Raw genomic sequence first — 288358 nt, forward strand, 5'->3', positions numbered from 1 at the left:
AGCAAAACAACCCCAGACCATCACACTACCACCACCATATTTTACTGTTGGTATGATGTTCTTTTTCTGAAATGCTGTGTTCCTTTTACGCCAGATGTAACGGGACATTTGCCTTCCAAAAAGTTCAACTTTTGACTCATCAGTCCACAAGGTATTTTCCCAAAAGTCTTGGCAATCATTGAGATGTTTCTTAGCAAAATTGAGACGAGCCCTAATGTTCTTTTTGCTTAACAGCGGTTTGCGTCTTGGAAATCTGCCATGCAGGCCGTTTTTGCCCAGTCTTTTTCTTATGGTGGAGTCGTGAACACTGACCTTAATTGAGGCAAGTGAGGCCTGCAGTTCTTTAGACGTTGTCCTGGGGTCTTTTGTGACCTCTCGGATGAGTTGTCTCTGCGCTCTTGGGGTAATTTTGGTCGGCCGGCCACTCCTGGGAAGGTTCACCACTGTTCCATGTTTTTGCCATTTGTGGATAATGGCTCTCACTGTGGTTCGCTGGAGTCCCAAAGCTTTAGAAATGGCTTTATAACCTTTACCAGACTGATAGATCTCAATTACTTCTGTTCTCATTTGTTCCTGAATTTCTTTGGATCTTGGCATGATGTCTAGCTTTTGAGGTGCTTTTGGTCTACTTCTCTGTGTCAGGCAGCTCCTATTTAAGTGATTTCTTGATTGAAACCGGTGTGGCAGTAATCAGGCCTGGGGGTGGCTACGGAAATTGAACTCAGGTGTGATACACCACAGTTAGGTGATTTTTTAACAAGGGGGCAATTACTTTTTCACACAGGGCCATGTAGGTTTGGATTTTTTTTCTCCCTGAATAATAAACACCATCATTTAAAAACTGCATTTTGTGTTTACTTGTGTTATATTTGACTAATGGTTAAATGTGTTTGATGATCAGAAACATTTTGTGTGACAAACATGCAAAAGAATAAGAAATCAGGAAGGGGGCAAATAGTTTTTCACACCACTGTATATATACAGTATATATATAAAATACAAAACAAAACAGCAGAGCAGGGTCCCCAAACAGGTTTTAACAACCCAGTGCTTGAGGTCTCCCAGTAATCCTTAAATCAGTGCTTGCTTAACAAAGGTTAAACTCGGCAGGAATTTTAAGTGAGCGCACATCGTCATTGAGCAAAGCCCTGGGCCATTTTAATCACGGGGGACGGCAACTTTCTCCCGTTCACTGGTAGAGCACTCAAGGGAGCCAGGATTTAGGATGTCTCACGACAGGTACCATTAGGCGGCTTGCGGTAATAATAGCCGAGTGTTTGTGGAGCGAGGGAGCGGCCCCTTCCACTTCTATAAATAACACTTACCTTGTATGGAGTTCATGTGGAGACGTAGCTCACCATTTCAGGGAGGACTGATGAGCTTAATGTTCCTCTTGTTTATGCACCAAATGGATAGAAGATGTACGCAAATTCACGTGAAGAACCACAGGAATCAAAGAGCCACACCGAGTATTGGGCGTCCTCACAGGTGGCGCAGTCGTAATGCTGCTGGTTTGCAGTAAGGAGACTGTGGAAGATTGTGGGTTCGCTTCCGGGTTCCTCCCTGTGTGGATAGCGCTTTGAGTACTGAGAAAAGTGCTATATAAATGTAATGAATTATTATTATTAAACTTCACACTTTACTGTGCCAGGTATACCACCTCACAAAAATATCCATTAGAACAATCTCGACAAGAACAGGCCATTCAGTCCAACAAAGTTTGCCAGTCCTACCCACTTCATTCTTCTAAAAGAACATCAAATTGAGTTTCGAAGGACCCTAAAGTCCTCCTGTCTACCACACTACTTGGTCGCTTATTCCATGTGTCTGTGGTTCTCTGTGTAAAGAAAACCCTTCCTAATGTTTGTGTGAAATTTCCCCTTCACAAGTGTCCAACTTTGTCCCCGTGTTCCTGATGAACTCATTTTAAAGTCACCATCTTGATCCACTGCACTAATTCCCTTCATAATTTTAAACACATCAGTCAGGTCTCCTCTTATAAACTCTAAAGGCTCAGCTCTTTTAATCTTTCCTCATAACTCATCCCCTGTACTCCTTGAATCAGCCCTGTTGCTCTTCTCTGGACTTTTTCTTGTGCTGTTATGTCCTTTTTGTAGCCTGGAGACCAAAACTGCACACAGGACTCCAGATGAGGCCTCACCAGTGTGTTACATAACTTACTCATAACCTCCCTTGACTTGCACTCCACACGCAAACCTTAATAAAAGGATAAGTGTCTGTCAGTCTAAAAGATGGCCGATCACAAACAGTTTTAGTAATAAAAAGCTTTGCATTTTCCATTCCAACGCATAGCGCATCACAACCATTAACACTGTTTTTATGAATCCCATACCACACGGCACATAACACAGACATATATATTGCATGGTGCATTTCAAATATTAACACTGAGGCGTATATGGATTACTTAAGACTTCTTAGATGGATAGCACAGCTGCTCACCCTTAACAAAAGAATAAGTGTCTGTGTGTCTATCTGTGTGTCCACCTGGTAGCTGTGTCTCTGTCATTCCAAACAATGGTGCATCACAAACATTTTAGTAATACAATGCATTGTGCTTGCGCCCTGCCCGGGGTTTGTTTTCTGCCTCGTGCCCTGTATTGGCTGGGATTGGCTCCAGCAGACTCCCATGACCCTGTAGTTAGGATATAGCGGGTTGGATAATGGATGGATGGAATGCATTCTATTTGTCATTCCAACAGATGGGGCATCACAAAGATTAATACTGCTTTTGCAAATCCCATACAAAATGACATATAACAGAGACTTATGCATATCATTTATCATTCCAATGGAGGGTGCATCGCAAAACATGTGTATTAATAAAATGCATCACATTTGTCATTCCAACAGATGGGGCATCACAAATAGTTTAGTAATACAATGCATTGTATTTGTCATTCCAACAGATGGGGCATCACAAAGATTAATACTGCTTTTGCAAATCCCATACCAAATGACATATAACAGAGACCTATGCATTGCATTTATCATTCCAATGGAGGGTGCATCACAAAACATGTGTATTAATAAAATGCATCACATTTGTCATTCAGGCAGATGGCGCATCACAATAATTAACACAGCTTTACTGAATCTCATACTCAATGGTATTTAATAGACACATATGCTTTGCACTGTGGTGGGCTGGCGCCCGGCCCGGGGTTTGTTTCCTGCCTTGTGCCCTGTGTTGGCTGGGATTGGCTCCAGCAGACCCCTGTGACTCTGTAGTTAGGATATAGCAGTTTGGATAATGGATGGGTGGATATGCATTGCATTTGTCACTCCAACAGATGGCGCATCACAAACATTATTTTAATTGTTGAATATTTAGATTTCAACCCATCTTAGGCAGGCAGCACAGCTAGCTGTGATATAACCTTATTCCGGACTACTACACCTTGCTTCTGGTAGGAGTGCCCGCATGTGCCATCAAACCACTGCAGATGGTCCAGAATGCATCAGCCCATCTTGTATTTCACCATCTGTGATGGGCACACGTCACTCCCCTCTTCAGGTTGCAACATTGGCTCCCTGTTCAAATCCCTTATGCTGGCCTACAGAGTAGTCAATGGGTCAGCACCTGAGTGTATGGCATTGGCGACACTGGTGAAGCCCTGTACTCCTTCTCGCCTACTCAGGTCTGCCAGTGAGCAGTGTCTGGTGATGTCGCCTCTGCGTGGTATCAAGTTTCAATCCTGACTCTTTTCCTGTGTAGTTGCCAGTATGGTGGGACGAGTTGCCCACCTCCATCAGCACTGCGGACTAACCTCATTGTATTTAAGAAACAATTGAAGACCCATCGGCTTCTAATTGAATGGAAATAAAGAAAAATAACTTTGCTCTATGATATTTTCTATTGTTGGCTAATTTGTTGTTAGATCAAGTTTAATTCCTTTATCGATTGTGAACTATGATTTTAGACTTATTAGTTCGTCTTTACACTTGTGCCATTCCACTTTTGTTACCTGTCCCATTGCACTTGCTAATCAAACAGACCCTCGCCTAATGTTACTCAACTATATTTACCCCCTTTGTAAGTCACTTTGGAGAAAAGCATCTGCCAAGCAAATGTAAATGCATTATCCATTTTGTCGTGTTGTAGACAGTGGCGAGTCTACTACGACTCCTTCTCACGAGGTGCAGACCTGCCGTCGTGTACTCAGACCTCACATTTCTATGTGTTTACGTCTCGTTTTTTTTTACGTTGGCCACAAATCAGCCCCGAGCGCCGTGTGCTCCCCAAGACCCTCAGTAACAACTCAGCTCATTTTACAGGATATGCCCTCCCACCCAGTTTGGCATCATCTGCAAACGTATTCGATATGCTCACGTCCAGATCGTTTATGTGTATTAAAAAGAGCAGACCCCTGAGGGGCCACTGACTTTTACCATCAGCAGATTCTCAAAATGTTCCCCTCACCATAACCCTCTGCTTCCTACGCTGGAGCAGATTTTGAACCCACCCATAGACTGCACCCTGAACTCCCACTTCTTTGGGTTTTGATCACTAAACCTTTCATGTGGTAACTTATCAAAAATCAAGATAAATAACACCAGAGGCGCTTCTCTTATCGCCTGATTCTGTCGCTTCCTCACACAATTCCAGCACATCAGTGACTGGGCCCGGGCGGACTCTTCACTCTCATATGCTGCTCCTCCATCTTCTCCTTACAGTGGGGGGAAATCTAAGTATTTGATCCCCTGCTGAATTTGTACGTTTGCTCACATTTACAAAGAAATTAACAGTCTCTCATTTTTATGGCAGTTTCATTTTAATGGAGAGACACAGAATATCAACCAGAAAAAAACACATTACATAAAAGTTATTTCTCTTAATGACATGCAAATCAACGTATAAGGATTTGATCTCCTAGAACCCAGCCAGAATTCTGGCTCTTACAGATTGTAATCCACACAGCCAATCAATCAATCAATCAATCAATCAATCAATCAATCAATCAATCAATCAATCAATCAATCAATCAATCAATCACAGATATACTCCTGATCTCATCCGGAAAGTATTCACAGCGCATCACTTTTTCCACATTTTGTTATGTTACAGCCTTATTCCAAAATGGATTAAATTCATTTTTTTCCTCAGAATTCTACACACAACACCCCATAATGACAACGTGAAAAAAGTTTACTTGAGGTTTTTGCAAATTTATTAAAAATAAAAACACTGAGAAATCCCATGTAAATCGTGTTTTCCTTACTCTGCTGGTTTTTCAGTATATGGGGTGGCCATCCCCAAACGTTTTTAAGACTGCTGTCTGATATTTTATTGCATCGTAAATGAGCTTCCTTTTTAGTAATGATGCAGTGGCGTGCAAAACTATTCCAGCCCCTTGAAAGTCATCCTAATTTTGCGCATGACCAAAGATCTGTACACACATTTTGTGCATGACCAAAGATCTGTACACACATTTATCAATTTGTTATTTTTCATGTAAACACTTCTGCTGTGACAAAGAATTTCCAAAGTCTAAATTCACCACTTTCTGTAGATAATTTAACTAAAGAAGAAAAACTCCAATGTCTGTGTCCACATACAGTAAGTATTAAAAGCTCTGTGCTATGGAAGCTCCAGGTTTACACGAATGAATCCCAAATGACACAAAGGTGACAGTCAGAATTAAACACAATGAGTCCTTTGTGTTTCTCTGGACATAAAAAGCCCCCTTTTATAAGGGCCACAGTCTTTGTTGGACCATCACTGCACAAATGAAGACAAAAGAGCATCAGCTGATATGAGAAAGAAAGTCATTGAAACGCAGTGAAAGTGAAAGGTAGGCAATAGTAGCAAAAAGAGTTTGACGGGCCCATCAAGTACTGTGGGATCCATCATTAGCAAGTGGAAGGCTCATCACAGCACCCCGACTCTTACTAGAACAGGCCGTCCCTCCAAACTAAACATCAGAACAGGCGGTGACTGAAAATCCAATGGTCACTCTCAGAAGTCTGCAATGCTCTTTGCCTGAAACTGGAGTGAAGGTGTAGGGGTCCACAACCTCAAGCTCTCCCCATAAAACAGGCCTCTGCAGGAGGGGATAGCAAGAAAGAAGCCATTCCTTAAGTAGGTCCACATAAAAGCACGGATGACATTTACTACAAAGCATGAGAAAGACCCAGTTAAGATGTGGGAGACCAAACTAGAACTTTCTGACCAGACTTCAAAGAGGTGTGTGTGGCGTAAAACTAACACTGGCCAGGCCTCAAGAAACACCAAACCTAAGGGGAAATATGGTGGTGGCAGCATCAGGATAGCGGGGTGCTTTTCATGTGCTGGGACTGAGAGTGAAGGGACAATGGATGGACACCAATACGGCAACATATTGCAGGAGAACCTGTTCCAGTCCACTATGAGACTCGGGAGAAGGTTTATCATTCAACAGGACGATGACTCTCAGGATAAGGACACTGGAATGGCTCAGACACAGAAAGGTGAATATTCAGGAACGGCCAAGTCAAAGCTCTGATCTTAACCCTACTGAGAATCTGTGGCACTCTTTGAAAACTGCTGTCCAGAGATGCCATCCCACCAAACTAGAGGGTCTCTTATCAATTCTGCCAAGAATAACGCAGAAGAATCACTCCTGTGCAAAACTGGGCCATACAGGGCACAATTTTCATCATTTTGGCTCTGTATGCCACCACCATGGATTTGAAATAAATTAATAATTCCAGGATTGAAGTGCAGGCTTTACAGCATTAATTTGATGGGTTTAACAAAAATATTATACGAGGGACGTTATATTTTCGTTAGAGTAGTAATTGGGCATTAAAAAGTTGGTCTGATGCTGGGAAAATTGCTTCACAAACGAAGGTGACTATGTGGAAAAGTGATGTGATTTGTTTTTGAAATTCTTAATATTGTTTAAAAAGTGCAGAAACTGAACAATTTAGGAATGGCAGCCATTTGGCCCCCCATTTTTAGGGGATCAAAAGTATTTGGATATTTGACTGGCAAGCTGTTCCATAGCCAAGTGGGCACAGGCCCCTCATTATTTCATTAACTATTAAGCAGGTAGAATGTCTGGAGTTGAGTTCAAGTGTGGAATCTGCATTTGGAGGCTGTCACTGTGAACTCTCAATGGGACGTCCATGCAAGTAAAAACAGGCCATCATTAGGCAGAGAAGACAAAACAAACCCATTTGAGAGACAACAGAAACACCAGGGGCCTCATGCATAACGCCGTGCGTAGAATTCACACTAAAACGTGACGTAAGGACAAAAGCGTAAATGTGCTTGTGCACAATAAAATCCAGATGCATAAATATGTGCGTTCGCCAACTTCCACGTTCTTTCGCTCCATAAATCCTGGTCAGCGTGAAAAGTAACGCACGTGCACATGCCTGCTGCCACTCCCCAAACTCCTCCCAGAATTATGCCTCTTTGAATATGAAAATCAATAGAAATAGCCCTTAAGCTCAGCGTTCTGTGAAAAGACAATGAATGGCAAAAGCACTGGGGGAAATAGAAGAATTTCAGCGAAAACCAAGTGGAAGTAAAGAAAAACGTACTATTTGTTGGTTTAAACAGTGGAATAAACAACAAAAGGAAGCTGATCGAGAGACATAGCGCGTCGGAGAAACTCGAAAGACTCAAGTTCACAAAGTCGCACAGTGCCCGAAATAAAAAAGAAGTTGTCAGATATCAAAGTCGCCGTGAAAAGGCGAGTCGTAGCCCACCGTCTGAGTGTCATATGAAAGCTTATTAGGGTACAGAGAAAAAAAAAATAGGCACACTGGGGAAAAAAGCAGGAAATGTCAACTTTAATGTCTAAATTTGCACTTTAATCACGTAGTTTATTTTGTCATTAAAGTATAACATCATAAACTTCACCTTAAAATTGTTTAATTTACTAGTTTCTCAAATCCCATCGTAACTAAAGTAGCACATTAAATGCTTTGTTTTGTATTTGATCTGCTATGTGCTCTATGTGTGTGAATCACTATGTGCTTCTGTTCTTTCTCTTCCTCCGACAGAACACAGAATCCATTACATTCGTAATACTACAGCTCTCTGAATAATTAAAACACTGAGATGTATATGTGACATAATTTTTATGATGATAGCAGTTAAAGCATGTTATTAAATATGGGAACACAGTGGCGCAGTGATTGTTCATGTCTCATGCAAGATGCTTGCTGCACCATGCGCAGCCTTCAATGAAATAATTTATTGTAGCAGTACTGTCTCTTCAAACGTACTAACCTCCAATTCCTGTACTTACTTCTCTTTCTCCAAATACCCAATCGCCACACAATCAGCTCTGTAATAGATGTTAAGCCATCAGTAAGCTGAGAATGCCGATTCTTCAAAACTTTTAAGGAACATTGAAATATCTTTGTAGTATGTGTTTAATTATTCTATCCATCTATCCTTCCAGTGGCGCACCAGCATCAGCAAGACAGGAACAATCCTTGAACAGAGCACCAGATCCTAGCTAGCTCTGCGACACTGTGTCCTCACATGTTTAATTATTAACAATATAGATTATTTAAATGAAGTTAGTTTTATCTGTATAATAAACATATTTTGCTGCATTTCATCTTAAAAATGATATTATCATATGTAAATACGTGCTTTATAATGTGGTTCAGGTTGTGCAATATTATAATTGTATCGCAAGTTTACAGTGAGGTAATTGTACTTATAACTCCAAACAGTTCTACAAGGAGCACTTAATGGACTGATTGAGTGCGTTTATAGTTCTTGGGATGAAACTGTTTGTGAACCGCGAGGTTTGCACAGGAAAGGCTCTGAAGCGTTTGTCGTATGAGAGCAGTTCAAATAGACAGCATGGCTGAGGCAGCGTGTGCTTGATGCTGTATCCTGATAATTCTCTTTCCGATCAGCTGTGATTCCCCACTCAGATACAGTGATATAAATACTCTGAGTGGTGCAGTGAGAGTAATATGGAAAAAGATGATCTGCTGTGGCAACCCCTAATGGGAGCAGCTGAATGAAGAAAAAGAAGGTGCAGTGAGAGTAACAACGCTAAAGCAGCTATGGTATTTGGAAGTTTGTCCATTCCGTGGACCATTATATTGTTACTGGTTAATTACAATCAGATGCATTAAACTAATAAACAATATGCGGTTAATTTCAGTGTATTTATAAAGCCGCATCAGGGATGTGGATCTAAAAAAGAAAGGGAAACTACACTGGAACAAAAGAACTGCTTTGACGCTGGGTGCCGCCAGTTTGCAAAACCGAGCAGAGAACTTGCGTACGCCAGGGTTTGAGCTAGCATGTAAATGTGCGTGGCTTTACGCCAAGTTTAGGTTTTATACATCGCGATTTGAGCGTGGAAACGGTCTTGCACAACATTTTTTTGCATATGCCCCGTTTATACACAAGGGCCCAGGAGTGGTCAAATCAACCATCTGGTTCATTCATAAAGAGAAGGAACACACTGGCGAAGGTCTGGACAACCATGGAAGACGACTGTGCTGGATGATCGCAGAATTCTGTCCTTGGTGAAGAAGAAGCCCTTCACAACATGTAGCCAAACCAAGACAACTCTCCGGGAGGTCAGCCTGACATTGTCAAAGTCTACAATCAAGCGAAGACTTCATGAAAGTAAATACTAAGGTTTGCCACAAGTTGTAAACCACTGGTAAGCCTCAAACATAGGAAGCACAGCTTAGACTTTACCAGAAAACATTTTTAAAAAACCAGTCCAGTTTTGGGAACAGTTTTCTTTGGACAAATGACAATATGCACCAAAATGATGGATAGAGAAGTGTAGCCTACCACATCATCTGTGAAACATGGTGGAGGCCATGTTATGGCCTGATCATACGTGACTGCCAATGGAAGTCAGTTACCAGTGTTTATTGATGATGTGACTGCTGGCAGAAGTAGCGAGATGAATTCTGAAGTGTCCAGGGGGGCTCTACTTTCTGCTCAGATTCAGTCAAATGCTGCAAAACTGATAGGACGACGCTTCACAGTACAGATGGACAAGGAGACAAAACACAGTGGGACAGCAAACCAAGTGCTTTACAACACAAACTGGTGGAATATTCTTGAATGGCCAAGTCAATCAAGTGACCTCAACCCAAATGGCCATGCACTTCACTTGCTGAAGACGAGACTGAAGGCAGAAAGTCCAACGAACAAGTAGCACCAGAAGACAGCGGCAGTAAAGCATCACTGGGGTGGAAACCCAACATTTGGAGATGGCCAGGGGTTCAGACTTCAGGCAGCCATTGACTGGAAAGGACTTTCAATCAAATATTGGAAATGATTGTTATATTTATGACTATATTAGTTTGTCCAAGCCCCTGAAAATATAAAAATGGCCATCTTTTCTAAGTGGCTCATACAAAGTGCCTGGTTAAACTCCTGAAGAGCAAACAACCTCTAAAATGGCATCAACATCTCCTGAGACTAAAGCAAATGTGCAGAACAAAATACCCAATGGACGTTTTATGTATTATTGCTGAATCAGACTCTGGGTTTGATGCAAATGATCTGGAGATGGATATCGAAAACGAAAGTGAGGTACCAGCATCGACCTATCGGTCAACTGCTGATCGTGATGCTGAACACGTTCGTGTAGCTGATACACTTACAGCAGCGTTCGCCTTATGACGACAAGAGGTACAAACCATATTGCATCACACTGCGACTGTCACCATCACCCACCTGCAGGGCAAAGATAGAGAGGTAGCCGGCCCGCCGTGCATTCCTGCTTGCCATCAAGCCGCCCCTGCGTAAGTCACTGCTTCCAGACATGCCGAACAAACGCCAACAGCAGTTGCAGCACGCAGCAACAGACGATTTATGTTGATCTATGCGTGACACCAGTGCATTGTGTGCTTTTCAGAAAACTGAGTTTTTTTTGGAAAAAATATTCAGCCCTCAAAGAATTCAAGCTGTTAGTCTACACTTCAATCACATCTTGATTGCTTCATTTCAAATTCACTGTGGTGGTGCACGGAACCAAAATTATGAAAACTGTGTCACCGTCCAAATACTTATGGACCTGACTTAAGCCCAGAAGAATGAAGGCCGTTACTGCAGCACAAGTGTGACTGTGTAGGCCTTGAATACGTCTGTAAACGCTGACTTTGGAGTTTGTCTTCTTCATTTAAATTTCTACAGAAAATGATTGACTCTGGAAATGTGTTGTTACCGGTCCATGTACTTTTTGGTATTTGAAATTTCATTTTAGAAGCAAAAACGAAAAAATGAAAATGAAAGGAATTTTCAGATTTTAGTTTTTGATTAAAGGATAAATTGAGGGAAAATAAGGTATTTTTAAATTCTATGGTAACAAATAGCAGTCATAAACTTAAAATTTAGAATTACACATACTTTTCTGGATTTATTTGTGATTCAAATAATGAAAGTGTAATAGCTCAAAAGGTCCGTGTACTTTTTGGTATTTGAAATTTCATTTTAGAAGCAAAAACGAAAAAACAAAAAATGAAAGGAATTTTCAGATTTTGATTTTTGATTAAAGAACAAAATGAGGGAAAATGAGGTATTTTTAAATTCTGTGGTAACAAATAGGTTGGCGCCCTGTCCGGGGTTTGTTTCCTGCCTTGCACCCTGTGTTGGCTTAGTGTTAGTAAATGAAATCACCTAACGTGATCACCTAACGTTAGCCGTTTCACAGTAAATAACAACAAAAATGTTCATAAAAGAACTGCTACATCAAGTTTGCAAAGCTTGTATTTTTACCTGAAAGATGCGACTCAGTTTTTCTGCAGTCATGTCCTCGTCCCGGAGTGTCACTCTTTTACTGTTCCGAAAAACAACGTAATGGTCCATCCTCTGCTGATGCCATGCAGTGTAACTTCAAGGCCGTCGGTCGATGTGTTGTGAGGAGGACTGTTCACACGTGTACAAATAAATCTAGAAAAGTATGTGTAATTTTAAGTTTATGACTGCAATTTGTTACCACAGAATTTAAAAAATACCTTATTTTCCCTCATTTTATCCTTTAATCAAAAATCAAAATCTGAAAATTCCTTTTCATTTTCGCTTCTAAAATGAAACTTCAAATACCAAAAAGTACAAGGACCGGGATGGCGTTCAAGGGGATTGAATACTTTTGCACAGTAGTGTCATTTGTTTCAAGAATTTAGAAACATTATCATGAAAGACGACAGCCAGATTTGGACACAATTTTTGATGCTTTGTTTTTTTTTTACCTTATCCATTATCTAAAGCAAGTTGCTTTATAAAGCCAAATGAGAGAGAGAGAGAGAGAGAGAGAGACACACACACACACAAAATAAAAACAGCATTTTGTTACAAAAAGCCTTTTCTTCCTCACAACCAAAAAGCCACTTTGTGACCACCTAGTGGCTACACTGCTTTCTGTGAAACATTCATTTTCCTGTTCAGTGCACACCACTAACCACTGTGAACCTGACGTGCTGCTTCACCTGCTAGGCCTCGGGTGACAAAAATAAACAACTTTGTGGCTACTCGTGATTTGTTCCATGATGCCTAAAATAATAATCAGGTCAAATAATGTGATGTTTGTATGGACTGGTGGTTTGTGCTCAGTTTGCAAAAAACAAGTAAATGTAAGAACATAAAACATTTGACTAACAAGAGAAGCCCTTCAGTCCATCAGGCTTGTTTGTTTAGCTAACATCTATGGTGTCCTAATGTCTCATTCCAGATAACTTCTAAAAAGCTGTGATCATTTCAGCTCCATGACTTGGTAGTTTGTTCTAGATTCCAGATCAGGTCAGGTAGTCTGCATTGGTACAGCGCATTGCCACACCCACCACACGATGAAACAGCTTGGGATCCTGTTAGGTAACCCTCCCAGCATAGACACACGGCCCAGTCCCACCCTCTTGAAATTACCCTTTATCTGCCACAGCCAGCTGTTACATGGGCATCCCCTTGTCCTGGTCCAGCCACTTGGGTCCTCTGCGTTCTTCTTAGTTGATTCTGGGGTTCATCAGGGGTCTGTTATGCTCCTACTCTCTACAATGCTTGCATGGACTGGGTGGTGGGCAGGGTCGTGGGGTCCAGCGGCTGTGGGGCATCTGTTGGAGAAGAAAGGTAAATTGGATCTTGACTTTGCTGACGATGCTGTGAACTTCACAGTGTCAATGGAGGCTCTCGAGAGACTGAGCGAGGAGTCCGAGTGTCTGGGCTTGCAAGTGCCCGGATAAAAACCAAGAACTAGGCCTTCCAGATTTCCACAACTCAATACACAAGTGCTGCCAGGCTTTATTCCTAAATGTGCTACCTGTTCATTTCCACTTGTGTCATCGAGTCCATGATTCACTGTTAAAGTGAAAGAATTCACCCAGATCTACTTTATCAATGCCTTTGAGAATGTTGAAGAACATGACATTCTCAAAGCAGCGTAGCTCATTACGGTTATGGGATGTTGGTACCAATCCCGGCAGTACTGAATTCAAGGTGTTATTTAGTTGTTACCTTGTATTAAATTCTTTGCAAAGGGGCTTGTGGTGGTCCTTACTTGAAAACAGTTGATCAGCCAGTCCATCCTTCCATCCAGAAGCAACTTCCTTTAACATCATTTTGTTCGCCGTTTCTCATTTTCTCAGGTTTGCTGGAATCAACAATCGTATTAGTTACCACACAGAGACAGTTAGAAGTACAGTATTTATGTATCTACTTGCTCTTTTCTTACATACCTTTCATGACTCACAGAAGGTCACGGTCTACGGTATCTGCCAATGTCTCTAACAAGTCCTTTACAGCTAACGGACAGTGCAAGGTGGTCTCTGACACGTCTCTACTGCACGCATAACAACAAAATGTAGCAAAACTTGGAGACCTTCTGGATTAATAATGCCAAGGGATGGATTGCAGGTGCAGGATGAACCAGTGTGACTGACCCCTTGCCAGCTTTTACACGGGTGTTGCTTAGATGTAAGAATTTATTTATTTGACACCAAATACTGTGCCCTCCATAATATTTGGGGAAAAGACACATTTTTCCTTGAGTTAGCCATCTGATTCACAGTTTAAAATTACAAATCAAACAATTCAGACATTGTGATTAAAATGCACATTGCGGTTTCCATTTATGGGAATTTCCAGACATTTCAGCCACACTGTGTGGAAATGACAACACTTTTGTTTCTTACACGGCTACCCCTATTTCAGGGCACCGTAATGTTTGGCACAACTGGCATCACAGGTGTTTGTGATCACTCAATTGGGCTTCATCAGATACCTCGGCCTGCTTATACCCTTTGTAGTGTGTAGTTGCCATTGTGTGAGGACAAGAGCTGTGATAATGAAAGTCAAAGAAGCCATTAGGAGGCTGAAAAACAAGAATAAAACCATTGGAGACATCAGGAAAACCTTATGATGACCGAAAACAACTGGAATATCATGAAGAAGAAAGAACACACTGGTGAGCTCGGTAGTCACAAAGGGACTGCTAGGCCAAGGAAGACCTCCACTGCTGATGACAGGAAGAATCTTTAATATGGTACAGAAAAAGCCCCCAAACGCCTGTCTGACAGATCATACAGAGTCTTCAGGGGGCCGATGTGTGTGTGTCAGAGATGACTATCATCTGAAGACTTCATGAAGAGAAACACAGAGGACACACTGCAAGATGGAGACCACAAAAAACAGGATGGCAGATTATGGTTTGTGAAAAAAGGCCTTCAAAGAGCCTGCAGAATTCTGGGAAAAGGTCTTGAGGACAGACGAGACCAAGCTGAACCTGATCAGGGTGATGGCAAAGAGTAAAGTATGGAGATGAGAAGGAACTGCCAAAGCAGACCACCTCATCTGTTAAACATGGCAGTGCTGGGGGTGTTATGGCTTGGGCACATATGGCTGCCACAGGTCCTGGCACATGTCTCTTGATTGACGATAGAACTGCTGACAGCAGACACACAATGAATTCTGAGGTGTGTAGAAACATCTCATCTGCTCAAGTCCCAGTAGATGCCTCCAAACTCACTGGATAGTGCTTCATCCAACAAGATAATGAGCCAAACACACTTCTAAGAAGTTTAACAAAGCTAAACAATGGACAATTCTTGAATGGCCAGGCCAGTCACCAGATTTAAATCCAAATGAGAAGACCTCCCATATGCTGAAGAGAAAACTGAAGGGAACAAGCCCCCCAAGATGGCTGCACGAAAGGCTCGGTAGAGCATCATCAGAGACCCTCAGCACCTGGTGATGTCTGTGAATCGCAGTCTTCAAGCAGTCATTGCATGTGAGGGATATGTGACAAAGTCCTAAATATGACAATGGCTTTAACAGACCTGCCATTGCTGTGTGTCAAGCATTATGGTGACCTTAAATGGGGGGGGGGGGCATCTAGAGAAAGCATTGTCATTTCTACAAGCTGCAACTGAAATGTCTGCCAATCCCCTTAAATGAAAGTCTGCAATGTGAACTTTAATCACAATGTCTCAATTGTATGATTTGTAATTTTAATCTGTGGAGCGGAGGGGGGAAACAAATCAAGGAAAAAGGGCCCTTTGTCCCACACATTATGGGGAGCACTCTACATTCTGTGTTGAGCTGATATCCCAGAGAAGGCCCCGTCTTGTACCCATGGACCAGCCACGCGACTCCCACTAGAGCAATGGGAGCGAGGGGTGGATGAGTATTAGTTCTTGGAAACATTTTTCTTCCTATGCCACACAGACTTGTGTTACAAGATATCAATATTCTGAAAAGCCCATCCAGTTTTATTTTTTCATTTTGGTGTCAATATTTGCCACACATCACAGGCACATGTGTGTCGATGGCCAGGCAGATAAATTAAAACGACACAAGGTGAGACAGAGGATTGATATTTTAATGTCTAATGTAACAGAGTGTGCCTTTCACACACTGATTGATACACAAGATGACACGCACACCCCTCACTCCCAAAACAAGCTCGATGAATACCACGGCACCAAGCGGGATTTAGCCTTCTTCAAGATCACAGCAGGGGGGAAAAAAACCTGACACCTCGCTGCTACTCTTCAGGTTCTCGTAGTCTGAAGCCTGCCGCACGTGGTCGAGTGTGGGGGACAGAGTGTGAAGTGAAGATGGATATAACTGCCCCATCTCCAAAAAAAAAACCCCACATTGCAGGGCAGGCAGAAGCAAATTTGAACTGCTTAACCAAGTAATACTTCAAAATAAAAAAATAAAAAATACTGACTGGGAAGGAAAAAGAAAGGCATACTGGTGTGATCTGCAAAAGAAGGAATAAGTCAAACTGTCATACACATGTAAGACAGTGGCAATCACATTTTCTGGTGGGATAGAATGCTAACAAAAACATGGCAGTGATTTACATCTGCAGGCGCTAAAAAGTGTTTATATATGGAGGTTAGAAAGCAGGACATCAGGTTTTGGGAAAATAAAAGTTAGTAACAGACAAACAACAGAACTCAAGAGGGAAAGGAGAAAAAAAATACTGGCATGTCAATGCAGAGGGGGTCTCGAATGGATACTTCAGAGCCCACCTGCACTCACATAAAAAAAAAAAATATAACAAAGTTGGAGATGATCTGATAAGTCCATAACAAAGACGCCACAGAGATATCCACCCAGGGGGGCTCCCAAGACCCTCAAAAGCTGCTCCCAGGTGCTGATCAAGCAATGCAAAAGGCCTCCATTATTGAGTTCGGAGCTGATAGTCTGAAAGAGGGAAAAAGAAAATGTTACTACAGGGAAACTTCAACAGCAGACGTGTGCAACACCTACAGAAATGATCCTCCCAAAAGGAAGGATTTGACATTTTATTATTACACAGTGGACTCAGTTTGGCTCTTTTGACACATTGATCAACAGATAAAGTAAAAACAGATTTCTGCAAAGTGGTCTAAATTAATTACAACTGTAAAACACAAAATAACTGATGGCATTATATATTCACACCCCCCCCCCCCCATTAACATTTTATTGATTTTATTAAAATCCAATAGCGTTCAATACAAGCAAGTCAAGTTTTAACAAAAAATCAACCCCCACCCATGAGAAAGAGAGCTAGACCAACAGAGTAAAACTTTAATAAAAGTAAAAATAAGTAAATAAATAAATGAATTAAAATAAATACAATAAAAAAAAAAAGAGGAAAGAGAATCCGCTTCCTCAATTTAAATGCTTATTCTAAAATGTCATTGATTAGATCCTGCCAGGTTTTGAAGAAGTTTTGTACAGATCCTCTGTTGAGGTGTGAATTTTTGCACATAAGTTGATAAATATTTTGTATGTCTTTATTTATAACTTATAGCACTAATTTCTCTCATTGATGAGAACAGAAATGGTTAGATGGTTAAGTACCCCCTTCCCCCCCTTTTAGGACTGAGTCTCTTTGTAATTTTATGACAGGGTTGAGGGAAGTGCCCTTAAACAAGTTGGGCAAGTAATTCTCTGCAGGGCTCTCTCAATCAACCCCAGAAGGAAAGCCAGGCTGGCTAGCTGGCAAGCTTCACTTAAACAAATGGTTTTGGGGGCAGGTGTGAAGGTATTCTGTGCCCCATTGGTCTGAAGTATGGATGTTTGGAATTGGCTTGTATCAAAAGCCTTTAAGTACCACGATGCCCTATTGGCTGTAGGGGTTGGACAGAAAACCTATAAATTTGCTTGCTTTACCTCACCCTCTCTCTCTTACCAACTGATGAAGGAGCATCAGGACAACACAATGAAGAGCACAGCTTGGCAGCCATACTGAGACAGGCATGCGGCCTGTTCTGAATGCCTTAACTAGAGACATTTTAAGTAACTAACATATCTGTGTGCCACCTGAAACTACACATCACCATTTATCAGGTTGTATGGTTGCCAATATTCACTTGTACTTTGCATATTGTGAATTATTTATGAATATTATCAATAATACATTGTTTAAATTGTAACTTAACTCCATCTTGTCTTTTACTACACCTAATTGCCTGAGGTTATAAATGTAGAAGGGAAGGTGGGGAGAAGTTATATGGTACAATACCTGATAAACAGTTGTAAGTCTGTGAGATTTAAGGCATTCTGACAAAGGTTACATATTAATAACACAAAAGGGGAAAGCAGAGTAATACATTGCTCTACCAAGACAAATCATCCCCTAAGTGAGAATTTGATTAGATAGATAGATAGATAGATAGATAGATAGATAGATAGATACTTTATTAATCCCGATGGGAAATTCACATTCTTCAGCAGCAGCATACTGATACAATAAATAATATTAAATTAAAGAATGATAATAATACAGGTGAAAAAAAAAAAAAAAAAAAAAAAAAAAAAAAAAACAGACAATAACTATGTATAATGTTAAATATTAACGTTTACCCCCCCCTGGTGGAATTAAAGAGTCGCATAGTTTGGGGGAGGAACGATCTCCTCAATCTGTCTGTGGAGCAGGACAGTGACAGCAGTCTGTCGCTGAAGCTGCTCTTCTGTTTGGAGATGACATTATTTAGTGGATGCAGTGGATTCTCCATAATTGATAGGAGCCTGCTGAGCGCCCTTCGCTCTGCCACAGATGTTAAACTGTCCAGCTCCATGCCAACAATAGAGCCTGCCTTCTTCACCAGTTTGTCCAGGCGTGAGGCGTCTTTCCTCTTAATGCTGCCACCCCAGCACACCACTGCGTAGAAGAGGGCGCTCGCCACAACTGTTTGATAGAACATCTGCAGCATCTTATTGCAGATGTTGAAGGAAGCCAGCCTTCTAAGGAAGTATAACCGGCTTTGTCCTTTCTTGCACAGCGCATCAGTATTGGCAGTCCAGTCTAATTTATCATCCAGCTGCACTCCCAGATATTTATAGGTCTGCACCATCTGCACACAGTCACCTTTGATGATCACTGGGTCTATGAGGGGTCTGGGCCTCCTAAAATCCACCACCAGCTCCTTGGTTTTGCTGGTGTTCAGGTGTAGGTGGTTTGAGTCGGACCATTTAACAAAGTCATTGATTAGGTCCCTATACTCCTCCTCCAATTTCCAATAGTTCCAATTTCAGATAACATATAACATCAGTTACCCACTGACTTAACAGTGGTGGGTGAGGATTTTTCCAGTTGAGTGCCAATAGTGAAGTAAAAGCAATTCCAGCTTGTTTGTCCTTCTCCACTTTATTCCCCCCCGACCCAACCCCCAAAAGCCCACCAAACACAGCTGTTAGTGGATTAGCAGGGATTGTGACACCAAGGCTGTCTGATAGGCATTTAAAGATTTTGGTCCAGAATGATGTTAATTTGCTGCAAGCCCAAAACATGTGGCCCACTGAGGCTGGAGCCCGATTGCAACGTCTATAAGTTGGATCTTACCCTGGAAACATTTTGGACAATTTTAAACAGATAGATTTAAGATAGATGCGCTCGATACATAATTTTAAGTTGAATAATTCTATGATTTGCGCATATGGAGTTCGAGTGAATTCTGTGCATTGCTGCCATCCACTCCTTTTCTGAGATGTTGAGTGAGAAATCCTTTTCCCACTGTTCTCTTGGATCTTTGAAAGGGAGGGACTGTAAAATGATTTTATATATTACGGAGATGCTGCCTGAGTCCTCAAGACTGATCAATATTTTTTCTGGAATAGAAATAGGTGGGATGTGAGTAAAATTGGGCAGGTTTTGTTTAACAATGTTTCTAATTTGAAGGTAGTGAAAGAAATGTGCTGCTGGAAAGTTACATTTGGATTGTAATTGTTCATAGGATGCATATTCACCCCCTTTAATACGACACCCCTAAATCCTTGCTGGTATATCCAGTTGGTTTAAAAGAGTCACAGAATTAGTTCAATGGAGACCACCTGTCTGGGGTTTCACTTGAGTGTAGTATAAAAACACCATGTCTGAATACTGCACGTTATCAAAAACACACAATTCTCACCATGGAGGATGCTTCTCTGCAGCATGCCCTGAAAGGCTTCGGAGGGTCAAGCAAAATACGAGGAAATCATGGAGGAAAATAAAGTGCTCCCATTCTGACATGTCAGTATATTAGTGTTGGATTGGTTGACTTCAGTATCGATGCCAGCTTTCAGACCTCAGTACCGGTGTGAAATTGGTTCCCAAGCAAATAAAGGATTACTCCAAAATCCCTCGTCTTACTCCTATCCCCCTGTTGAACCGCATCATCATATCACCTCGAAGCAATAATTTGTGCCCCACGAAGCTGCAACCACATCAAAGCAAAAAGCAACAAGGGGATGGGGTCCCCCAAATAGCACCACACTTTGCACTTACCCATCTCCCTGGCGTGCCAAGCCATGTGCTCTAGAGAAGCTACAGCATATATCCTTGTGAAGTCATGATTGCTTCCAAGCAATATGATGGAAGGAATTCCTGTGATGTTCAGAGCATCTCAAAGCAATGAGGGGGTAGAGGGGAGGAGGGGGGCCTGTGAACTCCTGATTGGGCAGCAGGTCACACTGCATCACTCTTCATAGCCAATTCCCAGGTGCACCCCACCATGAGGTTGCACTGCATTGAAGCAATAAAGGGGAGGGTGGGAAGAGGTCCCCTGTGAAGGCAATTACCTCAAAGCAATGGGGCAAGTGCCATTTGTGAAGTCAGGAGCACGCTGAAGTAGATAGATAGATAGATAGATACTTTATTAATCCCGATGGGAAATTCACAAGTATTAAGGGTTGGTATTGTTTATGGGGACTGGAAGAGAGCCTGACAATTATTTCCAAGACAGTATATACAGTACATCAATCTGCACCCCTATAGTATCATCATGTCATTCTGAAAGAACAGAGCAGTCCAAAACTCTTGTGCTTTCCTTCTTCTTGTTGCCACAGCGGATCATCTGTCTCCATTTTTCCCCGTCTCCATCATTTTCTGCCACACCCACTGCCTTCATGGGCACCCTCACCACATCCATAAACCTCCTCTTTCCCCTTCATCTTTTACTTTTGCCTGGCGTTTCCATCCTCATAATTCTTTCCCCGATGTACCCCTTATCTTTCCTCTACACGTGTCCAAACCATCTCAATTGAGCCTCTCTCACTTGGTCACCAGACTCTCGTACCTGCGTTGTCCCTCTAATATCTTCATTCCTAAACCTGTCTACTCTCGTTACTCTGAGCGAAAATCGTAACATCTTCAACTCTGCAATTTCCAGCTCTGTCTCCTGTTTTCTGGTCAGTGCCACCGTCTCCAAAACATACAGCATAGCTGGTCTCACTACCACTTTATAGACCTTCCCTCTTACTCTCGCTGATAACAGTCAGTCACAAATCACTCCTGCCATTCTTCTCCACCCAGGCCACCCTGCCTGCACTCTCTTCTTCACTGCTCTGCCGCACCCTACATTGTTTTGGACTGTTGAACCCAAGTATTTAAATTTGTTCACCTTCACCACCTCTGCTCCTTGTGGTCACATCCTTCCACCACCTTCCCTCTCGTCTATGCCTTTATATCAAGTTAATTTTATAAAATTACTAGGTTTTCCCTCTGCTTGCTTTGCTTTCCAACCCCCCCCCCCTCATGGATACGCCTCTTCACTGGGAAGAAACACTACTTTTCCCTGATGACAACACGAGTTAGACGATCTACAAGTCTCCGACTTAAAGTTTAAATCCAAACAATATATTCAATCTCTTTTCGCTGTTCCGTTATTTCACAAAGTAATAATTTCCATTTATTTGCGCTATCATTTTTTGAGACTTTCGAATTTTAGTACTTCCATTATCTCTAACCTGCTCTGCATGTGTATCGCGCCAACATTTCTGAATTCTTTACAACATTCTACTTTGTCTTCTTCTCTTTGTCTTTTATTTCCAGCCCCGGGCGTGGTTAAATCTCTTGGCACAAAGTCTCGTCTTGCGGGACGTGAAAGTATCTCTCTGAAAAGGTTACGTCTCGTCCCAGGATTTTTTTTTATTATAATAGAGAGACAATTTTTTAAACATCTCTTTGATGTCAATAAAAAGTAATTAAGTAAAAATGTACTCAACAAAGGAAAAAAAAGAATCAATCCTGCATCGATTTTCCATAGGTAACCACACTTTAACACTTTTGCGCATGTTAACTGCAGAAAAATGTGGGGAGCTGGAACTGAATTACGTCCTAAAATAAATGTTGTACCCCAGGACTCTCTGTGACCTCAATCCAAATTCCTTTTGTGGTGTAGAGAAAAGTGACCTGGTCTTTCTAAAGGCCAAGAGCCTGCCATGCAGGAATTAAGGAGGAATCCATCAAGAGAGGACAAAAGACATTGTAGGCACAGAGTTTTATGCACAACAACTTGTACAGTGACAGAAATGGTCCTGGTATCTCCTTCATGTAACACTCTCTATTCTTAATGTTGGTCAGGGGGAAATGGGCTGCACATGCACTGTATGGCCATGCCCACTGCACCCAATCTTTACTAAAGTGCACAAACCGGCTGCTTACAGTCTACATGAAAAAAAAAGAAAGAAAAAATAACCAGTGGAAATACGCATCGATAAACAAGAAGATCAGCATGCCATGACGGATCAGCTGTTCTGCCCACAACAGTGCATTATGGTAGAGATGGTCATGTGTCTGCAAAGATCATAGCACTGCAATTCTGCAATCCCATTGACTCACCAACTTTGTGCTCCTTGTTATCTTTACTTGACTGCTTAAGATTTCCCACTAACATAATTAAAATTCCCTATATAAAGCCATGAGAATTTTGATAATTTCTTATACAGTATGTATGAATTTTTTTTTTTTTTGGGTATTTGATACACTCTATTAATCCCCATGGGGAAACTGTCTTGTTGCATGACCATTGGGGGGTAAGAGTGCAGAGTCAGCCATTGTACAGCAGCCCTGAAGGAATTATCAGGTTAAGGGCCTTGCTCAAGGGCCCAATGGAGCAGGATCTCTTCTGGTGGTAATAGGATTTGAACCGGCAACCTTCCTGATAAGGGGACTGGAAGAGAACCTGTATATACAGCACATCAATCTGCACAACTTTGTATCATCATGTAATTCTGAAAGAACAGAGCAGTCCAAAACTCTTGTGCCTTCCTTCTTCTGGTTGCCACAGCGGATCATCTGTCTACATCTCTCCTGGTCTTCTACATCATTTTCTGCCACACCCACTGCCTTCAAGGCCTCCCTCACCACATCCATAAACCTCCTCTTTGCCCTTCATCTTTTCCTTTTGCCTGGTGTTTCCATCCTCATCAATCTTTCCTCTGCACTTGCCCAAACCATCTCAATTAAGCCTCTCTCACTTGGTCACCAGACTGTCGTACCTGCGTTGTCCCTCTAATATCCTCATTCCTAAACCTGTCTACTCTTGTTACTCTGAGCGAAAATCGTAACATCTTCAACTCTGCCATTTCCAGCTCTGTCTCCTGTTTTCTGGTCAGTGCCACCGTCTCCAAAACATACAGCATAGCTGGTCTCACTACTGCTTTATAGACATTCGCTCTTACTCTTGCTGATAACCGTCTGTCACAAATCACTCCTGCCACTCTTCTCCACACAGGCCACCAACGCAGAGCCTTTGCCTCAGAGCCACCACTTTGTAGGGAAGCCATAGCACAAAAAAAAAAAAATCAAATAATTATTGCTTGAGTATTTCTGGAAAATTGCTCTAACCTTTCAAATACATTATATCACTGAAACGTGGCACTGTATAATACTAATTGAATCGGTAGGACTTCTTTCAGCTGCTCCCTTTAGGGGTCACCACAGCAGATCATCTTGTTCCATTTCTTTCTGTCCTCGTCATCTTTCTCTGTCACACCCATCACCTGCATGTCCTCTCTCACCACACCCATAAACCTTCTCTTAGGCCTTCCTCTCTTCCCCTTACCTGGCAGCTCTATCCTTAGCATCCTTCTCCCAATATACCCAGCATCTCTCCTCTGCACATGTCCAAACCAACGCAATCTCGCCTCTCTGACTTTGTCTCCCACCAGTCCAACTTGAGCTGACCCTCTAATGTCCTCATTTCTAATCCTGTCCATCCTCATCACACCCAATGCCAATCTTAACATCTTTAACTCTGCCACCTCCAGCTCTGTCTCCTGCTTTCTGGTCAGTGCCACCATCTCCAACCCATATAACATAGCTGGTTTCACTACTGTCCTGTAGACCTTCCCTTTCACTCTCGCTGATATCCGTCTGTCACAAATCACTCCTGACACTCTTCTCCACCCATTCCACCCTGCCTGCACTCTCTTTTTCACTTCTCTTCCACACTCCCCCCATTACTCTGTACTGTTGATCCCAAATATTTAAACTCATCCACCTTTGCCAACTCTACTCCCTGCATCCTCACCATTCCTCTGACCCCCCTCTCATTCACACACATGTATTCTGTCGTGGTGGTCCTGCTGACCTTCATTCCTCTCCTCTCTAGAGCAGATCTCCATCTCTCCAGGGTCTCCTCAACCTGCTCCCTAATCTCACTACAGATCACAATACAAATATCATAGTCCATGGGAACTCCTGTATAATCTCATCTAATGTTCATTATTTAACATGCTCAGCTATATTACTGTTAAAGGGATTATAAAGGAATGGAAGCCTGTGATCTGTATATGGACCCTGTGCTGTAAAAAATGGCGCCATCCTTCAGATGAGATGTAAAACTGAAGTCCTGGCACACTGTGGTCATCAAAGATCCATGGGCATCCTTCATAAAGAGCAGGGTGTATCCTGATATGTAGGCTAACTTGCCCTCCATGGCCTGGTCATTCTGGCCCCCTAATCATCCCCTGTCCCTAATTGGTGCTCTCTCTGTCACCACTTGTATGTTGAGTGTACTGGTACAAAATGGCTGCCACTTCATCATCCCGGTAGATGCTACACATTAGTGGTGGTTGAAGAGGCTCCTCACTCACTATGAAATGCGCTTTGAAAAGCAGTAAGAAAAGAGTTAAATAAATGTAAAGGATTATTATTATTATTGAAGGATTGTAAGCATTTCTGCTGTGGATTCAACAACAAAAGACAACACATAATGCTTTACTAACACACTTACACTACAATACGTAGTAAGTAAAGTAAGTAAAATATACAAAATTTGTGCTCAGATTTAAAAGGCCTGACAACACATACGTCAGAGTCTAAAACTCTTGAACTCAATGGACATGCTCTGGCAGGACTTGAAATGAGCAGTGCACGCTCGCAAACCCACCAGTGTGTCTAAATTTAAGCAGTTTTGCAAAGAAATGTGGGCTAAAATCCCGTAACAGGGATGTGAAAGACTAATATCAAATTAAAGGAAGTGTTCAGTTGTGTTTATTGTGGCTAAAGGTGCTGCAAGCAAGTATTGAAACTATGCGGACATCATTTTTTTGTTTCCTCATGTGTGATAGAGGATAAATTTGATCCACGAATAATAATAATAATAAAAACCATATTATGTGCTCACTCAGGTTCACCTTCTTTACGTACACCTTGTCTAAAGGTCTGAGGCCACTCATTCTGTAAAACATGTGAAACCAGAGGATATTAGGAAGGGGTCAAATGTGTTTTCACAGCAGCGTAAAATGGTTGAGAATGCAGGGAAGCCAATCTCGTGTTAGCTGTGTCGTGACTTATGCTTCAGTGTTGTTAAAATTTGGGATTGTGCATCTTGATACCCGTCATAGGTCCTCCTCCCTGTGTGGAATTTGTATGTTCTCCCCATGTCTGTGTGGGTAACCTCTGGGTGCTCCGCTTTCCTCCCACAGTCCAAAGACATGCAGGTTAGGTGCAAAGGGTTCTAGTGTGAGGTTAGTGTGTTGGTTTGCCGACACTGGCGCCCTGTACAGGGTTTGTTCCTGCCTTGTGCCCTATGCTAGCTGGGAGAGGCTCCAGCAGACCCCCACGACCCAGTTCAGGTTTGAAAATGACTAACTGACTGATCTTGATAGTTGTCATGGCTCAGCCATCCCACACTAGAGTTCAAATTCATGTTTTACGTCATCTTCATTCACTTTTGGTTCTTTTGTGTGTATTAAGTTTACTTGTGTCTATTTGCCATTCAAATATTTGTTCAAGTTTCAATGCCTTGGCTTTGTTCCAGTTGTTTTGTGGGAGGCCCCTCAGGCAGTGAGGCCACCTGCCAATCACCACCAGAAAGTGCCTGCCACCCTGTAAACTGGAGTGTCTCGCTCATCTGAACAATAAGGACACATACGTTCGAATGCTGTTTATCGACTTCAGCTCAGCATTCAACACGATCATTCCTCAGCAGCTGACGGAAAAGCTGAGCCTGCTGGGACTGAACACCTACCTCTGTAACTGGATTCTGGACTTCCTGACTGAGAGACCTCAGTCAGTCAGGACTGAAAACAACATCTCCAGAACCACCACACTGAGCACTGGAGCCCCTCAAGGCTGTGTGTTCAGTCAATTACTGTTCACACTACTGACTCATGACTGTGCAGCAACGCACAGCTCTAATCACATCATAAATTTTGACGATGACACAATTGTGGTGGGTCTTATCAGCAACAATAATGAGTCAGCATACACAGAGGAGGTGTGGCGGTTAATGGACTGGTGTAAAGCCAATAACCTGTCTGTAGACAAAACAAAGGAGATGATTGTTGACTTTAGGAAGACTAAGAGTGACCATCTGCCACTGAACATTGACGGCTCAACTGTGGAGGTCGTCAATAGAACCAAATTCCTGGGTGTCCACCTGGCAGAGAGCCTCACTTGGTCTCACAACACCAGCTCTTTAGCCAAGAAAGCCCAGTAGCGGTTCTACTTCCTGCATAGGTTGAGGAAAGCCCATCTTTTACCAGCTACTCTAACAACATTCTACAGAGGAACCATAGAGAGCATCCGGAACAACTGGATCACTGTCTGGTTTGGAAATTGCATGGTCAGGGATCACAAAGCCCTACAACAGATAGTGAAGACAGCTGAGAAAATCATCGGTGTCTCTCTTTCCTCCATCATGGACATTTACACCACACGCTGCATCTGCAAAGCCACCAGCATTGTGAATGATCCAACACACCCCTCACATTCACTGTTTACACTCCTACCATTGGGAAAAAGGTATAGAAGCATTCGGCCCCTCACCTCCTGAATGTGTAACAGCTTCTTCCCCCAAGCAGTCAGACTCCTGAACACTCATGGACCAGACTGATATCTGATATAGGTGTTCTGTTCTGCAGTGTTGCACATGTCTGCATATTTGACTCACATGCACCTTGTTATATATTATGTGTCTTTATGTTATGTGTTTTGGATTCTTCGTTGTCCTGTGTTTTATGTTGCACCACAGTCCTGGAGGAACGTTGTTTCATTTCATTGTATGCTATACTATTGTATATGGATAAAATGACAATAAATACTCTTGACCTAAAAATATATAATGCGTTAAGGGGTTATTGGTGAGTTCTTGTGTTTTTCCTGTGCTTGTGCTTTTTGATTGGTTTGACCTCTGTGCTCTGTTTTTTGACTTTGCCTTGGATTTCTATACAGATATACTATAAGGATTTCCCTGCGTTTTTAGGCAAGTCCATTTTGACACTATGGCCCCTAACAGTGTGAGAGAGCATTTTTGTGAAGAATAAAATGTTTTTATTTTTATGAAGGGGCGGAGTGGTGGCTCCGAGACTAGGGATCTGTGCCGGTAATCTGAAGGTACATAAACGCCAGATGTGCCTCTACTCTGTTGGACCCCTTAACCTGCAATTGCTCTCCTGTGTATGACATTAATCTGCATCCAGCCCTGCCAGCAGGTCCTCCAACTTGCAGGGACAACTCTGGGTAAAAAAAACTTCACACTGTTCAGTGTGGTGCTGAGGTGTCACCCGTTGCACAGCTGCTCTCGGATCACAACCTGGGTAGTTCACTGTGTGGTGCGTGCGGCAATGCGCTGTAATCAGCGTATGCTCCCAACCTCTCCATTTTGACACTGTGGACCTTAAGTGAATGACAGAGCATTTTTGAGAAGAATAAAATCTTTTTAAATTTTATGAAGTTTCTGTGTTTGCCAGTTATCTAGCCGGGGTATGGCGGTGTAGCCGCAGGAGTGTAAGGCGAGTTCAAGCACAGGAAAAACGCATGCCGAAAGAAATCTCTCAGTCCAAAAGTTTGTTTTAAAAATATTTAGTGACAATTCAAAGCAAACAATCCACACAAGAATAAAGGGCAAGAAAAATTAGAAAAAAAAATGTATCTTCTCTAAACTCAGCTCTTCTTGTAAAACTTTAGTTGTTTCTATGCTTAAAGATTCTTTACTTCGTCTTCTGTATGCTTTAAACATACGGTACAGCACATACAATTAACTACTGGGTCTTTCATGTTACTTGGCACACAAAACACACAAGACATATTTCGAAGGGGTGATTCTTTTCTATACCCACTGTATTTGTATCTGCTGCATAATGTATCAAACATTATGCTCTGTGTCTATGTTGCATTTCTTTTTAATTCCATATTTGTTATTATTATATGGGAGGCTGGGTCCATAAGTGGAAGCACATTGAGATGAACTAAAAATAGATTTGGCTTACTCCGACAAAGTTCAAAGTTGTCCTGCACATTTTTAATATTCTAAACATGGTTCTGTAAACAGTTTTTTTTTTTTTTTTACAGGCACCTTTCATGTAACCAAGACATAAACTTCATTAACATCGAGAGATTAACATGAAAGACAATAAACAAAAACCTGTTACTTCCTGTGAAACTTGAGAAAAAGTTCAATCAACATTTAATCATCTTTTACTTACAGACCCTTATTTAGCTGTTCTCTGTTGTATTCGTGTAACACTCACAACATCTAACAGTGATGCTCACTATGGAAGCCACTACAGAAAACAACAGTGAGGTTGAACAAGTCGACACTCTTCAGATGGCTGAGTGTAACCGAAATATTAAGGCAATCAAATTGGAAGAGGATGAAGACTCCTCCTTCATTATGTGGGACTGGCAGAGTCCACACAATCATTTCTCCTGTCCTGATCACAGGGGACAAAGCCCCACCTGAATTCTGAGAGGGAAGTTAAACTCCTATTTCAGGTAGTCAGACTGTAATTATCGGGACTAGAGGATGCATGACGTTGTCATATTTTAATTTTGGAAAAGAGACCTGCAGTAGTACTAGACAGTACCACTACTAAAGTGTGGGCTCAGTCACCATTTTGCCTAAGAACACAGCCACGAATAAAGAATGGGACCAAAACATCCTCCGAGAACAACTTCTCCCATCCATCCAAGTACAGTTTGGTGACCCACCATGTCTTTTCCAAACATGATGGAGCACCGGGCCATAAAGCAAAAGTTATAACTAAGTGCCGCAAGAAACAAAACATTGAAATTTTGGTGTCCATGGCCAGGAAACTCCCCAGACCCCATTGAGAACTTGTGGTCAATCCTCAAGAGGCGGGTGGACAAACAAAAACCCATCAATTCTGATTATGCAAGAATGGGCTGCCATCAGTCAGGATTTGGCACAGAAGTTGATTTGCAGAGGTCTTGAAAGTGAAAGAAGGGCCAATACTGCAAATATTGACTCTGCTCATAAACTTAATGTCATTGTCAATAAAAGCCTTTGAAACTTATGAAATTCTTGTAATTATACTTCAGTATACCATAGAAACATCTGACAAAAAGATCTAAAAACACTGAAGCAGCAAACTTTGTGAAAACCAACACTTGTGTCATTCTCAAAACTTTTGGCCACAACTGTATGTGAGAACTGTCCAGTCTTGTTATTTACAGGACATCTGCTGGTCTCTTAATTGTCCAGTACATTTTGTGTATGACATCAACCATTCTCCTAGTATATTCTTGTTTTTTATTTACTTAAACATTTCTGTAAGAGCCAATCTTAATGTTAATGTTAAATTCACATAAGTGTTCCTGCTTAATTTCAATAGATTTCTAAAATGGCTAATTCCGATTAGGATAACCGGGCTATTGCCCTCTGAGAAACCTGGTTAACTGACGTAGACATTTTTTTGCGATAAATCCAATTATGTGACAATGTAAAGCCATAACCAGGTTACTTGTTATATTTGTGGTATTTATCTGATTTTCTTTCCCTGATTATCCTGTTAGTTTATACTTTATTAATTATAAGCAGGTTCTGAATTTTGTATTTGACGAGTGTTGAATTCACTCTGTCAGTCTGCACTATACATTTGCTTCACACACCATTTCAGCAGCCACGGGTAGAAGTGTCCACAAAATACATTTACAGAGGAAAATTTCCGGGCAGAAAGTCTGTCTCAACCAGTGCTACACTCAGCAACACCATCTCAAGAGCAGCAGGGCTTGCATAGTCTTATTACTTTTTAAAGTAACGAGTATTGTATATACTTGCGTTTAAATTCTCCCACGGATAAGTCTGGGTTTGGTTTTACCGTATAATTTCCGGTATTTTATAATGTCGGTCGTATAAGTTGAATGTAGAAAACTCACGCTGTTGGTCCAAGAGATTACGATATGCTAACACCCACCTGAGAGAGTAACCACGGAGCACTCGGCCTTTTCTTTCTATGTATTGTGCCTACGTGACCACATGGTAATATCTGAACTATTCCGAAGCGATGTTTGCACTGTTTTGTGTTTTTTGTATCTCATACACCTTTATTGTAAGAGCATCCCTTATCTACGATGGAATGTTTGATCAGAAGAAAATATGAAGCTGGTTTGAAATTAATTAAAAGTCATTGAAGTGGCAAAAGAAACTGGTAACTATGCTACTACAACAAAATTCAATGCGTCTGAGAAACTGGTGCGAGATTGGAGGAGGCAAGAAGATGTAAAAATAAATAAATAAATAAAAAATTTAAGTGTCGCATTTTTGAACAGGCGTGGTTTGATTTTATGATCAATTTTTCAGGTTTCAAGACCAGACTTCTACGCGAGTATATATGGTAACCTAATGCAATACTGATCTTACTCAAGTAAAAAAAATACTTGTGTTATTATCGCACAAGCAGCACTGGGTGTAAGGCAAGGAGCACACATACTGATATGCCAGTCCTATGCAGGGCTCAATCGCACAGCCAAGCAGAAAACTGTGCTGTGAGCAAGCCGTCAACAGAAACCTACAAATAAAGCATCAATTTTGCTAAACGTATTTATAAAGCACAAGAAAAGCTTAAGTGGAGCACAGGCAGATGAAGTAACTTATTTGTGGTTAGTTGTGGGATTTGGGCCCACGACCTCAGGGTTTGTAGTCCAAAGCCTCAACCACTGTGCTACCCTGCCTGCCTCTCCATAACAGTGGCCCATTTGAGAAAGTGACACAAAAGAAGCCAATTCCCAGCAATATCCATGGAAAGGTACAGCTGGTGTTCGCCTGAGTGCATGCGAGGGTTCAAAGTAGCATGTGGGAAAAGGTTTATTGGTCGGATGAAACCAAGACAGAGATTTGTATTGGGCAAAGTGCTATGCATGATGCAAACCCAATACTGCCTTATGCCCCTAAAAACATGACTCGTTGTGTGAAAAGGGCCTAGAAAATGTCATTAAGGACATCCTGGACTTCACTTGTTTAAGCTCCCCCCCATCAGGAAGGCGCTTCAGATCCATTCATACACGCACAAATGGGAAAAAACTATTTTTTAGTCTATCTGCCATAAACTTGCTGAACTCTGATACCTCCTCAGTGTGAGATATTTTTTCATTGTACAATTACAATAATAATAATAATAATAAGTTATGTTGGTAATGTGTATTAATATGTGCAATAATAGACTATGCTGTTGTATATCTATGCAATAATAATCTGTCCTGGTTGTATATGGCATCTTGCTAATATTTTGAACATATTTTGTATGATTATTCTGTTTTTGGCTCTTTTTTTGGTATTTATTTACTGCATTGTTATCTACAGTGCATCTGGAAAGTATTCCCAGCGCATCACTTTTTCCACATTTTGTTATGTTACAGCCTTATTCCAAAATGGATTAAATTAATTTTTTCCTCAGAATTCTACACACAACACCCCATAATGACACCGTGAAAAATGTTTACTTAAGATTTTTGAAAATTTATTAAAACTAAAAAAATTGAGAAAGCACATGTACATAAGTATTCACAGCCTTTGCCATGAAGCTCATAACTGAGCTCAGGTGCATCCTGTTTCCCCTGATCATCCTTGAGATGTTTCTGCAGCTTCATTGGAGTCCACCTGTGGTAAATTCAGTTGATTGGACATGATTTGGAAAGGCACACACCTGTCTATATAAGGTCCCACAGTTGACAGTTCATGTCAGAGCACAAACCAAGCATGAAGTCAAAGGAATTGAATGTAGACCTCCGAGACGGGATTGTCTCGAGGCACACATCTGGAGAAGGTTACAGAAACATTTCTGCTGTTTTGAAGGTCCCAATGAGCACAGTGGCCTCCATCATCCGTAAGTGGAAGAAGTTTGAAACCACCAGGACTCTTCCTAGAGCTGGCCGGCCATCTAAACTGACCAATCGGGGAAGAAGGGCCTTAGTCAGGAAGGTGACCAAGAACCCGATGGTCACTCTGTCAGAGCTCCAGAGGTCCCCTGTGGAGAGAGGAGAACCTTCCAGAAGGCCAACCATCTCTGCAGTAATCCACCAATCAGGCCTGTATGGTAGAGTGGCCAGACGGAAGCCACTCCTTAGTAAAAGGCACATGGCAGCCCGCCTGGAGTTTGCCAAAAGGCACCTGAAGGACTCTCAGACCGTGAGAAAGAAAATTCTTTGGTCTGATGAGACAAAGATTGAACTCTTTGGTGTGAATGCCAGGTGTCACGTTTGGAGGAAACCAGGCACTGCTCATTACCAGGCCAATACCATCCCTACAGTGAAGCATGGTGGTGGCAGCATCATGCTGTGGGGATGTTTTTCAGCGACAGGGACTGGGAGACTAGTCAGGATAAAGGGAAAGATGACTGCAGCAATGTACAGAGACATCCTGGATGAAAACCTGCTCCAGAGCACTCTTGACCTCAGACTGGGGTGACGGTTCATCTTTCAGCAGGACAACGACCCTAAGCACACAGCCAAGATATCAAAGGAGTGGCTTCAGGACAACTCTGTGAATGTCCTTGAGTGGCCCAGCCAGAGCCCAGACTTGAATCTGATTGAACATCTCTGGAGAGATCTTAAAATGGCTGTGCACCGACGCTTCCCATCTAACCTGATGGAGCTTGAGAGGTGCTGCAAAAAGGAATGGCGAAACTGGCCAAAGATAGGTGTGCCAAGCTTGTGCATCATATTTAAAAAGACTTGAGGCTATAATTGCTGCATCAACACATCAAGTTGAATTTTGAGAGGCCCTAAAGCTGAAGACTGGATGGAAACCATCACTGGGAAATGCCTCATAAAACAACATTCTTAAAATGAAGTTTGGTGGTGGTAGAATGATACCATAGGGATGGCTTTTCATCAGCAGAAACTGGGCCTCTTATTAAGACTGATAGAAGCATGGATATCATTATAGCAAAATGAACACTGGAAGAGAACCTGAAGCTTGGGAAAAGACTCATCTTCCAGCAAGACAACAATCTTAAGCACAAGGCCATGACAACACCACAGTGGCTCAAAAAACAAACAAAAAAAAAATAATGTCCCAGAATGGCCAAGTCAAAGCAATGATACAATATAATACAGTTTATTTTTGTGTAGCCCAAAATCACACAAGAAGTGCCGCCATGGGCTTTAACAGGCCCTTGCCTCTTGATAGCCCCCCAGCCTTGACTCTCTAAGAATACAGGGAAAAACTCCCAAAAAAACCCTTGAAGGGAAAAAAAATGGAGGAAACTTTGGGAAAGGCAGTTCAAAAAGAGACTCCACTCCAGGTAGGTTGGGCGTGCAGTGGGTGTCAAAAAGAAAGGGGGTCAATACAACACAATACAATATACAGAACAGAACACAAGTAATCCTCAAATACAGTATAAAAATAAAAATATTACAAGTACAGAGCAGAATTTAACAGTAGATGATATCACATAATATGATTTGGATTTGTTCAGAGTCATGATCTCAACACAACTGAGAATCTGTGTCTCTGAAAATTGCAGTCCCGGGACTGCCATCCAGCCAATAAGCAGTGTGCAGAGCTGGCTCAGGCTTAAGGCTGTTATTACAGCTAAAGGAGGTCCGACTTAATATTGACGTATGGGGTTTGAATGCTTATGTAAGCAGCATTTTTCCTGTTTTGATTTTTCTTACAAATGTACTTCTGACAAATGATTTACTTGGGATTTAAAAATAAAAACTGTTAGGTTGTCAATAAAAATACTTAATTTGAGGAAAAGTGTGTAGGTATCTTTTGAAATCTAGAGAATGGAGATGATTTTCAAAGGGACTGAATACTTTTGCATGGTGCTGCATGTTTGATTTAATCATCGGGTATGTGCCTAGTTATCTGATCTGCAATGGATGAAGGGCTGGAATTAAGCAGCCAGCATGGATTGCTTCCTCACCGGCTAGCCTCTTGAAGAAGTGGTAGCTAGGTGTGCATGCGCTTGTCTGAGTGTTTCATGAACTGCTTCCACAGTTTAAAACTATCAGGAAATGTTAAGATGTTCCTTCATGTTAAATCACTATTGACAGATTACTTTTTTTATTTTTGCTTAATCTAATACTGCCTTTTTTTTTTGTCTGGATTGTAAAACAAAAATCCGGCAGCACAGATCATCTGAAAGATGATAACATTTAAAATAGTAATAGGCCTTCAATTTCATCCAACGTAATTGATAGGTAGCTATAAAACCTGCAGTCCTCTAATTTAGTTTGCCCGTTTAGGTTTCTTTTTTCTTTTTTAAGGGGGGGTGGGAGAGTACTGTGGGGGTGTTACGATGTGTCGAAGCCGAAGATACCGTAATTAAACAAGCGTCGAACTTAAAAAGCTGCTGACTCAATAGTACAGCCTTGTCCTCGGCACAGCGACATCTGAGACAACATGTCATTGGAATTCCTTCATCCACAAGAAAGTCCCAGAGGACTAACCCAGAAACCACAGGGCCTCAGAGTGGCGTCGTCAGCTAGACCCCACTCTCTCTGTAAGCATGGAGTGGTGGTGGGGGGAGGCTGCCGATCAGAAGCCACTAGTCTGGAGTGCCACATTACCAAGCCTCACACTCGGCCCTCTCATTTTCTCTCCCCAGTGCCAAACCCCTAGTCCTGTTCCTATTTATAACACATCTTTTACATTTGGTGGCAGGGATTCACCCCCACAACCTAAGATGCTTTTAAGATCTGTATTTATTATTATTACTATTATGCTTTTTTTAGTCTCCAAAATGAGCTGCCTTACTGGCCCTCGCTATTTCTGCGCTTACAGTTGGCTTCATATTACGACACCATGAAAGATGCTCTGTTAGCCAGAAAAGCTTACTTGACTCTAAGGCGACGTTTTGCTTTTGCAGACTTGGCTCTGTGTTTTACAGATGGACAAGAACCTTGTATGCCAATTGTATATTTATTGTAACAAGTGGTATATAACAATAACCTTTTTTTAATGATTATTAACATACGAAACACCTTTCATATAAAATCACTATTCTCATGACTAGAATTTTAGCGGATTAAAAGAACCAGGCCATCTTCAGTTCACTATTGTAACCATCAGGAACAGATATCCCAAGTCAGTATAAAGCTTAAAAAAAACATAAGGATTAAATCTGAAAATTCTGATCATATTCAGTTAGAATTATTATCGTTAAACCTCACAGCACCACTTTAAAGCATTTGTTGTTAGTCCTGCTGATCCAGAGACACCAAAAATGAAATGATAAAAATAAACCAATATGGAGCAGCAGACACATATCGCTACATGATGCGCATGCAATAAACAAAAGAAACAAATTTAGAATAAGAATATTAATGATATTCATGCAACAATAACCAAACAGATAACAAAGGGGATGTGCAGGACTGTAGTAACTACAGGGGGATAAAATTGATGAGCCACAGCATGAAGGTATGGGAAAGAGTAGTGGAAGCTAGGGTAAGAACTGAGGTGATGATTAGTGGGCAGCAGTATGGGTTTCATGCCAAGAAAGAACACCACAGATGCGATATTTGCTCTGAAGGTGTTGATGAAGAAGTTTAGAGAAGGCCAAAAGGAGTTGCATTGCGTCTTTGGGGACCTGGAGAATGCATATGACAGGGTGACAAGAGAGGAGCTGTGGTATTGTATGAAGAAGTCAGGAGTGGCAGAGAAGTACGTAAGAGTTGTACAGGATATGTACGAGGGAAGTGTGACAGTGGTGAGGTATGCGGTAGGAGTGACGGATGAAATCAAGGTGGAGGTGGGATTACATCAGGGATCAGCTCTTTCTTATTTGCAATGGTGATAGACAGGTTGACAGACGAGATTAGACAGGAGTCCCCATGGACTATGATGTTTGCTGATGACACTGAGAAGGTTGAGGAGAGGTGGAGATATGCTCTGGAGAGGAGAGGAATGAAGGTCAGTAGGAACAAGACAGAATACATGTGTGTAAATGAGAGGGAGGTCAGTGCAATGGTGAGGATGCAAGGAGTAGAGTTGACGAAGGTGAATGAATTTAAATACTTGGGATCAACAGTACACAGTAATGGGGATTGTGGAAGAGAGGTGAAAAAGAGAGTGCAGGCAGGGTGGAATGGGTGGAGAAGAGTGTCAGGAGTGATTTGTGACAGACGGAGATCAGCAAGAGTGAAAGGGAAGGTCTACAGGACGGTAGTGAGACCAGCTATGTTATATGGGTTGGAGATGGTGGCACTGACCAGAAAGCAGGAGACAGAGCTAGAGGTGGCAGAGTTAAAGATGCTAAGATTTGCATTGGGTGTGACGAGGATAGATAAGATTAGAAATGAGGACATTAGAGGGTCAGCTCAGGTTAGACAGTTGGGAGTCAAAGTCAGATAGGCGAGATTGTGTTGGTTTGGACATGTGCAGAGGAGAGATGCTGGGTATACTGGGAGAAGGATGCTAAGGATAGAGCTGCCAGGCAAGAGAAGAAGAGGAAGGCCTAAGAGGAGGTTTATGGATGTGGTGAGAGAGGACATGCAGGTAGTGGGTGTAACAGAACAAGATGCAGAGGACAGAAAGATATGGAAGAAGATGATCAGCTGTGGCAACCCCTAACGGGAGCAGCTGGAAGAAGAAGATGCAACAATACCCAAACAGAACAAGCGCCAACCAGACAATACACATTACTTGGCTGTGAATGGTCATTAAAATTGAATCAGTAGTGCAGGTGGCACAAGTCAAGCAGGTAACTGGAAGGTGGCTAATAGCTTGACCAGCCATAACATCACATGCTTATGTTCATGTAAAGAAGGCTGTAATGCTGGACAGGAGCAAAGTGCTGATGGCTGCAAGCGCAAAATGGAGGATGAGAAAACAGATCAACAGCTTGTTCATTTTAGCTGCTTCTATGTACACATACACTACTTGTCTAAACACCTCAGTTTTTTCAGTTTTTATGGAAATGCACACAGTTTAATGTCTTAATGTATTAGGAAATTAAGCAAAAAACAATGACAAATAAAAAAAAAGTCAAGGAATCATTAAGTGTACATTATTCAGATTTTGGTTTTATCAAAGTAGCCACCATTTGCTGATATAAGAGCCAAAGCGTGGTAACCCTTTTGATTCACAATGCCAGTCACTGCAAGTCACCCACTCTGCCTCCAGCAAAAGAACCCCAGACCATCACACTTCCTCCTCTATGTTTGACAGTTGGGGACACACTGTGGAACCAACCAGCCTTTCACCAACGCGACGGCGTACAAACACCCTGTGTGATGAACTGAAGACTTCAAATTTGGACTCGTCGGTCCATTAAGACTTTCTTCCAGTCTGCAGTAGGCCACAGCTGGTACATCAAGGGCCAATTTTATCCTTGAAAGAATGACTTTCTTCCTGCCACTCGCCCTGTCAAACCTGCAACACTAAGTCTCCTCTTCAAAGTACAAACTGACATTTGCTTTTGTCGACCTGCGCTGTTAAGCTCGTTGTGCTGTGAGGCGCCTAAGATCACACAAGCTGGTGACCCTCAGATACTTGTCGTGATTGGGTGGTGACTTTAGCTCTGCCGGGTCTCGTCCTATCAGAGTTCCTTCCAGTTTCCAATGGTCTTTGGATTGTGTAGGACACCACTGGACTCACTGACACTTTGATTTTTTTTTTTTTTTTTTTGTAATTTCTCTAATGGAAGACCTACACTTCTAAGGGTACTAATGCTCTTTCTCATTGTCATTTCATTTGTCAATTGCTGTTTTCTTGCCATTATCACTAGAAATTACACCTTTCTGCAGTGTAATATTGACCAAGCAGTACTTCACAGAGTGTAGTAACACAGTCTGTTGTAACTCTGCTTTAAGACACATAGAGTGTTTTTAAGTAATCTACAGAAGTTGGGACACCTGTACAAATTGTTTGCTTCAGATTGCAAGGCTTAAGTTACTTGAATTGCTGCAGAATATCTGTAGGTTGTAACCTGCTAGTTATACCATGAAGAAGGCCCACTTGTAATATTCTGAATTTTCCTTTTTTTTTTTTATTCCATTCTTGCTAACCCTAAACTTTAAATTTAAACCTCTTACGGTTTACTGCTTACCTTTTCATCATTTTAGATCATTCATTGCATTTCAACTAATTAAATTTGAAGAAAAGCTGGAAAAACTCAGGTGCTTTTAAACTTGCATGCATAAATTCTTGCTGTGTACATACTGTACTTGTATGCTTCCATAACTGCTTATTGAATTAAATAGCATATTTAAGAACAAAGTGCATCCTTATACACAATATTTTGAGTACATTCCCAGTCATCATTGAGAATTAGTTTCCTTGCTTTTCTGTTTCAAGAGCTTTTGTTCTTGAGGTTGCTCCACACCAAGTAGTATATGCTTGGCTGTGGTGTAAAAACCGGCAACCATAAACAAAAAACAAAAATATCTAAAGTTTGGCAAGCAACAGAGATGGAGGAAATTGCACGACAAAAATGTAGTACAAAAACAAACGCAGTAATAAACACAAAGATCTAAATCAGCCCGCAAAACTGCACTGCAAAATAATGTGGCTGTACTTTTAATAGTTAAATGACAGTGAGAGGATTAGGCCAGTGTACTGCTGGTATCAGTAAAATTAATGAAGTTACATTTCTGTAACATTAAAATGAACTGTACATTCAGTTCGTAAAAAGCATATTAAAACTACCTGAGATCAAAACAACTCAAGCTAATTAGTTGCATAATGAAATTTGTACTTTACAGCTTAATAACAATGAAAAAGTTAATTACCTATACAGAGCAAGCAACAAAAGTTAAAAATTATAGTCAGACTGTTCACTTTTATACATTGAAAACAATACAATGCTTAAGAGATGCATGCTATGGTGTCTGGTAGAGGATGAAAGTTTGCACTTTATGATGTAGAGTGTGCTACGGGTTTGCAAGTTTGTCAAAAACAACCCACCATAAATCAGCTTTCATAACCACAAAAACCTCCAGCACTCAGGGGTGGCGGGGGCACAAATTTGTTAACTATCTTTCTTTCCCCCTGTGCAAAGCTGTAGGGGTCACCAGGAATGACTTTCAGCGTTGTCACAAAGGGGGTGATCCTTTATTGAAAGCAAATTTAGAATTCTGTAACACCACCCCCAGAACACTAAAAAAAGAAGTTGAAAATACACTGAATAATTATACTGTACACGGCAAACATGAAACTTTACTGAGGTTCACATTAGGTAATTAAAATTAATTTTGTTAGAGACAAATACATAAAGCCAGTGTGTATGATCATTTGCAGTCAAATCCATGTACTGGGTTGAACATATGCATGTGTTTAAAGGCAGCCACAGTATTTTAATTCAGCATCACTGTGATCGTGATTTATGAAATATTTTTGCACATTGAAATAATTAATTGATATTGACAGCTAAAACAGTGCCTAAATGTAAATGTACAGGCATATATCTGTTTACAATCATTGTTTTAACCGTTTCTTGCAGATTATTTTACTATAAAAAATAGAGTTAATATAATATATTTGTGCTGTACAGGGTGCAAGGATTTTCCAAATTGGAATTTATGGTATGTTGTGAAGTTTCTGAACTCTTTTCGGACCCCCCCAATAAATGGGACGACACGCCTGTCGCATCTGTGGAGGACATGCTTGTCCATTGCCAAGGCAACCACAGGTTCGTAGTGCCGCAGCAAAGCACCGCGGAAACTATGAGCTGATCGAGATTGCGCTATAAGCGCCTGTCGCCAAAGAGTGATGCAAGGAACATTATAAATACAGGGAACAGTATAACTTGGCCACTAACCTGGCCCAAACCCTTCCCGTTTGCTGTGTCTGTGTATAGGAGAGTGGCAGCTCCCACTACAATAAATAACCGTGCTGTTCCTGCTTCAAACTGAATAAAGTTGGTTTTGCTAAAGTACTGAGACCCAGCCTTGTGTTTTGGTGGTGCAAGACACTGATGCATGCGTCAAAATGGGTTAATTACTATCTACATATTTACTGCATTAATTTGTGTACATTGTATAGCTTTATGCATTATATTGCTTGGGAATATACGTGCAAGATTCAAAGAAATCTAAACTTGGCCATCAGCCTTAAATAGATATAAAGATGGCCCGAGGTTAAAAATGGTGTGCAGGTCTGCATATGAAGACATATGCGTACCAATTATGTAAAGTCATAATTTAAATGAGTGATGCAGACAACCCCCCCGCCCCACCCAAAATTTGGGTTTCAAATATTGGTATTACCTCCATTCTGGGTGATGTATCGAACCCATGGTAAAGCCTGGTAGCCACTCTTTTCAATAATTTTCAGGTAACGAACCTGGAAATGCAAGGAGGTAGAAGTTATGAGGGAGAAAACAGACACAGAAAAACACATTCAATCTCTTACAGTTCAAGATAGCATTCTCATGTGAGCAGCACCAACATGGAATTGCAGCAGAATACCATTTTGCTGAATTTACTGACTTTACCTGTGAAAACTCCCCTCAACGTAAAGCCTTCAGTGCACTGGGACTGTGACGTCTTTAAAATGAAAAGCCAAACTAATTATCATGTACTAGCCATTCCTTGCAGCTTCGCTTGCATAGTAGTGAAAGAGGACAGTGTGGAGGACACTGCCCGGCTCCCTACTCCTGAGGTCTCGCTTCCCCATCCCCTCGGTCCGCAGCCCCTGTCTCGGATTAGCGTGAATATATCGTTCCTGCAAGCGAACTATCATTCTTAGCACGATGAAAGAAGTCGCAAAATCAACCGGAATGTTCAAGCAAATTCTAGAAAATAACCTGATCTAAATCCGTTAAAGTAGTTCTCTCGTGAAAAGCGGATGACATACAGATGTTGGATTTTTTAATATGGAGAGAGAGAGAGAGAGAACTACTTTATTATTCCATTCATCCAGTTTATGATCTTAGCATTTCCATTTCATGGTTATAATGAGCAAGAACCTATCCTGGCAGCACTGAGCACAAGACAGGAATGAACCCTGAATGTAACATCAATCCAAGTGAGACAAACTCTCTGGGCCACCTCAGAATTCCTTGTGCCACTGCCGTCAGAGAAGTGTGCCAAGACCTGTGGCAGCCATACATGCCCAAGCCATAAGACCCCCACCCATCATGTTTAACAGATGGGGTAGTCTGGTTTGAATGATGGGCAGTTTCTCTTTGTCTCCACGCTCTGCTCTTTGTCATCATTCTGATGCGGTTCATCTTTGTCTCATCTGTCCACAACACCTTTTTCCAGAATTCGGCAGGCTCTTTGAAGTCCTTTTTCACAAACCGAAATCTGTCATCCTGTTTTTGTGGTTTGCATCTTGCAGTGTGGTCTGTGTTTCTGTTCATGAAGTCTTCTGCTGATAGTCGTCTCTGACACGTCCAAATCGGCCCCCTGAAGACTGTGTATGATCTGTCAGACAGATGTTTCGGGGCTTTTTCTTCACCATAGTCAGGATTCTTCTGTCCTTAGCAGTGGAGGACTATCTTGGCCTACCAGTTCCTTTGTGATTACTGAGCTCTCCAGTGTGTTCTTTGTTCTTAATGATATCCCATATCGTTGATTTATGTCATCCTAAGGTTTTACAGATGTCTCTAATGGTTTAATTCTTGTTTTTCAGTCTCAAAATGGCTTCTTTCACTTTCATCGGCACAGCTCTTATCTTAATGTTGAACAATGGCAACTATAGACTCCAACGGGTAGAAGCAACTTGAGTTATCTTATGAAGCAATGAAACCCACCTGAGGAATCAAACACACCTTTAACACCAATTGTCCCAAACATGATGGTGCCCTGAAATGGAAGGACCATGTAGAAAAATTGTTGTGTGATCAAAATGTGTGCAAATCCCCTTAAATGAGTCTGCAATGTGTCCTTTAATCACGATGTCTGAATTGTTTCATTTGTAATTTTAAACTGAGGAGCAGAAAGGTAAATCAAGCAAAAAATGTTTCTTTGTCCCATACATTATGGAGGGCACTGTACATAGTAAAAATGAATCCAGAAGATTCCACATTTTTCTTATAAGGGGTACTTTCAAGCTTCAGACCTCCCATTGAGGTACTCAGATCTAACATTTCCATTTCCATTTCCTACATTTGATACGTTTACTTACATTAAATGTCATCTGCCACAAATCTGCCGAAGCCTATATGCTGTCTAAGACCCTTGGTAAAAATTTACCCGATTCTGTATTATCTACCCTGCCATGTAGTCTCTCATCTATATATATAATTCACTAAGTCAGAAGACAAGTAGCCGACCATGGAAAGCACGCCGGAAGGGGCGTGGATTCACTAAACCGCCGACAAGTAAGACGCCAATGGCGCACGCAGGAAGGAGCCACGCCCACCAACTCTTAGACCATTGGATACGACGAAAGAATCACAGAGCCACGCCGACCAACTCGGACGCGACGCCAAGGAAAACATGCCGTCATTTCTGTTTGTCTGTACCACAGTACACTTGCAGCTCTGAGCCACGTTGACTTTTCATTAGTCAACCTCAGTGGAACCTTGGTTCACACAGAGGCAGCGCCAGAGAGAGACAGAGGCACACACAGGCAGCGCGATAGAGAGTGCCGCGCACACACAGGCAGCGCCAGAGAGACAGAGGGGCGCACACACACACGCACGCACGCACGCACGCACGCACACACACACACACACACACACACACACACACACACACACAGAGAGGCAACGCCAGAGAGAGACAGAGGCACACACAGGCTGCGCAAGACAGAGCCGCGCAATCCTTTAAAACTGAAGTTAAAACACAATAAAGGAAGCAGTCTTTAAAAACCAATAAGCCCTGTGCCTCTTTTTCATTAGCGTCTCACCTAGGGTTGCCACCCGTCCTTTAAAATACGGAATCGTCCCGTATTTGAGAATGAAATTGAGCATCCCGTTTTGAATCAATACGGGACGGGTTTTGTCCCGTATTTTGTTTATCATTTTCTTTAAAGCAGCGTCTCATGCAAATCATCCCACACGCATTTTATGAAGATGCCTCCTTTCCTACTTTTGATTGGGTAATACGGGATGTGGCCCCCGCTGCAGTATGCGTCCCTTATTTTTTTGTATTAAAAGTGGTAACCCTAGTCTCACCTGCTTCAGGCCCTGCAACAGTCGAGACGCTCTCTCTGCAGCTGACCTTCTCTGTGCCTGACTCCACTACTGTCAGTCACCTGATTAAAAATGGCCTTTTGAAGGGGAGCTATGGACCCGCTATACCACAGGAACACATTGCCTTCGAGCCTGCTCTCGCTCTCTCTCCTCACTCGCACACACACTACACAGGGGAGAAATGCCCGAAGCAGAGAGACAGAGGGGGTGGGGGCTCGCATGCTGCTGAGAGAGAGAGAGGGGAGGCTTGCGTGCTGATAAGAGAGAGGGGTGGGGGGGGCTGGGGAGGCTCTGAGAGAGAGAGGGGGGGGGCCGGAGGGGCTCCAGTGCTGCTGAGAGAGAGAGGGGGGGGGTTGGGAGGCTCTCGTGCTGCTGAGAGAGAGGGGGGGGGGGGGGGGCTGGGGAGGCTCAGGTGCTGCTGAGAGAGAGGGGGGGGGGGGCTGGGGAGGCTCACGTGCTGCTGAGAGAGGGGGAGGGGGCTCCCGTGCTGAGAGAGAGAGGGGGGGGGGGCTGGGGAGGCTCGGGTGCTGCTGAGAGAGAGAGAGCCTGCGCATGCACTGCACATGCCATGCAGCTGAGCAGGGAGCCTGGGTGTTTATGTCAGTGTTATTTCATGTTTTTACTATTACACTGTGCATTCTATGGTGTAATAATTAACTATGTTTGTGCTTAAAAATCTTTAAAAAAATATATTTACATACAGTTCGTATGGTCTGGAATGGATTAATTGTATTTACATGCAATCCTATGGGGGAAACTGCTTCGGTTCACGACCAAATCGGTTTACGACCAGAGGTTTGGAACGAATTATGGTTGTGAACCGAGGTTCCACTGTATATTGAGTCTAGAAAACATGATCAGCAAGTCTTTGATAGGCTGCAACAAAATGATGAAAGAACGGGCACATTTTTTTCTCACAAGCTGGGTGGGTGTTAGTTAGTTAATTAGTTGCTCGAAGGATTTCAAGATTTAATATGCACAAGCGGTAACACTGCAAAAGCAGCCCAAACCAGAAAAGACTGCTGGCAAAAAATGGCTGACAAATTAAACGCGTGTGCATTGTACTTACTGAAAGCGGCGTTACGGATTTTGCAAATGTTCATTTTTTCCCTCTGCTTAAAAAACATTAAAAAAGCGGCGTGATTATGGGGCGTATACTACGCCGCGGGTTGGTATGCAGCGTGTAAAACAGTTTGTCGCGGATAATTTGCCTCTACAGCGCATCTTCAACCTCAGCCTGGAACAGGGGAGAGTCCCGAGGCTTTGGAAAACATCTTGTATCACCCCAGTCCCAAAGGTATCACGTCCTAGTGAGCTGAATGACTTTCGGCCTGTTGCTCTGACATCACATGTGATGAAGACCATGGAGAGGCTGCTGCTTCACCACCTTAGGCCACAGGTTCAACACGCCCTTGACCCTCTGCAGTTTGCATATCAGGAGAAGGTGGGAGCGGAGGATGCCATCATCTATAAGCTATACCGATCCCTCTCTCACTTGGACAGAGGTAGTGGTGCTGTAAGAATTATGTTTCTAGACTTTTCTAGCGCCTTCAACACAATCCAACCTCTGCTCCTTAGGGACAAGCTGACAGAGATGGGATTAGATTCATACCTAGTGGCATGGATTGTGGACTATCTTAAAGACAGACCTCAGTATGTGCGTCTTGGGAACTGCACGTCTGACATTGTGGTCAGCAACACAGGAGCGCCACAGGGGACTGTACTTTCTCCGGTCCTGTTCAGCCTATATACATCGGACTTCCAACACAACTCGGAGTCCTGCCATGTGCAAAAGTTCGCTGATGACACTGTTATCATGGGCTGCATCAGGAATGGGCTGGAGGAGGAGTATAGGGACCTAATCAATGAGTTTGTTAAATGCTGCGACTCAAACCACCTACACCTGAACACCAGCAAAACCAAAGAGCTGGTGGTGGATTTTAGGAGGCCCAGACCCCTCATAGACCCAGTGATCATCAAAGGTGACTGTGTGCAGATGGTGTAGACCTATAAATATCTGGGAGTGCAGCTGGATGATAAATTAGACTGGACTGCCAATACTGATGCTCTGTGCAAGAAAGGACAAAGCCGGTTATACTTCCTTAGAAGGCTGGCGTCCTTCAACATCTGCAATAAGATGCTGCAGATGTTCTATCAGATTGTTGTGGCGAGCGCCCTCTTCTACGTAGTGGTGTGCTGGGGAGGCAGCATTAAGAGGAAAGATGCCTCACGCCTGGACAAACTGGTGAGGAAGGCAGGCTCTATTGTTGGCATGGAGCTGGACAGTTTAACATCTGTGGCAGAGCGAAGTGCGCTCAGCAGGCTCCTATCAATTATGGAGAATCCACTGCATCCACTAAACAGGATCATCTCCAGACAGAGGAGCAGCTTCAGCGACAGACTGCTGTCACTGTCCTGCTCCACTGACAGATTGAGGAGATCGTTCCTCCCCCAAAATATGCGACTCTTTAATTCCACCCGGGGGGGGGGGGGGTTAAATGTTAACATTTAACATTATACATAGTTATTGTCTGTTTTTCACCTGCATTATTATCATTCTTTAATTTAATATTATTTATTGTATCAGTATGCTGCTGCTGAAGAATGTGAATTTCCCATTGGGATTAATAAAGTATCTATCTATCTATCTATCTATCTATCTATCTATCTATCTATCTATCTATCTATCTATCTATCTATCTATCTATCTATCTATCTATCTATCTATCTATCTATCTATCTATCTTTTACTTTAACACAAAGACAATTTCCTGTTAGATTTGCCTTTGCTATGACAATTGATAAGGCACAAGGCCAAACTTTCAAAAAGATGTGCGTGTATCTGCCAAAACCATTTTTCAGTCACGGACAATTGTATGTTGCTCTCTCCAGAGTTCCATCTTTTCATTCACTTACTGGTATGCCTGCAGGAACACGTGCAGCGAGCGAGAGCGAGCGACACACACACGCATACAGGCGCGCGAGAGAGAGAGCGCTGGACGTATAAGAATAATAATACTTCATTACATTGACATACCGGTGTTTTCAGTATTCAAAGTGCTATCCACACAGGGAGAAACCGGGAAGCGAACCCAAAATCTTCCACAGTCTCTTTACTGCAAAACAGCAGCACTACCATTGCGCTACAAGGCAGTTAAAGAATGCACCAGTCTCGATTTTGTTTTCACTTCTGTTTACAGCGATCGGATCGTAGCGTGCATTGTTGCAATGTTACTTTTCTTGGTGGCTTATTACATTACGGATGTTTCACATGTTCATTTTTTTCCCTGTGCTTAAAAGACATTAAAAAAGTGTTTCTCAACTGTGACTCCGGAACAACTCAGTACGCAAGCTATATTAAGTGTCAGCAACGAAGACTCGCTACACCTTAATGAACAAGTGCTGAAACATACCTACCGACGAAGTAACTTTCACCAGCGTGGCCTCCATCATCACAGACGATCCCGCTTTCAGTCACGGACAATTGTATGTTGCTCTCTCCAGAGGTCCATCTTTTCATTCACTCACAGTGATATCCACAAACCCACCCCATTTGGACAACTGTGTCGTTCAGCAAGTGTTCACCCATACAGGTGAAAAAAACAGACAATAACTATGTATATCTATCAATACATAATTATGCGGCGTATGTTACGCCGCGGGTTGGCTAGTATTTTTTTTATTATTTATTAATTATATATATATATATATATATATATATATATATATATATATATATATATATATATATATATATATATATATATATATATATATATATATATATATATATATATATACACACACACACATACATACATTATATATATAGGGCGGCACGGTGGCGCAGTGGGTAGCGCTGCTGCCTTGCAGTTGGGAGACCTGGGGACCTGGGTTCGCTTCCCGGGTCCTCCCTGCGTGGAGTTTGCATGTTCTTCCCGTGTCTGCGTGGGTTTATTCCGGGCGCTCTGGTTTCCTCCCAAAGACATGCAGGTTAGGTGGATTGGCGATTCTAAATTGGCCCTAGTGTGTGCTTGGTGTGTTTGTGTGTGTCCTGCGGTGGGTTGGCACCCTGCCCAGGATTGGTTCCTGCCTTGTGCCCTGTGTTGGCTGGGATTGGATCCAGCAGACCCCCGTGACCCTGTGTTCGGATTCAGCGGGTTGGAAAATGGATGGATGGATGGATCAACCACTGGCTCCACATTCACACAGGTGGAGAGAGAGCAGTCAATAAAATACGGTAATAAGTTTCAATCAGTGAACAGAGCCATTGATACACTTGGACAGGATCAAGAAATCATTTAACGCAAAATATTCTTTATAGACCAATTTTCAGCAGAAGTTTTATGAGTAGTCTAATTGTTTTTATCTTTATAAAGTCTGAACTGCAGCAAAACTTAACCAATGCCTGGTGAGCAGCGGAAAGGCAACATGTTTCACACATCAGGGATTTTTTTATTTAGAATTTAAAAACCAAAGCAGATAGTATTCATAAGTTTACCATTTCTTCAAACTCATCCAGATAGAATGTTTTTCAGAGAAAAGGCAAACATTCAATCTGTCCAGACTGTTTGGTTAGCTAATAGCGCATCTGTCAGGTCGAATGTTCCGGAGTTTTGTTAAGCAGTGAAGCAGCAGTATTGTTAATGAGTCATCTTTCTACAATCGGCATCAGCAGCAAAAATAAAAGGCATTTCCTTCTAGGAAGTCAACAATGGTACGGGATTATGGAAAACTCAACATCTTTCATAGTGCACACTATCCCAGGAAGCTTTGTAACTGCAGTGTATCTGTGTTTTTACCATTTGAGAAGGTTTCCAGAGTTAATAGATGGTAGAAATCAAACTTATAAACTTGTTTTCCCAGCACAAAGCCTTAGCCGACAGGCCATACCTCACAATAAAAGACCGAAACTTTAAATTAATGGTCTTCACAATTGCAAAATATATTTGTGAAGCGTGGAAGAATTCAACACAGTTTTCCCAGCACAAAGCCTTAGCCGACAGGCCATACCTCACAATAAAAGACCGAAACTTTAAATTAATGGTCTTCACAATTGCAAAATATATTTGTGAAGCGTGGAAGAATTCAACACATTAATAGAAACCTATCCTCTACTAGGACAAGTTTGATTAAACCTCTGAGTCAGAAACCAGGCAGGAGGACACCTGTTCATTGTGTCTTTAATTGTCTCTTCAGTAAACGCAGAATAGGGGGCATTAATCACGGTAGTCTGTTATAGAATGGTCAAAGTAGCAAAGGTAGAGTTTAAACTTATAGACAACTGAATTTATAACACACTGCTGACTTAATCCTGACATGTACTCTGGTTTGTTGGCTTACAAATCCAACTATCTTATCCAAATAAAAGTCTATTCTACTACACTCTTGTTCTTCTCAAGTAGGGTGAGCCAATAGAAGTACCTCATTTCTTCTACAAAAACACTACAAGAAAAAATAATTTCATGATGACACAAGAAAGGGTAGACAAAATAGATTGTTTTCACGGAGTTGTAAAAATGATGTCTTTAAGGTGGTGGCCATCATTAGCGATATGCTCTTCGAGACAATTTCTGAACACCTGCACGACACATTCGGCCATTTCGAGGGGAATAGTAGAGATTTTGTGGCGAATAGAATCCTTGAGGGCTTCAAGGTTTTGAGATTGGTGTGTGTGTACCTTCAACTTGAGACAGCCATACATGAAGAAATCACACGGAGCGAGATCAGGCCACCTGACATCACCGCGTAGGGAGATCAACTTCCCCGGAAACATCTCCCACAAAACTTGCATGGATCTCCATGCCGTATGAGCTGTTGCTCCATCGTGTTGAAACTAGGCATCTACCACATCCATTTCTTTCAGTTGGGGCCACCAAAAGTCTTCTAGCATTTCAATGTAACATTCTGAAGTGATGGTGACCGTTACTCCCTCCTCCTCAAAAAAGTAAGGGCCTACAATGCCAAATTCTGCGATGGTGTACCAAACTGTAACACGCTCACTGTGCAGGGGTCTCAGAACCATAGTGAAAGTTTTGCTTATTTATGGAACCATTCAAATTGAAATGTGTCTCATCGCTGTACATGACGATGGCATCTCGATGAAGGGCTTGCAGAATGTTTGCGCACAACCAACTGCGCCTCTCCCAGTCTCTCTCAGTGAGTTCCTGCACTAACATCATTTTGTATGGAAGGAAAATCCTCTTCAAAGTCATGTTGGAAATGTCTAAAGCAGAAGCATGCTGAACGTCTAGAAGACTGCAAAATTGATGCCCTTACAGCTTGAGGCGTTTGTACAGTCCGAGGACGGCCTGGAGATTTTCTGTTTAATGTTGTACCTGTCTGTCTAAATTTAGCCACCCAGTGAAAAATTGTTTTCCAATTTGGGACGTCACCATTAGGAGGAATGCTGAAGTCCATTCAGAAGGCGTGTTGCGTAGTGATGATAGATTCTTTGTTTCTGAAGAACGCTTCGACACTGAAAACACGATGCGCAATGGACCAAGAAATGTTGCCAACTGAAAACTACAAGGGATCGCCTATCAAAGGACCCGACCCCAACCCCAACCCACTTGGGATGCCTCTACCTCGCGCAATGATCTTGATGTGGTACTTCATTTTAGTTCACCCTATATCTCATGGGTTCAGCTTTTACCCTTGAAATCTTGATGTATGAGACAACTGTCCAGTCTTGTTATTTACAGGGCATCTTCTGGTCTCTCAACCATCTAGTACATTTGGTGTATGACATCAACCATTCTCCTAGTACAGTAAAAACTTGGTCTGCAAGTGTTTTGCAAGATGAGCAAAAAATTTTTCATAAAGTTTAACTTGAAAAATGAGCGAGGTCTTGCAATACAAGTAGTACGTATTGTGAACATGGTGAACGCAGCCCCAAGGGGACGTGGCCGCTCCTCCGAAACCCCTCTTAAACAGTGAAACAATGGGAAACAAACACAGCTTTTCATCTCCTCTTTGCAGGACCAGCTGCTTGCCTGGTCATGATCTACATCTCGCGCAGGGCTACAAACATTTCAAAGACCGTACAGCGGCTGTCCTAGTGTCTCACTTCCTTTGCTCCGGTCGAGGCTCCTGAGCCGCCACGCCCCTTTGAGGAGCAAAATTTTGTGTTCTTTTGATCAAGCGGTGGAGCTATGGCGACTGGTTTTGACAGTGTTCCCGGATCGCATCTGAAAGAGACTTGTGTTTGTTCCTCCTGTATTCGAATAAAGTTTCTGTCTCTTGAAAACCCTGAGTGAACCTTTGCAACTTTGTGACCCAAGCGTGACAGTACACGATTTGTCTGCCGAGCGTTACATGATCACAACTGAGCCAATAGTTTTTTCTCTGTCTCGCTGCGGGATTGTGGGTAATTGTCTCCCATGCTCGGTCTCAGTCAGCGTGCCTCACTCGTATAGTAAACATTCATACCAGCGTATACTGTATACTAAAGCACTGTGACCAGATGTGTGCGCGTAAAGATTCTTTTCAAAGGTACAGTGCAGGTTAATTCATTTTTATGTATTTTTACTATATAATTTGTATTAATCATTTTTATATGAATATTTTTGAGTTGTGGCAGGAATCATCTGAGTGTCCATTATTTCTTCTGGGGAAATTCATTTTGATATACGAGTGCTTTGGATTACAAGCACGTTTCCGGAACGAATTATGCTCGCAAAACAAGGCACCAGTATATAATTTTGTCTTTTATTTACTTAACCGTTTCTATAAGAGCCAATCTTAATATTAAACTGCCACATACTTGGGGGGTTAATGCACCCCCAGATGCCAAATACTTTTTTGCTGCACTTTTCAAGTAAACATCACAATTCATGAAGAAAAAGTGAAATTTTAAAGGAACACATTTTTTTTTTTCATGCAAAGAGCATCACAATTATTGCAACACTGATCATTTTACAATGCCAATGAACGATAAAAACAATAAAAAAAAAAAACTATTGGAACAATTTGTACAAGGTCTGAGTGACGCCATTGATGAAATTCAGTAAATCACAGTGCCAACTGCGCTTGAACTGGCCGCACGCAAGCAAACACAGGTAAGCCCCGACGCTGGCAGGCCAGTCTAGCGCAGCGGCTGAATTCCAGGGACAGTGATGCTGATTCACTAGGGGGCACCAGTGGTCATGAGCTGGCTGCTCAACGAATGTACGGCATGGACTGATCAGCTCCAGTGTGCTGGCAAATTGGCGTTCAATGAATGTAAGTCACTGAATATACTCAGCTCTGGTGGGCTGGCAAATTGCACTGGGAATCGACTATAACCGGTTCCAGCGGTTCAAGGGTGAAATTCACTTAAGTGTGCCTGTTTAATTCCAATAGAATATCAGTTTCTCACAGTTATTTTGAATATGGTGTAGTCTTTTATCCCATGTAAGTTAACACAAACTTTCTTTGCTCGATCTGTAAAACCGAGTTTTAAATTAGGCGATTAGGGAATAGTCTCACTGCTAGCATGGACTGTGAGATAAGCTGGCAAACAGGAGACTGGCAGATTTCTGCTTACCGTCTAGATATGATCATCTGAAAGTGCGACTCAAACTTAGAGAAATACGAAACAAGATTAGTAAGCCTTAAACAGAACTTTCTTTAAACAAGAACGCTTCTTTTCTTGAGTATCAATTTTTTTTCTGTATTTTTGCATTTAAAATGAAGATATTTGGTCGGTGAAATTATTTAAACACTCGCCACACTATTGCCTGCACGATCCTATGAAGCAAACTAAAAGCTGCATAACTTTGGTAATTTGGGATAAACGCAGATACAATTTCAGTAGTTCTCTTCATGGCATTTTTAAAACCAATGCTTATATATTTCAATATGCACTGCAGACCAAAATGCTTCACTCGTTACCTCCAAATTATCCTGTCTCAGAAGGACAGATTGTCGAGAAGGCAAAGCAAATTAATAAAATTATTTCAGAACGGTGGCAAACTGGATCATGGATTGCAACACAAGACAGAAGTTTTGGATGGCAAGCAACTTGACAGAAGCCATGGATTGATGTTTAAAAAAAAACATGGAAACACAATGGAGGAATGCAGTCGCCAAAGATGTAGAAATGCAAGGATGTTGTAGCACAAGCCGGACAGAAAAGCTACTGGGTCACCAAGTAAATGTATAAAACAAATATTCAAGTGGACCAAGCTTCTTCCTCTGCCTAATCAGCCACAGAGATGAGTAGCTGGCAGCAACAGGCAAACATCTTAAGACAGGATGGCAACTTAACAGCTACAAGAGGAAACCACGTCAAGTCTGAGTAATGCATTGCTCAGATGAACACAATAGGGGCTTGGTGGCAGCAGGCATCAGCTGTCAGGTCCAGAGGATTTATTTTAGGTTCCATTCCAAAAGGGCAATCAAGGCCTCATTAGTTTCCACAGCTCTATATACATTATTTTTACTTAACAAAACAAAAAAAAAAAATGAAAAGCCCTGACCTAAGCAGGGCACAAACTTGTTATGTTGAAACAAGCAAAGAAGGGGTGGAGGTGGTGGAGGAAGGGGGCTAAAATACGAAAATACTTGAGAGATCAAGAATAAAAAGCTGAAGGGGAAGTGGTTTTGGAAACCTGAGATATTAATACAAATTGGGGAAACGGTACCCATCTCTACCGTGTGACTTTTTTTTTTTTGTTTTTCATGCTATCAGGTTGCGAAATAAAAAAAATAAATAAAATAAAATAGAAGTGCAGCTGAAATCAAAACAGATCTTCACGATGAATTGCACAACAGTTCCATCTCTGCTTTATTGCCGTTTCACTTGATGCCAACTGGTGTTCTCATATGAAACATCATGTTGAGGCCGGTGGACATAGTGGACGGCCTTGAGATAAGCAGGTAGGAGGGATGCCTACAGATGCTGGACTTCCCATTTGTGGGATTCTGGCCAGCTGTGACTACAATTCATGTGCATCAGGAAATATGGGGGGTGTTGGAGTGACAGCTCTGCTGAGGAGAGAGCAACAAGTAAGTCATTGAAGGACTGGCATGTTTGTCATTGGTCAGAAATACTGGCTATCTTTCACAAATCCAAATGGCAGGTGAAAACACGTGTCAGCAGAGGCAAGTGTACTCATTTGCTTGTGAAGGATTTTAAATTTGATACATCTAATAAGAGGACTACCACTTGCTTATCATACTTTGAATACTCAACAGGATTGTAAATTAAATATTAAATAAAAGACCTCCACCCCAGCACAGCTTCCTTTAACGAAAAGACCTGAAGGTCTAGTTATGGCCAAATGCCATCCTTTCTTAATGTCCGTGTACACCCTAGCTAGTTATGACAGACGCATGTGAAGAAATTTTCTCATTTACTATAATCTATAATTATCACACAGTGTGTGTATATTATATTATATATATATATATATATATAGTTCCTAGTCTAGTAATCTATGTCCTAGTTGCTGCTAGAGCAGGTAATTTTCCCTTTGAGGATTAGTAAAGTATTATCTGCTAGTGATTTTATAACTAAAGTGACAGTACCTATCGATGACAGGTAATAGAATTAAAAAATGTCTTGCCATACTTGTACATTCAGCGTCTTTCTTCTGTATTTGCGTGTGTGAACGTCTCTTCACTGGCACACCCTTTCTCGAGCGTGTCCCCATAAAGCCTGCTTCTCAGACTCATGTCATTACATTCGAGGCACCTTTCTCACCTTGTCTGGTTTTATATTGTCACACACGTGTGCATGAGAGGCAGCTTAAGGGCTCAAAGGAGGGTAATTCCACACCAGACCAGGGGGGAGGCAGAGTGCGCTAATCCTCTCTCTTTTTCCACTGCAGACCAGTTTCGGGAAATGCTGCCTGGCCCTGATGATGTCACTTCCGGCCCCCAAAGTCACCACTTCCGCTCCCAATGACATCACTTCCTCTGCCTTGCTTTAAAACCGTCATCTTTACCTCACTCAGTCAGTTCTGTTTTGGACTCCAGTCTGTACACTGCTGTACAATTCATTTACCAATTTTGCAGCTGGGTTCAATCACACGGGAGGCTGCCCCAAACCTTTTTGTGGCTTTTTTGTCGTTGTTTTGACAATACTTGCCATCTTTGAAGATGACACTCTTGCCATGCCTCATAGACTTTTACTCTTCCCCGTGCATCTCACACTTGCACTTTCTCATTTATTGTGTTACTAAAGCCAAACTGACCAATCAGATCAATAGAGGGACAGACCTTAGTGTTTAATTAAACAATACGTCCTTTCAGCCATTCATCAGAACATTAGAAAAATTCTGATGACAACAGGCCATTCAGCCCAATAAAGCTCACCAACACTACTCAATTCCACCTAATTCCTCCAAAATATCACCAAGTGTAGTAGTTTTGAAGGTCACAAAAATCCTACCATCTACCACAATACCTATGCTTATGGTTCTTTATTGGAAGGAAAACTTTGTAATGTTAGTGCAAATTATTACCCTTATCAAGTTTCTAACTGTGCCTCCACGTTTCTTTTGAACTCATTTCCTTCATAATTTTAAACATTTCAGTCATGTCTCCTCTTAATCTCCTTTTGCTTACACGAAAGAGGTTCAACTCCTTTAAACTTTCCTCATAACTCATCCCCTGTAGCCCTGGAATCAGCCTAGTCACTCTTCACTGGACTTTTTGTTGCGTTACTTTGCCTTTTTTGTAGCTCAAAGACCATAACTGTATAAAGTACTCCAAGAGTGGTCCCCCAAAAGTGAGTTAAAGCCTAAGTATAACCTTCTTTGGCTTGTACTGTGCTCATTTCGTTAGCCTTCTGAATGCTGTATAGAAGATGACAGTGACATTTCCACTAAAACTCCTAAATCCTTCTCATAAGGTGAACTTTCAAATTTAAGGTCACCTGTTGAGTATTCAAATCTAACATTTTTACTTCCACTTAATAATAAAATAGTAATTCTTTACATTTATATAGTGCTATTCTCACTATTAAGTAGGGAGCCACTTCAACCACCACTAATGTGTAGTAACATTATTCAAAGTTATTGTCCGTTTTTACCTGCATTTTTATTACTCTTTAATTTAATGTTGCTTTTTTTATCATTATGCTGCTGCTGGAGTATGTGAATTTCCCCTTGGGATTAATAAAATATCTATCTATCTATCTATCTATCTATCTATCTATCTAACCACTTGAATGATGCAATAGCAGCCATTTTTGCACAGGCACATTACCACACATTAGCTGTTAGGTGGTGAAGGGGTGAGAGACAGTTAGCCAATTTGAGACAGGGGATGATTAGGGGGTCAGAATGAGTTGAGGTGGGCAATTAAGCCAGCACATCGGGATACACACTACTCTTTACGAAGGATGCCCAGGGATCATTAATGACCTCAGAATCTCGATTTTATGTCTAATCCAAAGGACAGCACCATTTTTACAGCACAGGGTCTCCATCACTGCACTGAGGCATTGGGATCCACAAGGTAAATACCCCCTGCTGGCCAGGCCAACATCTCTTCCTGTAACAACACAAGCTTTTTCCTAGTTGGTCTCCCATCCAAGTACTGGTTGGGCCCTTGCATGCTTAGCTTCAGGTGGGTGAAGCAAATTTGACCTGCCACATCTCTGTCCAAGCCTGTATGTTGTCCAATTCCATCTGTAAGGATTCAATGGATTCTCAATTATCTGCCAGTCCACCTAGCTTGGTATCATCTGCAAACTTGACCAGCTTGTCGTTAATATTTCATTATCAAATGTCTTTCTTATTTATCTATGAAGTTTGTTAATAAGAGAATTTGGCTAGCTCATGATGCTTGAAAAGCCTGTAATGGGGCTATTGACAATAAACTACCATAGTAAGGAACTTTGAGGTCAGGTCAGGTTGGGGAGCCTGCATCGGTACAGTGTGATGCTGCACCCACCACACAATGAAACAGCTCAGGATCCTGTTAGGCAACCCCCCAGGCAGACACACAGTCCTGCCCTGCCCTCCAGAAATGACCCTCCATCTGTCGCAGCCAGGTGTTACGTGGGCATCCCCTTGGCCTGGTCCAGCCACTCGGGTCTTCAACAATGAGGGTCCTACAAGCCGGATCATCCTTGGGGAATCGCGCCACATGGCCGTAGTGCCTTAACTGACACTCCCTCACAATGCAGGTAATGTGCCTCATTCGGGACTCCATGAGCAACACAAAGTCAAACCAGCGGTACCCATGGATTCTCCAAAGAGACACAGTACTGAAGGAGTCCAGTCTTCATCCTTCCAACCTTATAGCAAAACAGGAAGCACCAGGACTCTAAAGACTTGGACCTTCGTCCTTATGCAGAGATATCAGGAGTGCCACACACCCCTTTTCAGTAACTCATGACCCCCCATACTATCCCAATCCGTCTACTGACTTCATAGGAGAGTCACCAGAGACATGAATGTCACTGCCGAGGTAAGTAAACCTCTCGACCTGTAGATAGAACTTTGCTAGTGACAAATTGAACATTTCATGCCATTTGGATGGAGATTGAAAATAAGATTTCAGATATTATTCCACTGATCTCAAAGCTCGACTGTGATCAGGTGGCTGAAAAGACATGGATAAACTCACATTTATAGTTATCAAACCACTGGGTGACCAAATGATAGTACTTGAACTCATGCTCCCAGAAAGATACTGGGGAAAAAATTGGTAACAAAGGATAAAAGTGATCACTTAAAAGTATATATATATAAAAAAAAGATATTAGTCTTTACTTCAATGCAAAATAAATATCTCAATAAAATACAAAGTAACTTTATGAAGAGGCTAAAACCAAAAACTAGACTTCTTTTAAAGTGACAGGCCAAATACCAATCAATCATTATGTAGTATAGAGCGGTTTATAGAGTATGTCAGCACAAGGTTCTTTACAAAAACATATTTAAAAGAATTTATAGAACATAGAGAGCAACCACCATATCATATCTGCACATCTCACAAGTTCACTGCTTGTGGTTTTTGCAGCATTGTGTTTCGGGTACTTACGCATTATACAGTAATGCTATTGACGGACCTATCTTGATAAACCTTCCTGCTCACCTCCTTGAGAGTGCAGTCTGAAATGAGTAGATTTTTTTTTTTTTCACATTCTTACTAGTTTATCTTCTCGACTAATGCAAGATCACATTCACACATGATGCTCCTCTTTTACAAAACACTGTAATTTCTGAAGCTTCCAACAATAAGCCCTTTCTTACAGTCATTGACATCTTATTTATTAGCCGTGTTATTCTTCTTCTTCCGGCTGCTCCCATTTTAGGGTTGCCACAGCAGATCACTTGTCTCCATCTGTTCCCGTCTTTTACATCATTTTCTGCCACACTGACTGCCTTCATGTCCTCCCTCACCACATCCATAAACCTCCTCTTTGTTCTTCCTTTTTTCCTCCTGCCATACTCAATAGTCTTTTACCGATGTACCCCTCTCCTCTGCACATGCCCAAACCCCCTCAATCTAGTCTCTTTCACTTTGTCACCAAACTGTCATATCTGTGTTGTCCTTGTAATATATTTATTTCTAATTCTGTCTACCCTGGTTACTCAGAGTGACAATTATAGCATCTTCAACTCTGCCACTTCCAGCTGTGTGTCCTGTTTTTTAATCAGTGTCACCGTCTCCAAACCAAACAGCACAGCTGGTCCCATTACCATTTTATTGATCTTTCCTTTCACTCTTGTAGATATTCTTCTATCACAAATCACTCCTGCCACTCTTCTCCACCCAGTCCACCCTGCCTGCACTTTCTTCTTCACCTCTCTGCCTCGCTCTCCATTGCTTTGGCCTGTTGAACCCATATAATTAAATTTGTCTACCTTCACCGCCTCCACTCCTTGCAGTCACACACTTCTTCCACTACCTTCCCTCTCATTCTCGCTCATGAACTCCATCTCACACCTACTGATGTTCATTCCCCTTCTCTCCTGTGCGTACTTGCACCTCTTCAGGTTCTTCTCAACCTGCTGTCTACTGTCACAGATCACAATGTCACCTGTGAACATCATAATCCATAGAGACTCCTGTCTGACCTCATCAGTCAACCTGTCCATCACCATTGCAAACAGGAGGTCAGGTCAGGTTGGGGAGTCTGCATCGGTACAGTGTGTGATGCTGCACCCACCACACAATGAAACAGCTCAGGATCCTGTTAGGCAACTCCCCAGGCAGACACACAGTCCTGCCCTGCCCTCCAGAAATGAACCTCTATCTGCTACAGCCAGGTTTTATATGGACATCTCCTTGGCCTGGTCCAACCACTCGGGTCTTCAATAATGAGGGTACTGCAAGCCGGATCATCCTTGGGGAATTGCGCCACATGGCCGTAGTGCCTTAACTGACACTATCTCACAATGCAGGTAATATGCCTCATTCAGGACTCCATGAGCAACACAAAGTCAAACCAGCGGTACCCATGGATTCTCCAAAGAGACACAGTATTGAAGGAGTCCAGTCTTCATCCTTCTAATCTTATAGCAAAACAAGAAGCACTAGGACTCTAAAGACTTGGACCTTCGTCCTTATGTAACCTGTGTGTGTGTGTGTGAGACCATCAATTATGTTATTTATTTATTTTTTTTTTCAGAATTTACTGTCTTAATCTTCTTTATTTATTTATCTGGTTTGTACAATGCTATATACTGTATATGCTGCCATTCTTTACTATATTCTGTAAGTGCCTTGAGCATGGGAAAGGCGCTATATAAATAAAATGTATTATTATTATTATTATTATTATGCTGAGATATCAGGGGCGCCACACACCCTTTTTCAGTAACTTATGACCCCCCCATACTATCCCAATACGTCTACTGACTTCATAGGACAATCACCAGAGACATGAATGTCACTGCCGAGGTAAGTAAACCACCCGACCCGTAGACAGAACTTTGCTAGTGACAAATAGAACATTTCATGCCATTTGGATGGAGATTGAAAATAAGATTTCAGATATTATTCTACTGTTCTCAAAGCTCGACTGTGATCAGGTGGCTGAAAAGACATGGATAAACTCACATTTATGGTTATCAAACCACTGGGTGACCAAATGATAGTACTTGAAGTCATGCTCCCAGAAAGATACTGGGGAAAAAATTAGTTACAAAGGATAAAAGTGATCACTTAAAAGTATATAAAAAAAGTTGATATTAGTCTTCCGGGCAGCACGGTGGCGCAGTGGGTAGCGCTGCTGCCTCGCAGTTGGGAGATCTGGGGACCTGGGTTCGTTTCCCGGGTCCTCCCTGCGTGGAGTTTGCATGTTCTCCCCGTGTCTGCGTGGGTTTCCTCCGGGCGCTCCGGTTTCCTCCCACAGTCCAAAGACATGCAGGTTAGGTGGATTGGCGATTCTGAATTGGCCCTAGTGTGTGCTTGGTGTGTGGGTGTGTTTGTGTGTGTCCTGCGGTTGGTTGGCACCCTGCCCAGGATTGGTTCCCTGCCTTGTGCCCTGTGTTGGCTGGGATTGGCTCCAGCAGACCCCCGTGACCCTGTGTTCGGATTCAGCGGGTTGGATAATGGATGGATGGATGGATGGATATTAGTCTTTAATTCAATGCAACTTAAATATTTCAATGAAATACAAAGTAACTTTATGAAGAGGCCAAAACCAAAAACTAGACTTCTTTCAAAGTGACAGGCCAAATACCAGTCAATCATTATGTAGTATAGAGCGGTTTATAGAGACTCCATAGAGACTTCTGTCTGACCTCATCAGTCAACCTGTCCATCACCATTGCAAACAGGAACAGGCTCAGGGCCGATCCCTGATGTAATCCCACTCTCACCTTGGACCAGGCTATCATTTCTAACCCATACGTCACTGCAGTCACACTCTCCTCATACATATCCTGTACCACTCTCAGATACTTTTCTGCTACACCTGACTTCCTCATACAGTATGAAAACTCCCCTCTTGGAACTCTGTTATACACTTTTTCTAAGACTGCAAACACGCAATACAATTCCTTCTGACCTTCTCTGTATTGTCTCCATCAACACTCCGAAGCAAATACTGCATCAGCAGTACTCTATCCACGTTAAAAATTTTAAATAACACAGAGACAACACTGTTGCACATACTACCAAAAATTCCTGGGATGTAAATTCAAAACCAACAACAATTTCTAACAAACTTTGTGTTCCACGTTTTTCAAAGTAGCTGTATCATTTTGACCATTATGTGCATGTCCTTGAAACATCCATAAAATATTAAGAAAGCAAAAATATTTCTTAACATTCGAGGTCACCTTACAATGAAATTAAACAACAGTAATAAGATATAAAAACAAACAGGACGATAAAATCAAATAGCAATAAGGGACAGAGGTTGTAGCAAACATCAAAGATAACAGGTGATAACAGGGTTACAGTCATAGTTGGTACGCCAATTTGAAAAGAGAAGTTTTGAGGGCAGTTTTAAAATGTGTTATTGAGTCTATTTGACGAATACGAGAGGGAACAGAATTCCCGAGTTGAGTAGCACTAAGAGAGGACGCTTGAGCTCCCATTGAACAGAGTTTGATGTGTGGTACAGAAAGTCGAGCTGCAGATGAGGATCTGAGGGTGCGAGATGGAGTGTAAGTCTGTAGGAGATCAGTAAGGTAGGGAGGAGCGGAACTGGGAGGGCTTTAAACGTTAAGAGCAGTATTTTGTATTGTATTCGGTAGTAAACTGGGAGCCAGTGAAATTGGGAGAGTATCAGTGTAATATGTTCAGTGGATTTAGAACAGGTAATTATCCCAGCAGCAGAACTTTGAAAAAGTTATAAGTGATGGATACGTTTTTGTGGGATGTCAGATAGAATAGCATTACAGTAGTGTATACGTGAAGCACAGCCAGGGGGAGGCAACCATGTCACCTGTCAGGGGCCCAGAGATTACTGTGAATCATCATCCGATGGCATGGCCGAGGTCGAACACCAATTGTTTCGTTCTTGTAAGAGCGTCGAGAACTGGTGGTGTGGTGTGATCTTATGCCATATCGGTTTCAACTCGGTAACCCGCGTTAACTTAGCCGGCGACGTTGTGTTGTGTATTAGTATGAGTGCCACTGAAACATTTTTAATTCTGCCAAGTGAAATCCTCTCCAGAGCCAGATATAAGCCTACTAAGAATCACACTCATCGTCGCACCCACCGTCGAAGAGATCCCTGCAGCTGAACATCTCCAGGACACAAGGGGCCCAGCTAGTTCAAACATCAAAGCTTTAAACTTGCAACAACATCTTTTGGGAATCATGAAAGAAGAAGAAATTGCAGAAATTGGTGGTACATATAAATACTAGATATGGTATTATATAAATTTAATTATAGTTGTGCGAAATTTCAATGGGATTGACGTTAAGCATGAGTATAGCATAGGCACGTCACTCGATCAGCTTGGGGAGGCAAAATTATCGTAGTATGGAGCCAGGGGGCCCAGGTGCTCGGCCATAATTGCCAGGGGCCCAAGATTTTCTGGCGGCAGGGCTGCAAGAAGTGACTAGGGCATTAAGCAATAATTCAGTACTGTGTTGCGCAAGAACAAGACGAAGTCTAGAAAGGTTTCGCAGATGGAAGAAGGCAGTCCGTGAAACATTACTTATATGGGAAGAAAAAGATAGGGTACTGTCTAGAATGAAACCCAGGTTCTTAATCTGGGAAGATATGTTTGTGTTAATGTTGTTAATTAAAATGGAAGCATGGAACCTTAGCTAGTGTAGATTTAGAACCAATGGAGGTGCACCTCAGGTTTATTGCTATTTAATTGGAGAAAATCCATGATTTTATGTCTTGGAGACATGAAATAACAGTATTTGGAAGGAAAACAGAAGTGTATTTAGTGGATAGATAAAGCTGTGTGTCATCAGTGTGACACTGCAATTTAAAACCATGGCGTTCGAAAGATATTACCTATTGGGAAGACGCAAATGAGAAAAAGAAGTGGCCCCAAAACAGAACCCTGCAGAACTCCCTGCATTCTCAGATTTAAAGCCCTTTACTATCAGTGAGGTAGGAAGAAAACCATTGGTGGACGAGGACACCGACTCCAAAACTAGCTAGTCGTTTCAAAAGCATCTGATGTAAATATAAAATTATTCCGAATGAGTCAAATTTTATTACATTAGGTGCTTTGTACTTTCCCTACATATGGTGCCTATAAAATACATTCATCATATAGAGGTTTTCACATCAGACAACATTGAAACACACTGGATTTAATTTTGGATTTTTTGGCACCGATCAACAGAAGAAGATCCTTTAACGTCAAAGTGAAAACAGATCTCTGCAAAGTAGTCGAAGTGAATTATTAAATGCAAAATACTTAATCGCATAAGTATTCATAATGCGACACACGAAACCATCACTGGTGCTCCCCACTAGTTTTAGAAGTTACAGAATTTATTCAATGGAGATCGACCTCTCTGGGGTTTCACTTGATTATAGAATACAGGCCCCTGTACGTGGAAGAGTCACTCCAAGGAACTCCATGAAAAGCGCAAGTCAGGGGATGAGAAAATATCTCATTTACCGAATATATCATGTTAAGTCAATCATTAAGAAATGGAAAGACAATGGCATAACAGTATATCTGCCTGCAACATGCCATGCACAAAAACTGAAGACAACGAGTCAGGGATGCCACCAAGAGTTCTAAAAGAACTCTGAGGGAGTTACTTGCAGCAATGGATTGACAAAAGCTGTTCAGTCACAAATCCAACGTAAGTTGACTGAGATTCAGGAGCTTTGCAAGGAACAATGGTGAAAAAAGCGAGCGTCCAAATGTGCAAAGCAGACAGAGACAGAGAGTGTACTCACACTAGCAGTTCATTCTGCGTCCGAGCACATTCGTCCGCACATAACCCTGCAAAGTCTAGTTTGGTTGACTAATGTGATCTCTCTGATCTGGGCTGACCATACATTGCCCTGACCTGCTTGGAAGAGGTGGGCCCGATCACGGTTCAGAAGAATTTGGGAACAGTGTAATTGCTAAACGTGCCTGAGCACGGAAAACAAACATGACGTCAATGATGCGACAACATATTCATTTCATTCAATATCTTTGAAGTTAAAAACAGGGTTTTATTCTCACCTTACACGTGAACGCGAATTGTAATTGGCAAGAAAACCTGCAAATTTCGCAATTTACATAATTTGTCACCGTAAAAATCTTCTCATACATGCAGCACAATTAACAGTACATAGCTGTGCTGCACACTCCATAAATCTGTAAGAGGATAAAGTGTTATTGCATTCTACTCGACTCCAAAACAACCACAAAATAAGGAAAATCATTTTGATATGAATACTGTCACTCCATGTTTGGTTCTTGTTTTGGCTTTACATGAAGTCGAATGGTGATGACAAAAGCGTGCCCGGGCCCAGAACGTTAAGTTAAGTGCTGTGTGAGTAGGGGGAGGGGACAATCGCACTTGGGCACGACACGGAAGAAACATACGTAGTGTGAGTAACACCCCAGGAGAGACTTGAGCACACAGAGTCAAGGCTGTTGTGACTGCCAAAAGGTGCATTTATTAAATAATAACCAAAAATTTGTGAATACCTGCGTGATCAATTATTTTGCATTTCATATTTGTATTTTAATTTCTAATCACTTTGCAGAGATCTGTTGTAATCAATTATTTTGTATTTTAATTCAGATCAGTTTGCAGAGATCGGTTTCTCAACATTAAAGAGTTTTTTTTCTGTTCATCAATATCAAAAAAGACAAATTAAATCCACTGGGTTTCAACGTTGTATAACAATAAAATGTGAAAACTCCTCAGTGGGTGAGTACTTTTTTTTAGGTGCCTATAAGAGCTATGTTAGTTATTTAAGTTATATTAAATGTAGGCCTACATATTAGTGCATAGTCTATGGGAGGTCATTATAACCCCCTGTAACAAAGGCACTATATAGGCGCCAAACTGACACAGACTGGCATTGGAGGCATGTATAAAAGTAAATAAACTTTTATATTTCGGTTATTTCGGTTCAATCATTTCTCATTTGTGTGAATGCTCTTGTCAGACACAGTTCGTGTAGAGAAAAAGAAATGATATTCACTCTCAGGCAGTTATACGTTGTGGGGCACGATAAAATTCCAAACATGGAATTAAAATTCAATGCGATATTGATGAAAAGGTAAAAGCGAAAAGAGATCGAATATATGGACATGGGTGATTTGACAGAAGTATGTAGATATTGTTTGGCTTTAAACTTTAAGTCGGAGACTTGCAGATCATCTAATTCGTGTTGCCATCAGGGAAAAGTAGTGTTTCTTCCCAATGAAGAGGTGTATCCGTGAGAATTAAAAGTTTTGTTGTTTGGTGAAAGTGAAATCCACAGACGCGAGCGGCAGAGACGTGAAGTTGCTGGTGCGTAGCGCAGGCAGGGGGGTTGGCGAGTAAATAGAGCAGGGGGCAAAGCCCCCTAGTATTAAATAGATTAATTGCACACAGAGTGATATATTTCAAGTGTTTATTTCTTTTCATTTTGCTGATTATGGCTTATATCTAATGGAAACCCAAAATTCAGTATCTCAGAAAATTTGAATATTGTGAAAAAGTTCAATATTGTAGACTCCTGGTGTGACACTCCACTCAGCTAATTAACCCAAAACACCTTTAAAGGTGTCCTGAGCCTTTAAATGGTCCCTCCGTCTGGTTCAGTAGGTCACACAATGAAGGTAAGCCACAAAAAGTCATTGCTAAAGAAGCTGGCTGTTGACAGAGTGCTGTATCCAAGCATATTAATGGAAAGTTGGGTGGAAGGAAAAAATGTGGCAGGAAAAGGTGCACAAGCAACAGGGATAAGCGCAGCCTGGAGAGGACTGTGACACACAGCCCATTCAAGAATTTGGGGGAGATTCCCAAGGAGTGGACTGTGGCTGGAGTCAGTGCTTCAAGAGCCACCACACACAGACCTATCTGGGAACGTGGGCTACAACTGTCACAGAATTCCTTGTGTCAAGTCACTCCTGAACCAGAGAAAGTGTCAGAACCATCTTACCTGGGCTAAGAGAAAACGGACTGGACTGTTGCTCAATGGTCCAAAGTTCTCTTTTCAGATGAAAGTAAATTTTGCATTTCATTTGGAAATCAAGGTCCCAGAGTCTGGAAGAAGAGTGGAGAGGCACAGAATCCAAGTTGCCTGAGGTCCAGTGTGACTTTCCACAGTCAGTGATGATTTGGGGAGCCATGTCATCTGCTGGTGTTGGTTCATTGTATTTTATCAAGAACAAAGCCAGCACAGCCGTCTACCAGGAAATTTTACAGCACTTCATGCTTCCTTCTGCTGACAAGCTTTATGGAGATGCTGATTTCATTTTCCAGCAAGACTTGGCACCTGTCCACACTGCTAAAAGTACTAATACCTGGTTTGATGACCATGGTATCACTGTGCATGACTGGCCAGCAAACTCACCTGAGCTAAACCCCATAGAGAATCAATCAGGAGGAAGACGAGAGACACCAGAGCCAACAATGCAGACGAGCTGAAGGCCGCCAATCAAAGCATCCTGGCCTTCCATAAGAGCAGTGCCACAGGCTGATCGCCTCCATGCCACGCCACTTTGATGCAGCAATTCATGCAAAAGGATCCCCGACCAAGTATTGAGTGCATACATGGACATACTTTTCAGTAGGCCAACATCTCTGTATTAAAAATCTTTTTTTTTTTTTTATTGGTCTTATGTAATATTCTAATTTTTTGAAATGCTGAATTTTGAGTTTTCTTTACCTGTAAGCCATAATCAGCAAAATGAAAAAAAATAAAATAAACGCTTGAAATATATCACCCTGTGTTTAATGACTCTATATAATATATGAGTTTCACTTTTTGAATTGAATTACTGAAATAAATGAACTTTTCAATGATATCTGAATTTATTGAGATGCACCTGTATGACAAGAAACTTGAATTTAAACTGCTGACATCCTTGAAACAGGCTGTGCCAAGTTCCACACTTGTTCAACAGACCTCTTATTATTAATGAGAAACCCCTTATTACTGAAATACCATCAGCACATTATGCCAAGGCAGTCAGGGCATTTTGTATGTTTGATCTGCTAAATTTAAAGGACTGTGAAAACAAAAGGTAGCAGATTCCAACAAATTGCATCAGCGTTTCACTTGGACACTGCTTGGTCAGTACTGACTTCTGGTTTCATGTACGTATTATCTTGACACAGTAATTTAATACAAAAATGTAAATATATTTGTTATAAGCAGTGTCATCAAGGAATTTTGGCTTCCTGCTCTGGGCATAAATAAGTGGTTCCTATCATAACAGTCAATGTAATAAAGGAACATGCAAAAAGCTGGCCAAGTGGTACATGTATACCTAATTGTTTAAATTTTATGCAACAGTCTTCATAAAAAGGCACGATACAGAAATTAGGCTGGCAGTTTGCCTCAGTGGCTCTCTAAGGCACAGGTGCATGCAAATACGAAGGGAGCCAGTGATGCGTCAACCTCCTGGGACGAGAGGGTCTTGATGTGGAGGGACTGCTTCACACACTAGAGGGGCTACAGTGCCTGACGGAGCAGGTGGCTTCTCTCACACGCAGTGCCCACTTGACGCAATTACTATCTCTAACCTCTCAACAGTAACACATGCAAACCAAAGATAACACTTCACGTCTTCTTGGCAGACCTAAATTTAAAGAATATAGTTTGTCATGGTTGATAAATAACCCCAACCCCCCCCCCCCGCCCCCCCCCCCCAAAACGCTGAATTAATATTTTAATCTTTATCAAGTGGCTTTAAAGCAGAACTAGATGCGTTCCCAAATGAGGATCTTCCAGATTTACCACAATGTCCAAAAAGAACAATAGAACAATTGTGACGAGAAGAGGCCATCCAGCACAACAAGCTCATCCATCCTAGTCAACTAATTGTCCAAAATAACATCAAGTCGAGATCTTAAGGTTTCTAAAGTCCACCGACGCTACCACACCACTTGGTAATTCATTCTATGTATTGCTGGTTCTTTGTGTGGAAGAAAAACTTTAATTAATGCAAATTCTGCACTTCTCCAACTGTGTCTCCATGTCCTTTTTGAATAATTTCTTTTAAACGAACAGCTGGGATCTGCAGTAATAATTCCTTCTAGAATTTTAAACACTTTGAATCTATGGTTGCTCCTTCAATTTATCCTCATAATTCATAGCCCTCAGTTTCAGAATTAGCCTAATCGCTCTCATATGGACTTGTTTTAGTGCTGCTACGTGTTTTTTGCAATATGGAGACCAAAACTGTACACAGCACTCCAGGTGAGGCCTCACTAGTGTGTTATATAACTTAAGCATAACTTCGTACTCCACATTATCAGGGATGCCATGTAACTTAACATAGCCTTCTCGATCACTTCTGTCCACTGTCTTGATGTAAATAGTAATGACCCCACTAGATCAGAGACCCTTCACATTACGGGGTACTTTCAAGTTTCAAACCTTTCATTCTGTACTCAAGTTTCACATTTTTAATTTCCTACATTTGACACGTTTACTTACATTAATAAATTTCATTTGCAACAAATCTACTGAAGCATATTTGCTACACAAGACCCTTTGTAAAAATTTACCTAATCCTCTATTACAGCGGGGAAAATAAGTATTGAACGCATCAAATTTTTATCAGTAAATGTATTTCTAATGAGGCTATTGACATAACATTTTCGCCAGATGTCGGTAACAACCCAAGTAATCCATCCGCACATTCAAAAGAAATCAAAACAATACAAGTCCATAAATTAAGTTATGTGTAATAAAGTGGAATGACATAAGGAATTGGTATTGAACACATGAAGAAAAGGAGGTGCAAAAAAGCTTGGAAAGCCAAGAAACCAGCGGACATCTGTCAGTACTGAGAAAGCAATCCTGAGAGCCCCCCTATCAGTGCAAATGAATGTCAGCTGGTTTAGTCCTCACTGATGGCCTATAAAAAGGTGTCTCATTACCAAGAAGCATCTCATGATGGGTAAAAGCAAAGAGCTCTCTCAAGACCTTCACAACCTTATTGTTGATGGCATTGGTGACGGACGTATTTCTAAACTTCTGAATGTTCCAGTGAGCACCGTTGGGGTCATAATTCGCAAGTGGAAAGAACATTATTTCACCATAAACCAGCCATGATCAGGTGCTCCTCGCAAGATGTCTGACAGAGGAGTCCAAAGAATAAACAGAAGAGCCAAGGACCCCTCACCAAGAGCTTCAGAAAGACCCTGAAATTAGCAGGTCCAGTTGTTTCAAAGATAACAAGAAGTAATGCACTCAACTGCCATGGCCTCTATGCACGCTCACCGCATGAGACTCCACTGCTGAAGAAAAAGCAAGCTGAAGCTCATTTAAAGTTTGCTTGCTGCACAACATTTGGACAAGCCAATGAAATACTGGGAGGATAGAGTCTGGTCAGATAGGAGAGTAAAACGGAACTCTATGGATGTCATTGCACACACTATGATGGGAGGAGAAATGGCACTGCTCATCACCCCAGAAACACCCCAAATACTGTCAGACTTCATATAATTGAAGGAAGGAGGAATGGAGAAACGTAGAGGGACATTCTTGATAAGAATCTGCTGCCATTTACCAGGATGCTGAAGATGAAACGAGGAGGGGACATTTCAGCAAGACAATGATCCCAAACACACAGCCAAGGAAACTCTCAGTTGGTTTCAGAGAATAAAGAAAATAAAGCTGCTAGAACGGCCCAGTCAATCACACGACTTGAAAAGAACTGAAGATCAGAGTTCATAGGAAAGCCCCCTGGAACCTTCAAGATTTGAAGACAGTTTGTGTAGAAGAACGGGCCAAAATCACACCTGAGCAATACACGCGACTCGTTTCTCCATACAGGAGGCGTCTTGAAGCTGTCATTACCAGCAAAGGCTTTTCCACTAAGTCTTAAATAAATGTCAGTAAGCGTGTTCAATACTTATTCCCTGCGTCATTTCACTTTATTACACACCAGTAATGGCGCACTGCACGATAACATGCAGTGAATACACTTGACTTATAGTTGTCATCCTCTTTCTCTGTACGTTTAGCATTCGTTTGCTCAAAGGTTGATGCACTTACTGCAGCTCTTCTTTTCTCCACCCTAGCGGACCGCTTCTTCTCTTCTTCCGTCTGCATCTTTTACTGTGTAAACTGATTAAGTCTGTTTCTGTGTTACAATTACTGAGTACGTTTTTCTTAATTTTTCACTTATGTCCTCAATCTGCCTCAAGAATGCTTTAAGATATAAAGAGGTAGGGGAAGTGACAGTGAAGGTGGTAGGGATGAGAATGGCACAGCCACCCTGCTGCCGAGAGTTGATTCTACAATAAAATAAAATAAAAATAAAAAGAGGAATAACCTTGGAGGTCAATCATCACCCCGAAAGCGGATAGTAGACGTCACATAGTAGATGTGTACCAAATTTCAGGTCAAACGGTTTGCAAGCTACAGGTGATCTAAAATCCTGGACAGACAAACGGACAGCCACGGTAGAGTATTATACAGTAATCCCTCGCTACTTCGCGGTTCACTTTTCGTGGATTTTATATGTAAGCATATCTAAATATATAACGTGGATTTTTTGCTGCTTCGCGGGTTTCTGTGGACAATGTGTCTTTTTACTTCTGGTACTTGCTATCTCAGTTGGTTTGCCCAGTTGATTTCATACAAGAGATGCTATTGGTGGATGGCTGAGAAGCTACCCAATCAGAGCACGCAGTTAAGTTCCTGTGTGCTGCTGATTGGCTCAGCGACGGAGTGTTGCATTAGCCAGGAAGTCTCATCTCACTCATTCAGCATTAACGTGCTACTGATTCAGGGGCCGTGTCCAAGCGCCAACAGAAGATGCAAATGATTGCAGAAAAGGTAAACGTTTTGGATATGTTGAAGGAAGGGAACAGCTACACCATTACAGCATCAATGAGTCCACGATTCTTTTTATTTAAAAAGGAGGAAAAGCATACAAGATCTACGGCCGCAGTGTCCTTTAACCAGGGCGCAAAACGAGTTGCAAGTGGACGTGATAAGGCAGTAGTCTGGATGGAATCTGCTTTAGGAATCTTTGCAACAAGGTCGACGACGTCATGACCGCCTACAAGCTGCTACATGTACTTCGCTATACAGTAAGTGTAAACTTATCTACCGATTTCATATTGCTTAGCAGTTGTCCCTGTTTTTAATAGAGTAAAGGGTGTGTTGTAAACAATACAGGGAGGGTTTAAAAACGTCCAAATACATGTTAAATAATTAAATAAATATGGTGACCCTACTTTGCGGAAATTCAGTTATCGCGGTCGGCCTTGGAACCTATCTCCTGCGATAAGTGAGGGATTACTGTATAAGAAGATAACTTAATTTATGAACTTATTTGCTTTGATTTCTTTGTACGTGTGGATTACTTGGGTTCATATCGATATCTGGTGAAAATGTCATGTCAATAGCCCCATTAGAAATATATTTACTGAGAAAAACGTTGACGTGTTCAATACTTATTTTCCCCGCTGTATCTACCCTCCCAACAAGTTTGGTATAATCTTCATCTAACTAATTATATTCTTGTCAAGTAATAAATATAAAAAAAGGAGCAGCAGCACTAATCCCTAAAGGACACCACATTTAACATCGTCTAATTCTGAAAAACTTCTCATCACCTACACTCTGCACCATGAACTCCCACTTGTTTTAGTTTGATTACTTGTGCTTTATGTTGGACGTTATCAAAAGCTTTCTAAAAATCAAGCCAAATAGTATCATTCACACCTCTCTTATTGTCTGCTTTTGTTGCTTGCTAATAGAATTCCAGCATATCGGTGAAACACGACCTTTTTCACCAGAATCCATGCCGACTATCTGCTAATACACCAGTGCCAGATGTGCAGCTCCAACTTGTATTTAATAATTGCTTCCAATAATTAACGTATGTTGCATGGTAAGTTCACCAGCCTGATCCCTCTTTCTTAGATTACATGCTATTTTATCTACTACTATTTAAGTCTTTTCTCCACTCTTACGATATGACACTACCATGCATCCCCTAGTTTCTACTTCCCAGTAAGTGCAAACCGACTAGCTAAAATATTAATATAATTTCCCTATCAAAATTCAAATGTGGTTATGTGCCTTGTGACCAGGGGATCTATAATGATTTTGTAGACTCCACCAGTCCCACCTACTATAGGGTCCATCTTCATTCTCTTCCAAATTATTGGTTACATTAGTTTATGGTTGTACAGAACTCTCTGGGAGGGGAGAATGGTTGAATTATGGTCACATACGCAAATAAGAATTTCACTGTACCCTGCGTATTTGACAATAATGACTCAAACAAACATCTGAATACGGATCTCTTTAAATCTATTCAGTAAAGTATTTCTTACTTCAGTAATTTTGAGTTACAAGTCCTGCATTTAGCTCTGCTGCCTAATAGCTCCTGCAACCTGGATTCAATTACCAAATCAATGACTGACTGTATGGCATACGCTCATTCTCCCAATTTTTTTTTGACTTTCCATCCACATCTAAAAGATACTCATGGTAGACAGACTGGCAATACTAAATTGGTTCAGTACAAATGAGTGCGGGTATGTGCTTCAATGGATCGGCCTTCATACTGGATTGCTTTCCAGGACAGGAGACACAAGATGCTATAAAGATAGGCTTGATGTAAAAATAAAAAACAGACTAGGAACATGATGCACAGATGGCTGTAATTGTATTCTTCATTTAGTGTTTCAAGCCTGCTACTGTAGTACAGCTGAGGAAAAAAGAAAGGTTATTAGATTCATATACATCACAGTCAATTTGGACTAAGCTGCTACAGAATATGGACATTTGAATAAGAATACAGCAGCAGCGTCCAATGGTGTTCCCCTCCATTAATCCATCCACCTTCCTAACCTACTTGTTCAGGGTAGGGTAACATGGCAGCTGGAGCCTATCCCAGCAATTATCAGGTGCATAGCAAGAACAACACTGGTCCATGGAGTCAAAAAACAGCCTGGCATTTGGAAGCCTTGCAACTGATTAGTAAAACTCTTTAACAAAACCACAATGAAGCATCCAAAACAAATCCAGGATGAGATTACTCACAAGAATCAGCCTGGGAGAGCACAGCAGAAACTTACAGGGTGATAATAAAAACACCAAAGCTCAATAAAGTGCACCACAATGTAATTCAAAGACTTGTCAGTACAAGTGCGAAATTGTCACAGAAGAGGGTCCCCCCCACCCCCCAAAATAGATGTAAATGAGTCTGGGAAGCCACTAGGAGGCTAAAACCGTCACTCTAAAATAATTACAGCCCTCAAAAGTCTGATATTAAAGATGATGTGCATCTGACATGATTCTCCGCATATCTAGGCTTCAAGGGAGATTTATGTTATTTATTACAGTCAAAGCTATTTTTGGGGAAAAAAGTGGTTATCAAATATCGACCACGGTTTCTTAGAAAGCATGTGAGAGAGATTGAGATTAAGCAGTGTCAGAATATGCCGTGCCGACTGAGCGTCTTCAGGGCTCTGTCAAGATAAAAACTCTGAAATTAGACACAGACAAGTAAGGTTCTATCTATTTATCTATCCATCCATCTATCAGTCTATCCACCCATCCATCTATCTGCCTATCCAACTACCCGTCTATCTATCCATCCATCTGCCTATCTATCCATCCATCTATCCGTCCGTCCGTCAATCCATCTATCTCTCTGGCACCATTGTTAACTCCTTCCATCTTGCTATCCTCAAAACAGAAGATGTCTCCAGGGAGGAGTACCAACATCACTTCCAGCTCTGTCCCACTTTTTCTGCTCCGGCGACACTTAAAGAACATCAGACTGGAGGTCGGTGTTCATTAACAAATCTACTTCTGCAAGAGACTGATCTCGCCCCAAGAAGTGCCTCCCAAACCAGGAATCTCAAAGACAGGACACATTGTCCAAATACTCTTTGTTTTCATTTTCTTTAAACTATTGTTTTTCTCTACATTAAAAGGGGTTACCATGACAGTCCCCAAACATTTATGCTGTTCTTCCCCCCTTTGTTACAGAAGATGAATATGCTTTGGTCCAGGCACACTAAAACTGATGTGATTATGGATGTGTTGTGTCATTGGATAAAAAGACCAAGCCCCCTGGTGCAGGCATTTTGCTGATGACATTGTGTTGTGTAGGACTGGTGAAGATGAAGTGGAGAGGAAGTTGGAAGAATGGAGAAGGGCTTTGGAAAACAGAGGATTGAAGATAGAGAGGAAGAAAAATCACATAACCCAAAATCACAGAAGTAAAGCCTCAATGGGCTTTAACAGGACCTATTTTTGACAGCCCCCCAGGCCTTGAAGGCAATTCAGAGAGAGACCCCTTTCCAGTGTGGAGACTGGCTCGGACACAGACAGGCAGACACGTTCATGTCACCCAACACACGTTTATTATACATACTATTTACAGTTCTTGCACAAACCCAGTGCACAAAGCACCAATCACCCCTTTTAAAGTCCTGGCCACAACACAATGCCTTTCTCTTCCTGGTCCGCCTCCACTCCTCTCCAGCACGCTTTGTCTTCTTCCTCCCGACTCTCGCCCTGACTGGAGGGAGGCGGCCCCTTTTATATGCCCCGGATGGGCTCCAGGTGCCTCATTAGGGCCTCCGTGGCCACACCCCTGTGTGGCGGAAGCTCCCAAGGTGTTGCCGGAAGTCCACCAGGTGCTTTCAAGTTTCTTCCCCCCAGCACTTCCCGGTGTGGCGGTGAGGGCCAACAGTCCCAAGGCATTGGGGCGCCCCCTGGTGGTGACCACGGGCCCCTACAAGGCTGAGCTTCCAAGCTCCGTACCCGCGGTCCCCAAAGCCACCAGGGAGGACGCCCCCTCGTGTCCTGGAGGAGGCACAAGCCCTCCTCCACTCCTCCTAGGCGTCCCGGCCGGGCATGGATGCCCGCCGGGCACCACACCAGGTAGGTGGGGTGTGCAATGGGTGTCAAAAAATGGGGTAAACACACGCACAAAATGGAACACAAGAAATCCTCTTCACAGAGTGAGACGGCCAGACTATCATGGCCACCTCAGAAGTACAACACAACAGTACAAACGACTTTGTTCTTGCACAGCACTCCTCACCACATGCAGGCACAGATTGCTACGGCAAAATGCAAGAATAGCTAATACCATTCACTAAATGCAGAACTTTCACATATGAGGACACAGATTTGTTCAAACTAATTAATAACATAAATGAAAAACAACGTCTGTCCATCAGCTGACTGTAGACCCACATTCGGATTGTAGACAAGGATTCAGACAAGCCAGACACAGTCAGACTCCTGGAGACCGCAGCCAGATAGCAGCCTCTCCCCTATTGGCCATTTTACAACTGAGTCATTGCTGGGCTAGCCAATTAGATGAAAGAACCCTTCTACCCCATGATTTCAGTGCAATATCACCCCTGGATGAGAATGAGTGTGGTCTTTAGCAGTGTCATGTCCTTTTTTCTTACAGACCCGAGAAAACGCCCTATGGGGGTAACTCAACTTCACCCACAGTGTCCCAGAAGCCCACCCCTTCAGATTGGGATGCTATAAAACTGAAACAGTCCCAGAGGAAAAAAAGGCTCACTTCAGGGAGAAGCCCCCGCATGACTGACCCGCCGAGATGAGCCGATTACAATGCTGAGCCTATTTGGCTAAGAAGCCCGTTTTCTGTTTCACCATGACGTGCCGGTTTCTGTTCACTTTTCTAGTTAAATTGCATTAAAAGGGGTGGCCTGGTTGACACCCTAACTTTTGTTTGGGACTCCAGTCATCCTTCCGTCTATAGTATAGACTCTATACAAATAGGAATTTATTTGAAGTTAGGATATTCTTTTTGAGAATTTGCTATCTTTAGTTTTTGTATTAATAATGAGCGTTCTTTTTATCTACGTGTAGGACTTCCAAATAGTAAATGAAATTGGGGTGAGACATAAGGATAATGTGAATATGGCACATGAGCATGGGGTGTTGTTAACTGTGATGCCTTTAGAGCCTCTGTAAAGAATGAAAAGTTGCCATGACTTAAGTATCCAAAAAGAAAAATTAGATTGTGCGTTTAGATAGCCAGGAGTCAAATAAAAAAAGCCTTCAGGAGAGCAACAAAGAACAACCCACAACAACCCAATAACCCACAAAGCATCAGCAAGTCAAAACAGCACAGTACATTGCTAACAGTGTTAAAATCTCACTTCTTGTTTTTTTTTTTTCACACTGCAAAAGGGGCACTGTGGCAGGGATTACTTAATAATGTAACACACTTTTCCAGTTCCACTTTTTATGTATCTGCAAAAACTATGATGAGGGAAATGTGAGAGAGTCCATAACAATAGGGGCACAACTTAAGGGCTTACGAGAGCAGTTTTCATAAATGTCCACTGGCTATGTGGAAAGTGACAGAGGGAGGTAGTGCTGCAGTATGCGCACTGCAAAAAGGCACAGACGGCTCTACTTGGGTTAGGCATCAGAATATACTGGGCAAAAACAGACACCTGGCACTCTTCACCCAGACGTCTGCCAAGCAGCAATTCCATCCTAAAAAGTGGTGGCACTGTAAGCCCATCAAAGTTAACAATTTCACCTATGGGATCATCTTATTATCTTTCATTACATTTTTTACATGAGGTTTTTCGCTTTGCAATAGATGGAAGAAAATAGAATTAAAACCAACTCTTTTCACATTTTGAGTTTCAGAAATGACAAACAGTGGGCTGTGAGGGCAGAGAACACAAACTGGAATATTAAGTCAACTCTGATCACTGCAAACAAGGTTATGTGTTAACATTCTTCTTTGACTAGAAAGATGCTTAATGGTCTTACACAAAACTAAAACATTACAGGCAACATTAGAACAATCTATAGATATACTGTAGATATATACAGTTAGGTCCATAAATATTTGGACAGAGACAACTTTTTTCTCATTTTGGTTCTGTACATTACCACAATGAATTTTAAATGAGACAACTCAGATGCAGTTGAAGTGCAGACTTTCAGCTTTAATTCAGTGGGGTGAACAAAACGACTGCATAAAAATGTGAGGCAACTAAAGCATTTTTTGAACACAATCCCTTCATTTCAGGGGCTCAAAAGTAATTGGACAAATGAAATAACTGGAAATAAAATGTTCGTTTCTAATACTTGGTTGAAAACCCTTTGCTGGCAATGACAGCCTGAAGTCTTGAACTCATGGACATCACCAGATGCTGGGTTTCCTCGTTTTTAATGCTCTGCCAGGCCTTTACTGCAGCGGCTTTCAGTTGCTATTTGTTTGTGGGCCTTTCTGTGCGAAGTTTAGTCTTCAACAAGTGAAATGCATATCAATTTATTGAAGCCATGGAAGACTGCCCTCTTGTTGGCCTTACCCTCTCCCTTTTCTCAAAAAAAAAGCAGAACTTAACCTCAGTCACAATCTGACTCCCCACCAGCGACAGGAACTTGAAAGAGCGATCCTGTCTGTCCCAGAAGTGGTCAGTGAAGCACTGGGCCGCACCTCGCTGATTCAGCAAGACATAGTGACGGACCCGGGGGTGGTAGTCAGGGAACGACCCTATGGCCTGCCGGAGGTGAAGCGTGCGGAGGTGGAGCTAGAAGTTCAACAGATGTTGGACATGGACATCATTGAAGAGAGTCACAGTTTGTGGTCCAGTCCCATCGTCCTCGTTTCTAAGCCCGAAGGCTCATTGAGAGTTTGTAACGACTTTCGACATCTTAATCAAGTCTCCAAGTTCGACGCCTACCTCATGCCTTGCATGGATGAACTCCTTGAGCAGCTGGGGATGGCCAGTTACTTCACTACTCTCAACATGACAAACGGATACTGGCAAATTACCTTAACGGCATCCGCAAGAGAAAAAACAGCCTTTAGCATCCCTAGCGGACACTGGCATACAAGTTCCTTCCATTTGGACTGCATGGGGCAGCAGCAACCTTTCTGCGTCTGGTAGACAGAGTGCTAAGGCCCCACCAGTCCTACTGTGCTGCCTACCTCAATGAAGTGGTCTTCTTTTCCGGCACCTGGGTGGAGCATGTGCTGCAGGTTTACGCCGTCCTCGTAACACTAGCAAAGGCCAGGCTACGTATCAATCCCCGGAAATGTTTCTTTGGATTGAACGAGGCCAAGTATTTAGGCTACCTGGTGGGAGGGGGGCTGGTGAAACCACAGTGTTCAAAAATCAAAGACATCCTTGAATGGCCCTGTCCGATAGTCAAGAAACAAGTGCAAGCTTTCTTGGGATTAGAGAGTAAACTACCGCTGGTTCGAACCTCGGTTTTCTGAGAGGGCCGCCCCCTTGACTGATCTGACAAAGAAGAGGGCCCCTTTCCATGTGGTGTCGAATGACTTGACGGAACTGGCATTCAGTGACTTAAAAACAGCCCTCACAACGGCACCTATTTTGAGAACTCCTGACTTTTCTCTTCCTTTTCTCCTCCAGACCGATGCTTCGGACACAGGACTAGGTGCCGTGTCGAGCACCCTGTGATGTACCCGAGTCAGAAACTGTTGGACCGGGAGAGTAGGAAACTGGTGGAACGGGAAGCCTTGGCCATCAAGTGGGCGGTAACTCACCTGCGGTACTAACTGCTGGGCCGGGAATTCACCCTGGTGACGGACCATGCAGCACTCCAGTGGATGGCCGTTCATAGGGAGTCGAATCCTCGGGTCACCAGGTGGTTCTTGGACCTGTAGCCATATAAGTTCACCGTCACTTATCATCACGGTAATCTCCAAGCCAACGTTGACGCTCACTCGCGGGCTCACGACCTCTCGGTTCGGTGGGTCTGGGCTGAAGGGGGGGGGGGGGTGTGTGTGTGGGGTCATGTCACGCACGAGCGCATAGGGAGCAGCTTAAGGACCCGACGCGCACCATGACATGTCGTGCCAGGGGACAACGGTGGGATGCTAACCTCTCTTTCTTTATTTCCTCAGAAAGAACGAAGCACCGCCGCCGTAAGATTACCCGGACTCCTAAAGAAACCAGCCACTTCCGGGTTCCTTCCTTCCCTCTGATACCCTCCTGATGACGTCATTTCTCCCATCCACCACCACGATTTCTTCCCAGCATCCTATCTGTTCACTTCCGTTCCCACCTCATAAATTGTCTGCCTGTCAAACCTTCTATGTCTGTTGTGTTGTATAAGAACGTGACTGACCATATTCTTTGCAGTATACGGGGACAAACCCCCAAAACTTTAAGCTCGTTTTTGTGTCTTTCTTACAAGATATACGTATATATAGATATTATAGATATATCGCAGCTGAAGACTCATTACTTTAGTCTAGCACACCCTGACTAGAGCTGCTGATTAGCTGTAAATATGGCATCTCTGTTTGTACGATATACAAGTCATATACATTAATTATAAACCGTTATTAACCATTCTTTGCTTTTTTTCTCTTCCTGGTATCCTGTTGTGGCACTTGGTGCCACTGCTCTACTGTCAAGCTGTTTTGCTGGTCATGGAAAAGTCATCACAATCATCAGAGATACCTCAGAATTATCTGATGGAAAGATTCTGCTGGGTGGTCCAATCTGATGGCAGAGACTCTTTTGTAGAACGTTCAGAATGGACTGGGTGGGTAGGACTACGACTTTGCCTTTCTCTGTTATGATTGACCACTGAGCCCCGAAAAAAGAATGTTTATTTTCTCCGGGGATGCTGCTGACTGGAGTTTTTTTATTCTCTCTTCTACAGTGTCAACTGGCCATAGTAGTATACAGTCCAACAGTTCATTAAAAGAGAGATCATGCTGGGCTCTGTGTTAACCAGTTTCAAACTACTTTGTTTTCCTCTATCTTTAAATGAATCATTATATTTGTATGTGCTCACTATGTAATTAGTGATTTGCAAATTCTGCCACAGCAGACATTTCCAAAACTGTTGATTTTCTTTTTTTCTAAGAGCACCGTCAAAATGTTTTGTGGACCTGATCAGATCAACATTACTGAGACTTTCACCTTTTCTTATTTTCAAATATTGTATGATGGACACAGGTGAGCTGTTGGCTCATTTTGTACCTCATTATTGTTTGGCTGCTAATTAAGGAAAAAAAAAAAAACAATTCATAGTGCCAAGTCTTTAACTTCTTTTGCCTTAATTTTAATAGACTTGCCGTTTATTAGCAGCAAAAAGTGGTACCTAATTAAGAAAAGGGTTAGAATGAAAACCTGTAGCCACTGCGGCCCTCCAGGATTGGAGCTGGACACCCCTGATGTAAGGTGACAAGTAATAGCTAAGGAAAAACAAATTTGCTCATTTGAACTGAGCGGTGCTAATTGTTGCTATCAGGCTGTTCATCATCTTTTCTTCTCACTCATCAAGAAATAAAAAATGACAATGGCAAACACCTCCATTATTTCCATTATTATGTCTTTTCATTGACAGGTTCAGATTTCAGCTTTGTAATTTTCTGCTCAAAATCCTATCAAGTCAGTACAAGGATATAACACCTTTATTAGTAATAATCATTATAAGACACTTTTACCATTTCTAATTCACAATTCAGCAGCAGTATAGCTTCTTTTATTTTTTTTATTGTTAAGAACTACACACTCTCTCTCTAAGAACACACAATATGTATTCTAGAAATGAAGCAATGACAAAATATTCCAATGGAAGTGATTTTCAAAGAAATCCCTCATAGTGGTGTTTGAATTAGGGCTGGGGTTATTTGGTGGGGGACAGGGGGGTTACACACAGATGTTGTGCTGAATCTGCCAACAGTCAGTGGGCTTTGAGGTTAGCTCAAACTGCTATCAAAGACACAAACAGATGCACGAAAATGAAAAAGCAGACAGTGAAAATCCAATTTTCAGAAGCCCTTTCACTTACTTTCTTTTCTTAAATGGCTTGTCCCTTGAAATAAATTGCAGCAAGTGTTACACTAGCATTTCGAAAGTGGATAATTCATAGGTACTTTTTTTTTTTCTCTCCTCAGTTAGAAGTAATAAGAGAGAGAAGCTGACAGCAGTTGGGCAATTTGGGGTTTATTTCAATTCTGTACACTAAGCAGCTGTCATAACTGGCCCCAATCAGACGCAAAGGGGGGAGGAGCAAAAGGAAGAGAAGTCCCTGATGTGGCTACCCGATTTTTTTTTTTTTTAAAGCATAAACCCCCTTTGGCAGCAAATGCAACCCTAACAATTCCGCTTTTGATCAACGTGATGGCCGACGTTTTTTTTCCCTTTTTAACAACCCCCTCGCATGCACGCAGCAGGCCTGCCAGCCAGTTATAAAGTGCATCTAATTAGGGAGACGATTATGTGGTAAGCTTAACTTCTTTGCACAAAAGCGGCCGTTACGCGGAATTGTCTCTTGTAGTAAAAGGGGGGGGAAGGGTAAACCACACACACACACACACACACACACACACACAAATAAAATCAGAAAATGTGTTAAGGTCATGTCCACTTGTAGAAGGCTGCTCGTCACTCCAGGGGCCGGCATCAGCAAAGTCCGTCACTCGGCTGCAGCTTCCACTGAAGAAGTGGGGTATGGAGGTGGAGGAGTGGTCAATACTGTTAATTTACAACTTAAGGGAAATACTTATCCACTATCTTTACTTTATTTGTACAATAAATGCCCACAAAAATTTTACATACTCTTATTAAATTACCCACAAATTACAATTTTTCCCATATTTCGATAACACTAATCTGGTGAAATGCTCATGGTACAAAGTGAATGCCTTACAGTTTAACACCCGAGTCACTAGAGTGAGATGTTACCCGCTATTTTATACAAGTTAAAGTATGGAGTTGACAAAAAGTCACTCACTCAAGACCCCACAGAAGTTTCCTACACCACACTATCTGTTCATATCTATTTAATAATTATCCTCCAACATTGCAAAGGAAAGCAGGTTAGGTTAACTGGTGGCTCTAAAATTGATCTTGCACGAATAACCAATTGGTATGTTCATGAATATGCCTTGAAATGAGCTGGCATATTGTAATATGTTAACTTTTGACTTGCACCCAGCACTGCCAGAATACACACCGGATTCCTATGAATGTTTAAGCAATTACGAAAATGAATGGATTTATTTTCATGTAAGAGTTCAAGAAGATGACCTACTAAAGATACCAAAGATTAATAATAAAATAACAATGGGAGGTCCAAAGCTGTGAAATGATCTGCCGGCTTATTTAAGAGACGCGCTTTCAGGCTCAGGTTTTAAATCCCAGCTGAAGACTCATTACTTTAGTCTAGCACACCCTGACTAGAGCTGCTAATTAGCTGTGAATATGGCATCTCTGTTTGTATGATATATAAGTCATATATATTAATTATAAACTGTTATTAACCATTCTTTGCTTTGTTTCTCTTCCTGGCGTTTACTGTTAAGCTGTTTTCTGGTCATGGAAAAGCCATTTAAGATACCTTGGAATCATTTGATGGAAAGTTTCTGTCATCAGAATGGACCACCCAGCAGAGAGTCTTTTGTAGACTGTCCAGAATGGAGGGGGAGGGTAGGACTGCGACTTTGCCTTTCTCTGTTATGACTGACCACTGAGCCACCCCCCCCCCCATTCCCCCGCCCCCACCCAAAAACGTTTATTTTCTCAAGGGATGCTGCTGACTGGAGTTTTTTTATTCTCTCTCCCACAATGTCAACTGGCCATAGTAGTATACAGTCCAACAGTTCATTAAAAGAGAGATTGTGCTGGGCTCCATGTTAACCAGTTTCAAACTACTTTGTTTTCCTGTATCTTAAAATGAATTATTATATTTACATGTGCTCATTATATAATTAGTAATTTGTAAAATTTACACTTGCATTTTCATTGAGAACTTGTCAAATTAATCTATGCCTGCACTCTTTGAAGAGCAATTGAATTGAATTTTACAGGTCCTGTACAATCCTACCTCTTGCCAGTGACATACAACAACATACTCTGCTTTCACACAACATGGAAATCTGAAGGTAAGATGAATAATGGGCACAGAACAGGTGAATAAGTCAGAACTTAAAAAAAAATCACTATTATACTGGCTTAAATGTTTCTTGTAGAATTATGAAGAAGATAAAATCAAAACTTTACAGTCTCTGGGCTAAAATCTCTTACCCATTACTTACTCTGTTAATTGGTATTTTCACAAATCCTGCATTAACCAGTAAAAAAAAAACGCATTAAGTTCTGTAAAATTGTCTTAACTGTTCAAGTCTGCCACCTGCTGGCCAAACATGTTCATTGCAGAAGATATATTTAAACCTTAAGATGTTCTGCAGAGGCTTACTGCATAGTTCTATATATTAAATATACTGCAAATTAATTTTTGCAGTTCTTCAATTGCCTATAAACTAACTATGCTTACAGTAGATACAGAAAATCTATGATATGTAAGAATTTCAGCAAAACCTTAACAAACACCAGCAAACTGCTCGTTATTTATCCAAGCATGCCCCCTGCTGACAAGACCTGTACATTGCAAAGGATATTTCATTCAAGAGTTGAATTGTTTTCAGTGAAACCTAGTGTTTCTTAATATTCTTTCAACACTTCTGCTTATAGGGTCACATCACATGAACAGAGAATTGTGAAATGTATACATGCATGTGCCAATCAACATGTAACCCATCGCCACTCTGTGGCATCATGATTAGTTAGCATAACTACCAGCCTTGAAACTACTGTATTCTCCTCCACATTACAAGTAGTGTGAACCTGTCCTTAACATCTGATGATAAACATGGAAGCCTTCATTACATAAGAAGTGTAACCTATCTGGGATTTCAGAAGACACTATGTGTACAGTCAACTCAAGAATTATAATTCATGAAGATTAGTAAAAATGATTGTTAAAAATAAACAAAAAAAAGTTTCAAAAGGTTTTGGTCAGACATTTGGAGAAAGTATTAACATTCATTCTATTAAAAATTAGGGATTTTACCTCAAACCTATACACGTGGACAAATTTGTTGGTACCCAGCCATGAAAAAAGAAGAACCTACAACTGGGCGTTGCGGGAATGTTTGGGCCCTTTGTTGCTGCACTTCCACCACACCTGGAAGTGCTGCCAGAAGAAGGAAATTAAACACCTGGAGCACTTCCGGGCGCCGTATAAAAGGAGCCAGCAGCCACTACTCCGAGAGCCAGAGTTGGGAGGTGGAGGGCAAAGCTTGTGGGAGGAAAAGAAAAAGAAGAAGAGATTTGTGTGCTGGTGCTTGGAACTGTGCTATACAGGTGGGAAATGGGGGAAGGCGTTTCCCACATGGAAAAATAAGAAAAATAAAAATGAGTGTGCTGAACCTGTGCTTCTGTCTTTTGTGTCAGGTGTTTGGAGAGCTGTGTGCCCTCTGGTATATCTCTTTCTCTCTATTATATATATACTTAAACATACAGTGGAACGAACATAATTTATTCCAGAAACGTGCTCACAGTCCAAAGCACTGGTATATCAAAGTGAATTTCCCCATAAGAAATAATGGAAACTTAGATGATTCGTTCCACAACACACAACTATTCATATAAAAATGATTAATACAAAATATAAAGTAAAAATGCATAAAACAAATTATCCTGCACTATACCTTTGAAAAGAATCATGGCTGGTGTGAGTGAGTTTCTAAACTCTTGTGGGATTCCACCCAGCGGGACAATGCACGGAAAAGCGTCCCAAAGCAATTGCAGTCTCCCAGCGCTGTATCAGTTCGTCGTAAAAGCAAATCTGAAAAGATCGCGGACATGCTATAAGCACCTGCCGTCGATGGGTGATACAAGGAACATTATAAACACGCAGGGCACAGTACTAGTTGGCCACGACCCTGCCTGACTGCTGTGTCTGTGTATAGGAGAGTGGCAGACCCATCCATCCATCCATCCATTTTCCAACCCGCTGAATCTGAACACAGGGTCACAGGGGTCTGCTGGAGCCAATCCCAGCCAACACAGGGCACAAGGCAGGAACCATTCCCGGGCCGGGTGCCAACCCACCGCAGGTGGCAGATCCTGCTACAATAAATAACCACGCTGTTGCTGTTTCAAGCTGAATAAAGCTGGTGTTGCTAAAGTACTGAGACTCAGCTTCGAGTTTTGGAGTGCAACACGGGGACTTGCACGTCACAGCACACAAGCGCGTGCACACACACACACAGTCACAATGCTGTAGTAAACAGTATACGCTCGTACGGATGTTAACTATATGAGTGAGGCACGCCGACTCAGACGGAGAATAGGGAACAATTGCCCACAATCCTGCAGCGAGAGAGAGAGAGAAGAACCATCAGCTCAGTTGTGATCACATGATGCTCAGCAGACAAAGCGTATACATACTACACGTACTGCAAGACCTCGCTCGTTTATCAAGTCAAAATTTATTAAAAATTTTAGCTTGTCTTGCAAAACACTCGTAAACCAAGTTACTCGCAAACCAAGGTTCCACTGTATATATATATAATACAAACACCTGAACGCATCTGATTGCGTTCTCAAAGCTGCACGAATCCGTTTAAGTAACTCATAAAGGGATACAACTGGCAATTACAAAAATCCTGTGTATGTCTGTGTGTTGACTTTTTTTGTTTTTTTGCATTATTAAATGTTTTCCCCAAGGTTAAAAATTTGATCTCATAAATTAAAATAATATTGGAATAAAGAATATTAGAGTTATAACAGTTAAGAAAAAAAGGTATGAAGGCATCTGGCAAAGGTTTACCAAGTGCACACATACAAACATGAAGTATTTAAAGCCCATTTTACAGCACCCTGTTGTACAGAACAAGGTTGTGGGTTAAATAGTTTTACTTTTTTTTTTTTTGCATTTTGCTGTAGCTGCAGAACTAACCTGGATTCCTGAAGTGGTGAAATAAGGAATTTCAAACTTGACGCTGATTGGTGGCTTTCCCTCTTTGTCTTCTGCTTCTACAGATGGAAGGCCAAAGTGAGCCCTCATCAAATACTCTTTGCCACCCTACAAGTTTCAAAGCAAGAGTTACTTTTGGAGAATCAGCATATGCATGCAATTAAACAGGCCTGGTTATGTTCTTGGATTATACTGGCTACATTTTTTGTCATAAAACCTTTCAGACAATTTGTATGAGAAGTAGGCCGAAAAAAAAAAAAAAAGTGAAATTTTACTGATACTAAAAGAAACCTGAATTAACAAACTAGCATTCGGGAGGTGGCCAAGAATATTGAATGCAGAAAATTGAACATACAGTAACAGCAAAGTCTAGCAATCCGCAGCCGATACTATACAATAACCCTTCCATATCAAATATTCTGCTGTGCTTTGCTTCATCAAGGTTACCTACAGTGGGGGAAATAAGTATTTGATCCCCAGCTGAATTTGTAAGTTTGCTCACATTTACAAAGAAATGAACAGTCTGTAATTTTTATGGTAGTTTCATTTTAATGGAGAGAAACAGAATATCAACCAGAAATCCAGAAAAAATACATTGTATTAAGGTTATAAATTGATTTGCATATCATTGAGTGAAATAAGGATTTGATCCCCTACAACCCAGCTAGAATTCTGGCTCTCTCACATTGGCAAGTGGCACACAGATTACAATCAATCAATCAATTACAGATACTCCTGATCTCAACTCGTTATGTGTATAAAGCACACCTGTCCACAGAATCAGTTTCTTCCATTCCAACCTCTCCACCATCATGGGCAACACCAAAGGACGTCAGGGACCAGCACAAGGCTGGAATGGGCAACAAGACCATCAGCAAGAAGCTTGGTGAGAAGATGACAACTGTTGGTGTGATTATTCAGAAATGAAAGAAATACAAAATGACCATCAATCGCTCTCGATTATACGGTACACGGCCCCGTCCACTGGCCCCTCAATACGGTGAAGTCATCCTGTACCCTTAGTAGAAAAACAGCTCCAAAGTATAAGGTTTCCACCTCCGTGCTTGACTGTGGGGATGGTGTTCTTTGGGTCATACTCAGCATTCCTCTTCCTCTAAACAAGAAGGGTTGAGTTGATGCCAAAAACGCTCGATTTTGGTTTCATCTGACCACTGCACTTTCTCTCAAGCCTTCTCTGAATCATTTAGATGTTCACTGGCAAACTTAAGATGGGCCTGTACATGTGCCTTCTTGAGCTGGGGGAAACTTGCGGGTGCTGCAAGATTTCAATCCATTACGGCATAGTGTGTTATCAATGGTGTTCTTGGTGACTGTGGTGGTCCCAACTACCTTCAGATCATTAACAAGCTCCACCTGTGTAGTTTTGGGTTGATCCCTCACCTTTCTCATGGTCATCCTCACCCCATGAGGCAAGACCTTGCATGGAATTCCAGACAGAGGGCGATTGATGGTCATTTTATATTTCTTCCATTTCTGAATAATCGCACCAACAGTTGTCACCTTCTCACCATCATGTATCCCATTCCAGCCTTGTGCAGGTCCCTGACGTCCTTTGGTGTTGCCCATGATGGTGGAGAGGTTGGAATGGAAGAAACTGATTCTGTGGACAGGTGTGCTTTATACACATAACGAGTTGAGATCAGGAGTATCTGTAATTGATTGATTGATTGTAATCTGTGTGCCACATGCCAATGTGAGAGAGCCAGAATTCTAGCTGGGTTGTAGGGGATCAAATCCTTATTTCACTCAATGACATGCAAATCAATTTAGAACTTTTACGTAATGTGTTTTTTCTGGATTTTTGGTTGATATTCTGTCTCTCTCCATTAAAATGAAAATACCATAAAAATTAAGAGACTGTTCATTTCTTTGTCAGTGAGCAAACTTACAAATTCAGCAGGGGATCAAATACTTATTTCCCCCACTGTACATCCAATGACATTAACTTCTTTGGATGCTCATTTGCCTTAAATTCTATTCCTACTTACTGGAAAGGATTTAATGGACCAGACTATTTCACTGTTCTCTGGAACCCATTTGACGCTGCCCACGGTAGTTTTGAATTTAGGCGAGTCTGCATCATTAGGAACTGGAATGTGGATTTCAACATTGTTGGCGGTGGACCTTCGTTTGAACTGACTTTTTGCCTGGAAGAGAGCGAAAGATTGACAAAAAAAAAATCGATGAGAGTCAGAGCTAGTATCTGATGGCCATTATTACAGCATAGCCTTATCCTTAGTAACAAAAACAATGTCTGTTTCAGCTTAGAAGCTTAACTTGGAACGAGCTTCGCAAAGCTCACGGGATGACTCTTAACAAATTTACTCAAATTGTCTATGCATACTGAAGTCATGGATGCTACACTTCTATCATTTTCTATACTTTGTGAAACGTCGTTTGCCAGAATGTAAACTACTTCAAAACAGTCAACTTAACCAGACCTCCTGACATCTGAAATGCCGAGGCTGGATTGCTTGCTGATATATTTATTACCTTTATCATGTATTCAATGCGGCTATGTGAGTGCTTCTCGATAACAGACTCAATCCAGATCAGTGGTTTCACCTTGAAAGGAAATAAGAGTGATAGTTACATTTCGGCCTTAAGAGGGATGTTGTTTCAACCAATGACCGAATGTAGCTCTTGCTGGCAGCTACGGGCTTACATGTGTGTTGAGTCTGTAAGACATAAGCTCAAACTCGCCATCCGGAGGAATGAAGGAAATGGTTCGGTCATTTTCGAAACGAGAGAGTCGCACACATTGGTGGAACTTCACATCTTCCAGCTCCACAGATTTACTCTTCCCACCTGAGGATAAAAGGAAAGATACAAGCTCAAATAAAACATAATACTAGGACTTGCATTTGCGTAAACCCACACATTGGCAAGTTAAACGTACACCAAAATTTTGCTTTTGGAAGTCAAAGAATTTGAAAATCACTATCAGTCACATTGGAAACCTGCTCTATAATCTGAAAACTGTAAAGGTGTACTGCTGAGGCACAGAAAGGTCAGAATATTTCAGAATCCCTTTACCAAGCTCTTCATTAGCTGACATTTGATCAGGTAAGTGGATATGTCACCATTTGCATTGGGTGTGACGAGGATGGACAGGATTAGAAATGACGACATTACAGGGTCAGCTCAGGTGGGACGGTTGGGATAGACAAAGTCAGAGAGGTGAGATTGCGTTGGTTTGGACATGTGCAAGAGAAGAGATGATGGGTATATTGGGAGAAGGGTGCTAAGGATAGAGCTGACAGGTAAGGGGAAGAGAGGAAGGCCTAAGAGAAGGTTTATGGATGTGGTGAGAGAGGACATGGCGGTGATGGGTGTAACAGAGTAAGATAGCGAGGACAGGAAGATATGGAACATAATGTAGATGTGGTGACCCCTAGCAAGAGCAGTCGAAAGAAGATCTTTTACATACCTGACATGAACCAACACCTGTTCTATGATGCTAGCGTCTGTGCTGCTATCTGTAAGAACTGATAAGAATTTCCTTTCTTGTATTTCCTTTTCAACCTGATCTCTTGACAGTTGTGCAATTGCTCCAATAAATTCTCTACATGCATGATCACTGTGATAAGTAGAACCAAGATCTAGGTCATTTGCTGCATCAAAAGTTTGCAAAGGCTGTTAAATTTTACTAATGGTAATTCACTTTTGACAACATAGTGTTTTGTCAGGACATCATGTTGCTCTTCGTTTATTTTTATTATGTTCTTTGCTATTGTTGTTTGTTCAGAGAAAGAAGCTACAGACCGGGAACCCATACGCTTCTTGTGATGCACAGATTTGTCATGCTTTATTTTTTCTTTTTTTACAGTAACAAAAGATCTCATTGAGTCAGAAATTGCGAGGAACTTATGACACACCCAACAAAACATTGTGTTGTTCACTTTATCATGTTCCAGCCATGGAAATTCCTTTGTCCATGAAACCAAAAAGCTATGTTTTCTTTTGGCCCCATAGTCAGATATTTCTGAATTCTGGCTGTCTGCTCTTCTTCCTCTTTTCCCTGTTCTTCATACTGACCTGTCTGTTTTGGCCAAATACAGCTGAAATATTTGCGTAAATCTACGCGTCCACTCTTTCTCAAATTTTTACACCCGTGTACTTACGCTAACACACACGTATCAGCGGTTTCGCAGGCTATAATTTAATTAGCTTCACGGCCCACGGAAACTCTATGGACCCCCAAAACAAAAACAAAAAAAAACCCTTATAAACTTTCACGTAAGCAGCAGAACGTTTTGCGTGTGCACACAGAACTGTAAAGGACTCTTTTGTTTCCCCGTGTCCCTTCAGGGGCTCTGTAAAACTCTGCACTTAGCAACAGTAAATAAATGAAGTGAGAAATACACTCCTTTACGGGGTGGGTGGCAGCAATGTACCAATTGTGTTTGCCAAACATAATATAGCAATGATCCGGCTGGAGATTCAGAGGGCCAATGTGGTTGGACAGCTACTGAGCGCTAGGCTTTCTGAAGGTGTAGTGCGATTTGCAAATAAAAACACTTCAGTGAGTAAGGAGAGGGGCGGAAGGAACGCAAGAGATGGGATGGAGTGTAGAAGGTGTAGAAGGAAAAAACAGAAATCTTAGTGACTGACAAATATGGAAATAGCGATGGTATTCGGAATAGAATAAACTTGATCTCTTAGGTTTAAAAGCGAAGGTGGAGGTAAAGAATTTAGGGGTAATCATGGACTCTGACCTTAACTTTACATCACATATTAACCAGATTACTAGGACTTCATTTTGTCACTCAAGGAATATAACAAAAGTTAGACCTCTTATAACATTACAAGATGCTGAAAAATTAGTTCACGCTTTTGTTTTTAGTCCACTAGATTACTGTAACAGGACTACCCAAGACAGACATCAACAGGTTGCAGCAGCCAGAATCTTAATGTAAGTAGGAAAAGAAAATTTGCGCACATCACACCGGTTTTAGCATGACCTTCTAACTTTAGAAGTGGTGAGGCGGCCTTTTGCTGTTATGCACCTACAAACTACAATTCTTTACCAACAGAAATTCACCAGGCTAATACAGTGGAACACTGTATTATATACACAGTATATATAAATAAAACTGCTAAAAAAATATTATTTTAATTTAATTTTTTCACAGCTACATTTTAGTTGTTTTCCTAAAAGGCTATATGGGCATGACGCCTGAAAACCAAGAAAACTGAATTTAGAGCATTTATGTTGGGTATAATGCCCAGTGCAGGCTTTGGCCTTGTAACCCCTACAGACTTTGTTTTTGTTTTCCTCCAGCCTAAATGGAGTTTTTTTTTTTTTTTTTTTTTTTTTATTAAAAAACATCTCTGCTACTTGCGTTGTGAAGGGGGGGCTGGGCTGAACGCACATTAAGGAGATGCGGTCGGATCTGCTGCTGGCTTGCTGTTGCTGCTGCTGAGCTGTGTGATCTGCTTGTTGCGCTGCGCGTTGATCATTTAAAAGCATATGCAGCAGCTGTCCTTTTGTCTCACTGCCTTGTCTTGTGGGTTGTTTAAGTGTCTTTCCGAGAAGATTACATCTCAACTGAAGATTTTTGTTATTAGAATAGAGAGATATACTGTGAGGGACAGCCAACAGTCTGGCCCGGCCGGGACACCCTCAGTCGGCAAGGACAAGGAGAGATGGCATCCACAGGGCATTGTCTCCCCCAGAACACTAGATGAAGTCCCCCTGGTTTGCAGCAGCACCTCAGATTCCCACAGGGTATCATGGGACTTGGAGTTTGTCGGCTCTATTGGGATCTGTGGGTGCTGCGGGGTCTCAAGAGCCCTACTATGTTAAGCTTTCGCTTCACCCGGAAGTGCTACCGGACCATGCTGCCAGACCACCAGAAGTAATCCTGAGTGCAGCATAAAAGGAGGCTGCTGTCTTCATTCCAGGAGCCAGAGTTGGGAGATGGAGGTCAACCCTTGCTGGAGGAGGAGGAGTAGAGGCAGAAGGAGACAGAGAAAGAAAGAAGAAAAGCGTACTTATTGTGTTTATAGCACTGTGCTTAGTGTGGCCCTGTTGGGAAACAATTTGGGAAACGTTTCCCACTGAAATAAAGCCTTCTGTCCACGTCTGTTTGTGTCAGGTCAGGTGAGCTGGTGTGCCCCCTGGTGGCCAAAATACTCATCATAAATATATAAGGATGCAACTATTTATCTGTTTTTAAGATTGTTTAGATTAATTTGCTTTTTTTTTTTTCTTCTTTAATATTATTGCCTTATCTTGGTTTTCTTTCCTTGTAACTTACTCGTTAACATTTTATAAAGCATTTTGAGTTATATTTTTTGAATGAAAATGTGCTATATAAATAAATAGTATTGTTGCAAACATTAATAACTCGTCTGAGAAAACTTGCAGCAAAAAGCAGCCCACTGTGATTTTTAAACAAAATGCCAATTGATCCCTCTGGGACAGGTCGTATCTATGAAGTCACAAGTACTCATTTTAAACCCCTACCAAGATGTACTTACGTCCAGTGTTTTCAAACAGGACCTTATCATTCAAGCCAAGTCTCAGTTCTGGCATGCCAGACAGGAACACTCTCATTTTGATGGATCCTACAATCTCACTGCGCAGTACGTTTCCATTGGCGCTAACCTGAATAAATAGAGAAGAAGTTATATATATATATATATATATATATATAAAAAAGTGAGAGTTAGGGAGCTTTAGTTTAACAAAACAAACAAACAAACAAAAGTCTGGCACAGGATTAACGAGCATCTCTAAAACCAATGAGGTCCATGGCTTTATTTTCCCCCATTCACCTTAACTCAGGTTTTATTTCCCAGATGCATCACAGGGAGCCCCGTTCTTATCTCAGAGCTGTGCAACATGTAATAAGACAGACATAGTGGCACTGACAATGGTTGCATAATGATGTTATGATCGGTTAGAAAATCTGAAGCAGTCCAATGGAAAACGCAACATTCTGCTACAAAAATAATCCGTTTAAATGTCATAATGGAGGACAAACGGTATAAATTAGCTACATTTCACACAAATGCTTGCTATGTATAGAAAGACACACTATTGGCTAATAGACCGATATTACAGAATAAAAGCAACTTTGCAATATCTGCCTGAATAGATTTGGATGCAAAATGTCACTAGCTTAATCACCTTATATGATATTTGTGAATATTTTCCAGTTTGTTATTTAAAAAAAATGACACTCTCTCTTTAGTAAGAGTACCCAAAGGATAAGGTCAGTATGTATTTTTTTTTTTTTTTAAACATGATTTTAATCAACTTGCCCTTTCCGAGGGGGCGGCACAGTGGGTAGCGCAGCTGCCTCGCAGTTAGGAGACCTGGGTTCACTTCCCGGGTCCTCCCTGCGTGGAGTTTGCATGTTCTCCCCGTGTCTGCGTGGGTTTCCGCTGGGTGCTCCGGTTTCCTCCCACAGTCCAAAGACATGCAGGTTAGGTGCATTGGCGATTATAAATTGTCCCTAGTGCGTGCTTGGTGGGTGTGTGAGAGTGCCCTGCGGTGAGCTGGTGCCCTGCCTGGCATTTGTTTCCTGCCTTGCACCCTGTGTTGGCTGGGACTGGCTCCAGCAGATCCCCGTGACCCTGTAGTTAGGATATAGCAGGTTGGATGATGGATGGATGTATATAAAAACTAAAAAAAAAAAAAAAGCCTAAACAGTCGGGAAGTTCTTAATGGAATGGAAAACTACATTTTAATAGATCCACTTCCTAAGAGAATTGTGCCGAATCCAAACCCAAACCCTACACTCTGATGAAAATGAAAGATCAGACCCAAAGATTTTTTTTTTTTTAAAGCCAATGTAAAGAATATCACAAACCAAAAGGTTGACGGATTCAATCACGTCCAGGAAGACTTCATTTTTCCTGTACTTGATGCCCTCTGACCTCCATGAGACAGCATTGGTAACGGTGGCAGGGGGCCGAGGGGCTCCAGTGTCCAGTTTGTGTCCCTCCTGGGTGATGTACCTGAAAACCCAAAGAATGTTTTACAATATGCTTAACTGACAAACACAGAGAGTCTCAAAAACAGGCTAAAGATCAGATCTCTTCCACACTGGTTGTTTTTTTTTTTTTTGCTAATGTGATGTTGCTAAACAATAAGATACTTAAACTCTGGCTACTGGAAAATCACAAAAATAAATGACTATTGAGCTTAAATGTATTAAACAATAAGGCTGCAATAAGAAACACAAAGTTCTGTCACATTCAGTGCCCTCCATAACGTGTTGCACAAAGACCCATTTTTCCTTGATTTATCCCACTGCTCCACAATTACAAATCAAACAATTCAGACATCGCAATCAAAGTGCACATTGCAAACTTCCATTTAAGAGGATTTGCACACATTTTGGTCATATGATGTAGAAATATAGATATGTAGGATATCATTGAGAGGAGTCGCAGTGCACGGCTCAATGGCAACTCTGGTTTGGAACTGAGAGGGATGGCTGCGAGGGCTCTGAGGGCAGATAGAGGGGCATTTGTTAGAGGAAACTGTGAGCAAGTGACACACCATCTGTGGTCTAGCCACCGATGTCCTGCTTACAGAGGAATCGGAGCATTGCGCACATCTGAATCTGTTCCTCGGAGAGTCGCAGTCAGGGCAGCTGATGGAACGGTCCTTACAGATGACACTGCAGTTGTGACCCTCTGGGCTGGCTACTTTGAGCAGTTGTTCAAAGCTGATCCTCTGGCTAGGATGTTGGATATCGCTGGGTCTACGGTTCTTGAGGCTGATCCTCCAATTAGCTGTGAACCCCCCAGTCACACTGAGATTGCACAGGTGGTGAACCAGCAGAGGGGGTGAAAGGCTGCAGGGATCTGTGGTATCCGGGGTGAACTTCTCCAGGCTGGTGGTAAGGCTGTCCACCTGGCATTGCAAGCAATCTTTGCTTCCATTTGGGAGACTGGCATCATCTCAACTGACTGGAAAATGGGACTTGTCGTCCCTATCGGAGCATTTTTTCCCTACAAGGTTTTTTTTTTGGGAGTTTTTCCTTGTCTTCATAGAGAGTCAAGGCTGGGGGGCTGTCAAGAGGCAGGGCCTGTTAAAGCCCATTGCGGCACTTCCGGTGTGATTTTGGGCTATACAAAAATAAATTGTATTGTATTGTATTGTATTGTATTGTATCTGGAAAGGGAAGGGTGATCGCCTGGATTGCAGTAACTACAGGGGGATAACACCGCTCTCTGTGCTGGATAAGGTCCTTGCTAGGGTCGTCCTCAATAGGATCCGTGATCACTTGCTCACCTACCAGCGACCGGAACAGTCTGGTTTTACGCCTAAGAAGTCTACCATCGACCGCATTCTGGCACAGAGGGTTGTCATGGAGCGCAAACGTGAATATCGGCAGAGTTTCTTTGCAGCCTTTGTCGATTTTCTCAAAGCTTTTGACTCAGTTGATCGAGCTGCCCTGTGGGACATCCTGAGGATTTGCAGGATCCCCTCGAAGTTACTGGATATCATGGCTGGCGTGTACACTGGTACTGTGAGTGCTGTGGAGAGTGGAGGCAGGACCTCTGCGTTGTTCCCAGTTGATTCTGGGGTTCGTCAGGGGTCTGTTTTTGCTCCTACTCTGTACAATGCTTGTATGGACTGGGTGTTGGGCAAGGTCGTGGGGTCCAGTGGCTGTGGGGCATCTCTTACTGATGACAGGTTCACGGATCTTGACTTTGCTGACGATGCTGTGATCTTCGCGGAGTCAACGGAGGCTCTGATCGGGGCACTCGAGAGACTGAGCGAGGAGTCCGAGTGTCTAGGCTTGCGACTGTCCTGGTGTAAAAACCAAGATGTGTGTCTGTTTGCGGAGAGAGTGTCGACCTCGTCGAGAGGTTTACTTACTTTGGCAGTGACATTCATGTCTCTGGTGTCTCTTTCTATGAAGTCAGTAGACGGACTGGGAGAGCATGGGGGGGTCATGAGGTCGCTGGAAAGGTGTGTGTGGCGCTCCCAATATCTCTGCAAAAGGACGAAGGTCCAAGTCTTTAGAGTCCTGGTGCTTTCTGTCTTGCTATATCTTTGTGAGACATGGATGCTATCCAGTGACCTGAGACAAAGACCGGACTCCTTTGGTACTGTGTCTCTCCGGAAAATCCTTTGGTACCATTGGTTTGACTTTGTGTTGCTCATGGAGTCCCGAATGAGGCACATTACCTGCATTATGGGGGAGCATCAGTTACGGCACTACAGCCATGTGTCACGTTTCCCCGAGGGTGATCCGGCTCGTAAGATCCTCACTGTTAGGGACCAGAGTGGCTGGACCAGACCAACGGGTCGCCCATGTAACACCTGGCTGCGGCAGATAGAGGGTCATTTCCGGAGGGAGGGACTGGACCACGTGTCTGCCTGGGGGATTGCAAACCGGGATCCCGAGATGTTTCGTTGTGTAGTGGGTGCGGCAACACAACTTGACTTGATGTAGAAACGGTCACTATAGCTTTATAACCAAACCCGGGGATTGGTGAGGTGAGCGAAGCGAGCAGGGGGAAGAGCCCCCTAGTTGTAGAAATAATAATAATAATAATAATAGCAGCTCACTACCCAAAGCACGGAGCACCTGGTCTCGAACCCGGAACATTTCGGTTATAAGGCAGCAGTTCTTACCTCTGCACCATTTGAGAATACGTGTAAACTCCCTGCTGACTGACATTTGAGCTTGCGTTTTTAACTCATTGACAGCCACGTGTAAATCGAATGTTTTTTTTTTTTTCTTTGGTTATATTTTTGAATAAAAGCGCACATTTACTTGATATTTGGACTAAAGTCTTGACACATTATACACTTCTTGTCATTATTAGTATAACATGGAAAAGGAATTACCGATGTTACTGCAGTGCCTCTGTTCTCCATATGACCACAAGTATTAATACCGAGCTTTCTGACTTAAACAGCTAAACAGGGAGTGAAGATCATTTCCTCCACAAAACTGAATATTATGCTACCTGTTGTCGCAGGAGGCTGGGGGGTAGTCCCAGCTGGGACGCCTGGAAGGACCGAGAGGTGGCGCATTCATCCTCCAGGCCACGAGGGGGCAACTGCCCAGGATCGGAAGAGGGCCATGGAAGGGGAGCAAGAAGGCTCAAGCCCGTTGGGACCTTTGGTCACTGCCAGGGGGAGCCCTGAGCCTCAGAGAGCCCAGGAACCATCTACTTCCACACTTGGGAAGATGGATGACGATCCTTCCAGGGACATCTGGAGTGCTTCTGGGTGCTCTCCCGACACTTCCACCACACCAGGAAGTGTCGTCAGGCAGAGCATCCGGAGCTTGTCCGGGTGAGAATAAAAGGGGCCACCTCCCTCCAAACAGGGAGCTGGAGTCAGGAGTGGGAGCAGGACGAAGCTCCCGTGGAGAGAGGAAAGGCGGCCCAGGGATGTTGAGAGAAAGGCCCGTGAGAAAGGTGATTTGGACAAAGAGCACAGTGTGTTGTGCGGGACAGTGTTGTGTTTGTTGAAGAACTGCAAATAAAGGTGCATTTTTGTATAAAGATGTGGTCTTCGACTGGTGGCGGTCTCACACTGCTGATTCTTCACCAACTTGCTGAACAACAAACACGTAAGGTGGAATGACAATAAATCAAATTGAAATGAACTGTATTGGTTTAGTGGATTGAAAGGCGACAAACCCATAACTCACTCTTGAAGAATCTTGCTATCTGTGGTCTGGGGGTAGCCAAAATCCATGAGCTCGTCCATTAGTTCATAGATGATAACAAAGTTGTCTCTAATGCTTTCTTCTTCCAATTCTTTGAAGTATTCTGAAAAGACCTGCAAAAGACCAGGAAGACATCATGAATACTGTACAATGCAGTCACTAACCACTACCACAAAAAATAAAATGAAACTTACAAGTATTCTGCTCCAACAGGAATCTAATCCTGGCATAAGTGACTCACCTGGACAATCTTGTACAAAAAAGAAAAGACCAACGATACACAGGCATTCTTCTTGGATGTGGCGACAACTGAAAAGAAAACTTTGTAAAGGAAAATATCCTTATTCAATTAGTGTTGGATTTTTTCCCCAGTGTAACAGCTACATGCCCCTAATTCTTCAGGTGTAATTATAAATGTGGATTACCACTTTAATACTGGCTTCTTACCAAAACATACACCGTATGACACATGCAAGCAAATAATAAAACACAGTACAGAGATTTTAAAAAGCCACAAATCCATCAAATGTCTGGCGGAGTAGTGGCTCTGAGGTTAAGGATCTGCGCTGGTATCCAGAAGGTTGGCAGTTCGAATCCCTGTTACTGCCAAAGGGGATCCTACTCTGCTGGGCCCTTGAGCAAAGCCTCCAGGGGTGCTATACAATGGCTGACCCTGTGCTCTGATCCAAAGGGGTATGTGCAAACTAACAAATTCCTAGCACAAGATATTGTATATGGCGAAATAAAGATTAAAAGTATGAAAGACAATGATCCCAAGTACAAGCAAAGACAACAGTGGAGAGGCTCAAAAACAACAACAAAAAATAAAATGGCCTAGTCAAAGTTCTGATCTCAACCCTACTGAGAAGCTGTTTCATTGTTTGAAAACTGCACTTCATCCGATTAATCTGAATGACGTGCAGACAATTTGGTAGGAATAATTGAGGGTGGGGGGACAAAAATCACTCCTGAGCAGTGTGTATAGCTAGCTCGGGCTTAAGGCTGTTGTTATGGCAAAAGTAGGCCCTGCTAAACATAGAGGTATGGAGTCTGAATACAGGTAGTCCCCGAGTTACAGACATCCGACATATGACTTACGAATGGGACCACAGCTGCTTCTTCACCTGTCTGGGGGACGCGATGCAGGCTCCTCAGTAACTGCCGCTCCGTCATCTCCGGCCTGGGGATGCTGCAAGCGGTGGCTGGAGGAGGGCGGTTTCACTGCTCATGCAGTGTAGTGGTGGCTCTGAGGCTAGGGATCTGCACTGGCCATCGGAAGGTTGCCGGTTCGAATCCCGTAAAGGCCAATAGGGACTCTGCTCTTTTGGGCCCTTGAGCAAGGCCCTTAACCTACAATTGCTGAGCGCTTTGAGTAGTGAGAAAAGCGCTATATAAAATGCAAAGAATTATTATAGTGTAGTGTACCTCAGGCGGCTCCGGTTGACGAATGTGGCGGTGGGGGCCACACCCCAGTCATTCTCAGTGGGCGGCTGGGTGCGCGGAAAGTGCTTGTGTGCAGGATGGAGGCTTGATGGAGTGGTTCGCTATCTGCCCACCACACCGCCGCAGCTACTGCTCCTGACTGGACAGAGGCTGGATGGGGCAGAGGTGGGCGTTTCACTACCCGCCCACCACACAGCCTTGCAGTGTCCCTCGAAAGGCTGCCCCATTCGTTCTCGGTGGGCGGTTGGTGATGCTGCAAGCGGTGACCCAGTTGTGGCTGAACGGAGGCCATTGAGGGTGAATGGGGCGGCAGGGGGCAGCATTGTAGTGTGCCTCGGGTGGCTGCCTGTTGAGTGGGGGCAGTGGTGGGAGATTCACTACCTGCCTTTGGCCGCACCCTGTTCGCTCTCGGCGGGCTGACGCTGCAGGCAGCATACTGTATGCAAGTGGTGGTGAACTGCCCCTCGCTGCCCTCATTCATTCTCAATAGCAAGCCTGCTTGTACTGTTACGTATATAGCAGGAAGTTGTCTCTCGTCAATACACCAGACGTGCTGACGAGGGGTGCCATCCTGCTGCGACAGCGTGTGCAGTGCTGTGCAGAAGAGCTCATCTTAACCTTCTGTCTTCACCCTTCAACAATGTCTCTGAAACACAAATCTGATGCAAGTGCTGGAGATACAGTAAAGAAGAGAAAAACCATCACCATGGAAAATAAAGTAGAAATAATAAAAAGGTCAGAGAGAGGTGAAACTCCATCATTCATTGGTAGAGCACTTGCTTACAGTCGGTCAACAATAGCATTTATTAAAATAATGTACCTGTTCCAACTTGCATACAAATTCAACTTAAGAACAAACCTACAGTCCCTATCTCGTACGTAACCCGGGGACTGCTTGAACTTATGCAAGCAGCTTTATTCCAGTTATTAAATCTTTTAGGAAGACACTTTTGGCAATTTATTTACATTAGCTTTCAAAATAAACTTTCAGAACTGGTCAATAAAAACACTTCTTGGAAGAATACGTGTATGTACGTATCTTATGAAATCCAGAGAATGGCGAGGACCTTCAAGAGGACTGAATACTTTGCAAGGCAACATATTTGCCGTTATTTCTAACTTAATTTTTTACACTTTATTCCCCAACATCCTGTAATCAATGTTATGTATGCGTAAAGAAAATGGGTGTGTGCATATTTTCAATGGAGAAATTAATGACTTTTCAGTGTCCATTTGCTCAGTGGAGGATTTAACTTACAGTACGTAAAAGAGGAGCAATGACCAGTGAAAAGGCGGCCTTGAGGGCATCACAGATCATGACCAAGCCTTGACACTCATGACGAAGATTTATTTGACGATTAATACTCAACCCAGAAAGCTGATGCCTTGCAGTATTGGTTTGACCACGTCTGATAGGCTGAATGGAGGGTGCATCTGCTTTGACAGGACAAATGTAAAAGGGTTCTACAATTTCAAATGGAATCAAAAAACAGCAATATAAAACACACCACAGGCTCTTCAAAAAGCCTTTGAGATTCCTAATCTTTATATATAATCTTCATTTGGATCTTGATCTTTGTTTGTCCGCGAATTCACTGCCTTGTGTGGTGTTCCTGGTGTGTTCAGTAGAGGGCAGTAGTGATGGAGGAGGAGAGGAAGTGAGGGGGAGGATCGTTGGATGAAGTTGGAGTGTGGTGATTAAAGAGGATTGAACTAAAGGAGACTACGTGCTGTTTGTACTGGCTGAATACACAACACCTTGGTTGTTACTTTTCTTTACAAACACTGTCGATACCACTCTTTGTGTTTAGATCTGGCGTCGACACCGTGCTTTGTGTTTAGATCTGGCATCGACACCGTGCTTTGTGTTTAGATCTGGCATCGACACCGTGCTTTGTGTTTAGATCTGGCATCGACACCGTGCTTTGTGTTTAGATCTGGCATCGACACTTGCTTCGTTGTCGAGACTGTGGTTTTTTGTGTTTCTATCGACCGTCGTTGGCAGCATTTCGTCCAAATCGAATGTTCACCCACTTCTTGGAGTCGGCAATCAGAGTATATAAGTCGGGCACACTTCTGTGATTTTCCATCAGTCGGCGTTTGGAGTTCAAGAAAGAAGCATTGGTTCTTTATTACTCTTTGGATTGCCACAAAGCAACCTGCGAGATTGGAGAAAGGTTGAGAAGAGATCGTGAGAGGAAACGACAGTGTCATGAAAACGAGACGGACTGTGAATGGAGAGAAGCAGAAATGCTTCTCCACCACCACATAATTACTATTCGGACAGTGATTCCGAGTAGCCGTTCCTATCGAATCAATGTCCAAGGGTTTTGTTTTGTAATTTTGTTTCTCTTATAAAAAATCATAATGCTGTGCGACGAAGGGCCCAGTTCACGACTGGCAGCCGCGTTTAAACAGGGGGCCCTTCACAGACAACTTTAACACGCGCAACATAGTTGGCCGCACATGGCTAGTAAAGTAATACTAGTCATTGCATGATGTGAGATTCAGCCTATCTCCACCCTGCCAGTTAAGTGTTTTTGTGGGTGGGGGGTTGGGGGTGGAGTTTTAGTATCGGATGCGAATACTTTGAAAAGCAGCTTATGACATATTCCGTGAAGAGCTCAGCCACCTATCAGACATAAGAGTTTAAAAACACAGGAGCTACAAATATACATGGTGAGCCAAACTGAACTACAACATTTCTCAAGGACATTGCCCGAGGTAGTTGGTGTGGGAGGTCCGTTGATAGGCGATCCCTTGTAGTTTTCAGTTGGCCACATGCCTTGGTCCGGTGCGCACCATGCTTTCGCTGTCGAAGCGTTCTTCAAAAACAACGAATCCAACATCACTACGCAACGCGCCTTCCGAACGCACTTCAGCATTCCTCCTAACAGTGATGTCCCAAATCAGAAAACAATTCTTCAGAGGGTGGGGACACACACGTGAGTTTAGGAGGCAGTCAACAAGCCCAGAGGTGAGTGAAATATCGCTAGACAAGGGGCTGATTTGTGGTACTAATGCTTCTCTCTCTCTCTTTCGTCAGACACAAAGAAGAAAAATACATGAATTAATGAATTTCCCCTTGGGATTAATAAAGTATCTATCTATCCATCTATCTACCAGACTTCCAGATTCCCAAGATGGCCGCCAAACGTCACTTCTGGCACCTTCTGATAACGTCGCTTCCGGCTCCATCCAAAGACGATACTTCAGGTCCCCCGAAGACAACGTCACTTCCTCCATCACATCACTTCCAGTTCCTGTTGAGGACGTCGTATCCGTCTACCAGTTTCGACGTCATTTTCTGCCAGCTCATTTCTGTCAGCCATTTTGTTCATGTATAAAAATGGCATCTGTTGTATTCATGTTATCAACTACTATGTAAATGGTTTTTGATCACACATTTTGCCTCTGCATTTTTCTTTTGTCCTCTGGATATTATACGGGTCCCCAACTCTTTCCCGTTGTGGAAGTATTTTTGTTCATTATAGTCGCTAAATTTAGACAGACGGGTAGAACATTGAACAGAAACTCTCCAGGCCGAACTCGGACTGTACGAACGCCTGAAAACATCCAAGCTGTAAGGGTATCAATTTTTCAGTCTCCTAGACATTCAGCGTGCAAACCTGCTTCTGCCTTAGGCATTTCTAAAAACATTCTGAGAAAGATTCTGCATGAGGACCTTAATTCCCATCCATACAAAATGATGGTAGTGCAGGAACTCACTGAGAGAGACTCTCTAGAAAGTTGAGCAAACCGTTCATCGAGATGCTATTGTCATGTACAGCGACGAGGCACATTTCCATTTGAATGGTGGCATAAATAATAACCAAAAATTCCACTATTGGGCTTAAAACAACCCTCATGAACTTCAGAGACCCCTGCACGGTGAGCGTGTTACAGTGTGGTGCGCCGTTGTAGGCCCTAACTTTTTTGAGGAGTGGGGAGCAACAGTCACCGTCACTTCAGAACGTTACATTGAAATGCTAGAGAATTTGTTGCGGCCCCAACTGGAAGAAATGGATGTGGTGGATGCTTGGTTTCAACAGGATGGAGCAACAGCTCATACGGCACAGAAAATCCATGCAAGTTTTGCGGGAGATGTTTCTGGGGAAGCTGATCTCCCTGCACGGGCGATGTCGGGTGGCCTTCACGTTCGCCTGATCTCGATCCATGCAATTTCTTCTCGTTGGGGCCATCTCAAGTCGAAGGTATACACATACTGACCTCAAAACCTTGAAGCCCTCAAGGACGCTGTTCGCCATCAAATCACCGCTATTCCCCTTGAAATGGCCAAACGAGTCATGCGAGCGTTCAGAAATCGTCTCAAAGAGTTTATCACGGATGATGGCCATCAATTTGAAGACATCATTTTTAAAACAGAGTGTATACCCTTTTTTGTGTTGTACTGAAATTTATTTTATCCTGTAGCATTATTGTAGAATAGATGTTTGAAATGCGGTATTTCTTTTTGGCTCACCCTATACAACCGCTGCTTGATTAATGGAATTTTCCTCTCTATATAATAAAAATAATAACACATTTTATTATATATTAAATTGGCTGTGTTACCCAGTTTCCCCTAGGAAATTTCCCTAAGACAATGGGCCTCGGTTATACTGCTGTGAGTTAATCAGATGCATGAGAAGAAATACTTTTCTGATACTTTTCTCTATACAGTGTTTCGTGTTTTTTATATTTACCATAGCTAATGTTATTTATTTCACTGCAGCTCCTTACTCTTGAAACGCTACGTATAAATAGCCAGGAGTAAAACATTCCTGCCATAGATCAGTTCTTGCTGTTCCTAGTGACTGGCCATGGCTTTAGCTGAATATCAGCAGTAAAAACAGATTCACACGACACCATATTCTTTTGGATTCAAACAAGTAATTAATAGGTGGTGGAAATAATATATTATTATGGATTTATCCTGAAAGCCACAGCCAGACAATAGAGTTCTAACACCGAATTGTGGTTTATACCTTAACTTATTACACACAGCATTGACATTTACAAAATGTACATTTACATGGCCCATGCAATGAACTGAATGTCTTAAGTAATGTACTGAAAAGAAGAGGTGAAAAGAACTAATATTGTGAACTATGCACAATGTACACCCCTTCTATGTTCTGGCAGTGGGGGACCTCCTTTACTGGGCTGTGCAAGTATTTAAACTGACTAAGGCATTCTGTGGGTTGAGTTGTACCCTGGACCTGAAGCTCTGTTTCTGTTTTGTGAATCAGAACTCCAAAGGGATGCCCCCCCCAGTTCTCTACAATATTGCATGTATTTGACCACAAAAGGTGCCCTCCTCAGTCTTCAAAGTGTATATATAAAATGATGCTCGACCTACCAAGGGGGACAAACATCCCCTTCATTGTTTGAATCTGTATGTAATTTAAATCACTTGAGGAGGACTAAGAAGAACATGACAGAACTGGGAGTACCGCGAGTACCCAAAGATGCCACTCCATCCTCTACCTCCCTCTCCCTCTATTTTTGCTCCTGGCATGCACTCGAGCTTTGTACTGCTTGCTAGACTTGTGTACTTTGAGCTTCACTGAACTTTCGTCGTTCCACTTCACTTCTGCCAGAGGCCTTCATCTGCATTAAGCAGCAAACCTCATTTCTGTGTGCGATTCCTTCTCTGCACTCAGCAAAAAAAAAAAAAAGAGGTACGGTGTGTTAGTACAGCCTTCTCACTATAATATTATTATTAAGAAATATCGACAAATAAAGAATCGGGTTGGCTAATTTTCTTTATTCTACAAAGTCACTAAATTCACAAACCAGTCAAAGCATTTTTTAGACTTTCTATCATTGGGGTTGTTTTCACTAAATACTGAAATATCAAAATGTTGCTTCTGAGCAAATAAATACTGCCCTAGATGTACAGTCCTGCTAAATTTTAGCTTTTTAACTAAAATGGAAAATAGCATTGGTGAGTGAATGTCTGTCTGTCAGTCAGTTGACTTTGCATGTTATTGATCTAGCTTAAGATTACACGACCATCAAATGTTGTTCTGTGTTTTTATAACAAGAATGTATTCAAAATCAAGTCAGAACAACTATTAGTGTGAACTTTTGTTAATACAGCATCTTAAAATTTTTCAGGTCAACATTCTAACTGAAGCCATGGTATCGACTGACAGTCGCACCCCAAACACTGCAGCAAAGTAGAAATAAAGAGATGGCTCTGAAAACTTTCAATGACATCTCATTTTGCCACAGGAGGTCATCTAAAGAGAGATTAGGGAAAATGTTCCCCTGCAAATTATTTCACAGATCTTTATCATTTGTTTTTTAGTGTCTAACTGAATGTGGGGAGGCAAAATGATTAGGACTGCTGCCTCGCGGATCCAGAATCCTGAAAATGGTCACCGTCTGTATGGATTCTGCATGTTCCTCCCACATTCCCAAAAGAGACAGAGTTTAAATTAAATGGCAACTCCAAATTTCCCAGGTGGGGTTCCTGCTGTCACACTAGATTTTTAGAATATACTAGCTGTGTAAGCTCGTGCTGTAAAAAGCTGAAATCTATTAAGAATAGCTTACTTGCTTTAGAAATAACAGACTCGGCCTGAGACTAATGTCTGCTTAGGAGTTGCTTGCTTGCTCCTAGTTAATGTAAATGTCATATTATACATATTAAATGTACACAGATCTACAGAAATACAATGAAAATCCTGAAGCTTGTATATATTATACTAGCTGTGTAAGCCCGTGCTGTAAAAAGCCCAGGGTCCTAAAAACTATTGAAATTGTCAGAAAAAAAATGTAAATAGAAGATGTCAGGTAATTGAAAGGAACTACTCTGGGCATCTCTCTCTTAGGTTTCATTGTGCCGACATGCTCACATCGCTTGTGTATTAACGGCGGGAGGAAAAGTTAAAGAGATACCGTTTGCCGACGTTAGTGGCTAAGCGACTTTGTCTTTCTTCGGAGGTTTCGTTTTGCTGACGTGCTGGCCTTGCTTGTGTTATTAGCGGCTATGCGAGTTTTCCGTTTCCTCTGAGGCGGAGCCCTTACCCTGACTCCACCTCTCACTTCCGGGTCGGACAGACAGACACACACACACTTCCACACGTAGACGTTTATATATAAAAGATAGTACAAGTAATAGAAACAGTTTGTTTTTTTTTCAGATATTCTTAATTTTGAAAAAGCATGTTCTGTTAGAATAAGATCACAGTACTAGAGATAGAAGCTGACTGACAGCCAAAAATCTAAAACTGTGGAAATCTCTTTTGACACAGGCATGAGTACAGTGCATATCTATAAAACTGGTTACCTAGTAGTGTGGGTCAAAGCTGAACCCAGATGAGCACCAAATCTCAAGTCAGTAATGGTTTGTAAACTCAAGGTAAAAAGTGGCCAACAAAAAAAACTCTATGCTGACCTGCTTTTGTCTATGAAACTAATGTGTAAGCCAAATCAGACCCCTACACCCATTTTCAATCTAACTGTTAAACCGAGCTCCACTGAAAGCACACAGCACTTTAATAAGAAGATTCGCGTGTGGTAGCGCTGCTGCCTCACAGTTAGGAGACCCAGGTTTGCTTCCTGGGTCCTCTCTGCATGGAGTTTGCCTGTTCTCCCCGTGTCAGCGTGGGTTTCCTCCCACAGTCCAAAGACATGAAGGTCAGGTGCATCGGCGATCCTAAATTGTCCCTAGTGTGTGCTTGGTGTGTGTGTGTGTGTGCTCAGGGTTTGTTCCTGTCTTGCGCCTAGTGTTGGCTGGGATTGGCTCCAGCAGACCCCCCGTGACCCTGTGTTAGGATATAACGGGTTGGACAATGACCGACTGACCCTGCCTTCATTGTGAGTAACATTTTTAACTAAATAAAACAGCTTTTGTCAGAAGGATACGGTACAAATTGTTGTGTTTAATCCACATGAACCGCACTCCACCATGGGCAAGGATTGGAGACAATGTTCCTTCCTCTTCCTTGTCCATCAAAATGGGCATAAAATGCTCAATTTCTGACATGTCCACATCACCACGGTAATTGCGGCAGATCAGGACCTGTAAACAAAAGAAAGAGAAAGAGCAAATATGAGCGTTTTAAATAGGAATGACTGAGACGGCCGATACCAAAATGCACAAAGCAACTCACATTTGATAAAATGCCATCCTATTATTAAAGACAGAGTCGTTCCTACAAGAACACCGCTTTCTAAAAACAACCACCATATCAAACAGAGTAACAGAAAGTTATCAAAAAGCTGGTACTGTGTCTATAAAGTTAAGTGATGGCTCTCAGGCTAAGCATCTGCACTGGTGTCCGGAAGGTTGCTGGTTCAAATCCCCATTACCTCCAAAGGGGGTCTTATTCTGCTGGGCCCCTGATCAAGGCCCTTAACCTGCAATTGCTCCAGGGGCGCTGTACAATGGCTGACCCTGCACTCTGACCCCAAGGGGTACGCGTAAACTCACAAATTCCTAATACAACAAATTGTATAAGGCAAAATAAAGGACAAAAAAAGCCAATTTTATGTATAGAGTATATGTAACACAAAATAAGTTGACCATAGTTTCCACAAATACACCAATAAATATATACAGTAAATAAATACACCAAAATATATAAATTAATTATTGTATAGTACTCTTATGCAAGTTCAAAAAGGTTTCAGACTGGATTTAAAAGTAACCAAAGGTGGTGCGGCCCTAATATAAAAAGGCAGATTATTCTAAAGCTTAGAGGCAGCCTGCAAAGGCAGGGTCCGCTCTGAGCTTAAGTCTTGGTCTTGGCGTGACCAGTAACTTCTGGTCAGAGAGCCTAAGTGGTTGTGAGGGAGAGTAAGAGTTTAATAGGTCAGTAAAATAAAAGGGGGCTAAACCATTCAGAGACTTAAAAACAAACAAACAATAAAAGTTTAAGCTCAGTCCTGTACTGAACTGGAAGCCAGTGAAGTGACGCTGGTTCTGTTTTCATGTGCCTGTTAGGAGCCCGGCCACTGTGTTCTGGATATGTTGAAGACTAGCGAGGTGGGACTGATTAACTCCAGTGTATAATGAGTTGCAATACTCAAGCGGAGGATAGACAAAAGCATGAATTAATTTTTGAAAATCATCTGCAGAAAGAAAAGCCTAACCTTTAGCTCTGTATGAAATCTGAGGGAGGGATCAAAAATCATATCCAGAATTTTTACCAAGGGATTATAATAGGTTGTCAAAGGGCTAAGGTTACTTGAATGAGCACCAGTAACATCAGAAGGTTCAAAACACACATTCCTTTTTACTTTCTTGTATACGAAGTATAGGGAAGGTAATGTAATCGTACAAAAATTCAACCTCGAGATTTTGATGAATCTCCACGTTTTAGACCTCCCTGACTTTCTCGTATACAAAGTGTACGGAAAGTACAGTACAGTGAAACTTCGGACCCGAAGTAATTTCACCCATAGGATTGTATGTAAATACAATTAATCCGTTCCAGACCGTACAAACTGTATGTAAATATATATATATATTTTTTTTTTAAAGATTTTTAAGCACAAAAATAGTTAATCGAGTACTGAGAAAAGCGCTATATAAATGTAATGAATTATTATTATTATTAATTATACCGTAGAATGCACAGTGTAATAGTAAACTAAATGTAAAAACATTGAACAACACTGAGAAAACCTTGAACAGAGAAAACTAACATTGCAAGTTCACGTTACAGCCTTACGAACCGCTCGCTGTAAACACTTAATTTTAATGAATTTTAAGCACAGGGAAAAAAAAATGAAAATTTGAAAATCCTTAATTTATACAAAAACTAACCATAAACAACCAAGAAAACTAACCTTGCATGAGTCGAGTTCTGGCATGAAGGAAGTGAGCAGGAAGAACTAGCCACTCGTAGAAGGATAGTTTTGCAGCAAATCGCCATGAAATCTTCCTGGCTTTCTCGCATAACATCACCTTGCTTACGCTATCCCCTGCAAGTTGCTTCTCGTTCCACCACACTACCAACAGTTTTTCCACCTCTTCCAGCACTTAAGGCTTCTGCTTGGTGAACACTGTAACTCCTTTAGCAACATCAGCTGCTTTAAAGGCCTCTTTCTGCTTTAGAATAGTCGAAATCGTAGATTTTGAATTCTTGTACTCAGCGGCAAGATCAGTAACACGAACGCCACGTTCTTACTTTTCAATAATTTCTTTCTTCAATTCGATTTTAATTTTCTTCGAACCTTTCTTTTCACCAACACTACCACTCTTCACTTGCTTAGAGGCCATGGTTAATTGCAAAATTAATGCAAAAGCACATGAAATAGAGCCCAAAGAGTTCACAGCAAATGCACGCACGTCTGACCGAGAACAATGTACAGGGAGAGACTGAACAACGTGCGGAAATCGGCGCGTACGAACCAGAAGGAAAACTGGCTTGTTTGTCACCCAAGTGTGTGGTCGTGAACAGATGCAAAAGTTTGACAAACTTTTTGGTCGTAACCCGATTTGTACATGTTCTGAGACGTTCGTGACCCGAGGTTCCACTGTATTGGAATCCTCCAAAAATTCCATTTCGAGATTTCGATGAATCTCAACGTTTTGGACCTCCCAGAGTCCAATTTACTTTCTCGTAGGGAAAGTATTGTAATTGTCCAAAAATTAGATTTCGAGATTTTGATGATACAATACACAATAACTTGAGTCCGTTTTCACTTAGGTCGACCAAATTTTGTATACAAGTATTAGGTACAAAACGTAGATTTCTATCAACTTTTGGGCTATTTCCGCTTACCGGAAGTGGTACTTTACCTTTTCATTCATGCAGCTGTACAGTTCGATTTATTCAACTTTACTTTTATTATAATTGTTCAATATATGATTAATTTGCTGTTTTTTTTTTTATATTATGTATATTAATCAATGTTTTGCAGTTTACTCCTCAAATATCCATTCCCATAAATACGCAAATATACAAGAACGTCGAGGGGAGACAACTCACGATTTTTTTTTATATCATTTAAACTAAGAAAATTTAGTGACATCCATATTTTAATGTCTTTCAGACATTCCAATAAGGACTCAATAGAATTTGTCTTGCTCTGTTTCAGTTGAAGATATATTTGTGTATCATCTGCGTAACAAAGAAATGAAACTTAAAAACTAAGCGCAATACATGGAGTGAAAAAAAAAAAACAGACCCAAGAATAGAGCCTTGAGGGACCCCACAGGCAAGAAGGGCCACACAAGCTGATGTGAGGGTTATATTTATAGGTGTATCTGGAGGAGACAGCAGCAGGCTAATAACACGTACCTAATATTTATTGCATAAGTCAAGTTCAAACTATTGATGTTACCAACTCCTGATGCTTTCATATTCAGATCTTTTTCCCCCCTTTCACCACATTTGTCCCAGCTTAATGTTCTGTGATATCAAACTTGTCAGCAGGATTATAAATCCTGTTCTGATTCATTCATCATTAATACCAAATGTACTACATTTTGTACGCTTTCCTCTAGTTGTTTCAGCATGCTATAGGCCAGGGGTGGGCAACATCGGTCCTGGAGGGCTGCAGGTTTTTGTTAAAACCCAGCTGCTTAATTAGAAACCAATCCTTTCCCATTTCAGACTTTGTTAAATTTTATGACTTGTTAGACTGCAATGTTAGGTTCTTACATCGTAGATTTTTTTTCCTTTCCAAAGATATCATCCAAATGATTTAAAGCCTAAAATGGACAGTTTTCAGTTTGTCACATTTTTCTCTTAAGAGTGCATGATGAACCCACACAGGTGTAAATGGAGACAAGTTAGATGGAGAACTGCTGGCAACTTTGTCATTTGCATCTTATTGCTAATAAGGTGCCAGTGAATTAAGTTAAGAGTGAAATAAGCAATTAAAGTTGGGGAACCTTGACAAGTGAGACCCCAGAAATGAAGCATCAAAATGTCACTTGAGCAATAAAGTGCTTCAACAGCAATAATTGACCTCTTGTTAAGGAACAAAAACCTGCAGCCACTGCGGCCCTCCAGGCCCAACACTGCCTAACCCTCGAGAGAGAGAGAGAGAGAGAGAGAGAGAGATACTAATTTTAGTATAGTTGGCAAGATAGATAGATACTATAGATAGATACTAATTTTAGGATAAATACTGTAGATAGATTATGTAGTAGGCAAGATCAAAAATGTAGATAGATTAACAAGAAAGACAATGAGATAGATAGATAAACAAGATAGATAGATTGATTAACAAGATAGATAGATAGATTGATTAACAAGATAGATAGATAGGATAGATAGGATAGATACTTTATTAATCCCAAGGGGAAATTCACATACTCCGGCAGCAGCATATTGATAAAAAAACAATATTAAATTAAAGAGTGATAACAATGCAGGTATAACAGACAGTAACTTTGAATAATGTTAACATTTACTCCCCCAGGTGGAATTGAAGAGTCGCATGGTGTTGGGGAGGAACGATCTCCTCAGTCTGTCAGTGGAGCAGGACAGTGACAGCAGTCTGTCGCTGAAGCTGCTCCTCTGTCTGGAGATGATACTGTTCAGTCGATGCAACTATCACATCAGTAAAATATTAAAATGTCTCTGGTTCTCTTAAGGTCAAAAATTGAGAAACTGTTCATAATCTGGGAGTACTGACAAGTTTCATAAAACTGGGCACCACCGCATAAAACAAAGCAGTTGATCTTCCCAGGTCATTATAAGTGATTAAACTGCACTCAATTTAAAGACATTAGCACTGGCATGGTATCATGTTGCTGAACCAGTTGACTTTATAAAGATACCATGTGACGATTTTAATAATATTCTATCCTAGGGCGAAATTAATAGGTTTGCCTGGTTTATCTAGTAAGCCACTGTGACAAACTTGTTTTTTTCTTTGCTATCTCACAGATAAGGACGGGCTACTCTACTCCAAGGCTTGCATTCAACTGCTAAACAAATTGTCATGCAAAGCATTAGCGGCAAACAGCAAATTACATCAAATTACACCAAAGAAATACTAAATTCCTCCTAACCCATTAACAGCTGTGTTTGGAGGGCTCCCAGATGGGCTTAAAGTAGAGAAGGACAAACTAGAATTGCCTGTACTTCACTACTGGCACATAGACTTATCCTAGCCCACCTCTGTTAAGTCAGTGGGTAAAGTTCAAAGTTCATTGTCATGTGCACAGTAAGGAAACACGTTTCCCTGTACAATGAAATTCTTTCTTTGCTGTCCACACCAAATGCCAATGGTTAACAAACCAACGTATAAAGATAAACATAAATACTAAGTAGCAAATAAATAATATGTAACAAAGGCAGCTTAAAGTATAAAAACAAAATAGAAGTAAAAAGTGTAAAGTGCAGGTACCGTGTTTCCCCGAAAATAAGACCTACTCCGCAAATAAGCCCTAGTATGATTTTCAGGCTGCCTGTAATATAAGCCCTACCCCAAAAATAAGCCCTAGTCAAGATCGTCAGCTGAAAAGTAAAGTGCCTAAGGCCAGGTTTATACTTAACACGATGTGACGCGTGTGCCCAAGACATCCATTAAATTCAGTGGACACCTTGCCATAATATCTCTGAAAAGGATGTTTAATGATTACATCCATCAATTCAAGGATGTTCCCATTCCAGCAGGCATGGGGCACAAGAAAGAAACAAAATCCCTGGACGGGACATCAGCTCATCACATGGTGAATACAAGCAGACACACACATACACTGGCGTCATTGTAGCTTCACCAAATCCCCAAACCTTCATGTCTCTGGATGGAAAACTGAGCCCACTGTGGAAACCCACCAGAAAAACATGCAAACTCCAGACAGGGATGCGAGACAGCGGTGATACCACTCTGCCACCCCATATGTGTAACTACAGTGGAACCTCGGTTTGCGAGCATAATTCATTCCGGAAATGTGCTCGCAATCCAAAGTACTTGTATATCAAAGGGAATTTCCCCATAAGAAATAATAGAAACTCAGATGATTCGTTCCACAACCCAAAACTATTCATATAAAAATGATTAATACAAAATCCATCCATCCATTATCCAACCCGCTATATCCTAACTACAGGGTCACGGGGGTCTGCTGGAGCCAATCCCAGCCAACACAGGGCGCAAGGCAGGAAACAAACCCTGGGCAGGGCGCACACACACACACACTAGGGACAATTTAGAATCGCCAATGCACCTAACCTGCGTGTTTCTGGACTGTGGGAGGAAACCAGAGCACCCGGAGGAAACCCACACAGACACGGGGAGAACATGCAAAATCCACACAGGGAGGACCTGGGAAGCGGACTCGGGTCTCCTAACTGCGAGGCAGCATCGCTACCCACTGCGCCACCGTGCTGCCCTTAATACAAAATATAAAGTAAAAATACGTAAAACAAATTAACCTGCACTTTACCTTTGAAAAAAGAGTCATGGCTGGTGTGAGTGAGTTTCTAAAGACTTTTGGGATTCCACCCAACGGGACGACACGCGGAAGAGCATCCCGAAGCAACCACAGGATCCCAGCGCTGTAGCAGTTCGCCGTAAAAGCGAATCCGAAAAGATTGCGGTCATGCTATAAGCGCCTACCGTCGATGGGTAATACAAGGAACTTATAAATGTGCCAGGCCCAGTACTACTTGACCACTAACCTGGGCACAACCCTGCCTGACTGATGTATCTGTGTATAGGAGAGTGGCAGATCCCGCTACAATAAATAACCGTGCTGTTCCTGTTTCAAGTTGAATAAAGCTGGTGTCGCTAAAGTAATGAGACAAGGCTTCATGTTTTAGGGTGCAAGACGGGGACTCACACGTTACAACAAACACACACGTGGTCACAATGCTGTAGTAAACAGTATACGCTCTCACGGAGTTTGACTATATGAGTGAGGCAAGCCGACTGAGCCCGAGAATGGGAGACAATTACCCACAATCCCGCAGCAAAACAGAGAAGAACCATCAGCTCAGGTGTGATCACGTGACGCTCGGCAGACAAAGCGCATACGTACTACTCGTATTGCAAGACCTTGCTCGTTTATCAAGTCAAAATTTATTAAAAGTCTTGCAAAACACTTGAAAAACCAAGTTACTTGCAATCCAAGGTTCCACTGTATTAACAGTATTCATTATTTAAATAAATTTAACGATTTATCTGTAAAATGTAACACACATATTTTAATGCATTTCACCATGAAAGTGATATCAAGTATAAATTTAAGGATTCTAAATGTGCAGAGAACTGGAATATCGTACATTTAATGTGTTCTGTGTGGTGATTGCTGCCTGCCGCTGCTGTCAGTTCAGGAGGAAACCTCAGAAGCGCATAGCGATTAAAAATTGGGTCGGTTTTAAGATGATGTTTACGATGGCCTACTTTAATGATAACAAACTACAAGGTTAAAGAGGACGTTTCGAGTTTAAAGCTGAAATTTCCACTTTAAATCACAAAATAGACATTTTCATTATGTCCATTTTTTTTTTCCTCTGTGGCTCAAATACGCCACCGTACATTCTGATGGTTTTGTAAAGGTGCAAAAAAAACACGGCACAGGAGATGGTTTGTGAGACTTTAAAAATGTATTGTTTCATTACTTTGGGGAATATGCGACGCTTGAATATCAAAGCACCACAAATGCATTTGCATGTCAACATTTTGCTTCACCACATCGAGCCGTTCATCAAACATCGAAGCGGGCACATCGATCCTGGAGGATCCTACAAGCGGCTGGAGTAGCAAGAAATTCAGGCTGGAATTCAGGGTTTGAATGTAGAGAGTTATGACGATATTCCATAAGAAGATGACATGACTGCATTTGGATAAATGTATATTGTTGTACAGGAATAAATATAAGATATCCCCTAAAAATAAGTCCTAGTGCAACTTTTGGAGAAAAAATTAATATAAGACCCGGTCTTCTTTTTGGGGAAACACGGTAGGTGTGTGATGGACAAGTCAAATACAGTTGTGTGAGGTAGATTGAATGAGGTGAACGATGGTTATAAACTCCTGTTAGTTATTTAGGAGTCTAATGGCCTTGGGAAAAAAAGAGTTCTTTAGCCTGGAAGTCCTGCATTTTATATGTCTATACCTCCTGCCTGAGGGTAGAAGTGTGAACAGTTCGTGTTGGGGGTGTGGGGTCCCTAAGGAATAGTGATGTTATATATTATTTGAATGTAGGAGAAAAAAAATTTTCACTTAGAGGATCTGTTCAAGGGCGGCACGGTGGCGCAGTGGTAGCGCTGCTGCCTCGCAGTTAGGAGACCCAGGTTCACTTCCCGGGTTCTCCCTGCGTGGAGTTTGCATGTTCTCCCCATGTCTGCGTGGGTTTCCTCCGGGCGCTCCGGTTTCCTCCCACGGTCCAAAGACATGTAGGTTAGGTGGACTGGTGACTCTAAATTGGCCCTAGTGTGTGCTTGGTGTGTGGGTGTGTTTGTGTGTGTCCTGCGGTGGGTTGGCACCCTGCCCAGGATTGGTTCCCTGCCTTGTGCCCTGTGTTGGCTGGGATTGGCTCCAGCAGACCCCCCGTGACCCTGTGTTCGGATTCAGCGGGTTGGAAAATGGATGGATGGATGGATGGATGTGTTCAAAACTTTTTTAAAACCTGGCAGGACCTAATCAATAATATTTTAGAATAAGCATTTATATTGGGGACAAGGACTCCTTTCCCTCTTTACTATTCTCAGTTGTTTTGCTCCTCTCTTTCTCATAGGTGGGGGGAATTGAATTTAGTTTTGTTAAGTTTGGCTTGACTGTGTATGCAGGTATAACAGACAGTAACTTGTATAATGTTAATGTTTACCCCCCCCGGGTGGAATTGAAGAGTTGCATAGTGTGGTGGAGGAACGATCTCCTCAGTCTGTCAGTGGAGCAGGACAGTGACAGCAGTCTGTTGCTGAAGCTGCTCCTCTGTCTGGAGATGACACTGTTCAGTGGATGCAGTGGATTCTCCATGATGGACAGGAGCCTGCTTAGTGCCCGTTGCTCTGCCACGGATGTCAAACTATCCAGCTGCATGCCTACAATAGAGCCTGCCTTCCATACCAGTTTGTCCAGGCGTGAGGCGTAGAAGAGGGCGCTCACCATAACCGTCTGATAGAACATCTGCAGCATCTTATTGCAGATGTTGAAGGATACCAGCCTTCTAAGAAAGTCTAGTCAGCTCTGTCCTCTCTTTATGTAGGTGGGACAGCTTTCTGAACCTAAAAGTATGCCAAACAAACAAATCTCAGGCAATTTCTGCATGACGCACTTGCTGCCTTTCTTTAGTTTAAAATATCAAAGGGGGGACAACTAAGATGATAATTAGGAGATGCTGTGAAGTCAGTAAAGATGCACTCTATTTTAAAATGATGCTGCAGAACATCAGCAGGTTATAACCTATTAGTTGTTCCCTAAAGAAGGCCTATTTGTAATATTTAATGTTTTTTTTTCAGTGTTGGTAACCTAAACCTTTCATTTAAACCTCAGCTAGCTTACTACTTACATTTTGTCCATTTTAGGTCATTCACTGCATTTCACTGTGGGACAAAGAAAGATTTACGGATCTTGACTTTGCTGACGATGCTGTGATCTTCACGGAGTCAATGGAGGCTCTGATCGGGGTGCTCAAGAGACTGAGTAAGGAGTCTGAGTGTCTGGGCTTGTGAGGGTCCTGATAAAAACCAAAGATCCAGGCCTTTAATGACCTCTTGGGCACAGCCATCAGCAGTGTGTGTCTGCGGAGAGAGTGTCGACCTTGTCGAAAGGTTTACTTACATCGGCAGTGACATTTATGTCTCTTGTGACTCTTCCTATGAAGTCAGTAGATGGATTGGAGGGGCATGGGGGGTCATGAGGTCACTGGAAAGGTGTGTGGCTCTTCCGATATCCCTGCAAAAAAGACGAAGGTCCAAGTCTTTAGAGTCCTGGTGCTTCCTGTCTTGCTATGTGGTTGCGAGACATGGACGATATCCAGTGACCTGAGACGAGGACTGGACTCCTTTGGTACTGGGTCTCTCCAGAAAATCCTTGGGGACCGTTTGTTTGACTTTGTGTTGCTCATGGGCACATGAGCAACACAATGAGGCGCATGACCTGCATTGTGAGGGAGCATCAGTTACGACATTTATGGCCATGTGGCACGTATCCCCCCCGAGGGTGATCCAGATCATAAGATCCTCATTGGTGGGGACCCGAGTGGCTGGACCAGGCCAAGGGGTTGCCCACATAACACCTGGCTGCGGCAGATAGAGGGTCATTTCCAGAGGGTGGGACTGGACCGCGTGTCTGCCTGGGGGTTACCAACTGGGATCCTGAGTTGTTTCGTCGTGTAGTGGGTGTGGCAACACACTACCACTGCAGGCTCCCCAACCTGACGACTGCATTTCAATTGATTAAATCTGAAGAAAAACTGGAAAAACAGAGGTGTTCTAAAACTTTTGACCAGTAGTATATAAGTAATAAATACATTTTTACAGCACCTAAACTAACGTGTCACCAGCTAGTTTTACTAAATCACCCATTAGCTGCTGCTATCAGTTAAGCAATGCATTGTGCCAGTTAATCAGCTGCTCAACATTCCTGCCAGCTTGTGACACAACAAGCTTGGAGTTGCTAAGCAACTGCTGCATGTCCTGTGACTATTGCTTTCCATCTACTCAATGAATATTAAAAACATGAAGTGCGTGAGCAGAGATGGGTATTCAGTTTCAAGAAGAGTCACGCCTCAAATCTTTAATAGAAGGGATGCTTCTAGACCTGTGAAGCTAAAGCACTGCCTTGTCTGGTCTGTTCTCACATCTTGCAAACATCACTTCAGTCTCTTTGCCATCAACCATTCTCAGAAGAGTCTTCTGCAAGAAGAACTGCCAAGCAACAAGTCATCAAGTTGGTAATATTTGAAAAAAATGCACACATCAGATGGATGCCAGACGAACTGATGCTGAAAGACACATAATTAATAAATCAAGTCAACAATCCCTTTGCATGTCACACAATCTGCACTTCTGGACTATCTGTTGCCAACATTTACAGCACTGATTTGGGACTCTCTGACCATAAAGCAGTATTTTTCACTGTCTCACTGCCTTTCCCTCCTCTTACCTGTAAACGACAAATTTCTTAAAGAAACATTAAAAAATACAGTGCATCCGGAAAGTATTCACAGCGCATCACTTTTTCCACATTTTCTTATGTTACAGCCTTATTCCAAAATGGATTAAATTCATTTTTTTCCTCAGAATTCTACACACAACACCGCATAATGACAATGTGAAAAAAGTTCACTTGAGATTTTTGCAAATTTATTAAAAATAAAAAAATTGAGAACGCACATGTACATAAGTATTCACAGCCTTTGCCATGAAGCTCAAAATTGAGCTCAGGTCCATCCTGTTTCCCCTGATCATCCTTGAGATGTTTCTGCAGCTTAATTGGAGTCCACCTGTGGTAAATTCAGTTGACTGGAAATGATTTGGAAAGGCACACACCTGTCTATATAAGGTCCCACAGTTGACAGTTCATGTCAGAGCACAAACCAAGCATGAAGTCAAAGGAATTGTCTGTAGACCTCTGAGACAGGATTGTCTTGAGGCACAAATCTGGGGAAGGTTACAGAAAAATGTCTGCTGCTTTGAATGTCCCAATGAGCACAGTGACCTCCATCATCCGTAAGTGGAAGAAGTTCGAAACCACCAGGACTCTTCCTAGAGCTGGCCGGCCATCTAAACTGAGTGATCGGGGGAGAAGGGCCTTAGTCAGGGAGGTGACCAAGAACTCGATGGTCACTCTCTCAGAGCTCCAGAGGTCCTCTGTGGAGAGAGGAGAACCTTCCAGAAGGACAACCATCTCTGCAGCAATCCACCAATCAGGCCTGTATGGTAGAGTGGCCAGACGGAAGCCACTCCTTAGTAAAAGGCACATGGCAGCCCGCCTGGAGTTTGCCAAAAGGCACCTGAAGGACTCTCAGACCATGGGAAAGAAAATTCTCTGGTCTGGTGAGACAAAGATTGAACTCTTTGGTGTGAATGCCAGGTGTCATGTGTGGAGGAAACCAGGCACCGCTCATCCCCAGGCCAATACCATCCCTACAGTGAAGCATGGTGGTGGCAGCATCATGCTGTGGAGATGTTTTTCAGCGGCAGGGACTGGCAGACTAGTCAGGATAACGGGAAAGATGATTGCAGCAATGTACAGAGACATCCTGGATGAAAACCTGCTCCAGAGCGCTCTTGACCTCAGACTGGGGCGATGGTTCATCTTTCAGCAGGACAACGACCCTAAGCACACAGCCAAGATATCAAAGGAGTGGCTTCAGGACAACTCTGTGAATGTCCTTGAGTGGCCCAGCCAGAGCCCAGACTTGAATCCGATTGAACATCTCTGGAGAGATCTTGAAATGGCTGTGCACCGACGCTTCCCATCCAACCTGATGGAGCTTGAGAGGTGCTGCAAAGAGGAATGGGCGAAACTGGCCAAGGATAGGTGTGCCAAGCTTGTGGCATCATATTCAACAAGACTTGAGGCTGTAATTGCTGCCAAAGGTGAATCGACAAAGTATTGAGCAAAGGCTGTGAATACTTATGTACATGGGATTTCTCAGTTTTTTTATTTTTAATAAATTTGCAAAAACCTCAAGTAAACCTTTTTCACGTTGTCATTATGGGGTGTTGTGTGCAGAATTCTGAGGAAAAAAATGAATTTAATCCATTTTGGAATAAGGCTGTAACATAACAAAATGTGGAAAAAGTGATGCGCTGAGAATACTTTCCAGATGCACTGTATCTGTCCCTCTATCCATTCTGGATCCATTTCTGATCTTTTACTGTCTTCACTTATTCCATCAACACTAGATAGTCTTGTTGACCACTATAACTCATCCCTTCATTCAGCATTAGATAAAACAGCTCCTTTAACACATAAGGAGGTTTCTTTTAAACGTTCAGCTCCTTGGTATAATTCAGAATTGCGATCTATGAAAGCAGCTGGCTGACGCCTTGAGAGAATGTCACGTAAGGCTTTCTCTGACCATCAAAGAACTTACAGAGAAGCACTAACTGCTGCCAAGAACACCCATTATGGCAGAATAATAGAAAGTGGCCACGATAACCCAAGGGTTTTGTTCTCTGTAGTTAATAAACTACTTAAACCTGCATCTGGCCCAACTACCTCTTCTACTGAAGTCTGTGAGGAATTCCTCCACTTTTTCCGTAACAAAATTAAAGATCTAAATAATTCAACTAACGTAAATACATCATTTGTTTATATCTCTCCCTGTTTTCCCACTCCATCCAGCTCCTTCTCTAAGTTCTCACCAGTCACATCTGCGTTTGTTAATAACCTGCTTTGTAAAATAAAGTCGACTACTTGTGTACTGGACCCCATCCCCAGCACACTTCTTAAATCCTGCCTTCATGCCATAATCTCGACTGTTACAACAATAATAAACTCATCCCTCAACACCAGCTCTGTGCCGCTCACTTTTAAAATTGCTTCTGTAACCCCAATGTTAAAAAAGTCTGGTCTTGATGCTGACAATCTTAACAATTTCCGGCCTATTTCCCACTTACCTTTTCTGTCAAAAGTTCTTGAGCGTGTTGTAGCTTCCCAACTCACCAACTACTTAAACTCTAATAATCTGACGGAACCCTTTCAGTCTGGTTTCAGGGCGCAGCACAGCTGTGAAACTGCTCTGCTACGGATAACCAATGATTTGCTTATGGCAGCAGACTCTGGACAAACCAGCATATTAATTCTATTAGACCTCAGTGCAGCATTTGACACTCAGGTCAGACATGACATTTGACTGTCCAGAATGGAGAACATGCTGGGTATCTCTGGCACTGCCCTCCAGTGGTTCAAGTCCTATCTGACTGATAGGCTAGAGTTTGTTAGTCTTGGCAACAGCAGATCCAGCTCAGCGCCAGTCACACAAGGAGCTCCTCAGGGCTCTGTCCTCGGCCCTCTTCTCTTCTGTATTTATATGCTTTCCCTTGGCCATATTATTTGTAGCTATGGACTGGGTTATCATTTCTATGCAGATGATACTCAACTCTACTTCAATGTTAAAACTGGAATTTCATCAGAGCTTTCTCAGCTCACAACCTGCCTCAGTGAAATTAAAACCTGGATGAAGCAGAACTCTTTAAAATTAAATTGCAACAAAACTGAACTCCTGCAAATTGGGACTAAAGTGCAACTTAGTAAAATGAGCTCCTTCACAGTCAGTCTTGGTGGTGATCTCATCAGACCTGCCTCTACTGCAAAGAATCTTGGTGTCATTTTTGATTCCTCCCTCTCTTATTCCGCCCACATAAACCACATTAAGAAGCTTTCTTACTTTCACCTCCGTAACATATCCCGTGTTCTCTCCTTCCTCTTCTTTTCTAACACTGAGAAACTTGTCCATGCTTTTATCACATCTCGCATCGATTATTGTAATTCCCTACTGGCAGGTGCCCCTTCTAATCTTCTAGCACAGCTCCAGCTTATTCAAAACTCAGCTGCAAGAGTCCTGACATGGAGCAGTGGAGCAGAAGAGCGAATCAAGGAAAAATGTGTCTTGGTCCCTAAAATTATGGAGGGCACCGTACATGAACTCATATACGCACGTGCGCACACAAACACACAGAATGAGAAAAGGATAAAAGATGATAACATAGCACTGCAACCATCTCCATACACAAATGAGCTAACATTCCCCAAAAATAAGACCTACTCCGAAAATAAGCCCTAGCATGATTTTCAGGCTGCTCTGTAATACAAGCCCTACCCCGAAAATAAGCCCTAGTAAGGCGCCCAAGGCCAGGTTTATACTTCACGCGATGTGACACGTGTGCCCAAAACAACCATTAAATTCCGAGGACACCTTGCCACAATATCTCTGAAAAGGATGTTTAATGATTACATCCATCAATTCAGGGATGCGGCCATTCCAACAGCATCGGCGCAGGACAGAAACAAAATCCCTGGACGAGGCATCCGCTCATCGCAAGGTGAATATAAACACACACATATACTGGCGTCATTGTAACTTCACCAAATACCCAAACCTTCAGGTCTTTGGATGGAAAACTGAGCACACTTTGGAAACCCACCAGGAATATGTGCAAACTCCAGGCAGGAATCACAAGGGACGTGACTCCCTGCGAGACAACAGTGCTACCGCTCTGCCACTGTTCCATCCCTATATGTAACTATTAACAGTATTCATTACTTAAACAAAGTTAAAGATTTATCTGTAAAATGTAACATACATATTTTAATGCATTTCATCATGAACGTGATATCAAGTATAAACCTAAGAATTCCAAATGTGCAGAGAGCTGGAATATAATAAATGTAATGTGTTCTGTGGGGCGATTGCTGCTGTGAGTTTAGGAGAAAGCTCCAGAAGCACATAGCGATTTGACAACTGGGTCGGTTTTAAGATGATGTTTACGACGGTCTGCTTTAATGATAAAGTAAACTACAAGGATAAAGTGGACATTTCGAGGTTAAAACCAAAATTTTTACTTTAATCACAAAATAGACATTTTCATTATGTCCTTATTTTTTTTTCTCTGTGGCTCAAATATGCCGCCGTACATTCTGACGGTATTGTAAAGATACAAAAAATAAATAAAAAAAGACGGCAGAGAAGGTGGTATGTGAGACTTTTAAAATATATTGTGTCATTACTTTGGGGAATATGCGACGCTTGACTATAAAAACACCACAATTATATTTGTATGTTGGCATTTTGCTTCACCACATCGAACCATTCATCAAACGCACAATGATCCTGGAGGATCCTAAAAGCGGCTGGAGTAGCAAGAAATTCAGGCTGGAATTCAGGGTTTGAATGTGGAGAGTTATGACGATATTCCAGGAGAAGATGACGTGACTGTATTTGGATAAATGTATATTGTTGTACAGGAATAAATATAAGACATCCCCTGAAAATAAGCCCTAGTGCAACTTTTGGAGCAAAAATTAATATAAGACCCTGTCTTATTTTCGGGGAAACACGGTAAATGTTCATATAATATGAAACAGATACAAAGCTATGAAATTTTAAAACAAATTAGATTCAGATGTTTTGTTAACTTTTTATGCCTCAGTTTGAAAATTAAGAATAAAATAGAAAGCGCAGTTCTATGTGAAACGATTGCACTACTTTGGAGAAAAAAATGACCCCACATGGACAAACTTCACAAGACAGCGTGCTGCTCGTTAGGTTAACTCACAACTCCAAATTGCCTTTTTATAAGCCAGTGTTGGACTCTGGGTCCTGCGATGGACGGACTGGCACCCCTCTTCCAGAATGGCCCCTGCTTTGCAGGCTCGTCCCTTGCGTGGGGCAACTAGGTCAGCAGCCTTGGGCTCCATGTTTGGAGGGCCCTGCACCTTACTTCTCTATTTCTGGACATCATTAAAATTTTAAATGTTGAAATGTCTCCCTTTAATGATAACCAAACAAATATACTACAGCTTTTTTTTTTTCTTTCTGTTTCCCCAGGCAAAAAACTTTCAAGTCGACCCTCACCAGCATTTGTGTTTGGTTCCTCTATCTGTAGGACACTCTTTTAGCTGAATTTGTTTAAAGATGGGTGTGTTGCCTCGTATCTCATGTTTATGGTATGAATTAGGAAGGCTGGCTTTGCTAGAACACCCAGAGATGTTTTTAGGAGAACGTAGTTACCTGCTGTGTTTGCTGCTCTTTCCATGGTGTCTTACAAGCCTCATGTTTTGTTAGCCCAATTTCTCACCAGGCTGTAGTTAGCAATTGATTTGAAGCTGATTATTTGCACAAGTCAGTGGCAACATGAAAACCCAATAGTTTAAAAACTTTGCACTAATGTGTGTCATTCAACCTGATCAATAAATCAAAAGGTAAAACTCCACCTTTTCAATTCACTTGACCTTTGCCGATTAACACCTGCCAAAGTCACTGGCAAACCTGGCACATTCTGACATTGGACACACTGGACAGATGGAAGTGCAGTGTTTAAGGTTTAACTCTATAAACAGTTAAATCATGCCGGGTCACTTTAAAGTTTCACAAGTCCTTAAATAAAATGGACATCTGTGTTTATTTATCTACCAGTAATGGCACACTACACGATAACGCGCAGTGAACACATTTCCCTTCTAGTTCTCATCCTCTTTTTCTGTACGTTTATCATTGTTTTGCTCAGAGGTTGATGCCCTTGCTGTTTCCTGAGCAGCTCTTCTTTTCTCCACCCTAGCGGCCCGCTTCTTCTCTTCTTCCGTCAGCATCTTTTCACGTTAAAACTGATTAAGTCAGTGTTTGTGTTGCAATCTGCCTCAAGAATGATTTAAGATATGAAGAGGCAGAGGAAGTGACGGCGAAGGTGGTAGGGATGAGAACAGCAGCAATAAACATGCGCCGCACGGCCGCTGCGCAGAGTTGATTCTACAATAAAATAAAATATAAATAAAAAGAGGAATAACCTTGGAGGTCAATCATCACCCCGAAAGCGGATAGTAGGTGTCATGTAGTATATGTGTACCAAATTTCAGGTGAATCGGTTTGTGAGCTACAGGCGATTTAAAATCCTGGACAGACAATCGAACAGCCACGGTAGCGTCTTATAGAAGAAGATTAAATTTATTAAGAAAACCCACGTATCAAGAGAGGATGAATGGATCAGCTATACGCTCTACTAAACTGGATTCAATATTCACTGAGACATTTTAATTCTGAAAATAATAATCTCCGATTTCAGAATTTTACACAAGCAAAGCTGATATTTTCTGTGTTAAATGATTAAAAGAGGTGCTTTTCTCAATAAATAACGTCTAAGAACGACCATTTACAATTATTTCTACTGCAGAAGTGTAGGTCTGAAAATTAGGGCTGGGTGATATGGGAAAAAAAAAATCTTATCACAATAATCTTTTTCATATCAGTCGAAATCAATATGTATGACGATATAAATCAAAGCACTATTTCTGTCAAGCCTAAACATTTCCTTTCACTCCGAAGTGAGATGTGAAGATATCATAAGGTTAATGTTGGTTTAAATATTTATTTTCTTTCAGGAGACGAACATGACAAATGTATTGTACAACATTATACACCTGTATTTCTAAATAATAAATAAAATAGATCTATATAATAAACTAAAATCTTAATTCTGGCCAGTCAAAAGTTTCAAGTGTTACAAGAGAACACAAACAAAATGCACATCTAAATTCTTTGGTTAATCTCTCTATATTATTATATATATATATATATATATATATATATATATATATATATATAAAATCCAACGTCTGTCTGTCTGTCTGTCTGTCTGCTTTTCACGAGAGAACTACTTAACGGATTTAGATCTGTTTTATTTTCTAGAATTTGCTTGAACACTCCAGTTAATTTTGTGACTTCTCTCATCACACTAAGTATCATAGTTCACCTGCGGCACCGATTTATTTGCACAAATCTTAGGGACACGCAGCAGGCTGAGTGGAGTGGGGGGTGGCCTTCCTCACTCACACACCAGCCTCAGGGTGTATCTTACATCCGCTTAGCTAGCGAAAGAGAACTTCATGGATTTAGATCAGTTTATTTTCTAGAATGTGCTCTGTCAATTTTGCGACTTCCCTCATTGTGCAACATATCATAGTTCGCTTGCAGTACCGATTTATTTGTGCGAATCCAAGAGACACGTAGCGGGCGGAGTGGAGCCCTCCGTCCTCACTCACGCACCAGCCTCAGGGTGTATCTTATATCCTCTTAGCTAGTGAACAAAAGAACTACGTAACGGATTTAGATCTGGTTTTTTTTCTAGAATTTGCTTGAACATTCCGGTTGATTTTGCGACTTCTCTCATCACACTAAGAATCACAGTTCACTTGCATGAGCGACTTATTTGCACGAATCCAAGAGACACGTAGCGGGCCACAGGGAGGTGGGCAGGGCCCTCCTCACTCACTTACAGTACACCCTGAGGCTGGCATGCGAGTGTGTATCTTACATCCGCTTAGCTAGCGAACAAGAGAACAAAGTAACGGATTTAGACCGGAGTTGTTTTTTTTTTTTTTAGAATTTGCTTGAACATTCCGGTTGATTTTGCGACTTCTCTCATCACACTAAGAATCATAGTTTGCTTGCATGAGCAATTTATTTGCATGAATCCGAGAGACACGCAGTGGGCCGCAGTGAGGTGGGCAGGGCTCACTCACTCACCAGCCTCAGGGTGTATCTTATATCCACTTAACTAGCGAACGACAGAACAAAGTAACGGATTTAGACCAGAGTTTTTTTTCTAGAATTTGTTTGAACATTCCGGTTGATTTTGCAACTTCTCTCATCACACTAACAATCATAGTTCGCTTCCAGTACCGATTTATTTGCACAAATCCGAGAGACACACAGCGGGCCACAGGAAGGTGGGCAGGGCCCTCCTCACTCACTCACTCACGTGCCAGCCTCAGGGTGTATCTTATATCCGCTTAGCCAGCAAACGAGAACTACGTTTTTTTTTTTTTCTAGAATTTGCTTGAACATTCCGGTTGATTTTGCGACTTCTCTCATCACACTAAGAATCATAGTTCACTTGCATGAGCGATTTATTTACACGAATCCAACAGACACGCAGTGGGCCACAGGGAGGTGGGCAGGACCCTCCTCACTCACGTGCCAACCTCAGGGTGTATCTTATATCCGCTTAGCCAGCGAACAAGAACTACGTAACGGATTTAGATTGGGTTTTTTTCTAGGATTTGCTTGAACATTCCGGATAGAAAAAGAAGGAAAAGCACAACTGCCAAGGGGAGACGTACATCCGAGTGTGTAGTCTGAGAAGCAAAAACCTTATGGGTCCTCAGTTGGCTTCTTCTTTAAATACACACCAAATAATAAGTGTCATCAGTAATAGATAAAAGACTACTCTGGAATGCTGGTCTTATAGACAGCATTTCAATGAAAATGCCATATTTGAAACTGGCAAATGAAGCAAAATGGTTAAAACTGGCAAAACAACAGAACCATATTAACTCTTTGAGGGCTGAATATTTTTTCCAAAAAACTGTTTTCTGAAAAGCCCACAAAGCAACAGTTTGACACATAAATCAATATAAAACTTCTGTTGCTGCAAGCTGTGGCCGCCAATTTGCCATCTCTTGTGGCTTGAGCTGCTCACAGGGGGGGCATGATGGTTGGCAGGAATGTGTGGCAGGCTGGCTGCTAGGCTGTCTTCATGTGACAGGGTTGGGGTACTGCAGTAGCGGTCATGGTTGCAGTGCAGTGCAATGCAATCTGGTGTATACATCTTGTCATCGTAAGTGGCAGTCCTCCCATGTGAACATTGGCATCAGCTACACAAGCGAGTTCAGCACCACAATCAGCTGAACTTTCGTTTTCAATTTCGATCTCCAGATCACTCGCATCAAAATCAGAGTCCAACAAGTCAGATTCCAATTCAGTGATAATACGCAAAACATCGTCCATGCAGAATTTTGCTTTGTACTTTCGCTTCGAACTCTCACTAGATGTCGACACCATTTTTGCCGTTGTTTGCTCTACGCTACACACACACAGACACACGAGTACAGGGAATCTCGGTCAAACCAATGAAGCAAACTTTCCTTCTAGCAAACTAACATGTAACGATGGGTTTGGTCACCATTTACAGTTGATTATTGCCTTGAACCTCTCCAGTTGACAAAAGTCGACACCCGCCCTGAAAGAGTTAAAGTCAGGAACCCAAAGGTATCTTTTCTTTTGTTACGTATGATATGGAGAATATATAATGAAGAGGCCAACTGAGGAAGTGCGAGGCATTTTGTTTCTCAATCAAATGACATACTATACTTTGTGGCAGACAGCCGGAGCCCTTACCCGGCCGGGACGTCCCGAGTATGTAAGGGGGAAAGAGAGTATTTTCAAGACTGTTTCTTCCCCGGACTGGCAGAAGGCAGTGCCCTTTTGCTTACAGCGGGGCCACGGGTTATGAGCATGGCAGCTCAACCCCGCTGGGGCCCGTGGCCAGCGCCAAGGGGCACCTGAAAGTTTGCGGAGCCCTATTTGGCAGCACTTCCGCCACACCCGGAAGTGCAGCCGGAAGAAGCTCGTTGGGCACCTGGACTCCTTCTGGGTGCCCTATAAAAGGAGCCAGTCACCACCACTCAGTGGCCTGAAATGGGAGGAAGAGGACGAAGCTCATGAGGAGGAGTGGAGGCGGAAGGACTGGCAGCAAAAGGGACTGTGTTGTGTTCTGTGCTGTGAAGGCAACAGTGTTAATAAACCGTGTGCTGTGTGGACTAAAACCTGTGTCCTGCCCGTCTGTGTCGGGGTGAGGGTGGCTGTACGCTCCCGGGCTTCAAACATTTTATGCATCTGTGCCTTCCTCTTCTATTTCTATTCTGGTTAGATCCAATTTGCTATCATCTCTTAAAAAAGTAACAGACACCTTTGTATGAAATCTTCATTTTCTTGGTAATCTGTCACATATAATAAAAGTTATTCTACAAAAAGAGAGAGAGAGAGAGAAAGCCGTTTCATTTTGGCCATTGTTGATGCCAGAACTGAACTTTAGTAATGCTGGTACCTAGCAATTCAAGTGAACAGAAGAAAAGGTTTCAGCGGCGCAAATGCAATTACAGTACTAGGATTTCTCGAATAACCAGTTAGCTTTTATACATACCTTATGGATTACCTAAGGGTGTTTAGTATTAGGACACTGAAGGAATGGCCGCTGAAAATAAGGTTATCCATCCATCCATCCATTTTCCAACCCGCTGAATCCGAACACAGGGTCACGAGTGTCTGCTGGAGCCAATCCCAGCCAACACAGGGCACAAGGCAGGAACCAATCCTGGGCAGGGTGCCAGCTACAAACACACCCACACACCATGCATACACTAGGGCCAATTTAGAATCGCCAATCCACCTAACTTGCATGTCTTTGGACTGTGGGAGGAAACCGGAGCACCCAGAGAAAACCCACACAGACACGGGGAGAACATGCAAACTTTACGCAGGGAGGACCCGGGAAGCGAACCCAGGTCCCTAGGTCTCCCAACTGCGAGGCAGCAGCGCTACCCACTGCGCCACCATGCCGCCCAAAATGAGGTTTTGTACATGTGAATAATAAAATGAAAATCAGTCATTGCAAGCAGTAATACGCATTTGAAACACTAGTAAGGTCTTGGCTGTATTTCTAAATCAATTTAATGGTATTTTTGATAAAAAAAAAACATGAACATTTTTGGTGTCTACAAACTTTTAAATGGTAGTGTATATGGTCTTCATTTGGTGACCAGGCTCTGGACCCTCCTAAGGATGGATTAGCTGCTTTGCAACGTGTGCTGCCAGAATTAGAATGGGCTCCCCATACACTCATTGACTATGTCGATAAAAATTACAACAACATATTTAAAAAAAAAAAAACGTGACACTGCTATAATAAAGTAGAAAAAAACTAAAAGTGTCTACTGAAAGTATAGTCTCTCAACTTCTGATAAAGTCAAAACATCTCAGATACGACAAACTTTCTAACCCAAGATGGCGAAATATGAGGTTAGATTAGTCATTTCGTTTTACTACACTGGCAATGCTGACATTTGAGGTTACTTTATAGCCATTTTGGTTTACTACATTAATTTTTAAACAGGAGCACCAACAATCTGCCAACTGTTTTTCGACAAAGATTAACTGGATTTTTTCCCCTGTCGTAACGCCGCTTTGCAGGAAACAGCTGACTGCAACGTGTCGCAGGTGTACATACAATACCGCTATATGCTAATTATCGGTGTCGCAATAACCTGGCGAATTGTGTCAAAGAAACGAGAAGACACAAAAGGGTAAACCTGTGCAGCCACAGAATCATAAAAAGAGGCAGAACGCGCAATTATAATCCCCCATCTCCCTCCACCGGCTTACCTTTCCTTTCAAGTCCAGAACATAAACCGCGCTAGCCGACATACTGAATCGCCGGTTGCTTTCTCCCAGGCAATCGTGTCTTTTGTGTTCTCTTTCCGAGCTGCGGATGTCAATGTGAATAATCTACAGATGGGTGTAAAGCCGGTATTTCTAAGAATGCATTTTAAAGCCACCGGATCGCTTCATCCACTACCGGAGTCACCCGTTATAGTGTAAGATGTACTCGTCCAATGAATGTGTCTGTCAAAACCCTTACTTCCAGCCTCAGAGGAAGAAGGAAGCGGAAATTTCTAGGTGGGACAAAGTGCTTAAACGACCGACCAATCAATACGGCGCATGTATTATTTTGCTCGCCGATTGGCTGCTGTACTATCAGTCACAAAGTGGCAACTTCCTGGCCAACAGAGATGGTTGCTAAGGAAAAGGCGGGGACTAAAGAACGAACTGTTCTCCCTGTTAAAACTTAAGCTCTTTAAACAAAGAAAACTAAGACGTTATGTAGATAAAAGAAGTTAATTATAATGCGTATCTGCCTATCTTCAAGCCTTTATGAGTAACTGTAAGATTATAGTTTAGTGTTTTTGAAAGTTGGAACTTTGTTTTATTGAGATGGATCAGTAACAACTGGTTATATGCATAAAATACCATTTTACCGCATGTTAAGTTTCTAAGAAATATACTGTATGTTTTCAATAGTGTTGATCACAGATCTGCGAAATTAAGCTCATAAAATTATTATAATTGTAAAAAGTTGTTTTATTTCCATTAGTAAACACAATTAACTAATATAGAAAGCTTACATCCCTGAAGTTTGCCGATCGGAGTGGAGGATGCGGTGATCTGCCTGCTCCGCAAGGCTTATTCTCAGCTGGACAAAGCTGGCAGCACTGTGAGGATTAGATTTTTGATTTCTATGGTGTCTTCAGTGCCATCCGTGTTAAGGGATAAACTCCGAGAAATGCATGTGGATGAACCTGTGGTGCCCTGATAATGGACTATCTGTCGGGCAGACCACCGTTTGTGGGACTCGACGACAGTGTGAGCAATACTAGAGCACCACCAGGAACAAGCCTGTCTCCTTTTCTCTTTACCTTATACACCTCAGACTACAAATATAACAGCAGGCCATTTCACCTGTACAACTTCTCAGATGATTCTGCACTTATGGGGTGTATTGACAAGGGGGATGAGACAGAAGAGAGGAGTCAGGGGGAGAAGTTTGTTTCTTAGTGTAAAACCAAGGAATTGTTTAGTGACATACGCCACACCAAAGACCCTCTACACTTGGTCACTATTCAGGTACTGCATGTGGCGGTGGTCCAGTGTTACAAGTACTTGAGACTCAGCATCAGTAATACCCTGGCCTCATCTCGTAACACAGAGGAACTATAGAAGAAAGGGCAAAGCAGGCTCATTTCTATTAGAGTACTGTGTTCCTTTAAAGTGGATACTGGCTTCCTTCATATCTTCTATGACTCTGTGATGGCCAGTGTGGTTTTCTAATATCACTTCAAAAGAGGCTCAGCAAATTAATAAACTGACTAAAAGGGGCTACTCAGTTATGGGACGCATTCTCTGCCTCTTCCACCTGTCATTCCTACTCCCGGCTACTGCCTGTATAGCACCTCACTGGGACTGTAACTGCCAAGTCAGAGGTGTTCTTTCTTAATTATTAATTTTCTTAGCCAAATCTATCTACATTCACTCTTAAAAATAAAGGATGCCAGAGTGGTTCTTCAGAGCAATGCCGCTTCCAGAAAGATCTGTTAATTTATTTAGATGAGTAACAGTCGCCATACAGTGAATAACCATGACTAGATGATAACAGGTTTGTGAAATACCAGTAGCTTGTGATGTTAAAAGGACTCTTGCTCCATACGTCTGATAAAACAAGCTAAGTCCAGGTTTTCTTAATCTGTTAGTGTTCTGCAGCCTACTATACACTGAATATTTCATTTTTTTCTACATACAGTATAATGAAGTTCTTCAAAGCCCAAACAACCAACTCTAAATGCAAAGAACTCATAAAATAGTTCTTTGTCAAGCAATGGTTCAATGAAGAACCACACAACCCAGTAAAGAACCATACAGTGCCATACATTATGTTTAAGAATCTACAGTGCATCCGGAAAGTATTCACAGCGCATCACTTTTTCCATTTTGTTATGTTACAGCCTTATTCCAAAATGGATTAAATTCATTTTTTTCCTCAGAATTCTACACAGAACACCCCATAATGACAATGTGAAAAAAGTTTACTTGAGGTTTTTGCAAATTTATTAAAAATAAAAAAACTGAGAAATCCCATGTCCATAAGTATTCACAGCCTTTGCTCAATACTTTGTTGATGCACCTTTGGCAGCAATTCCAGCCTCAAGTCTTTTTGAATATGATGCCACAAGCTTGGCACACCTATCCTTGGTCAGTTTGGCCCATTCCTCTTTGCTGCACCTCTCAAGCTCCATCAGGTTGGATGGGAAGCGTCGGTGCACAGCCATTTTAAGATCTCTCCAGAGATGTTCAATCGGATTCAAGTCTGGGCTCTGGCTGGGCCACTCAAGGACATTCACAGAGTTGTCCTGAAGCCACTCCTTTGATATCTTGGCTGTGTGCTTAGGGTCGTTGTCCTGCTGAAAGATGAACCATCACCCCAGTCTGAGGTCAAGAGCGCTCTGGAGCAGGTTTTCATCCAGGATGTCTCTGTACATTGCTGCAGTCACCTTTCCCTTTATCCTGACTAGTCTCCCAGTCCCTGCCGCTGAAAAACATCCCCACAGCATGATGCTGCCACCACCATGTTTCACTGTAGGGATGGCATTGGCCTGGGGATGAGCGGTGCCTGGTTTCCTCCAAACGTGACACCTGGCATTCACACCAAAGAGTTCAATCTTTGTCTCATCAGACCAGAGAATTTTCTTTCTCATGGTCTGAGAGTCCTTCAGGTGTCTTTTGGCAAACTCCAGGCAGGCTGCCATGTGCCTTTTACTAAGGAGTGGCTTCCGTCTGGCCACTCTACCATACAGGCCTAATTGGTGGATTGCTGCAGAGATGGTTGTCCTTCTGGAAGGTTCTCCTCTCTCCACAGAGGACATCTGGAGCTCTGACAGAGTGACCATCGGGTTCTTGGTCACCTCCCTGACTAAGGCCCTTCTCCCCCGATCACTCAGTTTAGATGGCCGGCCAGCTCTAAGAAGAGTCCTGGTGGTTTCAAACTTCTTCCACTTACGGATGATGGAGGCCACTGTGCTCATTGGGACCTTCAAAGCAGCAGAAATTTTTCTGTAACCTTCCCCAGATTTGTGCCTCGAGACAATCCTGTCTCGGAGGTCTACAGACAATTCCTTTGGCTTCATGCTTGGTTTGTGCTCTGACATGAACTGTCAACTGTGGGACCTTATATAGACAGGTGTGTGCCTTTCCAAATCATGTCCAGTCAACTGAATTTACCACAGGTGGACTCCAATTAAGCTGCAGAAACATCTCAAGGATGATCAGGGGAAACAGGATGCACCTGAGCTCAATTTTGAGCTTCATGGCAAAGGCTGTGAATACTTATGTACTTGTGCTTTCTCAATTTTTTTATTTTTAATAAATATGCAAAAATCTCAAGTAAACTTTTTTCACGTTGTCATTATGGGGTGTTGTGTGTAGAATTCTGAGGAAAAAAATGAATTTAATCCATTTTGGAATAAGGCTGTAACATAACAAAATGTGGAAAAAGTGATGCGCTGTGAATACTTTCCAGATGCAATCTATCTATCTATCTATCTATCTATCTATCTATCTATCTATCTATCTATCTATCTATCTATCTATCTGTCTGTCTGTCTGTCTGTCTGTCTGTCTGTCTGTCTGTCTGTCTGTCTATTATATAGTGCCTCTCATATCTATCTATCTATCTATCTATCTATCTATCTATCTATCTATCTATCTATCTATCTATCTATCTATCTATCTATCTATCTATCTATCTATCTATCTATCTATCTATCTATCCAAAGAACCTTCTTCCATCTCACTTCAGAGTCCCCCATGTGCCTTCTGTCAAACTCCCTGTGTGTGTTTTTTCAGCAGTGTCTTTCTTTATTCCAGTCTCCCATCAAGCTGTGATTGGTGAAACACTTAGGCCCAGTTGTTGTCTTGCACAGTTTGTCCAAGCCGATGCGATGTTGCTTGTAATTCTTCTTTTTTTGTGGCTGGCCTGCTTGAGTAGATTTCCAACTTTTCCATAATCTTTTCATTTCTTAATGACTGGATATTCAGTCACTTGGACATTTTTCTTGTCACCATCCCCTGACTTGTGCTTTCCATGGAGTTGCTTGGACTGTTCTTGTGTCTTCATTGTGTAGGTTAGCCCACCATAATGACTCCCCGCAAGTTGAACCTTCTACATTCAGGTGCTCAGCAGGCTCCTATCAATTATGGAGAATCCACTGCATCCACTGAACAGTGTCATCTCCAGACAGAGGAGCAACTTCAGCGACAGACTGCTGTCACCATCCTGGTCCACTGACAGACTGAGGAGATCGTTCCTCCCCCACACTATGTGACTCTTCAATTCCACCCGGGGGGGGGGGGGGGGGTAAACATTAACATTATATAAAGTTATTGTCTGTTTTTACCTGCATTATTATCAATCTTTAATTTAATATTGTTTTTTGTATCAGTATGCTGCTGCTGGAGTATATGAATATTCCCTTGGGATTAATTAAGTATCTATCTATCTATCTATCTATCTATCTATCTATCTATCTATCTATCTATCTATCTATCTATCTATCTATCTATCTATCTATCTATCTATCTATCTATCTATCTATTATATAGTGCCTTTCATATCTATCTATCTATCTATCTATCTATCTATCTATCTATCTATCTATCTATCTATCTATCTATCTATCTATCTATCTATCTTTAGACTACAACCCCAGATAGGTGACCTTCATTGGACTAATTATGGGATGTTTAAAACCATTTGGGCTGTACCAGTGCTGATTTAGGTGGATCATATTAAAGGGGGTGATTACTTATGAGATCAGTTATTTTGTGTTTTCCATTATTAATTCAGACCACTTTGCAGAGGTCTGTTTTCACTTTGACATTAAAGAGTCATTTTCTGTTTAATTTTAAGAAAACCAAATGAAATCCATTGTGATTTAATGTTGTATAACAATAAAATGTGAAAACATCTAAGGGGCTGAGATACATTTTCTAGGTTCTCCATGTAATCTCGTTTGACTTGTCATCACTCCCTTATTTTAGTTTGCCACATTGCACACAGATATAGGACCACCTTTTTTGAATGCTTTATAAGTGTTATTAAGACCGAAAGATCCCTTTGTTACATAAGAGTGTGTGACTAACAGAAGCATTATAAGTTGTCCTTAATCTAAAACATGTTACCAAACTAAAATTTAAACGTTTCTATTCTATAATCAGAGTTATGTCCCCAAAAGAAGAAGAAGAATCCCATGTCTTTGATGTCTTTGACAGCCTCTTCTTGGCCGCCCTTCTCTCTGCGTCTTCTGCCTAAATTGAAAACAAAACAAATGAGTTGTCACTGAGTTCCACCTGATCCTTTTAAATCTGTCCATTGTTTGGCCGGGGCAGGAATGACGGTATTCCAGCCATGATCTTTTATTTCAAAAGATTCCTATAATTTACTTTGGGCCTCCATTGATAAAGCAGCACCCAACAAGAAGTTGATCAGCCCCAAGGACATTAGGATGTTGCTGCCCGTGTTATTCAGGGGTCTCTCTGGTCATTTTGGGATCAGGCTGCAGAGATGTTTGGGACTGCCAGGGGGGCCTCCAAGAGTTTTAAAAGGCCAAGCCGAGACTTGGCAGCAAATGCAAGACTGACTCTCAACTCCTTCAGGGTTGGGGCCTAAATGGACCTCCACATCAAAGGCTGGAAGTGCTTGGAGTGACATACAGACTCTCATTCACAGAGACAAGAGTTTGCCTTGCATGGAGGAAAGGAAGCCATTGTGATTCAAGAAGAAGTAGCAAGGAGTTGGTGGCTTGTGGACAATGTGGACAAGTAGACCAGCCATCTTGAAGAGTATATTGGGTCTCTGTCTGGCAGTAGGTAGGCCTAGAGAGGCGCAGGTCTTCTTTATGTTATCTTTCTTGTTTGTCTTAAATTATTTTGTGCTCTCTAATCCTTTGTGGATTTACCTTCAGGAAATTAATCACACTTTTGTCATTACCTGCTTCTTTAGAATATTAGAACAATCCGAACAAGAGCAGGTCATTCAGCCCAACAAAGCTTGTCTGTCGTGTCCACTTAATTATTCTAAAATAACATCAAGCTGAGTTTTGAAAGCCCTTAAAGTCCTACTCTCTACCACACTACTTGGTCACTTATTCCATGTGTCTGTAGTTCTCTGTGTGAAGAAAAACCTCCTATTGTTTGTGTAAAATTTCCCCTTAACAAATTTCCAACTGTGTCCCCGTGCTCTTGATGAACTCATTTTAAAGTCACTGTCTCGATCCACTGCACTAATTCCCTTCATAACTTTAAACACTTCAATCATGTCACCTCTTAATCTTCTTTTGCTGAAACTGTAAAGGCTCAGCTCTTTTAATCTTTCCTCATAACTCATCCCATGTAGCCCTGGACTCAGCCCTGTTGCTCTTCTCTGGACCTTTTCTAGTACTGCTTTGTCCTTTTTGTAGCCTGGAGACCAAAACTGCACATAGGACTCCAGATGAGGCCTCACCAGTGTGTTATAAAGCTTGAGCAGAACCTCCTGTGACTTGTACTCCACACATCAAGGCGCTATATAACCTGACATTGTGTTAGCCTTTTTAATGGATTCTGAACACTGTCTGACTCCACAGTGACTCCTATATCCTTCTCATAAGGTCAGTGAGTCATTTACTAAGCCTCTTAGTCCTGAGGAGGGTTACTGGGGTCTGCTGGAGCCTATCCCAGTTAGCATAGTGTGTAACCCAGGAACAAACCATGGACAGGGCGACAGTCCATTGTAGTCCTTCTAATCAGGTGTACTTTCAATTTTCAGATCTCTCATTGTTTATTCCCACCTCATATTCTATCTATCTATCTATCTATCTATCTATCTATCTATCTATCTATCTATCTATCTATCTATCTATCTATCTATCTATCTATCTATCTATCTATCTATCTATCATTACATAATGCATTTCAAATCTACTTATTATATAGTGCCTTTCACATCTATCTATCTATCTATCTATCTATCTATCTATCTATCTATCTATCTATCTATCTATCTATCTATCTATCTATCTATCTATCTATCTATCTATCTATCATTACATAATGCGTTTCATATCTACTTATTATATAGTGCCTTTCATATCTATCTATCTATCTATCTATCTATCTATCTATCTATCTATCTATCTATCTATCTATCTATCTATCTATCTATCTATCATTACATAATGCCTTGCATATCTATTCATTATATAGTGCCTTTCACATCTATCTATCTATCTATCTATCTATCTATCTATCTATCTATCTATCTATCTATCTATCTATCTATCTATCTATCTATCATTACATAATGCGTTTCATATCTACTTATTATATAGTGCCTTTCATATCTATCTATCTATCTATCTATCTATCTATCTATCTATCTATCTATCTATCTATCTATCTATCTATCTATCTATCTATCATTACATAATGCCTTGCATATCTACTTATTATATAGTGCCTTTCACATCTATCTATCTATCTATCTATCTATCTATCTATCTATCTATCTATCTATCTATCTATCTATCTATCTATCTATCTATCTATCTATCTATCTATCTATCTATCTATCATTACATAATGCGTTTCATATCTACTTATTATATAGTGCCTCTCATATCTATCTATCTATCTATCTATCTATCTATCTATCTATCTATCTATCTATCTATCTATCTATCTATCTATCTATCTATCATTATTACATAATGCGTTGCATATCTATCTATTATACGATATATAGTGAATTCTTATGCAATCAATTATTTTGTTTGTTATATTGGTAATTAATTTAGAGCACTTTGCAGAGATCTGTTGCCACTTTGACATTGAAGAGCCTTTCTTTTGTTAAACAGTACCAGGAACCCAAATGAAATCTACTGGGATTCAGTTGTGCATAACAAGAAAATGTGAAAAGTTACTTTTCATTGGTAGTACTAGGATGTTGTACTGTATTAACCATTATGGATGTAGTGAGAAGTTAAGCACAATGACATCTTTCATTGGCTAACTAGAAAGATTACAATATGCAAGCTTTCAAGGAAATCCAGGGTGTTGAATTAGATTGGGATGGTTGGAGTATCAATAGATAGGGGCAACCTTCAATGTTAAAATATTCCAACATATGGACTCATGCAATACCTGGCACATTTTGCTCACAGCTGCCCGCTGGCCTCCTTCTGAAGCTGCCTAAACAGCCTTCTGTACAGCCTCCTGGTGCGGCTCTGCCGAGGGTTGGCACATTTCACCCCTTGCTTGGTGTACAGTCTGCCAGCACAGGACAGAGAACAAGTCAGAAAACACCGTCAACCTAACTCAACCCTCTTGCCCAACAAAGAGCATCTGAGAGGAAGAACCTAAGAAATTTGACAAGACAAGAGAAGACCACTCAATCCATTCATTGCTCACTTGGTTTGCTAACAGCTAATTTATCCCATTGTCTCACCCAGATACCTTTACTGACCATGAGTCACTAGTTTGTGACCCCATGATCCCCATGTACAAACCCTTTGAGTTTATTCCTTTATGCTTCATTCCATCTCCTGGCTATTAATTAGTATCTAAAATAAGGTTCTGAAGAGCATTTTCTCTTCAGTGTTCATACAGTTGGGAGACAAAGTCAGAGAGGGGAGATTACGTTGGTTTGGACATGTGCAGAGGAGAGATGCTGAGTATATTGGGAGAAGGATGCTAAGGATAGAGCTGACAGGCAAGAGCAGGTTTATGGATGTGGTGAGAGAGGACATGCAGGTTATGGGTGTGACAGAGCAAGATGACGAGGACAGGAAGATATGGAAGAAGATGATCCGCTTTGGCAACCCCTAACGGGAGCAGCCGAAAGAAGAAGAAGAACATTAGAGGGACATCTCAGGTGGGATGGTTCAGAGGCAAAGTCAGAGAGGCAAGATTGCGTTGATTTGGACATGTGCAGAGGAGAAATGCTGAGTATATTGGGAGAAGGATGCTAAGGATAGAGCTGCCAGCGAACAAGATGGACAAAGAGAAGGTTTATAGATGTGGTGAGAGAGGACATGCAGGATATGGGTGTGACAGAGCAAGATGACAAGGACAGGAAGATATGGAAGAAGATGATCTGCTGTGGCAACCCCTAATGGGAGCAGCCGAAAGAATAAGAAGAAGACGTTCATAACAGTGTTTACCATTTGGTCCAACCCCAACTAAGCACTAACATCACAGTCTGGAGCTTTGACACACACCCAAACAACTGTGCAGGATGAACGTGCTGATTGGTTTCTCCTTGTTTTTCACAACTCTTATATTTTCGTGACTTACATGAGCGCTGGGATGTTGCAGTCAGGTCCATCCACCTGCATTTCAAAGTACAGAACATCTCTGAGGCGGACACTGCCCTTGGAGTACTGCATACAACACTGGACGTCTTGTAGGACCTGGACGTCTTTTGCTTGGAAAGAAAAGGAAAATTTGCTTGTGAGGAGGGACCACCGGAGTGCTAGAAAATTTGAACAATCTACATGAGAACAGGCCATTCAGGCCAACAGACTTGCCAGTTCTCTAACCCTAATTTCTCCGAGATGGCATTCTTATCCTTTTGTTAGTAAAAGCAGAAGTATTTTTTAAATAAAGATGAAATACAAGTCTAAACTGAACAAAAGGTTCCTGACATTTTTTACCAAAGCCCAATTAGAAACCAAAATGCAAAGTTGAAAACACTAAGGCGAGAACTCTGTATTTCGAAAAGTCAAATACGAGCAGAAATGGAAGCACCCTACATGTATGGTAGTTTTGTCCAATCTCAGAAAATCCGAAGGTGCACAGTGATGTCCTTTGTCACACATGCGTTACAGAGTGGTCACCTTCCAGGCTGTCTCTAACAGTCTTGTCTCCTTTATCCCTCACAGGACAGAGAAACCCCGCCCCCCCCTTGAGAGCAATGGAGTGAAAGAAGCCCCGCCCCTTCCTGTCTGGCCGGTGTAAAAGGGAGACGGTTGACGGTGCTGTCTCATTTGGACCTGAGGAACGACCACAGGCCTGTAGTAGCCAGAGAAAGCTGCTTCAGGGAGATAAGCGGCTATTGCCTGTGTTTTTTTGATAGTTCCATCATGCGGATATTAAGTTCATTTTTTGCATTTTTTATTTTTTAATTAAATGAGATATGCTCGGTGGGCATCCCCACTATTTTGGGACTTCTCACTCACACCCCTCCACATTCCATACTGTGGCACAACTGACAGTAATCACTGCATACTTCTGGATGATAAATTAGACTGGACTACCAATACTGATGCGCTGTGCAAGAAAGGACAAAGCCGGTTATACTTCCTTAGAAGGCTGGCTTCCTTCAACATCTGCAATAAGATGCTGCAGATGTTCTATCAAACAGTTGTGGCGAGCGCCCTCTTCTACGCAGTGGTGTGCTGGGGAGGCAGCATTAAGAGGAAAGACGCCTCACGCCTGGACAAACTGGTGAGGAAGGCAGGCTCTATTGTTGGCATGGAGCTGGACAGTTTAACATCTGTGGCAGAGCGAAGGGCGCTCAGCAGGCTCCTATCAATTATGGAGAATCCACTGCATCCACTAAATAATGTCATCTCCAGACAGAAGAGCAGCTTCAGCGACAGACTGCTGTCACTGTCCTGCTCCACAGACAGATTGAGGAGATCGTTCCTCCCCCAAACTATGCGACTCTTTAATTCCACCAGGGGGGGTAAACGTTAATATTTAACATTATACATAGTTATTGTCTGTTTTTTTACCTGTATTATTATCATTCTTTAATTTAATATTATTTATTGTATCAGTATGCTGCTGCTGAAGAATGTGAATTTCCCATTGGGATTAATAAAGTATCTATCTATCTATCTATCTATCTATCTATCTATCTATCTATCTATCTATCTATCTATCTATCTATCTATCTATCTATCTATCTATCTATCTATCTATCTATCTATCTATCTATCTATCTATCTATCTATCTATCTATCTAGTCAGTAGTGATGCACGGATCCCGCTGAATTCACCAGTATAATGCTCGTTTAAACACTTTGAAATACTGTGCCCTCCATAAGTTTTTGGACAAAGACCCATTTTTCTTTGATTTAAAAAGCTCCACAGTTTAAAATTACAAATCAAACAATTCAGATCTCGTGATTAAAGTGCACATTGCAGACTTTCTATTGTAAGGAGATTTGCAGACACTTCGGTCACACAACACTTTCTCTATGTGGTCTGCCCATTTCACGTCATCATAACGTTTGAGACAATTGGCATCACAGGTGATTGTGATTCCTCAGGTGGGCTTCATTGCTTCCTAAGATATCTTGGCTTGCTTCTACTCATTGGAGTCTGTAGCTGCCATTGTTCAACATGAGGACAAGAGCTGTGCCAATGAAAGTCAAAGAAGCCATTATGAGGATGAAAAACAAAAATAAAACCATTGAAGACATTGGCAAAACCTTAGGATGACCGAAATCAACTGTCTGGAATATCAAGAAGAAGAAAAACAACACACTGGTGGGCTCAGTAATCACAAAGGGACTGGTAGGCCAAGGAAGACCTCCATTTCCGGTGAAAGAAGAATCTTCACCATGGTCAAGGAAAATCCACAATCACCTGTCTGACTGATCATACACAGTCTTCAGGGGGCCAACGTGTGTGAGACGACTATCAGCAGAAGACTTCATGAATAGAAGCACAGAGGACACGCTGCAAGATGGAGACCATAAAACAGGATGCCCAGATTACAGTTTGTGAAAAAGGACTTCCAAGAGCCTGCAGAATTCTGGGAAAAAGGTCTTGTGAACAGACGAGACTAAGATGGACCTCATCAGAGTGATGACAAAAAGCAAAGTATGGAGATGACAAGGAACTGCCCAAGAGCCAAAGCAGACCACCTCATCTGTTAAACATGGAAGTGCTGGGGGTGTTATGTCAGGTATGGCTGCCACAGGTCCTGGCACACTTCTCTTCATTGATGATGAAACTGCTGACTGCAGCGGCACAATGAACTCTGAGGTGTGTAGAAACATCTCATCTGCTCAAGTCCCTCCAAACTCACTGGACGGTGCTTCATCCAACAAGATAAGGAGCCGAACAGACTGCTAAGGAGTTTAACAAAGCTAAACAACGGACAATTATTGAATGGCCAAGCCAGTCACCAGATTTAAATCCAATTGAGAAGGCCTTCCATATGCTGAAGAGAAAACTGAAGGGAACAAGCCCCACAAAACAAGCAGGAGCTGAAGATGGCTGCACCTGGTGATGTATGTCATGGCTTGCCAGGGATATGCGACAAACTCCTAAGTGTGACGGCTTTAACAGACCTGCCATTGCTGTTTCCCAAGCATTAGGATGTCCTCAAATGGGGGGTTTGGGGGCATGTAGAAAAAAGTGTTGTCATTTCTACAATGTGTGACAAAAATGTCTGCAAATCCCCTGAAACTAAATAAAAACAAAAATTAGTGATATGTGAACGAACTAAAACGAGAATGAAAATTGAGTAAAAATGAAAAAAAAAGCAATAGCATTTTTGTTAAGGAACACATTCAGGAAAATGCGTCTAAGTTTGAGAAAAAACTGAGAGCACTCAGCGATCAGTTGGAAGACATTAAGCGAACATTCACGACTTGAATTGAAACAGCCGAACATCTGGCATTTAGTGTGGATGGGAAAGTAACAGCTGCAAATTCCGAATGTAAAAAACTCGGAGACAGACTTGCTGCACTGGAAGATGGATGCAGAAGGAATAATATTAGAATCAAAGGTCAAACCCGGTGAAATTCGTAGCTGAGCTATTCTCAAAAATAACCAGAGAGGACTTCAAATCTGACACTGAAATAGCAGCAGCTTACCGCATACGGGGATCAAATACCTCTAAACCTAGGAGTCTTATCGTGCGCTTTGAGAAATTACAATTTAAATTACATGTAATGTCACTTCTTAGACAGAAACAAGAGATTATATTTGAAAATAACCACATTCGCATTTTCTTGGATTTCTCACCCTCAACAGCTGCTATGCGTGCCGCTTTTTACAACATTAAATGGAAAACCGAGATCAGATCCAGCCTCTTGTACCCTGCCAAACTGAAACTGGATATTCAAGACAAGAATTACATCTTTACCACAACGGAGGAAGCAGCAGAAGAGTTAAGAAAGCTGATTCTGACACTTTTTTGAAATACGATCATGAGTCGCATCCTGTCATGGCATGGCAAAGAAGATCTTACCGGTTGTTTGATCTGCTTGCAGTGATACTGGTACTGTAACTATACATCCTTTTCCCTTCTCAGACACTTATGCTTTAATTACAATTATATGCGTATTATATACATATAGGAATGTATATGCCATCCATCCATTTTCCAACCTGCTGAATCTGAACACAGGGTCACGGGGGTCTGCTGGAGCCAATCCCAGCCAACACAGGGCACAAGGCAGGAACCAATCCCGGGCAGGGTGCCAACCCACCGCAGGGAATGTATATGTCAAAGAAATTAATAATTCTTTTTTTTTTCTATTCTTCTAAAGGAGACTGTTTTAACATCATACCCTTGGTTTATTGTTATTATCATATTAGGGTTTACTATGCTTATCCAGGGCCACTTTTGGCAATAGATATCTCAATTGTATTCCTCATATGCTGCTGCCGGGGGGCTTGTTTCGTTTTTGGACATGCTCTGTCTCTACGTATGTCAGAGGACTGGGACTTTGGAAAGTGGGGTTCAGCCTCACGTGGGGTGGCAAAATGGGGTTGGTACTAGAGGGAGAGAGAAAGAGAGCAAGCTATCTCTAATCTATCTTTTTAATCCTTGTAATTATCAATGCCAACGTAACAATAGCCTTCAGGGCAATAACTCCTGGGAAAATTGGAAATTAAGGTCATAGCTGTCTTATTTTTAGTTAAGACTTAAAAATGACAATAAAAGCTCAGAAGCAATGTCTCAAAGACTGGACAGTTAACTTTGTGAGCTGGAATGTTAAAGGCCTGAATCACGAATTAAAGAAAAAGAAAGTATTCTCACACCTAACAGGTCTAAACACTAAAATAGCATTTTTAGCATTTAAGTTCAATCCGGTTCAGTCGTGCAGAGGGGTTGTTTGTAGGTCGCCCTGAGCCTTCAGTTATGTTGCGCTGTTTACTATGCGATGATCTTGTAACTCGGGCTTACTGTAGTCACGTGGCGCAACTTCTGTAAAGGACCGTTATTTGTTTGTTGAGCACATTTGGTTCATTGTGTTGAATCCGTAAGCACGTGTGGTTGACGATGGCGAGTTTTGCACAGATGTTTGCAGTTAGAAAGCGAGAAAGTAACATGTGGAAATACTTTAATTGCAGCGCAGATGATAATAAAAATAAATGCAGCGTGCGGGAAGAAGATAAAGAGTCTTGGAGTTTCAGAGCAGGACCAGCTGGATCAGTACTTAATGCGGTGATCCCCAACTCGGGGGCAATTTGATTTTTTAGGGGAGAGGAATTCAAGAATTAAGGTATGTTAAACAATTTATAAAATGAAAAAACAGAAATTCACTGTTAAAAATGATAGAAAAAAATAAACAAATAAATTTTAATTTTTTACAGAGACATTTACATATTTATATAAACTGTGAGCAGGGGGGCTGATCGCACCCCTAGAGGATACAGATGCTACTTAGAAAGCGTTTTTACCATTAAAATAATATGAATTGTAACAATGATTATAAAATTTTGCAATATAACAAAAATATAAAATGATCAAAATATTACAGAAAAAGCTGTCATTAAAGTTATTTTGTATTTATGAATATCACGTCTCTTATTATATGTTTTCAAAACTGTATTTTCTGTATTTTCTGTATTTTCATATTACTTCATATTATATATATATATATATATATATATATATATATATATATATATATATATATATATATATATATATATACCTGTGTATATATATATTTTTTTACAATTTCTTAGTGATTTCTTTGTCCTTTCCCTTTTTAGTTTCCATGTTCTTTGGATGCTTGTTTAGACCAAATTAATGACATGAACTAAGGAGTTCACGTTTTGAATAGGTAATAATAAGGATAAGGTATATACAGTGAGGGACATCATGATTTTAGAGAGGCCGAGGTGGCGCATGGCCAAAAAAAGGTTGGGAACCACTGACTTAGTGGAAGTCCAGCACTTCTCTGGCACCAGGACTGCACTTCAGTACAGGGGCGTGCGGTCAGAGGAGACAGGCCGAGGCTCACCTGTCACCATGAAAAGTAAAAAATACTAATAATAATAACATAAAATAAATGTATCCACTGGTCTGCACTGAAAAAAGTACAACATTGATGTTGTTCATTTAACGTAAATTTTCTCTTTCAAGCAACTTAAGATTAGTCATTTAGTATTGAAATATTTAGTTTTAGATCTCAATCAAAGTAAGAAAAATTGTTTGTACCAAAGTAAGTTATGGTGGAGGGAATAAACGTAAAAATCCTATTTCAGTTAACCTAATATTTTATGTTGTTCGTGTGCTGTGTTTGAGGGGCCGTTTGTATGTTCTTCCGGTCGAACCTTCCAGCGTGATGGCTTTCCAACTGCCAAAAAAGAAGAACACTTTCCCAAGTGGAGTGGATGTGGCTATACCTGTCTGGTCATTTTCAGCAGCAGACTTTTATAATGGAGGATTTCTGGTAAGTAACCCTGTTTCTCAACTGTTAATTTTAAGTATAAGAACTCGTAATAAAACATACTTTCAAGAAAGCTGTAGAAACGTTTAATAATTTTTTGTTGTATATTTAAGACTAGCAAAATACCCGCGCTTCACAGCGGAGAAGTAGTGTGTTAAAGAGGTTATGTAACCATATATATACATAAACATATATACATATATATATATACATATCTGCATATACACATATCTACATATACATATATATATACATATACAAATTTACATATCTACATATATATATATATATACATATAAATATAGACATACATATATACATACATACATACATTCACATATATATATATATATATATATATATATATATATATATATATATATATATACATATATATACTGCCTGTGGTGGGTTGGCACCCTGCCCAGGATTGTTTCCTGCCTTGTGCCCTGTGTTGGCTGGGATTGGCTCCAGCAGACCCCCGTGACCCTGTGTTCGGATTCAGCGGGTTGGAAAATGGATGAATGGATATACAGTGATCCCTCGCTATATCGCGCTTCGCCTTTCGCGGCTTCACTCCATCGCGGATTTTATATGTAAGCATATTTAAATATATATCGCGGATTTTTCGCTGCTTCGCGGGTTTCTGCGGACAATGGGTCTTTTAATTTCTGGTACATGCTTCCTCAGTTGGTTTGCCCAGTTGATTTCATACAAGGGACGCTATTGGCAGATGGCTGAGAAGCTATCCAGCTTACTTTCTCTCTCTCTCTCTCTCTCTCGCGCTGACGTAGGGGGGTGTGAGCAGGGGGGCTGTGTGCAGCTGCTTCCTGAAGGACATGCTGCACGGAGCTTCGCATACTTAAAAGCTCAAAGGGCACGTATTGATTTTTTTTATCTGTCTCTCGCTATCTCTCTCTATCTCTCTCTCTCTGTCTTCCTACTCCTGACAGAGGGGGTGTGAGCTGCCGCCTTCAACAGCTTTGTACCGGCGGTGCTTCGCATACTTAAAAGCCAAAAAGCCGTATTGATTTTTTTTTTGACTGCTTGCTTTGCACTCCTTTGAAAAGGAAGATATGTTTGCATTCTTTTAATTGTGAGACAGAACTGTCATCTCTGTCTTGTCATGGAGCACAGTTTAAACTTTTGAAAAAGAGACAAATGTTTGTTTGCAGTGTTTGAATAACGTTCCTGTCTCTCTACAACCTCCTGTGTTTCTGTGCAAATCTGTGACCCAAGCATGACAATATAAAAATAACCATATAAACATATGGTTTCTACTTCGCGGATTTTCTTATTTCGCGGGTGGCTCTGGAACGCAACCCCCGCGATGGAGGAGGGATTACTGTATATACTGTATATATACATATCTACTTATTGGCTCCTGTATTTAGGATATAGCGGGTTGGATAATGGATGGATGGACATTTGTATGCATAGCCCTATTTGCCCGTTTTCGTTTTTTTTCTTTCTTCAGTAATATTTCAGCAAACCCGGAGCTTGTCAGTTCAAATCGTGGTACTGACACCACTGTGTGACCCTGAGGAAGTCACTTCACCTGCTTGTGCTGCAAAAAACAAAAGTAATGTAACAAATTGTACCTCAGATGTTGTAAGTTGGTGGAATAAAGGCATAAGTAAAATAGATAAATATGTATTATACACATAGGAACTATTCATTTATTTTCAGTTAAGTCATCTGCAGCAAACCTTTATAAATGAGGGTTTCTCCTTTTTAGATAGTGCAAACTGTTTCTTCTTCATTGAGGTTTTCTCTTGGAGAGCTTTTTTCATTTCATTGAAAATTAAAGCAGCAGCTGCCAAAATATGTAGCTTTCTTATAAATTTTTCAACATTGTGTAAAATAACTTTATAAAGTAACATAAAAGGTTTAAATACTGGTTATCCTTTTACACTAAAATATTACTAAAGAGATACAAAAAAAGTAAAATGCATATGTTATTTTTCTTTAAGGAGATTAAATATTACTGAAGAAAGAAAAAAAAACTAAAAATACTGTGTAAGCATACATATTAACACATGTGCAATTAAACATGTGCATTTACGGGGTGATTTCTCAGGCTTAGAAGCTCGCCTTTTATTAAAAAGGTAAATGCAAACTGTTTTCATTCTGAAGGGCACAAACCACGTTGGATTTCAGACGTTAAACGTGCAAAAATGTCGGTACACCAGATAAATAAGCGCAACATATTATCAGTTGTATTGTATGCTTACAATACATATAGAAATGTGTTAATCGTTAACTAATATTATGGGATGGTGTTTTTTGACTCACGCCTTGATTTAAACGATTGCATTTCTTGGTGGGTTTGCGTAGCTTATTGTCAATATCTTTACACGTCTTTTTAAGACTTAATTTAAAAAGGTTTTCTTTTCTTCTTAATTAAAATTTAAAAGCAATACTTCACCGCTGCGAAGCCCGTCTAGCGCTGACGTCCAAGGTTCGATTACTGTAAGCGAGTGCAGTGAGTGTGTACGCCTGATGAGCCAAGAATAAGGGGGAAAGACGTGTCGCGTACTCTTTGCATTATTTGACAGTAAACTATTTTCAACCATTCTATGATCTGCTTCTCACAACTGAAGGCACCGTGGCTGATGTTACCTCACTTGCTGGCCAACCATAAGCGTTACCTGGTAGGTAACCAGCCACTCACTTCACTCCCTTACGGGAATCGAACCTCGGACGTCAGCGCTAGAGGCGAAGCCCCTAAAATTGCGCCACGGCGTATGGTTCGTTTATTTGACAACATGTAGATCGGGGTAATTACATTCACGGCATTCGTAGTCTGATTCACAATCTGATTGTATGGGTGGTTACCGACCAGGTAACGCTTATAGTTGGCCAGCAAGTCAGCTCGAAGTGATCACTCGAGTGAAGGCAGCTTCACAAAAAAACAGATCCTTAACAAACTGTTATTAGTATATTTTCCCTCAATTTAAAAAGGTTTTCTTTTCTTCTTAATAAAAATTTAAAAGCGGTACTTCGCCGGTGCGAAGCGCGTGGATTTGAGCGACTGACACATACAGACATATTCATGAGTGCAGGTACTTCGGAAACAAAGCACCGTGTAAACCTAAAGTTTAAATTTACTTCATAGACCTACAAAAGGTTGCCATTGATTTGAGGCAAGATTGCTTTTCTCCTGTACAACTATACGTTGCATTCTCAAGAGTGTGCTTGCACGGCTTCGGATATACATATATAAATATATGTATGTATGTCTATATATATATATATATGTAAGCTTATAAGTACTGCCTTACTTCTCTTTAAGAAAGGAAGATGTAATGATTCTTGATTTAAACGACAGATCATAGAATGGTTGAAAATAGTTTACTGTCAAATAATGCAAAGAGTACGCGACACGTCTTTCCCCCTTATTCTTGGCTCATCAGGCATACACACTCACTGCACTCGCTTACGGTAATCGAACCTCGGATGTCAGCGCTAGAAGGGCTTCGCAGCGGTGAAGTATTGCTTTTAAATTTTAATTAAGAAGAAAAGAAAACCTTTTTAAATTAAGTCTTAAAAAGACGTGTAAAGATATTGACAATAAGCTACGCAAACCCACCAAGAAATGCAATCGTTTAAATCAAGGCGTGAGTCGAAAAACACCATCCCATAATATTAGTTAACGATTAACACATTTCTATATGTATTGTAAGCATACAATACAACTGATAATATGTTGCGCTTATTTATCTGGTGTACCGACATTTTTGCGCGTTTAACGTCTGAAATCTAACGTGGTTTGTGCCCTTCAGAATGAAAACAGTTTGCATTTACCTTTTTAATAAAAGGCAAGCTTTTAAGCCTGAGAAATCACCCCGTAAATGCACACGTTTAATTGCACATGTGTTAATATGTATGCTTACACAGTATTAAAAGACACTCAAAAATTAACGTCATTTACCTTCGTTCCCGCGTTTGACTCGTGCTGTAAATCTCTTCCTTGTTTTTAGTTCACGTGATTACGTAGGAGGCGTGATGACGCGATACGTGACTCTGCCTCCTCCATTAGAGTATATGGACAAAAAACAGGTTCCAGTTATGACCATTACGCGTAGAATTTCGAAATGAAACCTGACTAACTTTTGTAAGCAAGCTGTAAGGAATGAGCCTGCCAAATTTCAGCCTTCCACCTACACGGGAAGTTGGAGAATTAGTGATGAGTGAGTGAGTGAGTCAGTCAGTCAGTCAGTCAGTGAGTCAGTGAGGGCTTTGCCTTTTAATAATTAGTATAGATAGATTTACACTGCAAAATGCTTGTGTATCTGCTATAGATTTTTAAATAAATGTAAAAAGTACAGCATTGAAATGTGTTATGTTCAGACTGAGAAGATCATTCCTCCCCCACACTTTGCGACTCTTCAATTCCACCCTGGGGGGCGGGGGTGGGGGTAAACGCTAACATTTAACATTATACAAAGTTATTGTCTGTTTTTACCTGCATTGTTATCAATCTTTAATTTAATATTGTTTTTTTTGTATCAGTATGCTGCTACTGGAGTATGTGAATTTCCCCTTGCAGATTAATAAAGTATCTATCTATCTATCTATCTATCTATCTATCTATCTATCTATCTATCTATCTATCTATCTATCTATCTATCTATCTATCTATCTATCTATCTATCTATCTATCTGTCTGTCTGTCTGTCTGTCTGTCTGTCTGTCTGTCTGTCTGTCTGTCTGTCTGTCTGTCTGTCTTGTTGCTGTTCTTGTGGTACATTAGCAGCCATTTCCGAAATTGTGGATTTTCTCTTTCTAAGAGCTCTGTTAAAATGTTTTGTGGACTTTGTTCTGTTCTGTGTATTGTATTGTATTGGCCCCCTTCTGTTTGACACCCGCTGCACGCGCAACCTACCTGGAAAGGGGTCTCCCTTTGAACTGCCTTTCCCAAGGTTTCTTCCATTTTTCCCTACAAGGTTTTTTTTTTGGGAGTCAAGAGGCAGGGCTTGTTAGAGCCCATTGCAGCACTTCTTGTGTGATTTTGGGCTATACAAAAATAAATTGTATTGTATTGTACCTGAGCAGATTGACATTCCTGAGACCTTCATCTTTCTTTATTTTCAGATATTGTGTGATGGACACCAATTGTTTTGGCTCATTTTGTATCTCATTATTGATTGGCTGCTAATTAAGGACAAAGAAACAATTAAGGGGTCTGAGTCTTCAAGAGCAGGTCAATTAAAATGAATTCAAAAGAAGTTAATTAGCAGCAAAATCAGGTCACTCATTAAGAAAATGGTTATAATGAAAACCTGCACCCACGGTGATAGATAGATAGATAGATAGATAGATAGATAGATAGATAGATAGATAGATAGATAGATAGATAGATAGATAGATAGATAGATAGATAGATAGATATGAAAGGCACTATATGATAGATAGATAGATAGATAGATAGATAGATAGATAGATAGATAGATAGATAGATAGATAGATAGATAGATAGATAGATATGAAAGGCACTATATGATAGATAGATATGAAAGGCACTATATAACAGATAGATAGATATGAAAGGCACTATATGATAGATAGATATGAAAGGCACTATATAACAGATAGATAGATAGATAGATAGATAGATAGATAGATAGATAGATAGATAGATAGATAGATAGATAGATAGATAGATAGATAGATAGATAGATAGATAGATAGATAGATAGATAGATAGATAGATAGATAGATAGATAGATAGATGTCTCCTGAAGTCACCCAAGTGTTGTCTTGTTTTTACACCTCAGGTCATTGTCATGCTGAAAGGTGAGCCATCGCCCCAGTCTGAGGTGCTGTGCACTCTGGTGCAGGTTCATTCACATCTTAATATCCCAGTGGAATTAATAAAGTTTATCGAATCTAACAGAGTATGCCATGTCCCTTAAGCTGTATGGCAGCACTGTGCCACTCACTGTGAACATTTAACCACCATGTTACTTTATCATATACCATAAAAGTAAACTGCACTATCGACACAAAGAGATGTGAATCAAAGACCATCCACCTCACCTCCATATTCTATCCATCCCTCAGTCCACCCCCATATTGCACGATTATTGTAGCCAGATAATCACAAAAATCAGAAAGACATTACGGGTTGGGTGTTGAGCTACCCCCAGAGTGAGCACCTCCACAGGGTGGCTTCGACACCCTCATCTTACCTCCCAGCTGCCCATGGAGTAGGTTCAGGACTGAAAGCAGCAACAGGCTTTCCCAGGGCATGATGGTGGTGGTGGTGGTGGTAGTGGTGCTCCGTCTCCTCCTTCTCTCTCTTTCTCCGTCTGTCTTCGTCTGACTCTGTCGTACTTCACACGCTTCTATTTGTAGTCAACTTCCTCCTCCACGCCTCTCTGGTTCAAATTTCCTCTCAAGTGATATAATGAGCTGCCAGAACAGGAGGTCCATGAGAAAGTAGCTTTGGGGGTTTGTAGCCCACTCAGTGTGTTCATTGGGTACTATAAGATTTCTAACACCAGCTCTGCTCTTCCATATCAGGTACTTTCATTTTTGGAGAGCCCCCCACTTGCCAGATAGTACACCCTGGTCAAAAAGAAACCCATCAACTGGCCCTCATGGGAAAACCTTCCTCTGTTTTGAGTCTTGCAGGTTATGCTTAGCATGTTAGAAAATGCCAGCATTCTGGGCAGCAGAACGTTGGCAGAGCCTGTAGGCATTAGGCACCTTAAGAGAAAGAGATGAGAAAGTATAGGGGATTCAGAAAGTACTCAGATCCCTTCACCTTCTGCAGACTTCTTTGTGTTAAATGGATAAATCTGACATTTTTACCCACCAATCTACATCTACCAATAACGACAATGTTCAGAAACATCTAGAAATTAATTAAAAGTCACAAACTGAGATCTCTCTTCCACATTAAGTACCCATCCATCCATTTTCCAACCCACTGAATCTGAACACAGGGTCACGGGGGTCTGCTGGAGCCAATTCCAGCCAACACAGGGCACAAGGCAGGAACCAATCCCGGGCAGGGTGCCAACCCACCGCAGGACACACACAAACACCACGCACACACTAGGGCCAATTTAGAATCGCCAATCCACCTAACCTGCATGTCTTTGGACTGTGGGAGGAAACCCACCTAGACACGGGGAGAACATGCAAACTCCACTCAGGGAGGACCCGGGAAGCGAACCCAGGTCCCCAGGTTTCCCAACTGCGAGGCAGCAGCGCTACCCACTGCACCACCGTGCCGCCCACACATTAAGTATTCCAATGCCTAATTCCATACTTTGTGTAAGCCCCTCAGGCAGCAATTCCATCTTCAGGTCTTCCCTGAGTAAGCCTCTGTAAGCTTTGTACTCCTGAATGTGGACAGTTCATCCCATTCTTCCTGGCAGATCCTCTCAAGTTCTGTGAACTGCCATCTTCATCTTTCTCCATACGTCTTCCATGGGGTTTAAGCCTGGGCTGGACTGGGCCACTCAGGGACACTCAGAGACTTGTCACTCCAGCGTTGTCTTGTGTGGCAGACGGCCGGCAGCTAATCCCAGGCCTGGACACCCCTGTGATGGAAGGATGAGGGAAGGCAGCTTTTTCAGGACACTGCCTCCCCCAAAACGCTAGATGGCAGCTCCCCTGGAGTGTAGCGGTGCCCTGGATTCCCACAGGGCATCCTGGGACTTGGAGTCCAGTTTCTCAGCCCTGTTGGGTGCTGTGGGTGCCACCAGGGGGAGCTGTGAAAGGACTTTGGGGAGTCATGCTTCCCTTGCAGCTCGGAAGTGCTTGGAAGTCATGAGGACGGGAGTTCCACAATACTTCCGGACTGATTTAAAGAGTTGGGATTCTCCATCTAACCCGGAAGTGCTAGCAAGTCACAGGGATGGAAGGACTGGTGGAGACCCAGCAAGCGAGCCGGAGCTGGGAGGTAGAAGACAGAGCTTGCTGAGAGGTGTGGAGGAGACAATTGTATTGATTCATTGTTTCTTTATTTGTGTCCGGTGGCTGTCGTGCTTACAGGGCACCCTGAAGAAGAAAAAATAAGCAAAGGATCTTCTTTGTGCTTTTACCCTGTGTCTGTGTATCTGTCTGTTGGGTTTACGGGGCAACAGCGACCCCTAGCGTTCTTACACTTGGCTGTATGCTTTGGGTCATTGTTGTGCAATGAGGTCATGTGCACTCTGGAGAAGGTTTTCCATGAGGACCTCTCTGTTTTTGGCTGCCTTCATCCTTCCCTGACCAGTCTCCTTGTCTCTGCTGCTGAGAAGCAACCCATAGGATGCTGCTGCCACCACCATTCTTCACTGTAGGCATGTTGAACGTCCACTGCTGAACTGATGCAGATTTAGCGCTCATCCTTCCCTCGATCTGCTTCGAAATAGTCATCAATGCACATGGCCACTTTTTGAAGAGATGTTGAAATCTTTTTTTGCAACATTTTTCCAGTTGCTTGCACATGACAGAATGGTAGAATGTCGGTGGCTGCTCCGCACGAATGATGCTTCCCATTGTGTTATCGAAAGGTCACCACAGTCACAGGGCTTAGTGACTTTCAGGAGATTCTTTAATTGTCATTCCATTCGATCGTAATCATTTTGCTTTTTTGCACCACGGCTATTTCTCCACGCTAGAGCTTGACGTGTTCACACGACTGGAGTCGCTAAACGTATCACGGTGGTTTGGTCATAAAGTGCCGTTTACATCAGTTTTCCTTTGAAGGAAAGATTTCAAGCAGTTCAGGTGAGGTACAGAAATTGTATGGAAATGATTACAGTAATCCCTCCTCCATCGCGGGGGTTGCGTTCCAGAGCCACCCGCGAAATAAGAAAATCCGCGAAGTAGAAACCATATGTTTATATGGTTATTTTTATATTGTCATGCTTGGGTCACAGATTTTCGCAGAAACACAGGAGGTTGTAGAGAGACAGGAACGTTATACAAACACTGCAAACAAACATTTGTCTCTTTTTCAAAAGTTTAAACTGTGCTCCATGACAAGACAGAGATGACAGTTCTGTCTCACAATTAAAAGAATGCAAACATATCTTCCTCTTCAAAGGAGTGCGTGTCAGGAGCACAGAATGTCACATAGATAGAGAAAACAATCTCTAGCAAACAAATCAATGGTGCTGTTTGGCTTTTAAGTATGCCAAGCACGCGGCACAAAGCTGTTGAAGGCGGCAGCTCACACCCCCTCCGTCAGGAGCAGAGAGAGAGACAGATACAAAAATCAATACGTGCCCTTCGTGCTTTTAAGTATGCGAAGCACCGGCAGCATGTCACTTCACGAAGCAGCTGCACAGAAGGTAGCCAACGTGAAGATAATCTTTCAGCATTTTTAGACGAGCGTCCGTATCGTCTAGGTGTGCGAACAGCCCCCCTGCTCACACCCCCTATGTCAGGATCAGAGAATGTCAGCCTGAGAGAGAGAGAGAAAAGTAAGCTGGGTAGCTTCTTAGCCATTTGCCAATAGCGTCCCTTGTATGAAATCAACTGGGCAAACAAACTGAGGAAGCATGTACCAGAAATTAAAAGACCCATTGTCTGCAGAAATCCGCGAACCAGCAAAAAATCCGCGATATATATTTAAATATGCTTACATATAAAATCCGCGATAGAGTGAAGCCGCGAAAGGCGAAGCGCGATATAGCGAGGGATCACTGTATACAGTAACTTTGGTCAAGAAAAGCGTCTGCTATTGGCAGCACTGACGATGTAACAACGCTGTATCGATTGTCCTTGCTGTCCCACTTGGTCCCTCTACTGGAGTGATGTGCCCAGAGCTTTGTCTGCACAGATTGTAGAACTTGATAACGAATCTTCCCATTTGGATTTAATATACTGTTTCCATGAACGACCTTGTAAACCATGAGACGTTTGTCAGTGCTTACATCAGCGTTTCTCAACCTTTAAGTATTTGCAACCCGAGTTTTCATAACAGTTTTAATTGCACCCCCCCTAACGTTTTCTTGAAACCCTAATAAAATGTATTCCTATGTTTTTTGCTGCCGATACACCGCTACAAGTTTAAAATTTCCCTACGAACAGCGAAATCACACCACATATGGTAACATTCGCGCTCCCATTTGCGGAAACGTGCTTGTAGTCCAAAGCACTCGTATATCAAAGTGAATTTCCCCATAAGAAATAATGGAAACTCAGATGATTCGTTCCACAACCCAAAACTATTCATATAAAAATGATTAATACAAAATATAAAGTAAAAATACATAAAACAAATTAACTTGCACTTTACCTTTGAAAAGAATCATGGCTGGTGTGAGTGAGTTTCTAAACTCTTGTGGGATTGCACCCAACGGGACGACACGCGAAAGAGCGTCCCAAAGCAATCGCAGTCTCCCAGCGCAGTAGCAGTTCGCCGTAAAAGTGTAATCCAAAAAGATCGCGGACATGCTATAAGCGCCTGCCGTCGATGGGTGATACAAGGAACAAGGAACATTATAAATGCACAGGGCCCTGCCTGACTGCTGTGTCTGTGTATACTGTAAATAACCGCGCTGTTGCTGTTTCAAGCTGAATAAAGCTGGTGTTGCTAAAGTACTGAGACTCAACTTCATGTTTTAGGGTGCAAGACGGGGACTCGCACGTCACAGCACACACACACACGCGCGCACACACACAGTCACAATGCTGTAGTAAACAGTATACGCTCGTACGGATGTTGACTATATGAGTGAAGCACGCCGACTCAGACGGAGAATAGGAGACGATTGCCCACAATCCCGCAGTGAGAGAGAGAGAAGAACCATCAGCTCAGTTGTGATCACATGAAGCTCAGCAGACAAAGTGTATACTTACTACTCGTACTGCAAGACCTCGCTCGTTTACCAAGTCAAAATTTATTAAAAATTTTAGCTTGTCTTGCAAAACACTTGTAAACCAAGTTACTCGCAAACCGAGGTTCCACTCAACATGTTGTCTGCACTGAAGGGTGGCCAGCGATTGGGACAAGCAAATGGATTACTGTGCCTTTTCCAACAATGATCAGCATAGCGGTTTGTTTCAACGTCTGTTTTCTCCACCAGACTTTCATCAACAAGCAGTCGTAAATTGTCCAGATATTCATGACACCTATAGACCCGTAAATGGAAAACAGAGACTTGCAGGATTGTCAGCTGTAGTGTCCCGCCTGACACCATATATGAACATTACTGAAACATGGCATGATGACCAGTTCACATTGTTATCACTATCACACAGTATGAGCAGTGGTGCAGGTTCAGTTTGTTCTAAAACTGGCTGTAGAATTTTTCATTGACAGGTCTTTGTGCTTTTAATTGAAGGCTCCGCCCCACTCATACATATTCATGTATTAGAGTTGTCAGGAGTGATTTGTGACAGGATAGGTGGATTAGCGATTCTAAATTGGCCCTAGTGTGTGCTTGGTGTGTTTGTGTGTGTCCTGCGGTGGGTTGGCACCCTGCCCGAGATTGGTTCCTGCCTTGTGCCCTGTGTTGGCTGGGTTTGGCGCCAGCAGACCCCCGTGACCCTGTGTTCAAATTCAGCGGGTTGGAAAATGGATGGATGGATGGATTTGTGACAGACAGGTATCAACAAGAGTGAAAGGGAAGGTCTACAGGATGGTAGTGAGACCAGCTATGTTATATGGATTGGAGACGGTGGCACAGGAGACAGAGCTGGAGGTGGCAGAGTTAAAGATGCTAAGATTTGCATTGGGTGTGACGAGGATGGACAGGATTAGAAATGAGGACATTAGAGGGTCAGCTCAGGGTTGGGAGACAAAGTCAGAGAGGCGAGATTGTGTTGGTTAGACATGTGCAGAGGAGAGATGCATGCTGGGTATACTGGGAGAAGGATGCTAAGAATAGAGCTGCCAGTTAAGGGGAAGAGAGGAAGGCCTAAGTGAAGGTTTATGGACTTGGTGAGAGAGGACATGCAGGTGATGAGGGTGGCAGAGTAAGAAGAAGAGGACAGGTAGATATGGAAGAAGATAACCCGCTGTGGCAACCCAACAGGAGCAGCCGTAAGAAGAAGAAGAAGAAGAAGAAGTTAATAGACCATTTGGTCTAACCCCAACTAAGCACCAACATCACAGTATGGAACTTTGACACACACCCAAACAACTGTAACAGGAGTAGCCATAAGAAGAAGAAGAAGACCAGAGAGTTACCACAAAGTGACAGAACACCTAGAAATTAGGGTTAACAGCATGGTGTTATTTCATCCACCAAATGGCAGCTCCTGAGAGAGGGACATTATTTGTCACCCTGAGTCTGACTTGAGTTTCACTGTTGTAGATCCCATAGCAGACGGACAGGCATCCTGACTGGCAATACTTTAATGGATGGAGGTGCAACCCAGCTGGGATGATTCCCAGTTTTAATTGCAGTCAGATAGAGGCCATGATGGAAGGACTAGGGGAATCTGGATGTTGGGGACAATTTCTCCCCCAACATTACAGGTGGCAGTGTTTCTCTGGTATGGTCCCAGTTTGGACACTCAAACGTTTACCTGGGCCTTGTAGTTTGGATCAGGGCAGCACTGTCGAGGTCCTTGGGTGCCACCAGGGGACGTTGCTGAGAACAGACCTCCCTGTTTTATGGGACATTGGCTCAACCCAGAAGTGTTTCTGTCATCCAATATTATGGTCCTCCATTAAAGAATCCGCTCTACCTAGGAAAGGCAGTCAGAGTCTGGAGACGAGGGGAGGAAGAGGATTGTAACTGAGCTGCTGACTGTAAAGTTTAAGACGCAGCCTGTACAAAGTGATCTGTTTAATTAAAAGCTCTTTTGAACCTGGGATTTGTGTCTACGTCGTTGTTTTTGGGGTCTGGGGTGCTGCAATGCCCCCTGTTGGTCACACCACATTTACACAGAATTCGGAGCCCGAGTCACACTTGAGGTTCACACCAAGGAGGTTAGAACAATAAGTCTGTCACCCCAGCTGAACTTTGATTTTCATCATTTGAGTATTTTCCAGCAATTTAAAAATGGTTCACAGAGCCCTTAAAAGTTTACTGAGCCCCCCATTGTGCTGTGGCCCCCTGGAATAAGGCGGTATTAATAGGAAACTTTACAAAAATAAGTCAAACTGAAAAGCATGCCACTAAACGTAATCCTTCTGTTAGAAAACTATAGAATACACAAAAACATACGTACAGAATACATTCATATTACGCCTTGTCACATACGTGCACTTCGGAAACTGCTTAAGGGCTTCGGTGATGGCCACGTGAGGTGACACTGCATAATAACCACCTCTCTTCTTCTTCCTCTGCAGAAAGGAAGACTGACACCTTTCCACCTCTGACGTCATTTTGGGGACCGTCCACCTGGACCCTCCTCTTCTGTTTATTAGGCATTCTGGGAGGAAGAGGCGGGTCCAGGTGGATGGACCCCAGAAGCGATGATTATGATTGCACACAGAAAATGGACAAGCGCCATACAGGGAGTGACATGGAATCACCAAATGCATCAAGAATGAGTACCCAGGAGGACTTCTGTGATTGGCTGATTGGTAAATCAATCATTTAAAACAACCACCCCATTGGCTTCAGGGTTAGATGAGTGAAAAGCTTGCAAGGGGAAAAGTCAAGTGTGACCCCTGAACTGGCACCACGGCACTCGCTGCATGTCGACCTTCAGAGCCCGGCTGCCACACCTGGAAACAAAGTGCTTACAGAGCACAACCAGGCAGATTGTCTAATTCAGAGTGGTTTATTTTTTATTATGATTGACTTGCAAAGTGTAACATGAAATGTGAAAGATGCTATAAAAGGATCAACTGGGAGCTTCAGCCAGTAATACTGTGACTCCATTCATCCACCTATTAATTCACTCGAATTGCTCATCTAATGCCGAGTGACCCAAACAAACACAAAAAAACTCAGTCAGGATGAAAACATGAAAGGGGCCCAACCCTGGGACAGACCCCCGGAGCTAACACAATCCGCTGCATCACCCCCCCAAAACACTAAAATACACATTTGTGCCTAGTCATGTGGGTCAGACTTCTGATCTTTTGTTTGTTAGACATTATGAAGAATCCAACAGGAAATAATAAAGTGGGAAAAAACAGGAATGCCACAGGCATCAAACAGAAGCAAATTAAAATATTTAATCAAAAAATAAACCGAGTCCCAGACGTCGCAGTACAGTTGAGCACAAAAGCCCTGCACTTCCCTCAGTAGACTGGTAGGATTTGAACAGAGGATTGATGCTTATGAAAAACGGATAACATCAGAAAATGGAGGTTTTGTTGAGGAATTAAATGTAAGTGGAGCCGAACAATAACAGCAGAAAGAAAAACAAAGAAGTCAGAAAAGAAACTGCAACTGAAATCGTAGTGTTCTGAGAATCAGCAAACTTCGACTGACACTGGAGGACAAGATGGAGCAGTGGGACAGTCAACTGTGTGGCTCCTGACAGATGTGGATCATTGTTTAAATGAAAATCACACCACGTCCACCGGTCACTGAATACAAACTGAATGTGGCATGAAAGGAAATGGTGGGCTTCTGGGCATCGATCTCTCTATGATATAGCGCCTTTCACATCTATCTATCTATCTATCTATCTATCTATCTATCTATCTATCTATCTATCTATCTATCTATCTATCTATCTATCTATCTATCTATCTATCTATCATATAGCGCCTTTCACATCTATCTATCTATCTATCTATCTATCTATCTATCTATCTATCTATCTATCTATCTATCTATCTATCTATCTATCATATAGCGCCTTTCACATCTATCTATCTATCTATCTATCTATCTATCTATCTATCTATCTATCTATCTATCTATCTATCTATCTATCTATCGATCTATCTATCTATCATATAGCACCTTTCACATCTATCTATCTATCTATCTATCTATCTATCTATCTATCTATCTATCTATCTATCTATCTATCTATCATATAGCGCCTTTCATATCTATCTATCTATCTATCTATCTATCTATCTATCTATCTATCTATCTATCTATCTATCTATCTATCTATCTATCATATAGCGCCTTTCATATCTATCTATCTATCTATCTATCTATCTATCTATCTATCTATCTATCTATCTATCTATCTATCTATCTATCTATCATATAGCGCCTTTCACATCTATCTATCTATCTATCTATCTATCTATCTATCTATCTATCTATCTATCTATCTATCTATCTATCTATCATATAGCACCTTTCACATCTATCTATCTATCTATCTATCTATCTATCTATCTATCTATCTATCTATCTATCTATCTATCTATCTATCATATAGCGCCTTTCATATCTATCTATCTATCTATCTATCTATCTATCTATCTATCTATCTATCTATCTATCTATCTATCTATCTATCTATCATATAGCACCTTTCACATCTATCTATCTATCTATCTATCTATCTATCTATCTATCTATCTATCTATCTATCTATCTATCTATCTATCATATAGCGCCTTTCATATCTATCTATCTATCTATCTATCTATCTATCTATCTATCTATCTATCTATCTATCTATCTATCTATCATATAGCGCCTTTCACATCTATCTATCTATCTATCTATCTATCTATCTATCTATCTATCTATCTATCTATCTATCTATCTATCTATCTATCTATCTATCTATCTATCTATCTATCTATCATATAGCACCTTTCACATCTATCTATCTATCTATCTATCTATCTATCTATCTATCTATCTATCTATCTATCTATCTATCTATCTATCTATCTATCATATAGCACCTTTCACATCTATCTATCTATCTATCTATCTATCTATCTATCTATCTATCTATCTATCTATCTATCATATAGCACCTTTCACATCTATCTATCTATCTATCTATCTATCTATCTATCTATCTATCTATCTATCTATCTATCTATCTATCTATCTATCTATCATATAGCGCCTTTCATATCTATCTATCTATCTATCTATCTATCTATCTATCTATCTATCTATCTATCTATCTATCTATCTATCTATCTATCTATCATATAGCACCTTTCACATCTATCTATCTATCTATCTATCTATCTATCTATCTATCTATCTATCTATCTATCTATCTATCTATCTATCTATCTATCATATAGCACCTTTCACATCTATCTATCTATCTATCTATCTATCTATCTATCTATCTATCTATCTATCTATCTATCTATCTATCTATCTATCTATCTATCTATCTATCATATAGCACCTTTCACATCTATCTATCTATCTATCTATCTATCTATCTATCTATCTATCTATCTATCTATCTATCTATCTATCTATCATATAGCACCTTTCACATCTATCTATCTATCTATCTATCTATCTATCTATCTATCTATCTATCTATCTATCTATCTATCTATCTATCATATAGCACCTTTCACATCTATCTATCTATCTATCTATCTATCTATCTATCTATCTATCTATCTATCTATCTATCTATCTATCTATCTATCTATCTATCTATCTATCTATCTATCATATAGCACCTTTCACATCTATCTATCTATCTATCTATCTATCTATCTATCTATCTATCTATCTATCTATCTATCTATCTATCTATCATATAGCGCCTTTCATATCTATCTATCTATCTATCTATCTATCTATCTATCTATCTATCTATCTATCTATCTATCTATCTATCTATCTATCTATCTATCTATCATATAGCACCTTTCACATCTATCTATCTATCTATCTATCTATCTATCTATCTATCTATCTATCTATCTATCTATCTATCTATCATATAGCGCCTTTCACATCTATCTATCTATCTATCTATCTATCTATCTATCTATCTATCTATCTATCTATCTATCTATCTATCTATCATATAGCGCCTTTCACATCTATCTATCTATCTATCTATCTATCTATCTATCTATCTATCTATCTATCTATCTATCTATCTATCTATCTATCTATCTATCTATCTATCTATCTATCTATCTATCTGTCTGTCTTTCTTAAAGTGACTGTGTGTCTCAGTTTCTTGAGGACAGTCTAAGCAGGGATGTTGAACTCCAGGCCTGGAGGGTCGCAGTGGCTGCAGGTTTTCATTCTAACCCTTTTCCTAATCAGTGACCCATTTTCAATGCTAATTAACTTCTTTTCCCTTCATTTTAATAGCCCTGTTTTTAAGGATTCAGTCCTCTGAATTGATTTGTTTCTTCATTAAATGGCTGACAAACAGAAATAAGACATAAAACGGGCCAACAGATGACCAGCTAAACTGTAACATCAAACTCCAGACAGTTTCATTCCAACCAGTTTCTTAATCAGAAGCCAGTTCTTGCTGCTAATTAAAGCCGTTATTGAATATCAAGACTTGTTGCTGCTCTCGTTCTGCCACAGCAGACTGTTGACTTTCTATTTTTTCTAAGACCAGCGTCAAGATGTTTGGGTTACCTGAGCAGACCAAGATCACCAAGACCATCACCTTTCTTTATTTTCAGATATTGTGTGATGGGCACAGATGAGCTGCTCACGTGGTGGCTCATTTTGGGTCTCATTTTGTTTGGCTGCTCATTAAGGAAAAAGAGAAAACTAAGGGGTCTGAGTAAAGTTAATTAAAACAAAGGCAAAAGAAGTTAATTAGCAGCAAAAACGTCTCACTAATGAAGAAGATGGTTAGAATGAAAACCTGCAGCCACTGTGGCCCTCCAGGATTGGAGTTGGGGACCTCTGCTCTAGAGGAAACAACGACAAAACCAAGAGAAAGCCCAGGTAGAGGACCAGTTATCCTAACTAGTGGCAGTGCGGCGAGAGCACTTGCACCGGGGTCAGTGCAGCTGAAGAGCTTGGGGGCTACCTGGATGTTATGATTAACAGGCATGCCTATATTGACATCAGAGCAAAAGTTTAAGGGGATTGTCATTCGCACAACACCATATGACATAAGTGCGGCTATTAATATTTTATGTCACTTGTACAATTGACGTAACTTATTGACGGTGGTCTTTTTTTTAATTGTGTATAATTTAATTTCATATGGTGGGCTCGTTTAATAATAATTCTTTGCATTTATATAGTGCTTCTCTTACTACTCAAAGCGCTCAGCAATTGCAGGTTAAGGGTCTTGCTCAAGGACCCAACAGAGCAGAGTCCCTATTGGCATTTTACAGGATTCGAACCAGCAACCTTCCGATTGCCAGTGCAGATCCCTAGCCTATTTATTTATTCATTTATTTATTTTACACTAAGACCCATAGTTGTGAGGCAAGTAAAGCTCTTGCGTGCCGTCCACTGTCCACTTCAAAAGCATTTCATTTTTTAGCACTTGTTAGTTTTTTATTTATTATTATTATTATTATTACTACTACTACTGGCCTGATGAGCAATATTAAGACAAATGCTATCATCCAGTAATTTATGTCGTTTCTTTTCATTGACCTCATGCCTAGACCACCGAATGCTGAATTTTAGGTTTTTGATTAAAAACAGGAATCGAACCCCTCCCCGGCACATCCCACAAACCCCACCACCACCCTGGCTAACTGGAAGGCTCAACAAATAAGAGACGGAGACGCGCCGGTCGAGTAGACGGCAGCTCACGTGAACGCGCATCTGCATTCGCCGTGCATGCGCTCGCAAGTCTGCGCTCGCGGAGGACGACGTGAGAACAGGTGAGTGCGTCTTGGGTTGCGCTTCTACTATCAAAACACATATTTTATATGGGTGTGTTAACTTCGACTGCATTTGAGTGTTTAATGCGGATTTGTGTTTAGTATAACCGTGCCGCTGTGTTCATGATGCTGTTCAGGGGGAAGGCGATCCTGAGGGTAAGGCGAGGTGAGTGCCGTGCACTTCGGCGGAGCTTTTACTTTACCCAGATATCCTTCTGTCCGTACGTGAACTCATGCACACGCTAAAACTCGCATTTACAAGACTATGGAGCAAGGCATCATCGGTCAGTTAGCCTCTAGCTTTCTGACGGCAGCGCAACAATTCATAACAGACGCCTGTTGAACGATTCAAGTTTCATTCGGTTCTTTGCATGTTACATATTTGGCTGGGTTTAGAGCCGTCATGCTTACACACCCACACACACACACACACACACACACACACACCAGACTGATAAGGGATCAGTAGACAGATTTAGAGCGGTTTTAGCACTGGCGCATATTTAAGGGACTAACGGACCTGAGAAGCGCTGATCTGCGATCAATAGACGTGGAAAAGAAAGAAAGAAAGAAAGAAAGAAAGAAAGAAAGAATTTGAATTTTCAATTGAACTTTACCAATCCATGCCCAACAAATCATCTACAATATCGAAATTAAAGCAAACAAAGAAAACCCCAAAAAGACAACAATAAGTAATTCATATGTCAAATAAGAACAATCAATTCGTTATCTTCAAGTTTACAAATCGCCTCACGATCACACCATTTTTCTTCAATGGAATTCACGCTTGTAGTCACTCTGAAGAATTGATATTCCAAATACACCCCATGCTTTTACAAGTTCATAAAATATTCTTATCACGTCACGTTGTTTATTTGACTTCACTTTGTCTTTTCTGGATTTATAAATATCCACCTTGGCCTGTCCGATGAGGAAATTACCAATCTGACATTCATCTCGATTATTTAAGAAAGAAAGAAACACTTTATAATAATGTTCAATTGTAAATGTACTTTATGACAAAGAATAGAGTTATTTATAATAGTACTCGGTTTGAAAGGCACTGAAGCGCCTTACTATCATATTTAATGGGAAAATGACACTATATAAGAAAGCAACGCTCAATATAAGATCCACCCAGCCATTATCCAACCCGCTATATCCTAACTACAGGGTCACGGGGGTCTGCTGGAGCCAATCACAGCCAACACAGGACGCAAGGCAGGAAACAAACCCCGGGCAGGGCGCCAGCCCACCGCAGTCAATATAAGATGTATTATATAAAAGAACGAAAGAAAGAGTCATATTACGCGTTGTATTTATTATGCCGTGCGACCAGCAAAAACGTCCCACCTAAGCAGGGGTGAAAATAGCGGGGATGCAGACGTTGTGCTGCCTGGGTGCCCTTAAAGACCCTCGCTCATGTGACCACAGCTGTCTCCCATTCGCCACTCGAACGATACGGTCCATCATGCTGTCTTTATGGGGGCGGCCGTAAATTCATTGAAGGCTAAGGAACATCGCTACGCTGTAAAAAAAATAATAATAATAATTAAAAAAAATCAGTAAAAACTCATTTCATTAATGGTATATTTCCATCCACCCATCCATTTTCCAACCCGCTGAATCCGAACACAGGGTCACGGGGGTCTGCTGGAGCCAATCCCAGCCAACACAGGGCACAAGGCAGGAACCAATCCTGGGCTGGGTGCCAACCCACCGCTGTGGGAGGAAACCCACACAGACACGCGGAGAACATGCAAACTCCACGCAGGGAGGACCCGGGAAGCGAACCCAGGTCCCCAGGTCTCCCAACTGCGAGGCAGCAGCGCTACCCACTGCGCCACCGTGCCGCCCAATGGTATATTTTCACTGTAAAAAACTGTAATAAAATAAACGGTTCAAATAATGATCATAAATAAACAAATACATTTAAATTTACATTTAACCAGTGTTTTAGCTGTCAGCATTAATTCATTGTTTAATTGTGCAAAACTATTTTTTGCGGGGCCATAAACTCACAAAGTCACAGAATTTTCATTTGCATAAATTTAGTTCATTTGCATAAGAGAACGCCCCCTTATTACCCCCCACATTTTTGCACTGTGAGAAACAAAAAAAATTGATGACTGCTATTAAAATAACCCTTCAGTGTGTTCTGAGTTTTGTTTTCTTTTATTTTGGTTTATGCAGAGTTATGTTCAAAATACTCACAAAGCTGTGGTATTCCTTAGAGTCCTAAAAAAAGAAAGGTGCCACAGTGGTTCTTCATAGTGATGCCATAGGATGCCTTCTTCCAATTGTTCCATCCACACTGCGCTCTATGGGTTATCTCTGTATCTAATTCTCTATTTTGGGCTACCACTTGACCCGTGATATTTAAAGGACTCCACTCATTTCAGTTGGCCCACCCTTCAGGCTAACTTCTGAATCCTGATCATCATTAAACCTCAGATATGCGGTTTTCTTTCTACTTATCTTCAACCCTCTCTTGTCTTCCATTCTCTCCATTTCCTCTTTTCTGGGTTTACACAGCGTGATGTTGATTCAATAGGGAAGTGAAAACGTCACACGAATCAATGAAACGTTTATGAATGGGTGCAAAGGTTTTAAAGGGGAAGAACAAGACTTGGTTGACCATCAACAACGAGCACACAAGCCCACCTCAACATGGAGAATGCCTTCATCACACCGACGGATTGCGCTGTCCAATGTTGCTGCACATTGAATATCAGCAATGGATATGCACAGGCCATAGTGCCTGATGACTTGGGCTGCACCATAAAGTGTGCCCAAGATGGGCACCCAAACAGCTTACTGGTCTGCACTGAGCCAAACGTCCTTCAGTTTATCCTGACAGGCTTCACTCCCTCTGCCCTAAGAAATCCCACCATGGCGTGTTGTTCAATAACGGTGCAATTCCGCAGCGGAGCGTCTGTGTCGATCTCACCTTGGCTTCAATCACACTAACGGCAGAGCGCTGCGCTGTGTGTGTTCAGACTACCCATAAGCCATTGTGAACTTGTTGTCTTGTGCCCGCTTCAACCCATTGCAGTTCATTTTCAAATTGCCTTTACTTTTTGATTCACCCTCATAATTATCAATTGGCTTCATTTTATGGAGACGAACCATATGCCGAGATATTTTTTGATGGTTAATCAATGAGCTGTCAGTCATTTAACTGCTAAATTACAGCCACAGTGGGCGGGGCCAAAAAACAAATCTGACACACCCCCTTCATAGCAGCGTGTCACACCCCTGAAGCTGGACTGTGCTCTCTGCTGCTGTCATGTGACAACTTGTATATTTTGCATTGAAAAGCACCTTGCAGTGATACAGTATGTGTTGTGAAAGGCGCTATACATTGTCGATGTTCCTCTGATTTGAATACGTCACCATTCATCTGTTCCAAATGTCCATATGTGACCCTCGCACCATTTTCCTCCTAATTTTTTTTTTATGTCATTTTTTTAGGGTCTGCTCCTGAGTTGCTCTGCTCCATGGGTGTGTCGCTCTGTCTTGCAGCAGCTGTGCTTACAGCTGTGGGTCACCAATGTGGGTCCAGTAACTCCAGTAAGTAACTTTCCACAACATTATCCATCCATCCATCCATTTTCCAACCCGCCGAATCCGAACACAGGGTCACGGGGGTCTGCTGGAGCCAATCCCAGCCAACACAGGGCACAAGGCAGGAACCAATCCTGGGCAGGGTGCCAACCCACCGCAGGACACACACAAACACACCCACACACCAAGCACACACTAGGGCCAATTTAGAATCGCCAATCCACCTAACCTGCATGTCTTTGGACTGTGGGAGGAAACCGGAGCGCCCGGAGGAAACCCACACAGACACTGGGAGAACATGCAAACTCCACGCAGGGAGGACCCGGGAAGCGAACCCAGGTCCCTAGGTCTCCCAACTGCGAGGCAGCAGCGCTACCCACTGCGCCACCGTGCCACCCCACAACATTATTTATTTATTTATTTATTTATTTATTTTTAAAACATCCGGATCTCATCTTTGCTTTGTAAAGTGCACTAATGGTGGGCTACGTGAATGCTGCTGTGCAGAATTCTGCCAGTTTGGTCTGCACCTAAGGGTTCAGATCTCATTCGGTAGTCCAAGATGGAATTCTTTAGATGGCGGTGCCTTTTAACTCATGTGACCGACAGGGGGCACCACTGAGCCCCAAACCCTGGATACAACTGACACACAGACACAGTCACGGGTTCAAAACAGAGGCTTCTGTTATAAAAATATCTCAAGTATAGTTTCAAGCCAGAAGTCCATCGACACAGACATGATGTCGCACCTGTGCTAAGAACTACCTCTGTGTTCTACCGAAATGGAATTGCAGCCCCCACCGAAGAACTGAACGACGACAGCACTGTTCCATTGGATTCTCTTTGTCAGTATTTGTATATAATAATAATAATAATTAATAATTCTTTGCACAGTCATATGAAAACATTTGGGAACCCCTCTTAGCCTGCATAATAATTGACTCTCCTTTCAACATAAAAGATAACAGTGGTATGTCTTTCATTTCCTAGGAACATCTGAGTACTGCGGTGTTTTCTGAACAAAGATTTTTAGTGACGCAGTATTTAGTTGTATGAAATTAAATCAAATGTGAAAAACTGGCTGTGCACAAATGTGGGTCCACTTGTAATTTTGTTGATTTGAATGGCTGTCACTGCTCAATGCTGATTACTTGTAACACCACATTGGTGTGATGAGCTCATTAAGCCTTGAACTTCATAGACAGGTGTGTCCAATCATGAGATATAAAGGTATTTAAGGTGGTCAACTGCAAGTTGTGCTTCCCTTTGACTCTCCTCTGAAGAGGGACAGCATGAGATCCTCAAAGCAACTCTCCAAAGATCTGAAAACAAAGATTGTTGAGTCTCGTGGTTTAGGGGAAGGCTACAAAAAGCTATCTGAGAGGTTTAAACTGTCAGTTTCAACTGTAAGGAATGGAATCAGGAAATGGAAGGCCACAGGCACAGTTGCTGTTAAACCCAGCAGGTCTGGCAGGCCAAGAAAAATACAGGAGCGGCATATGTGCAGGATTGTGAGAATGGTTACAGACAACCCACAGATCACCTCCAAAGACCTGCAAGAACATCTTGGTGCAGATAGTGTATCTGTACATCATTCTACAATTCAGGGCAATTTGCACAAAGAACATCTGTATGGCAGAGTGATGAGAAAGAAGCCCTTTCTGCACTCACGCCACAAACAGAGTCACTTGTTGTATGCCAATGCTCATTTAGACAAGCCAGATTCATTTTGGAACAAATTGCTTTGGACCGATGAGACAAAAATGGAGTTATTTGGTCAAAAGAAAAAGGGCTTTGCATGGTGGAAGAAGAACACCGCATTCCAAGAAAAACACCTGCTGCCTACTGTCAAATTTGGTGGAGGTTCCATCATGCTGTGAGGCTGTGTGGCTAGTTCAGGGACTGGGACCCTTGTTAAAGTCGAGGGTTGGATGAATTCAACCCAATAGCAACAAATTCTTCAGGATAATGTTCAAGCATCAGTCACAAAGTTGAAGTTATGCAGGGGTTGGATATTCCAACAAGACAATGATCCAAAACACAGTTTGATATCTACAAAGACATTCATGCAGGGGGAGAAGTACAATGTCCTGGAATGGCCGTCACAGTCCCCTGACTTGAATATCATCGAAAATCTATGGGATGATTTGAAGCAGGCTGTCCATCAAATTGAACCGAACTGGAGAGATTTTGTATGAAGAATGGTCAACAATACCTCCATCCAGAATCAGACACTCATGAAAGGCTATAGGAGGACAGCGTCTAGAGGCTGTTAGATTAGCAAAAGGAGGCTCAACTAAGTATTGATGTCATATCTCTGTTGGGGTGCCCACATTTATGCACCTGACTAATTTTGTTATGATGCATATTTTCTGTTAATCCATTAAACTTAATGTCACTGCTGAAATACTACTGTTTCCATAAGGCATGTCATATATTAAAAGGAAGTTGCTACTTTGAAAGCTCAGCCAATGAGAAACAAAAATCCAAACAATTAAGAGGGGGTCCCAAACGTTTTCATATGACTGTAAGTGATTAAACTACAATGTAAATTAGGAGCAAAATTTAAATATATCCCTTCCTTTGAACCATTTTTCTCTCGTGGGGGAAATCCTGTCAAAAAACCCCAGACAGTAACACAAAGGGCCACACAGAATAAAGATTCATTCTTAATAAATATGATCTGAACTATCATGAAACTGCATGGAGCTCAAAAAGGCAAAAAGGAGTTGCCAGCAAAGACAATCCCAGGTGAACCAAGTCCCAATACAGTATTCCAAGGTAAGGCTGAAAAACAGAGCAGAAGGCCAACAATCCAGAAAACACAAAATGCATAAGCCGAGACACTCAGCAACTCCCTAGTGCAGTCGAATGAACCACCAGGAACTGTGGGAAACCCTTACCTTTAGAGGGCTTACAGCAGTCCCTGACAATGATGGGCCGGTAGACCACTCACAAAACACAAAGTAAAGATGCTGTTGCACAGACAAAAGCAAATATGAAGAACAATGCAAACAAATGTAAATACAAAACATTTGGACATGAGTGTCAGTAGGCTTTGCACCCTAGGATCCAAGTTACCTGAACTATTCTCTAACATTTCAGTAATTATTTATCGCCTTGATGCTGATTTTTCTGATTATTAAACAGGACCTTTAGATAGCAATTGACGAGAAGAATTCATAATACATTGCAGAATTATGGTATTTGAGGGCTCCTCTAGACCGCCTCTTTCTCTTGCATGATTTGGCTCAAAAATGAATCTGCACATCGTAATCTCATAACAGGCTTAGGTTTCGAGTTCGGTATTTTTCCATCCAGTCATTTTAGCTTGAGACCGTCCTGAAGAAACTGTGACACACAGACACCCACACTGTGATGGAACTGGGCTATCAGCGTTCCCTAAACCCCAACACGAACACACACAGAGTCCCAGATTCAAGTAAGGAATGGTTTACTAACCTAAAATACCTCTTCCAAGTGACATACTGTAAGCACAGAATCTCTCCCTTCCCATCACCTCTCCAGAATTCCTCTCACCACCGCATTGCCCCCCTCCAGCTAAGTGTTGCTGTACATCCTCCCAGCTCCGACTTGCCCGAATAAAGGAGTGCAGCCCCTTTTATTGAGGACCCGGGAGTACTTCTGGGTAATATGGGAGTCCCATGAATTGGGGAGCACATCTCCCTGCAGTGCCCCCTTGCAACACTCACAGATCATCAACATTATACAAAGTTATTGTCTGTTTTTTACCTGCATTATTATCAATCTTTAATTTAATATTGTTTGTTGTATCAGTATGCTGCTGCTGGAGAATGTGAATTTCCCCTTGGGATTAATAAAGTATCTATCTATCTATCTATCTATCTATCTATCTATCTATCTATCTATCTATCTATCTATCTATCTATCTATCTATCTATCTATCTATCTATCTATCTATCTATCAGATCCTATCAGAGCTGTGCTGCCGAACTACAACTCCCAGCATTCCCTTCTGGTTCCTGAATGTATGTACGGCTGCTGCCATCTAATGCCTATAGGGGTTAAACGTCTCAGAGACAGTCCATTCCCAGTCCTCTTCTTTCCTCATGGCCAGGGAGGTTATTAAGCCCATGTCCGGTCGGGATGCCTGTCCGTTTATTTGGGGCTTCCCACCCAGGTAAGGAACCCTCATTTCTGTTTGGGATGTCCATCCAACCATTAGGGCTGTCTCCTTCCCTCTCCAGGCCAGGATGCCTTTACATTCCCTCAGGGCCACTCGTCTGAGTAAGGGATCTTCCTGTTTCCTGGCAAGGATGCCCGTCCATCCCATGTGCCACCTACAACACACACAGACAGACACACACCCATCATCGAGATATTGATGTTTTTGGTACAAGGGGACCCTACAACATTGAGATCTGTCAAAAACCAGAGACTGAATTTTTGACAAATCTAAAGGCTTTCGCTTCCCCCTCCAGATGATATGATAGCAGGCAAAGCAAAATGAATCCAAAGAAGACATAAAAGGATTTGGACCACAACCAGGGCTGGAACTCTGGCTGAAACATAACAGTTTTAGGTCTCCCTTAAAAACCTCACCCATATGTTAAGTTGTGTAAATAATGTGTTAGGCTTGCCTTATATCATATTCCTCCATTCTTCTTCTGATAGTCCTGACCGATAAATCCAGAAGTTTAGCAGTGGCCGGTGCGCTCATCCCCATCTGCAGGTACTTACAAACCACATATTTAGGGGAATACTGGAGTGTGGACACCCCTGTCGATGATAATCTATATAATCATTTGCTGCAGCTCTTCTGGACCTTAGTTTTTGAATGAACGACACTTGGACATTCGTAAAGGTTTGGGGAAGCCACCCGTATAATGTCCTCTGGCTGTGAAAAGGCTTTTAGTAGAACAGAGCATTGTTCACTCGACTGAGTCCAAAACAGAACTGATGGCTACAGACAAAATGGCAGCTTTAAAAGCCAGTGGAGGAAATGACGTAATCAGAGGCGGGACCGGAAGTGACATCATCAGAGGCGGGGCTAGAAACGGCAATGACGTCATCCGAGGTGCTGGAACCCTGTGGGATTTCCCGAGAATGGTCTGCAAGGGATCGAGAGAGACAGTTAGTGCACCCCGCCACCCCCTGGTCGAACGTGGGATTGCCATTATTCAAGCCCTTTGGTTGACTCCTATGCGCACATGTGTGACAGTGTTCTAAGGGCCGGTTTATACTTTATGCTCAGAAAGCACACACACACGCATCATGGCTGCCACATGTTCCCAGTGTTCATTTGACACATCCTCTGAGCACATCCTCAGAAATTAATGTGAGTTGCAGTCCCAGCAAAAAGTCAGGGGGCGCAGTGTGATCAAGTCGGAACGTGACGTCAGAGTCTCTGTTTACTATCGACATGTGACAGAAAGCCGCTTTGAGGATCGTTGTTTGATGAAGCGTTCGATGTGGTGAAGCAAAATGCCAACATACAGGTGCTGGTCATAAAATTAGAATATCATGACAAAGTTGATTTATTTCAGTAATTCCATTCAAAAAGTGAAACTTGTATATTAGATTCATTCATTACACACAGACTGATGTATTTCAAATGTTTATTTCTTTTAATGTTGATGATTATAACTGACAACTAATGAAAGTCCCAAATTCAGTATCTCGGAACATTAGAATATCAATTAAGACCAATGCAAAAAAAGGATTTTTTAGAAATGTTGACCAACTGAAAAGGTATGAACATGAAAAGTATGAGCATGTACAGCACTCAATATTTAGTTGGCGCTCCTTTGGCCTGGATTACTGCAGCAATGCGGCGTGGCATGGAGTCGATCAATCTGTGGCACTGCTCAGGTGTTATGAGAGCCCATGTTGCTCTGATAGTGGCCTTCAGCTCTTCTGAATTGTTGGGTCTGGCATATTCCATCTTCCTCTTCACAATATCCCATAGATTTTCTATGGGGTTAAGGTCAGGCGAGTTTGCTGGCCAATCAAGAACAGGGATACCATGGTCCTTAAACCAGGTACTGGTAGCTTTGGCACTGTGTGCAGGTGCCAGGTCCTGTTGGAAAATGAAATCTGCATCTCCATAAAGTTCATCAGCAGCAGGAAGCATGAAGTGCTCTAAAACTTCCTGGTAGATGGCTGCGTTGACCTTGGACCTCAGAAAACACAATGGACCAACACCAGCAGATGACATGGCACCCCAAACCATCACTGACTGTGGAAACTTTACACTGGACCTCACGCAACGTGGATTCTGTGCCTCTCCTCTCTTCCTCCAGACTCTGGGACCTTGATTTCCAAAGGAAATGCAAAATTTACTTTCATCAGAGAACATAACTTTAGACCACTCAGCAGCAGTCCAGTCCTTTTTGTCTTTAGCCCAGGCGAGACGCTTCTGACGCTGTCTCTTGTTCAAGAGTGGCTTGACACAAGGAATGCGACAGCTGATACCCATGTCTTGCATACGTCTGTGCGTGGTGGTTCTTGAAGCACTGACTCCAGCTGCAGTCCACTCTTTGTGAATCTCCCCCACATTTTTGAATGGGTTTTGTTTCCCAATCCTCTCCAGGGTGCGGTTATCCCTATTGCTTGTCCACTTTTTTCTACCCCATCTTGTCCTTCCCTTCGCCTCTCTATTAATGTGCTTGGACACAGAGCTCTGTGAACAGCCAGCCTCTTTAGCAATGACCTTTTGTGTCTTGCCCTCCTTGTGCAAGGTGTCAATGGTCGTCTTTTGGACAACTGTCAAGTCAGCAGTCTTCCCCATGATTGTGTGGCCTACAGAACTCGACTGAGAGACCGTTTAAAGGCTTTTGAGTTAATTAGCTGATTAGAGTGTGGCACCAGGTGTCTTCAATATTGAACCTTTTCACAATATTCTAATTTTCCGAGATACTGAATTTGGAACTTTCATTAGTTGTCAGTTATAATCATCAACATTAAAAGAAATAAACATTTGAAATACATCAGTCTGTGTGTAATGAATGAATCTAATATGCAAGTTTCACTTTTTGAATGGAATTACTGAAATAAATCAGCTTTGTCATGATATTCTAATTTTATGACCAGCACCTGTACAAATGTATTCGTGCTGTTTTTATATTCAAGCGTTGCATATTCCCCATCGTAATGAAGCGATACATTTTAAAAGTCTCACATACCATCTTCTGTGCTGGCTTCACAACAACATCAGAATGTATGGCAGCATATTTGAGCCATCCATCCATCCATTGTCCAACCCGCTATATCCTAACTACAAGGTCATGGGGGTCTGCTGGAGCCAATCCCAGCCAACACAGGGCGCAAGGCAGGAAACAAACCCTGGGCAGGGCGCCAGTCCACTGCAGGGCACGCACACACACACACACACACCAAGCACACACTAAGGACAATTTAGAATCACCAATGCACCTAATATGCATGTCTTTGGACTGTGGGAGGAAACCGGAGCACCCGGAGAAAACCCACGCAGACACGGGGAGAACATGCAAACTCCATGCAGGGAGCCACAGAGAAAAAAAATTAAGGACATGGTGTAAAGGCTTAAATCTCATAATGTTCACTTTAACCTCGTAGTTTATTTTATCATTAAAGCAGAGCGTTGTAAACGTCATCTTAAAACCGACCCAGTCGTTAATCGCTACCTGCTTCTGGGGCTTCCTCCTGACCTGACAGCAGCGGCAGGCAGCACTCACCACACAGAACACATTAAATGTTTGATATTCCAGCTCTCTGCTCATTTAGAATCCTTAGATTTCTACTTGATATCACTTTCATGATGAAATGCATTAAAGTATGTATGTTACATTTTACAGCTAAATCGTTAACATCATTTAAATAATGAATATTGTTAATAACTACACATGTGGGGGCGACACGATGGCGTAGTGGTAGCGCTGCTCTCTGACAGGGAGTCATGTCGCTGGAGTTCCCTGCCTGCAGTTTTCACATTTTCCTGGTGGGTCTCCACTATGTGCTCCAGTTTCCTTCCAAAGATATGAACGTTTGGGAATTTGGTGACACTAAGACGACTCTAGTGTGTGTGTTGATGAGCTGAAGCCCCGTCCAGGGAGTTTGTTTCTATCTCGCGCCCGGTGCTTGCTGGGATGGGCACATCCCTGGATTGATTGATTGATGAATGGAATCATTAAACATCGTTTTCAGAGATATTGTGGCAAGATGTCCTCGGAATTTATTGGATGTTTCAGGCAATTCACAACACAGCGAAGCCGAATGTTTTCTCGCAGTGATGATATCTCGCACTGCCACCTGGTGGAATCTTCCAGATTTACGTAAAGTACACGCACAAGTATAAACAGTATAACGCTAGTGTAGCAGTAGTGTCCACTGGAGCATGCGTCGCGTGAAGTATAAACCCGGCCTTAGGATGTTACTGTAGCATTGCTGCTGTCTTCTCCTGTTGCTACGTCTCTTATACCAGAACCTTAACCTGCACCCCGTCAACACGAAAGAGAATGAAATTGTCATTTACATCGCCAGCTTCAAGAGACGGCGGATCCCCTTGCGTTACCCTGGGTGATACACTCACCCAACTGTTGACGCCCCTTTCCAAACTTCTTGCTGCTGATTGGTCATTTGATTACATTGGCATAATTAACGCGTGATCTTGTTTCAAAATGCAATACACGCAGAGCAGCCACCAAGCAAGATTCACTACGTCTGCTTTTCTTTTAATTGTGACCCCTGATCAATGGACACGAATTGCATTTTAGGTCAACACAAAAATTATGGACCGCTGTGAAAAGCAATCAGTCGACGGTTGATGTGTTTTGCATTATGACTTGTGGCAAAATGAAACGCACCTCGTGCATATGTGCTGCGTTGCAATGTAATTAACACGTTGGATTGCATTTCATTTTGGCACAGATAACCTTACATACTTTAGTTCAGTTCCATTTACTTTTATATAACATCACAGATTATCTCTGTGAAATATTCCGTCCATTCATTTCCTTATCCAGTTAAGGATCACAGGCTCGGATGGCCTTCTGCACGATCTCAGCTGGGCTACAAGCCCCACAAGCTTCAGGTGGCCAGAAATTCATCGAGATGTGTGAAAAAATATTTGTTCCTTGTTTTTTTATAGGAATTTCCAGGTCACTAGACTGGCCGATCAAGTCCTCTTTAACCCCATTACCGTTAACCCTGACCCTCGTCACGCATATGCTGTGTTCCCTGTGGAGGGCGGCTTTTGGAATCACAGAGAGCTTAATAGGGGCTTTCGAAACGTAAAGCACATGAAGGACAGACCTGCATCAAGGCACAAACCGAGCCCAGATGGGGTGCCAGTCTATGGCAGGGTCCCTTCATGTGCACAGTAGCACTGGGCTTCAAAGAAAGAGCTTTCCCACCACCATTGGAGGGAATGAGGGGAGTAGTACCCCCATATTGCTCTGTTGTGAACCAACAAATCCTTTTCTTTCACACAAAACACATGTTGGTTTTCATACATATTGCAGCACAGCTCCAGGGTGTCACCATGATTTAGTCCTTAAATGTACATAGCACCTTTCAGGCAAGAATACGGTTCAAAACAAAGTCCAATGTGAGATCATTCAAAGAAACGATAAGATGAAAAAGACAGTAAACCCCATTAAGAATGGAGTTTCAGGCCTAGCATTTTGTTTCTTACAGGTCAAGATGGGAGGCCATTCTTCACAGGCTGCCGTTCTCCACAGCAAGAGACCTTCACGTGCTGGTGGGATGCCAGAGACTATGGGAATCTTAGTGGGACCCCAGCCTTCAAGGTCTTCTACTCAAAATCGTGAGTGAATCTTGATGACAATGAGCTTGAACTCTCATAGTTAGGTAACGAGAGCTGCAGAACAAAGAAACAGCAAAGTTCCATCAACCACCCATAGAACCCCAAAGAAATTAGATAAATGAATGTGTGGAAGGAGCTTGTTGTGGATGGTGGGATCCCATGCCCAGCCGGGATGCCCCTTCACTATATATTCCCTGGACAGTGCAATACCTCCCCCTGGACACTGAATGGCCACCCCCCTGGGTTGGAGTGGTGCCTCAGCCTCCCGCAGGGCTCCATGGGGGATGGAGTTCTCCACAGTCCTGTTGCGTTCAGTGGGCGCCGCCAGGGAGTGCTGCAGCAGGAGCTGCTGGACCCTTCTGGGCATTAGTTTCACCACACCCGGAAGTGCAGCCGGATGTGTGTAATCCATCCATCCATTATCCATGATCTGCACTACATGCCTGATCTGTGAAAAAAAAACCAAAAATAAACAGAAACCTCATCTTCTTCTTCATTCTCTTAATTATGTAGACCTTAACAGAAAGCCCCAAATCCCAGACTCTTACCTCACTGTCAGGGCTGGCTGCTGCTGCTGCAGTTCATCACATCCCCCCTTCTTTTACATTCTGTAAACCCAATCAATTCAGTTAAACACCGGAACTGGCAGGAGAAAAAGTTACACATTTATTAATAGTAAATTTTATAACTAGTGCCACAAACAAAAACAAATAGAATGTGGCTTGGCGAACCGTACAACCTGCGACATTACAGCACATAAACTTGTAGTTACACTCGAGTCTCTCGGGTCAGCACACGTCTACTCTGCTCTCTTCAGGTCATCATGTGGTCTGCTCTCCTCTTAACCAACTCCTCGACTGACTCTACACAGGGCTCATCCCCAGTGGCCATTGTGCACAACCACATCTGCTGGACTCTAAATCTAAAACTCGTCTCTCATTCTGCAAGGGGGCGGCTTACAAAATCAAAAGTGTCCCTGCACATCTGGTCAGCACTCGCTCTGCAACAACTTCTGTGCACTTTAAAAATAGAGATAGTTAAATAAACATTCATATTGGTAGACATCTATCTATCTATCTATCTATCTATCTATCTATCTATCTATCTATCTATCTATCTATCTATCTATCTATCTATCTATCTATCTATCTATCTATCTATCTATCTATCATTACATAATGCCTTGCATATCTACTTATTATATAGTGCCTTTCACATCTATCTATCTATCTATCTATCTATCTATCTATCTATCTATCTATCTATCTATCTATCTATCTATCTATCTATCTATCTATCTATCATTACATAATGCGTTTCATATCTACTTATTATATAGTGCCTTTCATATCTATCTATCTATCTATCTATCTATCTATCTATCTATCTATCTATCTATCTATCTATCTATCTATCTATACATAATGCCTTGCATATCTACTTATTATATAGTGCCTTTCACATCTATCTATCTATCTATCTATCTATCTATCTATCTATCTATCTATCTATCTATCTATCTATCTATCTATCTATCTATCTATCTATCTAACCAATTCTTTCTTTCTTTCTTTCTTTCTTTCTTTCTTTCTTTCTTTCTTTCTTTCTTTCTTTCTTTCTTTCTTTCTTTCTTTCTTTCTTTCTTTCATAGTATCTATTCATTCAAATATATCTAATGGATAAATGGAAAGATAGCCAGCTATTTAGCATAGTATCTATCTATCTATCTATCTATCTATCTATCTATCTATCTATCTATCTATCTATCTATCTATCTATCTATCTATCTATCTATCTATCTATCTATCTATCATTACATAATGCGTTTCATATCTACTTATTATATAGTGCCTTTCATATCTATCTATCTATCTATCTATCTATCTATCTATCTATCTATCTATCTATCTATCTATCTATCTATCTATCTATCTATCTATCTATCTATCTATACATAATGCCTTGCATATCTACTTATTATATAGTGCCTTTCACATCTATCTATCTATCTATCTATCTATCTATCTATCTATCTATCTATCTATCTATCTATCTATCTATCTATCTAACCAATTCTTTCTTTCTTTCTTTCTTTCTTTCTTTCTTTCTTTCTTTCTTTCTTTCTTTCTTTCTTTCTTAGTATCTATTCATTCAAATATATCTAATGGATAAATGGAAAGATAGCCAGCTATTTAGCATAGTCTCTATCTATCTATCTATCTATCTATCTATCTATCTATCTATCTATCTATCTATCTATCTATCTATCTATCTATCTATCTATCTATCTATCTATCTATCTATCTATCTATCTATCATTACATAATGCCTTGCATATCTACTTATTATATAGTGCCTTTCACATCTATCTATCTATCTATCTATCTATCTATCTATCTATCTATCTATCTATCTATCTATCTATCTATCTATCTATCTATCTATCTATCTATCTATCTGTCTGTCTGTCTGTCTGTCTGTCTGTCTGTCTGTCTGTCTGTCTGTCTGTCTGTCTGTCTGTCTGTCTGTCAGGATTAGTATTTGCGTATCTGTGTGTAAAAGAGCATCATACCATTGTAATCCACTCAATAACTTCAAACCAGTTTCCAATAATCTCCAAACATCTGCATGTTTTCACTGAACTTGATGAGAAGCCAAGTCGACGGGGTTTACTTATCACTGAGGTTACTGTTTTACGAGAAAAAGAAGAAGCGATAAAGCAAAGGGTGATATCCATAGCTTTTAAATATTTCTTTACTTATGTTTGCCAGTGGATGCCAGGAGCTGATGTTGTGCCCAGATTATGTCACCTCTGGAGAAGACAGCTGCTACTTTAATGAGACCTACACGTCAGTATGGACCTGGTACTGCCTCAAGATTCAGGTGGACACAGAGCAGGGCTCCATCACTTCTGAGCCATACTATTTCAATTTTCTTGACATTTGTGAGTATCCAAATGCATATTTATTTATTGGCCACGCAGTCTTCAGCTTTATATCCATTAATGGTAAATAAAATATCACAAGAGGGTTAAAATAAAGAGGGTGGTGGGAATGTAAAACAAAGTATTTGGGCACATCATCCTGCCAAGCTTTGTGAAGCTTCTTATTGAGAGAGTGGAGCAGTTTAATATTTGGACACCCAGAGGGGTCAAATGAGGTCACCAATGTCTTCTTATATAGATATATATATATATATATATATATATATATATATATATATATATATATATATATATATATATATATATCCGCGGTGGGCTGGCCAAGCAGAAGGCATGTACGCTCCCATGTCAAACGTTGCCACTGTATATCTGATCGTGTTCAGCTCTGACGAGAGAGCGACCCCCACGTGGGGAGAAAAGCACATGGCCATGATATCTCTGACAATGAGCAGCTACCCTCTAAAACACACGTAGCTCTGATCTCTCTCGTCAAACGTTACTCCTTAACAATCTCTAGATGATGATGTCTGCTGAACAAACAGGAATCGCTAGCTAAGTGGAGGCGACACGTGGCGAGAGGCAGAGTGAATCGAGCGGAGGCTGGCGCATGAGTGAGGAGGACCTCGCCTGGCTCCCTACTCCTGAGGTTGCAACAATACTAGATTTAACTCTCTCTATATATAACATCCAACGTCTGTCTGTCTGTCTTGTCGTTTTTTATGAGGGGGCTACTTCACGGATTTAGATCGGGTTTTTTTCTATAATTTGCTTGAACATTCCGGTTGATTTTGCGACTTCTCTCATCGCTCTAGTTCACCTGAGGCAACGATTTATTCTCACAAATCCTAGAGAGAGGCTGCAGGCCGAGGGGAGCGGGAAGCGTGACGTCAGGGGTAGGGATCCTGGCGAGGTCCTCCTTACTCGCTCACCAGCCTCTGTTCGAGTCACTCTGCCTCTCATCACGTGTTGCCTCCGCTTAGCTAGCGATTCCTGTTTGTTCAGCAGACATCATCATCTAGAGATTGTTAAGGAGTAACGTTTGATGTTCTTGAGAGAGATCAGAGCTGCGTGTGTTTTAGAGGGGACAACTGCTCATTGGCCATGTGCTTTTCTCCCCTACCCTAACCCTAACCCTAACCCGTCAGAGCTGAACATGATCAGATATACAGAGGCAGCGTTTGACGTTAGCGCGTACCTACCTTCCGCTTGGCCAGAGACACTTTGCCAGCTTTTTATATTTTTGGCAAAGAGGTCACAGCTACATTCTGACCCCTGATAGCAAAAACAAAAATTTGGTATATCAAGAGGCCCTCGGATATGAAAGCTATCAATATAAATTCTTCACAATACAAATGATTACATTTTAAATTTTTTTAAAGTTTGTCCCATTTCACTACTATGCGGGCAGAGGATAGCTAGTATACGTATGGAAGTGAAGGTCTGTGCTACGGTTTGCATATTTGTAGCTTAGAGGTCCACAAAGGGAGAAAACGGTAAGTCAGGTATCTTAAAATATTTTTTTATTCCTAAGCCTTCAACAACCTGTCAGGTGTCATCATCAGAGGAGAATGATTAGACGTACAGGGATTAAAGGCAATATATAGGGGGCGAAGGGTGGGATTAGTAAGGTGGGGTTTGGAGGGTGTTGGTCATAAAGGCTTTTTAATTATTTGGATGTTCTTCTTTTTACGCCTGCATATGCTGGGTTCAAGTCCCATATTTTATTTTCTGAGAAAATTACTCAAAGAAGATACAGAAATTAGGGTTACAGAAGATACAGAAGAAGATACTGGAGGCTTCTCTGCTGGTTATTTGTTAAGCTGAATTTTTACCCAAAGCTCCTCTGAAATCCGAAGTTTTCAGGACAGTTGATGCTTCTCTTGGGGTCCCACAGCAGCTCAATTGTTTTATGTATGCATGCATTTTTATGCTGTTTCATTGTTTTTGGTTGTCTTTGTATCTTTTTGCTTTAGTTATGGGAGATCATTTTGTTATGAAATGGCGTCTTAATGAAGTCAGAATGGGGTTTGGGTCTCTAAAAATCAGATCTGCCCAAAAAGGTCTCTTCTAAACTCAGCCTATACGACCTGCTGGCTTCAGGCCACAAAAATGGGAAACTGCCAAAAACAACTCGTAACGACTCCAAATCTATCAAAAAGTCCCATAAGAGGAAAGAGGATAACCATAAACCCCTGGCTTGTGAACGAAAAGGGCAGAAAGGTATCTTTGGAAACCTAGGATTTATTCACAGAAATGAAGAAAAATTGCATAACAGAGCAAAAAAAAAAGACAAGATTTGTATTAAAAGGAATTCACAAACAAACAAGTCCTAAAACAATAACTTAGCAGAACAGAAAACAAGGCAAACACTTCACAAAAAAACAGTAAATCCAATGAAACACAGCTCTACTCACACCAGGGTGGCCGTGGGCGGTGCGTATGGTGTATTCACTCCATGTTATTGTGCATTGCGCTGTCACTGGTATTTTGATAAAAGAATTTGAACAACATATAAGAAGCGTATAAATTATTAAACAGTAAAACATTAACATTTAAGAAGTAAAGTTACATTAAGTACTACTGCAGTGCCTTCGGGTATACCTCATTTTTTGTTTGCCCATTACATGCTTAAATGTATATATTTTTTGGTGTACCTACCCAAGAACACGCGACATATAACCGAGCGTGGGAGAAGCATGGATTTTAAACACGCTTTGAGTTCATCTGCTGGTCTCCCTCGTGGAATAACTGGTAATGTTTGACTAAAATCTACAGCGAGTAAAACGACATTACCTCCTATTTTTTTTTTTACGATCTCTGAGATGTTGCTTTTTTCGGTTCAAGGCTTCATAAGCTCTTTTATGTTCTATGGTGTACTTATCCCAAACCATCATCTTTGAATGTTGCAAGAGTTTCGCCTTGTATGTAGATCGGGGTAATTACATTCATTGCATTCCTAGTCTGAATCACAATCTGATTGTATGGGTGGTTACCTGGCACTGTAGGGTTGCCACCCGTCATTTAAAATACGGAATCGTCCCGTATTTGAGAATGAAATTGCGCGTCCCGTTTTGAATCAATACGGGACGGGATTTGTCCCGTATTTTTTTTATCATTTTTTTTAAAGCAGCATCTCATGCAAATCATCCCACACGCATTTTATGAAGATGCCTCCTTTCCTACTTTTGATTGGGTAATACTTGATGTCATCGTTAGTTTGATTGGTCTTTTTAACTGTCCAGTGAGGAGGGCGGGTCTTTTAAGTAGAGTCTGCAAAGTGTTGGCGCTGGGATGTGGCACCCGCTGCAGTATGCGTCCCTTACTTTTTTGTATTAAAAGTGGTAACCCTACCTGGCAGGTAACACTTATGTTTGGTCATGAAGTCGTCTAAAATCCGCCATGAGCCCTCTTTTAATTGTGAGAAGCAGATATATATAGCCAAATTCTCGCGCTTCGTTGCGGCGAAGTACTGCTTTTAATTTTTTAAGAAGAAAAGAATACATTTTTAAACGGATCGAAAATATACCAATAACAATTTGTTAAGGATCTGTTTTTTTGTGAACCTCGCTTTTCACAGCTGTCGCGCTACGGCATGTGTTTCGTTTATTTGACAGTATGTAGATTGTGGTAATTACATTCATGGCATTCATTTTCTGAATCACAATCTGACTGTATGGGTGGTTACCTGCCAGGTTACGCTTGTGGTTGGTCAGGAAGTCGCCTTACATCCGCCACGTGCCCTCTTTCTGTTCCCAGAAACTGATCATAGAATGGTTTTAATAGTTTACTTTCAAATAATGCAAAGAGTATGGAACACTGTTTCTCCCTAATTCTGGGCTCATCAGGCATACACACTCACTGCATCCCCTCTCAGGAATCGAATCTCTATCGTCAGCGCCATAGTTGAAGCCCCTAACGTTGCGGTCAGCAAGTCGGCTAACATCCGCCATGTGCCATCTTTCAGTTGCGAGAAGCAGATCATAGAATGGTTGAAACTGTTGCCCCTAACGTTGCGCTACGGCGTGTGGTTCGTTTATACCTCGTGTCTTCTCATTAAACTTTTATCTCGCGAATATGTTATTGCAATCCGCAGCGGGAGCGTTTCTATAAACTTAATTTAAACTTACGTTTTACACCGTGCTTTGTTTCCCTTATGAAGATGCTTGTATGCTTCACTCGCTCCCTTCTCAATTGTTTAATGAATTTTTTGTTCTTCGCTGTTTGCGGCTCTTCCTTCATTTCTCCCTACTGCATTCACAGTCTTTCCACGTGATTACGTGGGAGGCGTGATGACGTGACACTCAACTCCGCCTCCCACGGCCATCGAGCTGCCGTCCATTACAGTATATTGTCAAAAAAGAGGTTCCAGTTATGACCATTACGCATTGAATTTCGAAATGAAACCTGCCTAACTTTTGTAAGTAAGCTGTAAGGAATCAGCCTGCCAAATTTTAGCCTTCCACCTACACGGGAAGTTGGACAATTAGTGATGAGTGAGTGAGTCAGTCAGTCAGTCAGTCAGTGAGTGAGGGCTTTGCCTTTTATTAATTAGTATAGATAAACTTACTGTTGAGGCAGAGAAGAAAGAGGCGACTCATTCAGGGTCACTGCAGTTCCGAGCATTTTGCTATTATATAGCGCCTTTTCATATTTAACACATTTCTGGAGGTGGTCCCCATGATACAAATTCCTACAGTTGGATCAGTGGCAGGCTGAACAAGTGAATACAGGGGTCGCCCACTGAGGTGGCCTTGGTGGAGATGATTCCAATAGAGTGCAATCTTATATAGCGCCTTCCTAAGGTGAACAACCCCTCCAAGATGCTACAGTTAAATAATTCAATTTTTGCATATTTCAGGAATTGAAGCACTGGCAGTAAACTGAATCACACAGGCAGACAGTTCTGGCGAACAGACCGAGGACATTTTAATTTTATATAGTGACTTTGTCATGAACAGCACACATAACGTGTATTTCTGGATCACTGGCAGTTGAAAGGGCTCAATATGGGTCACTTAATGAGGCAGTGATGAGAGTAAGTCAAATATACAGTATATATAGCGCCTTTACATTGTCAGCACCTTCATAGAGGTGGTTGGCATGTGTGGCACACGTGGTAAACATTTCTACAGTTGGATCAGTGGCAGGTTAAAAACCTCAATCAGGGTCGCTTAGCAAGGTAGTGATGAGGATCAACCAAATATGTTTTAATTGTATATAGCGCCTTTCCATAGTGAAAGGGACTTTAAATGAACAGAATAAAATACATTTTGATAATTGGATCAATTACTGTCTGAAAGAACTTAATCAGGGTCACTTAGTGATGTTTTAATGTTATATAGCGCCTTTCCATAGTGAGCACCTTTACAGAAGCGATTTACATTAGCACATAGGGTACAGATTTCTGTAATTGAATCAGTGGTAGGTTAAACTACTCAATCAGTGTCACTTATTGAGGCAGTGATGGGGATAAATCAAATATATTCTAATTTTATATAGCACCTTTCCATAGTGACTTAACAACTGCAGTACTACCTTGATGTATGTGGACCTGGTCCACCCCAAGGTTTGAATCTGTACATATAGGAGGGTAGAATGGTGGCGCAGTGGTTTGCATTCTGGTTTCAAACTCTGTGTCCCATTGTTGTCTGTGTGGAGGTTCTGTGACTGCTTAGGTTTTTGTGGGTGCTCTGGTTGTCCTCTCATGTGTGTCTTGTCCCAGTGTGAGTGACTGTGGGTGGGTGTGTTTCTCCACTGTTGTTTCCTACCTCATGTCTGATTCTGCTGGGATAGACTGTGACCTCCCATGAAGCTCAAGTGGATTAAGAATGATAATTGATGTGCTTACAGTACAGGGCTATAGCCACTAGGGGTCAGCACTGGCCTTTTCATTGAGGAGACAGAAGATCAAGCATTAGCCAGGAAGGTAAAAAGCTAAAGTTGAGCAGGACATGACACCGCTGTACACTTCTATTGAACTCTCCTCCTGCTTTTATATTTCACAGTACAGCCGGACCCTCCAGTGGAACTGGCCTGGTTTCTCCTGAACAACACCGACTCTGAGCACTACGCCGACGTCATGATAAGCTGGATGCCACCACCATCTGCTGACGTGGCTTCTGGCTGGATATCACTGCAGTACCAGCTCCGATACAGATCCACCGCACGGCCCAAGTGGAAACTGGTCAGGTCCTTTTTACTCTTTGTGCTCTTCTGCCCTGTGTGCATCTTGAGATGGCCTCTCCCTGGGAAACTGACGGCCAAATACAAACCGACAAAGCATGTTGAACCGTAGCCCAGGTCACCCTTTATTAACACGAAATCACCCAACAGGGGAATTGTCTCCACCTTTAATCCATGTAGTCACTCGTCTGACAAAGACCAGGCTTAGCTCAGTCGAGGAAATGTCTGGGAGGAAAACAACTCATTGAATTCATGTTGTTGTGCCTGTGACTCACTGGCTTTGACCTGAGGACACTCACTGGCCCTGTCACAGGACTCATTATGGACATGTCATAGTGCAGTGTGGACGGCAGGGGGCGCACTTGAGTCAAACACATAGAAAACAACAGTCTGAGCGTACAAGTCCTTGATGATTAGCAACTATTGTATAGCGCCTTTCACAATCTATCTATCTATCTATCTATCTATCTATCTATCTATCTATCTATCTATCTATCTATCTATCTATCTATCAATTATAAAGTGTTTTACATCTATCTATCTATTATATAGTGCCTTACACTATCTATCTATCTATCTATCTATCTATCTATCTATCTATCTATCTATCTATTATATAGTGCCTCACACTATCTATCTATCTATCTATCTATCTATCTATCTATCTATCTATCTATCTATCTATCTATCTATTATATAGTGCCTTTCACTAACTATCTATCATATAGTGCCTTACACTATCTATCTATCTATTATATAGTGCCTTACACTATCTATCTATCTATCTATCTATCTATCTATCTATCTATCTATCTATCTATCATATAGTGCCTTACTCTATCTATCTATCTATTATATAGTGCCTTACACTATCTATCTATCTATTATATAGTGCCTTACACTATCTATCTATCTATCATATAGTGCCTTACTCTATCTATCTATCTATTATATAGTGCCTTACACTATCTATCTATCTATCTATCTATCTATCTATCTATCTATCTATCTATCTATCTATCTATTATATAGTGCCTTACTCTATCTATCTATCTATCTATTATATAGTGCCTTACACTATCTATCTATCTATCTATCTATCTATCTATCTATCTATCTATCTATCTATTATATAGTGCCTCACACTATCTATCTATCTATCTATCTATCTATCTATCTATCTATCTATCTATCTATCTATCTATCTATCTATCTATCTATTATATAGTGCCTTACACTATCTATCTATCTATCTATCTATCTATCTATCTATCTATCTATCTATCTATCTATCTATCTATCTATCTATCTATCATATAGTGCCTTACTCTATCTACCTATCTATTATATAGTGCCTTACACTATCTATCTATCTATCTATCTATCTATCTATCTATCTATCTATCTATCTATCTATCTATCTATCTATCTATTATATAGTGCCTCACACTATCTCTCTCTCTCTATCTATCTATCTATTATATAGTGCCTTACTCTATCTATCTATCTATCTATCTATCTATCTATCTATCTATCTATCTATCTATCTATCTATCTATCTATCTATCTATTATATAGTGCCTTACTCTATCTATCTATCTATCTATCTATCTATCTATCTATCTATCTATCTATCTATCTATCTATCTATCTATCTATTATATAGTGCCTTACACTATCTATCTATCTATCTATCTATCTATCTATCTATCTATCTATCTATCTATCTATCTATCTATCTATTATATAGTGCCTCACACTATCTATCTATCTATCTATCTATCTATCTATCTATCTATCTATCTATCTATCTATCTATCTATCTATCTCTATCTATCTATCTATCTATCTATCTATTATATAGTGCCTTACTCTATCTACCTATCTATTATATAGTGCCTTACACTATCTATCTATCTATCTATCTATCTATCTATCTATCTATCTATCTATCTATCTATCTATCTATCTATCTATCTATCTATCTATCTATCTATCTATCTATCTATCTATTATATAGTGCCTCACACTATCTATCTATCTATCTATCTATCTATCTATCTATCTATCTATCTATCTATCTATCTATCTATCTATCTATCTATCTATCATATAGTGCCTTACTCTATCTATCTATCTATTATATAGTGCCTTACACTATCTATCTATCTATCTATCTATCTATCTATCTATCTATCTATCTATCTATCTATCTATCTATCTATCTATCTATCTATCTATTATATAGTGCCTTACTCTATCTATCTATCTATCTATCTATCTATCTATCTATCTATCTATCTATCTATCTATCTATCTATCTATCTATCTATCTATCTATCTATCTATCTATCTATTATATAGTGCCTCACACTATCTATCTATCTATCTATCTATCTATCTATCTATCTATCTATCTATCTATCTATCTATCTATCTATTATATAGTGCCTTACACTATCTATCTATCTATCTATCTATCTATCTATCTATCTATCTATCTATCTATCTATCTATCTATCTATCTATCATATAGTGCCTTACTCTATCTACCTATCTATTATATAGTGCCTTACACTATCTATCTATCTATCTATCTATCTATCTATCTATCTATCTATCTATCTATCTATCTATCTATTATATAGTGCCTCACACTATCTCTCTCTCTCTCTCTATCTATCTATCTATCTATCTATCTATCTATCTATCTATCTATCTATCTATCTATCTATCTATCTATCTATCTATCATATAGTGCCTTACTCTATCTATCTATCTATTATATAGTGCCTTACACTATCTATCTATCTATCTATCTATCTATCTATCTATCTATCTATCTATCTATCTATCTATCTATCTATCTATCTATCTATCTATTATATAGTGCCTTACTCTATCTATCTATCTATCTATCTATCTATCTATCTATCTATCTATCTATCTATCTATCTATCTATCTATCTATCTATCTATCTATTATATAGTGCCTTACACTATCTATCTATCTATCTATCTATCTATCTATCTATCTATCTATCTATCTATCTATCTATCTATCTATCTATCTATCTATCTATCTATTATATAGTGCCTTACTCTATCTATCTATCTATCTATTATATAGTGCCTTACACTATCTATCTATCTATCTATCTATCTATCTATCTATCTATCTATCTATCTATCTATCTATCTATCTATCTATTATATAGTGCCTTACTCTATCTACCTATCTATTATATAGTGCCTTACACTATCTATCTATCTATCTATCTATCTATCTATCTATCTATCTATCTATCTATCTATCTATCTATCTATCTATCTATCTATCTATTATATAGTGCCTCACACTATCTATCTATCTATCTATCTATCTATCTATCTATCTATCTATCTATCTATCTATCTATCTATCTATCTATCTATCTATCTATCTATCTATTATATAGTGCCTTACTCTATCTACCTATCTATTATATAGTGCCTCACACTATCTATCTATCTATCTATCTATCTATCTATCTATCTATCTATCTATCTATCTATCTATCTATCTATCTATCTATCTATCTATCTATCTATCTATCTATCTATCTATTATTTCATTTCTCACTCTCTTTTTTTGTTTTTGTGTAACCGTCTCTCCCCCTCCTAATGGCTCAGCCCCCTTGTCATGTAATTGCTTGAGTGGTACTCCTTTCAGTTCTTGAACATTAACCTGCCCTCTTAATTGCTTTATTTTGCTCTTTTTAAGGCTCTAAATGCAGGCCCCTTTCCTTCCCCATCTTTTCTTCTACTTAACCTCGGGCCCACCATCAAAGGCCCACCAGTACCCACTCAGCCCAGCGCCACTCCATTTAAATTCCTCGTCCACTTGACTTTTTGAATTCGGCCTTTATTTGTCGTTTTACTTGAGATGCACGACACGAGGCCGACGCTAATTGAAACGCATTACAATGTCCGCTCACTGCATGAAGCTGCAGGGCTGTGGGGTGACTGAGCAGACGGTGGCCAAAGGGAAAGAAACGGATGGATGAACACTGATAAGGAAGGCACAGGCAGCATATCTAATAGTGACCTCCATCCAGAAAATCTTCAGAGCTGAAGAAGAACTTGAGAAATGTTTATGTGTAGTTTAGTGCAAAGTAGTCCATGTGAGACAAGACGGAGAGACAGGAGAGCTGCAGGGTGTGCGTGAGGTGAATGGCGACTGTTAACTGGTCCAGCATGTGTGACACAGGTTTGTGTGTCCCTTGGAGTTTGGACTGACCTTTGAGTGTGTGTGTGTGTGTGTGTTCTTTTGGTTTGTATCATTCTTTGAGTTTCAAACATTTCCAGTTACTGATATTGGATCGGAGAGTGGGGGGACCTCCCTTTGCGTTTCGTACGTCCAGATTTACTAATGTTGGGTCTTAGAGCGCAGGGTGGTCACTCATGGAGTTTTGAATGTCCAGATTGACTGATATGGGATTACAGAGCTGTAGGGGGTCACCCTTACAGATTGGAGTGTCCACATTTATTGTTTTGTAAATTATAATGCAGGGGTCACCCTTTGCCTTTCAGAAGCTAATAATCTGTGGAGCAACAATTTGGAATCACTGCTCTAAGGGGCTGCCCCCCTGTATGGTATCTGTGCATTCATTTGTTAACACTAAATGGACCCCTAAGAGGTAGATGTCCCCCTAAATGGGCCTTTTGATGAACTGCCGTCCTAAGCGAGATGTGTGCGTTCAGTTAGTTGTTAACTCTTAACTGGCCTGGTATGTGTGTGAGTGGGGACCTGTGATGGATTTGTGACCCCCCTTTTCAGGACGTGTGCACTACTACACTGAATAGACCACCCTTACCTGGCCTGTTATGTGTCCTTTGATGGGATTTCAGTTTAATTCGGTCGATTCAGAATGGACTCTGTATTAATGGGCCTTGTGATGACCTGGTATCCTGTCCAGGGGTCATTGCGTCCCCTCTAGAATTTACTTGAACATTCCATTGATTTTGCGACTTTCTCATCGCTCTAAGTATCATAGTTTGCTTGCGGTACCGATTTATTAACACAAATCTGAGAAAGACTCATCGGGCTGCGGTGCCCTCCTCACTCACGAATCAGCCTCAGGGCGTAACCATAAGTCTGCTTTGTTAGCGAACGAGAGAACTACTTCACGGATTTAGATCTTTTTTTTCTAGAATTTGCTTGAACATTCCATTGATTTTGCGACTTCTCTCACCACGCTAAGAATCATAGTTCACTTGTAACAGTGATATATTCGCGCTAATCCAAGACAGAAACTGCGGGCTGAGGGGAGGGGGAAGAGTGATGTCAGGAGTGGGGAGCCACACCAGGCCCTCCTCACAGTCCTGTTTCACTACTATGTGGGCGAAGCTGCGGGGGTTGGCTAGTATCAATATATACGCCGCCACGCACCGCACCACGCCGTATAATAATATAAAAATTTACAATGGCAAAAAAGAGTTCCGTCAATAAGAGGCAAAAGAAAATTAGTAGATGATGACAACCACATTTACATGTTTTCAAAGAGAACGGGAGATGAACAACATGGAATCTGGGGTCATTGCGTCCCCTCCATGAAGTTTAAAGAGTATCGTGATATTGTATACAATAGAAAGAAGCAAATCCACAGCGGCCATTGGATGTGGACGTCTCAAGGCCCGGCTGTCCTTTTGCACTTTTAGTCTTTTTTGTACAGCAGCAGCAGTAGCAGCGGCTACGGCCTCGGCTTCCATTTTCGGTTGTTTGCCTCGCTGCTTTTGTTTAAGTGAGATGAGGCTGCAGTGGTAGAAGTGCTCTTTGCCATTAGCGTCCGAGCTGAGCAATTAGAGGGACGTTGTGAAAGCATCTCGCAAACGAGAGTGGCTCGAGAGAGGCTCTTATAGAACGTGCGATCCGCCGAATCTGCCCGAGACCCCAATTTCACTACCTGAAGAGTCCATTAGGAGCATGGCAACGGCCGTCACGGCCTGCGGCTCCATTTGTTTGAGCCACGCCGCTCCGCCATACATACTTGAGCTCGGCTCTTTACGTCACGGGCCGCTTCTGTTTCCTTAATTTGAGAGAGAACTGGCATTGCGGCGTTCAAGGACTGGAGGAGCTCCTTAATGCGGAAAAGTTTACCAAATGGAAAAACGTCCTTTTCTGAGTAAGAGAGTGTATCATTCATTTTGAGGAACTATGAAGAGTCCCTGCCAGGATCCAGAAAAGTTGCCCCCACATTTCGCTCCTCCTTTCACCTACCTGGATCATTTAAACTTTTTAAAAAATGATTATTACCTTCATTTTGATTTTATTTTAAACTCCGCCCCCTGCTCGCTTTGCTCGCCCACACTCAGGATTGGTTACCCGGATATACAATTTTAAGAGATTGTAATTTTCATGGGTATTGTTACATATGCATTATTTTCACTTTTACTTTAAAACTTCAGTAAAAACAATATCTGGATTTAACTTTTCGTCAATATCGCATTGAATTTTGATTCCGTGCTTGGACTTTGGACTTGCGTGACAACACAATGTATAACTGCCTGTGAGTGAATATCGTTTAAACTGACTTTTTTGAATGTTTGTCCCTGTGATTTGTTAATTGTCACACCAAAAGCTATTGTATTGCGCCGTTTCTGAACGTCTTTATGAAGTTCTACTTTGTTTTCTACTCTTTGTCTTTTATTTCCGACCCCGATTGGACCTGCGATGTTTTCAATCCCACTTGGTCTGGGCTGATTATTACTTTCCTTATTTTTTGAATTTGCACATACATACATTATTATTGTTCTTTATTTGCATTCTTTACTCTCCAACGCTTTTGGGTCACTTTTCGACACGCTGCTCTTTCTTCTTCGCTTAGTCGTTGATGTGTCATCTTGAACGTATTTTGTCCTGATAAAATTTAAAATAGCTGAGAGCGCAGGAAGTGTGTCTGCCAAAAGCATTCACATGACTGAGAGGTTAGATGACCGGGACTTGCTTCCAAAGTATGACGTGACTTGAAAGAATCTCATGTTAAAAGTCTCGTGGGACTTTGTTCCAAAAGGTCTCTTTAGAAAGTCACGTCTTATCCCAAGATTTTTTTATTATAATAGAAAGATATCGAAAATAGTGTTCCATAGAACTAGAGTTACTGGATTTCACACGTCAGCACCGTTACTCAATTGAATGTGTCCGAACACACTACGGCCATTACGCAGTGCGCGTTTGCTGTTTTCTCCGCCTGACTATCAGCGAACAAGCAGCATGTCGCACACAGTGCAATCTATATACTGTGTATAAAAGCCAAATACCACTGACTCACTCATCACGAAATCTCCTGAACCATGAGGACTTTGGAATGTTGGTTACTCTTGGCCCATAGGTGCTCGCTAAGAAACGGTATTAAAAATTTCGTGGTCCAAGCATGAAATTTCTTCTAGTTTTTTAGACCCGTTTGTATGTCTGTCCGCTTTTCACAAGAGATCTACTTATCGGATTTAGATCGGGTTTTTTGTATAATTTTCTTGAACATTCCGTTGATTTTGCAACTTTCTCATCGCTCTAAGAATCAGAGTTCGCTTGTGGTACTGATTTATTAACACAAATCTGAGAAACTGTCATCGAGCTGCGGGGCCCTCCTCACTCACGCGTCTGCCTCGGGGCATAACCATAAGTCTGCTTTGTTAGCGAATGAGAGGACTACTTCACGGATTTAGATCAGGTTTTTTTCTAGAATTTACTTGAACATTCCGTTGATTTTGCGACTTTCTCATCGCTCTAAGTATCATAGTTTGCTTGCGGTACCGATTTATTAACACAAATCTGAGAAAGACTCATCGGGCTGCGGTGCCCTCCTCACTCACGAATCAGCCTCGGGGCGTAACCATAAGTCTGCTTTGTTAGCGAACGAGAGAACTACTTCACGGATTTAGATCTTTTTTTTCTAGAATTTGCTTGAACATTCCATTGATTTTGCGACTTCTCTCACCACGCTAAGAATCATAGTTCACTTGTAAGAGTGATATATTCGCGCTAATCCAAGAGAGAGACTGCGGGCTGAGGGGAAGGGGAAGAGTGACGTCAGGAGTGGGGAGCCACACCAGGCCCTCCTCACAGTCCTGTTTCACTACTATGCGGGCGAAGCTGCGGGGGATGGCTAGTATCAATATATACGCCCCCACGCACCACGCCGTATAATAATATAAAAATTTACAATGGCAAAAAAGAGTTCCGTCAATAAGAGGCAAAAGAAAATTAGTAGATGATGACAACCACATTTACATGTTTTCAAAGAGAACGGGAGATGAACAACATGGAATCTGGGGTTGTGAAAAACGTTCCACCTACAAAGGGTGTCTTTAATTTTCCTGCAATTTTGAAGATATTCAGTATATAAAAAAATAGGTGCATTATTTACATTTCTGTAACCTACTCATTATCTACAAGGGGGAAAAATATGGCAGGTGAAATGTGGTGGGAGGTGAAATGTGAGGGGCAACTTTTCCGTAAACCGTCCCTGCCATCCTGGGTCTCTGGGTCTCCTCCCAGACCTTTGAGGCCATCAGTTGGAACTTTCTTTCCTGTCCAAACTTCTTTCTTTTCTTGACTCGTATGAAATGCTTGTTCAATTTCCACACCGGCCCATTACTTGGTATCACCCAGCCATCTTGTTCTCTGTCTTCCTCTTTTGTTACCTCTTCCACCCTCCCAAGCAGCAGTGTCTTTATCAACCCGTCCTCTCCAATTCTGCGCATCTACCCAAACAACCCAGTGCTTTAGTCGTGTCAACACCCATTGGTCCTCTGTTCACATCTTCACAGATCTCTTTGTTGCTCACCTTCTTCTTCCAGCATGTTCTCATGATCTTCCTATAAGCACACCACTTCAAAAGCATTCAAAGTCCAGGATCCAAATGCGTTTAACAACATGGAAAACACACAAGCATCCTGTGCCCGTTTGATGGTTGTTAGGTTAATGCTTTTGCTCTTCATTGAGTCCAGAATCTCAAAATGACTACTTGCTATCCCGCTTCTCCTGTCCTCTCTATTTCTTTGTTTCTGCTTATCAAACAACCCAAGTAGGTGAACTGCTCTCCACATCCGAGTACTTGGTGTTGATGGATGCAGGTGCTGCATTCCTGTTGCTCATCACTTTTGTCTGTCCCTGTTGATATACAGTCAGAATTCTTCACCAGCTTGACACTCGCTCTTCTACTAAGCGAGTTTGCAAATCGTAAGCCTTGAATGATGGCTTCCAGGATTACCACACCCGCATGCTCTTCAAATCCCATTCTTGACAAATCGGATCAATTACTGTTTGAAAGAACTGAATCAGGGTCACTTAGTGAGGCAGTTAAAGGGTTACATAAAATATATCTTAATTTTATATAGCGCCTTCCAGTAGTGAACACATTTTCAGAAGAAATTTCCATTAGTACACATGACACGGATTTCTATAACTGAATCAGTGGCAAAGTAAAGAGACGTGAAATCAGCCCTCTCTCCTTCTCTAATTTGTGCAGTTCATCGGCTGTACCCCTTTTTTTTTTGGGGTAATGCCCCCAGGATACATCTGCTCCAGTCTACCAGGCCATTTACTTACAGGAGTGGAGTTGGAGTTTGAAGCAGTTATCAGGTTACAGGACTTGGAGTTGCTAATCTTTGATTTTGATTTGTTTTTATAGCGCCCACCTTCCACAATAAACCCCAGTTTAAAGCATGCCATGTGAACCGATCTAACGGCAGCCTGGCAAGTCAGTAGTTGGCATTAAGCCTGCAAGCTGAGAGATTTCTGGACCAGTTAAGCCCCAAACTGTCAGCTGACTCTGTTGTCCTTCTTTTTTCATCCTCAGGGTCCTCTGATCCATCAGACTGCAATGCCACTCTACGCCCTGGAATTCTGCCAACGCTATGAGGTGCAAGTGAGGTGCAAACCCCTGGCCGAGGGGCAGTTCAGCTCCTTCTCGGACTCCCTGACCTTCAACCTGGTCAGCAAGACAGACTCCTCATTCCTGGATGGTAAGCGCAAAATGGCACTTGCGCTACTCCTCAATGTCCTTCATTCATTTAATTTATTTTCCACCATAGCCGGGTCGTGGGGGCAACAGTCTTAAGCAGTGAGACCCCTAAGTCTTTTTCCCCAACCACACTTGCCAACTCATACTGTGGGATCCCAAGGTGTTCCCGCACAATCTGGGAGATATAATTCTTCCATTGAGCCGTGGGGTCTTGTGCCCATAAAACCTCCACAGTGAGGTGTCCAGGAGGGTTAGATGGCAGAACCACCTCAACTGGCTCCTCTCGATGAGGAGATCAGCGGCTCTACTCTACAATGAAACTTTGGGAGCTATGCAACTTGGCATCATCTGATTGGTTCTTAGGTCTCGATGGGACAGATTCCAGGCTTCCTATTGGCTGAGGGCCTTGACTTGTTTCCCTTAGGTTTAGACTTATGGCTGGACCATCATCTTCTTCCATTATTCATCTTTCTAGTGTGATTGTTGGACGTATCTGATGCTAAACCATGAGGAGATGGGTCAAAAAGACTATTGATATGAACTCTTGTTCTCTGTTATGTGATATCTTTCCCCTTTGGACTGTCCTAAGAAGCTTTGCTGATTGGCACTCAGTCCTTGGTGTGCCAGATTGCTGGCTTCCTATTGGTTGAGGGCACATCATCCTACCAGCCTGGAAACATCCTGAGAAATCAAATTCCTTGATTAGGGTTACATCTCTGCTGTTCTCAACCCTCCATTTCCTTTAGTTTTCTCATGTAATTGACATGCAAACATCATTTTCATTTTCCGTTACTTAATTCTTATTGTTTTTGGCCCAATTTGTGCCAAAACGTTCTGACCACCGTACTCCAAGTTTCCTCTTTCTTGACCACTTGTTCTACTGATTTGTGTCTCCACTCCTGTCTTCTGCCCCTCCTGCAGCCCGAGTGATGTGGTGGTGTCTTCGAGTGATGCCACTAGCAGCTCTCATTGCCTCATGCACAAGCGCCCTCAAGTGCCCAAGATGGGAGTAAACACTGGCAGAATGAATGGCGTGAGACTTGAACAAATGAATGCCACTCAACACAAATATTTCTGTTGTTCTTCTCTTTCAGGTCCTCTGGCATTTGCTGCTGTAACAATGGCTGCAATTCTCATTTGTGTCATTCTTTTCATTTTCCTGTTGTGCCACTTGGATAGGTGAGGCCACCGTGTTTGAAGTTATTGCTTATCTGACTCATTCTTTATTTTATGAAATATTTTTTCTACCTGTCTCTGTGACTATGGGCACTGTGGTTGCCCGGAGATCTGCACTGGCAATCGGAAGGTTACAGGTTTGAATCCTGTAAATGCCAGAAGTGACTCTACTCCACTAGGCCCTTGAGCAAAACCCTTAACCTGCAATGGCTTTACCTGGGTATGACGTTAATCTACAGCCAGCCCTGCAAGGAGGTCCGCCAACTATGGGGGATGTTGGCAGAACTGGCACTGCAGCCACCATTAAAAACCTCCCAGTATTCCATTCTATGTGAACTAGTGTGGTGCTGAGGTGTCACCTGTTGCATGGCCGCACTCGGATCCTAATCTGGGGTCCTGAGGTGGTTTGTCATGTGGTGGGTGTGGCAATGTGCTGTATCAGTGGCAGCTCCTAACCTCCTCCAATGTGTCTATCTATCCATCATATAGCCCCTTACACTGCATCCAGAAAGTATTCACAGCGCATCACTTTTTCCACATTTTCTTATGTTACAGCCTTATTCCAAAATTGATTAAATTCATTTTTTTCCACAGAATTCTACACACAACACCCCATAATGACAACGTGAAAAAAGTTTACTTGAGATTTTTGCAAATTTATAAAAAAAAAAAAAAATTGAGAAAGCACATGTACATAAGTATTCACAGCCTTTGCCATGAAGCTCAGAATTAAGCTCAGGTGCATCCTGTTTCCCCTGATCATCCTTGAGATGTTTCTGCAGCTTCATTGGAGTCCACCTGTGGTAAATTCAGTTGACTGGACATGATTTGGAAAGGCACACACCTGTCTATAGAAGGTCCCACAGTTGACAGTTCATGTCAGAGCACAAGCCAAGCATGAAGTCAAAGGAATTGTCTGTAGACCTCCGAGACAGGATTGTATCGAGGCACAAATCTGGGGAAGGTTACAGAAAAATTTCTGCTGCTTTGAAGATCCCAATGAGCACAGTGGCCTCCATCATCCGTAAGTGGAAGAAGTTTGACACCACCAGGACTCTTCCTAGAGCTGGTCGGCCATCTAAACTGAGCGGTCGGGGGAGAAGGACCTTAGTCAGGGAGGTGACCAAGAACCCGATGGTCACTCTGTCAGAACTCCAGAGGTCTTCTGTGGAAAGTGGAGAACCTTCCAGAAGGACAACCATCTCTGCAGCAATCCACCAATCAGGCCTGTATGGTACAGTGGCCAGACGGAAGCCACTCCTTAGTAAAAGGCACATGGCAGCCCGCCTGGAGTTTGCCAAAAGGCACCTGAAGGACTCTCAGACCATCAGAAAGAAAATTCTCTGGTCTGATGAGACAAAGATTGAACTCTTTGGTGTGAATGCCAGGCGTCATGTTTGGAGGAAACCAGACACCACTCATCACCAGGCCAATACCATCCCGACAGTGAAGCATGGTGGTGGCAGCATCATGCTGTGGGGATGTTTTTCAGCGACAGGGACTGGGAGCCAAGTCAGGATAAAGGGAAAGATGACTGCAGCAACGTACAGAGACATCCTGGATGAAAACCTGCTCCAAAGCGCTCTTGACCTCAGACTGGGGCGACGGTTCATCTTTCAGCAGGACAACGACCCTAAGCACACAGCCAAGATATCAAAGGAGTGGCTTCAGGACAACTCTGTGAATGTCCTTGAGTGGCCCAGCCAGAGCCCAGACTTGAATCCGATTGAACATCTCTGGAGAGATCTTAAAATGGCTGTGCACCGACACTTCCCATCCCACCTGATGGAGCTTGAGAGGTGCTGCAAAGAGGAATGGGCGAAACTGGCCAAGGATAGGTGTGCCAAGCTTGTGGCATCATATTCAAAAAGACTTGAGGCTGGAATTGCTGCTAAAGGTGCATCGACAAAGTATTGAGCAAAGGCTGTGAATACTTATGTACATGGGATTTCTCAGTTGTTTTATTTTTAATAAATTTGCAAAAACCTCAAGTAAACTTTTTTCACGTTGTCATTATGGGGTGTTGTGTGTAGAATTCTGAGGAAAAAATTAATTTAATCCATTTCCGAATAAGGCTGTAACATAACAAAATGTGGACAAAGTGATGCGCTGTGAATACTTTCCGGATGCACTGTATATCGCCATGTTGTCTATTATAAAACCCTTCATATTTATTTGTCAGTCATTCTCCAACCCACTATCCCAACTACAGGGTCATGGGGGTCTGCTGGAGCAAATCCCAGCCAGCACAGGGCGCAAAGCAGGAACAAATCCCCGGGCAGGGCGCCAGTCTACACACACACAGGACAATTTAGGATTGCCGATGCCCCTAACCTGCATGTCTTTGGATTGTGGCAGGAAAGCCACGCAGACACGGGGAGGACATGCAAACTCCACGCTGGGAGGACCCGGGAAGCGAACCCAGGTCTCCTTACTGTGAGGCAGCAGCACTACCACTGTGCCACCACTTATTTATCTGCCGATTATTTATTAATTTATTTTTTAACATGGAAAAATAGTTAAAAGTCAAAAAAGAAAAAAAAAAACACACACACACAAAATGGCAGTTAGTGCAAGACTAGTACTCCTCCTTGTACCAGACATAGTACCGGAGTTTTCTTTCTTCTTCATCTTTCGGTTACTGCTATTAGGGGTTGCCACAGCAGATCATCTTGTTCCAGCTCTTCCCTGAACTCAAATAAAACTGTTCCATATCATTCTCTGAATGTTTAATGTTGACCTTAAGTCAACCACTGCAATTTGTATATAGGACAGGTATAATTTGTATATATTTGTAACATACTTTTATTACTATATTCCTTTTCTTGTTAACTTTTATGCCTCACACTGAGTCGACAGCACCTTTAATTTCATTGTTCCTTTGTGACAATGACAATAAAGATTTATCTATCTATCTACCTTGCTCTGTCACACCCATCACCTGCATGTCCTCTCTCACCACATCTATAAACCTTCTCTTAGGCCTTCCTCTCTTCTCCTCTTCCCTGGCAGCTCTATCCTTAGCATCCTTCTCTCAATATACCCAGCATCTCTCCTCTGCACATGTCCAAACCAATGCAATCTCGCCTCTCTGACTTTGTCTCCCACCAGTCCAACCTGAGCTGACCCTCTAATGTCCTCATTTCTAATCCTGTCCATCCTCATCACACCCAGTGCAAATCTTAGCATCTTTAACTCCGTTACTTCCAGCTCTGTCTCCTGCTTTCTGGTCAGTGCCACCGTCTCCAGCCCATATAACAGAGCTGGTCTCACTACCGTCCTGTAGATTTTTCTTTGCAACTCTCAAATCATAGGCCCCTAGGGGTGGAAATGCCAGTCATAGATCTGGCTGGTCTTCATTGTTATCAGGACTGCCACTGTTGAGCACATTCTCCTGCGAGAACTCCTTCATCATAATCATTCCATCTTTATTCTCCACCGCAATGTCACTTTCTGTGTCATTATGTGTGTAGTTCTCTTCACTGTCAGTTTCCTCCTGGTTGTTAGGCTCATAGGTTGGATCATCAAGTATTTTTCCAGAATTGAAGGATTTTTCTGGATATTTTGGAGATGTTTCTGCAGCCCCCTTACCATTTGATACCCCTCAGGTTTGGTTTCATCTGACCAGGGCGCCAGTCCATCGCAGGACACACACACACACACACACGCGCGTCTTCCTCAGGGATGACACAACAAAGTGGTCTGTTAACCCAACAGGCCACAGTCACGCTACAGCTGGAGGTTTTGAGGTCTCCCACGTCCTTGTGGTCCACACCCCCCCGTCTCACACTGAATGGCCTCTGCTTGGCTTTCTTTATGCCATGCTAGCTAAAGATGAAGGCCGAATCTGGTTGTGCTCAGTGTTTTCCCTTCTCTCCAAGTACGGAAGGTAAGGTTTTTAAGTCTCTTTTGAAAGCCAGTGGAGTGTGAAGAGTTGTCTCCGCTTACCCCCAAGTCTCATGTTGCTGTTACTGCTCTGTGTGTGTTTCAGGGTGAAAGAAAAAATCCTGCCAAACGTTCCAGTGCCGAAGATAGCAGGGATTAACATGGACTCTCTACAGGTACAGCAGGCACACTGGGGGTGAAATGCAAGTCTCGGGACCGACACCATCCTGAGGGGGTGCTGACCCCCCACAACTAACAGTCATAAAGAAGGTTCAATGGTGCCTAAGAGATGTGTGTGAGAAAAGGAGAGCAGAGGGGGTAGAAACCTGTGCATTATTATTAGATTAATCGCACAGGCCCGTGGTGGGCTACAGGAATTTCAACCAACAAAATACAACAAACAGTCGAAACAAACAAGTGAAAAACTAAACAAAGAAAATACACAAAGTGTGAAATAATGTGACCCTTGTTCAGCTCTATGATATGGTGCCTTTCACAACTGTCTGGCTCTGTTTTTCGATGTCTTCCACCCCTCTATCTTACCTAGTGGTTTTCACATACACTTATTATATAGTGCCTTTCACATCTATCTGTCATATATTGCATTTCACAACTACAATTAGGTCCATAAGTATTTGGACAGTGACACAACTTTCATAATTCTGGCTCTTTGCAACACCACAATGGATATGAAATGAAGAAATAATTATATGATTGAAGTGTAATGAAGTGATTGAAAATTGTTATCACTATCTGTATTTAACGTACTGCGTCTTTCACGCCTATCTATCTGTTATATAGCACCTTTCCCACCAATCTAGCAACCATATAGTGCCTTCACATCTTTATATTTTTCTATCATATTGGGCCTTTCACATCTATATTTCTGTTATAGTAATGACTTTAACATGTATCTATATATTATATAGTGCCTGTCACATCTGTCTATCTATAATGAAAGTGCCTTTCAGTTATCTAAATATTATATAGTGCCTTCCACATGTCTATCAATATTATAGTGCCTTTCACATGTCTATCTATAATATAGTGCCTTTCAGTTACCTATATATTATATAGTGCCTTTCACATCTATCAATACTATAGTGCTTTTTACATGTCTATCAATACTATAGTGCCTTTCAGTTATCTATATATTATATAGTGCCTTTCACATGTCTGTCTATAATATAGTGCCTTTCAGTTATCTATATATAATATAGTGCCTTTCGCATTTCTCTAAATATACACAGCCTTTCATATCTATATATTTGTTCTATAGCACCCTTCACATCTATATGTTATATATTGCCTTTCATAACTATCTTTTTTTCTGTCTATCTATAGTTTTAATTCTCAAGTACTTTTGTAATATTTTCTTATTCCACGCACACTTAAAAAAGTGGTTAGGTGAATAAGTTATTGAGTTTGGTATTTTGCAGAGCTCCACGGCCTTTTTCTTTTCTCCAGACTCTTCTGGATTGTTTGTGTGACAACGCACTCCTTGCCTAATTAGATTTTGTCCTCACACATTACACAAACACACACACGTAATTTAAATTTTGTTCCACACAGAATGGTGGCTCACCCGACTTTGGAATCACATTTGACTACTGGAACGAGATCAGCGGCCTGGGCCTTTCAGAAGAAAACTGGGAAGATTTCATGGAGGTGAGCCCGGATGTCACCAGCGGCAGTAGCAGTAAACGTGCGGCAGCAGTGGTGGCAGCAGCAGCCTCCCCAGGCCTGACGGACACCAGCGACTCGGGCTGTGACAGCATCAACAGCGCCGAAGTGGAGTCCCTCAGTGACCAGGATGAGAAGAATTCGGTGAGCTGCCACTCCTCATCTCCTGCTGCCCAGAGTCTCCCCCGGGGGCTCTCTTTGGACCACAATGTCACTCCAGCTACACTGCACATAGCAAACACCAGGTCTCAAGAGGAAAATGACAACAAGGTGCCACTTGTTAAGTATCAGGGCTTCTGTCCATCTGTCCTTTCACTGCTACCCAAAAGATGCCGAATTAACCAACTTCTGCTTCACGATCGCAGAAAGAGCATTGAGTGGAGCACAGGGTTTTACATCCAGGCAACGCACAACCTGCACCAGCACAGAATGACCTCCACAGTCTCCAGCGATTATATTCACGGAAACCTGCTGCTGGGCCTTAGGGGTCCCTGCCACACCACCAGCATCTGCTTGAAGCAGCTACAGCCTGAAAGCATAATGAGACCAGAGAGCACGGACACGAGCTTCTACGTCACCCTGTAGGCCAAAAGGTTGGCCAATGTTTGAACGACAGCTTTGAGAAGAAACAGTACCCGGACTTTAATAAAGAGTGGGACACACTTGACTTTGACCATAAATACAATTCAATGTGGTGGGCAACAACGTATTTTGGCTGTTGTCAAGAAGGCTCACCAGCAATCTCTGCATCTCGAGACCACTGAGGGCATCTCGCATTTCTCCATCTGTTCTCATGAAGCATCTACAGGTGTGCAGTGGCACAGACATCATCACTAATAATAAGTTTTATTTATGTAGCGCCTTTCATACACTCAAGGACACTTTACAATTCATCTACTCATCCATTATCCAACCCGCTGTATCCTAACTACAGGGTCACGGGGGTCTGCTGGAGCCAAACCCAGCCAACACAGGGCCCAAGACAGGAAACAAACCCCGGGCAGAGCGCCAGCCCACCGCAGGGCACGCACACACACACCAAGCACATACTAGGGACAATTTAGAATCGTCAATGCACTTAACCTGCATGTCTTTGGACTGTGGGAGGAAACCCACGCAGACACGGGGAGAACATGTAAACTCCACACAGGGAGGACCTGGGAAGCGAACCTGGGTCTCCAAACTGTGAGGCAGCAGCGCTACCCACTACGCCACCCACTTTACAACTCAATACACACATTAACAAGACAGTAGAAATTACATACACGATAAAGAATAATACTCATTGAAAAGATGTGCTTTTAACAGAAGTTTGAAATTAATAATAGATTTAAGATAGATAGAGGGAGAGAATTCCAAATTTTAGGGGCTATCACTGGCAGCATAACATCCTGGTACAACACCCACTGAGTTAGCCCTGCAGACCCCCGGGGGGTTCGGGGAGGGTGAAGTGGGCACGAAATATGACTGGCACCCACCCACCTTCTGTCCTGAACAAATACAACACATTGGGATCAGTAAAACAGCACAGCCATCCTGCATAGTCACTTTTGTCACTCCTCGGTGTTCACGACATTATTTCACTGACCTCTTTACCCAAGGTGACGTACAACATGGGAGATACAATTGGTTCCATTTCTTTCGTTTTTCCAATTGGTGCCCAGGCGGTTGAAGTGACCCACTCAGGGTCACACACTGGTGTCAGTAGTGGGATTTCAACCCACAACTTCAGCGTTTTGAAGTCCAAAGCCTTAACCTCAACAACACATGGTCTGCCTAAAAGTGACATTACTGGACAGCTGGACAAGCCAAACGCTTCATTTTCAAGGGGAAGTTTGATACAACTCTGCCTTTACATGAATTAAAACAACCGATTCTAAGAATTCTTTAAGAAGTCAAATGGGACTCTGAGCTTTGTGTTGTGTTTTTTGTTGGAGTTGGTGTCAAGTGCTACATGTTGTCTTGAAATGCAGTCTTGTCAGTATGGTTACAAAATAAATGGTGATATCATATAATTGTGCAATGTATAAACAGTCATGTAACAAAAGTAAGTACCCCTTACTTTTTAAATTTGTTTAAACAGTATCTATTCACCTTAATGATGTGTGTTTGTGTATCTGTGTGTCTACTGGGTTGCCATGTTTCTGTCATTCCAACAGATGGCGCATCACAAACATCACCTGTAGAAAAAGTATTGCCAGTTCTTCATGGCGAAACCGAAATGTACACAAATCCCCTTTAATTAAAGTCTGCAATGTGCAGTTTAATCACGATGTCTGAATTGATTTGCAATTTTAAAACTGTGCAGGAAAAATGTATCTTTGTCTCAGACATTATGGAAAGCACAGCCTAACAGCCACCCACCCATCCATTTTCTTAACCTGCGTATCCAGGGCAGGGCCACCAGGAAACTGCAGCCTATCATAGCAATCAGGACATGCGGTGTAAACAGAACTGAAAATTGAAAAAGAACTATGTGATATTAGGATTTGTGAGCCTAATTATGTTAAACACACACACACACACACACACACACAATTCTTACAGGCAGGGACCTCAAGTGATTAAAGCAGACGCACTCTTTCTGTCATTAAGGTTTTGGTTACGTTATACAGCCGGATGCCCTCCCTGACACCAACCCTTTCTATTTATCCAGGCTTGTGTGTTGTGTAGCACCAGAAAAGAGGAAGAGAAGTGGAGGTGAAGCTGGAAGGATGGAGAAGGGCTTTGGAAGATGGAGAGTTGAAGATAAATAGGAAGAGGAAGACATAATATCTGAGGTTTAATGATAATCAGGATTCAGAAGTTAGCCTGCAGGGATTTCCATTGAAAATGGTGGAGAAATTGAAATATCTAGGATTAATGGAAACTCAAGATGGAATATTAGATGTAGAAATAATCCACAGAGCGCAGTATAGATGGAACAATTGGAAGAAGGTATTAGGAGTATTGTGTGATCGAAGAATTAAGGTGAGGTTTTTAAGACAGCAGTAAGACCAGCCGAGATATATGGAGATGAGACAACGGCAGGAGAAGAAGTTAGATGTGGTAGAAATGAGAACGTGGACTTACAATAAAGGACAGAATAAGAAATGAGACAATCAGAGATACAACACAAGTGGAAGCGACATCTAAATATTAGAACAATCTTGATGAGAAACAGGCCATTCACAGTGTTCAGAAGCCATTAAGAAGGCTAACAGAGTGTCAGGTTATATAGCACCTTGATGTGTAGAGTACAACTCCATGGAGGGTCTGCTCAGGTTTTATAACGCACTGGTGAGGCCTCATCTGGAGTCTTGTGTGCAATTGTGGTCTCCAAGGCTGCAAAAAGGACAAACCACCACTAGAAAAGGTCCAGATAAGAACGACTAGGCAAAGTCCAGGGCTACAGGGGAGGAGTTATGAGGAAAGACTAAAAGAGCTGTTCCATTACAGTTTAAGGAAAAGAAGATGAAGAGGAGACCTGACTGAATTGTTTACAGTTATGAAGGGAATTAGTCAGTGGATCAAGACTGTGACTTTCCAATTAGTACTACAAGAATGTGGACACAGATGGGCAACTTGTTAAGGGTAAATTTCACACAAACATTTGAGAAGTTTTTCCTTCACACAGAGAACCACAGACACATGGAATAAGTTAGTGTGGTAGACAGTAGGACTTTAGGGACCTTCAAAACTCGACTTGACGTTATTTGAGAAGAATTAAGGAGATGCACAGTATCTGGCAAACTTTGCTGGGCTGAATGGCCTGTCCTTGTCTAGATTGTTCTAAAGTATGCACTTTATGTGTGTATATTATATATATACAGTGCATCCGGAAAGTATTCACAGCGCATCACTTTTTCCACATTTTGTTATGTTACAGCCTTATTCCAAAATCGATTATCGATATCGAACTGTTGGCCGTAAGTTTACGTCCCTACTATTTGCCCAGAGAGTTTGGACATGTCATTGTTGTTATTGTATACATTCCTCCTCGGGCAGACGTGGAGTCAGCGAGTGACATCATCCATTCCGCTGTTGCTAAGTTACAAACGCAGCACCCTGAGGCGCTTGTGCTAATCGCTGGAGACTTTAACCATGTGACGCTGGACAAAACATTGCCTGCATTCTCCCAGTATGTGGACTGTAACACCCGGGGAAATAAGACTATTGATTTACTGTATGCAAACGTTAAAGACGCATACAGCGCCACCCCGCTGCCTGCGCTTGGGAAAGGAGATCATAACCTGGTTCAGCTTCAGCCTCACTATAAACCAAAAGTTAGAGTCCTACCTACAACCACACGATCATTCAGGAAGTGGACCCTGGAGGCTGAGAATACTCTGAGAGAACTTTTTGGAACTACAGACTGGGATATCCTGCAGGGATCTCATAATGAGAACATTGAGGAAGTTGTTGACTGCACTACTGACTACATCAACTTCTGTATGGACATTGTAGTTCCAGTAAGAACAGTACGCTGCTATGCTAACAACAAGCCATGGATTACAAGTGACATCAAGGGCCTTTTGAATCAGAAGAAAAGGGCTTTTAAAGACGGTGATCAGCATGAGCTCAAGCGCGTGCAGAAGGAACTCCGAGTCCAACTCAGGGCGGCGAAGGAGCAGTACAGGAGAAAGCTGGAGCAGAAGTTGCAGAATAACAGCATGAAGGAAGTGTGGGATGGGATGAAGATCATCACTGGCTGCAGCTCGAAGCGGGGTACCACCATTGAGAGAGACGTGAAGAGAGCAAACCAAATGAACAACTTTTTTAACAGGTTTGACCACCCTAACCCACTCTCACTCTCACCTCGGAGTACTGCACCCTCCACACATCCTTCTGCTGATACCAGCATAGGAAAAACATCCCCACCCATAATAACAACAGCGCAAGTGAGCAGAGAGCTGAGGAGACTTCGTGCCAGCAAAGCAGCGGGTCCAGATGGAGTATCGCCACGACTGCTGAAGGTCTGTGCATTGGAGCTGGGGGGGTCCTCTACAGCGCATCTTCAACCTGAGCCTGGAACAGGGGAGAGTCCCGAGGCTTTGGAAAACATCTTGTATCACCCCAGTCCCAAAGGTATCACGTCCTAGTGAGCTGAATGACTTTCGGCCTGTTGCTCTGACATCACATGTGATGAAGACCATGGAGAGGCTGCTGCTTCACCACCTTAGGCCACAGGTTCAACACGCCCTTGACCCTCTGCAGTTTGCATATCAGGAGAAGGTGGGAGCGGAAGATGCCATCATCTATATGCTACACCGATCCCTCTCTCACTTGGACAGAGGCAGTGGTGCTGTAAGAATTATGTTTCTAGACTTCTCTAGCGCCTTCAACACAATCCAACCTCTGCTCCTTAGGGACAAGCTGACAGAGATGGGATTAGATTCATACCTAGTGGCATGGATCGTGGACTATCTTAAAGACAGACCTCAGTATGTGCGTCTTGGGAACTGCACGTCTGACATTGTGGTCAGCAACACAGAGCGCCGCAGGGGACTGTACTTTCTCCGGTCCTGTTCAGCCTATATACATCGGACTTCCAATACAACTCGGAGTCCTGCCATGTGCAAAAGTTCGCTGATGACACTGCTATCGTGGGCTGTATCAGGAATGGGCTGGAGGAGGAGTATAGGGACCTAATCAATGACTTTGTTAAATGGTCCGACTCAAACCACCTACACCTGAACACCAGCAAAACCAAGGAGCTGGTGGTGGATTTTAGGAGGCCCAGACCCCTCATAGACCCAGTGATCATCAAAGGTGACTGTGTGCAGATGGTGCAGACCTATAAATATCTGGGAGTGCAGCTGGATGATAAATTAGACTGGACTGCCAATACTGATGTGCTGTGTAAGAAAGGACAAAGCCGGTTATACTTCCTTAGAAGGCTGGCTTCCTTCAACATCTGCAATAAGATGCTGCAGATGTTCTATCAAACAGTTGTGGCGAGCGCCCTCTTCTACGCAGTGGTGTGCTGGGGAGGCAGCATTAAGAGGAAAGACGCCTCACGCCTGGACAAACTGGTGAGGAAGGCAGGCTCTATTGTTGGCATGGAGCTGGACAGTTTAACATCTGTGGCAGAGCGAAGGGCGCTCAGCAGGCTCCTATCAATTATGGAGAATCCACTGCATCCACTAAATAATGTCATCTCCAGACAGAAGAGCAGCTTCAGCGACAGACTGCTGTCACTGTCCTGCTCCACAGACAGATTGAGGAGATCGTTCCTCCCCCAAACTATGCGACTCTTTAATTCCACCAGGGGGGGTAAACGTTAATATTTAACATTATACATAGTTATTGTCTGTTTTTTTTTTTTTCACCTGTATTATTATCATTCTTTAATTTAATATTATTTATTGTATCAGTATGCTGCTGCTGAAGAATGTGAATTTCCCATCGGGATTAATAAAGTATCTATCTATCTATCTATCTATCTAAATTCATTTTTTTCCTCAGAATTCTACACACAACACCCCATAATGACAATGAGAAAAAAAGTTTGAGATTTTTGCAAATTTATTAAAAATAAAAAAATTGAGAAAGCACATGTACATAAGTATTCACAGCCTTTGCCATGAAGCGCAAATTGAGCTCAGGTGCATCCTGTTTCCCCTGATCATCCTTGAGATGTTTCTACAGCTTCATTGGAGTCCACTTGTGGTAAATTCAGTTGACTGGACATGATTTGGAAAGGCACACACCTGTCTATATAAGGTCCCACAGTTGACAGTTCATGTCAGAGCACAAGCCAAGCATGAAGTCAAAAGAATTGTCTGTAGACCTCCGAGACAGGATCGTCTTGAGGCACAAATCTGGGGAAGGGTACAGAAAAATTTGTGCTGCTTTGAAGGTCCCAATGAGCACAGTGGCCTCCATCATCCATAAGTGGAAGAAGTTCGAAACCACCTGGACTCTTCCTAGAGTTGGCCGGCCATCTAAAGTGAGCAATCGGGGGAGAAGGGCCTTAGTCAGGGAGGTGACCAAGAACCCGATGGTCACTCTGTCAGAGCTCCAGAGGTCCTCTGTGGAGAGAGGAGAACCTTCCAGAAGGACAACCATCTGCAACAATCCACCAATCAAGCCTGTATGGTACAGTGGCCAGACGGAAGCCACTCCTTAGTAAAAGGCACATGGCAGCCCGTCTGGAGTTTGCCACAAGGCACCTGAAAGACTCTCAGACCATGAGAAAGAAAATTCTCTGGTCTGATGAGACAAAGATTGAACTGTTTGGTGTGAATGCCAGGCGTCACGTTTGGAGGAAACCAGGCACCGCTCATCACCAGGCCAATATCATCCCTACAGTGAAGCATGGTGGTGGCAGCATCATGCTGTGGGGATGTTTTTCAGCGGTGGGGACTGGGAGACTAGTCAGGAAAAAGGGAAAGATGACTGCAGCAATGTACAGAGACATCCTGGATGAAAACCTGCTCCAGAGCGCTCTTGACCTCAGACTGGGGCAACGGCTCATCTTTCAGCAGGACAACGACCTTAAGCACACAGCCAAGATATCAAAGGAGTGTCTTCAGGACAACTCTGTGAATGTCCTTGAGTGGCCCAGCCAGAGCCCAGACTTGAATCCGATTGAACATCTCTGGAGAGATCTTAAAATGGCTGTGCACCGACGCTTCCCATCCAACCTGATGGAGCTTGAGAGGTGCTGCAAAGACGAATGGGCGAAACTGGCCAAGGATAGGTGTGCCAAGCTTGTGGCATCATATTCAAAAAGAATTGAGGCTGTAATTGCTGCCAAAGGTGCATCGACAAAGTATTGAGCAAAGGCTGTGAATACTTATAGACATGGGATTTCTCAGTTTTTTTATTTTTAATAAATTTGCAAAAACCTCAAGTAAACTTTTTTCACGTTGTCATTATGGGGTGTTGTGTGTAGAATTCTGAGGAAAAAAATGAATTTAATCCATTTTGGAATAAGGCTGTAACATAACAAAATGTGGAAAAAGTGATGCGCTGTGAATACTTTCTGGATGCACTGTAGATTATATATATATTTCTATAAATATACAAAAAAAAATACACATCGAAGCAATGGACACAAAGGCACATTAGAAGATGTTGAACAGTTGAGTGGTGGCTCTGAGGCTAGGGGTCTGCACTGGCAATCGGAAGGTTGTCGGTTCGAATCCCGAAAATGCCAATAGGGACTCTACTCTGTTGGGCCCTTGAGCAAGGCCCTTAACCTGCAATTGCTGAGCGCTTTGAGTAGTGAGAAAAGTGCTATAAAAATGCAAAGAATTATTATTTATTATTAACAGTGCGAAAACTGCAATCTAAATGTGGAACACAGAGTATGGATAACAGAACAATTTAAGATTGAAAGAAATCCAAGTGAAACATGTATTACGTAATTTAAAATTAACATTTTTGGGCTGCAGTGTCCAAATTGCCACTGTTTCCAATTCCCAATTTTGCCCCGGCCAGTCGCCTTATTTACAAGTTAATCACTGCAGATGACTAAATGCTGTCCTCAAAACGTCCCATAGGCTTCCATAAGCAATTGGATAATGAATAAAAAATTTAAAGTGGCACAGTGGTTACTGCTGCAGAGTCTTTGGTTTAAATCCCAGCCCAGTTACTGTCTGTGTGTAGTCTACACATTTTTCCGGTGCCCATGTGGGTTTTCTTTCATAACGCAGTTTGCCTCTGATCCAGCTCATCTTGTTGGCCGTAATGTAGTTGTAGTAAAGGCAAGGTAATTAAGATATGAAGGTTAGCTTTTCTTTTGTTCTCAAATATTGTTTCCCATGCCTTGGCAAAAGCAGCAATTAAACCAGACTGCTGTAACAGTAATGGAGTAGTGCAACCCATTGAGCCACCATGCTGCCCATATTTATGTATTTTGTTCTAAATTCTATATTCATTATGTCCACATGAGGAAAATAATTACTCAAAGACAGAACACGTTTGTGGTGGAAAAAGCATACATCTTAAACCTACAGTGTGTATGTTGCATTAGGGACTTAATGGAAACAAACTAAATGAACAGTACATCAAACTGAAGGACTAAATGACTTATTACCCATATGGGGTCCTAGGCATCATCCTTAACCCTCTAGCATGCACGTCCACCACCCACACAAGTAAAGAAGTAAGCTGTTGTAAGAAAAGCAACAGATTATTTTAATAAGATTTAAAGAACATTTTGTTTTTTACAAATCAGTTATAATTTAATTCCACCCGGGGGGGGTAAACGTTAATATTTAACATTATACATAGTTATTGTCTGTTTTTCACCTGCATTATTATCATTCTTTAATTTAATATTATTTATTGTATCAGTATGCTGCTGCTGAAGAATGTGAATTTCCCATTGGGATTAATAAAGTATCTATCTATCTAATGTTAACGCAGTTAGCTGAACGCTTAGAATCTAAATGTCATTAATGACAAATCATATTTACAAGTTTCCCATACATAACAGTAACACAGCATCACACTCTGCCAGCAGCCAAAAGTTCTCGGCAGACGTCCATCTTGTTCAATTCTAAACCTCTTAGGGGCACCCAAGCTGGACTTCTACTTGTTCACTATTGCCACAAACAGTCAATGGCATTTTAACCTGAAATGAGCTACAAAGGCCATATTATCCTCACGCACTGTATGATCCCATCATCACACTAGGCAAAATAGCTGATCTGCGATTTTTAACACTTTACACACTTTTTGCTTTTTGCTAAAGGGGTAGTCTTTACTCCACATTGTGGGCCCAAGAGATATAGATAGTATCAGCTCAGTGTTTATAGAAACAAATGAGAAAGAGCTGTACCATATCACATTGAAAGTTGTCCAATAAAACCAATTAATACACTCAGAAAAAATGTATAAATGTATATTTACAAGGAAAACTATGCACAGCTGTACAAATATTTTACAAAAATGAAATACAATTCCAGAGCATAGACCTTACAAAAGTAGGATGATGTCCTGGCAAATATCTCAATCCAAAGTCCCTAAGTAAAAAATAAGAAGAAAAATAATTAACACTCTTTACAGCAAATTATACATTTATTTCTGGTTAATATCATTTTCTATGGCAGAAAGGACTTCCATATATACAACCCCAAATCAGAAAAAGTTGGGACAGTGTGGAAAATGTGAATAAAAAAAGAAAAAAGCAAGTTATAAATTCACCTCAAATTTTATTTCATTGCAGACAGTATGAACACAAAATAATTCATGTTTTTTTTTTTGTCAACATCATTTGATTTGTAAATAAATATCCATTCTTGCCATTCAGGCTTGCAACACATTTCAAAAAAAAGTTGGGACAGTACAGCATTTACCACTTTGTACAGTTCCCCTGTCTTTTAACAACACTTAAAAGACGTTTAGGCATTGAAGAAATCAAGTGACTAAGTGTTGCAGGTGTTAGTTTGTCCCATTCTTCCTGCAAACAACGTTTTAGGTGCGCAACAGTACGGGGTCTTCGTTGACGCATTTTTCGTTTCAAAATGCGCCAAACATTCTCTATAGGAGACAAATCAGGGCTGCAGGCAGGCCAGTCAAGCATCCGCACCCTCTTCTTACACAGCCATGCCTTTGTTATGCGCGCAGTATGTGGTTTGGCATTGTCTGGCTGAAATAAGCATGGGCGTCCCTGGAAAAGACGTCGTCTTGAAGGCAGCATTTGTTCCTCCAAAACTGAGATATACTTCTCAGCATTGATGGTGCCATCGCAGAAGTGCAAGTTACCTTTGCCGAAGGCAATGACACAACCCCATACCATGACAGACCCTGGCTTTTGGACTTGTATCTGGTAACAGTCTGGATGGTCCTTTTCCTCTTTGGTCCGCAGCACACGGCGTCCATTTCTTCCAAAAAAGATGTGAAAAACCGATTCGTCTGACCACAATACACGTTTCCACTGCACAATGGACCATCCCAGATGCCTCCGAGCCCAGAGAAGTCGACGGCGCTTCTGGACACTATTTATGTTGGGCTTCCTTTTGGTACAGTACAGTTTTAGCTGGCATTTCCTAATGTAACTACGTACTGTAGTGCTTGAGAGTGACTTCCTGAAGTAGTCCTGAGCCCACGCAGTTATATCATTTATTGATGAATGACGGTTTTTAATGCAGTGCCGTCTGAGGGCTCGGAGATCACGGCCATTCAGTTTAGGCTTGCGCCCTTGGCCTTTGCGCACGGTAATTTCTCCAGATTCCCTGATTCTTTTCATTATGTTATGCACTGTAGAGGGAGAAATGCCCAAATCTCTTCCTATCTGTCTTTGAGAAACGTTTTTCTTCATCATTTCAAAGATTTTTGCCCGCACTTGGTGGCAAACTGGCGATTTGGCCCATCTTTGCTCCTAAAAGAGTAGGCCTTTCCTCGATGCTACTTTTGTACCGAATCATGATCGCAATCACCTGTTAACATCACCAGTTTCAAATCACATAATTATTTAGTTATTATACCTCATTACTACCCCTTAATTGCCCCCATCCCAACTTTTTTTGGAATGTGTTGCAAGCCTGAATGGCAAGAATGGATGTTTATTTACAAATCAAATGATGTTGACCAAAAAAAACATGAATTATCTTGTGTTCATACTGTCTGCAATAAAATAAAAGTTAAGGGAAATTTGTAAATTACTGCTTTATTTTTTTATTCACATTTTCCACACTGTCCCAACTTTTTCTGATTTGGGGTTGTATATATATATATATATATATATATATATATATATATATATACTGTATATAATAGTAATAATAAGTTACATTTACACAGCACCCAAGGTCACTTTACATACACAGTTTAATAAAAAGTTTGTAGAAGAGGAAAATTTTGAGATTTAAAAAGGTGGAGTAAGAGGAGCAAACTTGGAGAGACTGAGGAAGAGAGTTCCAGAGTTGAGGGGCCATAACAATGAACGGTGGAGAGTCTGGTGCTTGGGACAGTAAGGAGATTACTGCTCGAGGACCCGAGAGAGCAACAAGGCGTGTAAAGAGCTAGCAGCTGAGTGAGGTAGAGAGAAGCAAAGTTATGTAGGGCTTTGAAAGTGAAAAGCAGAATCTTGAATTTAATCCTAGATGGAACCGGTAACCAGTGAAGCTGGGAGTGAAAAGGGGAAATGTGAATTAAAAAAAAACACACCACACACACATATACATACATATATTATATACACACACACACATACACACATACATACATACATACATACAGTGGAACCTCGGTTTGCGAGAAACTTGGTTTACGAGTGTTTTGCGAGATGAGCTAAAATTTTTAATAAATTTTGACTTGATAAATGAGTGAGGTCTTGCAATACGAATAGTATGTATAAGCTTTGTCTGCTGAGCGTCATGTGATCACAACTGAGTTGATTGTTCTTCTCTCTCACTGCGGGATTGTGGGCAATCGTCTCCTATTCTCCGTCTGAGTCGGCATGCCTCACTCATATAGTCAACATCCGTATGAGCGTATACTGTTTACTACAGCATTGTGACTGTGTGTGTGTGCTGTGATGTGCGAGTCCCCGTCTTGCACCCCAAAACACGAAGCTGAGTCTCAGTAATTTAGCAACACCTGTGTTATTCAGCTTGAAACAGCAACAGCACAGTTATTTATTGTAGCGGGATCTGCCACTCTCCTATACACAAACACAGCAGTCAGGCAGGGCCGTGGCCAAGTAGTACTGTGCCCTGCGCATTTGTGATGTTCCTTGTTCCTTGTATCACCCATCAACAGCAGGCACTTATAGTATGTCTGCAATCTTTTCAGATTCGCTTTTACAGCGAACTACTACAGCGCTGGGAGACTGCGATTGCTTTGGGACTCTCTTCCGCGTGTCGTACCGTTGGGTGGAATCCCACAAGAGTTTAGAAACTCACTCACACCAGCCATGATTCTTTTCAAAGGTGAAGTTCAGGTTAATTTGTTTTATGTATTTTTACTTTATATTTTGTATTAATCATTTTTATATGAATAGTTTTGGGTTATGGAACGAATCATCTGAGTTTCCATTATTTCTTATGGGGAAATTCACTTTGATATACGAGTGCTTTGGACTACAAGCACGTTTCCGCAAATGGGGAGCGCGAATGTTACCATATGTGGTGTGATTTCGCTGTTCGTAGGGAAATTTTAAACTTGTAGCGGTGTATCGGCAGCAAAAAATATAGGAATACATTTTATTAGGGTTTCAAAAAAACGTTAGGGGGGGGTGCAATTAAAACTGTTATGAAAACTCGGGTTGCAAATACTTAAAGGTTGAGAAACGCTGATGTAAGCACTGACAAACGTCTCATGGTTTACAAGGTCGTTCATGGAAACAGTATATTAAATCCAAATGGGAAGATTCGTTATCAAGTTCTATAATCTGTGCAGACAAAGCTCTGGGCACATCACTCCAGTAGAGGGACCAAGTGGGACAGCAAGGACAATCAATACAGCGTTGTTACATCGTCAGTGCTGCCAATAGCAGATGCTTTTCTTGACCAAAGTTACTGTATACAGTGATCCCTCGCTATATCGCGCTTCGCCTTTCGCGGCTTCACTCTATCGCGGATTTTATATGTAAGCATATTTAAATATATTTTTATATGAATAGTTTTGGGTTATGGAACGAATCATCTGAGTTTCCATTATTTCTTATGGGGAAATTCGCTTTGATACACGAGTGCTTTGGACTGCGAGCACGTTTCTGGAACGAATTATGCTCGCAAACCGAGGTTCCACTGTATATACATACACACACACACATACATACAATGCAGATTGCTAAAACCATGCAGTCATTTCTGAATTAAAGAAGATGATAGAGTAAAGCGGGGGTTGCCAAGTCCGGTCCTGGAATACCACCTTGGCTGCAGGATTTCATTCTAACCCTTTTTAATTGAGTGCCCTGTTTGTGCTGTTAATTAACTTCTTGTGAATTCATTTTAATTGAATTGCTTATTTAAGATTTGTTCCTCTGAATTGCTTCATTTCTTTCCTTAAATGGCACCAAAACAGAAATGAAATGTGAAGTGAGTGAGCCAACAGAAGATCAACTAAGTCAGGGCCTCAAACTCCAACCAGCTGCTTAAAGAGGTGCCAATTCCTGTTGTTAAATAAACCAGATCTTTCATTTCTAGGCTTGTTGCTGCTCTACATTAGCAGACATTTCCGAAATTGTTTATTTTCTCTTTCTAAAAGCTCTGTTAAAATGTTTTAGGGACCTGAGCAGATCAACACTCCCGAGACCTTCATCTTTCTTTATTTTCAGATATTGTATGATGGACACCAGTTGTTTTGGCTCATTTTGTATCTCATTATTGTTTGGCTGCTAATTAAGGAAAAATAAACAATTAAGGGGTCTGAGTCTTCAAGTGCAAATCAATTAAAATTAGTTCAAAAGAAGTTAATTAGCAGCAAAAACAGGTCACTCATTAAGAAAAGGGTTAGAATGAAAACCTGCAGCCACGGTGGTCCTCCAGGACTGGAGTTGGCGACCCCTGGATTAAAGAAATACCCCACCCATAAATATTTCTTTTATAAGTTACATCATGTAGTTTGTAATGAAGGCCCATAAAATTTTTTAATGCAATATTTTCGTGCACAGCAAAGATTTAATGATAAAACAACAAGCCAATGGTGACTAATCAAATACAATGGCAAATGATGCAAGAAACATCCATTGAAATAAGAAAGAAAAAAAAATCTTACATGACATACAATCCACGTGTTAGTTATCCAGTCGTATGCTCAAAATGGCAAACCACATGTTTTGCTGAAATACTATTAAACAGATACTTCAGAAAAATCAGGACATACCATACATGGGATTAACTTTTTGAATTTAAGATGTGCTTCTTCCCCCTTTCACTGGTCAAGAGTCAGTCAGTGCCCAACCCGCTATATCCTAACACAGGGTCACAGGGGTCTGCTGGAGCCAGTCCCAGCCACCACAGTGGGCAAGGCAGGAACAAATTCTGCAGAGCACACACACACCCACCAAATAAACACTAGGTACAATTTAGGATCGCCAATGAACTTAACCCGCATGTCCTTGGACTGTGGGAGGAAACCCAGACAGACACGGGGAGAACATGCAAACTCCACGCAGGGAGGACACGGGAAGCGAACCCAGGTCTCCTTACTGTGACGTAGCAGCACTACCACTGTTGCACTGTGCCGCCCTGGTCAGGAGTCTTACATTCAAATTAAAGAAGTCAATCCCATATGACTTGAATTAGCAAATACTCATACGTTATTCACTTCATTTGCCGTTGTACAGTATTGTTCACCATCAAACTTTATATACAATATCTATTCTGCAAATAAAAATGAGATGATAACCTTTTTTAGCCTTTACTGGAAACTGCATGGGCTAAGTAACATACTAAAATATGTATCATTTTTATGTAGACTGCTCCTTTAGGACATTTTCTTTTCCTGCAATTGGCACATTAAGCACATGTTCTTGAAAACTCACTTAAGAATTTACTGTGGGTGTTTTAAAAAGTGCATTATACAGTACATGGTATTACACACGGGCGGCACGGTGGCGCGGTGGGTAGCGCTGCTGCCTCGCAGTTGGGAGATCTGGGGACCTGGGTTCGATTCCCGGGTCCTCCCTGCGTGGAGTTTGCATGTTCTCCCCGTGTCTGCGTGGGTTTCCTCCGGGCGCTCCGGTTTCCTCCCACATTCCAAAGACATGCAGGTTAGGTGGATTGGCAATTCTAAATTGGCCCTAGTGTGTGCTTGGTGTGTGAGTGTGTTTGTGTGTGTCCTGCGGTGGGTTGGCACCCTGCCCAGGATTGTTTCCTGCCTTGTGCCCTGTGTTGGCTGGGATTGGCTCCAGCAGACCCCCGTGACCCTGTGTTCGGATTCAGCGGGTTGGAAAATGGATGGATCGATGGATATTACACACTAGTTTCCTGCCCATGTTTGTTCTCTGCTGGGACAAGCTGATGACCTACATGATCCTGATAAACTAAATTTGAGAATATGTTACATATGTAAACATTAACATTATTTAAAGTTATTGTCTGTTTTTACCTACATTTTTATTACTCTTTAATTTAATATTGTTTTTTTTTTGTATCAGTATGCTGCTGCTGGAGTATGTGAATTTCCCCTTGGGATTAATAAAGTTTCCATCTATCTACATATCACAGAACAAATTTCATTTAACATCAGTACACCACACTTAAGAAATATGGATGATTACCTTCAAGAAAGGCGAACTCGTCAATTGCTTCTATTGCACTGTCTAAATTAAACAAAAAAACAACAACAAAAAAAAGTTAGTGCACCACAGTATGTGTGGAGCTTGCAAAGACAGTATGCTGTAATAAAAAGATTTACCTAGATCTTTTCTTTGCAGCGTTTTTCTTTTTCCCTGCTGAGCGTAAACAAAGGCATCTTTGGCTATCATTTCAACAAACAGCTCCTGCAAAGAAAGCAACATATTTAATGTGCAATACATGTTTTGAAAAGCATGGTAAGATAAAGAAATAAAATTCATCTTTAGAATAAAGAACTGCAATAAACCAACACACTCCCCAGGGTTCATCTTTGCCTTGCTCCCAATTACCTAAACATTGTCTATTGGGGCAGACGGCTAGGACCCTTGTCTGGCCAGGAGGCCTCCAAGCTGGAAGGACTGGAGGAGCAAGCATGGCCAGAGTGTTACCTTCCCCAGAGCACTAGATGGCAGCCCTCCTGGGTTGTAGCAGTGCCGAGGACTCCCACAGGGCTCCATGGGAGTTGGGAGTTTGGTGCAGCCCTGTTGGGATCTGTGGGCACCACCAAGTGGTGGTGCAGCAACTGCTTAGCCTTTATGGGTGGTCTTTCCACCACACCCAGAAGTGTTGCCTGAAATACCGTATATACTCGCGTTTAAGTTCTCCCGCGGATAAGTCGGGACTTGATTTTACCATATAACTTCCGATATTTTATAATTTCAGTCGTATAAATCAAATGTGGAAAACTCACGCTATTGGTCCAAGAGATTACAATATGCTAACACCCACCTGAGAGAGTAACCATGGAGCACGCTGCCTTTTTTTCTATGTATCGTGCCTACGTGACCACACGGCAATACCCGAACTATTCCGAAGTGACGTTTCCACCGATTTGTATTTTTTGTATCTCACACCCTTGTACGCCTTTATCATAAGAGCATCTCTTACCTATGATGGAGCGATCGATCAGAAGAAAATATGAAGCTGGTTTTAAATTAAACGTCATTGAAGTGGCAAGAGAAATTGGTAATGGCACTGCTGCAACAAAATTCGATGCGTCTGAGAAACTGGTGCGAGATGGGAGGAAGAAAGAAGATGTATTTTTGAATGGATGTACAAGTCGGGGTCTGATTTTATGATCGATTTTGCTGGTTCAAAACCCGACTTATATGCGAGTATATACTGTACATCATCAAGCACCTGGAGCAGTTCCGGTGGGCATTATAAAAGGGGCCACCACACACCAGAGTCGGAAGGAGGGAGATGAAGCTTGCCTAGGAGGAGTGGAAGAGAAAGAGAGAGAAGAAAAAGAAAACCATCGTGTTTGTTTGTGCTTAGTGGGGCTGTGTTGTTCCTGTGGGAAACGGGGAAGGCGTTCCCATGAGGTGAAGAAAAATAAAAGACATTTGTGTTTTTATAAGTGTCTCCTGCGTCTGTCTGTGTTGGGCGAAGTGGCTGGCATGCTCTCTACACTTGTCACACTATCCTTTGCACAACAAAGTCGTTCACATATTGCAGGTGTATGCCTAAGAGTGTGACACAACAATACCATTCCCCTCCAAGTTCAAAGTCAATGAAAAGTTGTAATAGCACATTTAGAAATCTTTCATTTTGTTTTACTGTAACACTGCCAGGTGGACGGCTCTATGGTGGAGCAGTTACAGCTACTGCCTTAAAGATCCAGCATCCTGAGTGCAAATTAAGCACCTCGCTATTGTTTGTGTGCAGTCTGGTTAATCTCTAGGTGTCTGTGTGTTGGTTTCTTTCTTCCCAGATGCTGAAACTCAAGTCTGTTAGCTGAACTGTCAATTCCAAATCACCTTCATCTAAATGGAACTGTAATGGAGTCACCATTTCCCAGCAATGAGAAAGAAACAGAAAAAATTGGCTCCAGTCTCACACAACCTTGACTAAGATTAAGTTGGTGGGGCTTCCTCTGCTATTTCTTTACTAAGCAACTGCTTTGTAAGGAATGGGGGGGAAAGGGTACCTGGTTAAATAACTAATAATAATAATTCTTTGCATTGATATAGCGCTTTTCTCACTACTCAAAGCGCTCAGCAATTGCAGGTTAAGGGCCTTGCTCAAGGGCCCAACAGAGCAGAGTCCCTATTGGCATTTACGGGGTTTGAACCGGCAACCTTCTGATTGCCAGAGCAGATCCCTAGCCTCACAGCCACCACTCTGCCTAGATTGCTCCCATTTTTTTTTTTCTTGTGCCATACTGTAAAGAGACTGTAGGTTAATAATCACGTACTTACAAAGAAAGTACAACAAAAACAGAAGCATATGCATCTCCTGCATGCAAAAAATAAACATCCTTCTAAATTGCAAATGAAAAACATACCAGACATGCCAGTTTTATTAATTCCTGCAGGCTGACAAACTAAGCAACAAATACAAATAGTTATGAAAAATAAACCACTATCAAATTAGAAAAATGGCATGAATGAAAATTTGCTGCTTCTGAAGCCTTCACAACTTGAGTAGGCCATTCATTATCAACCTACACGTGACTTGGGACCACCAATTCTGGACAGGACACACAACAGCATACATTCTCATTTACTCGTTTGTAAATAATTTAGCGTAAGCAAGTTATCCATTTTTTTTTTTTTTTTTTTTGCAAGTGGAAGGAAAACAGGAGTACCTAAAGAGAATCACACAAACTCCACATTGGCAGTGACAAGGCCTATGCTGATTACACTTACATTTATTTACTTGTTTGCCACCTTCATCCAGGAAATATATAAATTGGGTTGCATTTTGTTTGTTTTGCAATTGGAACACAGGCAGGTGAAGTGACTTGCTCATTACCTGCATTCTCCCAGTATGTGGACTGTAACACCCGGGGAAATAAGACTATTGATTTACTGTATGCAAACGTTAAAGACGCATACAGTGCCACCCCGCTGCCTGCGCTTGGGAAAGGAGATCATAACCTGGTTCTGCTTCAGCCTCACTACAAACCAAAAGTGAGAGTCCTACCTGTAACCAAACGATCATTCAGGAAGTGGACCCCGGAGGCTGAGAATGCTCTGAGACAATGTTTTGGAACTACAGACTGGGATATCCTGCAGGGATCACATAGTGAGAACATTGAGGAGGTTGTTGACTGCACTACTGACTACATCAACTTCTGTATGGACACTTTAGTTCCAGTAAGAACAGTACGCTGCTATGCTAACAACAAGCCATGGATTACAAGTGACATCAAGGGCCTTTTGAACCAGAAGAAAAGGGCCTTTAAAGACGGTGATCAGCATGAGCTCAAGCGCGTGCAGAAGGAACTCCGAGTCCAGCTCAGGGCGGCGAAGGAGCAGTACAGGAGAAAGCTGGAGCAGAAGTTGCAGAACAACAGCATGAAGGAAGTGTGGGATGGGATGAAGATCATCACTGGCTGCAGCTCGAAGCGGGGTGCCACCATCGAGAGAGACGTGAAGAGAGCAAACCAAATGAACATCTTCTTTAACAGGTTTGACCACCCTAACCCACTCTCACCTCGGAGTACAGTGATCCCTCGCTATATCGCGCTTCGCCTTTCGCGGCTTCACTCCATCGCGGATTTTATATGTAAGCATATTTAAATATATATCGCGGATTTTTCGCTGCTTCCCGGGTTTCTGCGGACAATGGGTCTTTTAATTTCTGGTACATGCTTCCTCAGTTGGTTTGCCCAGTTGATTTCATACAAGGGACGCTATTGGCAGATGGCTGAGAAGCTACCCAACTTACTTTCTCTCTCTCTCTCTCGCTGACGTAGGGGTGTGTGAGCAGGGGGGCTGTTCGCACACCTAGACGATAGGGACGTTTCTACCTTCTGTGTGCAGCTGCTTCCTGAAGGACATGCTGCACAGTGCTTCGCATACTTAAAAGCTCAAAGGGCACGTATTGATTTCTGACTTTGTTTTACTCTGGCTCTCTCTCTCTATTTCTCTGCTCCTGACGGAGGGGGTGTGAGCTGCCGCCTTCAACAGCTTTGTGCCGTGGTGCTTCGCATACTTAAAAGCAAACAGCCCTATTAATTTGTTTGCTTTACTCTCTGTCTTTCTGACAGACTCTGCTCCTGACGGGCACTCCTTTGAAGAGGAAAATATGTTTGCATTCTTTTAATTGTGAGACGGAACTGTCATCTCTGTCTTGTCATGGAGCACAGTTTAAACTTTTGAAAGACAAATGTTTGTTTGCAGTGTTTGAATAACGTTCCTGTCTCTCTACAACCTCCTGTGTTTCTGCGCAAATCTGTGACCCAAGCATGACAATATAAAAATAACCATATAAACATATGGTTTCTACTTCGCGGATTTTCTTATTTCGCGGGTGGCTCTGGAACGCAACCCCCGCGATGGAGGAGGGATTACTGTACTGCACTCTCTACACATCCTTCTGCTGATACCAACATAGGAGAGACATCCCCACCCACAATTACAGCAGCGCAAGTGAGCAGAGAGCTGAGGAAACTTCGTGCCAGCAAAGCAGCAGGTCCAGATGGAGTATCGCCATGACTGCTGAAGGTCTGTGCATCAGAGCTGGGGGGTCCTCTACAGCGCATCTTCAACCTGAGCCTGAAACAGGGGAAAGTCCCGAGGCTTTGGAAAACATCTTGCATCACCCCAGTCCCAAAGGTATCACGTCCTGGTGAGCTGAATGACTTCCGGCCTGTCGCTCTAACATCACATGTGATGAAGACCATGGAGCGGCTGCTGCTTCACCACCTGAGGCCACAGGTCCAACACGCCCTCGACCCTCTGCAGTTCGCATACCAGGAGAAGGTGGGAGCAGAAGATGCCATCATCTATATGCTACACCGATCCCTCTCCCACTTGGACAGAGGCAGTGGCGCTGTAAGAATTATGTTTCTAGACTTCTCTAGCGCCTTCAACACAATCCAACCTCTGCTCCTTAGGGACAAGCTGACAGAGATGGGAGTAGATTCATACCTGGTGGCATGGATCGTGGACTATCTTACAAACAGACCTCAGTATGTGCGTCTCGGGAATTGCAGATCTGACATTGTGGTCAGCAACACAGGAGCGCCGCAGGGGACTGTACTTTCTCCTGTCCTATTCAGCCTATATACATCGGACTTCCAATATAACTCGGAGTCCTGCCACGTGCAAAAGTTTGCTGACGACACTGCTATCGTGGGCTGCATCAGGAGTGGGCAGGAGGAGGAGTATAGAAACCTCATCAAGGAGGTGCGACTTAAACCACCTACAACTGAACACCAGCAAAACCAAGGAACTGGTGGTGGATTTTAGGAGACCCAGGCCCCTCATGGACACCGTGATCATCAGAGGTGACTGTGTGCAGTGGGTGCAGACCTATAAATACCTAGGAGTGCAGCTGGACGATAAATTGGACTGGACTGCCAATACTGATTCTCTGTGCAAGAAAGGACAGAGCCGCCTGTACTTCCTTAGAAGACTGGCATCCTTCAACATCTGCAGTAAGATGCTGCAGATGTTCTATCAGATGGTTGTGGCGAGTGCCCTCTTCTACGCGGTGGTGTGCTGGGGAGGCAGCATTAAGAAGAAGGATGCCTCACGCCTGGACAAACTGGTGAGGAAGGCAGGCTCTATTGTTGGCATAGAGCTGGACGGTCTGACATCCGTAGCAGAGCAACGGGCACTCAGCAGGCTCCTATCAATTATGGAGAATCCACTACATCCATTAAACAGTGTCATCTCCAGACAGAGGAGCAGTTTCAGCGACAGACTGCTGTCACTGTCCTGCTCCACTGACAGACTGAGAAGATCATTTCTCCCCCAAACTATGCGACTCTTCAATTCCACCAGAGGGGGTAAACGTTGAACATTATTCAAGTTATTGTCTTTTTTTTTTTACCTGCATTTTTTATTACTCTTTAATTTAATATTTTTGCTGCTGGAATATGTGAATTTCCCCCTGGGATTAATAAAGTATCTATCTATCTATCATGGTCACATGGTGTCAGAAGTGGGATTTGAACCCACAACCTGAGCGTCTAAAGTCCAAAGCCTTAACCAGCACGCCACCCACTTCAAAACCAGGAATATGGACCCATGCAGCTTTGTGAACATTACGTGTAGTACTTACTGCTCATTGATCGTACCTACGTAAATAAGCACCCCAGCACAAACACAATAAGAAACTTACCACTTTTTACTTTCGTGTAAATGGATTCTTGGTGATGAGGTCTGAAATTCACTACTGACTGAAGTTAAAGTTTGATTTCCGGTGTTCAGAACATCAAGAAAAGTTGATTTTAGCATATGTGTGTCTGTGAAAATCAAAACTGCTTTTCATGTCTTAAAAGTACCATTTTTGCATGTAGAATTATGCAGTTGTTTGCGTTATGTAGAACTACTCCTGGATAAATACATCCAAACAAAGATAAAAAGTTTGAGAACAGGCGTTTTCCAAGAGAGCCACCCTGAATGCCAAGACGTTATGTACAAGGATAACTTCTAACGAAATAAAGGGGGTGATTTTGTACAAACAAATTGCACCACACTTCCTTTGATACAAGCTCCAGGCCTATTGTTTCATATCCCTTTTTGATCCCAGTTTGACACATGGCCAATGATAACTGCTGTACAAACTGTTTCATTTAACTAGGATTTCTGCAGTCTGCTCAGTCTAGTCATGGGATCAGGCCTAACTGATTTGCAAAATTTTTGCTCGAGTAAATTTGGAGATACATAATTTACTTAAATATGCAAGTACACATACGGGGACACACCCGCTCAAAGAAACTACAAGTAAAGATATTTGACACCTCTTTTGCCCTACCAGAGGATATGCTTGATGATGAAAAGAAAGAAATGAACACATAAACACTACAAGAGATCTGTAAAGATTGACGTAGACTGACACATTACACCATCGCTGTACCAGTCTATCACTGCAGCTTGTCTGCTTAATTTAGCTTCAAATTAAATATTTAAGTTGTTCATGTGATCCAATTTCCTGTTAATTTTACTCTACATTATACGTAACATTATATATGTTAATTCACTATTATTGTACAGTACAAACAGCTGTATATTATCCTAAAATCTTCGGTTGTGTGATTCACTGCACACTAATATGTACTGTAAATGACATTAAACTAATGTAGGGTGGCACGGTGGCGCAGTGGTAGCGCTGTTGCCCGGCAGTTAGGAGACCCAGGTTCGCTTTCCGGGTCCTCCCTGCGTGGAGTTTGCATGTTCTCCCCGTGTCTGTGTGGGTTTCCTCCCACAGTCCAGACATGCAGGTTAGGTGCATTGGTGATTCTAAATTGTCCCTAGTGTGTGCTCGGTGTGTGTGCACCCTGCCCGGGGTTTGTTTCCTGCCTTGCGCCCTGGATTGGCTCCAGCAGACCCCCGTGACCCTGTAGTTAGGATAAAGCGGGTTGGATAATGGATAGATGGATGTATGACTAATGTATGGATCACTCCACACCAACATTGTATTGAAATAGTGCAACATGGTAACAGGGGGCTATAAATAACACGCGCAAGGAAGGTACACAAATAAATCATTTTTTAAAAGCTGTGCATAATAAATGCCACTTTGCATATAGTAATTGAATACATGCTGTTTTCCTCATTGTTCTTTTTCATTACCTACTCTTCATTTCTTATAACCTGTATAACTGTCTTATTGTAATGTTTCATGATCTCTTTTCTTTGCTGTACATGGAAAGATGTCATCAGAATTTCGTTGGAAGGAAGTACAATGACAACACACAATAAACTGAAAAGTGATCTTCGCTGTTGCACACTTGCATAGAAGTTTTATTCTGCCGAGCTTCGTCAAATCTAACTTCTTACGGCTGTTGTTACATTTACTCCGCTAAGTTAACTAAAATATTACACACTCGGCATTACTTACACCGCATTCTGACTTTCTCTTTTTGCTAAAGGAGTAAAAATGTGCCCGATTAAGAAATGTGCAAACCGATGTAAAGAATTAAAGAAATACGCAAACCGATCTGTAAAATTATAGGTCAAAGAGGCATATACAGTATAACGATACGTAACTTTTACAATTAACTAGCCATGTCATACACTGCTCATCATAACAAGGCATGCAGGTACTAACAAACCCCAACGCCACTTAAATTCACTCTCACTGTGACACGTACGGTGGCTTTGGCGATGACAAACACGGATTCCTGGCTCGCCAGCGCAACATCAGGATCAGCCTTCATAAGGGCCTTAATACGCGCCAACGGCAACTTCACCAGTCGGTTTGGCGGTCCCGCTGCTGCTACCGCCGCCGCTGCCGCCAGTTCCTCGGCCACCACATCTCTGAGCTCATCCTCCGTCCCGCTGCGCTCCGCTTCTGCGTCTGTCGGCGAGACCGAAGTAGTTACCGCTACTACTGCCGCCGCCATGCTCACTGGTGGAGTAGAAGACTTGTTTGTTTATGTACGTAGTCCCATCATACACCCGGCTGGGTTCATAGGCCAGCGCTACGCATTTTGCGCAAGACGCATTAAAGAATACCAATCGCCTTTTCTTCTTTCCCGCCATAGTGCGCGCGACGAAAGAGTCAAAAATGGGGCGGGGAAAGACGGGAACACCCCTAGTGGATTGTCCAATAGAATTGAGGAACAGGACCACTCGCTTCATGTTTCGGAAGCGCACCTAAGCAACACTTCGGTTGAGCATTTCAATTCCAATTACTAAATCGATTCTTTCGAATTGACCCATTTAAGTGAGTCCATTTTTTTTTATTCATTTGATTTATTTACAATCTAGCGCAGGGACGTCTCTAACACGTCGCTCGCGAGCTACCGGTAGCTCGCAACCCCTTTCCAAGTAGCTCGCCAAAGGGTTAATGAATCCTACATAAATTTGAAAACTTGATTAGTTAAATGAGGGGTGGGCGATCTTTCCAAAAATCATATCACGATCCTTTTAACACAAAATCACGATCCACAATCTGAAATGCAATCAATCTGGCATACACTTAAGAGAATATCCGGACTCAAACTCACCAAGACCTAAGTAACACTTTATTATAAATATCAAAACAATGTTGAATTCAATTGTTCTCTCGTTCGCTAGCTAGGCGGAGATAAGGTACACGCCCCAAGGCTACATTGTGAGTGAGGAGGGCCCCGCCCCGCCCAACCTGCCCTCACAATTCGAGCTGCAAGTCTCTTGTTGAATATCTCTATTAGCTTAGCACATCTGTCCACTGGAATTTTTGCCCATTTTGCAAGGTAAAACTGCTCCAACTCCTGCAGGTTTGATGGGTTACGTTGGTATCCAGCCATCTTCTGCTGGAGTGCTGCCAGAGATTCTCCATTGGATTGAGCTCTGGGCTTTGTTCAGAGTTTCCCTTTGAACCACTCCAGTGGAGCTTTAACAGTCTGTTTAGGGACATTCATTGTCCAGTCAGAAGGTGAACCTTCATCAAAGTCTCAAATCTCTGGCAGAGTGAAACAGGTTTCCTCAAGAACTTCCCGTATTTAGTGCCACCACCATGCTTCACTCTGGTAGTGGTGTTCTTGGGGTGATGTTTCCCATGATGGCCAAAAGTTCAATTTTAGCCTCATCCGACCAGAGAACTTTGTATTGGGGGGCACCACATGCTGTTGGACAAACTCCAAGCATGTTTATTTTTTTTTTTTTAAGTGATGACTTTTTTTCTGGCCACTCTTCCATAAAACCCCGCTCTCTGGAGTGTATGACTTAAAGTGATCCTATGGATGGATACACCTATCTCCACCATGGATCTTTGGAGCTCCTTCAGTGTTATCCTTGGTGTCTTTGTTATAATGGATTTAATGGTGCTTTGTGGGATAGTCAAAGTCTGAGCTATTCAATGAGATATTTTTTGTTTGTTATAACTCTGACCTGTTTGGAGTGCTCCTTGGGCTTCATGTAGCTTGTTTAGTGGTGTTGCAGATTCATGGTCTTTTCAGAAAAGGTCTGTTTATACAGACATCATGTGACACTTTGATTGCACATAGGTGGACCTTTTCACATCTATCTATCTATCTATCTATCTATCTATCTATCTATCTATCTATCTATCTATCTATCTATCTATCTATCTATCTATCCATCCATCCATTTTCCAACCCGCTGAATCCAAACGCAGGGTCACGGGGGTCTGCTGGAGCCAATCCCAGCCAACACAGGGCACAAGGCAGGAACCAATCCCAGGCAGGGTGCCAACCCACTGCAGGACACACACAAACACACCCACACACCAAGCACACACTAGGGCCAATTTACAATCACCAATCCACCTAACCTGCATGTCTTTGGACTGTGGGAGGAAACCGGAGCGCCCGGAGGAAACCCACGCAGACACGGGGAGAACATGCAAACTCCACACAGCGAGGACCCGGGAAGCGAACCCAGGTCTCCTTACTGTGAGGCAGCAGCGCTACCACTGCGCCACCATGCCGCCCTCTATCTATCTATCTATCTATCTATCTATCTATCTATCTATCTATCTATCTATCTATCTATCTATCTATCTATCTATCTATCTATCTATTCCTTTGAAAGCAAAGCAACAAATTGAATGAGTGAATATCGTTTCTATCATTTCAACAAATTGAATGAGTGAATATCGTTTCTATCGTTTCAACAAATTGAATGAGTGAATATCGTTTCTTTCTCTCTACAAGAAATGTGTCTGACAATAGCATTCACACAAATGAGAAATGATTGAACCGTGTGTGTGGTTATAAATGTTTTAGATGTGGGCAGGACTTTTCCAAATCTCTTTGCATAAAGTCTCATCTCACGGGTCTTGAAATTTTCTCTTGCGTGATTTCACTTTCACCAAACAACAAATCTTTTCATTCTCGCGGATACGCCTCTTCATTGGGAAGAAACACTACTTTTCCCTGATGGCAACACGAATTAGACGATCTACAAGTCTCCGACTTAAAGTTTAAATCCAAACAATATATTCGATCTCTTTTTACTGTTCCTTTATTTCATTGAATACTATTTTCCATTTGTTAGTGCTAATGCGATCTTTACCATAATTTTTCTGAGACTTTCAAATTTTTGTACTTCCATTATCTCTAACCTGCTCTGCATGTGTATCATGCCACCGTGTTTGAATTCTTTACGATATTCTACTTTGTCATCTACTCTTTGTCTTTTATTTCCGGCTCCAGGCATGGTTAAATCTCTTGGCACAAAGTCTCGTCTCGCGGGATGTGAAAGTGTCTCTCTGAGAAAATCACGTCTCATCTCTCCTCCCAAGATTATAATAGGGAGATATCGTTATATTTTGATAAAGTCCACGTGTTATCTTGCAAAAATATAGCTGAATACTGTAATGAGAAAATCCGGTATATGTTAACATTATTTTTATTAAATTTGTGCTGTAAAGAACGGCCGGCAGTTTATCCCTGCCGGAACGCCCCAGTAACGGAAGGATGGGGGATGGCAGCTTATCAAGGACACTGTCGCCTCCAGGACTATAGATGGCAGCTTCCCTGGACTGCAACGGTGCCCTGGATGCCCGCAGGCAGAGATGGGTGCAGTAGCCAAAAATTGTACTCAAATAAGAGTAGCGTTACTTCAACGTAATATGACTCAAGTAGAAGTAAAAAGTAGTCATCCAAAAAATTACTCAAGTAAGAGTAAAAAAAGTATTTGGTGAAAAGACTACTCAAGTACTGAGTAACTGTTTGATCATAATAAATGATTTATTTTTTAGAAATGTTGTAATAAGACAGACAAAAATATAAAATAATGTTCAAATTCAGCTATTTCCAAATAATAAAATAAAAAATGAGTAAAAATAAATAACATCTTTACAAAATAAAGATGCACAAATAACACAAAGTTCCGAATCTCCGTTTTTCACAATAAAGCTTTTGAAGCCGATACGTACAGTAGGTAACATGTATGTTTGAACAGTGCAAACTACTTAGAGTGACAAGATATACTGTACAGTGACAGTATAATACTGCATATTCACTTGCCCTCCAAATAGCAAAGCTGATAGAAAATAACATTAGAACAAGGCAGCTTGTCCACTTACAAGAAGTCTCACTTTACCTTGACTGTCTGTCTGTGTCTCTGCATGTTTGGTTAACATGTGCTTGTTCTTCACTCAGTGAAGAGATGGTCAAGCTTCAGCAGGAGTTTGCTCTCATTTTTCATGTATTCTTTCTTTCCCTGTCCGCTGTCTGTGAGGAGTTTGTGCTGCTATGCCGCCACAGTTTGTGTGTGGTCATGTGACTGCATGGCTATGTCTGATTTGTGAAATGGAGTCATGTGATTATTGTTGCTACGTCTGATTGGTGAAACTGAGTCTTGTGATTATTGTTGCTACGTCTGATTGGTGAAACAGTCATGCAGTAGATCCACTGGCGGCTTCTCTCTGGCAAAAATATAGCGTATATAATGGAAAAAAAAGTAACGATTCAAGTGTTGCCCAATGTAGCGGAGTAGGAGTAGCGTTTCTTCTTCACAAATGTTCTCAAGTAAAAGTAAAAAGTATGGCGCAGTAAAACTACTCTTTGAAGTACAATTTTTTTAAAAAGTTACTCAATTAAATGTAACGGAGTAAATGTAACTCGTTACTACCCACATCTGCCCACAGGGCACTATGGGACTTCAGCAACAGAGCCCTGCTGGGTACCGTGGGTGCCGCCAGGAGATGCTGCAGGGAGATTGGGGATCCCCTACTGTTTACATAGCCCTGTGACGATGCAGGTTTGCTGCATGCCCCTGTCTGCTGTCCAGGAGCCCTTAACCCGACACCATCGGTAATGTTACCAATGAACTAAGCAGTGAGGCAACAACATAGCAAGGGGATGGTGCAAAAGTGTCAAGTGCTTTTATTTAAAAACAACAACAAAACAATGTCCAAATAAATAAGTGCAGTGATTCAAAGTCTTCAAATAAATAAATAATCTATTAAACAAAACGTGTAGGTAAAAATCAATAAATACAAAAAAAAAAACACAATCCTTTCAAAATCGAGGTTAAAACACAATGTTGGAAGCAGTACTTTAAAAGCACAATTCAGAGCCCGGTGCCTCTTTTACCCTGGCGTCTCTCCCACTTCTCCCATTTGAGCCCAGCAACAGGAGAGTCGCCCTCTCAGCAGCTGACCTTTTCTCCGCTCAACTGGTCCGGAGGCCTCCCGATCCCTGGCTTTGGTCGCGCACTCATCCCAGACCGAGACTTGGTTTCCTTGACGACCAGGACGCTCACGTCAAGGACTTCACCCACCAAGCCTCCCGACTTCCGCTGCCTTCCCGGCCTTACGCAGCCTGTCGTCCTTCAGCTGGTCACTCCAGCTCCTTGCTCGCTCAGCTGGAGCGACCGCTTTCTTCTGCCACTGAGTGTTGGCCAAACACCCTCCTTGGGGCTCACCTTCCAGCTGCCTACCTGCGAGCCTGCACTCGCTTGCTCATTCTCTCTCTCGCTCACTCTCACCACCCTGCTCTCCAGCAACCTCCGTCTTTCTTTCTCTTTCCTTTCTTCTTATTTTCCCCTAGCCGGCTCACGCTTCTATATATGAAGGGGAACGTGATAGTCGAGCTCCTGGGAACAATTACGGATGTGGACCATTTCTCACCTGTGAACTTAGGTGAGAAATGCCACACACCACCACGCCCCCTCACTAAGCTGCGAGCGCTGTGATTATTTATTAAAACTGGCCTTTAATGGGAGCTGTGGACCCGCTATACCACAAGCCCGGAAGTACTTCAAAGTCACGGGGACAGAAGCACTTCTGGGTCAAGGACTATAAAAAGGACTACTGGAGACTCGGCAAGTGAGCCGGACAGAGTTTGCTGGGAGATATGGAGGAAAGAGTATTGTGTAGATTTATTGTTTGTTTACTTGTTTATGGTGACTGTAGTGCTTAAAAGGCACTTTGAAAAAGAGCTTCTTCATGCTTTTACCTTGTGTCTGCGTATCTGTCTGTTGGGTTTAATGGGGCAACAGCGACTCCTGGCATTCACAGCGCGCAAGTTTATACAGTCCACACATACCGGTAACAGTGTTTGATGTAACCAGCCCCGCGTGGGGTTGGTCAGCCCTATGCCCCGCCCACCCCTAAGGCCGCCTCTGCTCCAGCATCTGCCCATCAGGATAGGATCAATCTCCTTCAATGCACCACCAGTATTAGAGCATCAAGTCCACTTCTTGAGAACATAATATAGTTACAGTGAGCAACAAACAAGACCAAACTGGCTAGACTACAGTCTTCCTTCCATCCATCCATCCATCCATCCATCATAAACTCTACTCAGGTTGGGGGAACAGAAGTCTACTAAGTGAATTACTCTGTCTGTAAACACTGTTGAAAAAAAAAAACTTTTGCCCTGACACAAAGTAGATGTCTTAAATATTATGCCAAATTTATAGTTTTATAGCAGTGAAAAGTCAAGCAAAATGACACCTTTTATTGGCTAACTAAAAAGATTACAAAATGCAAGCTTTCGAGGCAACTCAGGCCCCTTCTTCATCTTGTCTGAAGAAGGGGCCTGAGTTGCCTCGAAAGCTTGCATATTGTAATCTTTTTAGCTAGCCAATAAAAGGTGTCATTTTGCTTGACTTTTCACTACATTCATAATGGCTAACACGGTATAACACCCTAGTACAGGGGTGGCGAACTCCGGGCCTGGAGGGCCGCAGTGGCTACAGGTTTTCATTCTAACCTTTTCCTAATCAGTGACCAGTTTTCACTGCTAATTAAATTTTTCCCCATCACTTTAATAGCCCTGTTAGAAGAGTTCAACCCTCTGAATTGATTCCTTTCTTCATTAAATGACAGCCAAGCAGAAATGAGATGTGAAACAAGCCAACAGATGACCAGCTAAACTGGGGCTTCAAACACCAACCAATTTCACTCCAATCACTTTCTTAATGAGAAGCCAATTCTTGCTGTTAATTAAACCCGTGTGAGAGATGGCGGGCAGCTTATCCCAGCCAATGCATCCACACCGCCAGATGGAGTCCTCCCTGCAACATGGAGGTGCCCCAAATTCCCACAGGGCATCATGGACAATGGATACCATGGGGGCTGCCAGGGGAAGCTGCAGGGAGACACGAAGATTGTTTCTATTATAACCCGGAAGTACTCGCAAGTCATGGGGACAGAAGGACAGAAGTACTTCTGGGCTAAAGAAAAATGGAAATCTTCATCTGACCCGGAAGTGCCATTGGATCACGTGGGCTGAAGGACAGCAGCGCTTCCGGGTCACGGACTATTTAAAGGACTGGTTGAGACCCAGCAAAGAGAGCCGGAGTTGGGAGGAAGGGTGACAGAGCTGCTGGGTGGAGTGGAGGATTGATTATTGTTGTATTATTGTTATTATTATTGTATTATTATTGAGTATTGTGGAGGTGGAGGTGCTTTGTGCACATTATTATAATTATTAAAAATTATTACTGGGACTTTTACCTGGTGTTGGGACGTGTTGTCTGTGGGTTTTACGGGGCAACAGCGACCCCTAGTGTCACACCCGTTATTTAATTCCATGGCTTGTTGCTGCTCTCATTCTGCCACAGCAGACATTTCGAAAACTGTTGTTTTTCTGTTCTTTCTAAGAGCACAGTCAAAATGTTTTGGTGACCTGAGAGATCAACCTTACCAACACCATCACCTCTCTTTATTTTCACATACAGTAGTGTCTCACTTATCCGACATAAACGGGCCGGCAGAACGTCGGATAAGCGAAAATGTTGGATAATGGGAGGTGTTAAGAAAAAGCCTATTAAACGTCAAACTATGTTATAATTTTACATATAACGACCCTAATACAGTGTAACCTCAGTTCACCAACATCTCTGAACACATACAAATCGGGTTATGACCAAAAAGTTCGCCAAACGTTTGCCTCTGTGCACGACCACACACTCGGTATAGGAACAAGCCAGCTTCCCTTTCAGTTTGTGCGCACCGATGATTTCCGCATGTGTTCAGTCTCTCCCTGTGCAGCGTTAGAGAGAGAGCGCGAGAGAGACACAGACAGACACATGCACATGCAAGAGACAGAGAGACACATGCACACGCGCGAGAGAAAGAGAGACGCACGCACACACACGAGCGAGAGAGATGCACGCACGCACACACACACACACACGCGCGCGAGAGAGAGACGCACGCACGCACACACACGCACGCATGCACGTGAGAGAGACGCACACGCACACACACGCGCATGAGAGACACGCACGCCAGAGAGGGCCAGCCACATAATCCACTGTAATCATGTTTTACAACAAAACAACAGAAAAATTTAACTGAAAAAATGAACTTAGCAACAAAAGATAGACTACGCTCACGTTCGCAACTTGCAGTTCTTGTTGCCGATTGATTTTTTTTTTTGCAGTGGGACGTCGGATAATACAAAAAGTTGGATAAGCAAGACTCTACTGTATTGTGTAATGGGCACAGGGGAGCTGGTCATGTGGTTTCTTGTTTTGTGTCTCATTATTGTTTGGCTGCTAATTAAAGAAAAAGAAACAACTATGGGGCCTGAGTCAAGTTAATTAAAAGAAGTAATCAGCAGCAAAACTGGTCACTAATTAAGAAGATGGTAAGAATGAAAACCTGCAGCCACTGCGGCACTCGAGGTCTGGAGTTCACCACTCCTGCCCTAGTACTATAGTTTTATAGTATAAAATCTGTGGAGGGGTTATAAAGTGACTTTTAAAGAATTCACTCTAAGTGTAAGGAATCTTCTCATATACAGTATGATTGATAAAGTGCACAGTGGGGATTTTATGAGAAAATAAGTTTGACAGAAGGAAGCGGATCATTCGGTCCATCGTGTTCATTAGTAAAGAGTCGCTTGAGAAGCTCCACGCACGCTCATTACCTTTCTGATTGGATCTTTTGCCGGGGACAGGGATCTTTTGCCGGGGACAGGGCAGCAGACTCAGCAGGACAAACAAGCTTATCAGGTGAACTGCTTTCCCTGAGCCAATGCCAATCGGCTTATTGGATTGGTCAGCCTGGCCAAGCTTTTGTTTTCATAACTCTTATTGGGTGATTAGTCTAGGCAGCAAGAAAAGTGGCAATGCCTAGAGGACGTGTCATACCATTAACTGCATGGGGGGTTTCAAGTCATTCTTTACACTGTAAACTTCAGAAATAAAGTCCATTTTTTTTGGAGCACAAATACAGAACATTTTCAGCAGAGTGTACATCTGTACAAGGGGGCATGGCATCATAAAATGGTTCTATGTATCATCAAATCAAACTTTCTTTGTCACATACAGTTTATACACATAGTAAAATATGTAGTGACATGCTTAGGTGCTCAACTCCTTGAGACACATATAAAGGGACAATAACAATACATCCATCCATCCATTTTCCAACCCGCTGAATCCGAACACAGGGTCACGGGGGTCCGCTGGAGCCAATCCCAGGGCACAAGGCAGGGAACCAATCCCGGGCAGGGTGCCAACCCACCACAGGATACACACAAACACACCCACACACCAAGCACACACTAGGGTCAATTTAGAAACGCCAATCCACCTAAGCTGCATGTCTTTGGACTGTGGGAGGAAACCGGAGCGCCCGGAGGAAACCCATGCAGACACGGGGAGAACATGCAAACTCCATGCAGGGTGGACCCGGGAAGCGAACCCGGGTCTCCTAACTGCGAGGCAGCAGCGCTACCACTGCGCCACCCAATAACAATACATAACTTTCTAAATAAAAGAAACCATTAATAGAATTATTAATATGTAATAAATAATAATAATTAATGTGACACCAGTAGGGAGCGTACCAGCCACTCAACCCGACACAGACAGCCGCAAGAGGCACACTTATAAAAGCACACGTGATTTTGTATTTTCTTTTCTCTCTTTTGGGCAACGCCTTCCCCGTTCCCACAAGTTAAACACAGTCCAGAAGCACAAGCACCACAAAATACAATACTTTTTCTCTCTCTTTCTCTTTCTTTTCCTCCTCCATTCTTTCTCAGCAAGCTTGGTCTCCCTCCTCCCGCTCCTGAGTAGTGTCAGTTGACTCCTTTTATATGTTACCCGGGAGTGCTCCAGGTGCTCGTTGCCCTACTTCTGGCAGCAGTGTGGCGGAAGAGCTGCTGTTCAGGGCTCAGCAGTCGCTGCAGCACCCTCTGGTGGCACCCACGGACCCCGACAGGGCTGTATCAAACTCCAACTCCCATGGAACCCTGCAGGAGTCCTAGGCACCCCTGCAACCCAGGGGCACTGCCATCTAGCGCTCCGGAGGAGGTAACGCTCTTGCCTACGTTTGTTCTGCTGGTCCTTCCAGAGTGGGGGTGTCCCAGCCAGGCAAGGGCCACGGTCATCCTCTACACTAATGAATAATATTCATAATAACTAACTGGATGATTTAACTTGAATAACTTAATGTTAACAATAGAAAAGGTATTGAGGACAGATGAGATAAAGATGAACCTGATCAGAGTGATGGCAAGAACAAAGTGTGGAGACAAAAAGGAACTGCCCAAGATTCAAAGCAGACCACCTCATCTGTTAAACATGGTTGAAGGTGGGAGCTATGGCTTGGGCATGCATGGCTGACACTGGTCCTGGCACACTTCTCTTCACTGATGATGGAACTGCTGATGGCAGTGATACAATGAATTCTGAGGTGTACAGAAACATCTCATCTGCTCAAGTTCCAGCAAACTCAGTGGATGGCACTTCGCCCTACAAAGAGATAATGATCCAAAAATACTGCTGAGGAGTTTAACAAAGCTAAAAAATGGAAAAATTATTGAGTGGCCAGGCCAGTCACCTGTTTTAAATCCAGTTGAACAGGCCTTCCATATGTTGAAGAGAAAGCATAAGGGGACAAGCCCCCCCAACACAAGCAGGAGCTGAAGATGGCTGCATTAAAGGCTTGGCAGAGCATCACCAGAGAAGATCCTCAGCACCTGGTGATGTCAGTGAATCAGAGAGTTCAAGCAGTCATTGCTTGTGAGGGATATGCGATAAAGTCCTAAATATGACAACTTTAATAGACCTGCCGCTGCTGTTGCCCAAGCATTGTGGTGCCCTGAAATGGGGGGGCCTTATAGAAAAAGTGTAATTTCTATACAGTGTGAACAAAATGTCTGAAAATCCCCCTCAACAAAAGTCTGCAATGTAGTAATTGTGTGATTTGTGATTTTAAACTGTAGAGCAGAGGGGGAAATCTAGAAAAATTGGTCTTTGTCCCAAACATTTGGAGGGCATCGTATTTTCCCATACATCTTCTTATTGTCATTTTGCCCTTCTATACTTCCCTGCATGCCCACCTAATAACTATGGCCCAAGAGGCTCTCACATTGTACGCAACAATTAAGATCTAATCTAAATCTAAAGTGTATTAACTCATGCAAAGTAAAGATGTATCATACGGCAAAAATGTGCCTTTCCTCTGGCTGTATTATTTAACACATCGGCCCTGCGACTAGAATTGGCACAGTAATTAAAACTGATTTTAAATGTTTGCTTTATTTGACTTTCTCTAACAGACTTGTTTGTTTTCTTATGTCCTCTAGGACATGTGGTGCATTTATAACTCAGAATCCTGATGTTGCCAGAAGGGAATAACAAGTGTGTGCTGTCTCTCTCCTCCTCTTCATCAGCCTGTGCTTTCGCTTCAGGTTTTCCAGTGGGCTTAACATCAGCTGCTTAGGTAAGTGTCTTTAGGTAAGATGTCACGGTAATCTCATTGTGCCAGTCTGTTAGAGACAAAAGGTTACTGTCTGAAAAGTAATCCTTGTCGTTTTAACTCCAGCCCTGTCAGTGAGCCGTCTCTGTGGAGGATTAACCTACTACTTGATAAGAGTGCCAGCACCGCCTGGCTTTCCTGCACATGCGACTCAGAGACTCCTCTGGCACAGAATCTGCATGCTGCTGTTCATTCGTTCTTAAATACGCTGCAGTGGGGTGGCTGTCTCCATTTCAGAAACACCAAGTTCTTCTTATCTGGAAAATAAAGAGACCGATCCATCCCTGTGTTGTCCCCGGGTATACGCAGTGGATTTTCAAGATTCCATCACCTTCAGAGATAATCGCCCGTTATGTCTCCGTTCTCACAAACATGGCAAGGAGAATAAATTTTGGTAGCTCCCTGGGCTTCATTCATGATGTGTTACCCATTGTCCAGTTCTGATCACTGAGACTTCAAATTTTGGGAAACCGAGACTGTTTCAGTGTCTTTATTCCTCGTGGACATGCAGAGCTTGATTAGAGGATTGGTGCCTGCTTTGTGAGATCTTCATTCTCAGACACACGAAGACTGTTTCTTCTCTAATCTCTAATCAGACTTGAAGAGCTGCTTCATGTTGGCCTACAAGAGGTGCTTCAGCTCTACTCCATCTTTTGAGTAACCTCTTCATCCTAGTGTATTGGTGGTGACTCTTCAACTCTATAGCATCTTGAAAGACGGCTTCACCTAGGGATACATTGGGTGCTACTCCAGCTCTCCTCCATCTTAAGATACACAGAGACTGCTTCATCTGACAGTATATGGGGAAGCCATTTTAAGTGGAGCCCAACCTGACACACATCGAATCTGCTCTTTGTAGGGGTCTACTTCAACTGTACTCCATCTTGATAGACTGCTTTGCTTGGGAATATGAAAGGTTCTGCTCTGGTTCTTCACCATTTTTGAAACATACAGCTTCATTTAGGAATAGAAGGGGATATACACCAAGCTGTACCCCATCTTGAAAGACATACTTCATTTAAGGACACAAAAGGACACCGTTCTGACAATACCCCATTTTGGGATGCACAGAGATGGCTCCATGTAACAATACTGGAGGTCCTGCTCCAACTCTATGCCATCCTTAGACACTGAGAGATGGCTTCACTTAGGGATGGTGGGGCTCTGCTGCAACTCTACTCCATCTTGAGAGATTGCTTTGTCTAGGCTTACTGAGACGAGAGATACACAGTCTGCTTCATCTAGGGATACCAAGGAAATTATTCCAACTCTACTCTATCTTTGGAGACTACTTCATCTAATTATACATGGACATGTGTAAGTTAGGATACACAGAGACTCTTTCATCTAAATTGACAAAGGTCTCTGCTAGAGAACAATTGTGTTAGCCCTTCTCCATCCCATTCCACATTTTCATCTGTCCTTTGCTTCTCATCTGGTCTGATACTTGAAGATTCAATCACTAATTTCTCATCCTAAAATACCCTCTTGGCTTTCCAACATCTTCATATTCTCCTCATCCTCACCATTTCTCCTCATCTTTTCTAATTTCCTGAGAGGTACAGAAGGTCCTCCTCATTTCCTCAATTCATAGGCTGCTCCAACCATTCTACATTCTTCTCTTTTCTTCCATCTTAAGGGAAGTGAAGGTGTGTCTACTTTGCCTTTGGGCCCACATGCAAGTTAAAAATATATAAATTATTGTCTTCATTTACTCTGTTTTCTTGCTTGGAGCAGCAATTACTTCTTGCAAATTCTCTACATCCACAGACGCAAGGCATTCTACCTGACTGTTCTACGACTCTCTGCTGACTCCTACAGGACAAAGTCAACAGTGTCCCTGCAGATTGTACTAAATCAAGGAGCAGGAGCAGAGAAAAAACAAAAGAAGAAGAAAAGTGAAAAGGTAAGGGAGCCATGAAGGCAGGAACAGAAAAGACAGAAACACCTCTGACTCTTTTCCAAAAGGTGGTCCATGAGGTGACTCACAATGAGGAGATAAGCCACCAGATAAGGCAAGGTCGGCACGTTGGCCTCTACCAGCTGCGGGGAGAGATTGGCCGAGGAAACTTTTCACATGTCAAGATGGGAGTTCAGGTTCTCTTGAAAGGTATGGCCTGACGTGGAAATGCTGTACTCTTGGTTTTAATTCAGGGTTAGACAGTGGAGACAACATGTTTTAAATCTGTAGTACTAGGGTGTTGTACCGTGTTAGCTATTATGGATGTGGGAGTTTGCATGTTCTCCCCGTGTCTGCTTGGGGTTCTTCCGGGCGCTCCGGTTTCTTCCCACAGTCCAAAGACATACAGGTTAGGTGGATTGGCGATTCTAAATTGGCCCTAATATGTGCTTGGCGTGTGGATGTGTTTGTGTGTGTCCTGCGGTGGGTTGGCACCCTGCCCGGGATTGGTTCCTGCCTTGTGCCCTGTGTTGGCTGGGATTGGCTCCAGCAGACCCCCGTGACCCTGTGTTTGGATTCAGCGGGTTGGAAAATGGATGGATGGATGGATGGATGAGAAGTCAAGCAAAATGACCCCTTTTATTGGCTAACTAGAAAGATTACAATATGCAAGCTTTCCAGGCAACTCAGGCCCCTTCTTCCGGCGAGATGTAATACAGAAACTGGAGTTCACTGTGTTTATATAGACATTAGGACAGATACAATATTGGAAAACCTTTAAGTGAGACATCTTAAATGTAAAAAATTAATAGACCTCTTCAAGCTAAGATTTATTAAGCATGAGAGGAGAACAATGTATAGTCGAGATCTTTCAATAAGATAACTGTTCAACAAAGTCTGAGTTGCCTTGAAAGCTGACATATTGTAATCTTTCTAGTTAGCCAATAAAAGGTGTTATTTTGCTTAACTTCTCTCCTCACTGTACATATAATCCCACTTTATACACCAATGCTAATGTATATTAAAGCACTATGGTATATTTTTAATCAAGGTTATGTGTAACCTCAACTCTCTTCTTTGGTAATAGATAGTCTAGTGTGTCATCCATCCATTTTCCAACCCGCTGAATCCGAACACAGGGGTCTGCTGGAGCCATTCCCAGCCAACACAGGGCAGGAACCAATTCCGGGCAGAGTGCCAACCCACCGCAGGACACACACAAACGGGCCAATTTAGAATCGCCAATCCACCTAAACTGCATGTCTTTGGACTGTGGGAGGAAACCCACGCAGACACAGGGAGAACATGCAAACTCCACACAGGGAGGACCCGGGAAGCGAACCCAGGTCCCCAGGTCTCCCAACTGCGAGGCAGCAGTGCTACCCACTGCGCCACCGTGCCGCCCTTCTAGTGTGTCAACTCCTACTTATTTTAATGGATTTGTTCATTTCATTTTCAAACATCCATACATCACCCAACCCGCTATATCCTAACTACAGGGTCACGGTCTGCTGGAGCCAATCCCAGCCAACCCAGGGTGCAAGGCAGGAAGCAAACCTTGGGCAGGGCGCCAGCAGGGTGCAGGGCACACATGCACACACACTAGGGACAATTTAGAATCGCCAATGCACCTAACCTGCATGTCTTTGGACTGTGGGAGAAACCCACGCAGACACATGCAAACTCCATGCAGGTTAGTGAACCCGGTTCTCCTAACTGCGAGGCAGCAGCGCTACCCACTGTGCCACCGGGCCACCCATTTTCAAACAACAGCCGTTTATTTCTTGTATATCCCAAAATCACACAAGGAATGCCTCAATGGGCTTTAACAAGCACTATTCTTTTGACAGCCCCTCCAGCCTTGACTTTCTTAGAAAACAAAAAAAATCTCCCGAAAAAACTCTTGTAGGGAAAAACATTGGAATAAATCCTGGGAAAGGCAATTTAGAGAACCCCACCCCCAATCCAGGTAGGATGGGCGTCCAGCAGGGACATGCGGTCAGGGGAGGCAGGGGAGGCAAAGCCTCACCTGTCATCATGAAAAGTAAAAAAAACTAATAATGATAACGTAAAATAAATGTGTCCACTGGTCTGGGCTATAAATTTGTTTTCATTTGATTTTGATTATTTTTATAGTCCAAATCATTGAATTTGCGCATTTCCTATTCAAATACGGGGTAGAAACAGAAGGTGCGGCAGCAACGAGCCTCACCTCACCTTGGACAGCGCTCTCCCTTACACACGGGGTTGATGCGTGCGATTGGCGCGTGCCTGTTGCTGTCTCTCTGTATGTTTGCAGACACGTTTATTATACACCCTGACTTTCCACAGCCTGGCTAATATCTTTAATGAATGTGCGTGACATATTTAGTCTTGCTGATCGGACACAAAACCGCAGTGAAAAGGCACAAGGTGAGGCAGACAGTACCGTGACGACCTGAAGGGGGCGCATGTGAGCCCAACAGGTGCTCGTTGCTGCTGCTCTTCTACGCAGAGGCGCCAATAAGTTAGCGACATCAGAAAGTCAAGTGTACTGCAGCAGTCCATTTATTTTTATTTTTTGTTCCCACTTACTGACAAAATAGAAGATTAAGAGAAAACTACAGGAAAATAAGGACTTTTACAAGAAAATGACAGAGATTTTCATGGAGAAGGGTAGGCGCATGGACTTCATTTACAAATAAAGGTAAGACCATAAACGGTTTTCAATTTTATAAAAAATGAGATCAGACTAAGAAAAAAACAATCCAATATTTAAAAACTAAATTTTGACCTTAAATAAAATATTATTTTGTTTTTCTTGTTATCCTTTGCATTAAAATTGATTAAAGCATCAGAATAGAAATAGAATATTTCAATTAAGGTCAAAATTAAAATCCATTTTTTTTGTACACCACTCTATACTTTCATTTGTATTGAATGAGTGTGAATTGTGGAACTGTAACGGCAAATTTAGAACACATGGAGGGCGAGGAGCAAATGCGCTCTCTCTTCTCTCTCTCTCGCCGCTAGAAATGTCACGTTCTTTCTTAGCCAAATATACGCCTTACCTGTGTGTGTGTAAAGAATGCTGATGAGATATGAAACATAACCAGTAGTCTATGTGCACGCTGCCAATTGAATAGTGAATGAGCGACTCTTTGGGGTTCATATATTTGTAAATCTCACTCTGAAGCCTCACCAGCCATGAACCTCACCTCACGTCACTGACATCCAGTGAGTGTCAAACAATGGGGTAAATACAACACACCCAAACAAGACACAAGTAATTCTCTTCACAAAGCTCGATGGAAAATCTATCATGACCACCTCAGAAATACAACTTGTTCATGGTTCAATAAACTAAACCCTGTAATGATTATAGGAAACCACGGGGCAGGGAACAAACACTTGATGAGGCACCAGCATTCTCCATGCCTGAGTAATCCATTTTAAATCACTAAAAGCTGGAGGCTACTCAGGCAGTAACAGATGAGCTAGGCATGTGGTGCCAGTCTACTGCAGGGCACGGCCCAACTAATTAATATTGAGCTGCTTTTGGGGTTACGAATTAGCCAGTTGACAAATTTAGTGTCACAAATTCAACCTTCTGGGCTTCCAGTCAATTTGGATTTTGCCTGTTCTTCCTATGGATAGATTTCCATGAGGAAAGATCAAAAGAGCTGAACCTATACAGTTTAAACAAAAGAAGATTAAAAGGTGACATGATTGAAGTGTGCAAAATTACGAAGGGAATTAGTCCAGTGGATCGAGACTGTTATTTTAAAATGAGTTCATCAAGAACACAGGGACACAGTTGGATACTTGTGAAGGGTAAATTTCACACAAACATTAGGAAGTTTTTCTTTACACAAAGAACAACAGACACTTGGAATAAGCGACCAAGTGGTGTGGTAGACAGTAATACTTTAGGGACTTTCAAAACTCAAGTTGATGTTTTTTTGGAAATAAAAAAGAAATAAGTGGATAGGACTGGCGAGCTTTGTTGGGCTGAATGGCCTGTTCTCATCAAGAGTGTTCTAATGTTCTAATGTCTTTGGTGGGTTTTTCTCTCTGTTCATCCCACATCCTGAAAGATGTGTGAGTAAAATAGTCTGACTTTATAAACCTTCCAGGAAGTGTCTACTGCTGGTCCAGTTTATCAGCTAACTCCCTGCAATGGAGTCAGTGTTCTTGCCTCTCATAAGGGTCTTATTCATTTAATGCTAGTCTTTGATGCCCGAGGTGTGTGGTATGAGGATGGTTTCTGTGAGAGAATAATTTGGAAGTAGCAATAGCTAAGTATTTAGGTGGGCTTTCCATATTAAAATATAGTACAAGTATAAAAGGAAATGTCAGATACCTGTTCCAGTGTATCAGGAAACCAGATAGCCGTCAGGTGAACAACAAAGACAAGGATGTACCAGGAGAATACCAAACCAAATATACTAAGAAATGACTAAGAGATCAGCAGATGTTCTGTAAACAACACGACTGGACAGTTGTGACACACACAGAGATATTTCAAGGGTAATAGATGAACAACAACACTGGTCAATAAGCATTTTGCTGGGAGTCTTTCACCTGTACTTTAACTCTTTCAGGGCTGAATATTTTTTTCCAAAAAACTCAGTTTTCTGAAAAGCACACAAAGCAATGGTTTCACACATAAGTCAACATAAAATGTCTGTTGCTATGTGCTGTGGCTCCTGTTATTGCATGTTCAGTATCTCTGGCAGCACTGGCTGAGCAGAACTTTGCACCACGGTAGGCCGGCTGCCTGGCTGTCTTCGCACAGCAGGTGGGTGCCGGTGGCGGGGGTTTGTACCTTTTGTCATCATAAGTGGTGGTCCTCCCATGCGAATACTTTTGTAGGCTACACGAAAGTGTTGAGCACCATGATCAACTTGACACCGATCAGATGATGCTGGTACCTCACTTTCGTTTTCGATCTCCATCTCCAGATCACTTGCATCAAACTCGGAGTCCGACAAGTAAGAGTCCTATTCAACAAAATTGTGTAGAACGTCCATGGAGTATTTTGCTTTGCACATTCGCTTCGGTCTCCTGCCAGATGTTGGTGCCATTTTAGAGGTTGTTTGCTCTTCCTTACTCATGCCCACGTAGGGAATCGAGGTTGAATCAACAAAGCTACGTAATTTTCCTTCTAGCAAAGACAGTCAAACTAAAATGTAAGGGCGAGTTTTGTCGCAGTTTACAGCTGATTACTGTCCTCTACCACTGAATTTTGACAAAAGTCGACATCAGCCCTGAAAGAGTTAACAGGTTTCACTTGCTGACTCCAAATCTGAAAACCGTTTTTTCGTCCACCGCGTCCCGTTTTTTAGTTATGATGTTCCAGGTCTTGGACAACTAGGGTGACTGGACAGTAAAGGCGGATAACCATTTTGATAAATACCAGTAATTCCACTAGGGATGCCTTTGTGATAAAAGAATTCGCCACACGTTTCTAACAGCTGTGAGTTGTTTACCTTGTCATTATTAATTTCTCCCATTTATAAAAAAAAAATCCTGGCAGGGAGACCAGGGAGACGAGACGTGATCTTCTCGGAAGACAATTTGTTGTCCCACGAGAGACACTTTAACGTCCTGTGAGACAAGGCAGTGAGACAGAAGGACAGCTGCTGTACAGGCTTTTAAATGATCGACGCGCAGCGCGACAAGCAGGACACACGCCTCGGCAGCTGCAGCAGCAAGACAGCAGCTGACCCATCCGCTTCTCCTTAGCGTGCGTTCAGCCCCCCCTTCACAACGCGAGCGGAAGAGACGTGATGTGGCAGGAGCGTAGCGCGCCTCCGAGGGGGTTGAGTGAAGTCGAACGAGAGCTGATCATCTCGGAGAGACACTTTGACGACACGCGAGAGTAGACATTAAAACCTTAGGAAGCAAAACCCGTGAGACGGTGACTTTTGCACGTCACACCCTACTTACAATCAATTTAAAACAAGTTCACGGATATCTAACCAAGCAGTTGTTGGAATGCTTTTGGCAGACACACTTCATGTGCTCCCAACTCTTAAAACAACAACAAGCAGAACATGCAGCACGTCAGCAGCAGCAAGCCAGCAGATGATCAGAGCGCATCTCCTTAGTGTGCCCCCTCTCCTGCGTTCAGCCCCCACCCCGACCCCCCCGCCCATCACAACGCTAGCGGCAGAGATGCGAAGTGGCAAAAGGACAGCTGCTGTACAGGCTTTTAAATGATCGACGCGCAGCGCGACAAGCAGAACACGCAGCTCGCCAGCAGATGATCTGACCGCATCTCTTTAGTGTGCATTCAGCACACCCTTCACAACGCAAGCAGCGTTATACATCCTGCGAGAAAGAGATTTAACCACGCCCGGGGCAGGAAATAAAGGACAAGTATTGTTTTTACAAAGGTTTTAAAGTAAAAGTGTAGTACTAGGGTGCTGTACAGTGTTAGCCATTATGAATGTAGAGAAAAGCCAAGCAAAATGACACCTTTTATTGGCTAACTAGAAAGATTACAATATGCAAGCTTTCGAGGCAACTCAGGCCCCTTCTTCAGGAAAGATGTAATCTTACATTACATCTTGCCTGAAGAAGGGGCCTGAGTTGCCTCGAAAGCTTGCATATTGTAATCTTTCTAGTTAGCCAATAAAAGGTGTCATTTTGCTTGGCTTTTCTCTAAAGTAAAAGTGAAAATAATGCACATGTAACAATTCCCATGAAAATAACAATCTCTTTAAATTGTATATCCGGTAAAACAAACCCAGGGGTGGGCAAGCGAATCGAGCAGGGGGCAGAGCCCCCTAGTTATTTAAAAATTATTAATTTTTAATTAGCAGAAAAAATATTTTATTACTGATTACCAGGTCTTAAATGACTCTAAAGCATAATGACACAACTCAGACATGACGCTGCAGTAGGTCAAGGCTTTACTGTTAAACATAATATTACATTTCAGGACATTTTGTTCGCTAGATTCACCATTACTTTGAAAATTTTGTCAAGGCAATGGACGGAAATGTCAATGCTTTTCAGCATTTAAGAAATAAGTTTGGTCTCGAGAAAAGTGAAGCCAAACCTCCTAAGGAAGGTGTTTTTGTTGGTCCTGAAATCCAAGAACTGATGCTTGACGATGAGTTCAAAAGAAACTGAAGCCCACTGAATCAGCACCCTCATTCATGCAGGTTGTCCAGAATTTTCTTCACAGTCACAGAACAGAGAATTCTGCTGAGCTTGTGAAGAACCTGCTGAGAGCGTATCGGCTTACGGGAGCCAGAATGTCACTGAAGGCGCATTTTTTACATTCTTATCTCGACTTTTTTCCACCAAATCTGAGCGATGTCAACGATGGGGAAAGATTTCATCAAGATATAAAGGTGATGGAAAACCGATATCGGGGAAAATTCACTCCGAGCATGATGGTTGACTACTGTTGGTTCTTGCAAAGAGAGATGGATTTGCAGTACAAGTGCAAAAGCGAGTGCCTCCAACATTTTTGGGCATGCTGACCTCACGTTTATATTGAGTTAAATTGACATACACATGTTTTAAAGTGTCTCTGGTATTGTCTTCTGATTTGTTTTCAGAATAAACACATTCAAACAATTTTGGTGGGACAGAGTCCAAACTACATATATCGTGTTGATATATTATATTGACATTCAAAAGTGTCAAAACGTCAATGACGTGTATTTCAAAAACCTGATGTGCTAGCTTAATTCCAATTTCATATATAAAATCAGTGTAAAAAACTTAATAGAGAGCTGCTCTGAAGTTCCCAGTAGCAAACAAAAAATATTTTTTTTGTAGACCAGTGTAATAAATATGAGAAGAACAACAGTGTGGTAGAACAGACGTTTATTGCAATAAGTCAATTGGGTGTAAGCCAGTGAACCAGAGTAAATGTATGCATTAATCAGCACTGTTATGCAAATTTACTTGTTTAGAAAATAGACCTCTGCTCTTATTTTTTTTTTTTGATCATTCTTTAACAGATTGCTGTGATGGATGCCTCCTCTTTGGCATTTGCTGAAGAGATAAAGACTGAGACGGAGAGACTGTGGTCAGGGCATTATCTTCCCTGGAACACTAGAGGGCAGCCCCCCTGGCTTACTGTAGGGCCACCGTCAGAGGGCGCATGGACGTTGTCAGAACCTTGGGTAGCAGCACTTCTGTCACACCCGGAAGTCGGTCAACAAGCACCTGGAGCACTTCTGGGTGCCTCATAAATGGAGTCAGCAGCCACTGCTCCAATAGGACAGAGCTGGGAGGAAGAAGGATGAAGCTTGTGAGGAGGAGTGGAGGCAGAAGGCAAAGAGAAGGGACTGTGCAATTGGGCTTTGCTGCTTAACCCTTAAACTGCCGAAACCGGCTATAGTCAGTTCCTAATTGAATTTGCCAGCGCGCAGGAGCAAAGTATATTCAGTGACGAACATTCATTGAACACCGCAACCGGCTATAGTCAATTCCTAAGTCAATTTGCCAGCACGCCGGAGCTGATCAGTCCGTGCCGTAATCATTTGTTGAGCAGCCAGCTCATGACCGCTGGCGCCCCCTGCAGCACTGCAGCGTCACTGTCTCTGGGATTCAGCTGCTGCACTAGACTGGCCTGCCAGCATCATCAGCGCTTACCTCTGTGTGCTTGCGAGCAGCCAGTTCAAGCGCAGTTGGCTCGGTGATATACTGAATTTCATCAATGGCGTCAGTTGCACCTTGTACATATAATAATAGATTGTTCCAGTAGTTTTTTTAATAGTTTTTCCAGTTCATTGGCAGTGTGTAAAATGATCAGTGTTGCAGTAATTGTGATGCTCTTTGCGTGAAAAAAAAATGTGTCCCATTAAAATGTCACTTTTTCTTTGTGAATTGTGACGTTTACTTAAAAGGTGCAGCAAAAAACGTATTTGGTGTCCAGGGATGCATTAACCCCCAAATATGTGGCAGTTTAAGGATTAAAGCCCCAAGATTCCACCGAAACGCCCTGCACCTTCTATGGCTTCTGGCAATGAAAACACGCTAGCATGAATTACAGTACATATAGCGGTAACATCGGTATTTTACATTCTAGCACTGTGAGTGACATATCAGTACAGTACTGTACAGTATACGGGTTTACCTTTACATTCTTTTTTTAGGTGTGTCCAGGGATGCATTAACCCCTAAGTATGTGGCTGTTTAAGGGTTAATTGTACTGCGGTGCTTGTGGGGGTCGAGGGAGAAGCGCCTCCCCAGCTGAAAATAAAACGTGTGTACTGGACTAAAACTTATGTCTGCCTGCCTGTGTCGGGCTAAGGTGGCTGGAGCGCCCCCTTGGTAGTCCACAAGACATAATGGGCAAGTTTCCTCCTTCCTGGTTTTCCGACTTCGAAGAGGTTTTAGCATACAGTAGAACCTCTGGTCATGAACGTTTCCGAATGTGTACAAATCGGGTTACGATCAAAAAGTCTGCCAAAATTTTGCATCTGTTCACAACCACACTCTCTGGTGGCGAACAAAAACACTGGCGGCCAGTTTCCATACGCGCGTTTGTACGTGCCAATGATTTCCCATTCTCCGTTTCCCTTTGTCTTTTGTTTGCGCATACAGGGCCTAACAAAGCAGCTGATGTTGCAAAAGGAGTTCTAATGTCAACCAAGCAGAGGCCTCAAGTGCTGGAAGAGGTGGAAAAACTGTTGCTAGTGCAGTTGAACGAGAAGCAACTTGCAGGGGATAGCGTAAGCGAGGTGATCATAGGCGAGAAAGCCAGGAAGATTCATGGCGATTTGTTGAAAAATAATCCTTCTTCGAGTGGTGAAGATGAGGAATTTAAAACCAGTAGAGGATGGTTTGAAAAGTTTCGCAAGAGAAGTGGCATTTAATTTTTTTTTCCATGTGCTTAAAACTCATAAAAAAAAGTGTTTACAGCAAGCGGTTTGTAAGGGTCTAACGCAAACTCTTACAATGTTAGTTTTCTCTGTTCAAGGTTTTCTCAGTGTTATTCAATATTTTTACATTTAGTTTACTATTACACTGTGCATTCTATGGTATGATTAACTATTTTCATGCTTAAAAAATATATATTTACATACAGTTTGTATGGTCAGGAATGGATTAATTGTATTTACATACAATTTTATGGGGAAATTACGTTCGGGTCGCAACCAAATCGGGACGCGTCCAGAGTTTTGGAACGAATTACGGTCATGACCAGAGGTACCACTGTACTTGTCTTAGTAGACGATAAGTTTCTTTCTTTAATTAATCATTTCATTTCTACCACTTTTCAAGCTTGTGTTACTTTAGCAGGCTGCTTGTTTCTGTTGAGCAAGCAGCTTAACTCGTTTGTCAAAGGTGTTGGTGCAGACAATAACCACATGTGTCAGCTGTTACAGAGATGTGATTGTTCATTGCAGCAAAGTCAGCGATACGTTGTAGCGGAGAAAATATATTTTGTGCAGTTGTTCATTTCTATCAGCTTCGTTCCTGAGCTTAATTCTAGTCTCATACCCTGGCAAACAGAAGAAGCATTTGAAGTTGTATAGAGAACAGTTAAGCGTGGGAGTGTGTGGCTAACATTTGACATGAGTGCAGCACCCTTCTGTGGTCAATGACCTTTAATAGCTTCAGTCCTGCTATTTACAAAATGAGTCCTTTCTTCCTTTGTTATTCTCCTTGATGATTTCCAGTGTAGGGATTTCTGCCCAAGGGCAGAGGAATACTTTGAGGCTCAGAGATCGTTCTACAGGCCTAGAGTCAATAATAAGAGTGTGTGTGAACAGCAGTGCTGCGCCCTAGGTAAGCCTTGAGCATTAGCAGGCTTATGAATTATTCTTGAGTGCTTAATTCTAATAAATGGAATGACCGAACCTTGACTTTGTTCGAGGTTAGATGGTGTGACCCCTATAGAGGGGGCATGCCAGCCACCCAACCCGACACAGACAGACACAACTGGCACACTTGAAAAGCTCACGCTTTTTCTTTTCTTTTCTTCCAATTCAGCACAGCACACGCTGCTCCAATCACCACAATAGCTCAGTCCCTTCTTTCTCTTTCTCTTTTTTCTTTTCTTTTCTCTCTTCTGCCGCCTCTACTCTTCCCCTTCGCAAGCTCTGTCCTCCACCTCCCGACTCCGGCTCTCAGAATGGAGTGAGGCGGCCCCTTTTATAGTTCCCCCGGATGTGTTCCAGGTGCTCCCTGACGATCTTCCAGCAGCACTTCCTGGTGTGGCGGAAGTGCTGCAGTCCAGTTCTGTACCCTGGCGGTGGCAATGGTCCCCAACAGGGTTGAGCTTCCAAGCTCCAGTCCCGTGGCCCCGATACAAACCAGGGGGGCTGCCCTCTCGTGTTCCGGGGGGAAATATTGCCCCTATCCAGGTCGTTCTATCTTCCAGGCCTCCCAGCTGGGCAAGAGCCCCAGCCGTCCGCCACAATGGCCAACCCAAAGAAAAATGGGATGCACACAGTTCTTTTAAGGTTTAATCTCTTTTCACTTTTAATTTCATAATCCAAACTTTTGCTTTACTTTTCTTGCCTATTTTTAGAAAAGGTTGCTGTCAAGATCCTGGACAAGACCCGTTTAGATAAGAAGTCCCAGAGTTTTTTTTCTTCCGAGATCTCCTGCATGGAACAGCTGTGCCATCCGAATATCATCCGACTGTATGAGGTCCTGGAATCTCCTAGCCATCTCTATCTGATGATGGAGTACGCTGGCGGAGGAGAGCTGTTCACTAAGATCTTCACTAAGGGGCGCCTTTCTGAGCCGGAAAGTAAACACGTCTTCGCTCAGGTTGTCTCTGCTGTCAAGCACATGGTGAGTCTCTGGCAGGATGGGCCTGGCAGAGTATTGTGAGGGTCAGGCTTTCCAATAGCAGTTTAATATTTTTGTCTCTCCTGGACTTGGCTTTAGGTTATGTAGGCTTTTGGAGAAATCACCTCTGGAAAAGACAAAATCCAGATGTTAGAAAAAGATAAGATCCATGTTTGATTGTAATGTGTCTGTACATCTATACATATTAATAAAAGGCAAAGCCCTCACTGACTCACTGACTCACTGACTCACTGACTGACTGACTGATTGACTGACTGACTGACTGACTGACTCACTCATCACTAATTCTCGAACTTCCCGTGTAGGTGGAAGGCTGAAATTTGGCAGGCTCATTCCTTACAGCTTACTTACAAAAGTTAGGCAGGTTTCATTTCGAAATTCTACGCGTAATGGTCATAACTGGAACATATTTTTTGTCCATATACTGTAATGGAGGAGGCGGAGTCACGAATCACGTCATCACGCCTCCTACGTAATCACGTGAACTAAAAACAAGGAAGAGATTTACAGCACGAGTCAAACGCGGGAACGAAGGTAAATGACGTTAATTTTTGACTGTCTTTTAATACTGTGTAAGCATACATATTAACACATGTGCAATTAAACGTGTGCATTTACGGGGTGATTTCTCAGGCTTAAAAGCTCGCCTTTTACTAAAAAGGTAAATGCAAAACTATTTTCAATCAGTTTATTGAAACGCTCCCGTTAAGGATTGCAATAACATATTCGCGAGATAAAAGAACGAAGTAGGGGGAAATGAAGGAAGAGCGGCAAACAGCGAAGAGCAAAAAATTCATTAAACAATTGAGAAAGGAGCGAGTGAAGCATACAAGCATGTTCATAAGGGAAACAAAGCACGGTGTAAAACGTAAGTTTAAATTAAGTTTATAGAAACGCTCCCGCTGCGGATTGCAATAACATATTCGCGAGATAAAAGTTTAATGAGAAGACACGAGGTATAAACGAACCACACGCCGTGGGGCAACGTTAGGGGCAACAGTTTCAACCATTCTATGATCTGCTTCTCGCAACTGAAAGACGGCACATGGCGGATGTTAGCCGACTTGCTGACCGCAGCGTTAGGGGCTTCAACTCTGGCGCTGACGATAGAGATTCGATTCACGAGAGGGGATGCAGTGAGTGTGTATGCCTGATGAGCCCAGAATTAGGGAGAAACACGTGTCGCATACTCTTTGCATTATTTGAAAGTAAACTATTAAAACCATTCTATGATCAGCTTCTGGAAACAGAAAGAGGGCACGTGGCGGATGTAAGGCGACTTCCTGACCAACCACAAGCATTACCTGGCAGGTAACCACCCATACAGTCAGATTGTGATTCAGAAAACGAATGCCATGAATGTAATTACCACAATCTACATACTGTCAAATAAACGAAACACACCCCGTAGCGCGACAGCTGTGAAAAGCGAGGTTCAGAAAAAAACAGATCCTTAACAAATTGTTATTGGTATATTTTCGATCCGTTTAAAAAGGTTTTCTTTTCTTATTAAAAAATTAAAAGCAGTATTTCACCGCAACGAACCGCGAGAATTTGGCTATATATATCTGCTTCTCGCAATTAAAAGAGGGCACGTGGCGGATTTTCGACGACTTCATGACCAAACTTAAGTGTTACCTGCCAGGTAGGGTTACCACTTTTAATACAAAAAAATAAGGGACGCATACTGCAGCGGGTGCCACATCTCAGTGCCAACAGTTTGCAGACTCTACTTAAAAGACCGCCCTCCTCACTGGACAGTTAAAAAGACCAATCAAACTAACGATGACATCAAGTATTACCCAATCAAAAGTAGGAAAGGAGGCATCTTCATAAAATGCGTGTGGGATGATTTGCATGAGATGCTGCTTTAAAAAAAATGCTAAAAAAAATACGGGACAAATCCCGTCCAGTATTGATTCAAAACGGGACGCGCAATTTCATTCTCAAATGCGGCACGATTCCATATTTTAAAGGACGGGTTGCAACCCTACAGTGCCAGGTAACCACCCATACAATCAGATTGTGATTCAGACTAGGAATGCAATGAATGTAATTACCCCGATCTACATACAAGGCGAAAGTCTTGCAACATTCAAAGATGATGGTTTGGGATAAGTACACCATACAAAATAAAAGAGCTTATGAAGCCTTGAACCGAAAAAAGCAACATCTCAGAGATCGTAAAAAAAAAATAGGAGGTAATGGCGTTTTACTCGCTGTAGATTTTAGTCAAACATTACCAGTTATTCCACGAGGGAGACCAGCAGATAAACTCAAAGCGTGTTTAAAATCCATGCTTCTCCCACGCTCGGTTATATGTCGCGTGTTCTTGGGTAGGTACACCAAAAAATGTATACATTTAAGCATGTAATGGGCAAACAAAAAATGAGGTATACCCGAAGGCACTGCAGTAGTACTTAATGTAACTTTACTTCTTAAATGTTAATGTTTTACTGTTTAATAATTTATACGCTTCTTATATGTTGTTCAAATTCTTTTATCAAAATACCACTGACAGCGCAATGCACGATAACATGGAGTGAATACACCATACTCATCCGCCCACGGCCGCCCTGGTGTGCGCAGATAGGAGTTGATTCTACAATAAAATAAAATAAAGATAAAAAGAGTAATACAATCATCACCCATAAAGCGGATAGTAGACGTGACGTACTATATGTGTACCAGATTTCAAGTCAATACGTGAAACGGTTTGCGAGCTACACGTGATTTAAAATCCTGGACAGACACACAAATTGCCACGGTAGCAAATTACAGAAGAAGATTTTACTGTTTAATAATTTATATTTATATGAAATGTGCTTCTTATATATGACTTCATATTCTCATATGATAATGATGTTAATGTTTATATTGATTTCTATGTTATTGAAACTGCATGTATGTGTGTATATGTATGTATATATATATATACTAGCAAAATACCCGCACTTCGCAGCGGAGAAGTAGTGTGTTAAAGAGGTTATGAAAAAAAAGGAAACATCCATATTACTAACCGAGAATGCTAAACCGGATGATGGACGCAGGCACATCCGGCCATGGGCCGTAGCTGCAAAAAGACGTACTGCGCCGGCGCAACAAACAGTCCGCGAGAGTCGGCTGAGGACCCGAGAAAGGCGGACAAAAGAGGGCGAGAGAGGCGGATGAGGGTCCGCGAGAGACGCAGGCGCAAAAAGAGTCCGACAAGAGCACAGAAAACAGGAGTGAGCACATACAGAAAGGAGTCACAAAAATGAGGCCCAACAAGCACCAAAATAAGGAAAAAAAACATTAAAGAGTACTCAAACGAGGGGAAAGCACGAAACACATTGCACACGAAACTAAACACACCAAAAAAAAAAGAACAGACGAGCGCACAATAGCAAGGCACGACCATACCCCCGCCACCCTACAGGCACTGGACGGGACACACACCAAGAGGGGGATTCAACAAGCCCATGGAAGACCAAAAAAAAGAACACAAAACCACCCCACAGACCCTACAAGCAAGGGACGGGACACACACAAAGAGGGGGATTCAAACAAGACACAGGAACACAAAAAGAAACAAAACGCTCGCGCAACAACGATCCCCCCCACACATCCATAAGAAAAAATGTCTCGACTCCAAAAACGCAAAGCTCAACTAAAGCTTCTAACTAACGATGTACCTAAAAGTAAAAACTTTATGAACTGCATTAGATCCTACAATAGTTCATTTGCTTTTGCACATACCGGAGTAAATATCAGGCCACCAAAAGGCAATGGACCATACTGCTTTCGCATATGTGCACAAATACTGCATCGCATTGGAACAGTGCACCCTGAAACAAATCAACAACGCAAATATGCACAAATCTACATCCTAGATCCACATGACGCAATCTATCAATCAAAGTGTTGCATCGCAACAGGCACGGATTCAAAACGAAACACCTCCGTCTCAGACATACGTTAATGGCAGCGAAGGCTACAACGGGCTTCTCACACAGCACAGGCAAATCGATTACAGCTCCATAACAACACGTCCCAAATACTACATGCAACAACGCGCCTCTCAAACGGCACAAGGAAAACATACACCAGGAAAATTCATTCGGATTAATGAATGTCATTTGCAATCATTGTCATTCAGTTCACTTCCCTGAAGAAACAACTGGCAATACAAGTTATACATTTACACGTTGTTGTCAAAAAGGGTCAAATTAGACTGCCTTCTTTACATTCATATACTGAATATCTACAGAAGCTTATAACTGATGATGTACCTGAAAGTTAAATCTTTATCAACTGCATTAGATCCTACAAATCGGTATCCACTATGAACATTAACGGTGGCACTGCACGTGACATCCGTCTTGAAAAAATGTTGTTTATGATGAATGTTCAATGACATGAAGTCACTTACTCACACCATTCATAAACTTCTACAAACGTTTATGAATAATAATATTCGATTTGGAGGAAAGGTACCTTTATGAGGAGGAGATTTTAGACAGTGATTAGCTATTCTTCCAGATGCCATGCACTCAGCTATTGTTCAGTGCACCTTAAAATACGCAGACAATTGGCATTACTTTCAAAAGATACAGTTAGTAAAAAAGATACGATGTCCAGAACCAGATCATAACAATTGCTTATTACAACTGAGAGATGGTACACTCACCAATACAGATGGACTTCAGCCACATATTATTACAATTCCTCAAGCCTTTATCTGCGACGACTTAGTTACAGAGACATTTGGAACAGCAATCTCATTAGACCAAATGCCCCTTTTAACACAACACACTATATTATGTCCAAAAAATATTAATGTGGAAAACATAAATACCCAAGTCATTCCATTACTTCCTAGAGAGACACAACTCTTTCTAAGCTCTGACAAACTTGACTCTGATCACAACAATAACCATCTTAAATGACCTTACAAGTTCTGAGCTGGAATTACCTTTTACACTTAAACGGCGTGTACAAAGAAATTTTCAAATAAACCTTTACACTGTGCCACACACTTTATTGTTTGCTTTCTATTTGCATCATCTACACCGTCACACTATTCTATATCTCATTCATACATCACGCTCTTTGTCATTCCCAACACCAGGGGTTGGCGAGCGAAGCCCACCCCACAGACCCTACAAGCAACGGACGGGACACACACAAAGAGGGGGATTCAAACAAGACACAGGAACACAAAAAGAAAGAAGACGCTCGCGCAACAACAATCCTCACCCCCCCCCCCCCACCACACACACACATCCATAAGAAGTGACACCCAAAGCCACATATTCTAAAGGTATTTTGAATTTTGAGTGACATGTACGACCATTTATTAACAGATTTGCTGCCACTCCGGAGGATCGCAGTCACTGTTAATATGTTTCCTTTTCTGCAGTTGAACGGTTAATAGTGCTTTATTGTAAGGAGATCCACCTATGCTGTCTAGTGTGAAGGTGTTGACGTTCACTTTAGAATATGTGGCTTTGGGTGTCACTTCTTATGGATGTGTGTGTGTGGGGGGGGGGGGGGGGGGGGGGGTGAGGATTGTTGTTGCGCGAGCGTCTTCTTTCTTTTTGTGTTCCTGTGTCTTGTTTGAATCCCCCCTCTTTGTGTGTGTCCCGTCCGTTGCTTGTAGGGTCTGTGGGGTGGGCTTCGCTCGCCAACCCCTGGTGTTGGGAATGACAAAGAGCGTGATGTATGAATGAGATATAGAATAGTGTGACGGTGTAGATGATGCAAATAGAAAGCAAACAATAAAGTGTGTGGCACAGTGTAAAGGTTTATTTGAAAATTTCTTTGTACACGCCGTTTAAGTGTAAAAGGTAATTTCAGCTCAGAACTTGTAAGGTCATTTAAGATGGTTATTGTTGTGATCAGAGTCAAGTTTGTCAGAGCTTAGAAAGAGTTGTGTCTCTCTAGGAAGTAATGGAATGACTTGGGTATTTATGTTTTCCACATTAATATTTTTTGGACATAATATAGTGTGTTGTGTTAAAAGGGGCATTTGGTCTAATGAGATTGCTGTTCCAAATGTCTCTGTAACTAAGTCGTCGCAGATAAAGGCTTGAGGAATTGTAATAATATGTGGCTGAAGTCCATCTGTATTGGTGAGTGTACCATCTCTCAGTTGTAATAAGCAATTGTTATGATCTGGTTCTGGACATCGTATCTTTTTACTAACTGTATCTTTTGAAAGTAATGCCAATTGTCTGCGTATTTTAAGGTGCACTGAACAATAGCTGAGTGCATGGCATCTGGAAGAATAGCTAATCACTGTCTAAAATCTCCTCCTCTAAAAGTACCTTTCCTCCAAATCGAATATTATTATTCATAAACGTTTGTAGAAGTTTATGAATGGTGTTGAGTAAGTGACTTCATGTCATTGAACATTCATCAATAAACAACATTTTTTCAAGACGGATGTCACGTGCAGTGCCACCGTTAATGTTCATAGTGGATACCGATTTGTAGGATCTAATGCAGTTGATAAAGATTTAACTTTCAGGTACATCGTCAGTTATAAGCTTCTGTAGATATTCAGTATATGAATGTAAAGAAGGCAGTCTAATTTGACCCTTTTTGACAACAACGTGTAAATGTATAACTTGTATTGCCAGTTGTTTCTTCAGGGAAGTGAACTGAATGACAATGATTGCAAATGACATTCATTAATCCGAATGAATTTTCCTGGTGTATGTTTTCCTTGTGCCGTTTGAGAGGCGCGTTGTTGCATGTGTAGTATTTGGGACGTGTTGTTATGGAGCTGTAATCGATTTGCCTGTGCTGTGTGAGAAGCCCGTTGTAGCCTTCGCTGCCATTAACGTATGTCTGAGACGGGAGGTGTTTCGTTTTGAATCCGTGCCTGTTGCGATGCAACACTTTGATTGATAGATTGCGTCATGTGGATCTAGGATGTAGATTTGTGCATATTTGCGTTGTTGATTTGTTTCAGGGTGCACTGTTCCAATGCAATGCAGTATTTGTGCACATATGCGAAAGCAGTATGGTCCATTGCCTTTTGGTGGCCTGATATTTACTCCGGTATATGCAAAAGCAAATGAACTATTGTAGGATCTAATGCAGTTCATAAAGTTTTTACTTTTAGGTACATCGTTAGTTAGAAGCTTTAGTTGAGCTTTGCGTTTTTGGAGTCGAGACATTTTTTCTTATGGATGTGTGGGGGGGATCGTTGTTGCGCGAGCGTTTTGTTTCTTTTTGTGTTCCTGTGTCTTGTTTGAATCCCCCTCTTTGTGTGTGTCCCGTCCCTTGCTTGTAGGGTCTGTGGGGTGGTTTTGTGTTCTTTTTTTTGGTCTTCCATGGGCTTGTTGAATCCCCCTCTTGGTGTGTGTCCCGTCCCGTCCCGTGCCTGTAGGGTGGCGGGGGGTATGGTCGTGCCTTGCTATTGTGCACTCGTCTGTTTTTTTTTTTTTGGTGTGTTAGTTTCGTGTGCAATGTGTTTCGTGCTTTCCCCTCGTTTGAGTACTCTTTAATGTTTTTTTTCCTTATTTTGGTGCTTGTTGGGCCTCATTTTTGTGACTCCTTTCTGTATGTGCTCACTCCTGTTTTCTGTGCTCTTGTCGGACTCTTTTTGCGCCTGCGTCTCTCGCGGACCCTCATCCGCCTCTCTCGCCCTCTTTTGTCCGCCTTTCTCGGGTCCTCAGCCGACTCTCGCGGACTGTTTGTTGCGCCGGCGCAGTACGTCTTTTTGCAGCTACGGCCCATGGCCGGATGTGCCTGCGTCCATCATCCGGTTTAGCATTCTCGGTTAGTAATATGGATTATATATATAATATACACACACACATAAACATTTATATACATATACATATATATATACATATCTACATATACACATATCTACATATATATACACACATACATAAACACACACACAAGACTTATTGACTGAAACGGGCTTTCACGAAAAAAGTTAGGGCTTTGCTACAGGATACACCCTCCACAAGTTAAGCAAGTAAAAATAAAATATATATTTCTGTTTTATTTAAACCTTTTAAGTTCATATGCATAGCACGATTTGGCTGTTTAATTTTTTTTTTCTTTCTTCAGTAATATTTAATCTCCTTAAAGAAAAAGAACATATCCATTTTACTTTTTTTGTATCTCTTTAGTAATATTTTACTGTAAAAGGATAACCAGTATTTAAACCTTTTATGTTACTTTATACATTTATTTTACACAATGTTGAAAAATTAATAATAAAGCTACATATTTTGGCAGCTGCTGCTTTCATTTTCAATGAAATGAAAAAAGCTCTCCAAGAGAAAACGTCAATGAAGAAGAAACAGTTTGCACTATTTAAAAATCAGAAACCCTCATTTATAAAAGTTTGCTGCAGATGACTTAATTGAAAATAAATGAATAGTTCCTATGTGTATAATACATATTTATCTATTTTACTTATGCCTTTATTCCACCAACTTACAACATCTGAGGTACAATTTGTTACATTACTTTTGTTTCTTGCAGAACAGGCAGGTGAAGTGACTTCCTCAGGGTCACACAGTGGTGTCAGTACCAGGATTTGAACTGACAAGCTCCGGGTTTACTGAAATATTACTGAAAAAAAAAAAAAACGAAAACGGGCAAATGGGGCTATGCATACAAATGTCCATCCGTCCATTATCCAACCTGCCATATCCTAAATACAGGAGCCAATAAGTAGATATGTATATATACAGTGTGTGTATATATATATATATATATATATATATATGTGAATGTATGTATGTATATATGTATGTCTATATATATATATATATATGTAGATATGTAAATTTGTATATGTATATATATGTTTATGTGGATGTGTATATACATATGTAGATATGTGTATATGTAGATATGTATATATGTATATGTATATATATGTTTATGTGTGTGTGTGTGTGTATGTATGTGTATATATATATGTTGATATGTGGATGTGTATATGTATAATATATATGTAGATATGTATATATATGTATATATGTATATGTATATATATGTTTATATGTGTGTGTGTGTGTATATTATATATATAAAAGACAGCAACACTCATAATAATGACAACACAATTACATTGACAATCATGTTACGTTATTTTTAAAATGTTTCCTTTTCTTTTTCATAACCTCTTTAACACACTACTTCTCCGCTGCGAAGCGCGGGTATTTTGCTAGTGTGGCAATAAACCTGATCGTGTTCGATTTTGTGACCACCAGGGGGCATTGCAGCCTCCCACACCCCTGACACAAAAGCACAGGAATTACAATAAAGTGTTTTATTCTTTTAAATATCATCATAAACAGGTTTCAAAAGGCACACAGCACACACAATAGGATTCTCAAGACTCTTCCTTTATATTCCGCTCCTCCAGGTGAGCATAGCCAGCTTCCTGCCAACTCACCTAGACGAAGGAGGCTGCTCCTTTTTTGTAAAACTTGGGAACACTTCAAATGTCCTAATACTATGGCTTGGGTACGTCTAGTGCCCAGCAAAGTAGGGTTCATAAATCCAGTTAGTGCCCGCCCAGTGCCAACGGGGCTTCCCATAAGAACAACAATTCCAGATATATCCTGTGGGTCTCCATAGCAGTACCAAAGGTAAGGAGGGTTGCCATCTAGGGTACTGGGAGGTACAATATCCTGAATAAATCATCTTCTCCTGTCCTTTCCACACTATTGGCGTCCCTACTGTAAGGATCCCAGTTCTGCTCCGGCTAGGAAGCCAGTCTCAGCATGCCATCTCTTACAATTTATAGTCAGGTTGGGAAGCCTACACTTGTACAGCAAGTTGGCGCACAAATGACATGGTTAAACAGCTCGGGATCCTGGTTGGCAACCCTCCCAGACAGACACACAGTCCAGTCCCACCCTCCAGAAATGAACATCTATCTGTTGCATCCAGGTGTTATTTGGGCATCCCCTTGGCCTGGTCCAGCCACTGAGGTCCTCAGCAATGAGGATCCTATGAGCCAGATCACCTTTGTAGAATCACGCCACATGGCCATAGTGCCGTAACTGATGCTCCCTCACAATGCAGGTCATGTGCCTCATTCGGGACTCTGTGAGCAACACAAAGTCAAACCAGCAGTATCCAAGGATTCTCTGAAGAGACACAATACTGAAGGATTCCAGTCTTCATCTCAGGTCACTGTATAGCGTACATGTCTCGCAACCATATAGCAAGACAGGAAGCACCAGGACTCTAAAGACTTGGACCTTCATCATATTGTAGAGATATCGGGAGCACCACACACCCCTCTCCAGCAACCTCATGACCCCCCATGCTCTCCCAATCAATCTACTGACTTCATGGGAAGAGTCACCAGAGACATGAATGTCACTGTCGAGGTAAGTAAACCTCATGACGAGGTGGACACTCTCTCTCCGCAATCAGACACGCTCCTGATGGCCGTTCCCAAGAGGTCATTAAAGGCCTGTCTCTTGGTTTTTATCAGGACAGTCACAAGCCCAGACACTCAGAGCCTCCATTGACTCTGCGAAGATCAGAGCATCGTCAGCAAAGTCAAGATCCATGAATCTCTCTTCACCCAACAGCCACTGGACCCCACGACCTTATCCAACACCCAGTCCATGCAAGCATTGAACAGAGTAGGAGCAAGAACTTCATTGATCGAGTTGCCCTGTGGGACATCCTGAGACTTCACGGGGATCCCCTCAAAGTTACTGGATGTCATGGCCGGCCTGTACACTGGTACTGGGAGTGCTGTGCAGAGTGGAGGCTGAACCTCTGTGTTTTATCTCAGTTGATTGACAATTCATACTGGTCAAGTAAAAATCCCACCCTGCCATGTTGTCTTGCTAATTGTAAAGCTAAGATCTGACAGATTATTAAAGTTTAGAATATAAGCCTTTTATCCACACCTGTGACCTTGGAATAAGGAATAAGGTCACTGTCCATCTTCCATGTCGGTAAAGGCTAAAGGAGGTGGGCATCAAGAAGGGCATCTAGATTTGAACATTTCTGTACCTGTATGTTCTTTAAGGGAGATGACCAGCCAACCTGGGTGAACCTGGGAACTGACAATAAAACTGGCAGAGACAGAGATGTTAGTCTTTATTTCCTAAATTAATGATCCAACAAGGCAAGCGCCCCCCCACCCCATTAAATTTCTAGCTCCTTTAACAGTCCCAGTCTGCTTCAGGATTACAGAACTACTGACCTATTGCATTTTCTTCTGTTTGCAGCATGACAGCAACATCGTCCACAGGGACCTGAAGGCAGAGAACATTTTTTACATGACGTCCCACTGCGTGAAGGTTGGTGATTTCGGCTTCAGCGCGGTCTCGGGATCCAATGACCTCCTGCACACTTTCTGCGGCTCCCCACCTTACGCCGCCCCAGAACTGTTTCGTGACAAGGGCTACCTGGGGAGGTACGTGGATATCTGGGCCTTGGGAGTCTTGCTCTACTTCATGGTCACGGCAGCCATGCCCTTCCACGAGGAGAACTTAGGCAGGCTGAAATGTCGCATACTGCAGGGTTCCTACAGCATCCCCTCGTATGTCTCCGAGAAGTGTCAAAGGGTGATTAAAGGTATGCTGAGGCCCGTCCCTGCTGACCGCTTCTCCGTGGCGCAGATCTGCGGCAGTGCATGGTTAAAAGGAGTTGAATTTCCCAAACCGTACAAACGCTTTGAGCTTAACCCCGCACGTCGGCTGGACTGCCGGCCCCTGACAGCAGAGGAGCAGATTGTGAAAAGTGTGTTAGTGGACATGGGAATAACAGAAGCCCACATGGAGAATAGTGGCTCCCGTGGTGCTGTCACAGGGATCTCCCGTATCCTGATTCACCGTTTGCAGAAACGGAGATCTGCCGAGGTGCTCAGTTCTTCTGCGAACTCTTTGAAAAAGTTCTCTACAAGAGCATCCTGGGCCAGAAATGTGTCTGCAGACGGGCAAACTACTTCAGCCATTTGTGTCATCCTGTGACTAGGAACCACCGGATCAGTGAGTTCTGTACTTCCCGGAACCACACAAAGGCTTTGAAACCCTGGAAATGAGTTTCTAAACAAGGAAGAAGATGAAGTTCTTTGATGCCATTTTTCACGTTGGAATGCGTAGGACATTGGCAGTAGCCTACCGCTCTCTTAAAATGCCAAGGAGGTCAAAGGTATCTCATGTGTTCTGTTTATGGTGTAATAAAAACAAAGAGACACGTAAAAAAGTTTAGGACACCAAGGTGATTTATGAGAAGGAAAATAATAAATGACGTCTTATTCAGATGGAAACCTTCATTGGACTGATCCAAGATGGTGGCAAGGCCAGTTATATAATTTGTGACCCGGAATGGGTGGGCTCAGGAAGATGGAAATTGGAAGTGAACATCAGAGCTGGAAGGACACCGTTGATCATCCATTCTGCAGAAGGAGGAAGAGAAAAAGCATTAAGCAACAGCGCCACCCACTGGGTCAGAGTGCAACAACTTAGTGACGCCAGCAGGTACTGCTCTGCCGGACTACATCTCCCAGGATGCCTTGCTGGGTTCCCATTAGGTACTTATATCCAGGGCTGCTGCCAGCTAGCATGATAGAGGAGTAAAACGCCCCCAATGATGTCTTTCTTTTCCAGTGGGCTGTCCGTCCACCCCTTCTGGTCCTTCCTTCCAGGTCTGATCCCCTTCTCCTCCTTGGCTGGCATGCCTATCTGTTTGTTAGTAACCTCTCATCAGGGAAAGGAACTATCCCCTTATGTGGCATCTACAATGTTCACTTACCTTGTGCACGTGAGGGAGCGACGTGAGGGATGCAGGAAGAAACGGCTACGGCAGCAACATGAACTCGCTCTCCAGATGGGAGTATGGATGGCCAGAGGTGTTGTTCGAGGAGGCCCATTGAGTCTCACATGCGCCTGAGTGCCGAAGTGCCTACATCCTGGTGTTTCTTCATTTGCATCCTGCTGAGAGGAAGGACGTTCATTTAGTCTGTGTGTGTTGCGGAGATTACTGACAGGAAAGAGGGCACGGATACCATTCATCCAAAGAGCCCTAAGAGAGTTAAGCTTTGGCAGAATAAGTTCAGGTGAAAGTTATCTGAAAGTGAGTGCCACGCGCGGGCATCCAAGCACATGTGTGGGAGTGTAGACACTGTGATATGGATGGCATCCACATGCAAAGTTGAAGACGGGACTACGTCACTGATTGGTTGTGCCAGACAGACGTCTTTTGGGACATAAAACTTTGTGGAACCCAACAGAGATCATCTTTTGATCACCTGGTATCAGAGAAAGTGACAACAGAGAGAGTATGGCGCAGAAGCTTTCAAAGCATTCCTTTTGAAGTCTCCTTATTGTTATCATATCCAAATACAGAGTACCGAGATGAAATTGTGTGTCATTAGGATCACAGTGCAAATATGCAACATGTAGTGCAACGAGGCAATGTGCACCATTAAGTGAAAATACAACTTACAGCAGGGAATATAAGTATTGAACACGTCAATATTTTTCTCAGTAAATATATTTCTAATGGGGCTATTGACGTGACATTTTCACCAGATGTCGGTAACAGCCCAAGTAATCCACACATATAAAGAAATCAAAACAAGTAAGTCCATAAATTAAGTTCTTTGTAATAAAGTGGAATGACACAGGGAATAAGTATCGAACACGCTTACTGACATTTATTTAATTCTTTGTAGAAAAGCCTTTGTTGGTAATGACAGCTTCAAAATGGCCCCTGTATGGAGAAACAAGTTGCATGCATTGCTCAGGTGTGATTTTGGCCCATTCCTCCACACAAACTGTCTTCAGATCTTGAAGGTTCCGAGAGCCTCTTCTTTGAACTCTGATCTTCAGTTCTTTCCATAGATTTTCAATTGGATTCAAGTCGGGTGACTGACGTGGCCATTATTTTTCTCCTCTGAAACCAATTGAGAGTTTCCTTGGCTATGTGTTTGGGATCCTTGTCTTGCTGAAATGTCTGCCCTCATTTCATCTTCAGCATCCTGGGAGATGGCAGCAGATTCTTATCGAGAATGTCCCGCTACATTTATCCATTCCTCCTTCCTTCAATTATATGAAGTCTGGCAGTATTTTGGTGTGTTTTTGGGGTGATGTGCAGTGCCATTTCTCCTTCAAACATGGTGTGTGCAATGACATCCATAGAGTTCAATATTGGTCTCATCTGACCAGACTCTACTCTCCCAGTATTTATTTCATTGGCTTGTGTTTTGCCTTGGTAGAGTAATATATTACTCCTTTTGTATTATTAATATGTAGCCTTTGTCGGAATGCCTCAAATCTAACAGACTGGTAGCATTGTTTATAAGGTATTGTACTTTATAATTTCTCCCCACCTTCCCTTCTACATTTAGAACCTCAGGCAATTAGGTGTAGTAAAAGACAAGCAGGAGCTAAGTTACACTTCAAATAATGTATTATTGATAATAGATAGATAGATAGATAGATAGATAGATAGATAGATAGATAGATAGATAGATAGATAGATAGATAGATAGATAGATAGATAGATAGATAGATAGATAGATAGATACTTTATCAGCAGCATACTGATATAAACAATATTAAATTAAAGAGTGATAACAATGCAGGTATAACAGTCAATAACTTTGTATAATGCTAACGTTTACCCCCCCGGGTGGAATTGAAGAGTCGCATAGTTTGGGGGAGGAACGATCTCCTCAGTCTGTCAGTGGAGCAGGACGGTGACAGCAGTCTGTCGCTGAAGCTGCTCCTCTGTCTAGAGATGATCCTGTTCAGTGGATGCAGTGGATTCTCCATGATTGACAGGAGTCTGCTCAGCGCCCGTCGCTCTGCCACGGATGTCAAACTGTCCAGCTCCATGCCTACAATAGAGCCTGCCTTCCTCACCAGTTTGTCCAGGCGTGAGGCGTCCTTCTTCTTTATACTCCCTCCCTGCTAGAAATTATCGAAAATTGTATTCCTAAAATCGGTAATTTACACGTACGAGAAAAGTATTATAAGCACATGAGAAAGTAAGCATTATTTTATACTAAGCATTAAGATGTAACAGTTAAAATTGAAAAGACTTACGCCTACTGTCATACAAACGAGCCAGAGACATCAAACACACTTTGAGGCAGCCACCAGTATATTATGCCCTGGCTGCAAATGGGTAAAATGGTTGAACTGTTCACCAAAACAGAACTGATGGTAGGATGCAAAAATGGTGGTTTTAAAGGCCGAGACAGGAAGTGATGTCATCGGGACCGGAAGTGACATCATCAATAGCACTAGAACTGGAAGTGACATCGTAACAGGCGACGGTACCAGAAGTGATGCCATCATAGGTGCCGGAACTAAGTGGGATTTCCCATGGATGGTCTGCAGAAGATTGAGAGAGAAAGTCAGTGCAGCTTGCCACCCCCTGGTCTGGCGTGGTACTACTATTATTCAGGCCCTTTAGCTGCCTCCCAATAACCCGTGTGTGACAATATATATTGTTTATTATTTTGTATGAGCCAGAAAACACCCGTTTTTCATAAGCCAAAGGTCAGGCGTGCCAGAGAGCCAAGAGGATGGGCCCCTGGGTTAGAGAAGGGAATGTGAACTCTTAGGTTGTAAATCATGGTAGCAAGCGCTGAGATAGTAGGGGGAGAGAATATGCCTTATCAAACAGATAGGATGGACAGAGTGGGGTTTGACACCCCCTCAACTAAGAATTATTAGTGGGATTAATTAGTGGCAGGAGTAGAGCAACAGAAGTCAGATGAGGAAGAATAACCACTGAAATGGTAAGAATTGTAGTAAAAGTAAAAGGTGCCCACTGCTGGGCTGAGTTGAGTCTGTATGTGTGCCATACAATAAATCCTGATTCCGCTGCCTGTCCCGAGACTCCGAGTGTCTTCACTGGGGCTGAGGGTGCCTGTGCCAGTCTGCTATTACAACATCAGCAGCTCAAAGAGTCTACCGTGGCATGCAAAAGTTTGGGCCCCCTTGCTTAAAATGTCTGTTACTGTGAATAGTTAAGTGAGCAAAAGATGAACTGATCACCAAAAGGCATACAGTTCCAGATGACACATTTATTTAACCAAGATTACATTTTTATTTCCATCATTCACAGGTACAAAATGTCAAATAAAAGGGCCTAAAGCAAAAGTTTGGGAACCTGACATGGTCAGTACTTAGTAAGTAGCCTTGTAAACACTTTTCATAGCAAGCTAAGAGTTTTTCAGTTTTTACTTGCGGTATTTTGGGAAAAGGTGATTTATGTACTCATATTTGGAAGAAAATAACTTATGCAATGTATTTCAATCTGGCTTTTAAAAATTTTGTTGAAGGTGACAAATGAATATTCTACTAACCTTGGACTCGGGTTTTTGTGCTATTTTAGTGCTGCTAGATCTTAGTACAATACAATACAATTTATTTCTTGTGTAGCCCAAAATCACACAATACAATACAGTACAATACAATACAATACAATTTATTTCTTGTGTAGCCCAAAATCACACAACACAATACAATACAATACAATTTATTTCTTGTGTAGCCCAAAATCACACAATACAATACAATTTATTTCTTGTGTAGCCCAAAATCACACAACACAATACAAAACCATTTATTTCTTGTGTAGCTCAAAATCACACAATACAATACAATTTATTTCTTGTGTAGCCCAAAATCACACAACACAATACAATACAATTTATTTCTTGTGTAGCCCAAAATCACACAATACAATACAGTACAATACAATACAATTTATTTCTTGTGTAGCCCAAAATCACACAATACAATACAATTTATTTCTTGTGTAGCCCAAATCACACAACACAATACAATTTATTTCTTGCGTAGCCCAAAATCACACAATACAATACAATACAATTTATTTCTTGTGTAGCCCAAAATCACACAATACAATACAATTTATTTCTTGTGTAGCCCAAAATCACACAATACAATACAGTACAATACAATACAATTTATTTCTTGTGTAGCCCAAAATCACACAATACAATACAATTTATTTCTTGTGTAGCCCAAATCACACAACACAATACAATTTATTTCTTGCGTAGCCCAAAATCACACAATACAATACAATACAATTTATTTCTTGTGTTGCCCAAAATCACACAATACAATACAATTTATTTCTTGTGTAGCCCAAAATCACACAACACAATACAATACAATTTATTTCTTGTGTAGCCCAAAATCACACAATACAATACAATACAATTTATTTCTTGTGTAGCCCAAAATCACACAACACAATACAAAACCATTTATTTCTTGTGTAGCTCAAAATCACACAATACAATACAATTTATTTCTTGTGTAGCCCAAAATCACACAACACAATACAATACAATACAATTTATTTCTTGTGTAGCCCAAAATCACAAAATACAATTTATTTCTTGTGTAGCCCAAAATCACACAACACAATATAAAACCATTTATTTCTTGTGTAGCTCAAAATCACACAATATAATACAATTTATTTCTTGTGTAGCCCAAAATCACACAACACAATACAATACAATTTATTTCTTGTGTAGCCCAAAATCACACAATACAATACAATACAATTTATTTCTCGTGTAGCCCAAAATCACACAATACAATACAATACAATACAATTTATTTCTTGTGTAGTCCAAAATCACACAACACAATACAATACAATTTATTTCTTGTGTAGCCCAAAATCACACAATACAATATAATACAATTCAATTTATTTCTTGTGTAGCCCAAAATCACACAATACAATATAATATAATTTATTTCTTGTGTAGCCCAAAATCACACAATACAATACAATATAATACCATTTATTTTTGTATAGCCCAAAATCACACAAGAAGTGCCACAATGGGCTTTAACAGGCCCTGCCTCTTGACAGCCCCCCAGCCTTGACTCTCTAAGAAGACAAAGAAAAAATCCCAAAAAACCCTTGTAGGGAAAAAAATGGAAGATATCTTGGAAAAGGCAGTTCAAAGAGAGACCCCTTTCCTGGTAGGTTGGGCGTGCAGTGGGTTGTCAAAAAAATGGGGGTCAATACAATACAATACACAGAACAGAACACAAGTAGTTAGTGCAGCTTTTGGGCCATGGGGTTCTATTAAAACAGCTTGAGTATGAAGTCGGTATTCAAGGATGGGCACTGAAATAGTTTGCGTCCTACGCTGTTGGTAAAGATAGGTGATAACTTCTCCCAGCCAGCTCTGCTCACTCATGCCATACCACAAGGCTCTATTCTGGCCCCATTATTACTTGCCTTGTACTTGCTCCCTCTGGGGTCCTTATTTCCAATTACCACTGTTATGTTGATGATGCCCAGCTTTATATTAAAGTTAGCCCGGACATCATTTCATCTGTAAAAAAAGCTGGTGGAGTGTATTGATGATTTTAAACTCTGGTTGCTACAAAATTTCCTCCAACTAAACGAAAATAAAATGGAGATGATTATCTTTGGCGCTACTTCTATTGTTAATGAAACTGGCACTCGTTTAGACTCACTGATGGCAAAGATTCGTAATGATGTTAAGAATCTGGCAGCCATTCTTGATTCGTCTTTGAGCTTTGACAAACAAATCTCTGAGGGAGTAAAGTCCAGCTTTTACCAGCAAGGGCAATTTTCAAAATTAAGATCTTTCCTTTCACCAAAGAATTTGGCAACAGTAATTTGTGCTTTTATTACGTTTCGGATTGATTATTGCAATTCAGTATATATGAGATTGCCCAAATCTGCCCTGTTGTGCCTTCAGTTGGTACAAAATGCAGCAGCTAGACTTCTGACTAGCACCAGTAAAAGAGAGAGCCTATCTCACCTGTACTGGCCTCCCTCCATTGGTTGCCGGTGAGATTTTGGATTGACTTCAAAGTTTCATTGTTTGTTTAAAAGGCCTTGCATGGCGTCACCCCTAAATACATCTGCGATATCCTTCATCCCCTTTCCGGAGCAAAGGTTTTGAGGTCATCTGCTCAATTACTTCTTGCAGTTCCTAGATCACGGCTAAAGTTTAAGATGGACGGGGCTTTTTCAGTTATTGCTCCAATACTTTGGGACGATCTGCCGCTCCATATCAGACCTTCTGCATCTATTGAGATTTTTAAGACTCGGTTGAAAACCCACTTTTTCTCCTCTGCCTTTTATGGAGGGTGAGGTTATCAGGAGGAGGAGGATAGATTTTAATAACTGTTTTATTAAACTGGATGTTTTTATAGTAGCCTTACAAGTTTTGTTTGTTTGGCACTTTGGTACAACTTCTGTTGCTTTTAAATATGCTTTATTAATAAATTTGATTGATTGATTGCTTGATTGATTGATTTTCACCCATTCGTCCTTGCAAAAGGCTTCTAATTCTCAGGGTGTCCGCCACACTAGGCTTCAAGACGAGTTGAAGTTTATATCAAATGTGGGGGTTTCCTCTTACCAGTAAGTCAGGAGGTGCCAGACATAAGTGATTTCAAATCGTTCATAAGGAATTCTCAATAAACGCATTGAGTTAAGCATCTAAAGATATGATTTCTTCGTCTTTTTCTTCCAGCTGCTCCCATTAGGGACTGCCACAGCGGATCATCTTCTTCCATATCTTTCTGTCCTCATCATCTTGTTCTGTCACCCCCATCACCTGCATGTCCTCTCTCACCACATTCCATAAACCTTCTCTTAGGCCTTCCTCTTTTCCTCTTCCCTGGCAGCTCTATCCTTAGCACCCTTCTCCCAGTATTCCCAGCATCTCTCCTCTGCACATGTCCAAACCAACGCAATCTCGCCTCTCTGACTTTGTCTCCCAACCTGAGCTGACCCTTTAATGTCCTCATTTCTATTCCTGTCCATCCTCGTCACACCCAATGTAAATCTTAGCATCTTTAACTCTGCCACCTCCAGCTCTGTCTCCTGCTTTCTGGTCAGTACCACCGTCTCCAGCCCATATAGCATAGCTGGTCTCACTACCGCCCTGTAGACCTTCCCTTTCACACTTGCTGATACCCGTCTGTCACAAATTACTATGACAAAAATATAAATATTTATTAATTTCTTATGAATGTAAATCTAACACTAAAACACTTTTCTGAATCCAAAACAAGAGAAGCAACAAAATGAAGATCAATTAAAGGTAAAAATGTCTCACTGATTAGGAAGGTGGACAAAACACAGGAGGCCCTCTGGACTGAGCTTGTCTCAAAGACACCCTCAAATGGACTCCCACTCACCAGGCCAATCTAGCATGGACATATTTGGGATGCTGGAGGAAGGAGAACCTGCAAGATGCACACACACCGTGATTTGAAATCACCAGCCCATGCCACAGTTCCCCCCCACATAACAAAACTGAACTCCAGAGGAGAGGTTGGGCGCGTGCACTGATACAGTGACATTGCCGCACCCGCCACATGATGAACCCCCTCAGGATCCCAAATTGGGACCCAACTGGAGCCGTGCAACCTCAGCACCACATCAGTTTGAATAGAGTGGGACAGTGTGAGCTTTTTTAGGGTGGCTGGAGTGCCAATCCTGCCACCAGATGCCAGGTTTTCCCTGTAAGCTGGAGGAACTGCTTGCTGGGCTGGATGCAGATTAACGTCTGTGGGGAACAGCCCGGACACAGACAGGCAGACACGTTCATGTCACCCAACACACGTTTATTTACAACTATATTTACAGTGCCACACAACCCACAGACTCCCCAAAGTCCAGGCCTCTTTCCTCAATGCCTTTCCTTCAGACCGCCTCCTTCTCTCTCCTTCCAGACCTCGTCCTCTTCCACCCAACTCCAGCCCTGAATGAAGGGAGGCGGCCCCTTTTATAATCACCCGGATGTGCTCCAGGTGGTTCCCGGAAATCTTCCACCGACACACCCCAGTGTGGCGGAAGTGCCGGCTGCATCCCCGGAAGCACTCCGGGTGTCCCTGCTCCTCTTCCCCCCAGCACTTCCGGGTGTGGCGGAAGTGCTAAGGTCCAGGGCCCCCAAGGTACTGGGGAGCCCCCTGGCAATGACCACGGGCCCCCACAGAGTTGAGCTTCACAGCCCTGTACGTGTGGTCCCCAGCACAACCAGGGCGGATGCCCCCTCGTGGTCCGGAGGACGTGTGAGTCTTCCTCCGGTCCTCTTGGGCGTCCCGGCTGGGCACCACCCCCAGCCGCATGCCACACATCCTACCCAGGATGGAGCAACTGCAGGTTAAGGGCCCTTGCTCAAGGGAGAGGAGTCACTTCTGGCGTTTATGGGATTAGAACAGGCCACCTTCCGATTGGCGGCACAGATCCCCAGCCTCAGAGCCACCACTGCACCCCATGAAGCCTAAAATGCTTTGAAAATCTAGAAAAGCCTCTCAGGGTTGAGATTCACCTCCGTCTGTGCGTCAGTCCTTCCTGAGCCCATCAGCGCACACGTCAATGCGCGCCCTTTAGAATCTCAGCCTGATGCCCTTTTTATCCGCTTTGGATTTTTTTTAATCACATCACACAATTTATTGGTGCTTTAAAGGTGATAAGTGCCTGGATGACGTACACACCATCCTGAGCTCCACTTTGCTGACTTGAAGTGCTGCGGCTGAGAAAGAGAAACCCACGTGCATTTTAAGGACAAGCTGGCATTACGCTCACCATTTTGGCTTTCATTTTGCTCATACAGGACCCATATGGCATCTCATAGTGCTGTGCAGGCAGGGAAAAGTGACACACGACAGGGACAGGGCACAACATGGCCCTAAGACAGTGACAGAGGCATGAACAAAATATAACAATACACATCGTCATGCCAGTGCAGTGTAAGAGACAGCCAGTAGCTCAGCCCAGCCGGGACGCCCCGCCAATGGAAGGATGGGGGAAGGCAGCAACGTTTGGACACTGCCTCCACCAAGAAGCCAGATGGCAGCTCCCCTGGATTGTAGCAGTGCCCCCCGGATTATCACAGGGCATCCTGGGACTTGGAGTTCGGTATCTCAGTTCTGTTGGGTGCCGTGGGTGCCTCCAGGGGGTGCTGTGGAAGGACCTGGAGTGTCTTGCTTCCCTTATAGCCCAGAAGTACTAGGAAGTCATGAGGATGGAAGCTCTGAATTACTTCCAGGCAGATTAAGGCACTTGGGTTGTCCATTTACCCGGAATTGTGGCAAGTCACGTGGGAGGAAGACCAGAAACACTTCCGGGTCAAAGACTACACAAAGAACTGCTGAAAACCCAGCAAGCGAGCCAGAGTCGGGAGGAGGTGGACAACACTTGCTGGGAGTTGTGGAGGAGAAAATAGAGAAGAATATTGTACGTATTGTATTTACTTGCCTGTTAATCTGTGACTGTGGTGCTTGGAGGGCACTATACAAGAAGAAAAAGAATTAAAGATCTTCTTAGTGCTTTTATCTGGTGTCCTGAGTGTCTGTCTGTTGGGTTTAAAGGGGCAACAGTGCCAGCAGGTAGCAGGTTACCACCAGTGTATAAGTGTAGCAGATGTTACAAGGGTTCTAGATGGGTGTTAGGAAAAAATCGGGAGTGGTGTCCCCTCGACTTCCTCGTATACTCAGATATGGGGATGGATACTTGAGGAGTAAACTGCAAGAGAATAATTATATTTTTATATAATGTACATGAAAGAACCATCAACAACAATTCAAATCAAAGTGATAGATAGATAGATAGATAGATAGATAGATAGATAGATAGATAGATAGATAGATAGATAGATAGATAGATAGATAGATAGATAGATAGATTTGAAAGACACTATATAAATAGATAGATAGATAGATAGATAGATAGATAGATAGATAGATAGATAGATAGATAGATAGATAGATAGATAGATAGATAGATTGATGTGAAAGGTATTATATAATTAATAGATACTGATACAAAAAAACAATATTAAATTAAAGATTGATAACAATGCAGGTAATAACAGACAGTAACTTTGTATAATGTTAACGTTTACCCTCCCGGGTGGAATTGAAGAGTCGCATAGTTTGGGGGAGGAACGAACTCCTCAGTCTGTCAGTGGAGCAGGACGGTGACAGCATAATAAATCGCACTGTGCAGCTTCATGAATAAAAGGTAAAGTACCACTTCCGGTTAGCAGAAATGGCCCAAAACTTAATAGAAATCTTCTACATAATACTTGTATGCAAAATGTGGTTGACCTAAGTGAAAGTGAACCCGTGTTTACACACACACACACAGTCTGACATAATTCCAAAAATGATTTTCGGACGGGCGGCACAGTGGCGCAGTGGGTAGCGCTGCTGCCTCGCAGTTGGGAGACCTGGGGTCCTGGGTTTGCTTCCCGGGTCCTCCCTGCGTGGAGCTTGCATGTTCTCCCTGTGTCTGCGTGGGTTTCCTCCGGGCGCTCCGGTTTCCTCCCACAGTCCAAAGACATGGTGGGTTGGTGATTCTAAATTGGCCCTGGTGTGTGGGTGTGGTTGTGTGTGTCCTGCGGTGGGTTGGCACCCTGCCCGGGATTGGTTCGTGCCCTGTGTTGGCTGGGATTGGCTCCAGCAGACCCCCGTGACCCTGTGTTTGGATTCAGCGGGTTGGAAAATGGATGGATGGATGGATATTTTCGGACTCCGGGAGGTCTAAAACGTTAAGCTTCATCGAAATCTCGAAATGGAATTTTTGGAGGATTCCAATACTTTCCCTTTACTTCGAATACAAGAAAATCAAGGAGGTCTGAAATGTCAAGTGTAGCTGCATTTTTCCAAAATGACCAAAGTTCAGCAGCTCTGACTCAAAAAATGGGATTCAACAAAAGCCTGACGCGCCGAAGTGATTCCACAGACAAAATATCTTCATTTTTTAAAGTTTTAGTTAACATTCAAAGTAAAACATCCATCCATTATCCAACCTGCTATATCCTAACTACAGGGTCACGGGGGTCCGCTGGAGCCAATCCCAGCCAACACAGGGCACAAGGCAGGAAACAAACCCCGGGCAGGGTGCCAGCCCACCGCAGGGCCAAAGTAAAACAGTTCACACAAAAAAGAAAATTAAAATAGCAAAAAAAAAGAAAAATTCTTGTTAAGAAAAGTTCTGTTCAAAGCTTAAATCTTGCCACATTTCAAATCGTTGCAAATCACTTTAAACGTTTCGGAACCATTTCTAGACAGTCAGAGAACTGTCTGCCTATCCCATTTCTCAGTTGAAAATTGGTCTTTCAAGTCCCTGTGCACTGGGACCTGCTCTAAACACAACTGAAACAATTATCACACTGTATCTCAGTTATAGCAAGAAAGTGCTATTTCTTACTAACTTATAGGGGGTGTAGCACGCGGCTGGGGACCAAGCCCAGCCGGGACGCCCAGGAAGAGCGGAGGAGGGCTTGCGCCTCCTCCAGACCAAGAGGGGGCGACCACCCTGGTTGTTTGGGGGACATGGGTACAGAGCTTGGAAGCTCAGCCCTGTAGGGACCCGTGGTCACCGCCAGGGGGTGCCCCCATGCCTGAAGGTTCCTGGACCCCAGTACTTCCGCCACACCCGGAAGTGCTGGGGGGAAGACGAATGGGGACACCCGGAGTGTTTCCAGGTACGCAGCCGGCACTTCCGCCACACTGGGGCGTGTTCGTGGGAGATTGCCGGAACACACCTGGAGCACATCCAGGTGCTAATAAAAGGGGCCGCCTCCCTTCACAATGAGGCTCAAGTCGGGAGAGCAGTTGGACAAGGTCTCAGGAGGAGACATGGAGGCGGCCTGAAGAATGAGGCATAGTGGTTGGCCTGGACTTTGGGGAAGATTGGGGTTGTGTGGCATTTAAGACTGTACATAATAGACTGTAAATAAACGTGTGTTGGGTGACAAAATGATGTCTGCCTGTCTGTGTCCGGGCTGTTCCCCACAGGGAACAATTTATATTCATCCATCCATCCATCCATCCATTGTCCACCATTTATCCGAAGTCAGGTCGCGGGGGCAGCACCCTAAGCAGGGAAGCCCAGACCTCCCTCTCCCCGGTCACCTCCTCCAGCTCCTCTGTTGGGACCCCAAGGCGTTCCCAGGCCAGACGGGAGATATAATTCATCCAGTGTGTCCAGGGTCTGCCCCATGGCCTTCTCCCAGTGGGACATGCCTGAAACACCCACCTAGGGAGGCATCCTGGGGGCATCCTGACCAGATGCCCTAACCACCTCAACTGACTCCTCTCAATGCTGAGGAGCAGCGACTCTACTCCGAATCTCTCCCGGATAACTGAACTCCTCACCCTATCTCTAAGGGAAAGTGTCAGAGGGGGACATTTTTTGTACACTGGGTGGTTCCATTAGGCACCCATTGTTGGGACTGGGGGTGAGAAGTTAAAAGGCTGTCTGCAGGATGTCAGTATTGCAAAGGAGTCACCGCTTTGGAGTTTTTGGCTGGTTGAGATTACAAACAATACCAAGTTGTGATAACAGAACTGTTCCTTCCTTGGAGGATGTCTGTATTTACCTGACTTGGAAATTAACATGTTTGACAATATTGGTTTCTAATCAGCAGATCTGTACTCATTAATGGTTGGTAACAATACATTTTGTTAACTTGTGTTTTCATTAATTGTTAAACCCAGGAAATTTAGATGTGCCATTTGCTGTAAGAATTATGTTTCTAGACTTGTCTAGCGCCTTCAACACAATCCAGCCTCTGCTCCTCATGGACAAGCTGGCAGCGATGGGAGTAGATTCATACCTGGTGGCATGGATCGTGGACTATCTTACAGACAGACCTCAGTATGTGTGTCTCGGGAACTGCAGGTCTGACATTGTGGTCAGCAACACAGGAGCGCCACAGGGGACTGTACTTTCTCCGGTCCTGTTCAGCCTATATACATCGGACCTCCAATACAACTCGAAGTCCTGCCACATGCAAAAGATCGCTGATGACACTGCTATCGTGGGCTGCATCAGGAGTGGGCAGGAGGAGGAGTATAGGAACCTAATCAAGGACTTTGTTAAATGGTGCGACTCAAACCACCTACAACTGAACACCAGCAAAACCAAAGAGCTGGTGGTGGATTTTAGGAGGCCCAGACCCCTCAGGGACCCCGTGATCATCAGAAGTGACTGTGTGCAGAGGGTACAGACCTCTAAATACCTAGGCGTGCAGCTGGATGATAAATTGGACTGGACTGCCAATACTGATTCTCTGTGCAAGAAAGGACAGAGCCGGTTATACTTCCTTAGAAGGCTGGCGTCCTTCAACATCTGCAATAAGATGCTGAAGATGTTCTATCAGACGGTTGTGGCGAGCGCCTTCTTCTACGCAGTGGTGTGCTGGGGAGGCAGCATAAAGAAGAAGGACGCCTCATGCCTGGACAAACTGGTGAGGAAGGCAGGCTCTATTGTTGGAATGGAGCTGGACAGTTTGACATCTGTGGCAGAATGACGGGCGCTGAGCAGACTCCTGTCAATCATGGAGAATCCATCGCATCCACTAAACAGGATCATCTCCAGACAGAGGAGCAGCTTCAGTGACAGACTGCTGTCACCGTCCTGCTCCACTGACAGACTGAGGAGATCGTTCCTCCACCACACTATGCGACTCTTCAATTCCACCCGGGGGGGTAAACGTTAACATTATATAAAGTTATTGTCTGTTTTTACCTGCATTTTTATTACTCTTTAATTTAATATTGTTTTTTTTATCAGTATGCTGCTGCTGGAGTATGTGAATTTCCCCTTGGGGTTAATAAAGTATCTATCTTTTATATAGTGCCTTTCACATCTATCTATATCTATCTATCTATTATCTATCTATCTATCTATCTATCTATCTATCTATCTATCTATCTATCTATCTATCTATCTATATCTATCTATCTATCTATCTATCTATCTATCTATCTATCTATCTATTACTTTGATTTGAATTGTTGTTGATGGTTCTTTCATGTACATTATATAAAAATATAATTATTCTCTTGCAGTTTACTCCTCAAATATCCATCCCCATATCTGAGTATACGAGGAAGTCGAGGGGACACCACTCCCAATTTTTTCCTAACACCCATCTAGAACCCTTGTAACATCTTTTTTATTTTTTCTCATAAATAATGATTTAAAGACTGCAAAATGAGCCACGTGGAAAGCAAGAAAAAGAAAAATGATGTCTCATTAGCTCAGCTGACAGATTTCTAGAACACGCTGTGGGGCATCCAGCCAGCCTGGGCCTGTAAATCACAGTACGCTGCCAAGTCCTCCATCAGGGGCCACCATTGATTATTTTTTTTTATGTTGCTCACATTTTCACAACTTCAGTGTCTCTTCTTAATTTATGAAGACTGAGAGATGAGTCCAAACAAAATTGAAAAAACTAACTGCTGCTTTAGCCGCGGTGTTAGGAATAACGTCAATGAGCAGCGTCCACCGATTATTGTCCTCCACGGCTAAAGATCTGATCAGGTTACCTGGGACCGGCCAGAATTCAACAAGCTCCCTTGAAAAATGAAATAAGAATGACACAGTATTCTGATATGCAAGTGGAAACAAATGTTAATATTCATAGCACAGAAAAAATAAAATTAACAAAAAGAAAGTTCAGATTTTAGTTCAATCTCTAAGAGTTTAAGGTTTACACCAGTGCTGTAGCAAGGAACTTCAACTGGAAAATGTAAAACACACCTCAGATATGCCCTTGGGGGGGGGGGGGTAAGCCGACCCACCCCCAAATAACAGAAGAGTGGCTGACCTGCAGTGGAGGGTCCTACATGGGCTCACAGCAACAAACTCCCTTTGAAATGAAATTCAGATACGTGATACGTGTGTTTAGTGAATTGTGCAAAAAAAAAAGTTTTATTTTTGACAGTAAAATATTTATTTTTGCCATGAAACTGAAACAAAAATTTTAAATCTAAGATTCAGCTTCTAATTTTTTCTATTTGGTCAAGCAAAACTTGCAATTTTAAACAGTCGAAGTAATAAACAGACGGGTACACGTCCTGATCATCAGGGTGAACCTCACCTCGAGATTGAAGTGAGGATTCACTTAATGACAAGGCGATGAGCAAAACAGAGGAGTTCAGAAAAGTGTGGGGGGAGACGGGGGCACTGGGGTTCATGGTGGAAGGGCAATTAGACATGTATTAACATAGGGTTAAACAAATGGACGGAGGATTTGCATCTTTGTTATTCATTAATTAAAGATTATTCATCATTGAATTTAGGTGCAGAGAAGGGGGTGGTGAGTATGTCTCGTCTTTGTGACACTATCTATCTATCTATCTATCTATCTATCTATCTATCTATCTATCTATCTATCTATCTATCTATCTATCTATCTATCTATCTATCTATCTATCTATCTATCTATCTATCTATCTATCTATCTATCTATCTATCTATATATCTATCTATCTATCTATCTATCTATCTATCTATCTATCTATCTATCTCTATCTATCTATCTATCTATCTATCTATCTATCTCTTATCTATCTATCTATCTATTATCTATCTATCTATCTATTATCTATTATATAGTGCCTTTATATATGTATATATTTATATAGTGGATATATTGTGGACGCTAGGTGGCACTGTTGCCCCTTTCAGCCAAACAGACAGACACTGTGTACACAGGGTAAAAGCAATAAGAAGTACAGTAATCCCTCACTATATCGCACTTCGACTTTCACAGCTTCACTCTATCACGGATTTTATATGTAAGCATATTTAAATATATATCACGGATTTTTTGCTGGTTCGTGGGTTTCAGTGGACAATGGGTCTTTTAATTTCTGGTACATGCTTCCTCAGTTGGTTTGCCCAGTTGATTTCATACAAGGGACGCTATTAGCAGATGGCTGAGAAGCTACCCATATCAGAGCACCTATTACTTATTAAATAAAACTCCTCAAATATATTGTGAGCACGTGGGCTGTTCGCACCCCTAGTGGATACGGCCGCTCGTCTAAAAAACGCTGAAAGATTACCTTCACATTGCTTCCTTCCTTGCTGGGCTTACTTGTGGTTACTTTGTTGCGCGATATGCTTCCCGCACGGCGCTTCGCATTCTTAAAGGATCAAAGAGCCCTATTGATTTTTGATTGCTTATTTTTCTCTCTCTCTGTCTTGCTCTGACATTCTCTGCTCCTGATGGAGGGGGTGTGAGCAGAGGGGCTGTTCGCACCCCTAGAGGATACGGACACTCGTCTAAAAAATGCTGAAAGACTACCTTCACATTGCTCCCTTCCTTGCAGCTGCGTTGTCAAGCGACATGCTTCCCGCACGGTGCTTCACATACTTAAAAGCCTAAAAAGCACCTATTGATTTCTGATTGTTTGCTTGTCTCACTCTGACATTATCTGCTCCTGACGCGCACTCCTTTGAAGAGGAAGATATGTTTGCATTCTTTTAATTGTGAGACTGAACTGTCATCTCTGTCTTGTCATGGAGCACAGTTTAAACTTTTGAAAAAGAGATAAATGTTTGTTTGCAGTGTTTGAATAACGTTCCTGTCTCTCTACAACCTCCTGTGTTTCTGTGCAAATCTGTGACTCAAGCATGACAATATAAAAATAACCATATAAACATATGGTTTCTACTTCGCGGATTTTCACCTTTCGCAGGGGGCTCTGGAACGCAACCCCTGCGATCGAGGAGGGATTACTGTATTTTAATTCTTTTTCTTTTGTAAACAGTGCCCTAAGCACCACAACCACCAATAAACAAGCAAATAAACACAATAATTGCTATTCTCTTCTCTTTCACACCTCCCAGCAAGCGTTGTCCACCTCCTCCTGACTCTGGCTCCCCTGCTGGGTTCTCATCAGTCCCTTAAATAGTGTCTGTCCTAGAAGGACTTCTGTCCTTCCGATCACGTGATGTTAAGCACTTCTGGGTAGGATAAAGAACTTAAGTGTTTTTCTTCAGCTTAGAAGTACTTCTGGGCTTCCGTCCTGTTACCTTCTAGCACTTCCAAGCTATGTAGAAAATAAGAGTCCCAAGGTCTTCCTACAGCGTCTCCTGGTGGCACCCACAGTACCCAGTACTGTACAGTACAGTACTAAGCCAAACTCAACATCCCAGGGTGCCCTGCAGGAATCCGGGGCACCGCTATGCGGCAGGGAAATTGCCATCTAAGTAATGTTCCAAAGTATCTGCCTTACCCCATCCTTCGACTCTTTGGGTGTCCCAGCCGGGTTGAGCTGCCAGCCATGCATCACATTATATATATATATTTATATATATATGGGGATTAATAAAGTATCTATCTATCTATCTATCTATCTATCTATCTATCTATCTATCTATCTATCTATCTATCTATCTATATCTATCTATCTATCTATCTATCTATCTATCTATATATATATATATATATATATATATATATACAAACAGTACATACATATATTTATATTATATATTATACATCTATCTCTTGTCACACACGTGCGCATGGGAGGCAGCTAAAGGGCTTGAGTGACGGCAGTTCTGAGATATGCTGAGAGGTGGCAGAGTGCACTGACTCTTTTTCTTTCTTGCCTGCAGACCATTCCCGGGAGATTCCACCTGGCTCTCGTGACATCATTTCCGGGACCGAACCAATCGAAGGAGTCCTTACTGGCTCCAGCCCCTCTGACTTCACGTCCGGGCCCGAACCAATGGAGAACGAACACGTCCCTGATCCTTATGACCTCACTTCCTGTCTCCCCCTTTAAAACCCTGCCCTTTGTCCTAATTCCTCAGTCTTGTTTTGGACTCAGTTGTATGCACACCAGTGCTGTTTATTCAGATAAAACGACTTTTGCAGCCGGGATACCAGAATATACGGGTGGCTGCCCCAAACCTTTATTTGAGTATGTCTCATCTTTGTGACACTATCTATCTATCTATCTATCTATCTATCTATCTATCTATCTATCTATCTATCTATCTATCTATCTATCTATCTATCTATCTATCTATCTATCTATCTATCTATCTATCTATCTATCTATCTATTGTATAGTGACATTTACATGATCTACCTTTTGTATAGTGCCTTTCACCTCTATGTACCCCTGTATATTCGTCACTATATCACAGATTATATTAACTTCTGTGTTGTCACTACTGTCCCCACATTGTTTTCTAAACCACAAGCCCTGGATTACTAAGGGTCTAAAACATCTATTTAATAATAAGAAGAGGGCATTCAAATCTGGAGACAAAGAGGCTCTAAAGGACTTACAGAAAATGCAAAAGAAACAGGTGAGTGAAGGGCAGGACACTTGCCGAGCAGAATTAGAAAGCAGACTCCCTCATATTAAAATGTAAAGAGTTTGGAATGGCCTGGCATAATGACTGCAAGTGAATAGAAATGAGTCTTTAATCTTGTTTTAAACAGTTCAGTTGTAGATGACTCCTTTATGTGATGAGGTAAAGAGTTCCACAGGCGAGGAGCAGCAGCTGCACAAGCCCTGTCTGTCCCCCTTTAGTTTTACACTTGGTACAAGGGACAACAAGAGACAACTGACCAGAAGATCTAAGCACTCTGGATGGCTGATGTAAAACACACAATTCAGATAAATATGCAGGAGCAAGCCCATGTAAAGATTTAAAAACTAGCAAGAAATCCACCCATCCATTATCCAACCCACTATATCCTAACTACATGGTCACGGGGGTCTGCTGGAGCCAATCCTAGGGCGCAAGACAGGAAACATATCCTGGGCAGAGTGCCAGCCTACTACAGGGCACACAGCACAATTTAGGATCGCCAGTACACCTAACTTGCACGTCTTTGGACTGTGGGAGGAAACCCATGCAGACAACATGCAAACTCCACACAGGGAGGACCCGGGAAGCGACCCCAGGTCTCCTTACTGCAAGGCAGCAGCGCTACCACTGTGCCACCATGCCGCCCTTTTCAGAAAATGCACTCCAGAAATGAAGTGGGAAATTACGAAAATTGAACATTTCACATTTTTCAGAGAACTAAACTCAAAATAAATACAATTAAATATAAAATTTTCAAAGATAACCAAAGTCAGTCAGTGAGTCATCTTCCAACCCACGAGTTTTTTTTGTTTTTTCTGTCCTCCCTGGCCACCGGACCTTACTTTTATTCTATTTTAATTAGTGTTCTCTTATTTTAATTTTAAAACTTGAGCACCTGGAGGAAACCACACAGACACGGGGAGAACATGCAAACTCCACGCAGGGAGGACCCGGGAAGCAAACCCAGGTCTCCTTACCCACTGCGCCACCTGAAAATCAAAGTAAATCACTAAAATAAGAGCAAAAAGCCATCCAACAAATGATTTGAATAAGTCATGTAACCCAAAAACAAAAACAGAAAACAAGAGGAGAATCCAACAACTAGAAAAAACAGCCTGCTACATGGCTCCATTTGAAAAAGCCTGGAGGGGGTGTAGAGACATGTGGATGCCACCAGAGGGAGCTCCAGTGCAGACAGATGCCTAACATCACAGCTTTAGCGACGCTGCGTCTTGCTGGCTCTTAGACCGACATGCCCTGCATCCTGGGCACCCAGGGTGGGGATTTAAGGGCTACTTAAGTCCAGAGCTGTTAGGGGACTGTGGCATAGGCTCAGTGCCAGTGAGAATAGAAGGGCAGACCCCAGAACAGAAAGAAAGAAAATCAGGTTCTGATTGGCCATTTTCTTTTCAGAAGCCACATTAATTTTGCCCTGGACTCATTCCCTTTGCTCCTCTAATAAAGCATTCTGTCTAGAAGGGCAGATGAATGAATGTCACACCCATCACACACATGTCAAGCCCCCTAGCCTATGAGAAAAGAGTGATTCACACTAATAATACCAGGAGTTGTTCTAACTTTAATGATTGTCTTTAAATTAGAGACTTGGAGGTCTACATGTTTGACTTACTTATTTCAGGTGATGATTTTACTTTCTTTGACAGCTGGCACAGAACGAGTTAAAGCGAACTGTCACATTTGAAGGGCGTCCTTAAGGGAGAAATGATGCCCCAGGGAGTCTAAGTACTTATTTGAAACGTCAAACTGTTGTAGGTTATGAAATATTGTAAAAACTCTAGAATGCTGCACATGAGAATATCAGCAGCTGGTCTGCCCACCTTGTCAAACGGCTTACACACTTCCAGGAGCTTAAAGTCTGACGTGCCTGTTAATGGAGGGTGTAAAACAAGAGAGAAGGCAGAAAAAGAGTTGGGGATCCACCCCATATATTATACATGATTGCAAGGAGAGAGTACGGTCTGGGTCAGTGATAGGAAGGGAAGGTGCTTGGCTTTTATAGCTGCAGGGGAGGAAGAGGCGGGTCCATGAGAAAGTGAGGTCAGAAGGAGGCGTGGCTAGGAAGGGAGTGCAGGAACTGGTGACGTTTTATGCGAGTTTCTGCTCAGGTGATCTGCAGAAGAGGGAGAAGAAAGGTTAGTGCACTTCGACACTCCCTGCCCTCATTTTTTGCCCTCGGTTAAGCCCAAGCGCACGCGACTGACAAGGGTTGAGGTTATGGTGCCAGTTTAATTCAATGCAATTCATTAATTAAACTGAATTAGCTGTGCTGCAGGGATTGCTCCTGCTTTGTTTGCTGGGATTGGCTCCAATATCCCTACAACCCTTTTCTCCCCTGATGTCCTCTGGATGGCAGTATTCCTCTAGGATTGACCCTGTTTAGCCACCCACAGGGTTGCATGGCAGCCCTGGTGAGGTCCTTGGGGTCCGAGGAGGCTGCCTTCTCAGAATGAGGTTCTGCCTAACTACATTGCTGATGCACAGAAAGTCCTCCCAGGTAGGATTGTTTGGTATACCGGTACTGATAAAGTATCAAAAAACAAAATTTTTTATACCGTACGGTACCAGCATTTTGGTACTTTTTTTTTTTGATAAATTTTCGTCACCTTCCTGTCCTTGACAGATGGGATACCATATGAGGGAAAACAATGCATTGGCACATTGGAAACCACCTACTCCTTGCTTCTAAGTGGCATAGGTTTAATGACAGTACCTCCCCACCTCCTTGATTCAAAGTGATGGAGACTTCACGAGGGTCCCTCCTCTTCTTCAATTTGACTTGATCGAGATTTCACAGGGGGAAACCCAATCCTTGTTTCAGCACACGCTGCTCCAACAGGGACAATGCGTGGAGGGGTTTTGTAACGATGGTGCGGTGCTCTATGGCAGCTGAAATAAGATGGCGTGGTTTCGGTGTCATACTTTATCTGCTTCTGAACCATTTTGGTACGGGTACTGAGGTTCGAAAGCTGGTATTGATACCAAAGTCAAAATTTTAGTACCAATCCAATACTACTTCAGGGTCTGGATTAAAAGGAGCCCTCCGCCTCACCCAGGGGACTAGGAGTTGGGAAGGGAAAAAGACGAAGCTCACAAGAGAGAATTGGAGGGTAAAAGAAAGAAATAAAGAAAGAGGAGGAGAATTGTTTAGTGTAAAGAAGAAAGCGAGGAGGCATAGCTCTATATATATAAAATCCAACACCTGTCTGTCTGAATGTCTGTCCACTTTTCACAAGAGAAGTACTTCATGTATTTAGATCTGTTTTTTTTTTCTATAATTTGCTTGAACATTCCGGTTGATTTTGCGACTTCTCTCATTGTGCTATGTATCATAGTTCGCTTGCGGTACCATTTTATTTGCGCAAATGCGAAAGAGAGGCTGTGGGCCGAGGGCTGTGGGACTCTCTTGTCTGCCTTGGGGCATAATCTTAACTCCGCTTAGCTAGAGAATGGGAGAACTGTTTAACGGATTTAGACTGGGCTTTTTTCTATAATTTAGTTGAACATTCCCATTGATTTTGTGACTAAGAATTATAGCTCGCCTGCAGGAGTGATATATTTGCGCTAATCAGAGACAGAGTGTAGCGAGTTCCTCATAAAGTAGGATGAGGATCTCGGCACACACGAAAATCTCCTACTCTTAGGAAAAACTAATATTATCAGGAATGGAACCAGACAGAACCTTAGCTCCAATTTGATCCCCTCAGCTGGAGATGCCCTTTAAGGATTTACAAAAGGAAATAACCACCCCAACAATTAAATTATTTAAACAAACAAGAATATATATTAAAAATCAATCAAACAAAACTATAAACACCCCTTAAGCAATCCTCCCCAAATCCATAACAATTAAACAAACACTAATTGATTTGCCCACCCCCTTTGAACCCTTCTATAATACACTCCCCAGAAAACGGCAAAACAGAAAAGAAAGAAAGGAAAAGAAAAGGAAATATCACCTATCTACTGACAGCACAAATAGATTCACAGCATAGACATATATATATATATATATATATATATACAGTGGTGTGAAAAACTATTTGCCCCCTTCCTGATTTCTTATTCTTTTGCATGTTTGTCACACAAAATGTTTCTGATCATCAAACACATTTAACCATTAGTCAAATATAACACAAGTAAACACAAAATGCAGTTTTTAAATGATGGTTTTTATTATTTAGGGAGAAAAAAAATCCAAACCTACATGGCCCTGTGTGAAAAAGTAATTGCCCCCTTGTTAAAAAATACCTAACTGTGGTGTATCACACCTGGTTCAATTTCCGTAGCCACCCCCAGGCCTGATCACTGCCACACCTGTTTCAATCAAGAAATCACTTAAATAGGAGCTGCCTGACACAGAGAAGTAGACCAAAAGCACCTCAAAAGATAGACATCATGCCAAGATCCAAAGAAATTCAGGAACAAATGAGAACCAGAAGTAATTGAGATCTATCAGTCTGGTAAAGGTTATAAAGCCAATTCTAAAGCTTTGGGACTCCAGCGAACCACAGTGAGAGCCATTATCCACAAATGGCAAAAACATGGAACAGTGGTGAACCTTCCCAGGAGTGGCCGGCCGACCAAAATTACCCCCAAGAGCGCAGAGACGACTCATCCGAGAGGTCACAAAAGACCCCAGGACAACGTCTAAAGAACTGCAGGCCTCACTTGCCTCAATTTAAGGTCAGTGTTCACGACTCCACCATAAGAAAGAGACTGG

At 42.1% G+C, this 288358-nt stretch overlaps 5 protein-coding genes and 1 long non-coding RNA gene across 6 annotated transcripts; 3 read left to right on the top strand and 3 right to left on the bottom strand.

The window, feature by feature from the left end:
* Positions 1–15797: 15797 nt before the first annotated feature.
* On the bottom strand, positions 15798–129484 carry ap1m1 (adaptor related protein complex 1 subunit mu 1). The gene is made up of 12 exons (XM_051935014.1): positions 129207–129484; positions 106268–106424; positions 97188–97255; positions 96929–97059; positions 93113–93260; positions 91776–91902; positions 87955–88097; positions 87783–87854; positions 87278–87436; positions 85251–85376; positions 40608–40683; positions 15798–16654 (listed from the first exon to the last, which is right to left on the bottom strand). Exons 1-12 carry the CDS (start codon positions 129246–129248, stop codon positions 16632–16634), a joined length of 1272 nt encoding a protein of 423 aa, XP_051790974.1. The 5' UTR covers positions 129249–129484; the 3' UTR covers positions 15798–16631.
* Positions 84129–155846, top strand: LOC127529878 (uncharacterized). Its single transcript, XR_007936482.1, has 3 exons — positions 84129–84262; positions 84406–84467; positions 155690–155846. It is a non-coding gene; the product is annotated as an uncharacterized LOC127529878 (long non-coding RNA).
* Positions 134504–151452, bottom strand: ccl44 (chemokine (C-C motif) ligand 44). The gene is made up of 4 exons (XM_051935037.1): positions 151309–151452; positions 138762–138891; positions 137610–137735; positions 134504–134738 (listed from the first exon to the last, which is right to left on the bottom strand). Exons 1-3 carry the CDS (start codon positions 151367–151369, stop codon positions 137624–137626), a joined length of 303 nt encoding a protein of 100 aa, XP_051790997.1. The 5' UTR covers positions 151370–151452; the 3' UTR covers positions 134504–134738; positions 137610–137623.
* Positions 155847–163712: 7866 nt separating the features above from the next.
* Positions 163713–205040, top strand: LOC114663184 (growth hormone receptor-like). The gene is made up of 10 exons (XM_051935006.1): positions 163713–163757; positions 167232–167330; positions 176985–177114; positions 179886–180058; positions 186064–186242; positions 196081–196246; positions 197340–197424; positions 201413–201482; positions 202879–203776; positions 204871–205040. Exons 2-9 carry the CDS (start codon positions 167258–167260, stop codon positions 203572–203574), a joined length of 1572 nt encoding a protein of 523 aa, XP_051790966.1. The 5' UTR covers positions 163713–163757; positions 167232–167257; the 3' UTR covers positions 203575–203776; positions 204871–205040.
* Positions 205041–212810: 7770 nt separating this feature from the next.
* On the bottom strand, positions 212811–227631 carry pole4 (polymerase (DNA-directed), epsilon 4, accessory subunit). Its single transcript, XM_028816547.2, has 4 exons — positions 227281–227631; positions 219289–219373; positions 219152–219193; positions 212811–212945 (listed from the first exon to the last, which is right to left on the bottom strand). Exons 1-4 carry the CDS (start codon positions 227530–227532, stop codon positions 212932–212934), a joined length of 393 nt encoding a protein of 130 aa, XP_028672380.1. The 5' UTR covers positions 227533–227631; the 3' UTR covers positions 212811–212931.
* An 11906-nt stretch (positions 227632–239537) lies between these two features.
* Positions 239538–264521, top strand: LOC114663185 (serine/threonine-protein kinase NIM1). Its single transcript, XM_028816937.2, has 3 exons — positions 239538–240918; positions 252197–252465; positions 263703–264521. Exons 1-3 carry the CDS (start codon positions 240726–240728, stop codon positions 264444–264446), a joined length of 1206 nt encoding a protein of 401 aa, XP_028672770.1. The 5' UTR covers positions 239538–240725; the 3' UTR covers positions 264447–264521.
* The last annotated feature ends 23837 nt before the right edge of the window (positions 264522–288358 follow it).

The sequence above is a fragment of the Erpetoichthys calabaricus genome, chromosome 12 (genome assembly GCF_900747795.2).
Source record: "Erpetoichthys calabaricus chromosome 12, fErpCal1.3, whole genome shotgun sequence".
NCBI lineage: Eukaryota > Metazoa > Chordata > Cladistia > Polypteriformes > Polypteridae > Erpetoichthys > Erpetoichthys calabaricus.

Bases quoted from the DNA above. Each gene is read 5' to 3' on its own strand.
- ap1m1 (XM_051935014.1), bottom strand. From the start codon at position 129,248: ATGTCGGCTAGCGCGGTTTATGTTCTGGACTTGAAAGGAAAG. The intron at 97,060-97,187 runs GTGAGTCACTTA...GGTCTTTTGCAG, and splicing joins TTTTGTACAAGATTGTCCAG to GTCTTTTCAGAATACTTCAA. The intron at 16,655-40,607 runs GTAATACCAATA...TCCCTCTTTCAG, and splicing joins ATACATCACCCAGAATGGAG to ACTATCAGCTCCGAACTCAA.
- ccl44 (XM_051935037.1), bottom strand. From the start codon at position 151,369: ATGCCCTGGGAAAGCCTGTTGCTGCTTTCAGTCCTGAACCTACTCCAT. The intron at 138,892-151,308 runs GTAAGATGAGGG...TTTCTTTCCAAG, and splicing joins ACTCCATGGGCAGCTGGGAG to CAAAAGACGTCCAGGTCCTA. The intron at 137,736-138,761 runs GTAAGTCACGAA...CTGTGCTGGCAG, and splicing joins TGCAACATCCCAGCGCTCAT to ACTGTACACCAAGCAAGGGG.
- LOC114663184 (XM_051935006.1), top strand. From the start codon at position 167,258: ATGGGTGTGTCGCTCTGTCTTGCAGCAGCTGTGCTTACAGCTGTGGGT. The intron at 177,115-179,885 runs GTGAGTGAATCT...TATGTTTGCCAG, and splicing joins AAGGTCTTCTACTCAAAATC to TGGATGCCAGGAGCTGATGT. The intron at 180,059-186,063 runs GTGAGTATCCAA...TATATTTCACAG, and splicing joins TTTCAATTTTCTTGACATTT to TACAGCCGGACCCTCCAGTG.
- pole4 (XM_028816547.2), bottom strand. From the start codon at position 227,532: ATGGCGGCGGCAGTAGTAGCGGTAACTACTTCGGTCTCGCCGACAGAC. The intron at 219,374-227,280 runs GTACGTGTCACA...CTTTCTTTGCAG, and splicing joins TTGTCATCGCCAAAGCCACC to GAGCTGTTTGTTGAAATGAT. The intron at 219,194-219,288 runs GTAAATCTTTTT...TGTTTAATTTAG, and splicing joins GCTGCAAAGAAAAGATCTAG to ACAGTGCAATAGAAGCAATT.
- LOC114663185 (XM_028816937.2), top strand. From the start codon at position 240,726: ATGAAGGCAGGAACAGAAAAGACAGAAACACCTCTGACTCTTTTCCAA. The intron at 240,919-252,196 runs GTATGGCCTGAC...GCCTATTTTTAG, and splicing joins AGTTCAGGTTCTCTTGAAAG to AAAAGGTTGCTGTCAAGATC. The intron at 252,466-263,702 runs GTGAGTCTCTGG...TTCTGTTTGCAG, and splicing joins TCTCTGCTGTCAAGCACATG to CATGACAGCAACATCGTCCA.